This window comes from Poecilia latipinna, unplaced genomic scaffold (genome assembly GCF_001443285.1).
Source record: "Poecilia latipinna isolate Pla-1442-1.1 unplaced genomic scaffold, P_latipinna-1.0 Scaffold90, whole genome shotgun sequence".
Lineage (NCBI taxonomy): Eukaryota > Metazoa > Chordata > Actinopteri > Cyprinodontiformes > Poeciliidae > Poecilia > Poecilia latipinna.
Genome location: NW_015112706.1, coordinates 309219 through 576492, shown reverse-complemented (window position 1 = coordinate 576492; position 267274 = coordinate 309219). Strand labels below are relative to the sequence as shown.

General features: G+C 38.4%; 10 protein-coding genes and 1 long non-coding RNA gene across 32 annotated transcripts in view; 4 read left to right on the top strand and 7 right to left on the bottom strand.

Annotated features, from left to right (window-relative positions):
* Window positions 1–57: 57 nt before the first annotated feature.
* Window positions 58–3246, top strand: LOC106941078 (coagulation factor IX-like; the record flags this gene model as incomplete). Its single annotated transcript, XM_015024021.1, has 4 exons — window positions 58–211; window positions 282–583; window positions 680–803; window positions 1110–3246. Coding segments are annotated over 4 exons (1170 nt in total), but the record flags the coding sequence as incomplete, so codon positions are not given.
* Window positions 3247–3874: 628 nt separating this feature from the next.
* Window positions 3875–25748, bottom strand: mcf2a (MCF.2 cell line derived transforming sequence a). Of its 7 annotated transcripts, none has more exons than XM_015023965.1 (30): window positions 25223–25746; window positions 19718–19786; window positions 19517–19631; window positions 19082–19172; window positions 17512–17631; window positions 17074–17190; window positions 16784–16933; window positions 16582–16697; window positions 16378–16504; window positions 15967–16086; window positions 15150–15341; window positions 14883–15074; window positions 14631–14802; window positions 13918–13994; window positions 13408–13493; window positions 13196–13262; window positions 12981–13096; window positions 12042–12111; window positions 11849–11941; window positions 11500–11592; window positions 11184–11309; window positions 10863–11084; window positions 9620–9712; window positions 9400–9478; window positions 8897–8960; window positions 7270–7370; window positions 6763–6875; window positions 5558–5670; window positions 5320–5423; window positions 3875–5237 (listed from the first exon to the last, which is right to left on the bottom strand). In XM_015023965.1, exons 1-30 carry the CDS (start codon window positions 25332–25334, stop codon window positions 5197–5199), a joined length of 3351 nt encoding a protein of 1116 aa, XP_014879451.1. In that variant the 5' UTR covers window positions 25335–25746; the 3' UTR covers window positions 3875–5196. The 7 variants fall into 7 exon arrangements, with proteins under 7 accessions (XP_014879451.1, XP_014879458.1, XP_014879490.1 ...); XM_015023972.1 differs by having other exon boundaries at window positions 16378–16492; XM_015023979.1 differs by lacking the exons at window positions 3875–5237; window positions 5320–5423 and adding an exon at window positions 6986–7088 and having other exon boundaries at window positions 5582–5670; window positions 25223–25747.
* A 660-nt stretch (window positions 25749–26408) lies between these two features.
* On the bottom strand, window positions 26409–80618 carry atp11c (ATPase phospholipid transporting 11C (ATP11C blood group)). 6 transcript variants are annotated; one of them, XM_015023934.1, is made up of 31 exons: window positions 80057–80618; window positions 58334–58453; window positions 54825–54914; window positions 48325–48405; window positions 47180–47287; window positions 46423–46551; window positions 46069–46157; window positions 45187–45237; window positions 44700–44764; window positions 44530–44611; window positions 44306–44450; window positions 42454–42651; window positions 41271–41441; window positions 40750–40976; window positions 40331–40402; window positions 40174–40247; window positions 39978–40081; window positions 39711–39892; window positions 39013–39279; window positions 38291–38468; window positions 38097–38199; window positions 37851–37996; window positions 37611–37670; window positions 36535–36662; window positions 35391–35526; window positions 35230–35295; window positions 35008–35111; window positions 34759–34915; window positions 33525–33615; window positions 30680–30711; window positions 30346–30392 (listed from the first exon to the last, which is right to left on the bottom strand). In XM_015023934.1, exons 1-29 carry the CDS (start codon window positions 80081–80083, stop codon window positions 33526–33528), a joined length of 3450 nt encoding a protein of 1149 aa, XP_014879420.1. In that variant the 5' UTR covers window positions 80084–80618; the 3' UTR covers window positions 30346–30392; window positions 30680–30711; window position 33525. The 6 variants fall into 6 exon arrangements, with proteins under 6 accessions (XP_014879412.1, XP_014879433.1, XP_014879441.1 ...); XM_015023918.1 differs by lacking the exon at window positions 33525–33615 and adding an exon at window positions 32612–32711; XM_015023942.1 differs by lacking the exons at window positions 33525–33615; window positions 80057–80618 and adding exons at window positions 32612–32711; window positions 67522–67640.
* Window positions 80619–112531: 31913 nt separating this feature from the next.
* On the bottom strand, window positions 112532–163962 carry LOC106940995 (uncharacterized). 4 transcript variants are annotated; one of them, XR_001423236.1, is made up of 5 exons: window positions 163693–163962; window positions 159655–159749; window positions 145893–146045; window positions 131972–132046; window positions 112532–113370 (listed from the first exon to the last, which is right to left on the bottom strand). It is a non-coding gene; the product is annotated as an uncharacterized LOC106940995 (long non-coding RNA). The 4 variants fall into 4 exon arrangements; XR_001423238.1 differs by having other exon boundaries at window positions 112532–113360; XR_001423239.1 differs by having other exon boundaries at window positions 145936–146045.
* Window positions 152265–154521, bottom strand: sox3 (SRY-box transcription factor 3). The gene has a single exon (XM_015023889.1). The coding sequence runs from the start codon at window positions 153917–153919 to the stop codon at window positions 153017–153019; it is 903 nt and encodes a 300-aa protein (XP_014879375.1). The 5' UTR covers window positions 153920–154521; the 3' UTR covers window positions 152265–153016.
* A 16141-nt stretch (window positions 163963–180103) lies between the features above and the next one.
* LOC106940976 (P2Y purinoceptor 4) lies at window positions 180104–187850 on the bottom strand. Its single transcript, XM_015023880.1, has 2 exons — window positions 187624–187850; window positions 180104–182889 (listed from the first exon to the last, which is right to left on the bottom strand). The coding sequence occupies exon 2, from the start codon at window positions 182863–182865 to the stop codon at window positions 181786–181788; it is 1080 nt and encodes a 359-aa protein (XP_014879366.1). The 5' UTR covers window positions 182866–182889; window positions 187624–187850; the 3' UTR covers window positions 180104–181785.
* Window positions 187851–197206: 9356 nt separating this feature from the next.
* inppl1b (inositol polyphosphate phosphatase-like 1b) lies at window positions 197207–222866 on the bottom strand. Its single transcript, XM_015023870.1, has 27 exons — window positions 221446–222866; window positions 218667–218730; window positions 217135–217273; window positions 216225–216345; window positions 213509–213649; window positions 212815–212902; window positions 212635–212712; window positions 212291–212428; window positions 211113–211227; window positions 210720–210820; window positions 210540–210642; window positions 210256–210452; window positions 208391–208508; window positions 208202–208298; window positions 207975–208113; window positions 206523–206622; window positions 206334–206422; window positions 205431–205512; window positions 204351–204437; window positions 204149–204262; window positions 203981–204069; window positions 203795–203882; window positions 202568–202720; window positions 202075–202156; window positions 199016–199793; window positions 198820–198935; window positions 197207–197881 (listed from the first exon to the last, which is right to left on the bottom strand). The coding sequence occupies exons 1-27, from the start codon at window positions 221580–221582 to the stop codon at window positions 197788–197790; spliced, it is 3648 nt and encodes a 1215-aa protein (XP_014879356.1). The 5' UTR covers window positions 221583–222866; the 3' UTR covers window positions 197207–197787.
* A 6716-nt stretch (window positions 222867–229582) lies between these two features.
* On the top strand, window positions 229583–235251 carry arr3b (arrestin 3b, retinal (X-arrestin)). 3 transcript variants are annotated; one of them, XM_015023777.1, is made up of 17 exons: window positions 229583–229660; window positions 229988–230019; window positions 230909–230939; window positions 231082–231142; window positions 231673–231717; window positions 232166–232359; window positions 232448–232507; window positions 232592–232680; window positions 232782–232914; window positions 233016–233100; window positions 233198–233270; window positions 233670–233807; window positions 233969–234046; window positions 234130–234153; window positions 234234–234283; window positions 234395–234398; window positions 234864–235251. In XM_015023777.1, the coding sequence occupies exons 2-17, from the start codon at window positions 230012–230014 to the stop codon at window positions 234895–234897; spliced, it is 1107 nt and encodes a 368-aa protein (XP_014879263.1). In that variant the 5' UTR covers window positions 229583–229660; window positions 229988–230011; the 3' UTR covers window positions 234898–235251. The 3 variants fall into 3 exon arrangements, with proteins under 3 accessions (XP_014879263.1, XP_014879272.1, XP_014879255.1); XM_015023786.1 differs by having other exon boundaries at window positions 229589–229665; window positions 229977–230019; window positions 232604–232680; XM_015023769.1 differs by having other exon boundaries at window positions 229589–229665; window positions 229977–230019.
* A 490-nt stretch (window positions 235252–235741) lies between these two features.
* rab41 (RAB41, member RAS oncogene family) lies at window positions 235742–244085 on the top strand. Of its 5 annotated transcripts, none has more exons than XM_015023829.1 (8): window positions 235742–235919; window positions 237310–237368; window positions 237741–237794; window positions 238105–238210; window positions 239070–239181; window positions 240368–240461; window positions 242732–242798; window positions 243594–244085. In XM_015023829.1, exons 1-8 carry the CDS (start codon window positions 235841–235843, stop codon window positions 243656–243658), a joined length of 636 nt encoding a protein of 211 aa, XP_014879315.1. In that variant the 5' UTR covers window positions 235742–235840; the 3' UTR covers window positions 243659–244085. The 5 variants fall into 5 exon arrangements, 4 of the variants coding, with proteins under 4 accessions (XP_014879315.1, XP_014879301.1, XP_014879306.1 ...); XR_001423228.1 differs by lacking the exons at window positions 238105–238210; window positions 243594–244085 and adding exons at window positions 238649–238754; window positions 240765–240858 and having other exon boundaries at window positions 235745–235919; window positions 242732–242784; XM_015023815.1 differs by lacking the exon at window positions 238105–238210 and adding an exon at window positions 238649–238754 and having other exon boundaries at window positions 235745–235919.
* Window positions 244086–250151: 6066 nt separating this feature from the next.
* stard14 (START domain containing 14) lies at window positions 250152–255674 on the top strand. The gene is made up of 6 exons (XM_015023795.1): window positions 250152–250765; window positions 251460–251607; window positions 251881–251984; window positions 252073–252190; window positions 252277–252329; window positions 253887–255674. Exons 1-6 carry the CDS (start codon window positions 250607–250609, stop codon window positions 254091–254093), a joined length of 789 nt encoding a protein of 262 aa, XP_014879281.1. The 5' UTR covers window positions 250152–250606; the 3' UTR covers window positions 254094–255674.
* Window positions 255675–256015: 341 nt separating this feature from the next.
* Window positions 256016–267274, bottom strand: part of pdzd11 (PDZ domain containing 11) — a 15294-nt gene continuing 4035 nt past the window's right edge. For both annotated transcript variants that reach the window (XM_015023843.1, XM_015023850.1), the window contains exons 3-6: window positions 258653–258793; window positions 258450–258548; window positions 257246–257306; window positions 256016–256749 (exon numbers count right to left, since the gene is read on the bottom strand). In XM_015023843.1, coding sequence (XP_014879329.1) covers window positions 256715–256749; window positions 257246–257306; window positions 258450–258548; window positions 258653–258793 — 336 coding nt within the window. In that variant the 3' untranslated portion in view covers window positions 256016–256714. The remainder of the gene's footprint in view (window positions 256750–257245; window positions 257307–258449; window positions 258549–258652; window positions 258794–267274) is intronic.

Here is a 267274-nt window from a genome sequence, read left to right as displayed (position 1 = left end):
AAAAGGTCTTTGAAGTCGTGTCAAAGGAGAAGCTTGATCCCGGTTCTGTTTTGTTTTTTTTCCCTTGTCTACACAGTCTTACAAAAAAGATGCGACGTAAACAATGGAGACTGCAAGCATTTCTGTGGCACGATAGGAACATTTGGGGCAAAATGCTTCTGCGCGACAGGATACGAGTTGATGTCGGATGGGGTCAGCTGTGAAGCAACAGGTTTGGATTTAAAATATCAAGAAAAAGTAGAATTGGTTCTTATTAAAACCTCTTTTCCTTTTTTTACCAGTTGAATTCCCCTGTGGGAAAACTGGACTAACCATTGCGAAGCCAGTCGTCAGGTCTTTCTACAACCCCGGGCTTCCAGACCATCTGAACGCCACGTCTCCTACCAACACGACGCCCACAGCAGCAGCAGCAGAGCCAGATCTGGATTCGTATGACTATGATGACTTTGGTCAGAATCAGTCTCTTAGTGATGTGCTTTCAGGGGAATCCAATCACTCTGAAAACACCTCTGCGGAGTCACAAACACCTTTCAAACGTATAGTTGGTGGGAGGTCAGTCGCTCCAGGAGAGATTCCCTGGCAGGTACTGTTTAGACGCACAGATATCAGGAACATTGTGGCATCCTGCACAGCATTCTGTTTCTGCCCCCCAGTCTGTTCATCAGTTTTATTTTTCCAGGTCGGACTGATAGCGAAACCCAGTGGTCGGTTATTCTGTGGGGGCTCCATCCTCTCGGAGCGCTGGGTCATCACTGCTGCTCATTGTCTGAGGGAGGCGGCCGGCTCCTTCTCGGTCAGAGTGGGTAAGAATCACAGACGACACACTGAGCGGCTACTTAAAGCTAAATATCTGCAACCACACAGCCGTTTCCATTTCCTTTCCTTCCCTGATAAATACATTTATTCAATTTTAAATGGGATTTTCTGGTGTGAGACTCTTTGCAACAAAATCATTTATTTAGTGGCTTTTTTTTCCAGGTGGGCAGAAATTGGGCGGAACAAATTAATTTCTTCTATTTATTGCTGTCAAATGTGCTTCCTATAGAATGACCACAAACGGTGGTTAATTTGTATGGAGCTTAATTCATATCAAATCTCTCTGCCAACAGGGGAACATAACACTGAAATCACGGAGGGCCGAGAGAAAGACTACGAGGTGTTGGAGGAACAACCACACCCACGCTACAACGCAACCTTAAACATATACAACCACGACATTGCCTTGCTCTACCTCAAAGAGCCCATCAGCTTCTCAGCAACAGTCCGGCCGATCTGCATCGGGCCCATGGCTTTCATCGAGGACTTGGTGAAGCAACCCTCCCCGGCTACGGTGAGCGGCTGGGGCCGCACTCGCTTCATGGGGATCACGTCCAACATTCTGCAGAAGGTCGAGGTTCCCCTCGTAGATCAGACTGAGTGTAAGAAAAGCAGCAACGAAAGGATCACTCCTGTCATGTTCTGCGCCGGATTCTACGACGTGGCCAAAGATGCCTGCCAGGGCGACAGCGGAGGTCCTCACGCAAAAAGCTACCGAGACACTTGGTTCCTGACGGGGATTGTGAGTTGGGGGGAGGAATGTGCAAAAGAAGGGAAGTACGGCGTGTACACCCGGGTTTCTGTTTACTACAGCTGGATAAAGTACGCGATGAGTGTAACTAAACGCAGGCTGGCTATGGATGTGGAATACCCAGACTCATGACTGTGCATGGATGTTGATGTACAGCACAGGCCACATTATTGGCACATCAATTAGCAAATCACCTTAAAATAAATCAATCTTGCATTACAGTAGCATAGGATGACACTGAAAAAAAAATGGAAGAATCCAACCTAAATTTCTTTCAGTGAGACAAAAGTACAAGACGAACCATTTTCATAACTTTGCTGTTAATACCATACAAAAAAAAAATCTTTGTGCAATACGAAAAGCACTTAAGTCGTATCCTAAAATGTTTTTGGATTCTTTTTTATACTCTCTCTTTACATCATGTGTCTAACTCGAGTCCTCAACTTCTAATGTCCTGCATCGTTTTGAATCCAAAGGCTGGGTTACAAGCAGACCTTGGAAGGACCTGATTGGTGAACAGGATGGTGGTCGTCAAGGTGTGGAGTTTGACCTCTATGCTTTAATATTCTACAGTCCTCTCTTTAGGTCACATCTCAGGGTTTGTAGCAGATTCTGGACTGAGACGGTCTCACAGCAGAAGGTCAATCACTTCTGTTGTGTGTTTTGGAGTAAGGACTCAATAATGATGCTTCTTAAAGCAGTTTGTGATGCCAATGACATGAACTCTAAACGGTTCCCACAGAATGTGGATGAAAAAGAGGCCCAGTGCATTACAGATCCTCCACCGTACTTTATAACTGTAATTGTCATGCGCTTCACTCCACACCAGGGATCTGCTACAGAAGAAACTATTTACAAAACTTTTAACATTTTTCTTTATTTGAAAATGTCGTTTCTTTAATAATAGTTTTTATTAGATATTTAAAATATCTCATATGACATTTGCAGCCCTGACTGAGCCTTATTTACCTTTATGAAGCCATAACTGGCTCTTTGGAGTGTAAAAGTTGCAGATCCTTGTCGTACACCCATCTGAAGTGTTTGTTGCCAAAAAACTCAAAAATAAACATGTTTCCAATTAAAGTTTACATTCATAACAGTGAGAAAGGGAAGTTTGTTTTTTTCTGTCTGTCCCAATCAACCAGTTGAGTTCGTGGCCTCAAGGCGTTTTTTTTTTTTCTACAGTTCTCTAACATCTATAAGGACAAAAACATGAGGAAGATTTAGAATAAATAAACTGCGATAACTAAATATATTCTTTATACAATAGCAACGCAGCAAGAGCATCAAACAGAAGCCAGCAGCCAACTGAACCTTTCAAGGCCAAAGCTTCAGATACTTTACAATTTAAAAAACATCCAGGATAGATTTATTATTTACATGTTTTTTTCTGAAACAAGAATACAGACATATTAGTTTACATTCACTGTGTTAACAATGAAATTCGGCTACCCTAAAAACTGTTATTGCAGTGTATATGTTAATATTATTAGATTACTTTTAAAAGAACCAAAGACATTTTAAAAAAACAAAATTAAATCAAATGTCCAACTGCCATGCATTTTCAGTATAAAAACAAAATGTTCAGCAACAAGCGTATGTTACATGGCTCAGCAGGATTCAAGCAACTTTTTTGCCTTCTGTAGCGACATCTGTGCAAATTGTGCAGCATTTTGGATAAAAAAAAAAAGGAAAACCATCTTGATATTGTCACATCACTTATGCATAGCTTCTTTGAACATATGGAGGTGTGATTTCCTTAGGGACTGAACAGATACTTCACAATATAACAAGAAAATAAAGAAATTACCTTTTGAGGAGGTGTGAGGTGTGCAGCAGTCACTGCCACTTTCTGGACCCGTTTCCATTTCAACAACAGCCTATTGCAGCCACTCAATTTGATGTGGTAAATCGTATAAGTCTGTAATCAATATTTAATTAAGTGTTCAACACAAAGCATATAAATTTCACGTTGGCTCTAAGGCATCCCTTTTGACGGGGAAGGAAAGAGTTACTGAGCTATAATGCTGAGAGAGGATTCATTTTTCTTCTGTTGATTGAGCACAGCATCGTTTTCTCTCCATCCTTCTTGTCTGTGCTGTGAATGACAGTCACCTCTCAGGAAATCTTCAGTAAGATGACAGCATCTTGCGCTCGGCTGCCCTCCAAGGAACACGTTACCTCCGGTCTCTATCGTGCTAATCAGTGTCTTACAATATCATCCTTCAAGTGCCAACTGCTGCCGTCCATACAGGGGGGTAATGTCTCCCCTGCATTCCCAATCCCTCAAATATTTAGGGGTAAACAAAGAAGCACAGCATAACGGAAACACAGTGAAAGAGGTAAAGCAGCAAGCAAAGAGCACATTCAGTAGAGAGCAGGTGGATTTGGAGTTAAAGGCCAAAGATCAAAAAAGTTTATGGCTGGAATACCTAAAAATGTTGAAAGAATGAAAAAAAATAAATCACAGTGAGCTTTTACATTGGTTTTCAAATGGGATAAGTACATTTAAAACACACTTTTATGACAAAAAAAAAGTTTAAAATATTTGAAAGCATTTCTACTTCGATACATTTTGCTAAGGTTTGCTAAGTCTCCAAGTTACAAACTCCCAGACAACATTTCACTCTATTTCCTCCTCTTAACTTTACAAATCGGCAAACAGATCTTCACTTTATGAACTCACATTACTCTCTCCGCTTTCCCTTTGGGTGGTCATTGTGTCATGCGGTGGCTGCAGCCTTTGGCATTAAACCATAGCATCATCCATCTTCAGCAACTTTTAACTGCATTCTTAATCTGTTTTTGCTTTACTTTCATAGTTCTCAATTTGAGAGAATAATATCTGTCATGAGCTACAAGCCTAAATGCAGCAATAATGATAAATGGCCTTGAAACATAACAAAGCCACCTCTTTAAAGTGCCTGATGATGTCTTGTGAGGTCAGTTAGAACCAAGAAAAAGTACATAGAAAGACTTTAAAAGAGCAGGAATAAAAAGGCAATAAGGCATGGCACGTTTTGGCATTTAAACTCTTAACTGTACAGAAGAGTGGCAACATGAGGAAAAAAATAATGTTTTACACAGACATGAACATGAAATTCATTAAAAGTTTTTTAAAAAAGGATGCAATTTGTAAAACAGTTTAAGGATTAAATCCTGGCTTTCATCCTTTTGAAACAAAGCAGAAAGACAAGCTCTTAGAGCCAACCTCAAGTATTTGCTGGGAAACACTGAGTCCACAGTTTGTGAAATGAGACACTGCTGCAGTGGCAAACTCACATGCTGACTGCATATGCTGCAGAGGAAGCGCCTCAAAAAGAGGGAAGAACATGAGCCAGGTCAGCCGTTGATTGTCCAGTAGGGCTTTAACTTCTCCTGTGGCTTTGAGGTGATCGCTGCAGTGATCCTCATCATCAGAAAACGTCCGTTCAGGAGGTCGAAAACAGAAACCGAGGGAGGAAATCGGCTCACTTGACTCTGCCTCTTCTTTTAAAGAACTGAAGTGTGCTGAAGGAAGCAGCCTCTAAGAGGAGAGGAGATATTGGCAGCCTCAGCTATGAGACAGCGATGACTCAGTCTGCTCTGCTCATCATCCAGCATGAGATTCATCCTCTGTCCTGTGTTCTCTATGGGGAGCTCAGCTTTCTCACCTTTAGGTTCCCGGGGTCTGCAAGAATAAAGCGCAGGTTTTGTAAAGAAGAAATCAAAATAAAATGGTAACCATGACTAAGCAGATAAAGTCTCTTTACCTCCCAGTCTGGGAGAGCGCTCGTGGCTGCTGCTTCCTATAATGAGCTGCAGGCTGGCAGCTGCTATGAAGCCCTCCTGCTGCCGACTCAGATTTTTCACAAGCCTTTCCACCACCATGATGAATGGGGGAATTGTTTTGAGAAATAGGATGAATGAACATACAGTGCATTTTGTGTAGTTTCATTGTTTTTAGAGGCTTTTTAAGCCTCGTTTATTGAACATTCCAGTGAGGCTCACCAGCGCCCCCTGTTGTCTTCACATTGTAGATGGATGACATCTCCGCGTTTGATGATGATGCTGCCTGGTCCGTTTTGGGGACAGTCAGCCATAGCTCTGTACTTGCCTTGGGTCTAAAACAGATTTTTAAAAAGTTAGTGACACACACAAAAAAAACACTAACTCAGCAGAAAAATGTATGGTTTCAAAACATACAAGAGGCACATGGTAACGGGACGTGCAGCACAGATTCACAGTTCAGATGTTGACTGGATGACTATTATTTATGCACTCTATAAATCTGGCATTTATTGAAGAATGGCTACAAAAATGCTGTTGTTTAAAAAATAGAGATAAAACTTTCAGTAGTGAATAAAGAAAACATCTGGAAGTAGGTGCTGGGGTTGAAAATGTCATTTTTGGCCTACAAAAACATTTTGTTTGGTGAAAAAGTGAAGCACATCTCCCTGAATACATCTCCATGGTGAAATGTGATTGTTAGTTTTTCCTGCAATATTTACATCAAATTTCTGCAGAGAATGACACTAAAAGTACCAGTATACTGGTACTTTTACAACAAAGTACCAGTATACTGGTACTTTGTTGAAATCTATGGAATCTATGTGCCTTTTGCATCATTTCCATCCCACAGAAAAAAAGGTCTGTCCTCTTTTTGCTAAATCTGATGTTTATCTTTCAATTAAATCAGAAGAAATACAGATAAAATGTTGTTTCTTAAAAGAATGACAGCAAATTTTCTAGAGCAGATATTTATCTAAAATCCTAAGTTAATTTTTTTTTTTCAAAGAAATCTTTTGACATTTGTGGTGCTAAACAAATTTAATGTGACTGACCAGGGAGTGGAAATGGCATTTTAGGATGAAAAGGTTGCAGATGCCTGTACTACTGCATGGTTTAGAGTAGCCTAGCCAAAGTCCAAACCCTAATCCTACTTACAGCCTGAATGAACTTAAATTGTCTTGCAACAAAGAATGGGAAAATCTCTAAATCTCCAGATGTGATACCATACATTGCTGCAAAAAGTTGTTCAAATGCACATGACTTTTAAGTATTTTGTTTGTAAAAACAAAAACTTTAAAAGCCATGCATCATGTATATGCTATATTGCATTTGTCTATCACATCAGGGGAGCAAATACCTTTGCAAGACAATGTAAGCAGGAATTTACTGGGGTTTTTTTTTTGTTGTTGTTGTTGTTCCCTTACTATTTTGACCATTTTTTTCTCCTCCGTCTCAGATGGGAGGAAGGCGTCCTGATCTCCAGGCCACTCCTCCAGACCCTCGCAGATGTCTACCGAGTGATGAGCTCCGGGCCAACCTGGAGACAGACGTTCTGCTAAAGCTTCTTAAAAACGCCTATTGTTTCTGCAGTGCACCATAACCAGCACCATGTAGATACTTAGTAACTATGTTGACATTAAAACTTACTGGGACATTAAAAAGAATGTAGAATCAAAAGCTAATCTCAGTAGCTTTTTCCCACAAAGTCCTCGATGTACCTGGTTCTTCAGGTCAAAGTACACCTGAACTGCTGGGGATGAAAAGTCAAATATCTAAATTAGTTTACGGCGGCGGGGCAAATCAGCGCTGCAGCAGGGTGCAAAGCAAATATGTTGGGCATCAGCTCCTCTAAAACTGATTTCTATGATTTTGTTACTAAGTATCTACTTGATTATAAAACATGAATGTTGCAGCAGAGGCATTTCACTCACTCCGACGGTTCGGCTGGTGTTTAGGGGAGTGAGACTGGGGCTCTGGGCTGCTCCTCCCCGACTCAGTGTCCTCTGAGCTCACCGACGCCCTCTGCTGTTTGCTGTGAAAACAAGCAAATAAAAAAAAAACACCAACAGTTTTACATCGCAGTCATGCTCAGGATAAGTGTCTTCCTCAGGGGTTAGCTTTATAATAGATAATTGTCAATAACAGCTCTGTCCTCATGTTTTTCACACAGCCACAACCAAATATGCACCAGCCAGGTTACACAGAGCCCAGACAGCCATTTGTAAGCCTCCCAGTTCAACGCAGGAAGCAAAATTTACAGAACTTTAACAGAGTGATCCCTCAGGAGTCACGTGTTCACAACAGCTGAGATCTGGTCTCGATTTATAGGGATCCAAATTTAAGGAATTGATTGTCTTCTTTATTAACTACTTGGTTAATAAATCGATCGATCTTCAACACTGCAAAAACAAACAAAAAAAAAACTTACCAAGTATTATTATCTAGTTTATAGTGAAAATATCTTAGTGCATTTGAAATAAGATAAAACTAACATTTCAGCAAGAAATAGGAGCTTGTTTTAAGTTGTTAATGTCAATGAAAAGTTCTAGTTCTACCAGCGGATTATTTAACTTACAACATAGGGAAAATATCTTGTTATAAGTGCAACAATCTGCCAGTGGAACCAGTACGTTTTCATCAATAAAAAGGAGTTTGGGACTTAAAAGAAGCTCCTATATTTTGCTGAAAAGTTACTTTTAAGTTAGTTTTGTCTTATTTCAAATGTACTAAGATATTTGCATAAGAAACTAGTTGGAAGGATTTTGTGTTTTGCAGTGAAGAACAATCTCCCTGCCTAAATTTGGAAAGTTCTTACCTAAAAAAAACGAGTCCAATCTTGATAAAATAATACAGAAAACTAATAAAATTAAACAAAAACTTCATATTTTGCAGAGCATGCAAAACAGCAGTTCTAAAATCCAAAAAAATTTGGGGAGTTTTCGATACAAAGCGACAAAGCCATGGAGGATGCTGCAAGGTGGAATGAGTTATAAACCACAATGGAGGCCGTAGGAAAGTAAGGGGGAGCAGAAAATGTTTAGTGGTGCAAAAACACAGCAGCGAAGGGTTTCCTGTCCTCATGCCATGATGAGGCGAGCCAGGCAGAGTTTACCACTGAGCGTTACGGCAGGTCAGTAGCGCTGGGAGCAGCGGGGGCGCGGCCGGGGCCGTTGCCTGGGGCTCCGGGGACGGGGGCTCCGGGACCGCAGGCACACAAACACGTCAGCTGACAGAGAGACAAAGTCCAGCCCCGGCAGACAGCCCCTGGGGGCCCCTCTGGACGGCCGCATGCCCCTGCAGGGGGGGGACGTGAAGGAGTGGGGAAAGGCAACTACACAGCAGTGAACATGAACAGAGACGGGCCTCTGCCTGCTCGCATAAAGTCCCCATGGCAACATGAAAAATAAATCACATTCTCTAAAACTTTGATCTCATATGACAAAACAAACAGACTTGCACGGAGGTGCCTTTGTGTTTTGCAAATGCTTGCATATTTTTATGCTCATACAACCCACATTCACGCTCCTGCCACACTAACAGCTCAGAAAAGGTACTGACCTCTCAGTGAGCGAAGGAGAGAGCTGCATGTGCTCAGCCACCGGGCCGTGCTGATACACTTCGTCTAGGAGAAGGAGAGGAGCAGCAGGTTGTGAGGAGACATGCACAGAGCTTTTTCTAAAAAAAAGACTTCAAAGATGCTATTTCCAGAAAGAAAGAAATGTGTCGGCAGAAAAATCCGGGCTGTAATCTTATGATTTTGAACATTTCGTTAACATGTGTATGTGCAAAGGAAATTAATTAGTGTCCTTAAAGGCCAACTTCATTGTACTTTTAAGAAAATATGAAAACACATCTAAAATCTGATTTTAGCAAAACTGTCAAAGTAAAAGTATTTTTGCCCTTATTTTGCCTCTTACTTTTATATTTCTAACCTTAGTTTGGATATGCATGCTTCAATGTATGTTTACCATGCTGCTGGTATGCCTGCATATCCCCACTGTGGGACAATAAAGGATATTCTACCCTTTTCTATATTTTAATACACCAGTTTGTTGACGAACCTCTAAGCAGCTTCTGTTGGTTGGTCAAAATTCGACGGAGTTCATTGAGCCAGGCCATCTTTACCTCGACTGTGGGAGCCTAAAAAATGTAAAATCATTCCCATTTTATGAACAAATATATTCTGATTATTTAACGATTCTCGTTATTTTGTAACATTGTGGTGCTTAAAATGCAGATGTCGCCTGAAAATCAATCACTTAACACAATCAAGCCTCTTACCTGGACCACATAAACCTCCTCCCTGCCGCTGTACCAGATCTCAAACTTCTTCACGTCGCCTTTGACGTTCTCTGTGATCCCCACAGCAGTCATCTGCCCGAAGACAGACACCAGGAGGTTTAGGACGAGCAACACAAACAACGCCTCAGAGTTACACCACACAGCACATCTGTCCCGTTTCAACCCAGAAACTCCTGCTCTTTCAGTCACACAGCGCTTCCTTCCCACATCCTCAATAATAAATCAAGGATCTGCGGTTGGTGAGAATAATACGCCAGATGTGACTCTCTGCACATCAACAGATTAAAAAAAAAAAAAAAAAAGTGTGTCAAAGGAAGACATCCTGCTCGGTGGCCAGGAGGGTGGCTCCATGTTGAAGACACCAAGACAGACACCACTTTGATCTGAGTCATCTGCAAACAGCTTCCCTTCATCTGTGTGTTATTAGTGAAGGGAAATGAATGTATTTTTGGAGGGTTTTATGAGAGAGCCACACACAAAGTGGTGTAAAAGTGTACAATATAAAGAAAATAATCCATAGATTTAAGATTCTTCATAAAACAATGTCTGAAACATGTGGCAGTCTATGCTAATCTAGAAAGACAACATCCAGAAGTTCCACCTGGATTAACCTGTTCATGGGAGGACAGCACATTTATCTGCAACATAATTTTATGCAATATGAATTTTGCAAATTCCCTCGGATGCAGTAAATGTTAGTTAGTTATTTAAGTATCAAACATTAAGGCTCTCTGTGTCTTCAACACTTTTCATGGATCTGCATTCAGCCCCTTTACTCTGATCCACCTAAATGAAATACAGCCATCTGCCTTTAGCTGTAACTTAATTAATAAATTCTCAGACTTTGTTGTGAGTTTGTTTAGAGTAAGCTGAGAGAACTAGTTCCACAGGCTATTGACTCTGGAAACTCAGTGCATTACAATTATGGGCTACTTTGTGTTAAATCACACAAAATCCACAATTAAACACAATGAAGTTTGTTTTTGACAAACTGAAGAGGTGCGAACACAAGGCGTTGCATCATCCAAGAATTAATAGATTATGATGGAGGAGAGTTTTAGAAAATAACAGCATTCAGAGGTTAAATGTGTTTGGCTTCTCCTTGTAAGAATTCCCTCATGACTGAGATGATTGATGGGAACAAATATCATCTCCTTGTCCAAGACTGGTGAATCACAGCCAAACACTCCGATCCCAAGCAGCCTGCAGCACACAGACCAACCTTCAGACAGTGCTTGAAGCTGTAGGAAGGCGTCTTGTCGCTGCCGTCTCCATGATCCTCTCTGCGTTTACACAAAAGCAGAGCCCTCTCATACAGGAAGAAGTGTCTCTGCATTGGCTTGAAGCGAGCCAACTCCTTCATGCGTGTGGGGCCTCTCTTGTGGCTGATCCACACGCTGAAAGAGCCCTGCATCAGCACACGGCCCAGCTCGCAGATCTCCCCCTGAGGTGGACAGAGGAGGATTCCAGGTTTTTGTAAATAATACTGAGGATTAAATACAAGGCAGGAATTAAGACAAGAGAAGAAAAATACTATCTTAACCTCGTATCCTGTAATGGCAATCTGATGCATGGAGTCGTTGACTGACTTGAGCAGATCCAGCATGGCTGTCAGCGCCCCCTGCAGTTCAGAGGTGCCTTCACAATCCGGGCTGTACTTCAGCAGCTCCTGAGAATATAAACATGCAGACATGTTGGAGAAGACGCACAGAAATTCACATAAAATATTAAAACTAAGATATTTAGATGTTATTATTATTATTATTATTATTATTATTATTATTATTATTATTATTATTATTATTATTGGAATTGGAAATCGTATGTTTAATGAATAAAGCAGCTCATGAATTTCCAACCTTGAGCAGCAGCTGGTATTTTGTGAGGCGCTGGACCGGTTTGAGCAGGTAGGAATCCAGGCCCAGTTTGTGCTCCAGCTTCTTCTGACACTCCTTCATGTGGAAGATAAATGATGGATTTAACTTACTGAGTTAATCACATTTATTTAAATTATTTGCATTTGTCAAACACACACTGTGCAACGACTACTCAAATATTTTCTGAAATATTTCTTTGACATTCTTTTTTTACTTTTATTATTATTTGTTTTCATTCATACAGACATTTTTATAGTAATTTTAAAATATTTAAAGTTTCCCCAGACAACATTAGGACAGTTGAAAAGAGTAAAACATCTGAACAACTTACCTGAAAAAAGGCACAGTCTGAGAATTGTCTCCATAGCGCTTCAGAACGTGGCTTATTCTGACAGTACATCTCATACATCTGGAAGCTTTCCTTCTGAAGATTGAGAAAAAAATACATTTTTAAATAAAAAAAAAAGGAGAAAAATGACCAAAAATAATAAAATATTTTTAAAAATAAGTATTAATAATCTCACTAGCTGGAGAAAACAAGCTCCGACAGTTTCTGGAGCCTCCAGACATCCTTCAAGGTCTTGTAAGAAAACTCTGAATTATCAGAAAGATAGAAAAGCAGCACATTTATTCTCAAGACAAAGCAAGTGAAACAAATATGAATTATATCCTGTAACTCTGCCTTCAGACATAGAATAATACCAGAAAGTGATACATCTCCACATCAACCACAGCAGTCATGAATGAACCTCTTGGATACTTTATTCAGGATGAAGCTTCAACAGCAAGTTGTCGTCTTGTTAATGTTAATTTAATTCTGCTGATTTTATAGTGTGGTAATTTTGCTTTTAACTTTACCTGTTTGTGTTACTTAATTTGTATTTTTTTCCCTATTGTATTTACTTTATTTATTAATAAGTATTTTTAACACTCTGGCCAAGGGTATATTGTTTTGCATGTTTTATATGTTTAACAGACACATACATCATTTAACCAATATTAACAAAAGATTAAAGTTCAGAAACTCTGAAACAACAATTTCAAATAGATATTGTACTTATTGATCTTTTATTATGTTTTTTTTGTTGTTGTTTTGGCTGTAATGACAAAAATCAATAACTGGTACAGAAAATTATTTTGATAAGTTTCAAAAGTTTAACTAATATTAATAGCTTAATAGCCCTAAGCAAAATTACTCCTAATAAATCTAGAAATTAAGATTGAAGTGAAATTAAAGTTGCATTTAAGTTTGTTGTTTTTCACTGGAACTGACAAGTATGGACAATTTGATTATAATAGGCATGATATTTGTATTTATCTATTTAATTCAGACATAAAGCAATAGGGTGTTAAAATCTTGCTGAATCATTTTGTAATGTAACATTTAGATGTTCAGTAAGCCTGTGACTTTCCAGTGACAGCACCAGTGTTGCTCTGCTTTGGGACTCGTTAATAAAACACACCTGCTGTGAAAGTTGTAGATCTCAGGCATGTTTCCAAAGAGAATGTCTTTCTTGCTGCGTAGTATTGGCGGCAGAAGCCCCGACAGAGCTGGGTTATCCATTTCAGCTCTGTAACCCTGCATTTTCAAGAGCAGCAACGTGTGTTCAGGGAGCAAATATAGGTGACAAAAACAAATATCATGAGGTAAAATCCAACTGTTTGAACTGATTCCTACCAGCAGCACTGACAGAAGCTCCTCCACATAGATCCTCTCAGTCTCTATAAGTTCCCTCATTACACGTCTGAGACAAACAAATGCAGGAAGACAGAGAAAGACAGCCAGAGGGCATCGTTAGCACAAAGCAAAGAGAATCACAGACTAAACATCAAAAGCAGTGCTGAGAACAGAAAGACGGATGGATGGATGGACGGATTTCTCCTTCTTACCGCTTTAAGAAATCCGGGCTGTCGTCTCCATCCAGACTGTACGAGACGCAGCTCCGACTCTCCTGGTAGTCATGAATCACCTCGATCTGAAAAGACCGGAGAAAGGTCGGCACTGAACTTACTGTCTGATATTAAAGGGATAGCTGGACTTTAGGAGTGAGGTTCAAACGGTAACATCATTCTTGCAGTGGAATCTTTTTTAGTATAAATTCAGATTCAGTTGTTTTAATGCAGTAAAAGTCCACTTTAAGCCAAGGCCCCTGTTGGACTAGCTGTTGCCTTCAGCCTCTGGGTCTGGATTATAAAATATAAATATAAAAGAAGATGCCAGGAGATCTTATCTACTGATATTAACTGCTAAAACCCTTTAACAAAAACTCACCTTACAACTTCTGAACTATCCTTTTAAGGAAAACATCTCAAGGACTAATCATTAGATTAAACCGACAGTTAATATACAATTTAGTCATTCTAAGCAGGAGCAAAAATGAAGGAACAAAGTTTTCTCACTTTTCTGGGATTTGGACTTTTCCGGGATGATTTCTTGCCAGGAAGTGAAATGTCAAACGTGAACTTCAAGCCATCACCTGTAAAACCCACAATGACGACTCATTAGCTTAATAACGGTGTTAATAGGAGTTAAACTGAGAAGAGAACCTATTTAAAACCCCAAGTTCAGAACATAAGACAATAAGTGTGAATGCAGCAGACTCAAATGGATTCCTGAGCTGGTAAAAAAGAAACAGATCAACAGTATATCTTCCCCAAAAATGAAAATATCTGAAGATGTTCTTGCAGTAAATTGCTAACTTTTGGCTCTACTATATGTTTGCTTTGTTCAGCCTCTCCAGAGGCACAGGATGAGACAAAAAGTTATTTAAGCGCATGAAGAATGAAAGGTTGCATGGAAGCTATTGAGCGGTCACTTGTTTCCCTCTGGACTGACTGATGATAACATCTGTCCTTTTTCTAGCTCATTTGTAGGCGGTACAAAACCCCCCAGGCCGTGGAGAGAACCTGTGATGTGATAATCTGGCCATGGGAGAAAACCTGCTGTCACTGTGATAGGAGGTGAATTGGACACTATGTTGAATCAAAAAAAAAAAAAAACACATCGAGGAGGTTACAAGAGTTGCATGCCAGTCTGGTTACCTGCCAGTGAGGATCAGTTCTATATTACGTGTCTGTGTGTTTTCTAATAAAACGTGGTCTAATTTGAATACCATGTTTAGGGGAGAAGAGCGGTGACTTGGCGCGAGGTTGGTTCTCGGGTCTGGGGGCCACCAGCTGGATCGGTCGCACATGTCTGTCAGCCAGCTTCCTCAAAGAAGCTTGTCGGTTCTGGATCATCTGCTGTACTGCTGCATGCTTTTCAAACATATTCCCAATCTGAGTCTGACAAGGAGACAAAAGAAAGCAAAGATGAAGGGAAGAAAATGGTGACTAGGCTTTTTAGATGATGACTTGTCGCTAACCTGCAGCTGAGGTGTGATGACAGCCTCGTATTCAATAGCCAGAATATCGTGACCTGAGCTCAGCATAGACGGCGCCCCCTCCAGGAACTTCTCAATTTCCCTGAGAGACATCTGGGCGCCCTCCTTGGACTGGGACTTGTCTACTAGTTGGTTTGCTAACAAATACGCTCCATCATCACACCAAGTCTGGGCCTGGAGGCAGAGAGCAGAAAGATGCTTTACGATTCTTTATGTGTTTAAAAAGTAAAAGGTGTGTTTTTTTAATACCTGCCCGAGACAAAGCAGCAGTTGGTGTGTTTGCATCAGAAAAGAGTGCTTGGACTTGAGCGCAGCAGAGAGAGTGTCACAGTGGTGGCGGAGCTCATTGCAGCGCTGCATGATGAGCCCCATGGCGTAGTGGTGACCCGCTGACAGCTGGTGTCCGTGGAGGATGATGATCTGGGCTCGAGACATCACTTCCTGGGAGAGGCAAAAGGAAAAAGACATATTTTATCCAGATTTTATTTCATACACCAAATGAAAGTGGTGCAGGAAGTTTTTTTATTTTACATATAGAAATCTGAAGAGTGTGACATGTGTCTTTGCATTCGACCTCCTTTTCTATGAAACTCCAAAGTAAAATGGGGTCCAATCAAATGCCAACTTTGTGGCCTACACAAAGCAAATCACCATGGTAGGAAGCTAAACTGAACAACAAATTAAGCTACCTGTGACGGCAGCATCATGATCTGGAGATCATGACGACTAAAGAGCACAGCAGACAGGGAAAGTGTAAAAGTGTGGAAAAGTCTGAAATAGGGCTGGGCTATAAAATAATATTCTAAGCTTTGGACATTTCACCAAGTGAATATTATGAAACGACTGCAAATCCACCAGGAAATGCAGCTTCACCAAACCATACAGGAAATAAATTCAGCCCCTTTTTAATAACAAATGTTCTTGAATTAATCCTAAAACTAGACAACTTTTAGAATCAAGTGAAGTAAAAATGTTAATCAATTATGATATGAAATATTAAGATATAAAATCTAAATAACCTATACTTATTTGGTGAAAAAACACATTAAATATGAAAAATCCTGACCTGTGCGTTAGTTTCCAGGTCGTCGAGTCTTTTCAGAAGCTGCTCTGTTTGAGCCAGAGTGTTCACATTTATGGACAATTCTCTCTCCTGATGCATGAGATGTTCAAGACACATTTCCATCTAAACAAACAGATAAATCAGACATGCAAACATTAAACATTAGGCATTAACCCTGGTTTTAACACCTATCTTAAAGCACGTCTGCTACTACTGCCTGTTTAAAACTGTAGAAATGACTGATTTACAAAGACCTAAAGTGTCAGCTTACAATAAAAGTCAACTTAAGATATAATTGTTTTGCATTCTTCACAGAATCAGTTTTTTGCATATTTTTATCAAATGACAGCCTTAAGAACTGCACACAGATTTCCCTCTAGCGCTCGAACAGTGAAAATGACGTAACAACATCACCTCCTGAAAGCTTTGCTCGTATCGGAGCAGCTGAAGGTACTGATGCAGTTTCAGATGATGCTTCTCAAAGAAGCCGTCAAAGGCCGACTCCATGTCTCTGAGCTGTGCAAGAAGCCTAAAAGAGGAACTGTCAGTCCATTGTAGCAGAGGTGTAGTGAATAAACATATTATATGGATGCAGGCAACATTAAAGACACCATTTACCTCTGTACTGTCTCCCAGTCCAGCTTCACATCCCACTGGGAATCATCATCCTTCCCAGTTGTTTCCAAGTTGGACAGAAGATGGCGACCCTCCTTTGAAACCGACCTTATTGCATCCTTCCAGAGACCAATTTACATTAGAAAAATGCAGGTCGAGATCAGATTTTGTAATGTAAGTACATGCACCTTGCATGCAGCCTTACCTTGAGCTTTTTGTACTTTTCAGTGTGTGTCTCCAGGAGCTGCTCGATGGCTTTCCCCTCGTCTGGCAGCTCTGCCTCTGCCAGCTCGGTGCCAAAGCCCTGCAGCATCTGAGCGATGTCTTTCACCGTCACGGCAAAACTTTCAATAGCCTGCAGTGAAAAGCAAACAGAAACGTATGTTAACTTCTCTGAGACATTTCTTTAGACAAAAATTCCTGCGATGACTTAACAAAAACTGTTAATAGTTATAATTTAATGTTGGCCTCCAGCTTGTTAGTGAATCCTTTTACCGTCCGTAAAACAATCCAGTCACTGTGACAGTAGTCCAAAGTGCCTCCGAACTCTGATGTCAGCTGGTTTTCATCAATGTAGCGCAGCAGGTCTGTGACAGAACTCAGCATCACCACCTAAACATTAAGACAAACCTGAGAGCTCACAAAAAGACCTGCTTTCACACGACTTTTTAAGTCTTCAATCATTCAAAAACATTGTTACGGTCAAAAATGTTATTCATGCCCTGTTTATTCAATGTGATGGGTAATATGAAACATTTTTTTCACTTTGAACTACCAAAATCACGGTATAGCGTGATAAAAACAAATGTTGAAACTGAAATTAGTTTACCAGGAAACATTTGACTTATGGAGCTCCGGTTTGTAACAATAATGATGAGGTGTACCTTGTCATGAAGTGAGACAAATTTGGTAACTGAAGAGTAGCTGCCTTACTGGCATCTTGAGCATGAAGTCATCCTGGCTGAAGCGGAAACCAATATCTGTTACAGTACGGTGGAAGAAGCTGGTGGGTCGGAGCACCAAGACCAGGTGGAGGTTCCCAGGAAAGGAGGCCTTGATGGAGAAAAGAAGAACCAAATATAATCACACATGGACATCATGTTACCAATAACCAAACTCATTGTTCCTTTCATGAATGCATCACTCCTGATATTTTCATCGACTTTCTCAGATGCACTGTACTCCATTGTGCACTTTTGTTTTTACTTTTTATACTGCAATGTATGAGACTTTGTTGCTTAAGCAGTTGCATTTGATCTGGATTTAAAGTTCAGTTCCCACCTTTTTTAAAACACCACTTCAACCTTAGGTTGGTTGAGGTCATGGCTTGACCCCGAGACAGCATTCAGACACAATGAGGTCTAATGAAGACAGCAGCACCCGCCTACCGCACTGAACCGATAGTAAATTAAATGAGCCCAAAGTAAATTCAAGGTTGTTGTTTTTTTTTTTTTTTTAAGCTAACTCATGCAGCAACATTTGAACGTGTGGCCATTACGCAATGCTTTATCTTCGTTTTAGCAAGTTGCAACTTCTTAGATTCCTTTAGCCTGGCGCATTTTTATGTCCTTATTTGGAGATAAAAATGTAATCTATCATCGGTTTTGTGCAGGACGTGCAGACAGCCCGCTGCATGACTAAGCAGAAGCTCCCTCTGCACCGCAGTGCTACAGTCTGCGCCGCTGCCGCATACACCCTGCCCGTCTACAAACTTAACCCCAAACTCTGCACACCAAGAACCAGAATACAGAAGGCACTCGTTACCGGGCTCCTCCGGACCTTTGGCATCCCTCGGTGAAAAAAGCAATCAGTCATGGTGTCGGAAGCCATCTCTAGTCAATATAATTTCCCGGCTGACCGCTGGAAATCGGTGCCAAGGTAAGATGTGCGGCTCTTTCCCCCGACCGCCTGGCAACAGCCGGAGCTCTGCTGCCGCCCTGTGCCTCTGCGATCTCTGCAACATTTCCTCCGCCCGCCCGGCTTCCTCCTCATCCTTTCTCCCCGCCTGAGCTTCCCGCGTCATCGCACAGTTTTTGCTTATTCATGCGTTTGCAGTCATATGCAGAGGGGACTCTCCGAACAGACGGCACGAATAGGATCCCCATGAAAACAATCCTTCACCCAAATCAAGCAAGTTTAACATTAATACGCATAAATGAGAGGAGGAAAACTTGACCTAACAAAGATCTGCGTCAGGACCATGGACAGCAACTCCTCAGTACAGGGTTCGGTTTAAATTCAAACCTTTTCCAGACTCACATTTTCCTGGGTTCATTTTTTTTAAATAATACACAACTGCACCAGTGAATTTATATCAAATACCGAACCTGTTAAAGAAGACAAGGAGAGAAAGACCCAGCGTGAAAGAAGAGAAGGAAAGAAAGAATCAAAAGAAAGGAAGAAACAAACAAAAAACGAAGAGACAGACTGAAAGATAGAGAAAGAAAGAAAGAAAGAAAGAAAGAAAGAAAGAAAGAAAGAAAGAAAGAAAGAAAGAACTTACTGCTATCCTGGCCAGAGCGGTTTTGATGGAGGCCCATGTATCCAGTCTTCTGTCTAAAATGATGATAAATTTCACTCCTGGTTGTCTTGTTCTACAAACAAAAATATGCATCCTTGTCATTAGTTTCAGTTATTACACTTATGGCTTATAACAGAAACAAAAATGTGAATTCAAATAATACTATTTTATGTAATTAAGTGTTCTTCATCTAAATGGATTACAGTCTTTGAATAGAACATTGGAGAGGATAATAAGCCTCTGACCTTACAGTCTTCCCTAATCTCCGGAGAGATGAGGTTATGACAAAAAGGGCATCAGTAGGACATTTGACTCTGATCAGCAGCGCCTGCTGTGCTCAGAATACCAGGATTTGGTGCAGTGCAGAAAGAGGGAGAGAGTCAGCGAGGAAGAGCAGCTAAACGATGGAGGACGCACCGAGGGATGAGGGTGAGGTAGGTAAAGACTTTGGCTAAAGCTTCCTCTGGGATGTCACTGAACGCTGAGCATTCTGGGAGGGTGATGATGACGCTCGAGTCTTCCCCGCGCCCTCCTGGAGAAAAACAGAAGCATAAGCGTCACGTCCTGTAACACATTCAATATGTGGCACAGGTAAGTGAATCATGAAGAAGAACTTACCTGACAGATATGCAACTTGTTTCTCTATATATCCTCCCACTTCCTTCAGGCTCAAAGGGACAGTCACCTCTACAGCGTGACACAAGTAGAAAGAAACTTGAGCTGCACCACAATGATAGTAAGTGGGAATATTTATGAATTAATTTAAGTGTTTGTCAAGCCAATCAGTATTTAATTAAATGAAAAAGTTTTAACCAACACAATTTTCTATACTTTATTTCCAATAAACCAGAGTTCTTGTAATTTGTCTAAGTGTTTTTGAGTTATTGCTCCTTAAAGATTTCTCACTGCACATTTTGTTGGCTTCTCTTTGACTCATTTTCTGTCTGTTCTCCAGAGCCAATAGTTTCCAGAAGACAGCTCTTTGGGGATCACCTTGTCGATGCTTCAGTTCCCGTCTTTTAAACTTCACAGTTCCAGTGATGAAATGGAAATGCCTTTTGTCTTTTTTTGACATTTTGCCAGTCAGTCAAGGTTAAACTTGGTGAATAAAACTGATTCTAATTCAGATTACTATTTCTCTAAAACACGAATGCTGCCGACTGAAACTTCCCCACTGAAAATATAAAACAAATACTTTGTTTATACAGGATGTGATGTTTAAATCAGTCTCATTTTTCCTCATCAAGTCATGTGCACTTGGAACTGCAAGATATTTTGTTTACTTTTAAGAGTTCCTCTAAACTCCGACTTCAAGGGGGCAAATAATGTAACAAAAATCCTAGTAGCAGATCTGACTGCTGAATGCTAAAACTGAATCAAGGACTGATTTCTCAGGATCTTACACTAAAGGTCTGCACATTTATCCAACCTTTTTTTTTGTTTTTTACTTGGTCTCCATAAATGTGTTTTTCAGTTTAATTATGCAGGATGTATATCACTTTGAAGGCAGAAAAAGTTGATCAATTATTGAACATGTAGTCAATTTCTTTACATCCCAATTACCAGGGTTGTGTACACATTTAAAATCTCCGGTCCCTGCCTGCATTAAGAAAATGTATTCATTCTACAGCAACATATTCTAGGATAAAGCAGCATTTAGGTGGCCATCTTAACTCAGTTAATGTTCCTCTCAGTAGTGGAGAGATAGTCATTGTAGTTTATACCAGGCTATTGTCTGCAGACTGCAGTGCTCTGTCTGATACAGAGCAGATGCACAATATTGTCATGTCACTGTTAGCAAACGTCTAATGCAGATCCTGGTTGATCCTCAAAGTAAAGAGTGACTGCATTACACAGTATGGATGTATTGGTTTATTTGAGTCTTACAAAATGTTGCCTTCAGCTGCAGCAGATCAGAGTGCAATGATTCTCTCAAATTTCATCATTTCCTCATGAAAAATTAATCAGTGCAGAGGAGCAGAAACAGATGAAAAAAGAGGAGGGGAAGGCTGGAGAGCGATTATAGGAGCAAACTAGGTGTTATTTTCCATGAGGCGACTGCAGTAATCCTGTGCAAGTAATAAGCACAGTAGCTGCTGAATATTTCATGTGTGTCAGTAACAGAGAGAAGTTGAGCCAAGTCAGACCAAAGCAGCAGAACTGGATGCTGTGCAGACACACACATCCAGGATAAAGTTACTGTCACACTTGAATAGCCGTGTGATCGTTAATATCCAGCCCTGGAAAACAGCAGCAGAATGGGGAAAGATTTTAAACGGACATAAAGCGATGTTAAAGATTATTATTAATTCAATCTACGCTGCAGGACGACATCCAACACCTCAGGAAGTGCAGGGTTAAGTTTTTGCATAAACTGGAACGGATAAGTAGAAACTTTGTAAGCACATTTTCCTGACCTTAAGAGGGAAGTCAGCCTAATTAAAGTGCAGAGCTCCTGTATCTATCAAATGAAGGATGCCCTATGCAGCAAACCGCAGTGCTGTTTATAAACTTTGCAATTTTATGGAAACACCACACTCGCTCTTGACCCTGAAATACTAGCAGCTCCTTTAATGATTGATTGCTTTGCGCTACTTCAGCAATGCTTCATGCTACTACCATAGGAACCTATCTATACAGAGTGCCTTTTAAAGTATTCATAATACTTTTTCACATTTTGTCATCTCACAACAAAATATGTTTTGCATTTTTCATGCTACAGATAAATGAGGTAAGGTAAGGTAATTTTATTTATATAGCACATTTTCAGCAACAAGGCAATTCAAAGTGCTTTACATGAGTACAAGTAGTGCATATAAGTAAAAAAGGGAAAAAGAATATGTATTGTTTACTTTCTTTAATAATAGAAATCTGGGATGTGATTTCTACTGCACAGCTCTATTTTTTCCCCTTTACTCAGACAACGCTAAATAAAATAAAGCATGACCAGTTCAGATGAGAGAAGCTGCCAAAAGTCTTATGGTAACCACCAGTAAGTAGACTAATAATCCATAAGCTAGGGATGGACAATATGGCTGAAAAGCATACTACGGCGTTTCATATCAGTTCATATCGATAATTATTTATTTGTTTTTTTGTTTTAAATATCTGACATAATACCAAACTGGTGGTGTGACCGTTCCTGTTTTATCCAGAGTTTTCCATCGCATTGTCCTTCATTTCTAAGCAGTTATGAGGTATGGTGGCAAAACCCTAAACTGCTGCTACACCACGCTAACAGGTTGTTGCTAGGTAACCAAACAGGAAGTGAATTGATTGATGCCACAAACCTTCTCAGCTGGCCATTACAGGTTTAGCGGCTAAAGTCCTTCATGTGCCTACATCACCCAGAATGCTGTGCAGTTCAGTGAAATTATTGAATATTCTATCAGGTGTATTATCTATTGGTAACATGTGCGTCGTGATCTACATTGTTATTGATTTATAGTCCAGCTCTTCGGTAACCTGTAATAATCACAATTACTTGAAAGAAAGGCTTGCAACATTTCACTACATATCTCTTTATAATATACAACTTTCATTTTCTGAAATGAGTGATTAAAAGTATTGAACTTTTTTGGCGTATTCAGATTTTTTAAGCTGTGTTGTATGCATGACTTTGTGTATTAAAAAATGAAAAGAATATCAAATCCTTTCTATTTTATTGAAAACAAACCTGGGTGTGCTTTTTTTCACATTGGGAATGTTTGAACATGACCTCTTCAGCCGACATGCTGTAGGACACAGTGTGCAAAGCTCTGCTTGCTCTTCTGTTCTTACATAGATAGAAGAAATAAAAGGTTTCCAGTGTGGATGGAAACAGTGATTTACTTCAGACCAATCCCTTCAGTGTGCTGAGGGCAGGAAGCTTATCTCTGTTGTCCAAACAACGATAACCATCTACATTTGCTTCATCACATGCTGCACCTGTAACAAGCACTCTACATTATATAACTCCCCTTTTTATCCATAACATACATTAAAAAATAACCTTCTTTTATTTTCATCAGGGAAGAAAACAAAAGAGAGCCAACATTTTCATTTGGTGTGCTCCTGTTTCCAAACATTGAAAAAGGAGATCCAGTGTAGTGAAGAGGGTCTGGTTGAATTTAGAGCACAAACCCAGAAATGCTGCATCCGCTCTGATTTCACAGACACCAAAAAAAAGCAGAACCTCTTAATCCATGGCAGGCTAAGAAGCACAATGTCACACAAACACTTTCATAAAACGCTGAGGCCGAGCCTCATACTGCTTTAAAGGTCATGAGGTTTTTTGCTAAATGAAGCTTTAAATGCTTAAGGGATTAGACTGGTTGGTGGCAGGATTCTGGTAGAAACCAGAGTGGAGGAAAAAAAAAAAACATCCACTGGGATACATGAAAGCTGGATTAGTTTTCAGAAAAGCCAGAAGAAGAAACTGTACAGAACAGCCCTGTGAAGTGGAGACAATGCTTTAAATGTTCTCGTTTGTGGTCCTCCATCCAATAAAACAGTGGTCTCAAACTTCAACTCTTAGATGTGGCCCCTCTCCTACATGCTTGGATTAAATGGTAAAACTGCTCACTAGCATCTACAGAGGTCTAACTGAGCTAATATATGAGTCATGTGTGCTCAAGCAGAGAGACATCAAAAAGTTGCAGGACTGGAGTTTGAGACCACTGCAATAAAATAATTCCTGCAGGATTTTGTCTCTAGTGTCATTTAAGTTGTTCTTGGAGCAATACCTGCATTATTACAAGCAGTGTGTTCCATCAACTGTAAATAGAAAAATGCATTGATTTTCCTGAAATGCATTTTTCTCTTGCGTTTTCTAATTTCCAGCAAACCACTGTCAGAGCCATTATCCACAAATGGAGAAAAGATGGAACAGGAACCTTCCAAGAAATGTCCAGCTGACTAAAACTAATAGAACGTGTTGACGACTCACAAAGAACCTAGAAACATGTTTAAGACATTTAAGGCAAATGAGGCTTGCAGCAATGTCAACATTAATGACGTAGCAATAAGAAAGATATTGAGCAAACATGGAACCAATGGGAAAAGTTTCAAGGTGGAAACCACTGCTAACTAAAAATGAAACAAAACCCCGTATCAAGAAAAAATATCTTTGTGTTCACCAAGACAGTCTTGGTGAACACAATGAACACTGAAAATGTTCAGTGATGAGAAAACTAACATGATTTTAGAACCAGGACATAACATCAACAGTCAAACAGTGGCATTAATGTGATGGTTCGGCATAATTTGTTGCTTCTTAACCAGGAGGACTTGCTTTAACCAATTTAATCTTAAATTCCTCTCCACCAAAAAAATCCTTCAGTAAAATGCCCACTTAGGTTAATCAGCAAGACAATTATCCTTGATTGAGATTGTTGCCAATAAAAAAAACAATTAATTGATTTCAGAAGGAGGTTAATTGTAAGGCAGATTTTGGTTTGCATGGCTGAGTAAAGTATTCATGTATTCACTCTATTCACCTTTGATAGTCCAAATTTGTTTGATGATCTGTAAAGTGTGCAAAATGTGAAACAGTTCTACACACACTCTGTAAGAAGATTAGAGTGAATAGTGAGTGGAAAGTGTTAGAGTGTTACTCTCAGAAAGGCATTTTCTCTTTCAGCTGTCAAATCCAGGCCAGATTCAACAAGCAGAAAATGTCAAAAAGTGAATCAGCTAACATGCACTTTTTCAGTCTATCCTTCATTTTCCAATGTAAGTCTCAACGGTCTTGTGCCCCAACAATAAATATCAACTTGGCCATACCTACTTTTATGACTATTTGATGAAAACTACGGGCCGCATTAATCTCTGTAACAGTGATCTACAATATGCTGATTCCGGCTACAAATCCTTCCTATAGATTGAAAATGCATCCATCTGGGGTGGCTGAAAATAGCTCACATAATCCCTGCACTGGTCCACTGCTGAAGCAAAGCTACAGGAACTAGTACATCAATAATAGTGAAGCTGCACATCTCCAGTTACCGTCTGTTGGAACTTGGGGTTAAAGTAAGCGGAGATGTGCTCTTTTCGTTAAATTGTGAAGAAGAGGACGAAACTCACAAAGGATTGCACTGAGAAGCCTGACATGATTCATAACGTCCGTCAGCATCAATAACTTACGCTGCAGGGTGCTCTCCAGCTGGGAGCCGGCCTGCAGAAGGCAGCGGTAGCACTCCATCTCTGCAGACTCTTTGGCCAGGTCCCTCTCCTCCTGCAGCGAGGCTGGGCCCATTCCCTCTGCTTCCGTCACAGAGTCAGGCTGGGACAACAGCTTCCTCACATCGTCTTCTCGCTGGTCCGGCCTTCCATAATACGAGTTTACCGACACCTTCACGTTCTACAACGAGAAATCCATGAAGTTCCCTAAAAGGCTGTCGACCTTGAAGCTGCAGAGAGCGCCTCCACGCTGAAACACACGACTACATCACAAACACACACAAACAGCAGCAGCAGCAGCAGCAGCAGTTCGCTGACCGGTCGCAGCCCCGACTGAGTGCGATGTCTTTTTCTCCTCTGGTTGATACACACCAGTCGACAGTGTGTCCTGCTCTCAGCAGCAGTTAGCTGCTTCAAAACAAACAGAGCTCCATCTGGCCACGGCTGCCTGTCCCTTCCCCTCCCCTCCCGGAGCATTAGTGCGTCAGCTCTGCACCGAGCAAAGCTCAAGAGTCCGCTCCTGACTGGCTGCCAGCTCCCTCCCTACTTTCCCTCACACTTCTTCATGCAGGCCTCACTGTTCAGGATGGCCGCCTAACATATTCATCAGTTAATCTGTTTTATTATATAATAAATGCACGTTGAGCAGAACAGATTGGCTGTTGAAAATAAACATCTTTCTCTCCCTCTGCCAGCAAGTTTGGCCCATGTGAAACACAGGCTTTAACACAGAAATCACATTCAAAACCGCAGAACAAATAAGAAAGGGTGTCATTGTGTACATACTGTTACAGAGAGCCTTTCTCAGCTGAACTGCCCACTGCTCAGCCCACAACTCGTCTAAATGGATCAGCGCTCAGCAGATTTATGCACGCTGAAGAGAAAGACACAGAGGTTTGGAAATCTCAGAGATCAGGCTGGAGGTTTTCTTCCTTTGAGGACACACACGGAGCAGCGGCACGCTGACCTCTTACGGCGGCCACTCAGCTGATCCAGCTTAGCCTCTCGGCCATCTCATTACTGCACAGCATCTGCTGAGGGTGGCTACAAACCCTGCGCGCACACACAGACACACACCCACAAATCTTTGCACTAGACACAAACTGCTGACACACCTTCTACCATAATAAGTCACAAAAGAAGGCCGTTTCTTTAAAACTTTCAGCTTTATTACAGAAAATCTTGAGTTATTTTTGATATTTCAAAGAGGTACATTCAGCTCGGAGGTTTGGAGTGGTGAAGCTGGAGACTCAAAAGGCCGGAGGCGGCAAGGAATCCCTGCCTGAGGTGCCTGAAAGTGTCCACCTCCACAGACAGACAGACACCCACAGAGCCTCTTACTCTCTCTCTTTTCTTTTTTTTCTTATTTCATTTTTTTTTCTTTAAAAAAGTGCCTGGAAAAAAGTTGCATTAAAAATACAATCCATTCATTTTTAACAGGCAAAATATTAGATTCAAACATATTTAAGCTCTGAAAATAGCATTTCTGAAGTTATTTAAAGGTTTCTCATTTGTTAAAGCAGGCAGCCCCATCCAATGTGACCTTTTACTTCCTGTATTTTCAGCGACGGCTTAAGATTTTCCATTCCAAATCTCTTGTTATAGTGAGTAACAATCTAAAGATTTAAGCAAGAAAAACACACAACGACAAGAGCTGGGACACAAATCATAATCAATTTTACATAAGTGTTACAGTTCTGGTTAAAAGTTTACATACACACTTCATCTGCAAGAAAGTTAATAACTTTGGGCTTTGAAGGGCGAATTTCTAATCAATATTGCCAGAAGTATCCACAGAGCCCCACTAATATTTGGTTAAATGTGTTTTAGCTTCTCTGAGTTTTTACAACCTTCTGGTGTCATTTCAATTGGATATGTGAACATTTATCAAATCAGAACTGGACATTTAAATTGGTTGATTTCCTGGTACAGACACCACATTTCTAACATTTTGAATATGATTAAATATTCCAGAATCCTCTTTAGTCCTTTCCAAAACCAGTTTTGATGATTGTTGTTTGGGATTGTTCTGTAAAAATGTTCAGTTCGAACAAAGCTGAAAGCTGTCGATTTGAGGAGAAACATTTAGACGCGTTCTCCTTCCTTCATGATTCCTACCAGTAATACTGGCAGTGAAACAATCCCACAGCATGATGCTGCCACCACCAGGCTTGATAGTTGATTTCTCAGGTTTAAAAGCTTCTTAGCCATTGGTAGTATAATTATATTATTTTATCACTTTTTTCTCTTTTAGCATACTCTCTGCCGCTGTTCCTTGTTTTCTTGCACTGTGTCCCTTCTCTTATTTCAATTATTGATTTATTTTTAGCCATATAAATAGAAGAAAATACATGTTGCACTCTTAACAGGGTAAAGGAAACCAATACATAAATATACATGCAACAATATGCATATAAACATAAAGTAAAAGTAACATAAAAATAACAGATTCATCTTGTCAATGTTATGTGATGTGTAACATGATCAGCAAGACATTTATCTTGAATTGACCCCAAACACATCAAAACTAGTCCTGGAAGGTTAACTACAAACATCCTGAATGAGCCTCACCTCAGTCCCATCGAAAACCTAAGAACTAATCTTAAAGAAGGACATGTGACGGGAACCCAATGAATTTTAATGAAATGCATGTGGCTAAATAATATTATCTTTGATGAAAACAAAGAGAATATTATTTAGGTGGGGCTTGATAGAATAAACACATTAGTGAGGAGGTTTGAATACATTTCAACTTATCTACACAATTTCCAATTTCTGTTTCCTGAAAATTACCTTACATGCTTTAGCATCCTTCCATTTTGGACGAAAAACAAGTCATATAAATTCACTTTATAAACAGCGGTGGGCATTAATATTGAAAAATTTCTTTTGATGAAAATGATGATTTATCGTAAATGAAAAACTAAAGAAAACTGATGGCATGTTCGGAAATGTTATTGATGTTATGTTTTGCTATTTTCTCCACTGTTTGTTCCAAGAGAGCATCAATGAATATAAGGGAGTTAATTTAAAAAAAAAGATTAAATGTGCACTCTACAGTTATAAATGAAACTTTTTAAGTAAGTGGTGTCCTGAAGAAGCCTGATGAAAATGGGAATATTTTTCAAGAATATTATAGTTACCCAAAAAAATGCGTAATAAATAGTTTTTATTTTAATCATAATGCTTATCGCTATCACAGTAGTGCCACAAAATATCTATATATATTCTATATAATTCACAATATCCGATATAACACCCACCACTATCTTTAAAGCTTCAAATTAACATCACATTAAGTCACAGTGAGCGTATGTAAACCTATGGCCAGGACTGTACTTTACATAGGAAGATAAACAGAACTGGATATTGATCTGGGGAGTTGGGGAGCGTATTGGGAAGGGGCTGCCTGGTCTTTACAGACAACACAGACTGCTGAATGGGACTGATACTGTCTCGATTTAGAGCCGGACATCAACACATGAGCTCCACTGGTACAAAGCTTAACATTCTCTGAATAATAAAAAGATACATGTAATAAAAATATAACCTCAGTGAGTAAAATTACACTTAATAATAATAAATATGGCAAGTAGATTTAATATGATGAGAGAAAGTAAAAGATATTAGAAAAAGAGTATCAAAGTGTCTGAAATCATGTTATGTTTGGATGGAATGTATAAAGAACTACAGATTAAAAGTTAAAGGAGGAAATGTGAACAGTTCACGCTATCAGCACCTCACAGTGACTTTAAGCTGTGCTGATTCTGCTCAAACACTTTCAAACCTAAACTCATCCGAAGAGACAAAATATAAACACTAATGATTATAAATTTCTTATTGTTGTGTACAGATGATTATTGGCTATGTGATGTTTTCTTATCTAACGGATACCGTATGCATGTGGTTCGATTATAACTGACCAGATTCATAACAAAGAAACCAGTTTCTCTAATAGTGCAGAAAATGTCAAACTGACCCGAATCAATGAAGTTCAAGTACACCTGCGCTTCTTTACACGCAGGCATGGGTGGCTATCTTCATCCAACACATGTATGCACTTCTGTACAACACAACCACACGATATGCACACAGGCCTGTCACCATAAAGGCCCAACCTGATTGCACTACGTTCGTCGTTTTGGCTTTGAGCAGATGTTAACACACATGTCTAAGCTTTGCACGTTACAGCACATATATTAATTTTCTTATCTCCTACTGGAACCTATTAACTTATCTTTGAGGCTGGAAGATTTCAGCTCACGCGCCAAGTAACGTTTCATAGCTGGCGCGTGCTTTGAGTCTTAAATCTATTGCTCAATCTCACACAGACACACTTTTTGGGCTGAGTAATAATATTTGACCTTTCTTATAAGTTATCATTTGAAACAGATATCCTCTTTATCCACAAAAATCAAAGAAATAAGCTAAAACTACACTAACAGTCTGTGTGCTGCTTTCAGCTGCACGGATATCACATTTAGTAATGTTTTACCTGGAATGATTTGGATTGGAAGGTGTGAATATTTAATTAAATATTAAAATAATTAAAGAAAAGGAAAAAAAAATATTGCAAAAATACAAGTGCAGCGATTAAGTTTAAATAAAAAGATTTGCAAAACACAGTGACTAAATATCAGAGAAGTGTTTTTTTTTTGTTTGTTTTTTTTAGCCTTCATGCAGATGTACCATTCTTGGAGTGGATATTACAACTGCTTAATGGATCAAAGTAGTTGTACTTAGCTACTGGCAAGGCAGCGTTTATTTGTAAGCAAATATCAAAAAAGGAAAAGGAAGAAGACTCATGCCCATCATCGGAGTTATTTTTATAAAATATAGAAGAGCACTGCTCTGCAGGCATGCACTGGGCAAAACAAAAAAACAAAAAAAGGAACGGAAGTCAAAAGACTTCAAAAACAATTTCAACTTCTCCCTCAAGTCTTTAAATTTCTATGATCTTTTTCATCCTCTTCATCTTGATCTCTTGTTTCATCTTTTCATATTTCTCCACCCTTTGAAGTTGCTTTCATTATGAAAGAAAATCAAAACGAGGAGGATTTCAGTGCCGTGTCCAGGCTGCCTCTTACTCGCGCTCCTTCAGGTGCTTGTAGGAAAGTGGTGTGACAGCAGCGATCTGGAAACAACACAAGACGACAGACTTTTACTTTGTGCTTTCAATCAGGAGCTGGAGGCGACAGGAGAAAATTGAACCATGTAGCAAGGCTTAAAACACCACAGAATCAGCAGTGAGTGGCTACAAAACAACGACGAAGAAAGCTACAGTGATTACAGCATCGCCACCACCGACAGCTGACGCGCATTAGTAAAGAAAATCATCCCATTTTCCCCTCATGTCAGCTGATCTATTGAAGCCCAGCAGGCAGATCACGACACAGAGTTAGTGCTGCCGTTGAGGTTTACCTGGAAGCTTGTAGGAGGCCACCCTCTGCCAGCTACAGGGAGAATAAAAACCAGGTTAAAAGTCAAACATTCTTACAGGAAGCTGTGTGCTACTGCTGGGCAGCCAGGGACACTGGTGAACAGTGGCGTTGAAGTGGGACCAGTCTCCTTAGCATTATGTTCAGGGGACAGACAGGTATCTAAAGGTACAATGTCCTGGTAGGTTATTTACTGAATTTGTTTTTTGCATTTTGTCTTTTTAACATCTACAATCTTCTTTGTAAATTACTGTGATTTTATGTAATAGACCAACTCAGATTAGCTGCTGAACTGTGATGAGGTTGGAAAAATCACACATTGTTTTGGACATTAGATATAACTGAGAAACGTTTCACGATATAAGGGTTTCACATCATCAGTCGATATCAATGATTATTGATTAGTTTTTGTTTTAAATATCTCCAACACTGCCAAACAGGTGACGTAATCTATTCAATGTTTTATCCACTTTCCTCTCTAGCTGTTGCACTCATTTTCTCCCTTCACTCCACGCTGTTGTTTTAACATTTTTACACAGTTAGGAAACACGGAGGCGAAACCTTGAACAGCTGTGGCGCAAGTTACTCAACCGGTTGTTGCTAGGTAACCAAAGAGTGAGTGAGTTGCTAGGTAACCAAAGAGAGAGAGTGAGTTGATGCCACCAACCTTGCTCAGTTGGCTGTGAGAAGCTTTCCTATGCCTACATCCCCCAGAATGCTTTGTGGCTCTGGGTCGGAACTTAGTGAAATTTTTGAACATTATATCAAATGTATTATCTACTAATATTGATTACGTGTCTATCACATCTATCTAAGTTTGGGATGCCGTCTCATAACATGAGCATCTCTCAACATACTCCACAGCTTTATTCCTGCCCTGCCTGGTGTTCATCAATGTCCTCTAACAAACCTCTGAAGACGTCACAGAACAGCTGAATCCTAACGGTAATTGGCTGAAGTAGATTTCACTTAGAGGTACCAGAGTAAAGGGGGGCAAATATATTAGCTTAATACAAGTTTCAGATTTTTATTGGTATAATTTTAAAAAAAGGGTTTCCTTCTATTGTGTAATCATGTTTATCTTTGTGTTACATACAATCTTTAAATACTTTAAAGTTTGTGACTGTAAAAAGACAAGATGTAAAAAACTTCAGCTGGTATAAATCCTTTAGCAGGGCCATAAAAACACATTGAGGGACGAAGGAGTTTTCAGAAGTTTTATCCATGTTTGTTTCTTTGTCATTTGGATGTCTGCAGCCCATAATTCAGCAACATTTAGACTAAGTTTGAATCAGAGTAACTCCATGCACCAAACCCAAGGACAACAAGCACAAATGCATGCATTATTTACCAAACAAATAAGCAGACGGTGAATAACAGAGATGACCTAACCCAAAGAAACAAAAGGCAACATTGCAAGTGGTACAAGAATGTTGGAAAGTGGAGCGGTGCAGTGACCAGCCCTGTGGTTTGACACCATGAGATAGGAAGGAAAAAGAAGGACACCTCGAACTCCAACTCAGGAAAACAACTGACTGGAAGAAAGTAAATAAAGATGGAGACATCAGAAGCACAAGCAAATGGAAATTTAAGCTTTGCATCAAAAGGAAGGCTGAAAGGAGCATGTGTCTGTGCAAAAATGTGAACCCAAGTTTGCAATCATAGATGAAATGCATGAATTATTTAACCATATCATACAAAAGTTTTGGTCCAGAATGACAGAAATGTAATAAGTGCCTCTCTTCAGCCAGCCTAATCCAGCTTAGACAACACAGACAAGAAGAAAAACACTTGTTCATTATTAAATATGATTTATAGGCCATTGGGGTTTTGATTACCTTATTAGAACTTAGAGGGGTTTAAAATCAAGCGTGAGTCCCTGATTAAGTTGAATGACCTAAAAGTGGGCTGGTACCTGTTTAAATGACAGTATTGGATTCATCTGAAAAGGTTCTGGTGAGCAGGGGCCTGGCTGGAGACTGGGGAGACTGGGGGTCCCCCGCACTCGACTTTTTCTAGAAGGGTGAGGCAGAACACACCGTTGACTTCACTACTCCGCCAAGCACAAACATGCTTCTCTTTCTCCGTATTCTCCTTCCTCCAGCACACTTACACACATACACACAAACATATACATTCACAAGAGACTAAAAGTAGACAAATGGGCAATAAAAAGTTAGTCCATGTGTCTTTCTAGACAACTCTTGGCAAAAAATAAAAACCTTCAGTTAAACAATTTTTTTTATAGTGTATTTGTTCATATACTTGGATATTTCTCAAAACAAGATTTATGAGACTGAACACAGAAAAAGCTGTGGGCTGTGGGTTGAGGATCCAGGATGAGGTTGTGGACTCGTGCCTCATGCAGTTGCGTTTGGGTGCTTTGAGGTGCTGCAGTCACCCGACGGGACATGCAGAGGCAGCAGGCATTGGAGCAGCAAGGCAGCTGGGAGGAGACACTGAATAATAAAACTGGACAGACGAGGATGAAAGACTGACTGCACGCTCAGCACAGACTCCCTGTCCTACTCCACACTGCAGGAAGAGCTGGCAGCACACCACTCCTCCCAATTTAATAAATTATAACTAGATTAAGCCAGTTGAGTCAATGTTTAAAACAGAGGCTTCCAAGCATTGACTCCATAATTAAACTGTCCAACAGAGTGGGACCAGGATCAAAATCTATAGGGCGCCAGCTTGAATAAATTTATGTAAGGAAGGAGACAGTGGGAGAGGGAGGACACAGTGAGAAGGAAACAAGCAAGTTTCCAAGCAAACAGAAAATCCTCAGAACGAGAATAAAGTTTAACAGAGAGAAAACAGGAGACCTCAGTCGCTCCATGAGAAGCTGTGAGTGCTAGCTGTCTGAGACAGCATGAAGATAGTAGAAGTCCCCGAGGACGGAAGGCGATGCTTCATCTTTAGGGAGGAAAGTACAGAGAGGAAGAGAAGGAAAAATAGGAAGGTGACAGGTAAGAACGTGTGACAGCACAGAGAAGTCATATTGGAAAGTAAAAAGAAGTCAATAGGAGAACCAAGAACTTGAAAACTAGACTGGAAGGAAATCAGTTAATCATAAATGTGACAGAACTACAAATCAAGCAAATCTTACATTTTCAATGATGGTTTACAAGAGTAAAAATGATAAAATACCCCAAAGACACCAGCAAATGTAGCCTGTTATTCCAGTGCAAACATAAGGCTGATGGGATGGAAACTGGAAAGATTTGTGGTCAGTTCAATCAATTAGTATGAGTGACTCTTCTCTGCATTTTGAAGGTCACAAAATTTTGATAATGCTTTACCTCCTACAGAATTTCCAACAAATTCAAAATTACACAATTTTCCAGACTCAAATGTAGGAAGTCACTATTTTTTCAACAAACACAGTTATTACTGTCAATAATTTCACAGAACACCACTTTGAAAAAAAAAAAAAAAACACACACACTAACCCCTTAAGTTCATGGGTACATTCTGCACATATTTCAAAGATAAATTATGCAATCTAAAAATATATTAATCTAGAGATACAAACAGTTTTTCATCCTTGATTTTGTTATATTGAAAAATCGAGAAATGGAAAACTATCAGAGATTTCAAGTCTGAAGTCTGATCTTAATAAATGTGCAAAAAGTCTAAAAAAATTTGAGCCTAATGAACTCATGTATAAACACAGCGCTAAACGTTGAAATAGATTAATTGAATGTGTGCAGCAGGTGGTTATAAAACATCAGTAGATGTCAGCTACCAAAATATTACATCAGCAGAGGAATAGCTCTCTTGGTTTTCCATCTTAAGTTTTAAAACTGCAGGTAAGTTCTGTATTGTGTTACGCATAGACTTTAGAGATCGCTAGTCATGACAGCTACCTGAAACTTAGCATTAGCTGTAAATGTAAGCCATAAATCTAGTCAACCATCCTTTAAAAGGTATTCCAAACGACTCAACTTGAAAATTTACCAACATAGCCCCGAGGAAGCAAATTCATTTGCTAAAGTGAGCGTTGAAAGTACACAGAAAATAAAAGTCTGTGTGTGTGTACGTGCAGTTCAGCGTTACCTGTCGAGCGTGGGGTCCACGGGGCTTGCGGAGCACCACAAGCAGGATCTCTGGCAGTAGACTGAGAATGATGAGCAAGATGATGACGAGCCACGCTGACACAGAGCTCAGCATGTTGGCGAACACAAAGTACAAACGCTGGTGCTTCAGGAAAGGCCTGCTGGAGAATACGCACTTCTGGTCACATTATCCGTTTCTGAAAGCTGACAAAAGGTCGGCTGCAACAAACTTTTGTGTGAATTTTCTGACCATATGATTCCTCCCCAGAAGAAGCTGAAAAACACATAAAAAGCCAGGGAGCCCCATATTACAAAGTGGTTGATCCATGTCCAATGCCGTGTGTCCAGAGCCAGCTGTAAAAAATAAGAGAAGATCATTAAAAACTACACAAAAAACATGTTTAAAATCCTAATTTTACTGGACTTTTAGTCTCCTGTTTGTGCTAAAGCTTAGAACAGGGAAGACATTTACCTTTAGCGTTACAGTGAAGACGAGGACAGTGAACACAATCGTTCCATATGACCAGTTTCCAAAAACCTGGATACAAAAAAGACAAACAGGACGTGGTGAGGAGACGGAGACCAATCGATCATTTTGTCTCATTTCTGTTCAGTAGCTGAGTGAAATCAAACCTGGCCGTTGTCCTGCAGAGCTGGGTTACTGAACAAAAACCGAACACCAAAGAAGAAGACTAATCCGTGGAAGATTCCAAGCGCAGTCCAATAAAGGAATAGCTTCCACCGCAACATTGCATTCTTAGCAATGTCTCTGAAATGAATTGAAAGGTAGAAAAAAAAATCATACAGTAACTTTATAGAAATTTACAACAGTGAGTCAGGGTATGTTGTTTAGAGTTAATTAAATAGCTTTTAAATACTTTTAAATATATCTTTCTAATTGCTTTTTATTAAAAGCGCTATAAAAGTGGAGCTGATGGGCCAAAACCGAACTTTTATTTTACAGAGGCTAAACGTAAAGTTCTAGCCAAAGGTTTACAAGCATTCATCTGCATGAATATCAATTTTTTTTTTTTTTTTGATCAAGGTCTTTTTATTATTTTTTACATAAACCACAAAAAAGCTGACGAAGACACACACAACAGAAATCCCTCCCAGCCCTCCCCTCCTATACCGGATCTACTACCCCAACATGAATCCGCCTTGTATTATGAATATCAAATTTGAATGTTGAATTTGATTGTTTGTTTTTTTTTCAGTATGAAATGAATACATTTAAAACAAAAAGAACTGGGTGGACAAGTTTGAATCTTTGGTGTATTTTCTCACATCCACTGTCAAAATTATACATAAAGGCTGATGCACTCCTACATCATCTGAAATGTCCTATGGCAACCATATAACTTCTGCAGTCATCATCATCATAGTTGTGGTTAGATATTTAACTACTCTTACTGGGAGAACTGGGAGAGTTAATTTAAATTGGTTGGTTTCCTGGCATGGAAAACACTTTTAAATGTGAACCAAACTTCAATAAAGTTCACTTCATGGTTACGAGAAATACATTCATTTATGCAAAGATAAATACACTTATTAACGATTTATTAAATCGTTAATAAACCCAGTAATTAGGCATACTTATGTCAGTATAATGGATATGGGAAAATTGTTAAAGGTTGATTGTTTAATTTTACAGTCTATTCGCAAAATACATCAGTAACTGATAGTTCAAAACCCCAAATCACTTTGAAAATAATGAGCACATAAAAACCTCTAACAAGACCTGCACTTTTCAAAAGGCGCAATACCACTAAGTTACCTGTAGAGGGTGGAGTGTTCCAAAAGAACCTCAATGCAAATGTGCTGCTCCAAAAGGCTGTAAGCCAGGATGGGCATAGAGGTGAAGCAGATGTTGTACATCGTCAGATAGGCTGCATCGTACAGGGGCTGGGGAGGACGGAGCAGGAGGAAGGGTAGGAGGGGCAGGACGGAGGGAGGAGGAGAAGGGGTGGGGTGACTGGGGATTAATATGAAGGAGTAGAAAAAAACTCAAAAACACCTATATGTCTTAAAAGGAAGCCATCTGAGGAAGCATAAATATTACTTTCAGGAACTTAGATCTGTTTGTGGGTCAAAAGAAAGAATAGCAGAGGCATGAAAAAGTGTTTGAAGCTTTACAGACTTTCATTTTTGCATTTTCAGCACTTGGAATCAGTGATATCTCAGTAAATATATGTGATTATGTTGTTTGGAAGGGAAAAAAATCTAAACCAACGTTTCCAACTACATGAAAACATAATTTGAGAAAAAAAAAATCAACCACACATTAATAGTAAAGCATAGTGGTGGCAGTGTGATGGTCTTGGTATGATTTGCTTCTGCAGGGCCTGAAAGACTTCCCTCAATTGATATACGTTATTGGAAAACATCCATCATGTTGCCTTAAGATCAAGCACACTTGGGTTTTGGTCTAAATGATCTAAAACTCACCAACAAGACATGGTCGAAAATGCTCCACTGTTAGTTTGGACAGTTTTTTTTTCCCCTCAATTAAAAATGATTTAAAAATTGCAGCTTTAGATTTCTCTGTTTTTTTTCTTTTATATTAAAATCTGGTTATCAGAGTGACAAAAAGAAATAAAAACAGAATAAGTCTGTAAGAGTGCAAATATTTTTTCACACCACTGCAGGTTCCCTGTGGTATATCCATAACAAAATTCTTGTTATACCTTTATAATAGTTTGATTGCACAAACATCACCAGGGTTGAGATTATTTCAACAGAGGTCAAAGGTCACAGGACCAGAGGGGTTGGGATAATTTAAGGGAAATGGGCTCAGTCATCTTTAGTGATCACAACATTTTCAAACCTCATTGTCGCTAAGGAAAAACTCACTTGCTGGGAATAGCCACAGAAGAACTGGTACAAAAACTGAGGTAAGATGAAGCAAAGATTCTGTAGAAAAAAATAAGAAAAAGTTGTTCAAAGTTATGAGTAGTTTAATTTTAACTCAAAAGTTTGTTGTTTTGTTATTTCTGGAAAACGTCTCGCAAACAGTAGCTGATCAATGTAAGTTTTGAATATGAATGCAGCAAGGCATTGGAACATTAAAAAGGCAAAATCAGTTTTGGTTACCTTGTAAAAGAAGTACTGCACCAGGTGTGCAATGCGAACGTAGTAAAGATGTCCATGAGCCAACAAAAGTTTCTTGAGGTGCTTGAGTTTGGGGATAGCATAATCACTGTTCTTTACTGCCTGCCGACCCTCTTTACCCTTAATACCTGGAACACCAGGGCCAAACAAAAACGAAAATATACCGAGGGTCAAAACATAACCTGTACCAAATGATAGCAGTTCCCCACATTTACACTGATTTCTTACCAATGCCAACATGAGCTTCCAAGATCATGCTAACGTCATTTGCTCCATCACCAATGGAAAGAGTAATTGGGTTGCCTTTGGAGTTCTTCACCAGTTTAACAATCTACAGATGGGAGTAAAACAGAGAGCTGTATGTTGCTAAGCGTTTGCTGTTAAAGTGATAAATCCAGTTCACTGAAATAACCGGATCTGACCTGGGCTTTCTGCAGAGGGGCCATGCGGCAGCAGAGAACAGACGTGCAGTTCTGACAGATCTGCAGAAACAGGTTCTTGTATCTTCTGGAGTTTGGTTCAGAGGAGGAGCTGAGAACCATCGACAAAGAAGCTCCATCGATGATGAAACCGTAATCATGTCCGGCTACAGACCAACTCCTGCAGCAAACAGCAGGAAAATAAGGAATGAGTTACAACTTCTGATACAAAAACCTTTTAATAGCATTACACAAGCCAACTTCTTCACATTTTGTTGCTCCACAAACATAATATTCAAAGGGTTGCTAGTTTTTTCCTGTTCAGCATTGATGAGAAGATGTATCAAAGTGAGAATTTATGGCAAAATTTGATTTTCACAAGCACTTTCCATCCAATCTGAGCTTGAGCTGTTTTGCAAATAAAAATGGGGAAAATTGTTAGTCTCTAGATGTGCGCAGCTGTCTTAAAACATGTATAGCTGTAACTGTATTAGTGACTCAGGGTATAATTTCACTTTTGAGATGTTTATTTGCAGAACATTTAAGAACTACGAATCATTTTCCTTCCACTTTGCAGATTTGTGTTGGTCTATCACACAAAACCTCCATAAAACACTGAATTTTGTGGTTGTAATGAGACAAAATGTGAAAACGTTTAAGGTCGTTCAGTGTTTCTTGCAAGGCACAGAATAGGGGTTATTATTGTATAATGGTAAGATACCAACCTGGTAATTCCTAATTTCACAGGTGGGGCATCTTGAACAGCTTTCTTATGGTACTCAAGTAACAGATCATGCAGCCTCTCCTCCCGACTCCTCCCTCCATCCTCAAGAGTGCGCAGCGTCAGCTCCAGCAGTTCCGTGTTTTTCTTAAACAGTCCACAAGCGTAGCAGGTGGACTTGGCCGTCTCCATCTTATCCCCTGTCAGAACCCAAACCTTCATGCCTGCTCCCTGCAGAGCCTCCATGGTCTGTGCCGCCTCGTCCTGAAGCCTGTTGGGTAGAAAGAGACGCATTCGAGGAGAATGAGAACACTTTGCTAAGTAAAACACAAAAAAGGAAGAAAATTTATGTTAATTGTGCCCAACAAGTTGAGCTAAATTGATTAATCACAATATTTTTGGAAGTTTTGTTTTACTAACAATGAAAATATTTAACATATAAAACCAACAATTTGTTTTAGCATTTTGAAATCTTAAGATTGTGAAGCAGTACATAACCACATGGTGGCAGTGTAAGATGGGGCACAAGCTACAGAAAATTTAACAGAAGGAACTCCTAACTGTAAGACAAAAGAAAGGCACTTAGGAAAGCTTTAGATTTTAAATGAGGTCATTTGTAACTTGTAAAACCTTTTAAAGTAAAATCTGATCTTTTGCATTTTAAAACAGAGTTTGACTACAGTATGTGGAGTTAGCACCCACTGATCTTCCACAGCTGTAGCTCCTATTAAAATCATATCAGTCTCCACTCGGTTGTAAACAGCCATTAGCTTCTCCTCTCTGTCCTGGAGAGCCAGTCTAGCTTCTCTCAAGTCTGCGTCTGCCCTGGCGTACTCCTGTGCGCTGAGATGTTTGTAAGCTACACACAATGTGCGATAGCCCTCCTGGACAGAGAGAGAAAAAAATGTTACCACAGAAAACCTTGAGACTGTTTGGTGAAGAAGCTACAACAGTTTGTTTTTCACTCACGGTTGCGTTGCGTTCCACATGCATGCGTATCCTCTCCACCTCCTCCTGTCTGACTTGAGGGAAAATAGAAGAATCTGCCCCCTTGCAGAAAAGCAATATGTCACCTGGACACAAACATAAACAATTAGACAAGGTGAATGTTGAAAATCGACAGTAAATCAAATAAAAATGCAGTAAGTTAAAGTCTTCAGCTCACCTGTTTTGGATCTGACCATTACACTCATCCGCCTTCTCACAGGGTCAAAGTTTAACACATGAAGTAGTTCATACCTTCAAGTAACACAAAATTGAAATTAAGTTTAAAAAAGAATACACAAAAATCAATTATGACAATCCAAATGTTACTGACTTACGTTTCAACATCTTTATTCCTGTTAAGAATTTTCATGTTTTTACTTTCAAGGCCCAGAAACGTGAAGCCGTACCTGCAGATGGAGACAAATGACTGAACATGCGACATTTCTTAGTCATGCATTTGTGTGATTTGTGCTTTACTTTGGGCTAAATTTGATGACCAAGTCCTAAAACTACTGAACACTCAAAATTCAGTATGTTAGAAAATATAAATATTACACAACATCATTCAAGAGTTTCTCAATGCAGACATATTATTGTCCTAGTGAATCGTGTGTGAGAGACTGCTGACTTGACAGTAAATAGTCACAAAACCTCATTATTTAAGAAGCTGACTGTTCAGATTCAGCATATTAAAGCAAAATTAGGGGGAAGGAAAACATGTTGTAACAGCAACAAAGCTCTCATCTTTTTTTACCTCATGGCTCCTTTAACCAGAGCAATCTCATCGGGCGAGGAAGCTATGAAGCCCATTTCCTTCTGTGGCGGGTCCAGAAACCCGTGATCGAGCCCTAAGCCATCGACTTGGTCAATCTGGTCAATCTGGTCAAACTGGTCATTCTGGTCTTGCCTCTGCTTTGTAGACTCTTTCACCTGAACTGTGTGGCACAGACAGAGGGCACGAAGGAAAAGCTCCTCCCTCTCCTAACAACAAAACAAAAACACAACTCATTAAAGGAAACTAAAATCAAACAAGTTAGCTCATTTCAACATGACTGAATTTACTTTTTATCAAAATAAGTTCTACAAAAATTAACAGGTGCTTCTTTCCAGAGCAAACATTTTTCCCACTTCATGTTAACTGCATATGTCGACATGTCACAGGCCACACATGGGTGACCTTATGAAGGGTCTTTCTGACCAATGAGCTATGTAATGGCCATATGCTAATGCCTGCATGACTTCTTGTACCAGATGGTGGGGCAACACAACACTCACCCTGCCAGCTTTCTGCTGGATTTTGTTTACAGGTCCATCTGTGACGCAAAACCCGTCCAACTCTGAGCTCCCGTCCCCATGCTTGTACTGGAAGCCGTCGATGCAGCACTCTATGAACTCCATGTTGTTCTGAGTGAGGGTGCCGGTCTTGTCTGTGAAGATGTACTCCACCTGCAGTAAACATCATGGAGAAAGCACAAAATGTAAAACAATAAAAAATTATATTAGAAAGAGAATTGCACAGCTTGTGTCAAATTGGTAAGGTGCAAATTCTTGTATTTATTTTAAATGCTAAGTGTAGCTGCTACAAAAAAAATGCACTTTTTGTGATGATCAGATGTATAAAAAGAAAATTAATTAACTGTGTTGCAAATCTACTGCTTATGCATCTTTTATTTTTCTTTTTTTTCTGTAGCAGGAGTCACTCATAATCCAAGTTAGATTTTTTTTCAAGTATGCAAATTTTCTGGAATCTCTGCAACAAAAGTTGAGAAAACCCAAATGTTTTTATTTTCACATTTTATACTAACATTTCAATATTCTTTTCGGGATGCAATAAATCCCATATGTCTAAGAATTCGATATGCTGCACAATACAGTTTAATAATTCAGAGGAGAAATTGCTTATTTGTTGACAAACTACTCCATCCAAAGTATTACATATTAGTAATTACAAATATAACCACAAGTTAGATAAAATGGGTAAAAATTTAAAAGAATTAAAAATAATGAGACTGAAGCTGTGTAGTGCATAGAGTAAACCAGTACCATACTTGCTCTACCTATTGCTGCACACTGCCAGTCTGCTGGCTGAAAGAGGAAACTTGCATTTATTTTTTTTTCTGCTTACATAAATTGAAACCGGTAAAGAAATGAAGCATAATCCATCTCTCCAGTTACAGTAACATTGTTGTAATATTATATTTGGCAAGCTCCTAGCAGCAGGCTCCAACAGAGGAGGTAGAGCCTCCAACATCAGCTTGTTTTACTCCTCGTGTTACTTTATTAAAAGCAGAGTAGCCAAAAGTAAAATTCTTTACACAACACGGATAGTAACAAACGTCTACCACATGTTTATTCTTTCTTTTTACTTAGAAATGTATGTTTGGATAACAAAATTAGAAACATAAAAAAGAAAAACGGTCAATCAAAAGTGTTATTTGAATGCGTCTTGCGGCCTGACCTGTCCCAACTCCTCATTGAGGTCTGATGTGTTGACCAGCGCCCCCTCTTGGATTTCAGGGTCGAAGAAATCTTTGTCCCATGTAATGAAAAAGGACCCCAAGAACTTTTGCATCTCAACCGTGACGTACATGGACACCGGAATGATGAAGTTGAAGAGCACCATGAAGGACAGGAAGTCTGTGAACATTTTTAGGTACTGTTGATAAAAAAAAGAAAGTTAAAATGAGACGCAGGTTCCCAATAACGTTAAAACTAACAACTTTTCTGCAGTTGAAACTTTCGCATGTAAAAGATAAAAGATAATAAAAGATAGTGCATTTAATTGTGATATAAAATATAAACAAACATGCTGTCAGAACTAGAGGTGAGTAGTAGTTTTAATCCAGAATGTTTTTATATGTTTCTGTTTTAAAAAATATTAATCATAAATGTTTAATTCTTTACTAATCAACAAAAATTGTATTTTAATTGAAGCACTTTTTTTATATACACTTTACAAATGCGAATAATCACCACTATTTTTTATACACAACTACAATATTTCTACTTTAAAAGACTGATTTGCAACACTGCAAACAAAAATTTACAAACTATGGCATTATTTTATTATAAGGAAACAAGAACAAGTTATAAAAAACTAAACTCTGCCCCATTTTCAAGATAATGCCACCATGTTGGGTAACTTGTCTTATGGAGCTGACTTTTATAAACTGTGGGTCAATACCAATGACAAAAAATAAACTAAAATCAGCACCATTCAGTACACTAGTACAATGTCAGAGAAAGTACAGTAACTGCACTTGATTTTTTTTATGAAGTTGACTTTGTGAAATTTTGATTGAACTGTGCTCTGTGTTGAGAACATTTTGTTTTTCAGCTGAAATCAGCTCCCCCACACAAAGGTTTGTACAGCAAATAAGGAACAAGTTTCACAGTTAACTAAAGAACAAACACAAGGAGAAAGGAGCATGTAGTGATGTCGGTCAGCAGTGGCCAATTCACATGTTTTCTTTGCGTCACAGTGTGTAAAACATCACACATGGAGCAGTGGCCTAAAGGCTGGAGCAATCACCAGTAAATATTTAACGTCACGGAGCTCAACAACAATGCATTAGGATTTAATGTTTCAAATTTGCATTTAGAAGCTGAAGTGAAACCAAAGCACCTGGTCAGCTTTCAGTCTCAAAAAGGACATCCGCAGCCTGGTGAGTTTTATTCAACCAAAAGGTTATTAAGAGTGAATAAATAAAAAGTTGAAGACTTTCCAGAAGGTTGCGTTTAGGTGACAATTATCTTAAGAAATATAAAGTTTCAGTTCAACATTTAATTTAATTATTTAGCAAACAACTTGCCTTGCAAAATTACTCAACTGTTTTGTGCTTTTTTTTTTTTTTTTCTCATTAGTGGCACAAACTGCAACATAGTTTACTTGGATTTCATGTGATAGACACACACATCGTTTTCAAACTGTGCTTCCATTCTAGGCAATAATAATTTCCGTAAATGCAACTGAGTCATAATGACTTTTAAACCAAGTTGAAAAATAAATGCCAACGTGTTTTTGTTTCACATCATTTTTTTCTCTTTCAAAAGAAGCTGAAAGCTAATTTCCTCATATGATAGTGTACAAAAAAACTTTGAAAACATAACTGCATGTTACCCGGTTATAAAGTAACTGTAGTTATTGACAGGGCAGATCTAAACAAATCCATTTTTCAGTTAGAGCTTAAAACATAAACTGCTATCTAAATCATGTTTGGTTGACGTTTTGTTGTAGGGACAGCAATGCACCAGTTTTAAAATCATGCAGACATTTTATCAATGTTTTTTCAAAAACAAGTTAACAGCACCTGATTAGTTTCCTTCTCCTTCTGCGTTTTCTCGTTGTACCACGTCTCATCGTGTTTGCTCTGCCACACATACTTCAGTGTGGTGCACACAAGCGCTTTGCTCACCAGGATGAAAAGGTAAACCAGGAGGAAGGCGTTGATGGACCTGAAATAACAGTATTGGTTACAACAAGCAGTGGGCCAGACCTGTTTAATCTCATCTGCGGTTCTAGCTACAGACATACTTCTCCACAGCGGACCGTTTTTGCGATTTTCCCTGGTAGTTGAGAGCCATTTTTGTCTCCATTCCAGTGTAAACTGCGACACCTTGAGAAAACCCCCAGAAAAAACAGAAAAAAAGGATCAGCTTTCAGCATAAAAGCCCACTGAGTGACACTGCTTTCATTTGACTCACCACATATCTTCTGAGTGTTCTTCAAATTTGCTCCTTTCAGCAGCAGGTTTTCTGGGCCTAAAGATCTGCACAATCACATCAGTGGGTTAAACACTTGTGCTGCGATTCAGGAGCTGTGCAATCCACACACTCCTCTATTCTGTAAATGGGAACCTGGCAGGGCATCTGGCATCCGTTCTAAAATACGCAGTGACAGCGGGGCTGCAGTCCAGGTTTACGCCCGTCCCAGTGCTCTTCAGAAGGACAGTGGAATTTGTTTGTGGCCATTACAAAGTAGTCAATGAGAAATGCCAGTGGGAGTGCTTTGGAAGCAGTGGCTAAACCCCTGCCAGCCTGTTTTAATGTTAATGCTTGTTTGCAATGAAGGATCAATAGAGAAGTGATTTGTTAGAGATGCAAAGGGAAACAAATGGGTGCTTAAGGAACCATGTTTTGATTTTGCTCCCGTTTAAAGTGGATTGAGATTGCTGTGCATGAGAGCTCTCACCTCACATCAGGCTCCTGACTGTTTCTGTAAATGTGCATACGGCCGACAAATCTGGAACAGAACAACATCCACTTAGTATATACAATGGAAAACAGATATTTAAATACACTGCATAGAAAGACTGATGACCTTCTTCTCTCATGACATTAAATCGAACTAAATCTTTGCCAATTATCAGCGCAGTGAGAGAACATTTTCATGTATTTATTAAAATTTGGAAGTTTATGTACACTAAGTCCATCATGTCTATGAACAATTTGGGAAAACCCTACTGATGATGTCATGGACTGAGACGCCACCCACAGAGCAAGAAGTCATAACTCTAAAAGCAATCTAGAAAGGTTAGCATTTGCAAAGGGACTCGAACAAGAAACTCAATTTGTGTTGGAGCAAAGCAGCATAAAACATGGAGCTTTTTCTATGCTGCTTTTTTTTTTTTACTTTGCCAGTCAATCATGACTGGCAGAGTAAGAACTGCCAGCCATGATTGAGTAAGGTTTCTCAGCATAAAATATGATTTAGTTTCACCAGTTCTACCAGGAGAAACGGGTCAAAATACAAATAAATTACTGTGAGACGCTTGAGGAAGGAAATCCTAAATGCTTGACCAAAGTCATATAGCTTAGAGCAATCGTTTCAAACAAATCTCTAAAAAGTTTTGTCAAAATTTGTGGTATTTAGTAAATAAAAATAGTGTTGAGCTTGAATTATTGTCAGTGACAAGAAAAAGTTATATTTCTTTCCGTAAAGAGCATAAAAATATCCGATTTCAGCTGTCGCTGTATCATCTTCATGTTATTGCTAGGCATCAGGCTAGCATTTTCAAAAGACATCATAATCATGTAGTGTAAATCTGCTGAGACCACCTGGTGACTGACTTACTTATAAAGGTCAGGCTGAGGCTGTTCACACTCGATGGTGGCACTGAGATACTGCAGATCACTCTCTAGGTCTGCCACTGTGTAGTGTGTCTAGAAGATGGCACAAACAAGCAGAGTAAGAACTGAAAGCCAGGACTCAGTAAGGTCAAACGGCCTTTTTAGCTTCCTGTTCTCTTTCTCACTCAGCTAGAGGAAGAGTGGGTGTTTAAAAAAGGTATTAAAATGCTGTGACAAATGAATATGAAGATAATAATGCAACAGATGAGAGAAGCATGTGATGACTGACTCTAAGATCTTCTGATGATATTAATAGGGATTAGGACAGTAATTGGAGATGAGTGGCAGTGCATCTCACTTTATGGTTGGACTCTCCGTCCAGACTTGCTGTGGTAACAAAACATGTGCCATCATCTCGGCTGGACTGCAGCAGGATTAGATCACAGGGAAAGGTCTCATCTTCTTCTACTTCCAAAATGTCTCCAACCTGAAGGGTTTACAATAAGTAAAATAGCACAATGAAGTAGAATAACAGACAACATACACAACAATGTAAATTAAACAGCAGATTCAATGGGAAATGCAATAGGAATCGTAAGTGTTGGACAGAATCATGGATTTCACAGGGATTTAAACAGTAAATATCAGTGACTTTGCACTTCCTGTGCTTAATATTCAGAGGCGTGTCAGTGTGAATGCTTGCAGGCAGACACGTGCTTCATGGCTGTCGGAAACATCACTACAAAGAATAGCAGAACATCTAAAGCAAATCATTTCCTGGAAGTTTAATTTTAGCTTAGCTTGCATACTGAAAAAAAACAGCAGTTTGACAGCTTGAAACTTTGGTATACCTGCATGTAAAGCCCAACGTATAAACAACACCAGTTTATCTTGAGTTTCTCAGCCTCCGAATGCTGGAATGATTTTATAGGTTGCTTAACAAACAGAGCAAACCCAACTCTTAATATTGACATTAAATCAGAGTGAACAGCAACAGAAGACACATATTGGCATTGATTATCACCAGCCCTCTCACTCTAACAACTTCTCAGTGCAAAAACATTGTTATTTTTATTCCTGCTGATCCAAGTTAGGATGTGTGTGCAAAAAGTTACCTTGATTTTAGCACTCATCTTCCGTATCCTCCGGCCATCCTCTAGTACGGACACCCGGTACTCATTCACCTCCCGGTCAGCCTTGTGCCGCAGCCAGTCCTCATATCCCTGTGGCAATGTGTCAAAAAAATCTAAATTGGTTTATCTGCTGAGCAAACAGAAAAATGATAAACTTTCACTGACCCATTAATACCCACGAGACACTAAGAGCTCTGAGATCAATAGAAAGTCACAGAATGCGGAAAAAGTGGGGCATGAACACAATTACGACCTCTGAACATGACAAAAGAACAATTCCTGTAAGGTGACTGGTTGATGTTAATTGCCCAGAAGAACTACTAAACAGCAGACCATGAAGATATACTAAGCCAGGAACAAAATAATGCACATTCTGCAGTCAAGAAAGAAATAAAATCTGGTTTATTCTTAAAATACAGCGATGAAAGTACAAGAGGTGCTGAGGGTAGAAAGAAAGAGTTCAATCCATGCCAACATTGATCTTGAGCCAAAATGTGAGATTACAGGGAAAGGTGATGGGAGGAGAAAGTCTGGTTGATTAACATAGAGGAATAACGCCAGGGAGAGGATGAAGAGAGGCAGCAGAAATCACTTCAGTCACAGTAATAAAGTTGGGCACACCTCCTTGGAATCTCTCATCAAAACCTGGCTGGAAGTGCTCCGCTAATGTGAGTGGTTCCCTTTTATTTTTGCAGGGAAGTCCACCCACTATTGTCCATTTCAAAGTCCCAGCAGGGGAGCAACTAAAAACAATACACCTGACACTGGGATGTTGCAGCAACAGAGAGGAAGAAGCGGACACTCCCCCTGATCGTTTGTATCTCTGTAATAGACTGGCTCGCTCATTCGCTCTACATTTACTCACACTTCCCAGGAGCCCGTTTCATCTTCACCCCAATCAGAACTCACCAGCAAAGCACATTAATACAGAACCCAAGAGAGCATTAGTCGAGTACTTTATACAAAAAACAACGTGGGAGTAGTAAAGGCAACAGAACTTAATGTGTTATATGGAGAGTGGGGGGCATAATGCAGTAGAAGACAATGAGAAAATGAGGACATTGCAATGGAGAGCTAATGACATTTCTGTTATCAGCACTGATCTGCCTCATTAGGCAGGATTTTACCTGTTTGATAGCAGTTACTGTGATGACAAAAAATAAAGGTAGGCCACTGGTGACTGGGCTGGTGGGGGTGTCCACTATCACCTGCAGGGAAAGAAAAAAAAAAAAAACAGTGTGCATTAAAGCATTAATTATAAATTCCCTCTGCGGCGTGTTTTTTCAATGGCAAGAACATTACGTGGTGATAGTTGAAAGGTTTGGGTTAACCCTTAATCCAGGGTGTAATCCATTTCTCTAAGATACTTACACCACACCGCATATTTGGCCATAAGGAGAAACATGAGGGAGACATTTATATTTTGGAAGGAAGCAAAGGAGGTTCTGGGCCAAAGAACTTTTAATCAAGAGAGCCTGGGACAGAGTGCTTAATCTGCAGGCATGCCAACACTTTTGTGTCTCTGCCAAGCCATAGTAGAAGGCCAGCAAGGAGCTTTGTCAAATTCCCGTTACCTCGCCCCCCCCGAGCTCTGTGGAGCGGAATACAATGTGTGCTTCCACTGAAGCTCTATGCATCGTATGAGTTTAGATCTGGTAATATCCCAAACAACCACTTCAAAAAAGGCTCCAACTGAAGTCTAATGAGACAATCAGTTCTATGTGCTCATGTGTCCCTAGAACCCAACTAATGGATTTACTCTGGCATCCTTGATCCCACATAATGCAGATTTGCCCCCCTACATCGTGCCACCTAAGTCTCCTTTCTGGCGGAACAGCCGGTTTCATTATGACAGCGTGCACAGACATGGCATACTCAACTCATTTATATTCTGGCAACAACAACTAGAAAGTTTTATGCTTCTGTGTTTCTCACTTGCATGACCTAAAAATGAAGCAACATTTCCAAATCAACAGGAATGCAAACCCACAATGATTACGCAGTAAGAAACCTGTTCACATGCAAACGCAAGTAAAGATGTTGTCAAGTCTAGCAAAAATAACTTGGGCATAAATTAATCTGACACACACAGTGGTGCCAAATTTATATCAGCTGACCTCTTTGTTCAAAAAGGACTAAAGTAAATACTCATAACTCATCCATAAGTCATCCAGATGCAGTAGGTCTATACAACAACACTCCAAATGTATAGAAAGCAGTTTGCATGAATAAAAATGATACACATGTATCTGCTTCAAGTGTCTCAAAGCTGCAAGTTACTGTAAGCTGGTGGATTACTGAATTGAGTAACACATTGTTCTCTCTAATCATTTAAGTTATGCACTGATTAACAACCTCACACGTCATGTTCCGAAACGTTATTGTGATTAAAAGTGGAGGCAATTGAAGCAATCTACATCGTCTTTTGAAATCCAATGCAAACAATTCTTAGCATCACAAAACTAATACTAAAAAACAGGGACAACTCAGGTAAATCTTAAATTTTTATGAGTTTGGAAGAGGATCAAAAACTTTTTCAGATGTCGGCTGCTGAAAACGCTCCTTCTTATAAGAACATCTGTTGAGGCAGGATGAAACAAAATGTACAGATTAAAGGCAGTTCTGCCAAATAATGAATGAATTTATGTAGCTCTCTGAATTGATTGAAAGTAAGGAATCATCTCTGGCATTTACCAAGTGCAAATAATTGTGGCCTAAAACATTTAGGTTAGTTTAGTGTGGTTTAACGTCGGATGTCAAGAAAAAAAAGAGGTTATTTCTAGTCTTTTCACCACAAGTAAACACAACATGATGTGATGTTTTATAAAATAAGCTTCACTTGTTCACATTTGGAGCCACATAAAAAGCATTTTAGACCAGCAAACAAGTTTGCAAGACAATAAAGTAAACTAAAGCTTCAAAAATGACCAACCATCCCAATCTTCAAGAACCCTTCACAATATTTAAATGTCAAATAAAAGTGGGAACAACCACAACCACAAGAACCAAAGAGAGGATACCCAGATGATGAAGCATTCAGAAGACCACACACATCTCAGAGTGAAGCCAAAGCATGCAAAGCAATCTTTACACTGCACTTTGCGTCTTTTAAAGCTATTTTTAAACTACAGAACTTCAGAAGCAGTTGTTTAAACTATGCTTTATAAATAACCTTGGCTTGAACGTTCTCAGCACTACTTTGGCGTATCTCAAGTGTACAATAAAGGACTAAAAAAAGAAACTGTGGACAAAAGGGGCTTTTTTTAGTGTCTGGATATAAAAGTTAGATCTAAAAGAGTACTTTCATTCTCTTTTCACAACAAAACTGAGAAGCTTGAGCTGACAAGCTTCTCACCCTCAAAAGCATCATGATAGCTTTTATAATTAAAACAGGAACAGAGGGAACAAGGCCGGAGCTGGTTTCCATTACATTAATTGGTTTGTTGATAAGTGCAGGTTTGTGTTACTAAAGGTTTTCTGCAGAGGGTTGTTTGGTCCTTGTTGTGGGGATAAACAGTCTGAACAAGATGAAACTGAAAAGTTTAAACTTAAAGAATAATGTCTTGGAAAGAACGACATAATCAAATATACATTATTTTTTAGTAAATAACACTGTAATGAGTAAACAGACTTTGAAAGCTGTGCATTATCAACAGTTCTCCTTGATGAGCTGGGCAGCCCACTGAAAGCTAGAGCTAATAATCCTAAATGTTGGATGTAAAGTCTGAACGATGACGAACAGCTCTGGAGCTAAACACAACCTGAAGTGGATCTGAGTTACATTGTTGCTTCCTGTTGAAATTAGATCTAGCTTCCTTAAATCTCTCTATTTGAACGACCTAAACCTCAGATACACAAATATCTGTGTATTTGAAGCCGAAGAAGTATAAAGTATTTGAGAAATGCTCCTTTTTAAGTTTTAAAGTCCTATTAAAAACTAAGCTTTTCTATTATTGAACCAGCTAATATGCAGAATGTCTTGCTAAATTTAACTCTGCATGGCTTTCAGGCAGGTTTTTTAACAGAACAGCAGAATTTAACTTTAGAAGAACTGCGGTAATATGGAAAATCACTTTGCATTTAAAATAGCTTAATGGTGGCGACTGATGTCACCGTCCGTGAGTGGATAACTCAATTCAGGCCTGTCTCAACACTACACTTTCACTGGGTTGTTCATTATGCCAAGTATATTTACATTTAGGTAAATCCATCTGAAGTGAGACAACTAAATGTTTTACTGCTGTAGGTAAATACAGAAAAAGCTTTAGTTCTTTCTCCACCCATTGTCTTCCAAGACTGAGTCATTGGCGGAACAGGTCAAGGAGGGAAACCCATTTCTCTCCCTATTGACACTCCAGTCCATTCTGGGGGTCACAAGGCATTCAAAGGTCAGAACAGACTGAGTTCTGGGTCTGCACCAATGAGTCCTGGTAGGACATGTCTGGAAATCCTGATCAGATGGCCAAACAACCTCATCCAGTTTATTTCAATGAAGAGGAGCACCAGTTTTCCCCCAATAATGCAAAAGGTACAGTAACCCTACAGAAAAAGTCAATTTCAGTCATTTGTATCTGGTATCTTATTTTTTTAGTCAATCTGATATCTCGAAGAAGAAGGTCGCAGCGCAAACATATCACTACATCAAGAGGTTTGCATAACGTGCCATTTTCCATGTCACTGAGAAATTGTAACCGCAAACAAGAGTCCTTAAACTCTGGCTTAGCTGTTCCCCAGACTGTTGAGTTCTGGTTTCACTTTACATTGCTACCTTTTTTTTTTTTTTTAAAATTGCACAATGGGGCTTGGAGTTTCACATTAGAGTTCCCTATCAAAAGATGCCCTGCATGATTAGAGTTATAAAGAAATTGAGTTTGTATGCCTGTATTGTAGACCACTATGCAGGATTTATAACTATGAAAGTGTACATGGCTAAAACCTTCATTGTTATACAAGGCTTGGTGAATTCCACAAATATCTAAATGTTTCGAGCATCATGGTTTTTTCAAAGTTAACTTGGGCTGCAACACTCAACTGATAGGTGTGAAAACTCCCTCATAGTCCAAGAGACTCATTTCGATTGGTGACAAAAATGGCAACATTTGTTACATTTTCAGCTGGTGGAGTTGGCTTTCACTCTGCTCTGTGTCAAACAATCCAAACCCTTTGAAAAACCTTTTTGACCCTTCTCACATGTGGCGGCGCAGCACCAAGAACTGCTGAAGTAAACGACAGCCAAACTTAATAAGAAAACATGAGCACAGCTTTCTTCTTCACCAAATATAAACAAAAATGGAGCGGCGTCAGATTTTAACATAGGATTTCTCTTTTATCTTTGTTAAAAGACCTCGAGCCATTTCTTCCAGCAGCTCTAGACTAGGTGACTTTTGTTTAGGTTGTATTTACCCAGAATGGACTGCGCTGTAGTTCTCATCCTGCTTTTGGAGCGGACTCCGGTCCACTTGTCATTCACATATGCATTAAACTGCACCAGCGTTCACTTCAACCAAACTGAGACAGAGGCTTTTAGGTGAACCAGAGTTTGATTACACTTTCACACCTCCCCAAACAATCCGGACTTTCTAGGCAAACAAACTAAATTTGGATTGAAGTGGACGAATCAGGGCTAGTTTGAATGCACCCAAAGAAAACAAAAATCTACCCAAGTCTTTCAAGTCCAGTGATTTTCCCAAACAGTCCTCAGTCGTCACAAATATTCCGCACATCATGTTTCCTGCACAAAAAACACTTTCAGTTCTCCCACCACCTTTCTCCAATGCACCAAATGCAATGCCAGAAAATATATAAATAAAGTAAAACTCTGCAGTATGAGTGAACTGTGTACTCCTGCTGATATGCGGGTGTGATTTCAGAGCAGCAGAGCACAGCAGCACTTCATCTGATGCAGGAAATGTGTCAGGGTGAGCAACAGACAGCAGGTCTCCGGGGTCCCCATTTCTGTGCCGTGGGTCTTGATGTCCTCCTACCCCGGCAGCCCCCGTTCCCTCCCGCTCTCCCGTTCTCATTTTCAGTTTCTGTCTCTCACAGTGCTCTATTCCTGTTCGACTGAACTCTCAGGCAAAGACATTCAGGGGCTATTTATAGAAGAGTGGTGCTTTTTTATCAGCCTGTGTCTATTTGTGTCGCTGTGAAGTACAGAGGGCTCCCTGGCTGCTGACGTCAGCAGCGCAGCGCTGCAGAGACACGGGGGGCTATGTGGGATAGAGACTGAGAAAGAACGACGGCAACCCTGACAATAAAAAGGGGAGACAAAAGGTTGATGGAATGGAGTCGGAGATTGGATGGCGTTAGGGTATTTGCATATAGTCTCTCTCAAGGGATGTGAGACGGTTTATTTCTGTCAGAAAAAAATGCAAGCGCGAATCAGCGGCGCGACGTGTGTACCTGTTCCTCGCCGTCTAAAATCCCGGTGAAACAGAACCGAGTGCTCACCATGAGGAGCTTCCTGCAAAGGACGGCTTTAGCAAAGAAGTGCCGATCATGCTTCAGCATCAGTAAACACCGTTAACAACCCGGGGACACCCACTGACTCATGTTTCCAGGGAAAAAAAAAAAACAGAAATGTTCCTCTACTAATACTCTACACCAGAAATCTGCATCATGTGGCAACATGCAACTGAAGAAAACATTTATGTCACTGAATATTGTGCGCCCTTAACACCTGCTTTTTTCCCACTGGTTCACCTGGGGAAAAAAACACCTGCTTAGGATAAATTTGAAGCAAACTGACAAACTGAAAAGCATGAATCCCGAGAAGGTGTTAAAGATGATCAAAGGGTTGGGAGGAACTTTAATTATTTGGCCCACTTTCAGATAGTGAGAGATGTCAAAAAACAGAATGGTGATCTGCCTCTTTTGGCTGCAGAACTGGACTGAAAGGAGCCGTCAGTTTCAGCTCATTTAGTCAGTATGACACCTGAGAAAGAAGATCCAGCCCCATGAGCAAGCCCAAACTAGAATCTGTCTACTTTAGAGACCGCTCAGGCTCCTTTTAAAAGGAGAGTAGATAGTTCCCACTTTAAGGGATCAGAAAAAAGACACTACAGCTAACAGAGGAACAAAAGCAGATGCGCTCTCAAACCCCTTCTCCACTTTTGATACCACACAAGAGGAGAACAGTAATGTCTATACAAATAGATCCTTAGGTTAAGAGCTATTTAGAAACTGGACAGAAGTTGTAGCACAATACCACCCGCAGATAAGTGGATATATTTATAGGTAATAAACACTTAATGTAATCAGTCACAGATCTTTATTTTCATTTTTCATTTGGCTCTCATATTAATATTTAATCAGTGTATTTACTTCTTTACACATATTTTTCTTAAAACACAAGACGTCAAAAATATCCAAGGTGTAATACGTGCTGAATATAAACATGTGTGCTTCTGAACCACTACAGAAGTACAAATTTCACACATACTGTAAAAGTAGGTGTTAGCACAAATAGATACAGCTTCACACCACTTCCTTGTGCAAATATACATTCTGCACCACAACTACTGTGTAACAGGATTCACTGTGTCCTTAAAGGCACGGACCCACCCAGACACGCACATGCACCATCAAACCTTTTCATTGGTTTAGCATACTGAAAGCTCGAACTTACCTGTACCAGGAAGATGATAAGGAAGTAAAAATTGGCAATTCTTCGAAATTGTTCAAACAGGTTCTTTGGTAGAAAGTTCCAGACTGTATACTGCAAAAGAAAAACATAAATACAAGTCAGATATTTTACTTATTTTTTTGTGTGTTTTTATTTCATATACCCAACGTTTCAGCAGGATATTTGATTTGGTAAAAGACAAACCAACAAATGAAAGCGACATCCAAAACATAGTGTGCTTGTAAACCTTCTTGATGTAAAGAAAACAGGACTCCCAAATGATATTCGGTTTTTAATTAAGAAATGTTGATATACAGATGTCTATTATTTTTATTCATCTCTGAAAAAAAAGAAAGAAAAGAAGATTTAACTGCAGGAAGAAACAAAATTTAAAATCTATTTGGACTGAAGAAGGTTTGCCACATTCTTCACTTTCAGCTGTGTTGATGTTTTAAGGATCTCTTTGCTTGTACAGCCTCTTCATATCAACACACAGCTTCCCATTCAGATCAAACCTACTTCTCAGTCAGTTCTGGATGGATTTTATGTTATGTTTTGAGTCCTCGCCGTGCTGCAAAGTTCACATTTGCTTAAGCTTTATTTGTTTGTTTATTTATTTTACATATCTCATAATTTCATCAAGCACCAGTTACATGGTAAAACTCATGGTGCTTTTCATGGTAGTGAGCCATTACATTTCCGACTGTGCTTCCGTCTGTATGAGGTTCTGTGGGGATTGCTATAGTTTGTCTTAGTTTGACGATGGAATGCAATGCATGTTTGTTTTTTAGCTAGCTTGTCGTTTTATGTACCTGCTAATCATGTAAAGCACTTTAAATTGTCTAATTGCTGAAAATGTGTTTTACAGATACAATTACCCTGCCTACATTTGGCTGATGTCAAGCATGCCTTCTGTTCTGGTGTCCAAATAATTAAATTTTAGACTAATGTGAGCAAAGAACATTACTCTTCTGGTCTAATTTGTGTCTGCCATCCATAGGCAAGTTGGCAGAGGTTTCGAACGCCCTCCACCTACACAGTGTAATGGATGATCTCTAATTCTTTGGGTAGAGGTCTAATGCATTCGTACAAAACTTATTTACAAGTACCCTTGTATGCAGCTTGTTTATGTCTGGAAATGTTATGCTCTGCCATAAAAAGTGTCACCAAAGCAAACTGGAGAATTCCCAGCTGTAAGGAAAATCAGCTTTTGGGAACTTGCTACAGTGACAATGGAGAATAAAAGTGGGGTGCACCAAAGTTTAATGTCAGTGTTTTTCATAATCCTCTCTACATTGAATGTAAACATTACGGGTACAGAGAACAGAACAGAACACATGCTTCTGGCGTTCAGCCCTGATGCCACGGGCATGTCACAGAAGCAGACATGAAGCCAGACATCGCTACGATGCCAAGGCAAGTCTGTCCGACATATCGTGGGAAACAATAAGAGCCGTTTCCCACACAAGTGAAATTTCACAGTCCAAGACAACCGGATCATTACATATCAAAACAAATCCCCAATAAGTTTAACGGTCACTTATTGAAATGCTAGAACATTTTGATCAAATTATTGCGACAGGGGAAACCAGGTGGGCTCAGTGGTAGAGCCAGTCCCCCTTATGGAGAGGCTACAGTCATCAGCGCAGCTGTCCCAGGTTCGATTCCCAGCCCTCCTTCTCCGATTTGAGCTACTAACGAATAAAGGCCACCAGTGTCAAAAACACTTTAAGAAAATGTTAGAAGATTAAATAAAGAAGAAATCATATTTCGATTTATACATTTCTGCTTGTTTATCTTGCTTGAAAGATACGAAAAACATAAAAAATTTTGACTTTAAAGCCCAGATACACACAAAACTGGAGATTATGTGTAGAGTTACACGCTTACTTTTGAGATCTCCATAAATCCCTTACCAGACATCTTATTTTATATTACTTGAAATGTTAAATATTGTTATAATTCAAATTCAATTCAAGTTAAAAATACTTTATTGATCCCAAACGGAAATTGAATTTTGGTAATAAATGTCAATATGCTTCTTAATATTTTCTGCTTTGCAGAAATAACTATACAATCTATGTATAGTTTTATTATATGGGAGTCAGAGAAATAATTAGCATAATAATTATCAGTCACTATTTTTGTTCTTAGAAGCTGGCCTTTAAGGGCATCACTGGTTTAGTTTGCTGATTTATGTGTTTTATTTGGGAACTCTTCGATGTGGAGCGAATCACAGCACTAAGTTGTTTTTGCTCTTGTTTAAGTGACCATGACCACTGACAATACTGGCCATAAAGAAACACATTTTATCTGCTTGACTTTCTGTGAACTAGTCTCAACAAGAAGTAACTGATCTGCAAAACAATGTAACACAAATGCTAACACATGCCCGCAAAAACATTTACAACACACTTGCACAGAAACAGCACAGAGGCACTGATTATATAGGAAAAAGTCTGCTTGGGGAGTGTTGAAATGCAGTGGCAGCAGAATGGCCCATCTCATTTTGCTAGAGAGAAAAGAGAGTAAAAGTAATGAGAAAAAAAAAGGGGGGGGGGAAGGTGGCAGCAGTGGGTGGGGGCTGAGTGTGGTGGTGCAGAAGAAGCAAAAGTAAGAGAGGAAACGCATGTTTTGGTCATTGCAGAGTGCAAAACCAAAAAGATGATGGAGTGCAGAGGAAGCGGAGAGCATAAACACTACAGTCGGAGTAATTAAAGGCTGTTTATCTTGACATGCCGGCAGGAGCCAATTGATTGGCCCCTGTACACTGAAACCGTCTACACCACCATGAATCCCATGACTGTCTCTCTCACGCAGACTTCTCCACCTCCCCATCCCTGTCACTGATGATGCCACAGAGCCAGTCAGCAATACCAGTCTGAGCTTGCTGTTGATACAGGACAGGTAGAATGGGGGGGAGTCTAAGCATGTGAGAAAAACAACCAGTTTCCCATGCTTCCAGTTCATTATGAGCAACCACGCATTTCACTGCCAGTCAGTGCTCCCTTGACAGACAAATGATCACCCTGGGTTGGGAGCAAAGACAAGCGTGAGAACAGGAAGATGGAGGAGGAACAAAGATACGGGAATGCTGGAGAGTCCTCATTTTGCATTCAGGGAGTTAAACAAGTGAAGAAAATGCCTCTAGGCAGGTAAAGCACAATTCAGTCAAGCACAGGAGAAAAAAAAATTCTGTTTGGTTTTTATATTCCGTTGGTATTTCTGATGTTGCAGTGGTGACGAATGTCTTCAGCAACTTGAACCAGCCATTATAATTCATCACGTAGCATGTAAAAGAAGAGTCAGTTGTGGTGGAAAACAGGTTAAAAAACCTGTTAACCAGTGCATTACAATCTAAACCTTCTAATCTAAACCTTTGAGCTGACAGTATTCTTTGCCTCGTAAAGGATCTTTGGCGCATTCAAACTAGAGCTCTTTTCACAAAGGATTGGCTCTTGAAAGGTGAATGTTAATGCTAGTTCTGAGCAGGGCCAACGTGTGTTTCTTACCTTAGAGGACACAATCCTGTTATCGCAAAACTTGGGCGGGATATAAGCCTCATTGGGGGGACAGGACTTATGGCCAACGTAGATGGTCCTGCTGTGAACTCGTCCCTCATCACCACCAAACTAGAGGTGAAAAAAGGGGGTAGAGGGGAGAAGAGGAAGCAAAACAGAAGAGAAGACATATTTATAATTTCTAAGTTTAGGTACTGAAAAAGCAATGTGAATAACAAAGTTCAGATTGTTTGAAAAAAGTTACAGAATTGAGAAGTGCTTAGCTTATTTCGAAAGCACTCTATTGGAAATCAGTTGGGCACAAGCCAGGGGAGTATGACAAAGGACAGTGGCCCAAAAACACAATCTGTATGGGGGCTTAGTTTACTTTCTCCCAACTGGTGACTTATCAATGCAAAGAGATATTAAACTGAAGAAGCCAGGCAAAACAATACTGCTCAGATTTATGAGTAGAGTTTCTTTTTCATGACACAGCACATTTTATTATATTTCCATGATGCATGGATACACTAACCTATCAACCTTTTAAAAAGTCCTTCAGGAGCTCCAGGCATGCCATGCTCTCCACAGAAATAATTCACTGTTTTGATTGATTTTCACAAAATAAGATACAGAAACCCGGTCTGTGAAGACACATCATTCTTCAAATCCCAGATCTACACATGGACGCCTTCAACTGTGCGTCAACGTAGACTGACCACACTGTTAATTTAAAAAGAAAAATCTCACATCTTTCGATAAAATACTTTTGCGCGAGGATAAGGTGGTTTTTCAGCCGTATTAAAATACGTACGCATTTTGCAAACCTGCAATGGAAACACTTTGTCGCATTACAAAAGTGACGCAACCAGTATCCAGCTCTTACTACTGGCAAAAACGACAAAGAAGACGACAATGATGAATGCTAGCTTCATGGCTGAATTATGAATATATCTCATGTAACTGTTTTTTAAAAAATATCAGCATCAGATATAATGATTTATTGCAGGAACAAGCTTATTCATGTGTAACTTTAATTTCATTTCTTATTTAATGGAAACACAGTAACTGTTAAATTAGTGGGGGGTTTCCAACATTAGTAGAATTTAGACAAAGATTTGCACACATTTGTAATGTAAACACATCTTCTCTTACAGATAACACAATGAGGAGGGTGTGTGACTTTGCGTACGTAAAATCATACAGCAACCAATATAAGCTCAGTCACATCTTGCCTAGTACAGGGGAAATCCATAAAACAGATGTCATGCATAGCGCTTATTTCAGTGCAATATATTATTCATCACGCCCTTTTGCAATATGCCTCCATGTTTTGCAAGCACACAGTTCTAGGTTGAAAACAAAGACAAAGTGAGCTTGAAAGAGGGCTTTATGTTTTCGTGTTTATCACATAACTTTGATCTCATGGTAGCCTGTGGTAACCTTCCAAGTTTTCGGTGTATTATGCAAGTCTCAAAACAAAAACAAGTTACATAAACAGCCTCAAAACAACATGAAAATTCTAATAAATCAAAGGAATCAATTCTTCCTCGTTAAGAAGTTATGCTCAGTTACAGATTATTAACTGCAAGAGAAAAGATCTGATTAGTTTCTAGCCCACAATGATCTGGCCATTAAATCAGCAATTCTAAGGAGGGGGGGGAGACAATTTACTGTAACTGCAGAGAAAATGATGAATCTGCATCGTAATTCACAACTGGAAATAGAGGGTCAAGAGTTGGGTATGCATTTATCATTATTACACCATTTAACAGAGAAGGCAGCAGAATTAAACAAGTTTAGGAGCAAGGATGGAAATGTGATAAAGGTAAATGTGAAACAATATTTGAATAATGGACACTTCAGGTCATTAACTGCATTTGACTTTTAGAAGTCAGCAACAACCTGAGTTTGTTCCTCAGGTGACAGGTGAGCTTAACTAGGTGTTTATTTACATATGGGCATGAACATGAAATGTGATTACAACCAAGACAGGTGGCATTTAGCTTTTCATTGTCAACGTCAGGGCTTAATCCATACTTAGGTAACATACTTGTGTTTGGCAAATAATAAATATTATCTTTGTTTAGTCAGATTTTCCTTTCTAATCACTAAAACATAAAACTGATGAATGAAATGTGCTTTGGGATTTTTAACAGGGATAGTAGTGGGAATAACAAGAACAGCCACATTTGTGCATTAAAACTTATGCCCAACTCTGCAAAAATGTTTTGTTAAATAAATGCCACAAAGTACTTGCTGTTGGTTGGTGCATTTTTAGACAAAATGTGGGCAATTTTAGGATTTAATATCTGATGAAGATCTCAGGTTGATCAGCATCTCTACACACGTCATAGTTTGGAAAGTCATTAATTTCTTCCAAAACTAGGAATTGTTGTGCCCATAACTGATCTATTGCTATCCTCTAAACTAAGAGCACAGAGGAAAAAATATGAAATATGTATTAGTGGCTAATGTATGTAAACTAAATATCTTTGCCACAAAAAAAATTATCTGTGTCCATGTTGTCAGAATGAAGCTTTTTTAAGAGCAGCAGAACGTGTAAATTTAAGAAAACATCTATGGGGGGAAAAAAATGCCTGGTTGTAAATATATCAAATTTATGCTTATTTTATATTTTCTAATTTTCTAACCTTTTCTTTTTATTTTAAAATGCAATTACAATAGCAGAAACAAACAGAGTTCTGTCAAGTATTTTGGTACATATATAGGCCCCTAAAAAGCACTTCTCTCTTTCCTAAAAAGAAAATATTCAAATGGTGTGCCTTTAATTTAATGCCTTTATATCTTGACCTTCTGATAGCTTTAAGAAAGCCTCACAATCAGTCAGTGCATAAAAGACAATCTCTTAATTAAAACAACATTTCTATAAACTGTTTTTATAGTTTGATTTCACAAATTATAAAATAAAAGTGGTTTAAAAACAGTCTGTATTTTTTGTTTATGAGCATAATTCTCAAGGGAAATGTAATCTGCTGGGATCTACATAGTAACTCTATCTCTGACAAGTTGAAATAAAAACATTAAAATTAATGGAGTGCACTTTCAGAAGACTTGTCATGTTTAGAATAAAAACCAGAGATGAAAGAATAAATTTAAATGGTAATTACTCAAACACATCCACTGTTGTGAAGGACTGAATCACTTTCAGCAGGATTAGCTTATTCATGCTGCAAACAATGTCCTTCTGTTCTACTCTGACAGTCAAAACATTATCCAAGTAGCTGCCATTCACATTTCTTAAATAACGTTAAATCACTTCAAGCACAAGCTGTACTGTACAGCAACTTTTGTGTTGCTGAATTATCATTATTATTCTACTGGCAGGGGATCTGCAGCATGTGGGGTGAGAGGACAGATTACCATGAACATCTGATCCTGGACAAACGCCAGGGAAGGTGCGAATGGCGGCCACCTGGACTGCAGGCTGCACAAAGGCTATTTCTGACAAGAGGTTACATTAAAAAAATATCCTCAAACACTTGGAAGAATAATTCACACACAATAATGACACTGCCAATATGACCTCCACTAAAACAGTGACTTAATTTTAATTATGAGCAAAACAACATCAAATAAATCCAAATTCGTAATGCTGATTTTGAGACAATTCCCCCTTTTTCTTCAGTTCAGGCTGGAGAAGAGAGCCAACATGGTTACATAATGCAGCCATGTTCACACCTCAGTATGGATGTCAAGATTAACATCCAACTAAGTATACCGACGCTCCTTCAGCAGGACCGGATGGACCTGGCTGCCGGAAAAGAGGGGAGGAAAGGAGAAGTGTGAGGAAAAAAAGGAAGTGTAACAAGATCTGACGACTCATGCATAACCAGCTTTGCTATGCAAAACGGCAACCAAGACCAGCTATATGGCTCACAGCTGATCCACTGTTTGACTGGACTCAGATTTGATAAGCTTTTGAATTACTAGGGGTTAATAAGGAACGCACAGATATGATGAATTTGGGCCGAGAGCCATAACTAATATTAATGCTTTTATGGTTGATAACTGACATTTACCAAGAGTCTTCCTAACCTTTCCACATCATTTCGACACACCCCCAATCCTGCAGTGCATCATCAAAACACAAACCACAACAAGAGGGAAATAAATATTAGCTGTTATTACCAGCCCTGTTTAACTTATAGGACCAAAATAGGGTGTAAAACATCGGCTTTTACCAATATATAGCATGTGTCTCTACTTTTAGGGTGTTTTCACAGCTGACAGTCTGGTAGACTGGGTTTGATTGGGGACCAAAGTTGTAACATTTGCTACATTTTCAGCTGGTGCAGTTCACTTTCTCACTACATTATGTCAAAAGATCCAAACTTTTGAAAAGTCTGTTCCCCCCCTTGCCAGTGATGGCGCTGCACCAACAACCAGTGAAAGAAACAAGATGAAGACTTCTGAAGAAGACACTAATAGCAACTTCCTTCTTCACAAAATGTAAACAAAAATGGAGTGGCTGTGGGGTTTATCTTCTGTCTTTAGCCCTTGTCCCGCTAGGGCTAAACAAACATTTTTGTTTTGGTTACATTTACCCAGAATCCCTTGCATTATAGTTCACTTCCTGCTTTTGGAGCAGTTTAAAGTCGACCTGCATTCACATAGGCATTCGAAATGCACCAGAGTTCACTTCAACTGAACCAAGACCTAGGTTTATAGGTGGACCTGAGTTTCTCTGGTCCGCATCAAAGTTCAATGCAGATCACCCTAAAGGAACCAGACTTTCTAGGCAAACATACTAGAGTTCAATAAAAGCTGACCAAACAGTGAATGCACCCATAAGTTAATATCGCTATTCATAAAAGACCAGAGAAGCATTCATCATTCAGAGGGATATGAGCAAAACTCTAAGAATAAGTTAAATCTCCAAGCTTAAGCCTCAAGTCAAAGCATAGGTGAAGGAGTCTCGACTGCAAACTTGTAAAGGCTGGCCTTTACAAGTTTCAATTAGTCCCCAAGACCTAACACTAAAGACCGAATAGTGCAAAAGCCATGCTAATGTGCTCTTGTTCTGAACTTAAGAGTCTATCTAGTAGAGTGACCGTATTTAAGTGGATTGGGTCAGCTCCAGAGATGTACAGCAACCTGCAGATACCCCCATCTCCGTTCTCCTCTAAAAAAAAAAAAAAGATTTGAGTAGCAACCAACTGCTGCTAAAAGTAGAAGAAAATGAGGTAGTACTTGTTGCAGTAGGCCGTTAGCATTATGAGAAGAATCTTTGAACAGACATGTATTCAGTGGTGCATTATCTGTGAAATATAATGAAGGTCAGATGACAGGCCACACTTCATTTTTAAGCAAATATGTGAGTCCAATTAACATATGAACACTATCAAGCTGAGAGACCAACATGAAATGCTAATGTAAGGAAAAAAAACTGCACTACTTTCTTCATATTTGCTTCATCGTCAAAGGTCAAACAGAGCCACTCGAAGCCAATGACATTAGCAAGTAAGAAAAAGAGTCAGCTGTCGGTATGTCAATATCAGACTGTAGATTCATTCTTAATGAAACAGCATCAGCATAGATCAATAAAGCAAGCATGAGCCAGAAAAATGGTGCATTAGAGAATTGACTGAGGTTGAAACTTTACATTGAGTTATGCTCAAAATTGAATTATGAACACATTGTGAAATGAGCAGGGAGCAAAGGGAAGAAGGAAAGATGCTCCACAGAGAGCTGGGAGAATGCAAAGCTGCAGTGAGCTACTGCCAAACTCCTGGTGATGACTCTGGTCTGATGACACTGCGTCCTGTCGCACCATCTCCCTGTTCAGTGACTATCCTCCTCTTTTCCCCTCACAATACCCATTCATCCAGTTACCAACCAATAACCGAGGGGAAAATGTCAAAGCTTTCAATGTTTAATTATCCATAACATGTGTAGCTTTGGTTAGGATTAATTAAATTCATTAACACGTTTTCAGCTGACCTGCTCATGCATCCCAAAAAAAAAATTACTGATGATAGATTACAGCAATTTATTGGGAAAACTTGATTTATGTAAAGATTTATATTATATTACACCGTCAACAAAAAGCAAATGGTCCTAATAAACATAACGTAGATTAACTGCCACTGGTCACTTTTATTTCTGCATTCATATCCAAATTAAATCCTAATCCAATCAATTCAATTCATTTCCCCACCATGTCACTACACAATTTACTGGCACATTTTGCACACCTTGCACGTGATAAAGTTATAAAGAGCTAAAGAGCAAAATAATCTCGTCATTTCAGAAATTTTATGACTGGAATAAAGTTCAATATGCAAACCTTGAACATCTCCTTCCTAAAAATGTTGTGTAATAAAAGTGAAATCATATTGTTGAACTCTAACAGAGGCTTCCTCATTTCCCTGTTTGGTAAAGAAGGAGTATGAGCATCACTACTTAATGTTAGTTATAGATACCACAAACTATTTGCTGGCCTTGGTGAAAATAAAATCTGCTAAAAACAAAAGTATATTAAACCAATAAATAACTCTCAGTCCCTTTAGTCTCAACCTACAATGTCTTGAATGTTCATATATAACTCCCTGAAGCTGGGAGTCTTTTGATTCAATCTAGTGTTACTTTAGGAGAACTATAAATTTGGTATCCGAGTCCTGAATGCTCCCTTGGGAAAGTTTAAGCACTCCTGTGCAATCGTAACAGACAAACCAACACAAGTGCAAAACACGACATCTAATTGCCTTTGTCATAGTCGTCATGTAAAGATGTACACATTTTGATAATTACAGTTTTCAATTTGGCAGAAAACATTTTATTATGCGTTTTATAATTTGCAATGTTTAATGTTTTGCTGAATGTCAAGATTTACATGGATTTGGCTCCTACAGTTTACATGTCCAGGCTTAAAGTTGACACAAGGAGGTGCAGATGGAAAACAAGGTTAGTAGCAACAAGTGTGACAATGGTACATCATCATTTAATCTGACACTTATAGATTTGAGGCCAACCAAAAATAGATTTTTGCAGCATTTTCTAACAAAAGTGCTGAATCAAATTGAAAATTGTAAGCCCAGAAGAATAGAATAGACACAATTTTGCTCTCATCAGTCTTCTTTTGTGGTTTTGCAGCCGTGTGTTGAGTAGGAAAAAAGAAAAAAAAAAACAGGCTTCAACAAAGTACAGGACCTGTGCCATTAAGCGTCAAAGAAAACCACTCAGGAAAAAAAACTGCTTCACCACATTAAATTAGGAGGGAGCAGTGCAACGAACAGTCTGCACGGGTAAACCCTCTTTATTCCCTGCACATGTACTTACAACACTGCAATGAGATGAGTCATTAATTATTAGGTCATGTTGCCATAGGAGCTTAGAATCTGTGCCATGCAATTTCATGCAAATATGAACCAAGTTGATAACAGATAAAAGGTGACGGTGTGAGCGAAAATGACCGAGATCTTTTATGGGATACAAAATCTGCTCCAGCTGCCTCCCATCGATTCCATCAGGTTTTTTTATGACGATGCTCTCAGTTCGAGTGGATTTCTAACAGGCCAACTTCATCTGCTATTAAATGTGGAATGAGACAGTAATTTCATAATCTCGTTGCACAGGAGGGACGTTTCACAAGGCAACACCAATCTTTGATGCTGGATATAAAATGTAGGTAAACGTTTAATGGCGAGAAATTAAAAAAATAAATAAATAAAAGTGGGATCAAATGTCCCAAAAATGTAGTTTTCATTCACAGAGGGAATTGAGCATTGTTTGGAGTCAGAGTAGTAATGAATATTGCAGTCTTCCTTTGCTTCTCCCTAACATGATCACTTGTTATTAACTATGGCTTGGTCGTATGATAATATAACGAGGGATTAGAGTGTGCTGACAAAATGCCTAATAACATTTTCTGTAAGGTAGATTCTGCTTTGTGCCATTTCCATGCTCTGGTGAAGATGCATCACTTCCATTTCCCTCCTTTCACTGGAACTTCATAACCGTTTAGGTGAAAAATAGGTCGATGACAAACATCAAGACACGCAGAGGTTTTAAAATGTACAGATTCAAAACTACAAAAGTTTCCCTTATGCTGTTCCTACAATGAAAAGTCCTTTTAATGAGATGAGTTTTCTTCAGGTGCAGAGTGGCCCCTCCCACACTTATTGCTGCAAACTGCAAGTCGACTGGCAGGAAGAAGGCTTTAACACATTTCGTTTGCTTACAAGATATACTTTGTATAATTGTTTTGTGTCACAAAACATAGGTAGTCAAAACCTACTAATAACTTCAAACATCTCTGATTTGAGAAAACTAGCTACCAGGGCACATAGTCCAATTATTAACCCTTAATTGTTTTTTTCATTTTCACAAAGAAGTATGCAATGTAGAACCTGTGATAAAAAAAAAAAAATATGTAATGTTATGTAAAAAGCACCATGACAAAAAGGTGCAATATTTTGTGCAAAAAGAACTTAAGATTCCAATTATATTAAGCAGCTGTTGTTCCATAATTTATACCTTTAATAAATGTTATAGTTTAAGAACTAGGCACAAATGTAACTAACGATGTTACGTCATTTTATCAGTTTTCAGAGTAGTATTTGGTTAACAGCAATTAGATGACACTATGGATTTGGTCAGCATACTGTGTTTTACTTAGCTGGATGTTTTTCACTTTTTAAAATTCAAAATACAGTTTTTCGGTTTTGTTAGTTTGATGATACGGTAAAAAAGGATTGTCAAAATTTCAACTGTCAAATTTTCATTCTTTCCTAAATTTGATGCACTTATGTTGCTCCCTATCATAACTTCATTTACTGAAATAACTAGATTTAAATTGTACCTTAGCAGGAACATTTTAAATCTATTGTCTGGAGACAATCAATAGTGAAAAAAGGAACTGCTAACAAAAACAGGAAGCAGGCAAGAACAATAGCTACATTATCCACCTGTAAATCAATCAAATGGTTTTTAAGGCAGTCCTCTTCATATGTTCATTAATTAGACATTTGGAAAGAGGCTCAAAACTTTTTAAAAGTATTTAGCAACTAAACAAATACCATATAATGCAAGAGATCTTCACGTAATACACAGTGACAGATGGCGCCGTTTAAAGAACAAATATGATACATAAATATAATTTAATGGTTTTACAAAAAGGATTGACATCAATAAAACACCAAATACGAGATTTATAGTGATACTATAACAACGTTTACCTTCATTCTGGATTCACCAACACCTGGTCTGTGTATAAAAGCCACATATCAAAGCCAGCAATCCCTGCCGTCTGCTGTCTGCACACAGTGATGAATAACCTCACAGAGGAGCGACGGTCCAGCGTGAACTGAGGGCTGATCCTAAGGAACTGTTGTGGATAGGCAAAGGCTCATTGTTCTTCTAGCATCCCTACAGCAGCACAAAACACAAAGTGCACAGTACCATGGGCTGGTACTGGCCTACATTAGAGTATGTCCCTCGACAATGTGGAGGAGGGGAAATCATCCAGACTTCACACTGCAACTTGCTTGCTCAATCATTTGGCTGCCTCGAAATGCCACAGACAGATATTTCGCAAATTATTTCTGCAACACCTAGAGTTTAAAAGAAGTTTTGAAAAGTCAAATGACTACCACATGGTACTACCAACGGCAACAAGTGGAAAAGATGCACAACTGACTTTAAACTACAGTTGAAGCCAGAAGTTTACATACACTGAAAAAAAAGGCATGCCATTTTTCTCTTCACTGTCTGAATTAGATCAGTTACAATTAGCAAAATAAAAAAATGATACAAACTTTGCCCAAATTGTCACATTTCCTCCAACAATAAAAGACATTCAGCTCATTTCCTCTCCAAGCTAGAAGTTGCTTCAAGCTTTAAACTAACACGGCAAACACATCCAAAACAAAAAAAACAAAACACCACCCCCTTTAGCCAACATGGTAAACACAAAAGCGTTGTTGGGAGGTAATTACCCTCAGAGACACACAGACAGGAACTACTGACGGATGCCACATCCCATCTGTGCCAATGCTAAGAGCTAACGCTACGATAGTGATGTTTGAGAACACCATAACAAGGTCAGCAAAGCTCCTGCACCTGCAACTGTGAAGTAGTAAACCTTCCAGACAATCTAATATGCCATCATCTGTTTAAATATTTATGAATAGTTATGAATCCTGCAACGTTCTTTTCTACTGCAGTACGAATTAATGCAGGAAAATGTTAATCAGCTGACAGCTCAATCGGCTACTAAATAGTGAATCAAATACCCAAACCAGTGCAACCTACCCTGCTGCTCTAGTTGATCTCTACAAAAAATATGCTCTCCATGTAGCATGTCCGTGTTTGTTTCAAAGCTCAATTCATTTATAAAATAAAATAACCGAACTCCCATAATATCCGTCGAGAGGGAGAAGTTTATTGCTGTTACTAAATTGCTAATTACAGCTTAAAGAAACTGTGGCATCTCAATAAAAAAACTCTAAATTTAAAGAAAAGTATTTTGGAATATTTTTGTGTTGAAATGGCAACATTTTAAAATATTAATTTACCTCCACAGCAGTAACCGGTCCATATTTATAAATGTTTCAAACTTTATTCACATGCAACTTCAGAGACTTGTTATCCCAAAAAGTCCTGCATAAATAGCTTTCACAGGTTATTTTCCAGAACCCCTGAACATGTTTTAAGGTCATAAAAAATTAGACAATTTTAAGCTGCAGCCTAGTAATACTTATCTATAATTAAAGAGAGTTTAAAGCGGTGTCGTCTTAAATGGAGTATGGCATTTCCAGGCAAGTGCACAGTTTCTTCCCTCCATTTGTGTGTGTGGCACAAACTCTGGCACTTAGACAAAGGTGCTTGATCTGGCCACTGTTTTCATGTGGAGCCTGGGTTGAAACTTAACTAAACTGCACACTACAATAGCTTTCTCCTCCCACCGGTGGCTGGCATGGAGCCATGCAATACCAACGAGAAGGCAATTACAGTACATCCCACTGCTGACGCGCTTTAAAAATCTCCATCTCAGCTACAGGCCTACTGATGACATTATCTTTAATAACGGGCTGTGCTACACTAGCTGTAATTGCTATTCAATTAATTATCCTTGGACACCACTTTGGAGGGCAACAAGACTAATGACAAAAATCAATGTGGCTTTTTTTCCTTTCAATACTAAGGGCACATGGTTGATTGTGGTTTTCTCAACAGGCAGTTCCTCCAAACGAAGTGTGACATTAAAAACAGAAATTTCTCGCTGTGACCAAGCTACAGTGCAGGCTTGGCTGGGACCATATTGCAGAGATAAACAGTGCAACATACACCGGGTGATTTTCTAAAAGAAATACTACTCATTAAAACTCGCAGTGTTCCCCATTCTTAAACCCAGACGATGTCTTCATTAGATTATTTCATTACCAGAATGACAAAAGGCCACAGATGTTGACACCTCTACCCCATTTCAACATCCTGAGACAGAATGAGAAATAGCTGCACACAGTCCAAACACACACAGCTCAAAATTCTCTTCACATCTCACTGCGAACACTCCGACTAACGCTGAGGCTGGAGTCGGCAAAAGGGAATCTCTGGACGACTGTTTATACATATATGGATGATTTGGAGGACTTCTAAGTGCTACTAGTCTGAAGAAAATGTAGAGATTGAGAAAAGGGTGGAGCAATGTGAGGGGAATTCAAAATAAATGAAATTATCTGAATTATTTAGAGGTACAAACTGAGAATTCAATCTGGCTTCTGGTTGGAAGTAGAAACTGCCACAAAAAGCTATCTTTGGTCACTTAACCAGAACCGCCCCACTCCTATGTTATCCACACCTGAAAAAGTCTGTCCATTAGGCAGAAAAAGTGACAGAAGAGGTGCAAAAAGGCAAGGGTACTGTACCCCTCCGGTTTTCCTCTAGCTTTTAAGTGAGTCACGCAGGGCTTTGCAGTCTCCTCCACCATATTTCATCCGGTTTTTTCTTCATACCGCCTTCCTCACCACACTAAATATATTTATTATCCCGCTGCGTGTTGCAGATGAGCTCCTTTGGCTGCATTTCCATTATTGGACAGAGTGCAAGAGGCCAGACGGAGAACGCAGAGGAGAGAAAGAAATCACAGTAAGCATTTCTGTTCGCCAGCAGCAGGTTCACGGCTGCAAGAATGATGGCGGCAAAGCTGTGCACGGCTCTGATCAATACACATTTTTCCTGATCAAACAGGCCGGATGAATCAAGTACCTCTACTTTCCAGGCATGGTTTGTGGACCCACAAATAAGCTATTATGTGCTCAACTAAGGGACTCGATCAGACTTGTTTCCAGAAACAAATAAGCAGTTTCTTTTTTTTTTTTTCTTTTTTTTTATCAAAACTGAGTTATGAAGATTGTACATTTTAACCATTACATAACTTTCAGTAAAACCAAGATATCAAAATCATGACAGTCATGAGAAAAGGGCTTTTCCCCTTTACAGATTGTCACAGTTTATTGGTTCAAGTTATAACAGAGTAAGCAAGTAAATACAAAATGTGGGTTTCAAGTTTTCATATTCATTAATGAAAAACTAATTTCCTTAGTATAACAAAGAGCAGCCACACCAACCTGGCCGTGAGTGTTTTGAACAGCAGCTATCAACCATTTGAGTCTTTCATATCACCGAAGAGAAATTTTATCCCACTTTTATTTGTAAATTTGCTTCATTTTAGCCACAAAATTTAACCAGTTTTACCTTCTTATTTTCCAAAGCCACTTGTGGAGTTGCTTAATCTTAAGTTAAGGAACTGATCATCTAAAATTATCTTCCAGATTTTCTGGTAGAGAGCAGGACTCACGATTTCAGGCCCAGAGCATCATACTGCCACCACCAGGTTTGTCTGATGCCTGATGTCTTTTTTTTTCTGAAATGTGGGTAAAGTTTTACAATAGAAGTGACAGATCTTCCAAAAAGTTCTTCTTGGAATGTTAATATGGCCTTTATTTTTTTATTTTTTTTATCGTTTGGTGAAAAAGAAATACAATTTTCTGCTGTCTAGGTCTTCATACTGAATAATAAACACAAAGTAAGTGAGGCCTGAGACTTCTTAGAGTAATGTTAAGAGTAAAAAAGAGCAAGAAAGTCACATTTTCTCCATGTCTCGAAAATGGCACTCACTGTGGTTTGCTGGAGTCCCAAAGCCTTAAAAATGGCTTTGTAATCTTTTTCAGGTGATAGATCTCAGTTAGAGCTTTTCCACCAGAGCGGTTCAAGTGTTTAACCAGAGTTTATTATTTAACAACCCCAGAACCCACTTGGAGTCGCGTCATTGCGTCATAAACACCTCATCCAGTAAATGTTTGTACCAAATCAAAATAACAGACGCATACAAACGATAAGATTAAAACTTTATTGTTCATAAAATGGAAATTTGGTTTAGATCATGTCAGATGCCTCCCATAAAAACATCATAAACATTCATTTAAAAAAAACGGTAACACTTTATTTGAAGGGGGGTGAATAAGACTCACATGACACTGTCATAAACATGTCATAACACCTGTCATAAACATGACATAACACCTGTCATAAACATGACATAACACCTGTCATAAACATGACATAACACCTGTCATGAACATCAATAAGCCTTCATGAATATTTATGACTGTTGTCATAAAGTGTCATTTGGTAAATTATGACACTTTTAATACAAAGTTGACATTATTCAAAATGTCTTTGTTATGACAACTTGACATTGACCAGGAAATCATTACTGATATAAATTTGTTATAAAAGTATTACTGATTGCACTTTAAAAATTAGGTAACTTTATGTTATTAAAGGTAAAGTTTAAACAGTAATGATTTCTTGGTTAACGTCAAGTTGTCATATCAAAGACATTTTGAATAATGTCAACTTTGTATTAAAAGTGCTTATTCATGTTCATGACAGGTGTTATGTCATGTTTATGACAGTGTCATGACAGTCTTATTCACCCCTCTTCAAATAAAGTGTTACCAAAAAAAAAAAAAATAATGTCTTATAATGAATAGGTTTGTTATATTATTTTTGCAGTAATAGTAATGTGTTAAAATAAAGCAATCAGATCATGTTTTACATTTGTTTAGTGAAAATATACTGTGAAATGGTGGAAACAGAAAACTCTCCTGTGTAGTCAATGGAATGAGCCAGCAGTCTTTTATTAAACACAACCATCACAGGCTTATTTGAGTTTGGCTGTTTACACAAAAACTGATCACTCTGAGAAAGTTTGTTCACATGTGCAGCTCACAGAGCGGCGCCACTCAGCAGGCCAGATGGTAAGAAATGCAAACAGTCGTACCCCTACAGCTTTTCTGGCAACTGAGGTTACAAGACAGTGGCTAAGATTTGTCCAAAGAAACCCCCAAAAACAACTTCCTTTTGGATGCGGTAGATGTGAACGATCCTGCAGCTTGCTGGGGTTTCCTGATGATGATGAGAAACTGAACTCTATTGAGAGGAGAAGGATACGTTGCAGGGAGACGGTGAGGGCTGAGAGAACTTTAGTGCAACCAAAGTGGTTACCCAATGGCAAGCTTTGTTGTCATATTGCAACTACAACATTAAGCAGCATTAAACGTTGTGACTGTTATGTTAATTGTAGTATACCTAAACTGCAAAAACCAGTATGTCAGCAAACATGCACGTGTGTGGCGTTACTCTTCAAAATGTAACTGGGTGCAAGTGTGTATGTCAGGCCTGAGGTGTCGTCCTTCCTGACCTGAAACACAGCTCGAGACGACGCAGAAGCTTTAAAATACGGGCAATTCTTCACACCTTTCCCGCATACCAACACCTTGTGGTAAATAAGGGCCTCAGGCAAGCAGAGGTATTGTAAATGCCTCTGCTTGCATTTAAATAATAAATGTAGCTTTATTGAAGCTACATTTATTGAAGCTTCAATAAATGTAGCTTCAAGATGATGGAAAACTTAACACGACAAGAAGAGGTGGACCTAAAACTGAAATAAAAAAAAGAATAAAAACTGTCATGATTTAAATGTCAAACTCCTCAGCATGCATTTCAATCAAAGTATAAACCATTCTTGAAACAAATCGTCTCTTTCCAAACAGATTACCATTTTATACCTGTAGTGCTATAAAGTAACATAATTATCAGAATAAACAAACTCCATCAGCTGCAAATGTATGATGTGACCAAGACGTGGCAGAATGCATCAAAATGTGGACATGGATGATTCTGACTAACAAACTTAATTACCTTAACATTCATTTATGACCCAATAATGAGAAAAACTAAGAAGAGATAAGTGCGGTACCCAGGCATGCACAGAAAAACCACTCAGATAAGATGTGTAAACCAAACCACAATCTTTAAATTGCTACACTATTACATGTCTGAACCCGGACGTGCAAAACAGAGTGAACTTCACACCTTAATCATAATTAAGAAAAATATTCTTCACAAGAATAAAAGTAATTCTTCCTAAAAATAAAAAAAAAGAAAATGTTAACAAAAATGCAGTTTCTCTTCATAATTTTTTTTTCCTTTTCTAATTCAGATAATACAACAACGGTGTAAATTTCAAACGGCCGAAGAGAAATTTGTTCTGTCTGAAAGCCTCAAATTGTGCGCTTGCGAACATTATTTTATGCTTTACTTTTCATGAGCAAACACCACTTTTCATTTCTTCAGTTTAGAGTTGCAGGTGCTGCATGTCACATTGATTTTAGACACACAAGTTATCTTACAAGTTATAACTGTGGGTAGTTGGAGTTTTTCACACTTTTCCATTGGGAAATGCGCCTTCGGATGGCGTTCCAGTTGATTTTTCTGACTGGAACGCAGCACATGTCTTCTCCTCTTGTGTGCCCAAAGTAGCCTCATTTCCAGCATATCCACACAGATCATTTTCTTTTCTTTGTGACAAATAACATAGACCAGAAGTTGGGCAATGTCTGATCCGAGCAGCAGCAGTCGAATGCTCTTTCACCACCATCATGTCGCTGAATGATGTTTTTATGCGGCCCTAAAACCCGTGTGATCTGCAGGAGAAGGCTCATACCCACACTGCTGTGCGGTGAAAGAATGTGTGTGTTGGGTGGATCTCTTGTACTGGGCTCTTAGCTTGTTTATTTTTAAGTTTCTTCAAAGAACTTGTGTTTGGTTTCGCAGTGATGTTTAATATTCCCGTTTTTTATCAACTCCACAGCTTCACAGCGTATGAGACAAAGGCTTGGAAAATGAACCCAAACTGGTGAGATTGGCTTCTCTAACCAACTATAAACACTACAGATACCATAATGACTGGTTTATCTCCACAGTTTTACAATAAAACAAGGTGACGAAGCTAACCTCCCTCTGCTCTAAAGCCAGTTTTACAATGGAACTGGGAAGAGTTTAGGAGTCATATAAGGACAATTTCTGTGGGGAATTTTTCTGCATTTCCCGTTGTTCTCACATGAGCTTTATAACAGCAATTTTACTGTGAAGATAAAAAAGAGCTTGCAGGTCAAGAATAAAAGAGTGTTTCTGCCTATAGCACACAAGAGGAAGGACATGATGCATGAACATACTGTACAGAGCAAAAGTAAACAATTGGTGGAAACAGCAGCTAAGATTTGTTGTGTTGGTTAAAACTATAGCTTATTATAAGGTAAATGAGCAGATTAGTTTTACAACAATTAGATACAAGTTAGGGGCATGTGCTTCAAAATGTATATATTTATCCAATCCCTTTCTTTTCTATTAAATACAAAACTGCCTCCATCATGTAACTTGTAGCACATTGTCTTGTTGTTGAGGCTGTTTCTTACAGCTAAAGGCATGTATTGGTAGTAATACTTGCCAACCAACAACAGTACTTAAAATAATCTGGAGGGCAAATGTTAAGATCCAACATGATGATCCAATTTACTCCTGAACACAGAATTAGGCAAGAATCAGTCAGATTTTACAAATAACTATTAGGTGGATTCTTTTTTTTATAGCACAATGTTCTTTTTTTTTTACTGAAAACAAACATCAATTGTGTTTATGTCTGACAATTTCCTACCATTGTGCACAAGATGAAAGCATCTGGAGAGAGTTTCTCTTCTTCTCCAAAAAAGCCTAGCAAACTTCAGCACTAAGGCTACAATGTGGTCTTATTCACTAAAAGTTGAAATATAAAGTAGAAACTTGATGCATAATTTCACTGAGCTAGTGAGTAGGAGGAGATTTAATAGTTACCATGGTGCAAAACGAAATTATTATTTTTTTTTTTAGGTGAATGTTCTACAATCCTATGACTGAAGGCAGGGGCTCCCACAAAGAATACTATCACATTTCCACCAGGCTCCTCCTCTCACAGATCACACTGCTGCCTTCAAGGCCTTGAACGAACATCAAAGGAAGCTGTGTTTTTTTTTTTTTTTGCATTCCTGTCGAGAGCATTACAACCGCTGGAGCCTCCCTTCTTCTCAAGGAGCCCTGCACCACACATTCCCTCAGCCATGTTTCATGAAAAGCGTCAAGCAGGTCACAAAAAGCTTCCTCTGTTTCGTTCGATTTGAGCAGTTGCTCTCGATCTTTCTGCCTCTTCGTGAAGCTTGCGCACCTCCCGTGGGCAAGGGGAGGGTGCTGTGAATCAAGACGAAGAGAGCCAGAGTCTGAGATAACGGCACGGTGCGCATCAGTGACAGTGTTGCTGGCTGCTCTGCACAAAATATTATTTACAGCTCACACTGAGGAGAAATTACAGGAGCAATCCTCTTCAGAAGCCGGAAAATCAGCTGACCTGGCAACACTTAGAGTGGGGCTAGGAGGAGGGTCAGGCACTATAATTATTATATTGCCTCTCCTTCTTCACTGTCAGTATCTATACTGCTCACACAGCGTGCTGGGGATTCAGCCCACCGGTGACAACAAGTAACTGGTGCATTAGTGAATGATAAAGTGGCTGTAAAGGGGCTTTAGCATTCATAAACCCTGCAGATAGTTACCCACTTTCAGGAAGCATTCTAACGATTACCACAAGAGATAGAAACGGCTTTATGTTAATTAAATCTTTGTGTACATGATCTTGTTGGCTTAAATAGAAAAAAGTAATTAGGCGCCTATAATAAACCATTAAACGCAAACATAAAGTCATAATGGCAATAGCCTCTTTTTTCACTAAACCACTATCAGCTTTTAAAGTAGAGTTATAATGCATTTTAAATGGTAGTCTAGTTTAAATGGCAATGCAGTTGTTTTTGGAACTGCCACTAACTCTATGATCTGTATGTCATTATTATCAAGTCCATATATGAAATATGAGGGTCCTTAAATGTCACTGAACTACAGCAGAGAAAGATCTGCAATAAGTCAAAGGAATGTAGAAATAGTGTTAAAAACACAATGCTTTGTTTGAGTCTCCCAGCTGTTGATGACTGGTTCAATTACAGACATCTCATAAGTTTAAGTAATTTACTGAAGTCTCTGTAGCCTAAAATGGAGTGGATGGTTTTGCTATTGCTTGTTGTTTATTTTATGAAAAGTTATGATGAAAAAGAGAAAAAAAACACCCTCTGGTGGGGATGTGCAGTTGATCAACTTTGTATTCCAATTTTGATTTTGACTCCAAATGATCACAAACCCTTAGAAAATCAAATTTAACAAAAAAACAAACAGTTATTCAAATGTTCTGTTTATCAGTGTGTAGAAAACACAGATGGAAAAATCCACTGTAAAACTATAATATTGTGATTTTCTTTTAAATTGGATGTAATCTTACAAACGAGTTTTGCAAACAAATAAATTGTTTATCCATATACTGTCTAAGACATTAATCTGTAAAGTGTTTTCCAGATTGTGAAATATTTAAATTTACCAACAAGTGAAAACTAAACAAAACCCCAAATACATGCAACATCTGTAAACTGCATTTAAAAAAGAGGTATACTTTCTTTTCATTATGAGTTTGCACACACAGATTATGACAGTTCTGGATGAAAGAGCACATAAAGGAAACTTATAAGTAGTGGGTGAGAAGCCCTGCGGAGTACCATAAAACCTGTGCTGCCATCTAGACACAGATGAGGAGTTTTTAAAACAAAATGCAAAACACAACATGTGAGGGTACAATCATGTCTCCACAGGTTTCTACACCAGGCCATGTGACATTCGAATTCAGCACGTTTCCACAAAGGGAGCTCCCAGTCTCATGCAAAGCTGTCAGACACCGACAACTCCCTGATAACCCTCCACTCTCTCCTCTTGGTTCTGTGGAAATCATGCTAGGTGTGGCAGCCTTTTGCAAGTCATCACTTTACATCACTGTGCAGCAAACTACACGCATAACAAATCCCCCTTTTATGTCCTTAGCCTACTTTGCAAATAAATATATGAAGTTATTATTTGTTATAAAAAAAATGTAACATTTGGAAGGAAATTATATGTTAAGGTCTGGGTGAATGGACCCCCATATGCTCTAATAACATAAATATTAAGACTTAGGCAGAGTGGTGCAGGAAACATGATCATGGAAAAAAGGACAAAGAAAAATATGGGTTCATATGTACTGATAACAATATTGTAATATTGAACCATATCACAGGTCAATGCTTTCTTAAAATCTGCAGCCCACACATAAATACACAGATATGGTCCTCTCAACTTCCAACACAAACTTTTTATTAAAACTAATGAAAACCAATTTATATCAAAGTCTAACCTTCACTCTTTAAAATGGGAGAGATTCCCCCTTACATGCTTCACTTTGGGGGACTGATTTTCTTTGGGAGCGCGTTTGTCTGCAGGTCTTATATTATCTAATACACAGTATTAATTTGTTGTCTCCTTCTGCCTTCCTGTTTGTCATTTTAGCTGCTCTCTCCCGTCTCTTTGCCTGCTTTGTTTTCTCTGCTTCATCTCTCTGACTTCATAACACTTATGGGTTTAAGGAAAATTATATTTGCTAGCATGAAAACTATTGAGGAACAAATGGTACTACAGTTTTACTTTAGTTGAAGACATTCATTTATGTTCCTTCTTTCTCTACTTTTCTTGTAATCGTCCTTCACAGCTGTGTCTCCTCTCCATAGAAACAACTTTGTTGGAAGAGAAATATTTTAACAACGTAGGCAAATTGTTCACGACACATGTGATAAATAAGTTAAAGTATTCACATTGCTATAATTTGTTGCCTTTTTCATCAACTCTTGTGGTTGCCTTTATCTGTTTTTCTCACTCCCCTGCTTCATTTCGTTCCAAAAAGAATTGTTCCTGAATTAATTAGCCAGATGCTTCATCGTTTCTATGGAGGACTGATCCTGCCAAAATTGGCAATAAAACTAGCAATAAGTAAATGGCTTGATAATGCAATTAAAGTAGCAAATATTGCATCCAAAAATTAAAAACTTTCCCAACTTAGAAGCTGACTCTGAATTTCCACCCATCAAGTTTCCTTTCCCACCATTCCCCCCTTTATGACTTTACCTGCTACAAAGAAAGAGGTCAGAAGGAAAAAGAAAAGAGAAAAAAGGAAACAAAAACTATAAATCAATAAATATACGGACAGAGAAAGTAGGAGGGGAAAAAATTCACAGTGGAAATACTACAGGTGGAAATAAATCAATATATAAATGAAATAAGTGACAGTAAATTAAAAATACAGACTATAAAATAGAGGACCTTAGCTCAGGTAAGAAACTTCTGATATCTGTAGCCTATCAGTCGTAGCCTGTCACCTGGATGTGTGTGTGTGTGTGTGTGTGTGTGTGTGTGTGTGTGTGTGTGTGTGTTTTGCATCCTGAAGAAATGACGCCATGAAAATCACCCCCAAACTATAATCGGGGTTTGACTTCACAATCCCCTCAAGCTGCCATTTTTCCTGTAACTCATTCACCTGTTTTGCTACACTTTTTCCTTCCACTAAACTTTTCTTTTATGTGTTTAGATGCACTGTGATCACCTATTTTATTGAGAAATGTCCTATTGTGGCTTACATTCTTGTGGATTGACTGTCGGCTAACTCACTGTCAAGTCAGGCGTTTTCTTTGTGATTCCGTTGGCCATACAATAACATTTCTGGAACATTAAAAATCTAACCAACCTAGAGTTAAATTGACCAGAAATACATATCCTTCTGGTAGTAAGGACTTAACTTGCTACAAGTTTCACACTTTTTAATTCAATTACTGAAATAAATTAACTTGTTTAAGTTGGTTGTAGATGCACATTTTTAGGTGAAGAAGCTGCCGAGAGCAAAATAAATTAAAGCGCCATCTTGCGTCACCTGCTACCTGCATTAAATGGTGCTTTACTTTAGTATGTGCACTGTTAATGGAAAGCCTCCGGGGAGGACTAAAATCGCTGAAATAAAAGTAAATCCAAGTTCTTGAGAGAGAAACTTTTCAGAGCTGGGACCCCAGCCTGATGAGCCCCTTGAGGAGGTCAAAACGAAACTAGAGCACATGGCGCCGGAGTGAATGTCCACTAGTGACCTGAGTGGACGGACTTCACTTTACATCCGCATAGTTGTGTAGTAAAATTCCTGGTAGATAAAAGGGAAACTGCATAAAAGCTGCCTGGTTACCCAGTGAGAGCTGGGAAGTGCCTGCAAACAGCGTTTTGTTGTAAAAGCAAACAGGACGTGTTGTGCCATTCTGGCGCTTTTTAACGATCATAAACAGCCTCAAGTCCAGTCTTGGCTTCCTGTCCACATTCTATCCATGGAGTTCAAGACAGCTGTGAGTCATAAGCTAATAATGTGTGCGTAATAATGATGCCAATCACACATACCAATCGGTTCAGTCTCCTCCGAAGCATCCTCTTGTTTCTTCCTCCTGTCCGCACTGATGAACTCCTCTGATTCAACAGACACCTCCTGCCTGGGCTCCGCTTCACCTCCTCCGGGGAATAACTTTACATGTATATATGTTAGTTACTGCGCTAGCTCCTTGGCTATCTACTCTCTACTCTAACGTTAGTTCTAGCTATATGGAAGGCTGGAGCGATGCTACATGGTTTCCATTTTGTTTGGTTTCGGTATCTTCGCACCATTCGCATTCTCTCCGCCGCCTTGAATGTTTTCCGCGTTGCGGTGTACTAGTCGCGCTCTCCGCGGCTCAGGGCTGAAACAGTCGCTGACATTTCGCTCCGTGCCCTGTTGCTGGTTTGACTCCAACAAATCATTTGTCGCTCCCGGGTTGGCCTCGCTGCTGACCGAAAAGCTGCCCGCCGATGCGGTGTTGCAACAACTAACTTATCGTGTCAGTCCCTGAGCACTCCTCCTGTCAAACAATTTTCACACGGCAGCAACCCACGGACGTTCCCTCGTTTGCAAGCTCCACCCGGCGAAGGTGCGGTGACTAAAGCTCGCACTGCATTCTGGGTGATGTAGTCCACACTCAGGATTTCCACACGTTCTTGAGAAGCAACTTTTGGCTCCTGTGGCTCTCATAACACCAAATAAGAAATATGTTTCATTAACAGCAATATTTCTGCATAAAATATCTTAAACAGAAAGGCTACAAAGTGCAAGGCTTCAAACTATGTGTTTTATAGTGTAAAGTGGGCGTGTATCTTTATTTTCTTTGCCATAGTGACTGAAATGCATCACTCACCTGGTCTCATTTTTACAAAATATTTTTTCCCCTTTAAAAAGATTAGATGATTTGTTTTCTAAAGTTTGAAAATAGAAATCAATTTTAGTTTAGCTTCCTCAACTTTAAAAATAAATATTTTATTTTGTAGAGGTTGGCAAAATCTTTTACGGCTCTAGCCAGTTTTTATTTTATTGCATTTGCAACAAAAGTGGCTCTGAAATTAAATGTTTGCTGACAAATAAAAAAAAGCAATAAAAATTTATCAAAAAGGACTATAAATACGCAATAAAGAAGTCACATACTATTTGAAAAAAATATATATAAGGGCTGAAATTCTCAATTTGATCAATAAAAGTCAAACTCTAAATGTTGAACGTTTTATTGGTATTTCCCACGTCCCTAAAACAGTGGGAAGAATTTTAATACAGCTTATTTGTTTAATTAGTATTGTACATTGCACCACAAATTATTTACACCCTTAGCAAATTTATAGGATTAAATTAATCTTTTAATTTTACAAACATGTTTCCTCTAACTGGAAGCAATATTAAAGTTTCTGGATGGCCCAGCCACAGTCCTGACTTTTCAGCCTAAAATACTTGGAGCTCATTACCAAAGATAAAAAGCAAAAAGCTGGTCAGCAATCGAAGGGTTTGCTGTCACGCCAATAAAGATTTTTTTCACTGATTATTAAGAAGGATAAATTTTGATATACCATTTATATGTAGTAGATCAAATTAGAGAAATTTATTTATTTTTATTTATAAGTTATTTACACTGTTTTATTTATTTATTTATTTATTTATTTTTTGACTGCCTCATTCCAAATTAAAATAAACTTCCTAGAGGTTTGGAAATCATTTCAAAACTAGATCAGTGAGGTGGTGTAAATAACTTTAGGCTTAATTGTCAGACTTTTTGAACAGTTGCATTTTTCTACATTGCAGAAAATAAGACCACTCCACAGAAGCCATCTGGTTAAAGAAATCACTTCCCTCAGGAAATGAGCTTTTTATTGAGCGCTGAGTTACTTTTGTAAAGCTCAAAGCTTGAAAAATGAACGGTCTAACCTCACAGAGCAGCAGGAGAAGGATCAACAAAGATATCACAGCATTTCAGAGTCAACAAACGGAGTGAGACGCATCAAGACATTCAAAGAGAACCACATGGCACAGAACGAGCCTGACAGGGGAAGGAAGTGAAAAATTTCAAAACCCTGGAAAGAAAACTAGCGAGAGATGTCCCTAAAGACCTCTGAACAACAATTTAATGTAAAGCATTAAATTCATACTCCAGAGTTTAGAAAACATAAGTTAGGACTTAAAACTTAAGTTATCAGCTGCATTATTCATGTAATAATCTAGAGAGGTGTGGTGTAAAAGAAATCAAGACCAATTTAAATCTAATTGCATACTTTCATGTATGTAAATCCAATCTAATTCAATATAATCCATTCCCTCCCATCCAGTCCAGTACACGTATTTCCAGTTACGAATTGCATAATTGTCTTTTCTAAGAAAAGATAACAAAAGTAGTGTTACCAGCTCTGACAACAATGTTGATCTGCTTCAGTTTTAATTTTCAGGGGTATCCAGTAAAAATGCATATGATTCCTCAGTGGAAATATGATTTGCTTACTGCTTATTTGCATCATGTGCAATGAGCTGTGTGACCAGAGCTGCTTTGCTTGTGAGTTTGCATTTTTCCTTTGGTAAATCCAAGCATTTAGAAAAAAACAAGGATGAAAGATCAGATGATTGCAAAAGAGAAAAAAGGATTATTAGAAGAGATAACCAAAGTATATACAACTGAAACAAGAAAGACAATTTTATTCTCACTGTTTTACATTAAATCACTCTCAACCTTTAGGATAATAAAGCATTTGCTAAATGATGAAAGAATTGATTTTTCAACACATTTTTCTTTCTTAATATTCAAACAGTTTAAATGTATTTCCTGATAGAAGTGCTTCGAAAACTGCAAACATTTTGGGTTTCCTTTTACAAACTTCTTACAGTATCTCATTGCAATGCTGGCCCATTTCTCTGGACAGAACTGGTTTTACTGGTTCAGATTTTTAGGCTCACAACTTTTCTGTTCTGATGACAAACCTTTCATGATCCTCCTGCAGCAAAGCACCCATGCAAATGGTGCAGCAGCAGAGCACCCTCTCTAATTCACAGTTGGATTAATGTTGTTAGGACTGCAAACTTCCCCTTTTTCCTCTAAATTTAAAAATTATAAGGATGGTCAAACATTTCAAAATCACCTCCAAAACAAAAGAGAAAACTGTTGTTTTTTTGTTTGTTTGTTTTGTTTTTTGCTTTTAGTCTGTGGTTGATTGACACATTTGGCCCAAAATACACTCATATCTAGGACAAAAAGTATGACGACTCAACATTGCCATGCTGTTTACGACTATCCAGTAATTGTTTGAAAAGATGAATAAGGCGTCAAGCGTCTGGAAACAGTATCCAAGCCTGAACTTAACTTGTGGTCCTAATTTGCATCCACAGGTGCCAGAGAACTCAGATGATCTGAAAGAACCTATTAGAAGCTTAGAAAGCTATGACATCATCCGCTGGACTTTCCCAAATAGCTTAAAGGTACAGTAATCTTCAGTGTTGACGTGAGTTTAAAGAAAATCTTACATACAGCATAGCTGACGTAAAACAGAAAACTTTTAGTCTGATTTAATGTCAGACTGTAAGAAACAAAGTGGATACCAATATCTGTTTTTTCAATTGTATGTTTCAAATTCATTGTATGTATTTTAAGTAACTGGACATTTCATTCAAGCAACAAACTAAAGGAAAATCACTGAAGCAGTTCCAAATTCAAAACATTTCTTCTAAAACAGTTTTTGAACCTGGTGAACAATATTTAAAATACTTAAACTCCTTTTTCATATGGTACTCCTTTTTTCATATGGTACTCCTTTTTCATATGGTACTCCTTTTTTCATATGGTACTCCTTTTTTCATATGGTACTCCTTTTTTACCTTTTTTACCTTATCAATAATTTGAGGCCATTCTTACAGGAAATTACATAAAATACCACATAATAATGCTTCTGCATTAAATATTAATATAAAGTTAAGTTTTTTTCTACACCAAGTTTTGTTCTTTCCATTTAATTGCTCCTCTTGTACTATATGGTATCCCTGAAAATTACTTAAATATATATAATTTTAATACTTTAAGTGCTGAAAATAAATACGTAGGGGAAGCAGCTACAAATATGGACTTATTGCATAACGAGGAAGTGTTACATCATCAAACCACGTCCTTGAAATATCCACACGCTAAAGTTAAACTATATCCCCATCTAGTGGATAGATAAAGCATTGCACTCACCTGTTGGTAGATTCAATATAAAATTCCTGTTTTAGGAGACTGGCAGACTGTCACAATGTTACTACAGGGTGGACAGCCAACTATTGATAAACAGAAGCTTGCAGTCAATCAGTTTCTAATCATCAATTTATCTATAAATGAGCACAATTTTACACAGAATGGCCATTGTTTCATCCTAAACTACTTACTAAACCCTGAGAAAAGCAGTCTTGTTTTGTTTTTGATCTGCTTACTTCAACAAGCGGTTAGCTAAACCAGCTGGGTTATTTTTTATAGTTCTAGATTTTTAAGTTTCGCACAAATATTCTCGTAGTTACAATGTGATGTTTGGCCAGCAGGTGTCAGAAAATCCTTTACATCACTCCTTTAACCCTACCTGCCTAAATTTATTAACAGCTACATATAAAATAGACTATAATAGTTTTTGTCTTTTCTTTCTAAGTTGACTAAAGATTAATATTAATTGGAATGTAGAAGAAAATAGACATAAATATATGCTTTTAGAATAGAAATTAATTGTGAAAGTGAAAAGCGAAAACGTGATCTCAGGTTAACGTTGCTCCATATTAAAAGTTAGATCTATTTTCTTTTCTCCCAGGGAGGATGTCATAAAATGTTTTAAATGTATGAAGCATTGTATAACCTGATCTTCTAAAGCACATAGCAATTCTACACACATGCTGCTGAAGAGTTATCCAACTATTAATTCAGTCTCTTTAAACAGATGATAGTTTGTTTCATTGCACATAACAAAATGCCGAGTTTCAAACTGGTGATGAGAAATCCCGCTAAGTCCTGTGTCAAAGAGTTTGAAGTAACTTTTCCATAGCCAAAACTGAAATAATAATTATAAATCTAACATGACAATTTAAAAAAGTAAAGCAAAAACTATGTAAATTATTTTATTTTAAACTTTTTTCATAACAGGAGACCTAAAAGGTCGTTTCCACTTAAAAAAATTGGTAATACATTAATTAAAAAAAAGAAAAACAGAAATATTTTTGCTTTATGTAAGTGTATATTTTTTTTCTTCTGTGCAGATAAATTATGTGAAATGCTTGTAGCCCAGGATGTCCACATGGTGGCGCCCCTGGAACATCTATGAGACGTCACACACTTGTTGCACTGAGAGTAAGACCAAAAGAAAAGTGCTGATTATACTTTGTCCATACTTAGTATTATTATTATTTACAGTTAAATATAACTGTGGAATTTGGAGTAAATGGAAGATTTGCCTGAACAGAGTGTAGCTAAATAAATTATAACGTTTACAACAACAACGAATTAGTGAGTTTGTAGATACATCTCTGCGGTCCAGTTTGGTTCATTTTTGCATGGAAAATGATTGAATGTGATCTGTTGTAATGAAAGATTGGGCAGTTTGTTTTTACCTGGTCACATTGAACTTTGTGTTAGAAATTTTGCTGAATAGTTCAGATTTTATTTTAAAAAGACACAGTGTTACAATGAAAGGCAAAAACTAGTTTTTCATGAACAGTTTGATTCATTTGATCATTTTTATCCCGGGACAATGGAGAAAATAAGGTTTTATCTCACTCTGTGATTTTAAATGAGGCTAAATTTATTTTCATTTGTTAAATGAAATTTAAAAATGTATTTTTTTTTTTTTTAGTTTCTTTGGAAATTCAAACCTTCACATAGACAAAGATAATCCATCCTTTCAACTTCTTCAAGGTTAATTAGCAGCATTTGAGTTAATTGGAGACAGACATGTGGATAAATCCAGTAAGGTATCAGGAACTGTGGATTTCTGGAAGTCTGGGTCAACCTTGGTTACAATTTCCATATGTTTGAAGATGTTGCATTCATTTGATGAATTTTTAATACAAGTAAAAACACAACTGTATTGTCATGTCATCAAATGGATCAGGAAGGAATCTGTATGTATGTCACTTTCTGCATCTGAGAGATTAACATGTGAATAAAACACAAAACAAAAGCAAAAGACTTTGCGGAGATGTCGAATGAATCGAATGCATTCAAAGCCGAAAGAGAAAAACAGTTTGCATATCCACTTAGAAACCAAGACTATCAATGTTTAGAGAAGAGATGTACCAGAATTTGGCTATGAAGGTGATTGTTGCATCTGAAAGGAAGACATTTGCCATCCTGAGAATATCCTCCTGACTGAAATAAGAGCAGTAGAATAAATTTGTGTGTTTCTTTTTTTTTTTTTAACTGCAGGAGGTACTGGTGCACTTTACAAACTATACGGCATCATGACGAAAAAACATTATTCATAATTGTTAAAAGAAACATCTGAAGACGTCAACCAGAAAGTTACGGCTTGAGAGCGTCTTCCTAATAGATAGTGACTGCAAACATACTGCCAGATTTGTTAAAAACTCGCTTCTGGATCATTAGATCAAAGTTTAAGAGTAGACATCGCAAAATCTTTGATCTCACTTCCATAATAAATAAATAAATAAAGTGAAATGTTCAGAAAAGATCTGTTCTCTCTGGAGAAAATGGGTCAAAACTCAAGTTTGTCTGAAGGCCAAAACTCAAAGCCACTGTGAGAATATTGATGAAAAGTTCCTCAAAATGTTTTAGCCATACAGTTTTAAATGCAATTCTAACAAATACTAAGAAAATTTAAATTTTACAAAACATATCTATTCTATCTCTTGTTATTCTGAGGTTTGGCAGTAACGTGGAAAAATGCAATTTATTTAAGTCTAGAGAACAAAAGTTACAGTTTTTACGGAGTGTAAGTAAATATCTGGAAAGTAAGGGCGTTTCAAACAGCTGATTTCTGACAGCTGCAGATTTACCGCTCTAACGTTCAGAACAGCGCAGAATCTGCTACCGTTTGCTCATTTTCTGTGTGTTTCATCACCAAACCACAAATCTTTTCTCCAGGTTTGATGATGATTCTGTTGAAGCAATAATCTAAAACAAGGGCAGACAAACAGAATGATGTCCCACCAACAATATGACACACAGGAGGTGAGAATCAGCTTCTTGAACATACTTCAAAAACTTACTGCTGTATTGGAACACTTTACATTTAAATTTTATTATCAGACTCTGAACATAAATATAGAAAGCACACATTAATTTCTTGAAGATGATAAAAAAAAAATGTAACATTTCTCAGCAGGTCCAACTTGCCAGGCCCACAAGGCAGCTTAGAACCAGCAATCAAGTAACAACAGCTATGTAGAAAATGTGTATTTATTTAATCATTGTTGCTCTATTTCATTGCGTGGCCTTTTCATGTTTTCTTGGGAAATTTCCAAATAGCTCCTATTTTTATCGTCACGCCTTGCAGCAACAAATTAGCCTTTCAAATCAAGATGTAAATTTTTTTTCTTCATCCTATGAAATAATTCTAGAAACTATGAGCTTCGGTCAGTATCCCCTTCTCAACATATGTCCTTATACAAAGTTCAGGGTCAGCAGCAGGTTGTGTTTTCTTCTTGGCGAGGACTTCTGGACGTAACGTACAGTAGTTGTTGGACATTCCTCTAGTGGTTCTAGCCCTGGTCGTCTCATTCGTAGATCTGAATTCAAACTGACAGCCCCTGCAGAGGAGTCGGGAGACTTCCCCAGCCATCTGTCTTAAAGCGGCCCCCCTCTTCTCACCCTCCACACATCCCTCATTCCCACACTGGGTCTTTGTCAGCAGTTCCTGTCCCTGGACTAGGCGTGGCGTGCGCTGAGGCCAGGGCGACCGTGGGTGCTTTCAGAGGCACCTGCAGATGGGACAAAGGGCCAAGGGTGCTGGGGCTGAAGACAGATTGATGCTTTGTGCACTGAGGATGGAGAGAGCCCGAGTGGGAGAGAGGGGGGATAGTTAGCTGAGAAGTTTTCAGGGAGAGGATTTTAGGGGGAACAGGGGCGAAGGAGGGGGGAGGTCTGTCACTCCGGTCTGTGTGAGTCCAAGCTTTGGAGGACCCGGGAGAGATTGACAGCTTTTGTGGCCTGCATCCCCGCACAATGGTTGCGCTTTAATGGGCGGTAAAGCAGGAGCAGGGCTTTGGGGAAGGTCCGGAGGGGAGGCGGTTTTCGGTCGTGGTTGTGATGGTGGCGGCGCGGGGAGGCTCAGAGATGGGGGGCAAAGGCTTTACTGCTTTGCTTGGTGGGGACCAATTCATGGGTATTCAGTCCAAGGCTCGTTATTCACTGAATGCATCCAGTGGAGGAATGCAGTAGCATCAATTAGAATGTGTTAGCAGATAGCAAAGCAGAGAAGAAAAACCTTTCTTTCCCTTTTGCTTGCAGGACAACACGGTCCCACTATAGGAGGTGTCAGAGCCACAAAGCCTTTTTTTGGGTCTCTCTCCATTACACTACCACCGCAATATGTAAGGTGGGGACTCTTTTGATTTAAATTAAGTGGAAAAAACACTAAATCCCATTTTTATTCAGCAAGGATAATGGTGTTATACTCTATAAAGGTCTTTAACTACTTATGTGTGGCTTAAAATCTTCCCCAGCTCCCTTTTCACTCCACCTCAGTGTCTTATTCTCATTGGGGGCATTATATTTATTCAGTGGTGGAGGGTCAAAGACAGACTGTTAAACAAAGTTGCTTGTAGCCTTAACTGCCGCATCACTTCTAATTGTGTATCAGTGGGTCAGCGGTTTGTTGTGTTGTCCCGCGGTAAGAAAGGAAGAGCGGATATGAATTTAAACAGTGTCTTGTAAGGTATTGTCTGAAGTGGGCACAGGCTGCCACTTCAGACGCAGAGGGCCTTTTAGAGGAGAATTTTCTTTAACTTTTAGGACAGTGATATAAAAGAAGAGGATGGAGAGGAAAACTGTTTGATGGTGATCACATGTTGGGGCTGACGCATCGTTTGGTTTTACAAATGGAGTTAGGGCCATCGCACATGCAGCTCAAACTCATGACAGTGCATTTAGATTCATATTTTTTAAAAGAGGACTTGAAAGCCATTCAAAACATTGTGTTTTTTATTACATTGGGTCACATTATACTTACGCAATTTAAAGTATTTAATGTATTTTGCATCAAACGAGTTTTGGTAGATCCTTCCTGTCTGCAGCTTGTAGACTCTATGACCCTCACTGCTCCCAAAAAATTCAATAAGTGTCAACACACATGCTGTATCTGCACAGCCTTACTGCTGCATTGTTTTTACTGTCACTAATTATGAATAGACTGTCTTTTACTGCTCAATCAGACATGCATATTTTGAACATTTTTCATTTAACCATCTCGGTTGCACATTCCTCTGGACAGGAGGATTTTTTATAACTGCACAGCTTTTGTGCTGAAATCTTGTTCTTACTGTACATTGTGTTATTTTTAATTCTGTTTATATATGAGTGTAACTCTGTTTGCTCGTATTGCCTGTCACTTTGCCGTTGCACAGAAATCTTTCCCCATTGTGAGGCAATAAAGGATATTTATTATTCTATTCTAAAGGGTTCAGATCAGTATAAAGTAGTACATAATTATGAAACAGTGGTAAATGGAAACATTTTAAGATGTTTGCAAACAAAAATCTGAAAAACTGTGGCATTCATCTTCATTAAGCCTCCTTTACTCTGATACCCTCAATTAAAAGTGTGCATAATTCAATCATACTATGAAATATTTCTCTCTTCTGCCTTCTGGAAGATGTTATGGAAGTAGGAAAGCAAGAACTGACAGAACTGACATCTGACAAACACATCTGTCACGTCAGGGGAAAAGTTTTATGTTAGAAAACAATGTCCACAGATTTGACCATCTCACAGAGCACTGAATTCATCATAAATAAAATCTATAGAGGATTGCACAACTGCAAACTTGTTAAGACATGGGTGTCCATAAAAAACTAGCAGGCTGGACAAGGAGAAGAGGGCCAAGGTAATTATGGAGGAACATGCTCTGGTCAGATAAAAACTAAATGTAGCTACATGTGATGAAAAGGTTGAATATGACCCTATTTTCCATGTTTACTATTGTGGTGACAGCATCATACTGTGGGCAGGAAAACTGGTCAGAGTGCAGATGACTAGAGCCAAATGCAAATCAATCTTCTGTTAGAGGCTGCAGAAGATTGATCTCCTTCTGATCTCCTTAAGGAGAAACTGGAGCTGAGTTTCTCCTTGCAGCAGGACAACAACACAAAACATAGAGAAACACAAATTAATGATTTAAATCAAAAGGACTCCATCAAATGGAATTTGATCTATTTTGCAAAGAAGAATTGGCAAAAATGTCCAAAGCTGCTGGAGAAACACCCTGAATTACTTCATGAGACATTAATTAATATGGAATGAGAATCTAAATAAAATACATTGAAGTTCGTGGTTTTAACATGGCAACATGTGAAGAAGTTGCAAAGATATAAATACTGATGTGCGGCACTCAGTAGTATTTGTCTCTAAGTTTAATTGTGAGAAATTTCCACGACCAGCATCGCTTTGGAGAAGGTTTCTCTTCTCTGACAAACTTGCACAAACTGATTTTCACATTTTCCATCCATGCACTCTGCGTCCATTTAGACTCGGATTTCCTAGCTTTCACCACAAGAAGATACAGATGGCACGCGCGCTGAAATGAAATTGTGAATTTTTGTTCTCCTTCGGTTTAATGAGAACTAACTGGAAGGAACCTCTCATAGAAAGGTGTGGATTTCAATGTGAGCAATTATGGTTCATTTGAAGCCAAATGAGCCAAATTTGCATCCCCTGAAAAGACAACCAGAGTTAAACTGTATGAAAAGTGCAGTAAATTGGGGCAAACATCGCAACATGCAGAAATGCATCTCCGCTGTAATTGTGTAATTGTAGAAGAGCTCTAAATGCACGGCCCAATTAAACTTGCTTCTTCTGCAAGGCAAAGAATTGGCAGGTTATTATGCAGGAAAGTATCAGCACGGTTAAATAGCTGCCTCCTTCGTGGGTGGGGATGGAGGGTGAGATCATTTGCAGCAAAATGGAATATCTGATCAAATATGGACAGATGTCTTCATACATGTCGAGCGGCAGTGAATTGGATTGGAAGAGGCAAGATGGATGGATGGCCTCCTCTAAGAGATAGAGCTTCCTGCCCTGAGTGCTGAGGGGGCACAAGAGGAAGAGGGTGAGAGAGGGGGAAGGTTAGGCTCTCAATGGGGGGAGACATTTCCCTGAAACACCAGTTGATGGGTTTCTCCCACAAAGGGTGGAGTGACGCAGTCTGCACTGCTGCATAACAGCCTGGTCTCTGTCTGGATTAGGCCCTGCATTGCACAAAAGAGAGCTCAAGTAAACGGTTCATGAATGTTGATTAATTGATGCCATTTTTTTGCAGCGTGCCATGGAGATTCAGAGTGCAGGGAGCGCAAACGCTCGAAATGTAAACTGTACTCTATAAATATGCAAATCCAAAATGGTTACTAAAGATCGTGAACTGGCATGAGTTTGATTCATAACTTTGGTGGAAATTCCTCAAGCTTTTCCCTCCCACTTTGATGAGAATGATGCTTTGTGGATAAAAAGTTCAAAAAGCTTCAGCTTTCTTTAGCGGCTTTGACTCCCAGCAGTGCCTGTCAGATGTGCCCAGCTGGCATGGAGAGCAGCTCAGGTGGCGGAGGCAGCAAGGAGGTTCCCACGATGAGGTTTAGGGGTACAGGTGTCCTGGGAGAGTGAGGGTGGCCCACGGCGCGGAGGGGGGAAGCACTGGCCCATAGCCCACCTCAATGGAAGGATCCCAGGGGCCAGCTCAATAGCCTGGGTTCCACTTGATGGAGAGAGAAAGGAGCGTTTCAGCCGCTGCCCAGCAGGAAAGATCTGGTTGTGGGAGACCTCTTTCAGGACTTACTGTTTGTCTGAAGGCTGTCACAGCAGATGAGTACTCAGCAAACAGCGTGAACAAGGATTTGAACCAGAAAACCAACAGAGCCTTGACAATATTGTGATTGGGCCTTGTCTCTTTAGAGGGGGCTGAAAGCCGAATTGAGAGCGGTAACAAGTGCACATTCAGCTCCGGACGGGGATGCCGTTGGGTTGTGTTTTATGGTTTTGTGGCCTGTATGTGGTGGATAAAGCAAAATCATGTTAATCTCTCTTTTCAGCAGCTTAAAAGCAAAAGGGGTGAACCTGTGGCACTTTAATGGTCCAACCAAAGTCTTACAAAGTCATTCTTCAGTCAAACTTGAATAAGACCTCTGTAATCTCTCGTCCCAAAACAATGGTGCTTTTTAATTACGTAAATATGACACAGGAGAATAAAACAGGGTTGTTTTAAACTTTTTTTCATCCCAATATTTATGTGAGCTGTGCAGCTCATGATGCAGCTGATAGGGGACATAAAACTTAGGGGGATTTCATGCACATTTTGGAGATGTGCAAACAATTGCTTTCTCCAATCAACTTTGTAAATTATTGCAACTTTCATAGCTACTATTGCTCCTTATTTTCTCCAAAAGGAGTTTGAAATTCAAGGAAATTGCCCTGATGAAAACAACCATTCAGATTTTGACTAACTTTCTTCCTTCATTCAAGCACCTGTTTATTCTCACTTGTTTGACTTTGGAAGCTGTTTTTCAAGATGTCTTCTCTGTTAATATCCATCAATCTCCTCTCGAGGAACTGGCGAAATCCAACCAAACTTAAAACAAACCAATTATATGCTTCGGTTTTGTTTCCCATCTGACTTTGTATACTTTTATTGACCTATTTATCCGTCCGATGGTGAGTGAAAAGGGGGCACAACAAAGAGCGATGTTGTCTTTTGGAGGAGTTTGGGCTAACTCGCGAGGTTTCTGAAGAGAGAGGGGCTTGTGATGGAATGGGCCGGGAAGGACTGTGACTTCTCCATTGAGAGCAGAGGGGCACGCTGGATTAGCTTGATTTGCCTGTGAATGGGCACTTTCCATTATTCTTGTTAGGGAGCTGTCACATCGAATTGAGAAAGTGAAAACCTCCCTTTATCAACCTTTTCCAAGTGAAACTGAGCAGGCAATCAATAACTGAATTCAGACCCAGGAGAAAGTCAAGCAGAATGATATGGGACTGCTATAAAGGGGGGATTTGTCATATTGCTAATGTGGAAAATGGATAACTGATGTAAATTTGGCTCCAAATGCCTTTGAGTATAAAAGAGGGGAAAAAAAAGGAAAATATAGTATTTAGGGCACAACGGGACAAAAATAGTTTGGTTCTGAGCAACAGTTTAACAACATTTATCAAAATAACTTCTGCAAATGTCACAACTGGCAGAAAAACAGATAAAAGTATTAATATTTAATATTTTCATACAGCATTGTAGTCAGAATTTAACTTTAAAGTAAAAAAAGGTATTTCAGACACTTAAGTTTCACCCCTAAATGTTTCTATTTGAATAAAATCATCAGTAATAGTTTTACATTCTGTCCTGCATAACCCAAACAACACTACAAGGCTAAACAAATCAAGAGAGGCTTGTGTTTTATTGTATAAATGGCACCATATTATTTTGGAGTTTCATTATATTGGCCTTATTGTGCCATTGTGCTTGTTCTGACACCATGATAATGCCTGAATACAGAGGGAATTATGCCCTGTATAAATAGATCCCATAGTCAAAGATCGCCTCAATTATCCCTCTACACATTGACAACACGGACAGAATAAAAACTAAAGCCTCAGACCAAGCTGGTCTCAAGGCGCTCTTCAAACATTGTTCGGCCCATTGTTGGAGGGGCAGAGGAACATCATCAGCATCAATAGCAGGAGAGAAAAGACTTATATTCATCTGATATATTAACCTGTTTCATGCAATGCAATGAATTGATGGAGGAAAACACATACATGCAACTAAAAATATTTATTTCACTCCACTTTAGCAACATTGCCTTCTCTTTACAGACATGCATAATGATTCATTTCTGCATAAACCTATTCGCGGTGTAGGTGAGCCTGGACACGGGAGGAATGGATGTGCCTATTAAAAAACAGTTTAACTGCGTTCTTTCGCATAGTAAAGAACATATTTTATTCTGAAACTCGTTCGGCACATTCACACTATCAATCAACAAATTGCCTCATATTGCAGCTCCCCGTTTTTTCCGCTGGATGAAGAAAATTAATCGGATCATTTGCCCTCATCAATCAAGCCGGTAAATGATGACTTAATCATTATACACTTAAGTGAGCACCTTCGCTCAAAGCACACAGAAAGACTTCCGAGCAAGGAGCATGAAACATTAAGGAAGATTTCAAATTAATTTTATTGTTTTATTATTATTATTATTAAAGTGTTAAATATGTCGACTTTCTCTCATTTAAAAAAAAATACCGAGAGAACATTTTAAATGGAACAGATTTTGCTTCTTGTGGACAGAAAACTTGCTCTGAAATGATGACATAATGATTTTGTTGAGTGTGCGAACCCCAGCTATGCGAGGTTGTTATCGTCATAATTGTCATCCATCCATCTTCTGCGCACAGTGAGTTGATAACAGCCAATGAAAAATGACTCATGGCTGTAATGAGTGTCTCACCTCTTAGCTTTACGCAGGTTCACAGCCCTCCATGGAGCACCAGTTCTCCATTTATTCCACTTCACTGTCTATACTTCACCTCATATATATTCCTGCCCTTAATTTTTCATATAAGAAAAAAAAAAAGAAAACGTCTCTTTTTCATTCCTAATATTAGTAAAACACTGAAGGCCTGGGTGATTTAAGAGTCAGCTTTCACACAAACATACTCTGTATGTTACAGATCGAAGCAGAATCCTTAATTGATTCACAGAATACTTTAATTACGACTGTTTCCAACCTTCCTGCGTTGCGACACAATATGAGCCAGCAAGGAAGGAAGAAAAAAAAAATCCTCCCCAGTATAAGCCCTGGAGTGCAGCTGCGACGTAATTATCATCAAGCACCCCTGCATCTGTGTACAAACAATCTCACAGCTGCTGCCATTGATACTGTACATGCAAAAGAGAACAGGTTGACCCCCCAGTCTCCAGCGCCGCCTCGGAGAGCCGTGACCCGCTCATTTGGGAGGAATTTGTGACACCTACAAACCACTCAACCTGCGTGCAGTTTTAAAAGAGCTGGCACCTGTGATTTACCACAATATTTGCTGCTCTTTGTTGCTACAGAACAAGAACATTAGCAGGTTTATGTTTGGAAGAATGACGGTAATTACACGGTACCAACCGAGGAGCAGGTCTAAGGTGCCAAAACCTGTCCGTGCAACATGCTACCCTCACACAGGACTAATTTAGAAAATATCTTTGAAATGTGGAGAGGCGAGAGAAACGGTAGGTGCAAATAGAAACACGTTTGAAACTTAGTGTTGATTTCCTTCATAGGGACAGTTCAGACCTTTTTACAGGAAGATCTGGGAAGTTGTTTGTTTCCCAACTTGTTAGAGATAGATGTCATTTGCTCTGTGTTTGACAAAAAAAGGTGAAAAGAACTTCAAATGCCAGTCAGGATGGTCCCCCGTTTTAGATAATACTTAGCTTAGTTAAGTAGAGATTTAAACAAGTTAAACTAAAACATATCCTCCATAAAAAAAACATCTTTATTTATCTCTGTTCACAAATTACACTGAATTCTTTGATATATATATTTTTAATTTCTTAAAATCAGGGTTTTGTGGCGTCCAATCCACTTTGTTGTCCACAAACCATCATTTTTAGCTAATGTGGTGGAATGATGAAGCTAATTTGAAGACCCATTTATTCCAAAGCTCTAACTATGGAATAAAGTTATTTCCACATGATTTATTTTTCCTTGAAGCCATTTATTTTGTGATGTACACAAAATCATTTGCAGTAAAACACACACAAACACACAAGAGGCTACCCAGTGTTTTGCCTCCAAATGCACCAATGCAGCAGTTATTATGGCCTAATATTTTAATTTCAGTTTTGTCAAACTACAAATTATAAATGGACTTGCGCACAAAGACCTTGATTTTTTGGCGATACCTCTTCTAGTCTGCCTTTCTTGTTCTATACCTGGAACGGCTTCTTCTTCTCTGAGCGAAGACGGGCATGCAGGGCTTTTTCACTGTGGATAAATGACACTCTAAGCATCACCAAGCATCTTTACAAGGTCATTTGCTTTTGTTCTGAGGTTGGTTTGCACATTTTGCACTAAATCTCTCTTTTTCTCTGGGACACAGAAACTGTCTCGTCTTTGGATGGTGTGATGGCTGGAGATTCATGGTGTTCACACATCGATACAACAGTTTGAATGGATGAATGTGGCGTCGGTGGACTGCTGATATTTTCGTTAATTTCCTGTAATTTTACTTCATGGTGTTTCTTTAAAACATGTCCACAGGTGAGCCCCTAATCTTGTGAATTAGTTTGAGTGAGATTGATTTTTTTTTTTTTTTTTTTCAAAAGTCAGAGCTAAAAAAGAAATCATGGTAGAAGTTTACAAAAGCATGAGATTAAACATTCTTCAATGGAGGTTTTGCCTCTTTGGTGGTTTGAGTGAAAGTCAGTTAGTTTACTTGAAATAGACCATTTGTTGCTTTGTCCATTGTAGTAGAAAATTATTTACCTTTACAATCAAAATGACGAAAAAAAAGAAAAACTCAGGCTTGAAACAAAAATACACCAATCTTGAATTATTCCTGCATTTTTCAAATAATGAGTTGTAGTGAACGTTAAATGCAAGATTCAATGTTATTTTTCATTTTTGATGGAATCTGAATTCTGAGCGCGTGTTTATGTCTTCAAGTTGATAAAGTTGATTTTTGGAGGACAGTCACTTGAGACCCACAACATAAAATCTGGTTGAAATAAACTTTTCTGCTTAACTTCAGCAGCTCATGAAACCAGTTTTGGTGGAATGAGGCAGCTTGTGGCAACCCAATAAATGTGACTGGAGCAGAAATGGCAGCCAATGACTGCTGCTGGTAATAGACATAGTTTTTATTTGAGGTCATTGCATGTTTACACTTTTACAACAAACAAACAGACAAAAAAAAATTCCAGCTAAACAACTCCTGCTACTACACTAACTTCTCAATGGCCAATGTTCCTGACTGTATCAATCTTATTTTTATTTATTTATTGGTTTGTTTCATTAATTTACAGTTAAATATGAACATGCCACATGCTGACATGAACAAATGTTTTAAATGAAGAAATAAAATCTTGTACAGTTTACCTCTTCTATGAAAAGAAACATTAACCATTCATCTTTAAACGCAAAACAGACAACATTTATATATAAAAATAATAATAACAAATAAGAAAAAAACATTATCTTGATACGGTACTCTACTGAATCAATGTGCTTCCTTACACCTAGTTTTCTTTGTGCATGTCAGTGCAGTCAGTTAATACCCACAAATAAATCACATTATTTAAACACATTTCAAACTGTTAAAAAGTTTCCACAGTCTGACAATGTTTCAATTTACACTTCCGGGCATTTCTTTATTTTCTCCCCAGGTTCACAGGCGTATTAAAAAACATTTAATCATTGCTGCGGGATTCTTTGTTCGCCGCCAGGGTGGGCAAATGTGTGTCCAAGATGGATGAATGTGTGTGACCAAGAATGCGAGTGGGCCAGTGAGAGTGCTTGAGCTGCGAGGGGAGCGCTGTGGGACAGAAGAGAGACGGTGGATGACTTTATGACACGGAGGGGACGCGATCAGGGGCAGCAACACAGAGCGGAGAGGGTCTGCCCAAGCTGTCAGCTCTGAGGGGCTGCTGGAAGGCTCAGCGGGAGCCCAGCGTGGCCCCCAGGATGCCTTGTCACCACGGCGAGGCCCTGGAATGCGCCGGCACACAATGAGCTCCTGGGGCTTAGAGGGCACTCCGATTTGATAACCACATTAAAGTCCTAGCAACATCTGTTGGGGCGCAGGAGAAAGGACTACTGGCAAGCTTTAACCCCCGAAACTGGAATCATTAACCCTCACCCCTGTGAGAGAAGGGGGACAACAGCCCCCTATTTGTCAGCAGCTCTGCACAAGGGCCATGGGGGCTAATATTTTACCAAAAAACAGCGTGAGAAGAGAAGCAGCCCTGGGCACCAGGAGGAGTGCTTCCAAAACACACATTACCAGGAAAACACTGTCTTATTTCTTTAAAGTTCTGTTTAAAATACTTTTGTATACTTCTGTTAGTGTGTAAGTCTCTGAATGGCTTAAAGACCTTCTGTTGATCAACTGCCTAGTTGCTGACATACAAATAATTTTCTGGACTTATTTCATTCAGTTAATAAAATATTTGCCTCATCTCCTGAAATAAGGTCTTCAGAAAGTGTTGCTCATTTATAAGGTGGATAAAAAAAAATACGTTTTTCATGCTGTCACCATGTTTTTTCTTTAAAATATTATCAGAATTTAAACGCACTGCAAAAAACAGAAAATCTTACTAAGTATTTTTGTCTAGTTTCTATTGTAAATATCTTAGTACACTTGAAATAAGACCAAACTAATTTACAAGTAACTTTTCATCAAAATGTAGGCCCTGGTTTTAAGTAAATTATTTCTTAACATTAATAAAAATGAGCTAGTTCCACTGGTAGATTATTTCACCTATAAAATGGAAGAAAATGTCATTTTGTAAGTGAAACTTGAACTTTTTCATCAACATAAGGCGTTATTTACTTAAAACAAACTCTGAAATATTCCTGAAAGTTACTTGTAAAATAACTTTGTCTTATTTAAAGTGTATGAAGATATTTGGTCTAGAAACAGGACAAAAATACGTGGAAAGATTATATGTTTTTCCGTATATAATTTAAGGGCTTAAGGGGAGAAAGGGCAAAGTTGATGGAGGATGGAGAAATAACAGGTGTCCTGTCACAAAGAGACGTCTCAGGCTGCAGGATGCTGCGTGTTTCATGGGTCAGCCCCAAGCCCATCCACCTCCACAGGTTTCAAAGCAAAGGCCACCTCTCAGTAATGAATAATTAAGAAAACAAAAGCCTCCCCCCGGCCCTTTCCGAAGGGGTGAGAGCTCAGGAGAGGAGATGGAAGCGTCGGAGGGCCTAATGCAACCAGACCAGATGTGACGAGGAGAGCTGAGGTTTTTGGCCCCTGCGCTTCATAAAAAACATCAACCTAAATGTATTCCCTGGAGATGAGGGTCTGCAGGAGGTGCCCCGGCGTGCGGGGTCTTCAAGTACCTCCACACAAGTAATTCCATTCACTGCAGCTCATTACATGGGCAATTAAGTGCTGGGGTGGAGGAGGGAGGCTGGGTGCAGGGGCGATGGCAGGGAGTATGTATGTGCGCATGTTTCAATGTAAGTGTATGAGGGGGATGCTTACTGGCCCATCGTCGGGTTTAAGGATCGAAACCCCCTACCGATCTCATTCCCCATCATCTGGCGTCGGCGTCGCCCGCACGCCGGCCCCCTCCCCTCTCCTTCACCTGGGCGGAATCTCTGTGGACACCTGCCTCTCCTAATGAAGATCCATGTCTTCATTTCCATTTCTGGAGTCATATCAGAGGCTGCCAAGCACAAAACAGGCCTGTTTCCTCAGAGGCCTGGAGAGCCGGATAGAATGACACCGCTAAGTGCTCTGGCAGAGCAGGGCAGCTGCAGAGCCTGAAAATGGGATTTGGTTGAGGGTTCTGAAGTGGGGGGCTCGGATGGAGAGAATCCGATGTTTGGATTGGCCACAATGGCAGCCGTGTGCTACCTCAGCAGCTCCTTGGTACTAATGAGGCTTACTGCAGGGATGGGAAGAGGGGAGGAGAGGGTGCGAGGAGGTGGAGATAAGGAGAAAACAGGAGTGTACCACGCATCTACCTCCCACACCTCCTTCATGTCCTTATATATGCTAACTCTTGAGGACAAACACCAAAGATCCTCTCTTTGACACAGAAACGTATTCACTCGCTCATAAACACTTAAAGGTGTCAAGACTCATGTATTCTCCGCAGCACCTGGTTTGCTCTGAGGCGATAAAAGCTCGTTTGCAGGGCAGCTGACAGAACTTCAAAAGTTTACGATTTGTAGTCTAATTATATGAAAACAACTAAAGAAAGGAATCAAATATTACAGATGTATGTAGTATAAATAGTAGGATAAGCTAACTTTACCCCTTCCACATTTTCACTTGTGTGACCACAAACCTATAGGCTTTACTATAGACCAGCACAATGTAACTTTGGCTGCATGTTTAGAGTTATTGTCCTGCTGGAAGGTGAACCTCAGTCTCGGCCTCAACAGGTTTTGTTCAAGGTTTCTTTACATTCAGCTGCTTCCATCTTCCCCACCATTGACCTTGCTGAAGGAAACTGTCGCCATTGCAAGATGCATGGAATGGGATGGGTTGGTGTGAGGACGGCTCATAGGGAAGACGTGCTGATAAAAGCCTGGGAGAAAGAGACTCGACTAAATGGTGCATTTCCCTTTAGGAAATGGACTTTTTCCCCCCGAGACGACTTTGTGTCCCCAAAATGGAAGCATGGGTAGAGAGAAAGAGACTAGAAAGTGGGAAAAGAGATGAAGAGGAGGAAGAGAGATGAGTTGAGATCTGGATGAGGGTAAGGAAGAGTGGGGTTGAAAGAACAAGACGAAGAGTGAATTTTGTTAAGGTAGACTGTTGGATGATTAGAGGTGTGGTTGAGGTGTTGCTTTGCTCCCAAACCTATTGTTTTATAACCTAATCCACTTTAAACTTCTCCACAACCTTATCTGCTGCATTTGTTTACAAAACTGCTCAGAAAATGTTCTATTCGTAAGGACAATCAAGTTCTTGTTTTTCTTCGATTTAATATTTTTCCCTGACTTTGCATTATAGATTGATATATTGAAGCTTGAAATAGTACCGACAAAAAGGTCCAGAAGCCCAAATAACTACTTTTCTGAGGTTCACTATATATTCCAGTTCAGACCTACAACAATGTCTCTGAGAACAAAAACACAATTTTTCTGCAAAAAAAAAAAAACCCATATAAAAGTCACCTAAACAATTTATGAACTAAACATTTTCATAATTTAAAACATGATTTTAAGCCTTTCGCTCTTCCACTGCCACCATGTGTTCCCCCTCCCTTGTGCAGAGACCATGTGTGTCTTTCAATGCAGTGGTTAAGGCTAGCCTTGTTAACATGTTCTAGCTCACTGACTCCTCTCAGCACCCCGGGGTAAGGACGCAGAGCCGGGCCAGGTGAGGAAGAGCAAGAAAGGAAAAACAAACACGGCGACACCTTAGTCAGATCACAGCTGCCTGCTTCAGCAACACACCAGAACATACAGCAAAATTTAACACAAAATGTTTATTTAAAAGAAGAACAAAGGCAATAGTTTAACAGAAAAGCAAGTTTCATAATAATAATAATAATAATAATAATAATAATAATAATAATAATAGTTCATTTGAATAGACCCTTTTTAAACAAGTGTTACAAAGTCGTTAACATTCAAAAAATCTATTAAAACAGAATGATAGATGATGCAAAATGAATCACAAAGTGTACATCAAATCAATTAAAATACATAAAAACTGAATACAAAATGAAATAATAAAAATACAAAAGAACTTCAAATATTAAAGGCCTTATTATAAAGGTTAATTTTAACCAATGATCTAAAAGAAGACAATGAATGGGCCTTCTCTACAAACTGGAGCTCTGACCTTATGCATTTAATCACAGATTCTACTGACTGGCCAAATGCTAATCAAATGTAAAAGGAAACTTACATCTCTGGAGAAAAGCCCACTGCACTGAACCCCACTGAAAACCTCCTGGTTTTTCCACCAAATACTGATTTCTGAACTCTTCCTGAGTTAAAACGTCAGTATGGTTGTTTCTAAATGAATATGAACTTGTTTTCTTTGCATTATTTGAGGTCTGAAAGCACTGCATCTTCTTCTCTCTTTTGACCATTTCTCATTTTCTGCATTTCATTTCAGAGACACATTGTCAGTAGTTCATAGAATGAAAGAACAATGTTCATTTTACTCAAACATATACCTAATCAGAGAAACCGATCGTTTTATGCGGTCTCACAATTTTTTCCCCGAGCTGTATATATGTAAATATAAATGTGTATTTTAAAACCCTAAGTGCACACATACACTCAGAGCCACAAATGTGAAGAAGCAGGTCATTCATGAAGCATAAAGGTTACCTGTTTGTGGGTACGTGGGGCGGAGCCTAAAATGGAGGGAAGGGGTTTTAGGTAAAGATTGTGTTTGGTGTCATTTTTCAGGCCCCTCTGCACTCACCTGGAACAGAGCACTTCCCCTCCCCGAGTCTTATCAGTTCCCAGAGGAAATACCTGCTGCAGGTAAACACGACCCTTCGACCCCGCTTCCATCCGCTCTGAGCGTACCGACCTCCACGTCTGGGAGCACTTCAGAGTCCAAATGCAGGGATTAGCTCTGCGACAACCTCCAACACCCAGCTTAGAGACTTATGTCTGTGTTCAGACCAGGTCTGGTGACATCCTCTTGGCCCCCTGCCCCAACCACCTTAGATGTTGTTCTTCATGCACGAGTGAGGAAACCTTTACACCGGCTCCACCCCAACCCGTCCTCCAGCCCCTCATCCCTCTGTCTCAAATTTAATCTTATCTACATATCAGCAGGTGTAACCGAATATCCCTGTTATCAACCGTGGTCTGCTCAGCTCTGTTTAGCATTGTCAGAGGAGTGATTTATTCAGGAGGAAACCAAATTAAATACTACATCATGTGTCAAAGGAATGGCTGTGTTTGTGATGGAAGTTGGCGTCATTAGAGTGTGAGGAATATGATAAACTTTCAAAGTGAACACATTAAAGAATGGTTGTAATTAAAGCAGAGACGTACTCTACTTTTAATGACTTTAGAGTATAATTAATTCTCCTCCAGTATCTCTAACAGATTTTTCTAATAAATGTGTGGGTGGGGATTTATATTTAATTACTTCCCTATGAATTTTGAAATAAGGGTTGATCTATGAAATTTGACAGTTGCGATGGGACAAACGCCTCTCCCTCATCATTTTATGGATGACAAGCATGCAGAACGTGCAGACAGGCGTTTGCACCGTTGTGATTCAACATAGTTTAATGCAGTGACCATAAAGGCTGGCAGAAATAGGATTGATAAAAGTACAAATACAAATACTTTCAATTCTATGTTTTGACATAACTAAAATGATCTGGACATTGCAAGGTTCATAGAGCACTAAATATTTTACAAAATCAGTATTTATGAAACAAAAATGAAGTTAAAGTGGAGAAAATGATTCTGTAAACTGAATAACCCTTTGCTGTTTCTATAGAGTTGGGAAGGGAGAGTCTGGACCATAGAGATGTGTGTTAATTTCTAAAGCTAGAAATTATTGATCAGACTTGAAATCTGGGTGTAATGAGGGATTCAGACTAAAACCTTCAGAAACATATAAAGACAATTACAAAATCAGCCTTCTATCATCGGAGGAACATTTCCAGGACTGAAGTTGTAATGTCTTAGCAGAATCAAGAGAAACTCATCTAAGTGTTTATTTTTAGTCACATTAATTATTGCATTGATTACTTCTTCTGCCAAGAAAAATCCTCCAGCTGATTCACAACACTTCAGCTGGCGTTCTCACTACAACCAGGAAGAGAGAGCACATCGCCTCAGTTCTAAAGTCCTAACACTGATTCACTGTAGCTCAGAAAACAGACTCTAAATTACTTGTGTTAGTTTATAAATCACTGAACAGCTTAGCACCAAAATACATTAAAGGTCTGTTTTAATTGCAGGTCTTTGACAGCTAAAATCTGGTCCAAATTTAGTCATCAACAGGACAGCGATTCCATGCGCTGCTACAACTTCACAACAAAAATGGCTAAAAAGAAAAAAAAATGAATGAGTTGAAAGAATTCAGTCAAAATTCAGACTCAACTTGATGGAAATGCTGTGGATGGTAAAAAAAAATATATATATGTTGGTGGAGCTGATGTGCTAATATATTTCACTTAGTAAAAGGATTCATATCAACAAACACACATTCATTCATGAATGGTTGGAAAAGGACGATAATATAACAATCTTCATTCACAAAAATAATGAATGGCTAAATTATCTACAAGTGAAAAATCTATTTAGTAACTTGCAAAATGTAAAGTATTAATTGTTTCAACTCTCAAAACTGTAAAAAAAAAAAAAAAAAAAAAAAAAGCTAATGTATGATTTCCTAGCAGGCTAAGTTATATCAAAACTGAAAGTTTGAGAATCAACTACTTTGTACCTAAAAGAATGAAAATATACTTTAATAGGATTAATTAATCACAGCTACAAACACAAAATAAACCCAGAAATCCTGAGGATTTAACCAGATTCTGCTGAAACCAAACCACAAGCAATCCCCCTGGATTTAACTAACAATCAACAAACTAATAGATATGAATGCTTAGAGATCTGCGTCAGCAAATATAGTCATTTAAGACAGAGATTTGAGATTTGCTCCAAGTTTTCTTTCAGCTGTAGTCGTCACCATAATCAACTTTATCACCAAAACAATGAAAAACCTTCCTTCATTTTCTGTAGCGGGGGTGGCATTAAAGTCAGCGAAGCTGATTAACCAAATATTTACTAATTTTCCTGAGCAACCCCATGTGATTTATCTGCACTTTCTGGTCTATCATCCCAAAGCAGAAATAGAAGTTAGTTGGGTAAATTCACAGTTAAATGAGAATCAGTTTGAGGAGTTTTGAGTAAATAATTCAGATTGCCATTGAACCACAGCCACCTGGATATGACAGCGGTGGCCTCCACCTTCAGAATATAACTCCTAATTGCTTATTCAAACATTATTTTGTATATGTAAAATATTTTAAAAACATTAGAAGCTAAAATACCAAACTCCAATGCTAGCAATTGGCTGGCATTTGCAAAGCAGCATTTATTTATTTATTGCATTTGTTTTCCTTGCTGTTGGCTGACTGTGGATGTTAGCTGCTGCGGTAGCGCCAAGACAGTTTTCACTATGCATAGTAATGCATACCAACGTATAGTTCATGTTTAAACTATTAAAATAAGGAACTATGATATATTTTTGAGTATATGGGTCATAATAATTTAATTCTGTGATGTTGTCAGCAAGGAAAGGGGAAGAAGATGACTTTGGGACTTTTGTTGATGCCACCAAGAAAAGGTTTGTGGACCTGTTAACAGGTCAAATTTTAACCGTCTCCCCTTTAACCAGCCAACTATGACTGGTGACTCACCAGCACTACTGTAACATGGGGTTAGGGTTACTTTCTCACCACTGGCTCTCCAACATAACCCACCAGTCCGGTCCCCGGCCCCTCCTCCATCGTCACCTGAGCCACACAGGTAAATGCTTGACTTTATTTGATGGATGTGGTTTCCCACGGTGACAGTGATGTATGCAGGCACATCGCCCCTCTCCCCCTGTGTAGTGGAGGCTCGTACTGGAGTGGTGATTTCAAGATGATAACCTCCTTGGCGCACCTATTTGCCAGCAGAGGCGAGGGAAACCGGAGAGGACAAGACATCCTGTGTGAAGCACCTGAGTGAACGCCTCATCAGGCTGAAACAAAGGGACCTCCTATCTGAAAGACACAAACAAACCTGTTAAAATAATACATTTAGGTCATGAACGGCTCTTAATTAGTCTCTGATTTCTTCATATTTTGGTTCCTAGAAAGGAGCTGATGACCAGAGGAAGAAAGGATTTCCTGTGGCGTTCTGCAGTGAGGTGGGCAGAGTCCCCAAAACGTTTACTCAATTAAGAGTAGCACGACTTCAATACATTCTTACTCAAGTAAAAAAAAGAAAAGAAAAAGGTGTTTGGTAAAAAGTCTACTCAAGTACTGAGTAACTGATCAAATGATCAATTATTTAATATTTAAAAATTACATAATCAGATGGACCTAAATATAAAGTGGAAATTTTTGCATTGGACAAAAATTACAATAATTCATGTAAAAACAAAGACAAAAATCTTGCAAAAGAATACTTTTCCAAATCAGTTTCTGTCAAAATAAAACTTCTGAAACGTTAAAAACTTCAGGTGTGTGTCTGTGTTTTTGGATAAAACATGTTTGTTTTTCATTCAGTGGGTAGAAAATCCAGAAATTTTACTCAAGTAAGAGGAGTAATACTTCATAATAAAATTACTCAAGTAATAGTATAAAATACAGCGTAGTACAAATAGACCTAAAAGTACATTTTAAAAAAGTTACTTAAGTAAATGTCAAGTTCCACCTCAAAACGTTGCTTACTTTTAGGGCTACTTTATTCAGCCTGTCAGCCTGTTGATGGGACAGTCTAAACAAAAGTCAAGAATTGAAAAGGAAAAAGAAAGAAGTCATAAAGATGCTTAAATTGATTTGAAAAGTTGTTTGAGTTCAGAAAAAATGGGCTGAACAAGCTGCACTTTTAAATTCATTTTCAGACCAAATTTGGTTACGTATAGTTTAAAAAAAGACAATTCTCACTGTACTTTTCTGAGCTAAATAATATAAGATCTGGCCAATCTGAAAAAAAAAAGAAACTGCAAGAAAAGATCTCCATGGATGTCTGGTGTGGGAAGAGAAGTGAAAGATAATGAATCACATTCAGTATGTGGCAGCTCTTCGCTGGATTGTTTCCTTTTTCTCTCTAAAATACACAATTAACAAACATTTGTTTTTCCATTTTTTTCTAAAAGGAACTAAATTAAATTATGATTATATATCGTCCTCTGGAATATATGTTATGTTTTTATAGGCATTATCTTTAGATACTGTTTGTGTCTTTTCTTAAAAGCCTGACACTTGTTCTTTTCTATTTAATTTGTCTAGTTTACAAACTCTTTGAACAAATATGAGTCCAAAGAAAAACTCAGAAAGACAAGAACTTTGGGCATTTCTGAAATATTCCAAGAAAGACTTGGCTGTTGGAAGAAAATTTAAAAGAAACTCTTTGCACAGAACTGAATACAACATGTGCAGATATAAAGAGTTTTAGTTCAGTTTTCTAATAGCTACACCATTTCTTTGGTGCTTGCAGTCCCCAAACTACAGCTTAATTAACAAAAACACAACAACACGGTTCTGGTTCCTACTTGAGACAAACTCTCCCTGTATCTCCGCCTCTCTCCTCCTCGTCATTAGCAGAAAGCCTCACATTAGAGATAAGCAGCGACAATGGCTGGTGTGAAGGCCTGGATCTCCGATGTTTTTATCTCTCACTTCATCTGCAGCCTGTGGCGTCTCCGTCAGAGGATGTTGTTTAACCAAGTCAAACACTCAAACATCCTGTGGCATCGTCCTGCCTCAGTGTCTCACACACACTTAGACACAATCCACGTTTTATGGTACTTCACACTTTGCAGAGGTCTGGCCCTGTGGACCGTTCAGTGTTCAGGTGACATACAGCAGACGATTTATTACTGTTATTTTGAATAAATACATCTGTTTTATTTACACATATATGCTTTATTACCAACAAATTTTAAAACGGAAGCATGCATGATCTGTTGCTATTGCTCTATATCTGCGTATAATAATAATAATAATAATAAATAATAATAAATAATAATAATAATAATAATAATAATAATAATAATAAATTATGACCCCCTAGGCTTGGCGTGTCCAAAGTGAGGCATGAGGGCCATTTATGGTCCTTGGACAGATTTTTTTGGCCTCCAAATGCAGATCAAGTGTTACACTAATTTGTTCATTAAACTTAATATTTTTAATCAGGGTAGAAATAATAATTTTCCTGCAATGAAAAATTTTAAGTAAAACAAAGTATTTATGTAGAAACATTTACTGAACAGCCAACTTTGCTGCACCCTAAACAGCTTTTATTTCATTTATTAAACTCAGTCACGGCGTTTTGAAAGAAAGTGGCCCAAATCCTGCTTTAATAACTGAGATTAAATTTGCTTAGCCAGGCCTGAAAGACTTTGAAAACTAACTCCTTTTTAAGTTTTGGATCTACAATGGATACCTTGTCTACAAAAAAAAAATAAACATTTAAACAACTCAGATGACTATTTGGTTTATTTTATGATTTTTTTTTTTTTTTTTTACATTTTCTTGGCCCATGAGTACAAAGATTTTGGCCCACATGTCAAAAAGTATGGACAACCCTCACTTAGGCAGATGAAAAGTCTAAATCTGAGAGCAAACAAATTATTTATGTTATCTATTAAGTTAAAATGCAAAGTCAGGACGGTTTCTGGCAACTTTCATTCGAGTTTCTCCAAAAATGCTTACACGACTGCACTCGCTCACACGTATCCACACACGCACATCTCCTGCGTGAAGGGAGGAAGCCCCAGAGCAAGCAGGTTAATATCAGGAGCACTTGACAACAATGGTGTGTTATGAGGTGCTGCAGTGGTAATAAGGTCTTTGTTGGGACTTTAAAGCACAGCCACATCACATCATTACTCATACTGGGCTACCAGTCGCTAGTAGGCATGGCAACCGGGACTTGGCTGAAACCAGAAGCAAGACCAGAATCTCAATGCAGACAGGGGAGCACACACACACCCACACACACACACATACAACAATGTTCTGCTGGGAGGAAAAAGTTCAGAATCAGACACACTGACCACAGACCCGAACCTTAAACATGGGACTATTTATTAAGTGAAAATAACATGTATTTTGCAGATAAAACATCTTAAGAGGTCAGTTTGAAAGAGTTGACATTTAAATTTTATCACATTAGAATATTTGAAATGGTAGCGTACATTCAGACTTTGGCAGCAACAATCTACATTTACTCAGTTACATTTGTGTAACTTTTTGGAAAAAAACAATTTTAGGAGTTTTTTTTTTTTTTACTATGCTGTACTTTTTACCTTTACTTGAATAATTTTGCTAAGAGTATTGCTACTCTTACTTGAGTCAAATTGCTGTATTCTCTACCCACTGTGAGGAACTTTTCTGACTAAAAAACAAGCCTGTTTTAACCAAAGATTCAACAGACACAGACACACACACCTGTTTTTGTTAAAGTTCATATAAATTATTTTCATTTTGGTCTTTAAAATACCACAATTTCTACATAATGTTATATTTGGGCCTTCTGGTTATGTAATTTTTAAATATGTTTCTCCAAACTCAATATTTAGAGAAACAAAACATACATGCTAAAAGCCATTTAGCATGCATGACGTAGCCATATATGCTAAATGTATGGCTAGGACATTTTGCATACCATGTATGGCTAAGTGTATGCTAAACATTTAGCATACATTTAGCTGAATGTATGAGTAACTTGAGTAGCCTTTTTATCAAATACATTTACGCTCTTACTTGAGTCATTTCTTGGATAACTACCGTTTACTTTTACTTGAGCATAAATATGTCGAAGTCTACATATTGAGTACAGGTTTTGGGCAGCTACTCTACCCGCCTCTGCTTCACTTCAGTTTGGATGAATCAGGCTGAAGGGACGGTCCAGTCGGACAGTGTGAATAGACAGATTAGGAGTGGACAGTGCGGAGCGCAGAGCGCAGGTATGCAGCGGTGTGAGCGCTTCCTCCTGCGGGTTGCCGGGACTGTTGGGTCAGTGCGGAGCGGTCAGCAGCTGCTGCCTGGCCTAGGTCCCACAGTTCCCAGGCTGGGGGGATTGACAGGCCAGTAATAAAATCAGGCGCCCTGGTTGGGCTGTGTGCGGCCCATTGTTCCCCCAGCAAGGCCCACGGCTGCTGTTTACTTTCTCCCATATGCATTATTCAACGGCACAGGAGCTCCCGGAGAAAGGGGCCCTATTCAGGGATCCTCTTGCCCTTGTTTTGTTTTGCTAATTTTCAATTAAAATAAACCATCTCTTGCCAGTGCCATGGCTGAGTGGGGAAACAGAGTGGGACGCTGTCCCTGCCATTTGGGCCGTCTGAGAAGATTAGACAGAACGTGTAAACGGGAATAAAATGGAATGTATCATTTATTTTGTCAGCGATATGTTTGCTACGGAAGGATTTAAAAAGAGACAATGAATAAGGTTGCTGTTAGAGATTAGAGCGTATGCTTTCCCCTTATGTTGTCTTTTTTAACTTGCTGTCTGGTATGACCTAATTTTCTGTAAAAGACAAACAAAAACAAACATTTTGATTTTCAAACAGTAAACTAGTGGACGCGTCTAGTTGAACTAGTTGAAGCAGGTTGTAAATCTCATCCTCGAAGTGGCAACAGGAGGATTCCCATATGGTAAGAGAAAGTCTGAACTGATCACAAAGACAATGACTCCTCAATAATGACTCCCAGAGGTCATTAAATGAAGCCGGCCAGGGCAAGCTGGACTAATCAATAAGTCCAGTGATAGCTCCCTCTTTAGCTGGCTTATTATTCTCACAGGAGGGGGAAGAGCCTTCGTCGCGGAGAGCGGGGACAGATGCAGGGACAGTGAGGAGTTAAAGATTCACCACACATCTGTCACTTCATCCAGAGCGGCGGCTCAAAGGCGGCCTGCCTGCCTCATGCCAGGCCTACCTGTGGCTTAGGTCTGCCATATGTCTCTCCGCTGGCCTCAAATCCCCAACGGTCCCACTTATATTTTGCCTTAACAGCATAAATAGTTTTCTAAACCTCCAACCATGCACTTACACACAAATGCCTGCCACAGTTTTCTGCAAAAGCATTCACAAATTCACTTTTTTTCATAATTTGCAACCAAAAACTCCAGTATTAATTTTGAGGTTTTTATGCAATAGACCAACATAAACTAGCCCAAACTATTGATATATATGGTTTTCTAATATATTACATAAAAATATGAACAGTGTATATAATTAATTATTGCTCCAAAGCCAGTTTAAGTTCCTCAGATAGAAGAGTTTGACACAATAAACAGCACCTGACTGCTTTGTAACGTAACAAAGTGAATCTTTCTTGATTGGATTAGATTGACTGTAACATTCTGCACAGCTGGTGGAAACAGGACTGTCACTTCCAGATTCTCACATCTGCAAAATGAAATGTTTGCCAATAAAAAAAGCTTCCAATTTGAATTTGGATTCAGAGCGTTTGTGGAGATTTATTTTCAAGACTTGTCTGTGATTTTTTAAGTAGATTATGTGGTTAGATTTGTGTAAACTTCGATCCAAGTTTTGCTGATGCAGATTTTGTTTCCTTGACTTAACGCCAGTCATGAAAGATACATAATTCAAATGTTAAATTTGAAAGACACAGAATTTCTTAACTTTTAATTGTATGCCAACAAGAGAATTGCACAACACCCTTTTATGTTTATAGATTCGTTCCTATGAAAATCAGACTAATTTGATGCGTATATAGTCACAATGGCAATTATTGTTGTGTATTTAATGAAAAAAAATAAAATATGACCCTGAATAGTTGGATAATTGGATGATTTTGATCTTTGGGGTGCAGAGATGAAACCCCACTGATCTGAATCTCTCTTTTGCGTCTCTGGCTGTATGTTTGCAGTTGTTGTCCTGCCTGGTGGAAGGTAAACCTTCACCTAGTCTGATAGTTTTTGCAGACTGTTTGCAGACTGTTAACATGATTTCTAGTTAGATTGTTCAGCCATCCTGCCAACAATTATGCTCAGCTTCTCTATCCCTGAAACAGACATGCATCCCCACAGTATGATGACGACTCATGACGATTTCAAGGTTAGTGATAGAGTAGAACCAGATCCAAATGGAGACTGCAGACTAAATGAAAACAGGTGAGCCGATATGAGGACAGGTAAGCCGCATAGCAGACGACGGATTGCAGAAGGAAGCTATTTGTGAGAGAAACAAGCTGACTTGTAACTTATTGGGAGGCGATTAGTGCATGGAAACCAGGTGAGCAGAATGCAGAGCAGATGGGTGAGGACCTGAGAGAAAATTGCCATGTTTCCATTACAAATGTGTGCAAATCTTTGTCTGCGTTCTGCTAAAACACAGTTTTGCAGTTGCAGCGTTTTTGTTAAATAAGAAATTAACTTAAAATCATATGTGAATAACCTTGTTCACGTGATAAGTCACAAAAAATAATGATAGGAACAGATGTAGTCAATGGCTTTAGATATATCCATAATTCAGCCATTTGCTCATGTCGGCGTCTTATTCAGGTGTTGGAACAACAAGCCTTTGTACTTGGGAGCGGCTACGTATGCAAGCATTTTGGGAAAATTGTATTTGTCAATTTTACAGAGTAACTATGGATTCAACGCTGTTTTACCAATTGAGCGATGCTGTGAGAGCTCAGGTGGAGCCAGATGCACAGTGTCTGAAAAAATAAAAAATCATCCTTCTGCTACTTCTTGTCGTCTTCTTTGTCGTTTTCGACAGTAGTAACATCCGGCTGTTGATCATATGACTCCTGTGACGTGAAAAATATTTTCCATTGCAGTTTTGCAAAACACATTTATTTTGATACGGTTGAGAAGCCACCTCCTCCGAGTGCAAATACTTTCTACTGAAAATAATAAGTTTTTTCTAAATTGACATATTTCCATTAAGAAAATTTCACATTTATTTGGTTAATGGAAACAAAGGACAAAAGAAGAGCTACTGAAATAAAGACTAGAGAGTAACACTAAAATACAGTAACAGAATACAAGAAAAAAAAGGCAGTCTTTGAAATAAATGTATGCAATAGAAAAAATATTTTCCATCCACTTTCCAACTTTCTGCTTCCTTGTTTTGGCCTGGACACAAGATTCCAATCAAATATATTCTTTGAGGTCGCAATGTGATCAAATGTAAAATACTGCAGGGGTGTAAGGACTTCAGCAAGCCAGCAACACATCTTTCTATTTAAAATTCAAGTCAGTACAAAAAAATCTGAAAAGCAGATCCAAGAGTCAGCTCCCTCATACTCACTTCTGTTACCGATTAAACGTTGATGCCCAGTTAGCAGCATTCTGTCACGGCCTGCTTTAGATATTGCAGAAGCCAAGTTTGTTTGGACTGAACAGTGCATACGGTACATGCACTGTAATATTCAACACCATCAGCTGCTGATTTGCTTCAGCCTATAATAAAGAGAAATAATTTCTCTTTGGCTTGCCATCTTAGCCCATTAGTGCCTGGTGAGTGGGGATGTGAATGTGGAGGGCCTCTTGGCATGGCTGGACGCACTATATTCCCCTGCTGGGTGCAGGTGAGCACTCAATGCAGTCCTCAGCACCTGCCCTCTTTGTTCCCCTTGTTGATGGCTTTGCGGCGTGAAGGGGATCCGTTTGTCTGGCTCTCGTAAAGGCAGCAGCGCGAGGCCCAGTGAAAGCCATGCTGCTGCCATGGCATTGTGTGGGGCCTGCGTGGCTCCCAGAGTGACCCCACCAGTTCACTTCCTGTGAAGAACTGAAGGAATATTACAAAAAAACAGCAGAAACACAGATTTACACTGACATGGAGAAATGCAGGTTAAAAATGTACATAACAGATAACTGATTTTGAAAAATGTAATGAATGTAGACGTTTAAGATATTTCCCAGCAGGTGAGTAGAAGCAGCATTCAGCTTCTATGCACCACAAATCAGGAACAAACTTCCTGATTTGTAAGTTTGTTCCTATTGTAAACCAGACAAAACACTAATTTCCTTTAAATCTAGACTAAAACTCACCTGTTTAGAGTTACTTTAGTACTATAATAAATTAAACACTGACCAAAATTTTGATGTGTAATGCCACTTGGAAAAATGTAATGCTTGAATTGTTTATTTTTGTGTGTGTTTTTATGATGTAAAGCACTTATTGCAGAAATATGCTATACAAAAAACTTGATTGATTGACATTTCAGCTGTAGTGCCACCATAAATTACACATTAAAAACTTTATCACTCAGTAAAGCACATTATATAGATCAGTTACACAAAGATGGATGTTGGAAAGTCTTTATTTCTGTTATGATGATTTTCAAATTATAGGTACTGAAAGCATAACATTTACAATTAGAATATTACGTCATATACAAATTAAGAAAGTAATTAATGAAAAGCATGTTTAATACTTGCTTAAGGTATTTATAATCTGACAAACGAGACTTGTTGGGGCAATTGAGGAAATTAGTATTCTGAACAACATATATGATTTTTTTTTTTTTCAAACTGAAAACCTTTTTAGGCCCCAATTTATCTAAATTAAACTTGGCTAAAATATCAGCATTTTGTTGACAGATAATTCAGAAACATTATAAAAATTGAAGTTAAGTAAAACAAAGAAGTAGTGATCTGATGTTTTCATATTTTTAACCACTTCCCCCAACTATATTTAAAGTATCCTTGATTGTTTGTTTTAGTCATAATGATCTCTTGTCTTTAGCTAATAGTATCCTAAATCTTCTGAATATAACTTATAGCTTGACAAATTATGCTAAATTTGTAATTTACACAAATTTAGCATCTGATATCTCTTTAATGAGTTTATTTACATTCTCAGTTCTTTCTAGACTGAAGAATGTGATAAAAAATAAATACTTTTCTCAAGCTGTGTGTAATGTGGCATAACTTGTACATTCTCTAGACTCTGATTGGTTGACCTGCACTCCATGACTACTCCTCCCCCCCCGAAGTTGTCAGCCAAGACTCGGAGAAAGTTAACAGGAAGCCTGATCAACTTGTTGAGATTTGGCTTCTGTAGTAATGTTTCTGTTTGCATGCTATCCAATGTTTGTCTAAGTTGGTTTAACGTTCCTGCATAGCTTCTTATTTTGCTTTTCCTCCATATTTCCTGGTTCAAAATACAAAGTAAACTGACCAATAGCTGATCCGAGAACTTGTGTGATATGCTCTCTTGTCCTGGTGTTGTTCAGGACTCTAGCAGCTCAGTTTTGGATGAGACCAGTGAGGAATTTGTTACAATAATTCAACCTACTGAAAATAAAAGCATGCACCAGTTTCTCTGCACCTGAAGTCTTTGTCTCCTTCTGGAATAGCATGATGACTTGATATTTAATTTCTGCTCATAATTATAGCAAACACAGACAGATGAATGTTTAACATTCAGGCACTTGAAAATTATACACAAGCACAAATATTGTCCTGATATTTTTTCCTGATTTGTTTTTCTTTTTTTCTGTGTCTAGTAATTATGTTTATTTTATATGATGATCAGGATAGGTGGTTAAAGGTTCTGACTAGTTTATGTTTGAATTGTCAGTATTTATTAACATTTAGTAGCTTTACTACTGGAGGAGTAATTGAGGAGCAGCCCTACTCATCGAGGAAGCTGGAGTACCAGGTGAGAACCCACACATGCACAGGGAGAGCATGCAAACTCCAATCAGAAAGCCTCCAGAACTGGATTCAAATAGCTTTTTCCTATTTGAAAAAGCAATTTTCAAATTAAAATTTGAAAATAGTGGCAGTCCCCCAAATTTAAATTTGCCTGGAATATTTTTCAGCCAAGAGTTTGTAGAGATCAAATAAATGCTTTTCAAAGTCCAGACCTAACTAGACAAATCAGGTGAATAAAATAAAGCAGCGATAACAGTTTGGAAAGGAAACTCTAATTACTATTTCTTTTGTTTCCCGCTCTTTAGATTTTCTTGCTGGAACATTTGTGTGCGATTACTTTGAGCCCTGAATTACTCAGCATTTTTTCTTTTTCGCAAATGCTCAAAATTCAGTTGAAAAATTCATAAAAACAATTTACGATAACATATAACCAATTATGATTAGGTCACAGTTTTGCATTAAAGCCTTTACAAATACTGAGCACCAAATCCGATAAAGTGGGTCAATGCATAGTGGAGGTCAATGATCGCACTGAAATAAGCCTGACATTAATGTTTAATTTATATGATTCTCCAGGATATGAAATCTTACTGATAAGCTAAAGCAAATTAAGTGGCTGAAAGGAGGGTCATGAGCAGCTTGGTATTTAAGATCCAGGCTTTGAGTGGGAGCATCTTAGAAACCAATTACCAGACAAGAAATAGATCATTATTTTTTCTCAGAGGGTTGTGGGGTGTGTGGGGTGGGGGCAAAGGTGGTTGCTAAAAGGAAAGGAGGGCTTTCTAGATTGAGGAGAGAAACCACAATAAAGACATAATCATCTACCCTCAACTTTTCCTATCCAACTTTCAGATTTTAATTTGCCATCTGTGAAGTGGTACCTAATTTACTTTCGCCTCATCCCTTCAATGCACCATTGTTGCCGGAGCTGAGATTCAGAGCTTCCTCTCTTAGCTCACCTCGGCGTGAAATTGGTTTAATGAAGCTGAAAGGTATGGAGCTCTCACAACACTGTGGATTCCTGTGACACTGCTTGATCCACCCACCCCTCCTCTCCACGCCAGCCCCAGCTTCAACGCGGCTCTCCGCGCACTCGCTCATATTATGCTGCGATTCATAACACAGCCACAAAAGATCCCTATCTCGCGCATTACATCAGAGCATATTTCTGTCCCTCCGAGACTCCAGAAACTCGGGTAAATACTGATACGGGGGGGGGGAAAAAAAACAGTGGCTTATGTGGCGTGTTTCAGGCACTTCCTGCATTCGAAATGAATCTTTCACGTGGAATAATTTGTGTGTGTGTGTGTGTGTTAAAGTGAAAGAGAAAGAATAACTGAAATAAGACGCCAACAAATCAAAGAAACTAGAGATATTGGGCAGAATATAATCAGAGAGTAACCTCACCTGTTTTTCCCACCTCTTCCAATCTGACCCTGTGAAAGGTGCTCTCGTGTTACCTGTCATCCTGGGTGTGTCTTCTAATGAGAATGGGAAGGAAGTCCTGTGGGATTATGGTGTGTGTTAGTTACATTAATATGATCCCCTCAACTCATATCGCTTACTTCTACTCGCCCTCCTTTAGGACAATCGAATGGAAATGCATCCGTAACCGAATATTCCAGCTTCTACCACTTCTTTCTGAACTGAGACCCAGTTTGGAGCTGATTTCTACCCAAAAAATGCATAAAGAGGGGGGGAAAAGAAGGTCACATTCAAGTTTAAAGGGCATGAGGTGGATAGGATTTTAAAAGTGAACTTCAATGTAAGAGAAAGGGAAGGACAGCGCTCTCCAGTTACAAATGTGAGTTTTTCACATTCTGTCATCAATCACAAACAGACCAACACAAAGTAGAACATAATTATGAAGTGGAAGGAAAAAGATTCATCTCTCAGGTCTGGCCTTTATAAGAGACATAAAGAGAGGGAGACGTTTTGTCACATGCAGGAGCAAAAACAAAGTGGAAGAAAGTTACCTGGTCAGAAGAGACAGAGCTCTAACTACGTGCGTCATTCCCACAGTGAAGCATGGTGGTGGCAGCATCATGCAGCAGAGAAAGGAAAGTGGATCAGAATTAGTTGGAGCTAAATTTAGCTCAATTGTGGTAAAAAAAAACTTGTTACAGGCGGCAACAGACGAACTATAGAGCAGAGTTTTACATCAGAACAACAGCCTGAAACAAACAGTCAGCGCTGTGATGTTATGTAAAATGAATCCATATGGTCCAGTCAAAGTTCAGGCCTAAATCCAGTAAAGAATCTGTAGCGAGACCTTACAGCTCATCAACTAATATGACTGATCTTTATCAAATTCATATTTCACAAAGAAAAATTAGCAAAAATGTCTTTGCATGTGTAAAACTGGTTTGGACAAAAAAGATATGGAGCTGTAATTTAAGAAGAACACGGTTCTCCCATCTTATTGCTTTGCAGGGACTGAAAACAAACACAAACCACACTTATTATTGCTTGGAAAAATATTTGCAAAATACTCTTACTTATTCTTCCACTTTACAATTATCTGCCCCTTTGTGTGGATCTCCTGCATAAAATTTCAATAAAGTGATAAGGTAACAACGACAAACCATGCAGGGAGCATGGATACTTTAGGAAGGTGCAGTATTTTCTTGCAGAACAGGTTCAGCAGATTTTAATTCTGTCCTGCAACAACAAACTGCACTGGCTCTGAAATATTTTTAGAGGTTCTAATCATCTGTATGTTATGAAAGAGGAAATGAGTAAAATACCTTCCCAATATGAATTTAGAATTTAGTACAAAAATATCCTTAGCGAGATAAAAAGGAATTTCATTCATTTCCTCAGCGGAAGACTGAAACCTGGGAATACATGTCTTCAATTTTAGTTTACGTCATTCATTTTGAGTGTAAATTGCACTGAAAGTAGGTTGGGATGATGAAATGCTCACTTTTTAATAAATAACTGAACAGTTCATTTAATTTACTCAAAACACCAACTGAGACTGACTGTTTTACACATATCTAAATCAACTTACAAACCAATTTAACATCTCATTTAATTGTATAACAATCTTAATATCTGAGATTGTGCGAAACAAAGAGATCACCTAAACTGATTGCACAATGCAGAGCAACACTTTTATAAGCAGCATTACACGAGGAGATGAGAGGAAAGAAAGAGGATGAGCAGATTTAAAGTCTTTCAGGAACGGAGGACAGGGACAGGTCTGCCGCACAAAGGTCCCTTTACACTGTAATGACACGGCTGTTAGGCTGAACTTTGGCCGGCGTATGTCAAAAAGAATGAGCACTTTCGCCTCTGTGGCACTCAGGCCACAGCTCTGCTGTTTGTCTTTGAAATGCCATTGTGGGTGAGGCCTCTAGTGTACGCACAATGTGCCTGTTACAACTTTCCATTCACCGTGGGATTCTGAAACCCACAAAGGAACGCCAAATTATCATCCTGCGATTTTGTGCAATTTTGAATGAGCAACCGTCATCTAGTCAGAGTTGGCAAATGATTTCTTCTAGACTCGCTCTTGTTTCCTGTGATTTCAGAGCCGGCAAGGCCCATTTAGAAACAACATGAAGGTGGTTATGCACAACAGCAGCCAAGTGAGAGATCTCTGCTCAGCTGTTGTGCTTTTTCTTTCTTTTTTCCTTTGTTCTGAAGTAAAATATCTGGTCCGCAGGGGATTCAGATGAGAAAATGACAGCCACAGGGGTGCTATCTTTTACAGGTAATTACTCAATTATATGTAAACACTGTTGCAGGAGAAACAGTACAGTGGAGTGGGTCACACACACACTGCTGAATAATTCACAAGAACCTGGAATCTCAAAGAAAAGAGGCATTTGAAAATGGAAAAACTAAGATAAATAGAAAATTAAATAATGCACATCCTGATCATTTTTAAAATAAAAGTATAAATTAATATTATTAAACCAAATCCGATCCCCTAACCTCACTTTTTTTTTTTATGACAGACTGAGCACAGCCTCTTTAATCCCCTCACATTAACAGTACTGTTGTGCAGCCACTAGTGGGCGCTATCAAACAGAAAGGGACCCAAGGATTCCCCTGCAGGCTCCAATCCGAGGGGAGAAAAAAGTCTTGTTTGAACAGTGTTGGGAACCAACAGTGATTTTATAGGTTTGTTTAAAGACACAGGTTAAGCCTTTGGACAGCCAGGTAGTTAAGCAGAAGACTGTAAAGAGGCTGGGTGTTAGGTTACATTGATGCAGGCTAAAAGGATGAGTCTGCAAACATTTAGGCAGGCCTGACAGAGCAGATGAGATATAATACGTGTCCCGAAATACTGAGCTGTCACCCAACTGACTCAGGGAAGCAGAGGAGACAGATTAGAGGTTTTTAACCCCTCGGGTTTGAACTCTTTCTATTTTAGGTTTCTGCCTCCTACCTGCAGCATGAAACCACACACTTAAACGCACACTTAATCAGGGATGGAAGCTACACATGGTGAAGCACGCTTGTGGTCAGCGGCTCTCCCTGTGGTCCTGCTATGACCACAGTTACACACACGCCGAGTAAAACCCTTCTTCCCCACCGGAGCGGCCCCGCAGGCCTTCCAACCATCGCCTGAGACAGCCTGTCATGAGGAATTAGAGGGAAGGAAGGAGGTTTCCTGAAGATTTACAGGCTTTAAGTTCCTGATACCGTCACCCTGAAAGAGCGGCAGGACCTGCGGCTATTAGTAACAACAGCAGCCGCCTCCAACCGAGATGACAACACAACGCCACCCAACCGATGGCATACATTTTAGGGTTTTTCACACCTGATAATCCGGTAGACGCAATTTCGTTTGCAACATTTGTTACATTTTCAGTTTGGTTTCACTGTGTCAAACAAACCGAACCCAAAGAAAACCCTGTTCCCTACATCACCTGTGGTGGTGCTGATCCAAGAACCACTGAAGGAAACAACATAAAAATCTCTAAAGAACACATGAGAGCTTCTTCCTTCTTCATGAAATGTAAATAAAGATGGAGTAGAATCAGATTTTACTGGATATAGGAGTTCTTATTTGAGTCTTATCTCTCATTAGCGCTAGACTCTTGCATTTGTTTTGGTTGTATTTACCCAGAATGCCCTAAGCTAGAGCTTGGTTCCTGCTTTTGGAGCGGTCTCTAGTCCACTTTCATCCACATATTTATTTGAACCATACCAGAGTTCACTTCAATTGAAACGAGAACAAGGTTTCTAGGCGGGCCAGAGTTTCCATCAGATGTCAATTGCACATTCACACCTTCCCAAACTAACCAGACTTTCTAGACAAACGGATGAGAGCTTAAGCTGGGCTGTTGTGAATATATCCATGAAGAGCAAAAATCCAACTTATAATCAAATGTTTTTTTCAGTTTGCCTTAGCCTTTCAGTTTCTTCAGTTTTTTTCTGTCTGCAGTCATTGTGTAAACTAACATGTCACTTAAAGGGGTGACCTTCTCTGATATAATATAATTGTGTGCTGTAAGATGAATTTGTCATCTGCACGTTGCTTTCTAAACATTTGTCTGAATGTTCTTTGCATAGATTAGGTACACACTGCTTGAAAATGACTTGAATGCTGCTTTGCTTTTGTATTCAGAAATTTCAAGTTTCAAATTGGGGAGGAAAAAAAAAAAAAAAAAATCGAAGACCAACTGAAGTTACAATTCCAACATGGAAACTTAAAGACTCTCATGCAACTCAGAGTTTGGTAGCCAATGTGGCTTCTGTGCGCATTAAAACACCAAAATATTCACTTATAATGCCATGTATAACACTAAAGCAGTGTTATACATAGCATAGTGACCTGGTCACTTTGAGCAAGAGTCAGAAAATCCTGTTGTCCTTATGTTAATAACACAACTGCCCTCCACAAATTAACCGTAAAGAGCCACACTTTCGGGTTCAAGGTGAAACCACTCCTGAACGCGGTCTGACCTGAAGAATCGAGAACTCCCTCAAACACAACTTGTCTGACAACTTGGAGTAGTTGTCACAGGAGAGTTTCAACGTTGAAACACAAAGGCCCATTTCATATTGCCGACAAACATCTGGAAGATCTCTTGAGAAAAACTTTTGGGGAAATATTCTGTGCACTAATTACAGAGTATGGACCCTGTTACTTTGAAGTTAACGCAGCATTTCCGAAAGCTACTGTGACGGGGTTCTCTTATGCTTGGACAAACAAAAAAATGACTGCCCAAGGCCAGAGATCACTTTAGTGAAATTTATTCAGTTCTTCAAGTGAGCAAAAAGGTGGCAGATGAAGAATATATATACAGGGACATCCAGGCAGGTTAAAGCAGACAAAACAACAGAACCTTCAAGGTAAGAGTCCATCACCTTCGCTGTGATCTGGCAGGAGTCTAGCCACAGACTGCCTCCCTGTGGCGCAGAGCCCTGCTTTTAAAGCCACAGGCTCCGCCCACAGAAAGACCAATCAAGCAAACAAAACAATTAAACAATTACTTCTAACTCAAATGAACTCTTAAAGGATATAAAACAAATTATAATAATAAGGAAAATAAATAAACTTGTAATCAAAAATACAATAATCAATTTAATAGAGAACACTCAGCATGCTCCGATGACGTCATTACGTCATCACATGACTCCTGGTGCGCCACAACCGGAAATAACCCTGCTTGAAAACAAAAAACCGGGAAAATGTTTGGAAGTGAAAACGGGTTAGGATGGATGCAAACTGAAGCAGGAACACCGTGTGTGCACCCACGATGAACCGCATCAGTTTAACCTGTAACAGAGTTAGCGATTGTGTGTGGGCATGTTGACACAGACTCATAATTAAGTCCTGGCTCGTGACGGCTCCTCCGTCACAGCTACACACCACAGTGAAACATGGTGGTTGTTGTGTGATGGTCTGGGGTTAATTTGCTTCTTCGGTACCTGGACGACTTGCAAGTACTAATAGAACCAATAGAGTTGGACCATTAGTTTGTGACTTGGACCTAAAGCGCTCCGAGTCATTCAACAAGATGACAATCTGAGGCACACCTCTACCTCTAACTGGCTAAAAAAATAAAAATACAGGATTTGAAGAGGCCTATTCAAAGTCAAGTTATAAATCCGAAAGCCCTTCACAGTAAATAAAAAGAATTATTGCCAGTCTTTGCCAAACACTTGAAGACAGTTGTTGCCACCAAGACTAGAAAGGCTCATTACTAGCTTCAGGGGGCAGTTCATTTGGTTGGGATAAATTCATAATTTAAAAAAGATTTTAGTATTTTTACTCAAGTAACCTTTGAACATGTGAGTGTGACAAAAAAAAGTGAAAACAGGAAAAATTTGTAAGGGGCCAAAACTCAATTTGTAAGACTGTGTACTGTTGGTATTGATCATAATATTGTGATACCTGACAGAAGAAGTGAATTACAGATTATATCTTCACCTGTTAAAAGGTGGCAAATTAGCAGCTAGTTACTAAGCTGTCTTCAAAGTTAATGGAAGAGAAAATCGGCTAAAGATATTTGTTTTACCCTCTTTGTGGATTTTTCTGTGTAACATAACTCCTAATTATTCTTGGAAAATCTGCCTATTTGTGGATTTTTGTTCTAAAATACTTGAAAGAAAATGCACCTTGGAAAGCTGAAATGCCTAGGAGCAATGACACTTGACAAGCTACATGACATTTGAATGATTGGCTGCTCCCTCCAACACAGAGACTAATACAAGCTTGTGCATTTTCCACAGTGCACTGCAGTATGTTTGGTGTTTGAACTATTAAAACAAAACAGTTAGAAGCATTTTTATTGGAGTATTAGGTGTCCGTGGATGCCAACTATTTGTGGGCAGCTGTGGTCCCTAACCCCCGCGAATACCAGCAATCCACCGTACCCTATAAAAGTGAAAGAAATGGTAGTGAACTGTTGACAGGGTCACTGGCAGCCAAGGCTCTTTGAAGCACGTTAGAAGCAAATACTGTCCACTGCTCTTGTTCGGTTTCTGAAAGCACTAAAATGGACATCAGACTATCGGAACTGGACCACGGAGCAATGGAAGAAGGCAGAGCAATCTGCAGAACTAAAGCAGCAATGTTATGTAAAGTCCTTTTTGTTTTTTAGCTTTGCATCATGTCATAAAGCTATTCGGTCATCAAAAACATACTTGGAGTGTTGCCATGATTCTGTCACACATGTCTGAGAAATCCTTTAATCTCCATAACAACCATTCGGCTGTGCAAAACTCCTGGTTGGAACCTGGCTCTGCCTTCTAGGCACAGCTTCTCCTCAGAGTTGCAGTTTCCAAACTTCCAAACCTCCATCTTACAGACCATCTCACCCCCATGTCTGCCCCAGTCAGCTCCTTCAGACTAGCCAGCAACAATTAGCAAACACCAAGTGGAACTCTGCTGATGATTATATGGGCTACTTCGCAGTCCAACGCTGATAAAAACGTTGTTAAAGGGGAGGAGTGATGTTGTGATGACTTCCTGAAGGCAGACTTTCAGAAAGAGCAGGATGTCACTTAGAGAAGCACATGGTACCAGGAAGCAGAGCGATGCTTTGGGCAATGTTCCAGCACTGTGTTGTTGCAAACTATCTGCATCCTTTCATAACAACTGATCACTTTGACCTCTTTCAAGAGGAAGATGCACCCTAACACAAGACAAAAATGGTTTGAAGAGCAAAACATTGAGCCTGGGGTCTTGACTTGGCTTTCCTCTGGTTATGCTTAACAAATAAGTTTGATCAGTGGTTGCCCATTTAATAGCTTATGGGACTTTAGCAATCTGCTGCTAACATCCCACTTCTAGATACCAAAACACACCTTCAGGGCTATAAATGAGTCCATGCCTAAGGAGGTCAGGTGAAGTTTTGGCAGCAAAAATCAGGCCCATAAACTTTTAGGTCATAATGTCATGCATGTCTAATGTATCTGCCATGCTGGTTTTATAAGAAGCTTATGCAAACTCTTAAAACCTGAACATTTTCATGATTAAAAACATAAAGATGTTTTTAAACTACTCACAAAGGTATGAGTATTTCTACAAACAAGCATTTCTGCCAAGTACTTAAGTCATAATCTGCAGTGTGTAGTATTATGGCTGAATTTTCCGTGTTCTGCACTTTTTTTTTTTTTTTGACAGACCTTGTGTGACAACCTTCTGTGGCCACTCCTCATTCCAGTTAGCTTCTCCCCGGATCAACCAGGTAAATAGTAGGCGGCTTAATCTCCCTGTCAGCCTTCGTTTGCTTCCACTTTCTCCCACTGTCTACCACTTTTTTTTTATATAAAGACTGATAAATATTTCTCCTTTTCTTCCACTTCCTCAAACCGATGAAATTAGCTGATATGACACAGCCATGAGTATTTTTGTGTGACGTTTGGACTGCTTTTAGCTGCACTGTGCCTTGATAAAAGGCGTCATGGTTGGCCAAACACATGCACACAACCTGACTCATGCACATGTCATGAAAATAACCACAGGATTAAAATCTCTACTGAATTATATGGCAACTGACAGCTCAAAATCGTCAACACTTAACCTTTGATGGTCTTATTTTAAGCATTTAAGAACTAGTTTTTTGACATTTGGAGTTTTGATTTAAGAAAAAATAAACATCTGGATGTGAGCTAACATCTGGATCTATGGGACTCATTCACAGCAGAATGAAGGTGCATAAAAAGACCGTCAGATACAAAAAAGCCAAATGCATCATTTTTACATATCTAGCAGAGGGGCCTCATGTTCCGTAGATGGGCTTACACCCTGAGCAGGTATGTGCTATGCAATTACAAGACTAGCTCAGAGCGTGCAATTATCAGTCGGTGCTGTAGCATTAAGTGCGGGGGCAGCGGTGAAAACAACTTTAAAGAGAGGCGGTGAGTTTCAGGTGTCGAGATTTACCTCACCTGACTAATTTTTCTCCCTTATAATCTAGCCAAATGTCCTCAGCAATGAGGGCAGACCCACTGCGTGGCCTGGGCTGCAGTGGGTGTGACCCGGCATGGGAGAATGTGTGTAGGTGTGTTTACCGTTTTAAAAATAGGGCATGCCTGACAGACAACCGACAAATCAAAAGTGTATGTTTATGTTGTCTCTCAAGAGGGACCGTGTGAATGTTGCTATGATCGTGACTAAGTCTGCACATGTGGTATGAGGCCGCGCAACAGCGTCGTCATCAGAGATAGACAGGGCGCAGAACTGATAAGCGCGTCAAAGACTGATTGCATGTTTCTGAGGAGGTGCAAGTGAGTTCAGTGCTTTTCCAATATGAAAAAAAAAACACCAATAGGAGATCCACGGTCATCCCGACTTGTACATATGGAAGTGTGTGTGTGAGTGTTTGCATATATGCGTGTGTGTACAGCCATGTCTGCAGGGTGAGGTGGAGGCCAAGGCTTTGGCAGCAGGTCTGGCACGTATTTCAGGCCCAAACCTGCATGGAAGAGAGGGGAAAAACTAAAGAGGCAGAAAGCAAATAGGTGTGAGACTATCTGCCTTCATATGTGACAAGCTTCACTTATTCCTCACCATCATTATAAGCTCCTCACACTGTTGAAGCAGCTTAACACTGTCTCTGGATTTATTTTACAGTCATTACAGGAGCAAATCAGCAACGGACAAAACATGTATTAACTTCATGCAATCAGGATACACAAACTTTAATCTCCAGTTAAATCTTTGCACACCTTAATTTGTTGTTTGTATCTTGCTGGGTGGTCACAGTTTCCACTTGTTACACTTATATTATGTTCTCTCCCTCTTGTTTTGAGTTAAGATTCATATCTGAACATCTCCTCCACCACCTTGCAGGCAGCAGGCATGTGGGGCATACTTGTTTTTGCTTCACCATGTCAGCCAGGCGCATCGTGGCTGATGAATTCATTGTATTTCAGTAGTCATGCATTCCAGGAATGCGTTTAAAGTCTATTTGCGGTGCTCATATAGTTTGTCTCTCGTGCAGCTGTCCACACAGTTTGGCTTTTTTATTTTGATTTCGGCTTCCTGAGGTTTAGTTGGTTTGGGTGTCACTTTATTAAACATCATTGGAATAGGAAGTACTTAGATCCTTTGTTTAAGCAAAGGAAAGTTGCCTTTCTGTTGCAATTAAGATAGAGCCAAAAAAAACTGCTTGTGTGGAATTAAGCAGAAGTCCTCAGTGCATAAAATTATATCCCCTGGCTTTAATATGATAACATATTGCTTTTACAGTACAATGCTTTGTAGTTGCACTATTGTTGTAGCTAAATCTTAAAAATCAGGAAACCTCTGTCAGAATGTTTTGAAACAAATGAATTGCTGATTGAAAAGTTTGCATACTCTCACTATGTGCATAAATATATTCAGCAAATTAGTTCAAGAAGTAAAATCGTAAGGATTTGACATAAATAAGGTGCTATATTTCAAGTGTTTATTTCCGCCACTTTTAATGATTATGGTATACAGTTGATCAAAACCCTACACGCCTCTTAAGAACAGTGATATTACTGTCTTTAAAGCAGCTGCTGATACTTTTGTATGCATGAGCAGGTACCAGCTGTAAACTGAAATGAGCATCTCAATAAAGCTTATCATTGTAAAGTAGAGCTGAATTAGAGTTGATTTTGATTAGAAGTAAATGGAATACCGATCAGCATATTTCATCAACATCAAATATGTTGAACAAATTAGAATTGTGTTGTTTTTACATGTTTGGCTAAGCTTTAGAAGCTGCTGGTGTTGTACTGGTGCAGCACCAGCAGTTAAAGACATTTATGTTTGTGTTTTAGAAATTAAAAGTTTTAAGTCAATTCAGCACTGTTTTTCTGTATTGGATCAGTATCGGCTGGTACTAAACCTCAGATATCGGTATCGGAAGTGAAAAAAGTGGATTGGTGCATCTCTACTACAAATAAAAGTAGTAGAGATGCTACTTTTATTTGTAGTAGATACAAATAAAAGTAGTTTAATATCCAACCAAAGGGTTGGATATTAAAATATCCAACCCTTTGGTTGGATATTTTAATCAGCAAGCAAATTAAAATACACTCTACCATATCTGGTCGACAAATATCCAACCAAAATGATACCAAAAGCTTGTTGATATCTGAAACTTGTGTCTCTCCAACTTGCTGTGGATATTTAGGGAAATATTCCTGAGGGTGTATGCATATTATTGAGACTATATGTATATTTCTGACCCTGTGTGGTTTCAGGAAACCTTTACATAAAATTCAAACAATTTCACCCAATTCATGCTGCTTCAATCTGAAAAAAAAGAACATTTCAAATAATTTACACAGCTTTACATAATGTAGACAGGTAAACTATTTCAAGAAATTACATTTAAAAAAGAAGGAAATGCTTAAATCACCCACTGTTTATAGATAAATGTGATGCAGGAAAACATAAGATTAATTAAGGAGCCCGAGAACGGAATAATAAAGACTGAATAAATGTATTCAGACTGACATGCCACCATCCTCACCAGCTGGACTTGTGGCTCCTCAATTTGGTTTATTTACAACAACAGCCATTATGAGTTGCATTTTAAATCTAGCTACGAATCCACTGAGGATACTGGCAGATAAAAGGATTTCCTTTCTAATATCCAGCTAATGCCTACACCTACACGGAAACGCTTCTGAAGAGAGGATGTGTCCCCCGAGGCAGAAAGTAAATCACTGTCCATTGTGACCACGGCATAAAAGTGGCATTACGGAGTGTATCAACTCCATAACCTCAAAGGAAATCTCTATTCAGCGGCTATAAAAGAACGCCTTTGCTCTCTATTGCTGTCGGGCCAGTTATGGAAAGAAAGAATGGATTAAGAGAGAAAACAGACAGAAGAAAAGTGGAGAGCACACAGGTGAAGTCCTATGGCGGTGGAGGTTTGCTCAGCTGTGCTGTATTCTTTTCTGCACCCCACCCTGCAACCAAAGACCGGGATATCTTTCCATTTCACTCTCCCCCACCCTCCCTCGCTCGCTGTGTCTTTCTCCCGCTTTCATATTTGCACAGGTGAGAGGACAGCCGTCCAATGAGTGTGGGTGGGAGACCTGAAAGTCAGGTTTTCCTGGCTGCCTGGTGGAAGGAGTTTACCTTCAGACTGGTGCAAAGACAGAGATTTGATCACAGGGGCCCAGCCAGTCTTTTGTCTGAGCAGACAGCAAATACACAAACATGAAAAAATAAGCAATTCAGAGCTCATTACTTGCGAAACACAGCGAAATATTAACATGTAGCAGGTGAGCTGCATGATGTTAATATAAGATTCAGAAAAGAGAGGCAGGTGGAGCAACACCGGAGTCATAATGGGTGGAGAGGTCTTGCCACCAGGGCCAAAAGTTCATAGCAAGGAAAGGTAACTCAAGCCACCATGTGCCAGAGTCTCACGTGTTTCCATCCCTGTCCTACCAGCTCGGGTTTCTGGCTCGTCCAGGCCTCTTAGGAGATGAGGTCCCTACACGCAAACACCCTCCTACCCCCATCTTGATCGTCAACTTTTTGAGCCCTTTTGCCCCGCCTTCCAATACTAAACACACACTATAGGCAAACACATACATAATGCATCAACTCCATGAGTGAATTCAGCAAACACAGGAGTGAAGGTTTAATCCTGAGAAACTCCATGTTGCCTCACTAACGCAAGCAAACAAGGATTTGCACAAGTCCGAGAGGATGAGCCGATTGCGTAAATCAGAGCGGTGCCTTTCTTTTATCACGCTACAGTCTTGAAGGTTTACTCTGGGCCTTTCAAACATAAATAGCCAATGTAATGTAGCCAACGCAGCCAGAGGAACAAGTTGTAAATCATCATAATTATCATTACGCCCTAGTCAAGACAGTGTTGGTCAGATGCAAGCGGTGGGATTATCTGACATATGTACACCTGAGGGCATTCTCCTCCTTCCTCCCTCCCGTCTCCTCCTCTGCTTGTGAAATTCCACCGAGGGAAATTTATCTGATTCATATCTTCTTCAGTGAAACCTGAATCATCATTGAATAACAGAAAAAATACAGTTCAAGTTTCATTTCAACAGCCAATATGGTTGAGCTGACACCACATACTTATTTACAGTGTATAAACGACATATAAGCCTTTTTCTTCTCAATGTTTGATATTAAATCATAATAAAAAAAATCTATGCATCTATATTTGCTAAATGCTAGGATAATGAGAAAGTGAAGGTTTAAGTGTCTTCTTTATAATTTATGCATCTTTTTAGAAGCAGACCATTTTTTTTAAACTCTTAGTTGTTTTTCTTTTTTTTATAATAATTGCTATTCTTGTGTTACAAGTTCAAGCTTCCCAGCGATCCTCTGAATAAAAAGCATCAAATAAAAGTTACGCAAATGATGTTCCTTTTGTGTTGTTGAATAAACACACCTGTGCTAGCACTGTTTCTGTGAGGGCAATTCGGTTTGACTAACTGTAAACGCTGAACATGCAAAGGCATTATATTTGCATTAAAAAAGGTTTTAAAAGACTAAAAAAGGGTCTTAGATGTTTGGGGCTTGTATCAAGTGTCTGGAAGTAATCAAAAGATTAAACTAAGGGACATCATTATACTCAGAACAAAGAACAAAACAATAAAAAATACTTTTTCATCCAGTTTGATATGTTGCTGTCAGACCAGACATTTAAAATACCAATCTACTAAAGACTTATTCATTCAGTCTGCTACCAAGATATCACTGATTAAATGAGTTAAAGTTTAAAGTTACAGTTTAGTGTGATTTAGTGACAAATTTTTATGTTTTTGTCATTTAAAGCGTTTTGAAGTGCGTTGTTGCTGAAATGTGGGATACAGATAAACTTGACCTGACTTGACTAATAGTCAAAAAAAGATTAAAATTAATGCTGTATAAATAGCCTGAAATTAATTGAAGTTTAAGAAATGACTGTGTTTTTCAAAAAAAACTGCAGAATTTAAAACTTTTGGTATCTTTCTGCAATGAGAGAATAAAGTCAACTTCAATAAAGTTGACTTTAGTTTTATTATGCTTCTGATTACTGAAGGTGCAGAGCCTGAAATACACATGATGTCATCAGGATAAGATGACGCATGGACGATGAATATCCTTATAATGACAGGATAAGCATTTTAGTAACCCAGAATTTCCTCATTCTTTGAAAAGTGGTCTGGAGTCACCTGTTTGGCGCCGCAATAAACTTTCAAACAATAACTTTAAATATTTCTTCCAATTAACATAACCACCATGTTGTGTTTGACATAGTTTTTTTGCAATGTATAACTTGTAAGAATAGAATATATATATATATATATATATATATATATATATATATATATATATATATATATATAAATAAATAAATAAAGATTAAGAAAAAATAGCAATATTATCACCTAGAAATAATGTGAAGTTATCAGAAATATTCAAGGGATGTGCACCTGAGTAGGATTACTGTTTTATCTAAGTGTTCATAATATACTTTTAAGTTTGTGCATTAAAACAGCTCAGCAATAAACCAAAAACAGACAATTCTGTTACAGCAATAACACTTTACAACTTATGAAGAGTCACTAGATGTGTCATGAAAGTGTAACACATTTTAGAGAGTTTTTCCTGATGTGGACTTTTAGGTTATTCCTGAATTCTGGATTCAACGTGACGTTTTAGTGATAACTGTAGCTAATTTTACAGCATTTACTTTGCATTTTAAACTCTAAAATATTACTTTCACAGGAGTTATTCTTCTTACTCCACATACACAAAACACTTCAAAAACACCTCAATGATTTATAATCTCATACAATTAATGCTGACAGATAATATGACTTGCACAGTAGAAGAGTTATACATGATTTATAATTCTGAAAATATTCTGTCAATTTAAAACACTTGTCATTGTCCCTCCACAAAACAACATCAAAACACTCCTGGTAAGTAAAAAAGTTAGTTCTACCTACCCAAGAGTGGCTGTTTCTGTCCTAAGTTTCTACCCGAACTTGGTTTGGTTAAAGTGGTATTAATATGAGAATAAAGTCATAACTTTATAAGAATAAAGTTGTAATATTATGATTTTAGACACCATCCTCATACGACTTTATTCTCGTGATATAACAACTTTATTCTCACACGACTTCATTCTTTTAATTTTATATTCCTCCATAATTTCAAGGTTGCATTTTTCTTGTTTTTAGTGTGAGATCAGACTACAGCATAAAAAGATAAAACAACTATAAGGCTTTTTACACATCTTCACTAGAGATGCAATGTCCTAAGTGCAGGCTCTGTCCCTAGGTTGTTGGACTGGACAAAAAAAGAAAAATACCTAAAAATACATTTGAAAGCAAATCTACACAGAACTGGACTGACGAGTCTCACATGCTCTTCTTTCAAATGGAAAAGTGTTTTGTTTTTTTTTGTTTTTTTTGTAATATCCATTATCAGACAATAAAAAATCTGTGTTACAAAAGTTAATATTTGCAGTTCCTATGCTTCTCTGAAAGTAAAAATCATCCACCAAGTCTAGTTTTCCTCTGCATTTTTGAGCCTCCCAGGAGCTTTGGATGTGGAGGTGTGAATGCTAACAAGGCCCAATCTGTGTGCCACATAAGAAAAAACAATTCATGCTAATCTGCCGCCACAGACAGGAGTCCAGTTAGGCCAATCAGGAGAAGAATCATCTGGAGTGGAGAGGTCTCACAGAAGCCCAGATCAGGACCCTGATTGCAGTGGGGTGAATTACAGCTCGAGAACGATGATGGCTGCCTGGGTCAGCGCTGATGGAGAGATTCTAACTGCACCAGCACAGACAGCTTCAACTCACCTGATGCACTGATGTGCATAAATGCATGACTTTAAATCACAAATGGGGGCATATTCACCAACAACGTCGGCAAACCTAAAAAAAAAAAAAGTTGTATTAGTCAAAAATGTGGATCCTTGCCTAGTTCACTTGGTCTTCAAAGCCTGCCCTCAGGCTGACATTTGACCCTTCGCACAACAAGTAAATCAAAACAATTCACCAAGCTACTTCCCATAAACTCAGCGCAGATAAAACGGGAAACTATCTTTGCCCTGCAGCAATGCATGTAAATGCATCAGGGGAAGGCTGATCTCTGCATGAGTGAAGGGAGGCAGAGTGGAGGAGACTTTACTAAGAGTGATTTATACGTCTTTGTGCCACAGAAACAAAAAACTTTAACAAAATGTAAAGGACCATCTGATCATCCTTTATTGTTCTTGCTCCCCATTAGCTGTGTTTAGGGCACATGAAAGAAAAAAATGAATAAAGTGGCATGAAAGCAAATAATAAAGTACTCTGATTAGACTTCACATTGTTATTTGAAGGGAATAACAAGTTATTTTCTCATCGTCTGGTCATTCTTGGTTCAGTGGTTCTAATGGCAAAGAGTCTCAATGGTGGTGTGTACAAATGAACCAAGCTTCTCCAGTCTGAGCCATTATTAGTAGGGATGAATATAGAATTTGAAGTTGATGTTAATCATTTCGGTGGGGATGAACTGAGCATCTCCAGCCCGGGTTCTTGGTTCTTAGTGAGGATGAAACAAACTTCTAGATTTATGAACTGAGCATCAGGATTCTTTATAAAATTAAAAACATCACAGACAACCCTGTGCATCCACTTTATCAGACTGGAATACAACAATAGAGTGTCTTCAGTCAGAGGCTTCTTTATCTCACTGTGACACTGACTGCTACAGGAGATCCTTCTAGCCCAGCATCACCAGCATCAGCCTGTCACAATAAGCAAATAATCACATGACAAGTCATTGGAATAATTTGTCAAATTTGATTATGAAACGTTTATTTGGCAAAACTATGACTGTTTAACAAGCAGGCTTGCAGTCTTTATTAATGAAGATGAAGAAATTGTTTTTAGTGAGATCTGAATAATAACGTAAACATTTATGTAATACTTTTGTAATTACTAAGCTGGCTTTTCACCATGCCACAACCTGTTAAGTCATATTTAATTATGTCAACCTGTCCAGGGACTGCAGGTGAAAATTAGCATTTTTGCTATAACCTGGTAACAGGCATCTCTTCTTTTAAATGGTTAAAAAATGCTGTGCATTGTGGCTGTATAAATAAATAAGTATTATAAATCAAGATAAGCTTAATAATTTCCATTCTGATGATTACTGTTTAAAGAGACATCATTGTGGTCCATAATCGGTTGTGTGGTTTTAAGTCCCATTTCACTTATTGTTTTTGGTTGCTGTGTTTTATTTTGGATATTTAAAATATCTTCCACTCAAGAGTTGTGTGTTTGTCACAAAATTAAAGTAAATTAACATGCATTCATGTGCCATTACCAATATATTAGTTGAAAATGATCTCTAAAAAAACAATATTATTATTTAACGCAATAATTTTGGGGACAATTTATCATCCAGCAAACTTTGTTACTGCAACAGGCTCTAAAATTCTTTGAACTCTTGGATGAAAAAAGTTACAACAGCAGCATTTTCCTTTGCGATTAAGTATTTTTGAATTTGATTAAACTGTATTGAATCTCAACCCTAAAGAACGTCAAAAGAACATATGAAGCCTGACCGGTGTAGAGAGACTGAAGATAAATCCTTTCATAAACTGGGGGGGGTGAAAAGGTGAGTTTGTGAGATAGTTTAAAGAGTTAGGAACACAGTAATACACATTTAAGTTAATCATACTGGCAGTAAAAGCACTGCAGCAGCAAATCATCAGATTAGATGTGCTTCTACTTGCAGTGGAATTAATAGTTAATTCAAGCTTAGTTTCCCTCATTTTAAGGTGACTGCCCTGTTGCCCCAGGTTGTTTATGGGAGCTGAGAGCCTCACAGTGACGTGCGATAGTACACAGGCGAGACTGCTCCCAGCTTCTGGAATAGACAGGCGAGTACAAGCACACGCGTGTGCCCCCTGCTCTGTCATGCTGACACGCTAAAAACATAGACACAAAGCCACATGGATGGTCCGGGTCATGTAACCGTGAAGGGATCCGTGCCAAACGAATGCTGGACATCACTGAGGAGAGATTTGCCTGTTTAAAGGGAAAAGTTTGCAGTGTTTTTCAGGACACATCACACAATCCTGGCAGTGACACATTTCAGGACAACCCTGACTAACGAGGGCCTGGAAACCATGACTACGGTTTCCAAATGGATCCTGTTTTGGTTCTTCAGGGCATGACTCATAACACCTAACCCAACACTTAATAGTTTGAAGGTTTCGTTGTTGTCGGTTCTCCTTTTCTTTTCCACGCTACTGGGAATATAAGAGCTGCTATCAGTAAGAGTGTGTACTGTACACCCAGGAGCTAATGGAGGCAACGGGGGAGGTGAGGGAAGATTTTTAGGGTGCCTCGAGTTTTGGGGGCAGAGTGGGTCTATTTAGCCCCCAGCAGATTGCCCCCTCTCTTCTTCCACCCCCCTCTCCCTCTCCTCCTCCCCTCTCCTCCCCCTGGCTTTGTGTGCCTTGAGCCCACTCCTCCCCCTTTTGTCACCCGGGCATTCCGCTTTGGTTAGCACACACAATGGGCGCTCAGTGCTCACCCTCCTGACACTGCATTCTGCCTGTGCACTAGGGAGTGGGCACGGGAGGGAGAGGAAGAGGGGTCCAGGGGGGAAGGTTAAAGGATGACAGCAACTCACCCCATGTGACCAAAATGCCATCAAGTACCAACCACCGCCCCCTGCTCTACGCCTCTTTCAAAGACCGGTGTCCAACTTCACCCATCCGTACAGATGGGCAGTAAAAGTAGAGCCAGTGGGCCTGTTGGCACGGCGAAAAACAAAAACCTCGACCTCACCAGCCAGACAAACGAACAGGTGTCTCTTATGGCTGACTGGCAATTCATTGGCTCGCTTTTCCTGCCCGAGCAGCTACATGTGTGTTCCCTTCTTTTCGCTGCTGCTGGGCACACATCCTAAGAGGAATTTTAAGACCTGGCTTCAGATCATTTTTGTCTGAGAAATAATCCCCCCTACATCGTCAACGGTAAGAGTGAATCTGGCATACTTACAGAGCCAGGCATTGCTGCTTTGTTTACCAGAGATTAGGTACTTTTCCTGGCCTGCAGCAGTTTGCCCTGCCTTTATAATGACTCCTTTTATTTTGACATGTAATGGAATAAAGTATTTTGCAAACAGATGCATGTACAAAACCTGATAAAGGGAAGCCTCTACATATCTGGAGTGATTGAAGGAGAAATGCCCTTCAGTAATGTTCTGCGACTGAAGCTGCAGATCTTGTATGACTTTGCACAGACTTAAAATTTAAATCCAGTATAAGGAAGCAACTAGTTGTGTGTGCGTGTGTGTGTGTGTGTGTATGCATGTGTGCATGCGTGCGTGTGTGTGTGTGTGTGTGCCAGAAGCTTAGAGGCAGGTGGGGGGTTAGTTTGGGTTTCAAAGACCCTGCTTGTTCGCCCATATTTCACACCACGGTGACATCTTAAAGCCTAGACAGGCCTGGTTGCTTCACCCTCTCTTTCACTTTCTGAGAAATAAAAGGGGGGAATTGGGATGTGAGGGAGGGGGCACTGAAATATATGCAAATGGTTCCCCAGAGGGGATACAAATTTTATGGGTTTAGAATGTAGTTCAGCCAACCTGAATAATCAAATGTGGGAACAAAAAAACAAGCCCCCATCATCCCACCATCACAGCTCCATATACCTCCAGATTAAACACATACCACCTCCCTGCAACTTTAAGGCCTCATCTCCGTTCCCTCCTGCCAGGCCTTCACATAAGAAGAGCACAGCGCATCCAAACTCTTATTAGGATCTCCTCACGGGGCAAGGCTCAGGGAGGAAAAAATTACAGGGGCTTGGGGGTGAGGACGAAGAGGAAGAAGAAGAAGAGGAGGAGGAAGAGGGGAGTGAGGAAACGAGAAGAGGGGCTAGTGTACCTGATCAGGCAGAACTGCCGGCTTCTGATTACGACACCATTTTCTCAGCGGGCTTCTCAGCCTCATCCTGCTTCTGTGAATATGGAGCACAGGGCCAGCCAATCCCCACAGCGCTCGCTCTCGTCTAATGGCAGAATTAAGACCGTTTAGAGTGATTTCCTCTGCCTTCATGGCCGCTCCCTGAAAGAGCTGAATCTTTTTTCCCTTTGCGAACATTTACAATGTGGGGGGTCTGGCATGCAACTGGTGAGAGAAAAGTTCTACATGACTGAACATAACATTACAACAGGTGGGGAAATGAAAAGAAACTCTGCAGAACATTTTAACTACATCGATGCATCCTTAAAAAAAACAACTATTTATGTTTGCTTCTTGTTTTTCTTTTGTTTTCTAGCAGACTTAGCGGATTTTATGACTAGCATCATATGGAGCGCTTTGCAAAATTGTTCGCAACTCTTGAACCTTTCCATATTTTATCATGCTAGAGTCTCCAACCTCGATGTGACATAATTGAGAAGAGGAAAGAAAAAGACAGTGTTGCTTTTTTTGTGTAAGGAATAAAAATATAAATGGTGGTATATATTTGCATTTAGCCCGTCTGAGTCAATGCTTTGCACAACCACCTTCGCTGCAGTTAGATGTGCAGGACTTTTGAGGTATATAGTAATCGGCAGGAAAAACTGCCAATTACTCTACAAAACAGCTCAAGCTTAGTCAGAGACAAGTCTTTGGATTATATTTGGAAAGTTGTAACGAATGCAATAAGGCAGAGGTATAACTAAATATGAGAAACAGTATAAATAATCCATAATATGGAGAATCAAAAGTTTTTGCCATCCTTCCCTGCAAAATGACTCAAGATGAGTCAGATTGGAGAAAATAATTACACACCCAAAAGCTTTGATTTGGCTCTGGCTGCATGTTTAGAGTCGCTGACCTGCTGGAAGGAGAAGCTCTGCCCCAGTTTCAACTCTTTGAAAACATCCACCAGGTTTTCTTCCTTGTCTTTAGCTCCTTCCATCATTTTATCAACTCTGACCAATAAAGTCAAATTTAAGAAAAGCAGTAATAAAGTTCTTCATTCAATAGATTCTTCCTGCTGACATGTGGATCTCTGCAGCTACTCCAGAGTTGCTACTTATCTATGGTTTGCAGTTGTGCCAAACTGTTTCCATGTTTGGATGAAGATTTCCAAGAACTGCACTCTAGGAAATGTTCCGAGTTTGGAAGATTGTTTGATAACCAAACTCTACGTTGAACTTCTCCACAAATTTCTGGGGAAAGGAGGTAACTACAAATCCATGCCACAACTTTCAGAGACTTACTTGAAAAGAAGGATGCAAATGTGAAGTTCCACTATTTTACTTTGGTTTATTATGCAAAATCTCAATAAAATTTAATGACATTTAATTGGATATGAATATTTTACTAAGTAATGACAATATTGAATATCCTATCAAAAGTTATCAACAAAAACTTTTCAATCTCTTGATTCACTCATCATTTTGATTTTCAGATTTTTAAAATAAATATTTGCTCCTCAGCACTTTCAGTTTTGTTTGGCAATGGGTGTAAAACATCCAAGGAAGCAATGGAGAAACTGAAACCAACCTAACTGGGAACAGTAAACAAAACATTTTAGTAGTGGTAGAACCAGCTACAGCAGTTCCACAGAAGTTGCAGAAACATAAATGGTTTAAAGCTAGACACTTATTTGATTTTGAGTGCCATACACATTTTTCTTGTTTCCCCATTTTGAAGTGTTTCTTAAACTTGAGAAAACAAAAATGTAGCAACTTGTGTTCTGAAAAATTTGCAGAAATGACATTTAATCGATTCTAAGTGAAAATGTCAGAGGGGAGGTTTCATCTCAAATTTCACCCCTCACCCGCACCTCCAGACCACAGGCTGGTGAAACTACCTGGTGAAACTCTGAGTCTGCTGAGCTTTATCATGCAAACTACTTCTCAGTGCATCGCCCCTAAGAACGTCTGTAAATGCCATGATGGACAAACATTGTGATGACCTGCTGAAGGAGGCGCATCGGAAAGAGAAGGAGCTTCTTAAAGAGACAAAGGCCACTTACACTGCAAAGTAAAATTTCTTTTATGTTAAGTTTGACATATAAAACAATTTTATAACAACTGAAAGTAACAGTTACTTGATTATGCTATAAAATTGCACTATGTGCCTGGGAAACACATAACACCGTCCTTTAACATATAGCAGACATGAAGCCTTCACAGAATAGAATCAATTTGCTCATTTTACATATATGAGGCCCCTCTAATAGTCTGAAAGCATGAGCCATTATTATCAGACTGATTCATTATGACACAACCCCAAACAAAGTGTAAATCTGCTTAAATATGCTCTTACTATGTCAAACGGCATCACGTCAAGACCATCGCTCTGAATATTAAATGGCACCATATTAAACAGCCACAGTTTGAACCTGTTGCTTTTGTGTTTCCCTTTGTTTCTAAAGATCCCCCCCCCCCCCGCTCCGCTACTTTTCCTTCCAACCTCCAGTAGACAAATCCTTCAGCTTTATTGCCCAGACTCAAGGGCTGCAGGTGCACAGGCCACAAAAGGGAATACAGGGGAGCAGTGGAGGAGGAGGGGGTGGGATGGGAAAGAGAATGGTCAGTCGGAAGATAAGAGGGAAAAGAACAGAGCCCCCTACCCCGGTTTAACCTCTACCACCATCCATCCTTCCCTCTGACCCCAACAAAGTACTCTATTTCCCCTGTGACACCTCTGTTTTGCTCTGCCAAATTTAAGACGAGAGCAAAGTGTGAGTGCTGCTGCCTGGTGCTGCCAGGCCTGCAGGAGAGTGTGTGGCTGGACACAGGAGAGGCAAGCTGGCCATGTGGCGGGAGCGGCACTTTTCTTCTGAGGCACCAGAGGAGCAGTAATGACTTAGCACTACAGCTGTGCCTACCGAGGCTTACCCTAGAGTGGCCCCACAACCAAATCTGAACATGTTTGTCTTCTGGTCGCTGCTTCTGCTGAGAAAATAAGAAACCATGGGGGACAAAAGTTTTAACAAACTCTGAAACTTTCACAAAAAAGAAATAAACTCCTAGTAAAATGGTCAAACAGCAGGTATATATTTTAGGATCAAATGGGAGTTAATATAAATTCCTTCTTTTTGTTCTGTTTCTAAACAGGTTACTACGACATACCAAGAAGATCTACAGCAAAGTTATGAGTGTGTGAATTTGTTCACAAACATCACAAGGTGACTATGAAACCATTCAAGAGCTGAGCAGACGCATGGAAAAAAATCATTATGTGGATGTGTGATAACTTTCTAGATCTGAACAGAAACAAAAATGTGGTAATTATTTTTGTACTTAAAGAGGAATGATCAAGAGTCAGCACACAACTTAAGACATTACAACTAAAAACTAATAATCAGGCCAGAAATCTGGGTGAAGTGACTTGAACGTTCAGAGACACACAAAGACGATTACAAAGTCAGCCTTCTGTCACTTAAAAAACATTTCCAGGATTAAATGACTAATTTATAGATATAGATATTTAAGATATAGAGAAACTCACTCATGTGTTTATCTTGCTTTAGTTGCATTGATTACTGCAACAGTGTCTTCACAGGTCTGCCTAAAAAATCAATCAGCTAATTCAAAAATCAATCAGCTGCAGCTGATCCAGAATATTGCTGCTCGTATTTTCACTAAAACCAGGAAGATGGAGAACATCTCCTCAGTTCTGAAGTCTGGCTCGCTGTAGCTCATGGAATAAACTTTAAAATACTGTTGTTAGTTTATAAATTACTGAATGGTTTAGCACCAAAACACATTAAAGACCTGTTGCTGTTGTATCAACTTTTAAAACTTTTCAGGTCTTCTGAATTAATCACACATGGGACATCACAAATTGCAGTCCGTTTTTTCAACTTGTCATCGTTTTCCTTTGATTTGCCACTGCAGTGTAATGTTTTTGTTTTATTTTCCTTGTTACTGAAAATGTGCTAACTAAATAAAATTGCCCTGCCTTCCTAGTAGTTTTTAAATGTTGCAGCAGGATTTTTAGAGAACTGTGTATAAGTAAATGTGCTGGAGGTTTCTTTCTATTAAACGGGAGTTTTACGTTCTGATGTCACTATATGCACACTCATAATACAGGATATATGACATAAACAATTCCTCCTCTGATTTTTAACATTTAAAAAACCTGTCCTCTTATTATGGGTGTGTACACACTGAAGAGATACTTTACACTCATTACACTGAGCTCGCAGAGAAGTGTATCCAAAGCAAATCAAAACAAAAGAGAGTGACACATAGCAGGGCAATGTGGAACTGAATCTAAAACCCAGGGACAGTTTGAAATTAAGACTCAGGAAGATGGAATCTGAAAGAGCAATTTTAACTCCTCAACAATCAAAGTTACCCTGACATTCAAGTAAATAATTGTTAGTTAGCGTTGTACTATGGGCTGCGGTTGGGTTTGGGTTCCACCTAATTCTAAACACGTGGAGAAAAAAAAACCTGCAAGAAATAAAATATGAGATCAAAAGGAATACAAAGGTTATATTCTGTCATAAAATGCCATAATGACTCTGAAGAGCCAATCAAAATCAACAAATGATGTCATTAATAAGAAAATGTTTTGATCATTATGTATTATGAATAGCTATGTGACATGAATCAGGGTCCTACATACCAATCAATATGTGTCTCCAGCATTAAACTGCTTGTTTACAAATTTGTTTGCTATCTATCCATTTACTTGGTTATGTTTGAGTTGATGAAGTATATCTTTACTGTTGCTAATGTTTTGGGGTGTTATATTTTGCTCTCAGAAAGGATGTTTTTTATGTTAATTTCAGTTGTGGTTTTTAATACTTTTGCTTGACTTTTTTATTTGTTGCTGCTGTTGTTTGATTTCTGAAATATGAAGATACTTTGTACATGCACACTTGTGTATTAAGTAATGTATAATTTGGTTGCAGGTGATTTTGCACCTTTGCCATACTAGAGTTTTCTGGGTACAAAAAGGTGTTGTCTCTATAATTTATAATCTTCTATAAGAAAATAATTTTGTTTTTTTTTTCTCTAGTCAATAATATCTACAAATCTGACATGTGTTAAAGTTATTTTGGCTTCATAACCAAAATAAATGGCAATACTGTGTTATACAGTTTTCAGGTAGAAATTACTTGTGGGATTTGAGCATTTTTGTGGCCATATGTAAAAATTTGCAAATAGAAACTAACTGATGGGACATTATTTAGGGACATGGATGTGAAATGATTTGTCAACATAAAAGTAACAAACAAAAATAAACTTGCTTATAATGCATAACACAGTTATGTTATGCACATACAGAATAAAGTCATAGTATTACAATTTTATTCCCATAACTTTATTTGTGAAATAATATGACTTTATTCTCATATTATTACAACTTTATTCTTGTGTTATTTCCACTTTATTCTCATAAGATTTTACTCTGATGATATGACTTTATTCTCATCTAAGTTTATTCTTGTAATGTTATTTTGTTTTATTTTATTTTTTTCTTAGTGAGGCCCTAATACTCCATTGCAGATTTAGAAAAACCTAGTTTTAAATGTTTTATTTTAGCAACATATTTCTTCAGACTGGAAGTGATATTTCCAGTTTAGTGTGAGGCAGTTAGTGTCCTGAATTGTGAAAGAGAATCTGTGGAGTGATTTAAATATTAGGGTGATGGCAAGGAGGCCTTCCAACGTCACGTGGGTGGACATCATCACCAGACATAAATTCTCAAAATACCAGTGAAAATTCTTGTTCTGCACTTAAAAAGAAGTAAAGATGCTTCATTGAGTACTGATAAAAGAATAAATAATTTTACATAGATGTCTATCCAAGTAGATTTTTTTTTTTTTTTTCAAAATTGGCACACCTTTGGATTGTTTTATTATCTTTTGAGAGTTGGCCGTCACATTTCTTATCAGAGACAGACATCTGTGTTGAACAACAATAATTTTGACACCTGCCAGTGGTATGAATCATTATGTGATTAACGTTGGAGCACGAAACGTCCTTGTTGAAAATTCCCACAGCCACAGCACTGCTGCTGACCTCTTGGCAGCCTCCCTGATTCGAGTCTATCTTGTCTTTTCAATGGTTTGGGTGAGCCGTTGTCCCTTCTGTCCCACAGCTTCCTCAGTTATTGATGGCAGTTTTCATTGTGCCAACGGTTTATAAATAATGTGACCCTTCTGCTGATAGACAACCCTTGCACAATTACACCCTTCTGATCCTTTGTTTTCTCTTTGCAAACTTTAGCAGAAGAATGCAGATGGACGAAAGTCAGGAAAGTCCAACTAGCATAATTAAGCTTCTTTTCAGGTTAATTAGATTGAATTAACTTAATGTTAGATGCGAGCTCAAAAAGACTAAAATGAATAGATTAGGTTATTTAGCAATCTATTTTTGTAAGTTTGAGCTGACCTAGTAAGATTTTGCACCTTTGTGTATTTTAAATATTAATATTAGAATATATAGGACTATATCAGAAGAAATCATCTATCATAGTCTTTTTTTAATCCTAAAAATGTTGTGTTTTCTGTACAGATTTCAGAGCTATAGATTCGACTCTTAATCAAACCAGAACTACTGAGCAACATCTTGCTCATAGTGATATTTAGTGGAGTAGCTTAATCACATTTACTCACAGCAGAAATAAGAAAATGTTAAGAAATTACTTTTAATTATCACTTGTCAAAGCAAGTAAGAAATGACTTGTTAAAAAAAAACATTGGATCTCAAAACTGTAATAAAAGTTTGAAAAGGTAGACGGACAAAAACACTGGCACATTGCTATTCCTACATTTTGTTTTATATAATTTTTGACCATATGTTTATGTTTTCTAAGTTCATTGTGCATTTTCCACAGTATTTATTCTGTTTTTGCTGTACCTTGTTTCTCTTTAAGAAAATAAATAGCAGCAACTTTGTAGTAAAACTTCTTCTGCTCTGATAAAATTAAGTTTGTTTTTGTTCAGCTAAGTCAGGACAAGGGTTAGGTCGGCCTAAATCATTATTTACCAAAAGCTTTTGTTTTTTAAATCAGTTTGACAAGAAAAAAATGACTTCGGCCTTTAGCTTAGGACAGCGATGATATTGCATGGTACATCTTCGTGCATCTCAATTTTCTCCTCACCTGTTGACTAAAAAAAATCCCTCTCTTTGCACGAATAGTACAGCAGCGCACATCCAACCCAGTTGGTTCTCTGTCATACATACACAAACACTCAAACCTGCCTATGTTACTCGAGCTGCAGAGCTGGGAACACACCCTCGGGGACAGGAATAACAGGCCACTCCAGAGTATGAGGACATCTGAGACACAGTGGCACCATACTAACATGATGGCTCTTTAACGTCTCCTTTATCTCCATCCTAAGGCTCGTCCGACTCCCCAGCAGCTACTGTTTACACCAACCACAAGTCAAGAGCGAAAGCAGAAAATGGACTTTCTTAATTCTGAGTGGCTAACGTCCACTAGAGGAAGGTCTCTTGTGTGGCGAGAGCCTCATATTGAATAAGGATTGAAATTTACATGACAACTTAGGAAAAATGCTTTTTCATTACTCATTCATCCCCTAAATCAGTTTGCTCCCCCACTCTTTACCTCTGCCTGAGCTATTAAATCACCATCTTGACCCTGCGACCTGGAGCCGCAACCATAAAGAGCCCCCTGTGGGTCAGAGGCCTGATTGTAACATTTGAATATGAAATAAGACTTGGTCGGGCCTGGAAACAGCCCCATGCACTGAGGCACAGGCTGACCCCCAAGAGGGAGAGGCCTTCCTCAGCAGCCTCAGGCCCGGAGACTCCCTCTCGTCTCTCCGAGAGGATTTACTTGGACTTGAGAAGAAGAGCGAGAGCGAGAGAGAGAGGGGCTGAAGTTGGGAGAGGTGGAGGGGATGAGAGGCCGACAGAGAGGAGAAAAAGAGAGGGCAGACATTTGAATAAGACAAGAAGCGAGTAGTGTTTGCATGACAAAGGAGCCCGCCATCTCCCCTGATTGGTGTCACAGTGCGGCACTAAAGCCAGGCAGGCCCCCCGGGGTGGGGTGATGTGTGGACCGCAGGCATGTTTATGCACCCAAGGTGTGATATCGAGGAGGGATGGGGGGGCGTCGCCAAGTTTCGGGCGTAAGAAGTTTGTGCGCATATCCTTGAAAAGGGGGAGAAGGTTTAAAGAACTGTGAGCTCTTGAAACTTTGACTTACTGAGAAGAAGTTATGCTATATTGTCATCGTAATGGGATATTTTGTTTAAGTATGAGGTAGATTGGAACAATCCTTACTCAACGTGTAAGGAATTAACCATTTCATCACACAATTTCATTACTCTGAATTGCAGGAGAATCTTTGTACCTGGAAATAGGTTTTGCACTTTTGCATTCATTTAAAAACTTAAATTGGGAACGTTAACTGTTCCAGTTGTTTGTCTTTACATAACACCAAAAGTTGTCAAACTTCCTGTTCAAAGGTCCAAATCAGGTTTCTGGGTAAGATTAAAGGTTTAGAAAAACATTAATGAGGAAATCTCTCATCAGTCTGTAAAGCTCACAAAGCAAAAGAAATAAGACTTTATGCATACAATTAATTCATTGTGATGATAACCTTCTCTTTTTTTGTTACACAAAAGCTTAATGAGGGATAATTTTACAGGAATCCAAGCCAGCCAATTCAAAGTCTAATACAGGGAACAATACTGCAATAAAAACTTAATGCCAAAACCGTTTCATGGATGCTTTTAGCACAATCACCACCTGGATTTCTGTTATATTTTTTTTATCCTAAGCATTACCATGTTTATGGACATGCATTTGTCGTCTTTTCTCAACCAACAGGGTATCAACTGCATGCTTTGTTAAAAAATTTGCATGGCAGAAATTCTCTAAAAGATGCTCTGACCCACAAAAAATATCCACATACGTTAAGTGTCGCAACTGAGAGAGATTTTCACTAGAGCTTTCTGCAGGGCATTTAATGTAATGATTTCTAGACAGAATAATGAGTGTTACATTTTGTTTCCTGTTACAAGCAAATTAGTTTTTAGTCCATTAAAACTATTCTCTGAGGATGTGTGTGTGGCCTTCTTCCACCATCAGAGAAGATACAGCAGGTCTTTTAACAAAACACAGATTTCCTAAAGAATTATAGATGTCAGAATCAAACATGACAAGTTAGGTGTTAAACAGTATCAACTCAATTCATGTGGTTTTTGACTCACAAGAAAAAGAACGACAATAACACTGAAACAACTGAGGCACAAATTACTTTTGTACAGAGTAAACCGAGTGTAAAAATGCCCTCTCTGCCTTCAGTGAGGTGCCTTTTTATATTTTAACATTTCAGAACTCTATGTTTTATAAATTAAGCATTCTTTAACGTAAAAAGTATCCGATCCTGCGGTTAATGCATAAAAGTTCAACAGGTATTTCAGTGGCATCAATTTAATCTTTTTATAAAGCGTGTTTTTGTTGTTTTTATATTTGTTAAAAATGCCACAACAAAGTACTTATTAATGCCTTTTAATTTCCATTAAGGAAATACTGTAATAACTAATGGAGAGTCCTTTTTACCATCATTAAAGAAAGAGAATGTTAAAATCTTTCTACTCTGTTGCCATTTCTGTGATTTTCCATTACAAATTAAGTTATTTTGATTTTAAAAATCTGAGCTAAAGTTATAAGAAATGATACAGGCAGAGAAAGATTACAATTATCCATTCATAACACTGTCTTACTTGGGCCTCCATATCTTTAACAGTTCAATTTGTCTTCTAACTTGTTCTCTACCTGTTTTGTTTTCAATCTGAATGTTAGGTGTGAAGTTCAGCACCGTCACCGTCTCCTCCTGCTGTGCAGTCAGAGTCGTAAGCTACTGCAGGTGGATCGCTGGCTCCAAGACGTCCTCTCCGTCCATCTCCACCTCCTTCTTCCTTCGTAAACCTTGGAAGGGAAAAGCACAAAAACAGAGATGACTGGGGATCACAGGAACAGGCAAATCCAGAGGATATGAGGTGGATTTCACAGCTCAATAAGTTTGGACAATTTGTTTACAATCCTCTTTATTGCAGATCCCCTGGGAGGAGGTGTGTGTGTGTGTGTGTGTGTGGGTGTGTGTGTGTGTGTGTGTGTGTGTGTGCGTGTGCAGAAACACTTTTTCTCTCTGAGATTTTGCAACATGGAACGGTAGAGACGGGATGCAAAATCAGTGTATTAATAAAAATATGAGGTCACACTATGGAGGAAGATGAAGGAGCTGTTAGTGAGAATTAGTGAGGGCTATAATAAACACACATACACACACACGCACACTGAACCCCCTGTGTACAAAGCCTCCACAGGCTCATCTGGACGCCGCCGCTGGCCCTGGGGGACACACCTCCAAGAGAGATGGCCTGACTAACTCTCCATGGCAACTAATCAATAAGTGACAGAGTCAGTCACGACTGACCCGTAGCCGAGCGTCTTCCACCTCCCCCCACGTTCCCAGGGATACGATCCCCAAAAACCACCCACACACACACACACACACGCACACAGGCAAAAGTTCAAAAAAGTGCCCCAAACTTGGCCAAAAACATCAATCTTCTCTCAGATTCAAATGAGGACTCTACTTTTTTTTCTCAAGTCACAAAGCATATTTTCATCGAGTTGGAGTCAGATGTGGGTACATGTTGCAGAATGAACAGTTAGATGTGATCAGAGGGTTTCTGATGGACTACAGTCACCTCACATGGCCATTGTTTATCTGTCAATCCGTGTTCCCTTTCACTGTCCTCAGCATACACTGATCAATATCTGTGGCCTAGATGAGAGGCCTAATCTTCCCCCTTGCCACCCCCCTAAGTCCTTGCCCCCCTCAGCTCTGCATTGTTCAATAGAGGTCCCATACACTCCTCGTAATGCCTAAAGAACAGCACATACACCAGCTCACATACACTTGGCCCAATTTTTACAGCACACCCTGGAAGGGTAGAAAAAAATCTATATCTTAGCAAATTTCAAGTAGCTCTACATGCTCCAGTGTTCATAGACAAACGTGGTGCAGAAAAAGACCATCTGCAGAGGATCGATGTTTCACACCAGAGTGAGTCAATCAGTTTCACATCAAAACCAAATGTTTCCATCCATTTGTCATCACGACTTACTCGCAACGAAGTCGCTTAATCCTGCTGCGAACTACTAGTGCGTGCGCTTTTGTGGTTTTCTGCAACCACAATTACAAGCAAAAACAAGTTCAAGAAAGGCTCGATGATCTCTAACCGAAGAAAATGTCAGAGGAACCAGAGAAAGAAAGAAAAAATAAATCAGATTCGTCCCGTTTCAAGTCGTTCGTGCGATTTGTATTTGCTCTATTTGGGACAAAAGCCACGGTAATCCTGACTCATATTTGACAAGTCTCATATTCACACACACCTGCTGCGGCAAAGTAAACACGCCTTCAGAGTCAAACACCTTAATGGATGACCTTTGCATTAAAAGCTGAGCTGGGATAAACCCGAAGGCAGGCACCGCTGACACGGTATAAAACAGAGACGTGCCCATTCTGGGCGTGATTGATGAGGAGAAACCACATCATAGCTAAGTTGTGTGTTCAGTCTGTACATGGGTCGAACAACAAAATAGCCATCAGACTCCTCCATCAAACCAAATGTTACATTAAAAAAAAGATTCTTTCATAGTTCCTTGAAAGCGTTTAGTTTATGTCATTGAGGGTTAATTTGAAGTTTCAATGAAATTGAAAATGTGGCTTCATCATTTTTCTAACCAGAGTGTAACATTTGAAAGAAATCTGAAATAACTTCCAAAAGGATTCATATCCATTGGACTTGTTGACATTTTGTTACTCTGCAGCCAAGAACTTTAACCTGCTTTAATTTGGATTTTTAAGAGCAGCACAAATTATAACTTTAACAGCTTTTCCCAAAAGAAACCTAAAAAGCGTGGAATATAAACGCATGCCACATTTTTTAGAATATGCGTTCCAATAAATCTCATTTGTAAAAGTACCCTTTGAAAACTGACAATCTCCAACCAGGAATTAAACATACTTTCCATTAAAGCTAAATTTTTGTACTGAAAATGTTTTTTAATAGTCTGATGTAATATTTAATTTTACATTTCATGTGGAAAATAATTAACATAATTAACAGAAATACAGGCTTTCAAATATCCATCTGTGTGTAATTAATAATGTGTTTTACTTAGTGATACACTCCAGAAATAAAATAACTTTTAAATAATATTTTAATTTATTGAATGGTTACATAAATATCAGTACATATTCAGTTTATTAATCCCAAAAGGAAATTAAATGTTGCTGTAATTTATGTCTCTTCAAACAGTCTGCATTGTAACGAATCTGAAGTTTTTGACTGAAGGCACTTTGCTGTTGTGTAGCTGTTTGATGGAGTAACAGTCGATACCGATATGACGCAGGAAAAAAGTGCAGAACTGACTCAAAGGATTTCTTTTTAAAAGATAAAAATAAAAATACAGACATAAATGTTCTGAATTGTAAATCTATTTGATATTTCTGCACCAGTACAGCAAATTTAAATACACCAACAGCTTCCCCAAATGTTTAAGAAACTTAAATTAGGAATATGAAATAAATACAGCATGACGTAGATCTGCCGTTATAGATCGTGCGTTGTAACCAATACCTGATGTGGAATTTTTTCAATATCGGCACCAATACAGACATTAATATCGGATCTCTACACATTAAAACATCTGGGAAAATATTTTTATTTTAGTAGTTGTTTAATACGTTAGCAAGTTATTTTACTAATAAACTGTTTTCAATGTAAGAAATAAAAACTTTTCTTCCGTTTATTAAGTTTATCAAACATTATCCTTGAGAAACAGTTTAGTATTATATTAAAGCTCATCAAATATGAGTCCTACATGTTTGTGCCTTTCTTTCTGAGCCTTCAGTAGCTGTCGTCCTTGATCTTTGCCCGCTGAAGCCTGCTGGTTTCAGAGGGAATTGTGAGGCTCAGCCTGAAACCACCACTCCACATTGCTCCAGGTCAGCCTGCAGCTCTTCAGATGGTTTTTCTTGCTTTTGTTCAATCAGTTCCAACCAAAACTTTAAGGTTTAACTCAAGAGTTTTGAATGTTTTGATGACTTTTAAACTTTTTAGCATTGCAAAGCTTGAAAAAATAAGTTTAAGAAACATTTTTGAGATTTTTGTCTCCCACATTCTTGCTATCGTAAATGTGTGGAAAAGTGAATCAATTGTTAACTAGAACACTGAGTGTAAAGAGCCTGTTGCTTTATTTCAACAAATTATAAAAGAAATTCACAGTTAATTCTATTTATCTTTCTGCATATGTTAACTTTAGTTTAGTCTTCGGCGCCTGCAAGGCATTTATGCAACTATTTCACTTTCTACTGAGACAAGAACAAGTAGCTTGCAGCTGGGTGGATGCGTTTTCTTGAACAGCGGCATGCTTGTCTTTGAAGCATTTCCCACTCAGCATTCTTTGTGGTTGTGTCAGTGACTCTGATCCATCCACAGTTATCATTAATGAGACATTAACATCACGCAACAAGCCTCATCGGTGCCTACATGGGTTCAGGCAAGGACCTGAAGCTCAGATGTACTTAGAGCTACAAAGATGGTCAGATGTGATTTTTCTAGTGTCTCTGCTGAGTGCTGGCAGTGAATGAAGAGCGATGGAGAGGACGGTGCAGTGAAGAGGGATGGCTCTCAGTGGGTCAGCCCAAAAGCCCTGACCCCAGGAGGATTTGATGCCATTTTCCCACGCAGGGAGTCGACCTGAGAGGAGCTCGTTAACAACATCTGCCCCATTTCAGGGAGATTAACCCCCGTCCCCAACCCCCCGCACCTCAACAGCCTCGTCCACTCACACACCACTCTGCTGTCAATCCAAGAACCTCAAACAGGTTAGGGACAGGCCCTCCCATATTCAAGGATACCAGCCAAAAAACAACCCCACTGCAATCTGAAGCTATCACAGGAATCCTGACCCGCAGTGAGGCGTTCATCCGTTACACCCAAACCACGCCAATTTCTGATCTGCACATCAGGGGAGTTGCTAGATCGCAGACTGCGATTAAGTCGAAGGTTTGAGGGCGGAAGGCGTGCTCCGGCTACAGAGTTGCCCAGCCGGTCGGTGCAGGTGAATTAGTGATGTCACAAACGTCCTCCTGTCAGCCAGATTTGTGTAATGAGTTTTTCCACTCATCACACTGACGTAAACGGGGACACTTGGCGCACACTTCTTGTGCTTTTACCACCGTTCCCCTCCACCCCCTTCCTGTGTACTCGCAAAGATGTGCAACTGGCGGGACATGTTCTGACATAATTTGAGGAGAGAGTGTGAAAAACAGGGCTTACTGATCAACGTGGCCCATGGCGAGAGCCCTCCGTGTGACAGGTATACGCATAGTGGTGAAATCCGCTGGGAATCTCCTGAATCGGTGTACTACAGGGCTATAATTAGGTTAGTTTTTGGAGAGGGGGTTAAACAAACAGGGGCTGTGAGGTCATAGCCAGATGGAAGTGGGATATGCCTGCACTTGCTGAGTGGGCACAGAGCTCCACAGGACAGGGGAGAGAGGCCCTCTGGGCACTCAGCATGTGGGGGAGCGGGAGGTGGGGTGCTTTTAAGCCAAATTCAGATTAACTAACTGCCAGAATATTCAAACACAATCCATATACATTCACACTTTACCCCTAAACATCATCTTTAACTCCTAATCTAGTGTCAGAGGGAAACAAACAGGATTTCTCTGCACATTTCAAACGAAACTTCAACTTTTTATCCTAAATTTGTCCCCAATATCCCAGTGTAGGGTGGATACTTTCCTGGAGTTTGATAACTGACCACTAACCTTTGCTCTGTCCACACACTTCTGAGGAGCAGCGGCAGAAAAGCTGCTTAATTTCAACAACAAAAAAAGGGAGTTTGAGAGTGCGATTAGGTGACGGGTGGCTGCTGGCACGCTAGAGTGACTTAAACCCTGTCAGTGAATGCAGGGAGGTCTGGATAATCTTTCCCTCCACAAAGGTACGTGGGGTCTAATCCGGGCTGCTGCACTGAGCTATCTGGATCCAGTTCTGCAGGGAGTGTGGGAAGGCCGGCAGGGCCATGCTGTTTCGGCCCTCTTTGTGACGGCAGATTATTTATCCTTAGGTACACTCCAACAGCAGGCTGGCCCATTCTTCCATGCACCTGTGTATAATAGTAACACAGCAGCACAGAGTGTGGCTATAGTTATAGATGCTGTGCAAGCTTAGTGGACTCTGATAATTAAACTAAATTAAGCATAGATTACAGTCATAACCAGTTTTATGGGATGTTTCTCTTATTCACATCTGAAACATAATTAATAATTCTGCATGATAGTTAACTTTTTTAATCAAGATATTTTAAGCTGTACAAATACCTAAAAGATGTCTTCGGTGTAGTGTAGCTGAGATAAAATGCAGAAACAGAACTTTTCAAAATTATTTCTACTTCAATGCCTTTTATTTTAAAACTCAAGAGACTTGTTTTTTTTTCTTTATCTGAAATGATTATATATAATACTCTTAAAATATTAAAATAACTTTCTAATAGCTCCAGAGAGCCAAGGAATGCAGTGCACAAAAACACACTAAAAGTCAGCTTTCGTGTCTGATAAATGCTTCATTTTGATTGCAAAACGGCTAAATTTGAGGAGAAGCGAAAGTTGTTAACAGCAGCAACTTTTTGGAAATTCAAATGTTAATAAAGCTGAAGGATCTGTAGCTTGTAAATGAAGTAGCGAAAATTACTTTTTTAAGTTTTTAGAATTAGCAGAAAAAAAAACAAAAAGCAACAACAAAGAGTTAAATTAATATTTTCCTTAAAAAATGTTATAGAACTTCCTCATTTTGAAAACCAAATTATTTGCTCCACTTTTAATGTCATACTTGTTAAAATTTTAACAACAATGTGTGTGAGATTACCCTTTAAGATGTTAAATAAAAACACTTGTTTAGTTCATGTACATTTTAAAAGATATATTTAAATACAGCAGCATTTATATATATATATATATATATATATATATATATATATATATATAAATATTTATATTTTATAGCCACTTAATTCAATTTTAAACTTCTCCTTATTTTGCACACAAAACACTGAGTCACAAAATTACGTTTCGTAAAAATTTATTCAGCTTTTAAGAATAGAGGATGGTCTTAAAATATGTAGAAACGTCAGTTTAAATAAACCTTTTTTTCGTTCAGGATAAATGGTAAACATGAAACTGTCAAAAAAAACCATCACAGAACAAAACAAATTTACAAAAAACAAAAATACAACCAAAAAAAAAAAAAAAGGTCTTGAATAGTTCACAGGTTGCACAAGCTAGAGAAGGAAAAACAGAAATCTTGCTATAAATAAAACTTGCGTTTGCGACCGGCACAGTCTTAACATTTCATTTAAACCTAGTTCATGTTGGGAAGGAAATAAAAATAGAAAACAGAAAGGGACTACAAAGGCTGTGAACACAGTGGAGACGACTGACATTCTACAAATTAAGTGTAAACATTTATGAACAGACTGTCCATCCAACTTTTTTTCTGAAATACGCCAGCCCCTACACGAGGCCACATGCCTTTTCAAAGAGAGAAAATATGGCATTTATTTAAAATATAGAAGTCCAATTCTTCTACACAGGTTGATTGCTTCTACTTGAGATGAAAAGCCTCGGCGGAGCTGGGCTCAGCGTTCCGTTTGGGTCCATTTAAAGTTCATCAAACGGACGAGTCAGGATTTTCAGATAAAACTGTTCTTGAACGATTCTGCTGAACGTTCTTTCTGCAGCAACCAAAAGAAGTTCAAGTATCCGAAGAACATTTTTTTTAAAGTCTTTCGTTATTATTATTATTACTATTTATTATTCAAATGTGGGTGAGAGGTAGCGTCCCATTGACGCCAGTCCCTGCGGTCTGATAGTGTGGATGGACGCTGTGTAACCGGCTGCTCTGCAGGGAGGAATGCTCCGCGCTGTCCCCGCCGGGGGGCAGGTACATGCTGATCATGTCCCTCAGGTCCCCCAAGCACGCCCGCTGAGAGTGGGACGTGATGGCCGGCGGCGGCGAGCTCGGCTCCGTCTTACACACGGACGCCATGGAGCTCAGCCCCATGGCGCTGGTGGTCTGTTGCGTGTACGCCGGGGACATGCTGTAGGTGGACGCCGCGTTCATGTAGGTCTGCGCCGAGGACATCATCGGGTACTGCAGGCCGGCCATCTCGTACCGGTGCATCTGCTGGATCTGCGGGCTGTTCATGCTGTGGTGCTGAGGGTAGGCCAGCTGGTCCTGCATCAGGGAGTACGCGCTGTTTGTCCAGCCGTTCATGTGCGCATAACCGTCCATCCGCTGGCCCACCGACACCGAGTTGTTGACGGCGTTGGATCCCGGCGCCAGCAGCCCTCCAGGCAGAGAATACTTGTCTTTCTTGAGCAAGGTCTTGGTCTTTCTGCGGGGCCGGTATTTATAATCCGGGTGCTCCTTCATGTGCATCGCCCGTAGACGCTTGGCCTCGTCAATGAACGGCCTTTTTTCGGCGTCGGTCAGAAGTTTCCAGTCAGCACCGAGCCGCTTGCTTATTTCAGAGTTGTGCATTTTGGGATTTTCTTGAGCCATCTTCCTCCGCTGGCCCCTGGACCAGACCATGAAGGCGTTCATCGGCCGCTTCACCCGCTCCTGGTCGCTGGCGCTGTTGTTCTTGGCGCCCGGCGCCGAGCCCGAGTTGGACTGCGGGAGCGGGGTCTTGATCTCGGTTTCCATCATGTTATACATTCAGGCGACTTTTAACGATCACTCACACGCACATGGGAAAAAATGGATTAAAAGTTCACAAACCCTCGCCAAAAAAGTCAAAGAGAACGCCAAAAAAAGTTCTGCCTGAAGCGACGAATGTGTGTTGCAGGTGCCCCTCTGGTTTGTGTCCGCTCAGAGCAGCTCCGTTCCTCTCGGCTCTCAAACACAAGTCTGTAAACTTGTTCGCCAAGCTCGTGCGTTAATAGGCCCATGAGGCCGGACCATGTGATGTGGCTTGACAGGCTGACAATGAGAGGCAGGGGACCAATCAGCGCGCAGCTCCAACCGGAGAGCGCATCCGTGGGTTTCGGGTTGGAGGAGGGGGGAAGGAGGAGAAGATTTAAAACTGGAGCGCACTTCAGCAACAAGAGCGCAGAAATTTCAGCATTAAGAAGCTGAGGATGGAAAATACTGAGGGGAAAATGAAAAGATTTGTTTTCGTATTCATTTTGGTTTTATTCTAGAGAAAATAATTATGTGGAAAATTTTATTTAGGGCGGCATTATTAGTAGTTGTGTTATTAACTAGACTTTTTATTTATTAAGATTAGTGTTAGGAAACCAAGAGTAGATTTGTGGTGATTTAAATATAAATAAAGTTTGGAATTGGAAAATTTAGACCCAGGGGGCTAAATTTGTTTAAGGTTTGAATGATACATAAATCAAAAGAAAAGTAAGACAATTAAATTAAGTCTATAATCTGAATTGAAAGGAATATTTTAAATGTTTAATCCAATTTAAAATGTATTTGTAAAATTCAATCAGACCAATTTATTTATTTATTTCAACAATAGTTTCAGTAGATTCATCAATGTAATTATTTTTTGTTTTAGACTACTTTATACCGACTTGATTAATTTATTCATTAAATTTTAGACACCATGTTGAGACGATCTGGAATTTTTTGAATTAGCCTTTCAACGTTTTAAAACAGAGTTGTGCTATTTTTTGTTTTGTTCGTTTTGTTTTTTGTTGATTTTGCATTGGATCATGTCAACATATTCAAGCTTTGTGAGGATAACATTACCTAACTTTTTTCTAAAGCATGTAAAACAATTTTAAAGTTTCATTCATGAAAGTCACTACCTATCTTGATTTTTATTCAGTTCCACTATTTAAGTAGATAATCCTTTCATGAAATATATATTGAATGAATGTTAAATCGTACTGGAACGGACCTTTTATTTGGAACTTTAATACATTAACGACCTCTTGTGGATGAGAAGGGCTCTTTCTTTTTTGGTCCCATGAGGAAAAGTTTAGTTGAGCACTTTTAAACCCTGTCAGCTGCTGTTTGCAGTCCACAGAACAATCAGCGTGGAGAGCTCCCCCTTTGCTTTTTTATTTGCATGTGTCGCCTTTACAAACGACCCTCAGCCACTGAAACCAAAACCAAGGGCGTGAAACATCTCACACCTGCTAATGAATCCGACGCGAATCGACCATCGAGAATGAGCCATTAACACCTGAGAATCTGCGGGAGCTCTTGTAGGTTGCGTTTTAGGGCGAAACCTCCTCCTGGGGGGTTTACAAGATAAAAATGCAGCTACTGTTGGGCCCTCCGCGGACCGGCGGCACGGGAAACGCGCATAAAGCAAATTGTTTTCTCATTTTTTTAAATTGTGATAAAACAAAGAATAAAGCCAAGACGCCTTCCTGATTCAAACTGAAATTGATTTAATTTTATTTAACAAACAAAAACACGCAAAAGTTAATTTTCTGTCTTGCCAAATTTTTAAAGTTAAATCTCGTAAAACAGTTTTGCAAAATCTACTGGCAGCTGAAATCAGACAAAACTCAATCAGAATCATGCACGAATGGTTTAGCAAAAAAAAAAAAAAAAGGGTGTGGGGGGGGGGAATGATTCTGTAGCCAAACTGTGGGGAGAGATCCCACTTTATTCGTCTTGAGCCATAGTCGTTATAAATCCGCTCAAAAAGAGACATACCGCACGGAATCCATTTTCCCGTTCAATGGGGCGTGACAAACAGCGCCGGAGCAATAAAACTAACGTCCAATTAGTAGTCATCTAATTCTCAGGGACCGGTTATTTGTTTATCTGCGCAAATCTCAATACTGATCCGCTTGTAATCTCCTTATGGAAATTGACCGGTAGCAGAGAGAGAGAGTGAGAGAGAGAGAGAGAGAGAGAGAGAGAGAGAGAGAGAGAGAGAGAGACCCAGTCAGGAGTAACCCGGAGTTTGATAATGAGGCCCTCTGTGCAGCTAATTTCCTAATTAAGGGACGGAGGGACCACCAGCACAGTCTGCTCCGATTCAGGCTCAACAAGCCCCGACAGTCCTGAGGGGTCTCTCAGGGCGCTGTGCTGCTCAGTGTTGGGAAATATGTCGAAGTCTTGACTTAAACCTCAGTCCTGGTTAAAACTTGTATTTCCTCTTTCTTTCACATTCAAAATCGAGCGCACAAAGCGTAAAATCAACGCTTTACCCTATGTAAATCAGTCGCAACTATGTTTTTTTAAGATTAGTTTAGTATGTTATTAAATACATGTTTAAGTACTACACTTTTATTTATTTATTTTGACTTATTTGCAACTCGACGACAAAGTTTTTCATTATTTTAGACTTTTTATGCCCGAAAATAATCTCTTAAAAATACATAAAATATCTTTAATTTTTTTTTTTTTTTTTTTTTTGCTGTCGTTTATTTGGCGGTTTTATTTATACGCTGCATGAATTTGGTCCGTTTTATTATCACATATTACAATAAAGTAACCCCGCACACACTCTAAATATTAGCCAATTCTCAAATCGACAATAATCATACTTTTCTACATTTTTTTTTTTTTTTTTTTGTGCCTGGAATCAGTAACTTTTTTCGTGTTTTGTTTTCAGCTCGGTGACCGGCGGACGGAGCCCCTTTGAGAAACAGTAATTAACAAAGAATGGCTTTTCAATTACAGTCACAATGGAGACTGTCTCATTAAGATTTGCATGATTTTTTGGGGGGGACCGGGAATGCAAATGAAGATGCAATTTACGCACGGTCTGCTGTTCCCTTTGTGCAGCGTGAATGGCTGCGTCCTCCCAGTTCAGCTCAGGTAAAAATAATATTCACGGGTCATTTAAAGGAATAAAAGTGTTGGTCTTATCGCCTCTTTGTCGCACAAAGCTGCGCTGGTAGTCCTAATGATAATTGGACTCATCTGACCAGTAAGAGCTGCAGTTGGTCATATAAAAATGATGCATTTTAACGTTCATGGTGTTTAATGCTATAATCTGTAACGCAGAATCACTGAACATTTTAACTCTGCTCCCTGCCTCGTGTAACATCGCCTCTATGAGTTTTGATTTCTGCAGCAGGTACAATACCCGGATGTTGTTCTAGGAAATTAAGACATTGATGACGGGATAAAGTCAACAGGTGCTTATTGTCAGATCTGGACTAAATTTTTCTATTTTATTTAATCAAATCTTTAAAAGTCAAAGCATTTATCTACCAAAACTGTTTATGTCTTTAATTAGAGGATAATAATTATTCCATAAAGCTGTTATTTTTAATGTCTTAATCAAACGTGCTACTTTTTGTATCATCTCATCCAGTTAAATATTAATGAAAACAAAATATGGCTTCATTATATCTGGCCAAGTATTTTTAAGCTCCTCTAGGGAAATGGGTCCAAACATTGGGGTTGAGACCCCTGTGGGAGCCGTGAAACACCATGTGACGGGTCTTCAGAACTTTATTTTAAATGTCACATCTGAAATCTGACATTTAAGAAATTATATAATGGTTTGTGAGACTGTTTTTGTTCTAATCCTCTGGTTCGATCAGCTTTTTGTAGCTTTTGCATGGGGAACACTGAAAGAAAAGTTACCTGTCAGGTTCACCCTGAATGAGTTTTCTATTGCTTGATCGTCTGTGCCTGTGGGGAACAGGCATTCCCTTGTGTTGTGCTGAGTGTAAAATAATATGCCAGCGCACTGTGGCTTTTTATTGATGCAAAGAAAAAAGGCGTCTGATTCACAGCTATTGACTTTGTGCTAATTTAAAAATATATTTCCATATTTTTAAGGGATCTTATGTGATCAACTTTAGTTCAAAATCTAAAATACTTAAACTAGTAGAACAGATCAAACATAAACTGAATTATGCTGCCCTTACAAGTATTTTTTTTTTTTTTACAACTTGAGATTAAGATTGTTTTGTTCTACATTTTGCATGCATAAATACTAAACTGGATAAGATTTTGTGGCTATTGATTTTCTGATTGAATGTAAATGTAATTTCTAAACAGTGCTGCTATCTTTACCAGGTCCCTCTTGAAAAATAGGTTTTATATCTCAGTGAGGTTTTTTATCTGGTTAAACAAATGTTATTATTACAACAAAAAAATAAATAACTATAATATTATCAATGCTTCAAAATGAATTGATACCACCTTAGATTAAAGTCAGTCTAAATCTGCAATGTTTAGACTAGTCAAAACTGAAATGAGTTCAAATCAGACAGTTTATTAGAGACACAGAGTTGTGGTATATTATAGAGATAAAAAAATATATAAATCAATATATATTAAATAAATACATATTAGATATGTAGAAAATTAAAGCAGTCATCCAGTCTGTTTCATTGTCCATGCAAGTTCTCAATAAATTAGTTTATTATAAGGCTAAATTACAAGAATTACAATACAATCAAAATTAAATTTATTTTAGTGACTTAATTCAAAAAACAAAACATGTATTCTATAAATTAATTATTCAAAGTTACTTTTTCACCAATCACTTATATTTCAAGCATTTATTTCCTTTATGGTGATTACGTTTTATAAATTATTCATTATTGACAATTAAGATATCAGACCAATTAAAAGGACATTTAATGACTAAATGTTGACCTGCTGAAAAGTGTATCCATTTGCTGTAGAGTAAAACCGTTCCATTCTTGGTCGAGGCTCCTTTTGCATGAATTACTGCATTGATGCAGAACATCTGTCTGTGGTGCATGTTACAGTTCAGACATCTGATCAAACTCTTGATTTGAATTTGCTTCACAATCAGAGATGTCAAACTCCCTTCCTCAACAACTTTTAGATGTGTCCCTGCACCAACACACCTGAATCCAATGGATTTACCTCTTCAGGGTCCAGCTAACAACCTTATTATTTGACTCTGGTATGTTGAAGCAGAAACGTTGCAGGACACTCGCTCTCATGCTCTGGAGTTTGAAACTTGTGCTCTAAATTCTGCGGTTATCTCTGCTGCTTAAGCACTTTATTTTAACCATATTTTTTTCTTCCACTCAACTTTTCTTCAATATGCTTTGATACAGTGAAAGGCCAGTTTCTTTAAATATAACTATTTATAGCTTATTATCTATGTGTAGAGTTTCAATGACTTTCTGCTGGCCAACTGTTCTATCAGCATTATTGTCTCTGCATAAGCCATAACAATAAATTCCTGTATATGAAAATATATTTTTTATATTGGTCTTCTTTAATATTCAAATTATCCAAAAAATTGTTGTAAAAAATAATTACAAATATATTATTCTGTGTCTTATGATCCAAGTAATACAAGCTTCATTTTTTCTTTTGAATTATTGAAATAAATGAACCTTTTTTATGATGAAATCATTACCTATGGACCAGAATCTGTACATTTTTTAAATAACTGGTAATAAAATGAATATTTTTTCAATGTCTAACATGAAAAACAAACTTATAAAGTTGATTAAAATGTATAAATTCACCTTATGATTGAGAAAAGCGGGTCATTGTCCCCGACTGTTGGTCCATCTGAAGTACTGGAGGTTCAGTCATCAACAGAAGGAGCTGTCACTCCAACCTTCAAACATAAAAGCAAAACACACACTCAGAAGACAGATGCATTGATTTTTTTTTTTTTTTAGATTTAGTGTAGTGTGCACATCTGCCTGGAGGACTAATGGAGCACACTGCATTCCTCCCTCAGCTGTAAGAGATTCATTTGTGCTTCGTTTGTGGTGCTGGCCCACAAGTGTCATCCCCCGCACTCAAACGCTCACCTTGTACCACTATGAGGAATGCGAGCGTCTTACTTATCGACCTCTTCCCGTCTGAAACAACACACAAGAAAGCTGCTTCAAACTCCAGCTTCTTTTATTTTCCCTCCCTCAGCAGCCAAGCATGTCCTTCCTCATTATGTTCCTGTGTGTGAGGCCAAGGCCGCTGACACAGACCCAGTGTAATCTCTTTAACCCGCCACTGTCGCGAGCAGACAAGGCGTGACCACCCAGCGCCGTGCTCCATCTCACTCAGCCGAGAGGGGAACAGTTTTCTCACCTCATCACCTTTGGCTCATAGCTGCTTATCATTTTAGGGATGCACATTTCAAACACAGTCGATCACACACACACATAGACCCGGGGTTAATCGCTGCGACAAGGCCACTTTAGATAATCATGTGCAGCGGGGTGAAAATCCATTCTTACTGACCCTCCAGTTCCCATAATTGCCAAAAAGCATCTCCCCCCCTCCCCCTGTGGTTATTGGCTAATGAAGCCAAGTGAAATTATATCACAAGAGAGAAAATCAGTGGAGACATTTTTTTGTCATAAAGATACAATGATTACTGACTCTTTGCTTTGCAGATTAGGGGAAACATATTCAAACATTTGGTATATGACGCGTTAAATGAAAACTAAAACATTAAATTACAGTAAATTATAAGACCCCGTCCATTAGAAGCTAATTTTAATTCACCTTAAATTAGGCAGAAAATTTCAGAAAATGTGTTTTTGCCTCAGAGCCACTAAGACACTTTTGAGCTCCACATGACTTCCTTGTTTGTCCCTCGGGTCAGAACTTGACCCTCTAATCTGGGCACTTTGCTTCCAAGATTTTTACAACAAGTTGCATTTTGTTCAGAAAAAAATGTGATTTTAAAAATTCTGCTGTTTTTTATGTTTTAAACAAAAGGACACAGGAATTAAATTTTATTTTGTGTACTATTTGATAAATTTTAGGATTTTGTGGTCCTGCATTTATTCTACTTTCTCGAATAAAAAGCATGTTAAGTATGTCTTAAATGACACAGTAGAAATCCGCTTGAAAACAGCTGACCCATATTTCATATATGTATTAAAATAGATACAAATACGCACATTCTTCATAAGTGCTTTCATATTTAAATTATTTTTTATAACTCAGCTAAAAGCAAATTTCTGAAAAAAGTCATCTGCAATGCTTTTTAATTTTTTTTTGCTTCCTGTAAGGTAGCAAAAAAAAATCTACCATCTTGGACTTTGACTTTCCACTAGATGGTGGGAGGAATGTGTATGATTTGATACATCAGGCTTTTAAAGAAAGTATCAACATTTTTGTACAGGTCTCAGAAACCTGTATCAAAAAATATATGTATGGAGTTGAGAAAAGGTAAAATGTAATAACATTGAAATATTTACTTAAAGTACTGAAGAAGTTATTCATCAAAGATGAAATGCAATTTTTAATTAAGACATGTTGAAAATAATTTAGTTTCTAAATTCAAAATAAAACATGGCAACCATATAAAATACAGGATTTTAAACAAGATCAAACTCTTATGATCACTTGTTGGTTTATTTCAATTCAGCTTTAAAGTCCAGGAAATGCTTAGATACAAGCTGAAGAAATTATTAAATTCCTTTGAATTATGACAATTTTAACAGGTTTTCTTTATTTTCTACACAGCTAGTAAATTTGTCAACCTGTTTTGTGTTAGTTCAAGTTTCTCTTTCGGGGAGCCGCAAAGATTGCTTACATGTCTGGCCAGCCCTGGTCTGGTGCCTGAAAAGTGAATGGCATTATCAACACCTCTGTTTGATGATCACTTTAGGTACAGTTATTCCCCCGGCCAGTTAATTACAGCACTCATTATTCCCTCATGTATCGGCCGAATCGTTGCCATGTTCAGTGTTTTTACTAAAACAAAGGAAACTTTCTCAGTTTTTTGTTTTGGGGAAAGTGCTGAATTGTCATGTTTTGCTTTGCACCGTGCCCGAGCAAGCGGCCCTCTTTTGTTTTAGCCATAATTGAGATCCCACTAATCTAGCTTCTTCTTCCCTTTTTTTTTAAATGAAACACTCCCTTTGTCAGGGCTTCATTAGTTTAAGATAATATTGTTAGAATCCACAATTAATTTGCAGTGTAACTGTAATTAATTAAATACACCCAATTTTGTAATATGATTAATGCCGCCAAGTTTGTTATCTGCATTCTCCTACAGAATGAAAATGTAACAGCAGCAGAGCTGCTGAGCATTAATTGCAGAGGCTGGGAGCTTTTGGGAAGCAAAATTATAGAAGGTAATTTATTAAACCCTAAATAAGAAACAAACAAGCATAAATTGATATATAAATCATGAATAATGTAATCTAGTTCTGATTTGGGACAAAATGACTAATCTCTGCTGCATGCCAAGCACTTGATGAAGTAGATAGTGGTCATAAATTCAGTCACAGTCAAGGTCTCATTAAAACCGGCTTAATTTAATTAAGAGTTAGCCATCGCCCTCTAAATATATTAATTACCTTGAGCATGACGAGATAAGTGTGGCGATTACGACGCGTTTCATTAAAGCAGGTCTTCTGGGAGGAGAGCAAACTAAGGTGGGAAGCTGGCTGTGTTGACAAGATAATGGATGGGCTGGACTGAGATGAATTTGGTCACCTTGCTTCTGGTTGAGCGCAAAGAGGTGAGGCAGAGGACAACACTGCATAAAAAATGCAAGTTTTTTTAATTAAATTTTTGTATTATTATTATTATTATTATTATTATTATTATTATTACTGGTAGTGGTTTGTTTTTCAATATTTTACCTGAAAATGAAATAAAAATCATTAAACTCATCATGCTTTGCAAAGTAAGAGGAGAAAATCAAACAATTTTCCTGGAGAGAACGTTAAGAAAAAAGTCATAATTTTGTTTGTTTGCCAAGTCTTATTTTAATAACTTGGTTTGTTCTTATAATTACACTAAATTAAACTCATTTTTTCCCTTCTTGCCAGAACACTTAAAACATAAGAAAAAAACAGAACTGGAAATCTCTAACAAAGCATTTCTCCCTCCTTTCTGTGCAGCCCTAAAACAGTCCATTGTGTCAGATTCCTCTTACATCAAAATTTATTTCTCACCAACACCTAAGAGCTAGATTGTCGTGCCGCCTGTTTGCGCTCGCACAAAGACGCCTCCGACAAATACGGAGCAGAAGTGTGCCGAGGGGTGCAGAAGCAACGGCTCATTGCCCCACAGACTGATATGTCAATGAAACATACAAGACGCTGCCGGTTGCAATGGGGAGATTTCCAGCCTCTGCTCCTCTCCTGGCTGACAGCAGGACAAAGAGCCTAAGCTACTATTATCTGGAAGCAAGACTCTCATTCCTGCTTTCATCCTTTTCTTTAAGAGTACAAACATAGATATGGAGCTCTGCTTAAAGTCACTGATGCATCCAGCCTGGATGAGCCTTAAGCAGCGGAGTCAGGCTGGATATTGTTGAAATGTCAGAAGGGTTGAAGTGAAGAGGCTTCCTTTAGGTTTAGTTGCACAGTTTCTGATCACAATAACACCAGGTCAAAGAAACCAAGCATGAAAAATATGTTATTTCCACACGTGAAGCAATGCAACAACTTCACAAATTCAGTACATGAACTCAGAGAACACAAAGCTCCCCAACGCCGCCGTCTTCCTGAACGCCCCCTCCCTCTTCTCTCCTCTCCTTCCCACTAACCTCCTCCCACTCCGACCAGAAAAATATCCAGGAAACTCACCGAGCTCTCACTGGTCTCAAGGCTGCTGCTGCTTCTGCCTTTCAGTTCCTCTGCTGGTCCCACCTTCAATAGCCGACTGTCAGCAGGCCCAGAAGCAGGACTCTATGGGCAGAAAGATGGCAAGCTCAGAGTCGAGCCTCGGCCTTTCAAACGGCACAACCGAGGCGCAGAGGAGAAATATGAAACGTTGCGAGTGTTGGGCAGTCACTTCTTTGGGCCGTGCACACTGCAGCTGAGCTCTCCCTGCTCTGGGACCCATCTCTTTCAGCCAAGATTGCTTCATACAAAAGTTGACAATGCACCACTGAAAGCCATTGTTGATATTCAACATTTTTTAAATAGCTGAGCAGAATAGACAACATGGCAGGCTGCAAAACTTGGCAAGGAAACTGACCTGGAGCTGCCCATTTGAAAGGACTGCCTCACTGGGTGAGAGAAGAGAGGGCTATTGTATTAAAAAAAAAAAAGAGGTACGGAGAGCCGGTGTGAAAGAGTCGGAAAAAACAAAACGTCTCCCATCCCTGGAGAGTGGAGCATTACGCTTTATGTGTAGCAGGAAGAAGACAATCACTTTTCACAGTCACAAGCATATATGCATTACCAAGAGGGAGCAGAACAATAAAATCAATGCAATCCAATCCATTTTAAACCAGGATATTACATTACAGGCTCTTCAAAAATAAATCTCAGCATGTAAGAGGTAAATCTTAGTGCCAGCACAACGGAACCAGAAGTTCCAGCATTTTTATTTATTCACCCAGCTTTGCTCTGGCGTGGCTAAGATCCAGTGGATTGTCCTGCATGTCTCTCTAATGTTGCATGGATGGGAATGATGCTGCCTGACGCAGGCGATGGTGTTCTGTTTCCATCATTGTTGAGCTGACAGCGCCGCAGATTGATATGGACATTTAAGACGCCTTTAACTGCACATATGTCAGAGCATCACAGTGCCGCTCGTGCCTGGGGAGATATTAATACATCTGATGTAGGTGTGAATGCGCGCGTGTGTGTGTGTGTGCGTGTGTGTGTGTGTGTGCGTGTGTGTGTGTGTGCGTGTGTGTGTGTGTGTGTGTGTGGGCCTGAGGCAGGACCCAGTGTTATGTTCTATGCAGCCTTGTGTCTTGTAGTGAGAGCAGGATGGGAGGAGCAGAGTGTGAGTGATTAATGTGTGAACAAACACATTGATCGTCTTTTATTGCACTGCAAAAACGCAAAATCTTACCACATATCTTGGTAGTTTCTAGTGCAAGTATCTTAGTACACTTGAAATAAAATAAAACTATCTTACAAGAAAGTGTTTAGCAAGATATAGAACACTTAAAATATATTGTAAGTAAATGATTTTTTAATAATGATGAAGACCTTACATTGGCAAATCATTTAATTTATAACAAGACACTTTCCCTTTGTTACAAGTGTAATGATCTGCCAATGTATTGAGTTATTTTTGCAATTATTTACTTAAAACATTTTACTACAGAATATAGAATAACTTCACACAAAATGGCGACATATAACCAAACAGAGCATTTGCCACACTCTGAAAAATATATTTCAAAGGATTAAGATCATTGGATTCTCAAAACTTCTGTTTTCAACTTTGCTTTTACTTAATTTCAGTTTATTTGATTTCTTCGTACATGTTTTATTTCATGTTTTATTATAAAGCACTCCATCTTCTTTTACTTGCATATAAAAAATAATAATAAAATTGCGTAAATCCCACCGTGCTTCATAATGGAAACATTGTGCTCTTGTGCAAAGTTAGTTTTCTTCCATGAAAGTCATTTTGTAATGATGAATGTTAAATGTTTCATCCTGGTCACTTTATAACCAAACTCTGAATTCAAACTTCCCCACAACTTTCCACTTAATGGTGTTATATTTACTTATTCGGTGATGTTTTCTAACAATCCTCTGAGCTTTTTACAGAACAGCTGCATTTATACTAAAATTAATCTACACACAAGTTGATTCTGTTAAGTAAATAAATCACTTCTTCAGCCCTTTCATTCAGGTGTGTTGGACTTTTAAGACATCAAAACGTTGTAGGACGCCGGCAACTGAGGACTGGAGTTTGACATCCCTGCTCTAGAGTTGGTGTAATGGTTTAGGAAACCCAGTGCAAAATTCATGATTTTATTTATGAAAATGGTTTAGAAACAACAATGTGGCCTTGTTGTGCCACTTCACCAAAGTTTGTGGTTTTTATGAGTCAAAATTTGTTCCTGAAGATGTGTAGATTCAATCATTCTAAAAAAAAAACACACACATTTCAATATTAAAATCATATCAAAACCTGACTGGTAGGAGTGATACAAAAAATGTGTTTACATTAATAAAACTTCGAGGTTTGTGGTTATAAATCATCAAATTCAAAATAATTGTTTTGTTTTTGGGGGGGTTTTTTTTAGAAAAACTATTAGATATTTGTTCCCTAAAGAACTTTGTGGTCTGTGACAAATGACAAATAGAAAATCAAATGCTTTCCTTGATCATTCAGATTCATACATTTATTAATGACATCGCTCATTCACTCTAAAGTACAGCAAAAGTATTTTTTTCCCTTTTTGAGTCAGTCTTCTTAACATTTTGAGAGTCTCAAAGAAAAACAAAATCACTAACAAGGAGTGCAGGCATGACATCAGAACTCAAATCTGGGCTGAGAAATAACGCCTAATGGCTAATCTGCAGAACATCTGCATAACTTCTTTGTTTCTACTTGCAACTGGAAAAAAGAGTGAAAAAAACAAACATTCTAAGCTTTTCTCCTCTTGCATAAAACGCTGCCGTGTGTTTCTGCATGCATGACTGTGTGTGAAGAGAGAGAAACTGGACCTCTCTGGCCCTTTGACAGGGGCAGGCTTGGAGTTGGAGCTGTGTAATTACACAGATCAGGGTGAAATCACAGCTCTGAGAGCGGAGGCAGGGCTAATCTTACAGGTGAGTCAGACGCAGCAAGGCAGAGGTACAGGGGGAACCTGTGGCGTCTGTACTGGAAGTCCACGTCAGTGCCTCCCATCACACACTATTAGCTGCCATCAAAGCTCTAATTTTACTCTAGCATTACACCCCTCTCTCTGCGTCCCCCTCCCTCCCCTGCTGGTCTGGATGGTGCAGCCTGGTGGGAAAACGACATTCAATCCGCTGTCCGCCCCATTCAGGCCAAATTGGCAAATGACAGCTCTCCGCCTCTCAGATTGCTGGAAGAGAAAAGGCGCCTTTACCGGCGCTCACCCTGAGCCTCGGAGGGGCCGTCGGGGTGGGCAGGGATTAGAGGAAGGGGCGAGCGGCGAGGAAGAGCGGGGTACCAGGGAGGCCGAGGAGAGGACCGAGGTGGGTTAACAGCTTCCCTTGTCCTCCTCGCTGGTGACGATGTGGGACAGAGAACGGAGAAAAGAAAGAGAAGAATGCCTACTCAGCAGATCAAAGAAACTTCCCTGTGACCGACAAGAAAAGTTGACCTGAATTCACTAACCGCCCAATTTTTAGCAAACCAGACCCAGAAACCAGCACTTGACCTCATGCGGCTCAACAGTGACAAGCAGGCAGAGGTAAATCCTACAGAGGCTAGCAGACACTGGCGTGGATGAACCCGTTCCTCTTGGTTTATTCTACCTCTGGGGTTGTCCAAACTACATAGTGTCCAAACTACATAGGCCAAAATCGTCTAGTCAGAAGTAATCACAAGCCAAGAAAATAAAAAAATAAAATTGAGCAAATAAAGTAGCCACACTTGTTGGTTTTAGGGGGGGAGGCTTGTAGGTAAGGGATGTTATTTATTGTAGATCCAAACTTAAAAATTAAGCATAAAGACCTACTGGTTGAGCGAAGCCATTTTATCTTTCTATCAAGGACTTTGCATTGACCTCCTCCACAATATTAAATTTTAATATATAAAAATATATGTATTTAGGCTGTATTAATGTTAGCTTCATTCTAAGAACAAACTATGTTTTTGGAAACACATTTTTTTGTTGAATGGATAAACTGAAGTGTTGTGTGCCACCATACACACAACACTGTTGGTAAGTGGTGTGTTTGAGAGTCGGCTGCTGATTTTACAGGTTTGATGTATTAAAAAAGAAAGACATCTAGTTTATCTAGTTTCCAAATTCTTTTGGGCTTGCCTGAACAAATTCATTCTACGTTACAAAAACAGGATTTGGGTCACTTTATTTCAAAACACTTGCCATATTTAGCAAAGTTTAGTAAAATAAAAGTTGACTTGGGTGCAGCTACATCAGTTTTTCACTAAAAGACTCTGGAGGGACATGATTCTTTGTGTTGTAACATTTTTCCAGCAATAATTTTACCCTGATTAAAAATAAACAAATTTGGATACAAATTTGCATCATTCGTGAACTTTAGTGGGTGGCCACAAAGGGCCCCCGCACCGCACTTTGGACACCCCTGTTCTAGATGTAATCAAGTAACAAGCAGTGCCATCTTTAAAAAAGAAAAAAAAAAAATCACATACAGCTGTAAAACTCGTGCACAGACAAACAACAAGGGGCTTTCAGCAATATTTCAGCATGACTCAGAGGGAAAACACACTAACTGGCTGCCCTGCTGAATGGTACTCTTACTGCTAATTAAGTGCTAATGGCAGTTCCCCCTGCAGAGAATACTAATTAATGCTCCATTCTTCTGCAGGCTGAGCGCGCACTCCACCGCGGCCTAATGAGGCGAGGCAGGTACGTCTTCTCCCAGGCCGGGCTAATAAGCACAACACAGTGGGCTCTCACTAGAGAGGGTCATACCAGGGGGGCCGCTTCCTGTTCCCTACTCTTAAGGGACTCCCCTAAAACATTTCACAATGAGCCATGGAAGTAATGAAAGGAAAGTAAGAAAATGGGCCAGCTTATGTCTGTCTGGTTTCAAAGTTTTACTCTGTACATGGGCAGCTACGTTAACATGGAGCAAATTAATCTGAATATCAAGAGAAAATTGTGTTAAACTACTTATGTATTCCTCTCACAGCCATTTAGTAAAGATGTTCCCTTTGTACATGACATAGAAATGCATATAGGTTGTAATATTGTGATTATTTTATGTATATCCAGCAAAAACTTTTCGAAAAACACAGTTTCAAGTATGTTTTTCAGAAACTGCTGATGCCAAGAAGAAAACAACTTCTTTTTCATATAGTTCCCCAACCTGCTGAGAGTTTGTGCCTCTTGCAGAATAAACACATTTCCTGTTTGGATGCAGAAAGCCCAGGGAGGGAATCAGATTCAAAGTGCTGAAGAATGAATGGATGTGCGAGTATGCAGGGGCTGCGTGCATGAGCGTAAACACAGATTGAGGGTGGTATTGGAATTACCTGAGTGAGATAATGGTGGAGCATTAGATTAACTTTCAGCCCCTAAATGCAACACATTTAGGGCAATCTTGTCCCCCAAAAACATGTCAATGTCTGAAAGGCCTCCCCTCTCGCTATCAGGAGCCTCTGGTCCCCCACGCTGATGCAGCTGGCAAAGCGCTACCGTCGACTGTCAAAACGCAGCGCCAGATCTAGTTATAAAATAATTGAATTTTCATATCAGAGGGGACCAGAGTCCCAGCAGACAATAGGACTGCTGAGTCCTCTCTGATATTGGCTCAGGCCCTTTGCCATGCGCATGAAATCAGTATGTTAATGTTCCGGGGTTTTCTTTTTTTAAGGGCACTTGTGCTCTCGCAATGTACTACCGATGCGGTTTCAAAAAAAGGAAAAAAAAAAATACAAAATTGCAACTATTGATAAGTAGGCAGCCAGCAACCCCCTCCTCCCATCCAACAGGGCCCCTCCTCCTCCCCCCCATGTACTCACTGAGGCTCTAGACGTTCTCGCACCCCTATCCTCCCCCATTATTAAAATTGTAATTTATTTTTCTAAATCAGAATGACAGCTTGCTTTCTTTTCTCTGCAGCAGCCACTGAATCACCGAGCTTTAATTACTTTCGTAACTTCGCTGACCCTGTGAGCGCGCTACTCCGCCGGAGAAAATGGGACCGCCAACAAAGGCCCCTCCACAGCCTTAGCCGCCTTTGCCTCATTCAGAATGCGAAAATTTATCAAACTGTGGATTTTTTTTTTTAAGATTTTTGTTAACATTTCACCTCCTATCTGTCTCGCAAAACATGCCGCCTCAGAGAAACAGCTCTGCAGTCCTAGTTTTCGTGACCCACCTCTTTTGAGAAACTCGCCGGATAACTAAACAACCTAATTCCAACTCTCCCTCTTTACTTCTCTCCCTCTGTTTGAGAGTGTGCTTGTGTTGACTCAACAGGGTCTCTGGGGGTCGAACCAGCCGGAGGTCACGCTATTATCAGTGACCTCTTCACATCCAGGCCATGGCCTCAGCAGCACGGCGACAGGCAGCATGCGGTCCGGAGGCCATAAAGCGTAGATCGGCGGTAAATCTGATCACTGCTCAGATATTTGGCCCTCAGACCTCAGGGTCAGGCTGTTTTCAAGGCTGTTGAAAACAAAGCTGCTTTCCAACCACAGTACCTGGCAGCCAGCAGAGGAGAAGCTGCAGTTTGAAAGCAGGAGACCTCTGAGATGTTTGATGTTTAAACTGAACATAAAAAGGTCAAAGACGATTCAGCCTCCGCCTCCCTTCTTCGCTTTGTTGACGCAAAGTTCAGGCATGTTTCATGTTTGTCAAGCGATCCCCGTTTACTTCACAGGGCTCCGTTCCTAACTTATTAAAGTAGCTAATATGCTGTAATCCCTGCTATCGCTCTCACCTTCTCACTGGCACATCTCTGTTTTGGGCTGTGCCTCTGTGTGAACCGGAGCCGTTGCAGGCACGGTTGGTCTTTTGCTGACTGCCTGATAATTGAATGAGCGATTATCCCTCCCATTAATAGACAATGATACAGAAAGTGCTGCCATATGTAGGGAATATTAATGAGTGGCTGCAGCGGCCTAGATAAGGGAAGCACCATGCAGTGGCAGTAATAGGGGTTAAAACAATTTGCCCCACCACCACCAGCACCCCCACACCCATCGTCACACACATCCAACGCCCATGCCTTCATCATCGCTAATCCTCCAACCTCTCATCCACTAGGCAAGCTGTGACCAATAAACACACATAAACTGGAGTTCTGCTTGGTGCTAACCTCACTGCTACCAAGGCTGACCCGTTACTGTCCAAGAAGGTGAGCTAAGAAAATGGTATTCTGATCAGACACGGGAAAGACAATTAATTTGGGTCGGTGGGCAAATTTAAACTAATGTTCCACACAAGAACGTGGCTTAAAATATTCACTATACATCCTGCTCAAACTGGATATTCTTATACACTGTATAAAGAAAACTTGGGTCTTTCATTCTCACTTTTTGACTTTAAGTTAGACTAAACTTTTCCTGTTTCAGGTCAGTTAGAAATACAATAATTAGATCCGAGAATGAATCCTGAAGTAAAGCTGCCTTTTTAACTGCATGACTTGAGTTGAACATTTGGGGTTTTCATTTTGGCCCATTTCTCCTGACAGAACCGGTGTAATTGAATCAAGTTTGAAAGTCATCTTGCTCACACACTTTTTCAGCTCTGGCCCCAAATTTTCTGTGGGACTGAGCTCAGAGCTTCACGATGACCACTCTGAAACAGACTGTTTTTATCCTCAAGACACTTTGCAATTAATTTGGGTGTATGCTTAGGACCACTGTCCGTCAGGAAGACCAATTTGTGCCAACATTTTAACTTCCTGGCAGAAGTGCTTAAAGGTGTCCTATTATACAAAATTAGCATTTTGCACTTTTTTTTTACTTCCATTTGGTTCCCTACTGCTTCTTAAAACAGCCCAAGCATTTAGAAACTATCAAGCTGTTTTATGGCAATATGTGAATGTTTTTTGGTAACTGGAAAATGAGCTGTTTCAAAAATCTTCCAAATGTAACATGGCAATCAGCAAACATCAACTGTCTCTCACCTAGTAACTCAAGTGAAGTTCCACCACATTTGCTCAGCTGGTTTTACGGCTGTACAATGGCTGCTGGAAAAGACAAATGTTATGTTGTTGACGTCCAGAAACCACTTCCTGCATTCTTGTTGGTTGTGCATGAGGCTCTACTTCTGCTTTTCAAAGACGTACAGTTGTATAATTGTGCATCTGTTTGTTACCATTTTCACATGAAAGTGTATACTTTCATGTCAAAATTTATACTTTCACATGAAAGTATATTCAGAAAACTAGTCTATTGTTCGTGCAGACAGAGCATCTGCATGACAGTATGACAATAGTAATATTTTTATTGAGTGATGACAGTAACATTTTGAGTGGCATTTAAAACAATTCTGCAGTAGCTGCTCCTGTAAGTTAAAAGTTCATGTCACAGATTTCTTATTTCATTTCTACAGTGTAACTTAGCTGGAGATCACATCATATATGCTGCAGTATCAAAGTTGTAGAAAACATAGGAATGGTGCATTGACCCTTAAAAACTAAACAAATTCAAAAAGCAATATATTTTAAGCTTTAAATGTCATTTGCACAATCATCAGAAAGGATTTCCAACTATCGGGGCGAGAGGTTGTAGGCCATCACAATGGATCTAAGAGTCTGCAGCAAGATACTTGTGCTTATCAGCTATCATGTTGCCATGAGCCTTTATGCAAACAAGAACAATTGGTAAAGATTAAGTTTCAGCTAACATTATCTGTTGTCCTTTATGTCTATTCAGGCCCAAAACAGGGAAGACTTTTGAACAAAACTCTTTTGATTGCATCAGTTGTTTAAAAAGTGATGCATTTGAAATATAATCTTTTGTGCAATGAAACTATATAAGTGCTTCACTTTTTTTAATTAAACTGAATAATTCAGGGTTTTTGGCAAACCATACTGTTCTGTTGGAAAAAATAAAAGCAATTAACATCTTAGCTGCAATAGACAACTTTAATCACTTAATATAAATCCAGTTTGTGTGGTTCTGGAGGCTCTAGTCACGTGACTATTCAGGAAGGGTCAAGGCCAAAGTGGCTTTCTTCTATTTTAAAACAACTTCAGTTCTAAAGTACTGTTATATTTAATGCCAAAACTATATTTTATGAAGCACTACACCAATCTCCTCTTTGTTTTGAATATATTTTTACAAAGAAACCCATTATTGGCATTAACATAGGGGGCAGCGTACAACCAATGGTCTTCCTGTGTGAAACACATTCTGACAACATTTTTCAAAACGTATTTGGTCAAGTATACCAGTCTAACATTGTTTTTTACCCTGTCTTGCTTTTTTATGTGATAGTTACTCTGATTGGAGGAACTTTATTGCCATGGTTTTTGCATAGGAACACAAATCCAAACAAGAGTTAGGCAAGATCCCGCAAAGTTATGATATTTAAATGACTAAAAGAAAAACTTACTGAACAATAGAGAACAACTGGTAACAAGAGGATGATGCATAACAGAGGGGAGAAACAAGTGGATCGCGCAAGAGAGTTTTTTGCTGAGGCAGTGATTACTGGATGCAGAACAGGTAAGACTAATAAACAACAGGTTGCAGCTGTGAGAAACAAAGAGAACTAAGGGAAACTATTGAATTGAATGACTGATGAAGTCAAAATAAAATCAACAATCAACAGAAACTGACCATATGTGAGCCTGAATAGAAACATAACCAACATTGCCATGTAGACTTGAATAAAAGACATGTTGACAAACGTGCCAATTGTATACAAAGATGCAAATTAAGAAATCATTGCAAAATTTAATTATTTCATTTAATATAAACCAGACAAAATGAAATAATTTTTACTTATGTTTATTTTTAAGATCTTACAGCTAGGAGCAATTCAAAATTCAGTTTATTTTAAAAAATAAAAAGTAAAAAAAAAAAAAAAACAGGACTTTTATTCATATATTCATACGTAAGCCATAATTATCAAACTATAATAAATAAATTAATACTCTAATATTCTAACTTACTAGATTGAATCCATTTAGGGTTTTAATCTACAAAGGTCCACTGGGGGCCTTAAACGTTTTACTTTTTGATTTTGAGATGCGCCAATAAATAATATTATCTTTGATGTTACTTAGCCTTTGGGTTGCACTGCACACCAGGAAATATATACAATAACAAATCATTAACTTCTTTGCAGAAAAATACCTGCAGTGAAAGTAAGTATGGCTTAAAGATTCATAATAAAATGTTGTTTTAAATAAACCTGTAGCTAGACACTCTCCACCGTGTGTTAAGAGTTTTAAGTCTGCTTTGTGCTGGTCCAAATCAAGCTAGTCATTAGCTTTAGCCATCGAAAACAACTAATCTGGATTTAGGCTAAATGAAGATGACAATTTTACAGCGGGTATGTTATATTTTAGCTTAACTTCTGCTTTTAAAAAATGTCAAAACTATCCCTTTAGCTGGCTATTTCACTTTCCACCATCAGAGGTTTTTCCTAATGTTATGCTAATGATGCTAACGGCGGAAGTGGCTGGTGTTTAGCATTTGCGTTATGGGAACTTTTGTAGAAAGCTATTTGTGCCGTTCAGAGTTTGCCTGTGAAAATATGTATTCCTGCTGCATTTTATTTTATTTATTAATATATTTAAAACCTCCTGTCTTATCTTCATCTTGCTGTCAGCTCAAGTGAAGATGCAGCAGCAGCTAGAGATTGAGGAGTAACAACAAAGGCCCAACCTTAGCCTCACCTCCATGGACTTTTCATCCTGAGGGTGCTGAAAGGTGAAACTGTTGGGGGCAGACTTCTCTATAATTCAGCATTCCAATCAATATCCAACATCTATCAGCATTAGGAGGCAATATTTCCCCTCTTTACCTTGCAATAATCGTGCTTAAGGCTGTGAAGTACCTTATCATAGGTCTGGCGGCAAAAGAAAGGCCGGTTTCCCTGGCGACCGTGAAAGCCATTGGTTTCCTTTTCAGCGGAATAATGAACTTCTCTCCTCCGTGTGTCACTCTTCCACCCCACTCTCAGCCTCTTCGATTAAATTCAAGTCCACGTGTCCTTGAGATCCCTCGTGTCTGGGTTATAATTTGACAAACAACATTAAAACATGGGGGAGCGGGGAGGTGTTCAAGGCTCAACAAAACCACCGCTTTAGCCGAGGTGTCTTGCAGTCAATCCAGGGCTCGGTGTTTCTTGTTAATTCAATAATTTCCTTTTCGCAAAAGGATGGGAAATATTTTCTCATGTTAATTTTGAAATGATACATTTTTAACGTATTTGAAGGGGAAACATTAATTATACTTGCACTGATGTAGCTCAATAAATTACTTTTTATTTTTAAAAAAAATATTCTTGAAATATGTTAATTTTCGAGTTTAACTCTTCAACTCTGTCATCAGAAAAAATATATCTCGAATGCTTTGCGTCTTTGCTGTAAGGACATAATTGAAATCTTGTGAAGAGCAGCCTATGTCAAACTATAGGACTGACTACATAATGCTGGGCTGGAGATGAATAGAGGTGTAAAGGTTATTTTTTCCTCTCTATATGTGAATCTGAATGAGAAAAATAAAAACATGTTTTCTCCTGTCTTGAATCCGGTCTTTGATTGCTACAGTGTCCTTGAGCGCACAGGCATCCTCTGCAGCGAGGACATCAAGTGCTTCATTCAGCGGTGTTGACCGTGTGATGGTCGATTAAAGAGAAGAAAAAAGACCAGAAAGTAGACTTAAGGAAAACTTGGAGAACCAAGAGGCGCAGAGATCCGAATAAAACCACCAAATAATGAGGTCAAATAATAATAAGAAACGGTCAAACAGAGAATTTATCGAGGATTGAAAGAGTTTTATGTGTTAGTGATTTTTTTCTCTTATTTTATGATAGAAAAAAAATAATTTCCACTCGGCATAAACTCATCCTAGTTGTTTATGAATGACATTCAAGTTTTGGTGATTTTAAAATTGGTAATTAAATTTACAAATCAGTCAGTACAGTGAGTAAGATAGAAAAAAAAATCCACTATTTACCGCTCACTTTAATTGAACAAACGCCCAGACGCATACGCATTAATGCTTTTGGTGTTTAAAACTGTTTATTTATATTCTCCTTTTACGCAATAACGCGCTATAGCGATTTTGATCATTATAATTATCAAAATCATCACAAGCCGTAGTTTTGAAGTTTGAAGGTCGCAATCTTCATCTTGTTTTTCTGCTGACTGAATATTTACATTTATTTAAACCAGTAACTGCTCAGAGTACACTTTAAAAAAAACGGACAAATGTAAGACATGGAGATTGAAAAATAATTGCTTGGGGGACGACGGAGCTCGTGTGCTGACCACATTTTTTGTTCAGAGAGTCATGCATTTTATTTAAACATGTTACGATCAAGAGTTTATGTGAAGAAAACAAGGAATTGCATTTTTAAAAATCTGTGAACAAATCTAGTGAATAATCGTTTCAGTTGTATTTTTATATTACAGATTTAAAACAGATTCGATTTAAATCTGGATAAAATCTCCAGAGAGGAAAACAATCACTAAATGTAAACTAAAAAGTGATTTTTAATATAAAGCATCATTGTGAATGTCCGTTTGATAAGAGTTGTGCTTTTCAGTTGCGCATCTAAATTAAACCAGGAGGAGGCGCTGATGAGCCTTTTTACGAGCCTTGTCAGGCTCGTAATAAAGCGTAACATTTGTTCAGGTTTCAGCTGTTTTATTTCGAAACATTTTTTTTTCATTTGATAAATAGTGATGTGGGGATAAATTATAAACCTGAAATAACTACAATAGTAATTATAACAATGTAAATCTACTGACTTGCCCCAATCAAGATTCAGATTGGATTTGTAGAAATGGCACACAAATTTGTAAAAACATGAGATGATACTAGTTCATGGTTGATGCCATCACACAACAGATAAATATATTAATTTAATCTGACATAGCAGTTTGCTTAATAATTTAATTGGGCCAGAACAACAGATTTATTTCTCAAATAATCATCATACACAACTCCATTTTCTTCTTCCTTAAGGTATTTTACTTGTACAGAGATGGAAGCTTGAGAATATCCCTGCAGTCATCAGGCAAGAACTACATGAAGAGTATAGAGTAGAGTTGCCATACCTGCAGAAAAGCAGCACAACTACAGGATGAGTCCACACATGTTGGATTCCAACAAAACAAAAACAAAAGGGTATAGCCTATTACAAGTCCCACCTTTAAAAAAAAACATAAATCTCTACATGTACCTTCACCTTTACACTATTAGACAGCTCTCCCCTTCTTACATATCTTCTTATCTGATTTTATTTATCATTTAATATATAGTGGATAACAAAAGTGGACACACCTCTGTGGATAGAAATCAACACCAAAAGTTTCCCACCTTCAATTTGTAACAAACTTCTTAAAGTATTCAAATGATGTATAGACAAATACAAATATCTCAGAGAGGAAACATAAAACATAGGCAAAAAAATACTGCAATAACCTGGTTGCATAGGTGCACACATTAGACAAATAATTTGTTTGTGCATTTTTTGATAGCACTTGTTTTGTATACAATCATTCTAAAAGATTATGGAAGATTGTGGCATTGTCTGTAAGCTAAATTCTTATGCCACAATTCCAAAAAAAAATATGTTTTGGACAATAATCATACTTATTATAATAACAAATTATAAATGCTGGATCACCAATGAAGGAAGCGTTGAACAAGGGAGGGAGACTGGGCATTACTGAGGAGTAAACAGAAGGAGTTCAAAGTGAAGAGATGGAAAAGAAGAGTACAGGAAGAGTCTGGAGAGCAAACTACAGAGGAACATTATCAGGGATGTGTGGTTTGGGATGAAGGGGATCATAAGCTTCAAGCTCAGGAAGGATTTAACGGATGAAAGTCTGGGCAGAGCCAATGAATGGTGCTCATTCTTCAGTAGTTCAGAAACAAGCTCAGCATCCTCTTCTCCTGCCCCCAGCCAAACAGACATTCAACTTGTGACTCAGCTTTCCTGTCACACCTCAGTTTTATCTTACACCTCAGTCATGGACTCTTCTGTTTCTACGTTTGGCTTCAACCAAATCAGGAGATGCTGCTGCTCCCTTGCCTCTCCACCCTTCTTATCGGTCTCAGGAAACAGCTGGATAGGCTGGACAGGAACAAGGCTGCAGGTCCAGATGGTGTCAGCCCCAGAGTCCCGGAGCTCTGTGCAGAGCAGCCATGGGATTCTGCAAAACCTCTTCAATCACAGCATGATCCAAAAAAGGGTTCTGAGGTTGTGGAAGACATCCTGTCTGGTTCCAATTCCACAGAAAACTAATCCATTAGTCATTAACAACTATAGACTTGTTGGTCTGACATCCCACATCACGAAGGTCTGGTGAGACTCCTTTTGGCCCATCTGTGTGAACAAACGAGCACATAACAAGACCCACTGCAGTTTGCTTTTTGCCGAGTTGGAGTTGCAACTTCAACACATCCACTGTTACTAAGCAGAAAGAACTGTAAGGGTCATGCTCTTTGATTTTTACAGTGCATTTAACAAAAGTCAGCCCAATTTGCTTTGTCAGAAACTCCAACAGACACAGATGGAGGCCAATCATTGGGATCAATGACTACCTGACAGATCACAGATGGAGACTGAAGCAGACCAGGAGCACCACAGGGGACTGTACTCTCACCATTTCTTTTCACTCTGTACACTTCTGACTTTCATTTCAAAACAAAGTCCTGTCATCTAAAAAAACAAACTCAAATGACTCTGCAGTCGTCAGGTGAATCAGAAATGGCCAAGAAGCTGAGCTCAGAGAGCTGGTGGATCGCTTTGTGGCATGTGGAAACAATCATCTCATCTTGAATATGAATAAAATAAGGCGATTATTGTATATTTAAAAAGAAACAGGGTTAGATCAAATCTTATTTCATTCATGGAAGGAGAAGTGGAGATGGTGGAGGAATGTAAATACCTCGATGTTCGCCTGGACAACAGACTGGACTGCAGACTCAACAGTGAAGTCATCCACAGAAAAAGAGAGAGCAGGCTGTACTTTTGAGGAAACTTTGGTCCTTCTGTGTTTGCATTAAGGTGCATCCTATATCCTATAAATGTGTGATATCTAGACTTAGCTTCAGCCTTTCCAGCTGTTTTGGACTTAGCATTAAGAAATTACATAAAAGTGAGAAGGTAAAAGAACATTAATTGTCTTAATAATAATAAATGCTATAAAACAAAAGTCTTTGCTTTTTATTTACATTTCTTCTTTCAAACGTTTCAGGTTTAAAGTTATACAAATGTGTTAACTCTGTCTGCATAGTTTCTGGCTGATTAAAAGTCAAATATACACTGTCATCCTTGGTTCTACACAATCAGTTCTCATATTCCAAACAAAACCTGTGTTGTGTCTACTTCAGTTTAATTGTTTCAGTTTCACTTTCTCCTAAAAAGTCACTTTGCAAACCTGACAAAGACACAACATGTTGATTTTAGCTGCATTTTCCTTTAGCAGGACATTTGGTATCAGATTTATTCAGTTTATGACCGTCCAACCATGAGGTTGTGAAGCTTTACGAGTAATATTAAACTGTAATTACTACATTAATAGTGTCTACAGTTCATATCATAGGAATACAGTGGGGCAGACAGATTTGTACGTACAAATGGGGTTATTTGTAGCAGTGAGTTACCAAAGTCATGAAATCTGCTTTAGTGAAACTATCCCAGAGTTAAAAAGACCTTGAAATTCCTTTCATCATTCCCAGAGGTAAAGAGAGGGAAGGAAAGCCAACTCTCCCCCATGTCGAGGTGTGGGCGACTTCTAAAAGCCAAAAAGTTTTTCAGGGTTGACTCTTAACTTTTCTCTCAAAGTTAAGGGGGGAAAAGTCGGCTGTGAATGTAGAAGGACAAAAACAGCTGTGTTGGAATCCGACACAGGACTTGTTGCAGCTGTTGTTTCCGAGCAACATGCAAACACTGCTTATAGACTGGGGAGGATTGTGTGACTGGCGTTTCATCTGTTAGACAACATCCAGATTTCATTCCTGGTTTTACTAACATATAAACAGCATGTTTAAATGACATATACCATAAGAAAGGGTTGCAGAAATAGTAGGACTCTATTTAATGAAAACTCATAAATCAGTCAGGCAGCAATTTCTTAAAATTTACTCTGGACATTATTGTAAATATTCACAGAAATAGAACTGTGCACTGATAGCATCAAACATGTTTACATACTTTAAATGCTGAAATTAGTCTTTTAATCTCAAATAGAAGTCAAGTCAGTCTTGCAACAAATCTGAAGAAGTGTCTTCAATCAGAGGCTTTTTAAAATTTGTAGCAAAACTGACCACTACTGGAGATTCTTCCAGTCCAAAGCACCAACATCCATGACAACTCGTTGAAGATACTTGGATCATATGAGTTGCAACAACGTTTTCTTTCACTTTGGTATAAATAAAATATTTGTGAATAGAACTGGATTAATGATAGAAATGAACACTCTCACATTAAACATTTATTATTCCATAAACCTTATAAACATTTAACAACAAAGCATTCAATTCAACATGTAAAGAATATTTAGATAGCATCTAAGTTCATGTTAGTAATTTCAGTTTTAGTTTATTGCATCTTACTGTACATGTAGATGTGTGGATTGCATTTCTAGCATGACTTCTCATAACAACATAAAAATGCATTAATTAAAAAAATATATTTAAGAATAAACCTTTGATTGAACAGCGAGAGGTAATACTGAAAGCTTATTAATCTCTTTTACTAATACACAATGAGAAGATTATATTTCATTGTATATGTTTTAACCTCTTTTCTGAATGGATAAAGTAGGACGTGATGGTTTCCTCCTGGTGCTTTTAGTTTGATAAATGAGTTTTCCATCCTGAAGAGCCACTATCCTTCAATTATTAGACGCATCTCTTCTCCAGTATATGGAAATTAAATGACTGAATTCCTTCATGAGCCTTTAGTTATTTAGCTTTGCATTCAAAGACTAACAAAAGTAGGTAAACCCTACCTATTGTCAAATTCCAGAATAAATATAACACAAATATTTATATCTATGTATTTTCCATGACTTACTGGTTATACTGTGTGCTCGTGTGCTCCAATTGCTCACTCTTTTAATACAGTTGAGCTCAAAATTATTTGGATTTTAAAATAATTTTTGATTATTTATTTAAAGTTTGATTCTGATATGGAGTTAGACAGACATCACTCAACAGGACAATGTAAAAGAGTGCCAATTTTGAAAAAGAAAAGTATCTACTTATATTTAGATTTCAATAAAAATGCAAAGTCAAAAATAATTTACACACTCCCTTAAAAGAAACAGAAAAACTATTGGGGTCACTGCAATCAAATCTTTCTTGCTATTTCAGTTTAGCTTTTTTGCATGTTTCTTCTGGTAGTTTGACTGTTTGTCTTTGGTGATGACCTCCCACCTCTCGCCAAAGCACCAGCCCAAATCTTTGTCTGACTTTGGCTGGCCCACTCTAACCAAGATCACTCTAAAACTAAATCTAAGGTGGGTATGAATAATTATGAGCCTAAATGCATTTTGTGCATCACATCGAGTACTGACGGTTTTCTTTCTCTCGCTAAACAAAAACAGATGAATTTATAAGCTTCCATTAACTCGTTTTGCTGGCAAGGACTGTGCATAGCATTACCATGACAACCAGTCATGTGTATACAGTACAACACTCAAAGGGACAATATTATTCACTTACACAAATGAACTACAGTTTCAGATTTCGTCAACAGGGAGAAAGATGTGAGCAGGATTTGAACACCAGATCTTGAGTTCAAGCCAAGAATCAAGTCTTAAGAACGAGTCCAAATAAAGTCAGGAATCTGTTTGTTGTGTAACCAAAGTGTTCCTGAAATCTGTGTCTCTGTATCTAAATACTGCTGTGGTGGCAAATCGTACACAGAAAAAGGAACCGTGTCTTTGATAAAAATAACCTTTGTGCATAGACGTGTCACTACAGTAAGAACTGAAAAAGTCTTTGAACATGTTAAAAAATATTTTCACATAAATCAGTAAATAAAAAAAACATACTTATAGAAAGTAAAATCTATGACAAAATAGTCTTTCAGGGGAAAGGTTTCACTACAAGTAGAAATACATTACACAGTTATTACTTTGTATTCTTCGCTATCTCTCAGCCTCTTCACTGGCTTTGGGAGCCGAGCCCTTACCCACCAGACCCAAACTGCTGTTCGGTATACTTTGATTGTATTTCAGGTTTCTTCTCCCTTTAAGAATGAAAATCATTTTGGAGCGGTAGTGATCTCCGGCCAGGAAGTACAAGATCGGATCGATGCAGCTGTTGATGCTTGCCAGCGGCCTGGTGATTTTGTAGGTGAAGTTCACGATGTTGAGGAACTCACAGTTGAGATTCAGCACACGGGATGTGTAGTAGAGAGTCCGTGTGATGTGAAATGGGACGAAGCTGACTGCGAAAACCACCAACACCACGATGATGAGCTTGATGGACTTCTGCCGCGACCTGGAGGTCTGCTGGCTGGAAGATAATCCTTGTCTGGGCTGACACAGGGTCCGCGCCATTAGACAGTAACACACCAAAATGACTATGAAGGGGACACCAAACAGCAGCACCATGACTACAGAACTGTAGTCAACGTACTGTTCGAAGGCTTCCTGACTGGTTGTGTCATGGCACAGCGTGTCATTGTCCCTCCTTGAGGTGGTGACGAATATGAGGTTGGGCACCAGGCAGACCGTCACGACACACCACACCGAGCCACACACCAGGTGAGCGTGACGGGACTTTACCTTAGTCAGCACTTTGATGGGGTGGCAGATGCCAAGATACCGATGCACACTGATGCATGTGAGGAAGAGGATGCTGCAGTAGAGATTGGCGTAGAAGAGGAAGCGGACTATTTTGCAGGCCGCCACGCCGAAGGGCCAGTCACTGCGGTTGGCGTAGTAGTAGATTAGAGTGGGCAGCGAGAGCACGTACAAAAAGTCGGACAGGGCGAGGTGGAACATGTACACGGTGCTAGGGTTCCACGGGCGCATCTTTATGAACATCCACAATGCCGTGGCATTGAGAACGAACCCAACAACAAAAACCAGGCCGTAGGACACAGGAAGCAGGATGTATTTAAACTCCTCATTAAAACGGCAGCTGGAGTTAAAGACTGATGTGAAAACCTCCGACTGGTTGTGTGAACTAGAGCTCCTGATGACCAGCTCCATGTTAGCCATGTTAAACACAGTAGACGACAAAACCTAAGAAGAAAAGAAAACATGGAGATATCAGGGTTTTCGTTGCATTAACACGTCAAAACAAACATCCATCGTCTACAGCCGCTTGTCTCTGCAAGGTCAATGGGTTGCTGGTGCCTAGCTTCAGCTGGCATTGGGTCAAAGGAGTGGGGCACTCTGGGTGGGGCAACACAGAGACATACAGAGTGAATGCACACTCACATGCGCAAATCTAAGGGCGGCTTAGAGCACTCACTTAACCCCCAGTCATGTTTTTAGACTGCGGGAGGAAGTCAGAGTACCCAGAGAGAAACCCTGCATGTATGTGGAGAACATGCAAAAATCTATGATGGCTTTAAAGCTTTATAATCCTTCATGATCTCCACTTACGTTACGGAATGAGAATTAAAAAACATAAATCACTAATCTTTCCACATCTAGAACCAAAATCCTAGACAGCAACAGACAGGACTTCATTGCTGCTCATGCTTGTTCTGAAAATATTACTCTAGATGCAGCACAAACAAATGAATTCCTGTATATCTTTAAACATGTCTTAATGTGATCAACCCAAAAGTCTAATTACATTCCGTAATGGAAAAAGCTATCCACTACAGAAGCCAAGAGGTTTGTCCGCATGTATTTATTCCCAATCATTTTCTTGAGATAACGAGTTAATTTCCTATTTTCTGCAGATATTTTTTCCAATGGTTTTCTTGAGATTAGTTCATTTCTCAATGTTTTCTTGAGATAAATTAATTTCCTGATGGTATTTTACAATTCTAAGAATTACTTGCTTTAATTAAGTTTTTCTAGTAGCTTTTCCAGCATGAACTGCATGTTTAAGATCATACAACAGCATTTCAATCTGATTTGACTGCAGTTTGCAAGGCCACTCTAAGACCTGTGTTTTGTTTTTATTTCTGTGCAGTTTTGACATTGACTTGCTGATGTACTTTGGACTAGAATTACCTTTTAGAGAGTAGAATTAATGATTCTATCAATCACAGCAAGTCATCCAGGACCTGAAGCAACAAAACAGCCCCGGATATGCTTACCTGTAGATATAATGTTCTTTTTCTGAGACATATGCTAGTTTTGCACCAGAAGTAGTGGAAAGCCTACCAGCAAAAAGGTTTCAATTTTGTCTTGTCAATCCACAGAATATTTTCTCGCAGCTCTTGAGGACCACAAAGATACTTTTTGGTAAATGTGAGACAGGCCGTTGTGTTCTTTTTGAGCAACAGCAGATTTCCCCTTTGAACTTTCACATGAGTGCCAGAAGAAAAAGAAAAATAAAAAGTCATTTTTTTCAATTATACTAGTTTTGATCTAAAACTACAGTAATATGATACCATCAAAACTCAGTGAGTTTCTTGGCTCCAAAAGGTCACACAATAGGAAAGCTGTCACCGATTCATAACATAGAAATGTCACTTGGTATTGAGAGACACTTATAGGACAAAATACTAGAATAGTTCATCTCAACTACTTTTTATATTTTTCTCTGATCAGTTACAACACAATAACTTCTGACATTATTTGCAAAACACATTCAGAGAGTTTGATGGAGTTTAAACATTGAGCTAATCTTAAATGCAACACAGAGCTGAACACAGATATTTACATGCTGTATAAAAAACACCAATCTTTTTTCCTGTTACATCAGACTTAATTAGCGTGGTTTCTGTGAGCAAAATGCAAAAATGTGTGAATGTGTTTGTAAGTGAAGTGTTTTGGGATCCTCTGGACTTAATCAAGCTTTGTACAAACACATTTATCATTTCCAAATTCAAAAAAGTGATTAAAAAAATCAGTTCCTGTTTATTTTGGCTTTTAGCAATTCTAAATAATTTTGGTAATCCAAAATGATCTAAAAGAGAAAAAGTTTAGAGTAATATCATATCAGACAGCAATAAAAAAAAATGCTTTGCGTCATTAATTATATATATTACACAACTGCATAAGAGTCATCTGCATATTTGAGCATGATCATCTCTAATGCCTCTTTAACTACTTCTCTGTATTTAATTAATAAAGAAAATTGCAGTCATCCTAAAACCGAACCTTGTTGTACATCCATCTTGCAGTTTTGAAAACTTAAGCGAACCCAAGCATATAATGTATAGCTTAATGTTTTACAACACCCAAACCGACGTACTGCAGTTTATTTTGATCTAGTTTTTCACACATCAACAATCATTTACATTAATACCTGTAAGACATTCTCTTGATGTTGTCACAGAACAGGCTAACTTAAACTAAGCTATTGTAGGATGTGGCTTAGAGTTGCTTGTTAAATTTAATCAGGGTTTCCCTGAAAATAAAGTCATTACGAAACATCCGTCTTTCATTCATCACAAGTGATGTTTTCACAGATGTGCAACTTGCTTGCGGTTTTCATACTAATGAACCCCAGATGTTTGCTTTCTAGTTATCTCCATTAAACAAGACTATCCAGTCTGACATGCTGGTCAAGAAAAACACCAAATCATTTTAAAAATCTGTGAAAATGAGTAGGGAAAAGTTTACTTTGGTTTAAGTTAATTTATCTCAAAACTTTAAGGTTTGTGTCTCAAATTACCACAAAGTAATGTTTAACTCAGTGAGTGATCCAGGTTTGAAGGAGAAAGAAACACTCACACTGTAAGAATTTCACAACTCTTACAACCGCGTAAGAGTTGTAAAAATATAACACATGCCAAAGACTTTACATCACATGGATGATACTCTTCTTCAGAAAAGGTAGTAAAAACAGGTTCCTCTTGTTTTTCTTTTTGCTTCTGGCAGCAGTTTGTCATTGTTATGTTGTTTACTTCATACCTTAATGAAGGAGTAAGACCAAGCTCCTCCTGGAAGTTTCATAAAAACACTTTTCTGGTTGGGGGGTAAAGATTCGGCATTTCCCTTTCTCATCAAATGCCCAGTTAAATCATAAACCCAGAAACATATTCCAAAATGATCTACATGTTTTACTTAAATTTACAAGACACTGTAAAATGGACACGTTGAAGCTCATACCAGCACACAGTAATAAACTCCATTATGATAATAAAGGCTCATTTTCTGTAAGGTACTGTTTTCTAAACAAACTTAAACCCTACAACATAATCCACATTTCAGTGAATTCATTAAATTAATGGGCAATAAATCCCACATTAAGAAAAAAAGTGTTTATTATTTTGTTTGTTTTTAAAAAAGAAATCACTGTTGCCACATTTATTGCCACTCCTAAGACGTCCAATGAAGATATGCTTTACTCAATCACTTTAGCAGGTTTTAATTAATCTACAACTTTCTGTTATAGAAACAGAAAACAGAAAAAGAAAAAAATGCCATTCAACTAAAGAAGATATGCCTTGAACCCTTGCAAAGCAATGCAAATGGCTGCAAAAAAAGCTATTCATTTTGCTGATCTACAGTCGGTAAAACAACTGGAGGGTTGCACAGAAGAAATCTAAATTTTTTCCCACCGCTCACTGTGAGGGGAAGGTCGAAGAAGGAAACAAACAAAAACAACATCATTATTAGAGGAGAGATTATGCTCGAGCCGAACCAGGATTTTATTTGTAGTTGTTTTTCTTTACAGAGGTGCTATTAAATGTTGCAGGCGCTGTGACCATGTGTGCAACGTTCCACCATTTCACTGCTAAGCACAACATTCCAGTGTTTTTATGCCACCGCACTACACACTCTTGTAACTTATTCTAAGCAGACCACAATCAAAACAACCAGTTTCAACGTTTAATAAAGCTGGTTCTAGATCCAACTGGTTCTAGAACTAGTTCATAATGTGGTTGAGGAATTGCTTTTTATGAACAATTACTCCTTCTGGTTTTCTGCAACAAAGTTGGCTGCTACTTTTTCACTTCTGGACTGTTGTCATTGTGCCAATAAGGTGTTGTTGTTTTCTTTACAACTGGGGGAAAGTGTTAGCATCTCAAAAGCTCACATGATATCTGAAGTATGACCTCAAAACCCAGAGGAGTACGAAAGGAGACTTCATCGCTGCAGAGCACCAAGTTTCTCTGTCTGGTTTTCTATCCAACCCTAAAGTGAGACTTAAGGGGGAATGGCAAAAGCAAATGATGCAGATTAGCAATGCTTGCTAACAAGGGATGGTGTCATCCAGGTCATGTTATCATGAAATATTGTCTTTCTGTGTCCTGGATATTCAGCTGTTTGCATGTCATTAGTGTCATATGGCAACAGTGTCCTCAGTCAGAAGCTTCTTCGGATTCGTTGCATGACTGACCGCTACTGGAGATCTTTCTTGCCCATCTCACTTCCATCTACAACTACTCTATTAAGATACTTGGACGATATTACTTATGAAAACATTTAAAGTGTTTTTAAAATTAAACGTCCTTATTACATTACATTAAGTTCTGTAAGTTGATCTCAGCCTAAAAGAAATACAAATAATTATCAGATCCTCTCACTAAATAATGTTTGTAAACATGTTTTTAAATAAAGCTAAATATGTAGCCCATATTTAATTTTTTTAATGAAACTCACTTTCTCTTTATTTCACTAACTTGTTCCGCTCTGTTGAGAGCTTACACTGGGGAAACGGAAAGAAATACAGAAAAAAGACCGACATTGTTCGTTTTTATTATCCTCGATTATGGTTTTCATAGATAGCTCATATTCCTGTTCGCGTTTTTATCCGAACTAAGCATCTGGTTTTGCGGATTTTGCGCAGTTCAGTCAAGCCTTTGAAAACAAAGTTGAGTGAACGCGGCTGCCTGCACTCACCTAAGCAGGATCCTAACCGCGTTGCTGTCAGGAAGCTCTGATCCTCGAAAGTTGTTTATTTCCCTTCTCCACTTGTTTCTGATGCCTGGAGCAAAAAAAAAAAAAAAAAAAAAAGCGCTTCGTTGGTGCCTTTCCGTTGGTGTCCAGAAGCGACTGTTTAGGTTCACGCTTGTTGCAATTTGTGGTAGGAAGCTGGGGGTTGGAGTCCATGGCAGCGCAGCCAGAGACGTCAGTCAACACTGAGAGGAGTGAGCATGGGGGAGGAAATGGAAGCTGGGGAGGGAGCAACCCAAAACGAAGAGAAAGAGGAGAAATTGTAGGGTGTCATCTTTCGTTTAGAGCTTTAATAATCCCGTTTATGAATGTAAAATACACGCCATGTCAATTAGAGTAAGGGAGAAAATGGAGTTAAAGCTATATTTCTGTAGAGTAGTGGTGCCCAAGGGTTGGGGTCAGGACCCTAAAGTGGGTCGTGGAAATCTGGGTATGCGGCCATAAACACTTCTCCAGATATGACTGCAAATGACAACCAAGCATCTGCAATTTAAGGTTCCATTTACCAGGAAGTGGAGGGAGAATGATAAATTCTTAGCACAACCATAATCTCCACGTGTATTATGACCAAAAGCTTCAGTAGCTCCATCAAATCACCAAAACACCAAAACACAAAGGGCTACACATTTATAAACTGGAATCTGACTTTTCAAAGTTACTTTGGAGAAAAGTCATACTCTCTTATACCAGCTTCATCTTCTATAAACGCTGTTTCCAAGTCTGATTGTTATGGAAGCCCACTTCCAACACTGATGATAAAAAGTGTATTATGGCATATCTACCTCATCATTATGAGATAATTTGTCTATTTTTTTCCTCTTCTTTTGACATGGGATTTTGCCAAAACTTGCTGGATTTCACGGTTTGTAAATCCACTTCTGAAGTATTGCCTCAGGTTAGCAACATCCATTTCTTCCTATGAATTTGTCATTCACCTCTTTAGAATGCCACAGAGCCAATTAAAGGTAACTTGTAGTTACAAGATACTGTCTCATAATGGTGAGACACAAGTTTGTTTTTTTTTCATCAGTCACAGAAATGGGCTTCCATAGGTTACAAACACTGCCAACTCTTTTAATTTTCTCAAGTAGTGTTAATAAATCTCTTCTTTTAAAACAGGATAAACTTCCTTTTTTTCAGTGCCACTGTAAAAAACAGTAACCAACTGATTTTAAAATGGCAGATAAAAGTTATGGTGCAAGAATGCTGCCAACACAAAGGTGTGATGAATTCAATAAACTCTTTTCCTCAAATAAGTTACACAAAAATTCAGAATACAATGGAGACAGTAATCAGATTACTTTAACATTTATAGTAAGAATACCAATTGACTTGAAAATACGTCATACTTGTTCTGACTGGATAATTAAACCTGTTTTTCATGGTTGTGTTGAAATGTCAGTTAGAACCTTGTTTGCCCCCTTCAGCAAGTTATGGCCCGTCTTGATTAATGGTTTATAAAAACAAATCATGTTTGGTTTTTTTCTCTGCAGCCTTATCAGAAAGGAGGTCTACTGAACGAAGCAACGTTTTGACCAGTTTTATATATTTCTCCATCACTTTGGGAAAAGCAAAACAGAATTTTAATCTGAATATCTAACAGAAAACACATTTTATTTCTCTTTTTTCCAGTTGGGATGATACAACATTCTTGCATTCCCACAATTTTGTCTTTCACAATCCATTCTGTCAAGTTTTAAATCATTCTAGTTTTCAAAGAGGAGCACACATTTGCCTAAATGTGCTTTTTGCAAACCAGAACCACATTTTGATCAGGGAAAAGAACTCACACACAATTATTCAAGGTGTAAATGTTCAAATGTTTAATCATCTGGGGATCTTACCAGTCACAAGTCTGCTTCCAGATGCTGCAGCATAAAACTAAAAATAACAGATGTTGTTATTGAAGCAGACTGCAACAATATATTGCTGTTAAAATAAAAATAATGCCAACTCAACTCTGGGAGTGTTTTCTGAAAACCAGCACAGGAAAAGTTTTGTCAAAGTTGCGGCAACTACTAGCAACTTCACATGACTTTGATATTCAGAAAGTATTAAAGTAATGTTATAACTTATAAATGAAGATAATTTATCTGACAATGACCAAGGAGTTAAAATTGCAAAAAAAAGTGAAGGGGATTTTTTTTTCTTTTCGTTTCAATATTTTTTAAAATAATAAATTTGGGTAATGTAACAGTTTACAAAACATTCTGGGGGTAAAATGTTCAAAAATCAACAAAGTAAGTAATAAACATTACAACAGCATCTGAAACCATTTGTTTATATATACTGTACAAAATTGCAAATTACTTTTTAAACTATCTGACATTAAATCACTTAATCAAAACTTGAGTTACATAGAGGCATACCTGTGTCCATACTTTAGGCAAGACCAGAAAAACATAATTATTATTGTATTATTCCTTGTGTGACATCATATCATATCATAAAGTGAATTATTGACCTCTAAAGGTTTATTAAATCTGTCCAAGGAATTATGTGCAAGTATAAATACCATTGGAATGTCCATCCATTATACTGTTCACCAAATAGATGGGCTTATGGAAATACTCTCAACATTTTTGGTCCCAGTAATGAAGTTTAAAAGTCAGTTCTAAATACCCAGGAAATGCTTGTAAACTTATAACTTAGAGGCCAGTGGGGGAAAAAATGGTCTGATAATTATTTCTCATTAATGTTGAGATGTTTGAAGAAAATTACTGAACGATGCTGAGAGAAAATCAAACAATTTCCAGGAAGTTTACACAAAGAAATACACAAAATTAGAACAAAACAGACATCCATCATGTGATTCAGTCGGGTCCAGTTTCTGGCTCGACTGGAAGTTTTGTTTCACATCAAACACACCCTTTGATGTGAAACAAACCAGTATGGATGGGCACCTGATTACGAACAGATTTTTAGATTATGATGGAGTCACACAACGTTGCACAAGCAGTGAGCTAAAGGGAATCTAAAGTTGGCCAGTTACCAAAGCTCTCTTGTTTTGTCCAGTGCAGATGGCTTTCTTATAAGTCCTAAAGTACAACAACCGTTTGGGATGTCAAAATCATTCATCCTTTTAACAGAATAACTTGTTACTTTGAGACAGATTCTGGCTAAACTGGGAGTACATTGTGTCCACATGATAAAATCCAGCTGGTTCGCTGAAATGAGGTGAAAACCAAAACTTTCCTGGAGAAAGTTGTGAAATATTAAAAAAAAAGAAGAAATATTTCACTTATGCACAATGAAGTTTAGCTCTCATGCGATCCAAACCAACAAAATCGCTATAAGCATATAAACAAAAAAGCCCCACTGACAGATATCGTTAAAGTTAAAAAATGTTTTCTTCCACATGCTCAGCACATTTTACTGCTAATTTTAAAACTTTCACAACTCTGTTGGGTAATGGTTGTGCTTTGTCTTGTGATTCTACTTCTTTCAGTAAACTAGTGGAAAAATGAGGTCATCATTGGTGTAATTTGCTATCAGGTGAAACAATTTGCAATGAAAACTTGCTTAAGCAGATATTACAAAAATGCTAACCCCCCCACAAAAAAAACAGCCGGAACCAAATGCACATGAATAAACATTTACTATCTGTAGTTGTGGCACTTTGACTTGTGTCTGAGTTATTTATCTTAGGTTTTTAGGTTTTTATTGAAGATTCACACAGCAAGGCGTGGAATGATAAGGTCTAGTCATAAAGAAATAAAATCCAGGCAGATGTGCACTGCAGCTGAAGACGATAAACTCAGATTAAATCTGAAGGTTTACTTAATAAGTTACTAAAGCCTCAAATGTCAGTGAACCTAACCGGTTTTATTGGAATAACCTATGCTGACAAGAGCAGAAAATACTTTGTAACTCATTTAAATTATTTTATACTGATGTAAGTAAAGCATTACAGTAGCGTTATATGTGATACAAGTGTCATATTGTTAAAATCTTTGACTACATATCAACAATATGGCAACAAATCAGGAATCACATCCATAGTAATGATTATATTGTAATGACAATTGACAGATTTATAATTTTCATAAAGAAGATACAAAATATGGGTGTTTATAAACCATAGTGTGATTAAAATCAACTGATTTAAGTAATGTTGTTCTGTATGGCTGTAAATGGTTAAGTCCTGCCTAAAGAGAAAAAAAATATAGATCCTACTTCATATTTTTTTCAAAGAGGATTTTAGAAAAACTTGTTTTGATTGAGTGAGTCAACTAATGAGTTTCAGTCTCGTTTGAGACCAACTACAGTACAGAAGCAGTAGAGCTAACGCTGGTCCTTTTGGTTGAGGTCTGCTTTGCATAATTACAATTCTTTAGCTGTCAATTAAATGTGGTGTTCCCCAAGGCTCAATATACGGTCCCATTCCTTTCCATCTGTACATCCTGTCTCTTGGGGATGAGAGACACATGTCCATAGTTATGCAGATGATACTCGGTTTTATATTACTGTGTGTCCTGATGCCACAAAACCCTTAGATCCCATTTTCAACTGCATCTTTGACATCAGCAGATGGTTGGTGGAAGATTTTCTACAGCTCAGCCTGAACAAAGCAGATTCACAAGTTATTAGTCAGAGTTGGTTCTGACACCTCCCCCATGTGGGGTTGTGAAGGACCTTGGTGTTATCTTAAATTTAAAATCACACAGAATTCCAGGAGTGTGACAGTTTCTCTCTCAAGCCAGAGAATCTTGACTCACATTTTCATCATTAAAGCCTCATTCTGACCGATAATTCCTGGTTCAGTTCTAGCTAAATTGCCTCCATCGGTAATGTGCTCCTCGCTATGTGGGTGTGGAACTGGGTGGGAACTGATCTGTGGTCAGTCATTCTGTGCTCTCCAAAATGTCTCTTTGTATTTGTTCATTGCATCACATTCACTGCAATTAATACAAAACTCACCTGCATGTGTTTTTTTTTTTTGGAGAACCAAAGAGAATTTACATAACTTAGGTACAAAGGAAAGTCGCTTTGACTTCCAGTGCCTTTCAGGATTTATTTAAATAATATTTTTATGATTTTTTTTTTTTAAGTTTTGCATTCAAAGTTTTAAAAACAGACTTTTTTAAACCAAAGTCTACAAATGAGTGTTTTTGTAATTGATTTTATTATTTTTAACCATTTATTTCTTTTAGGTGTCAGTTGATTATTTTTGACTCTTATTTTTTGTTTATGTATTGAACTTTCTTGCTTTTACCAGCTTTGCTAATTTAGTTTACTGTTTTCTTTCTACTTATTTCTCTGTGGCTTTTTATATTGCCAGTGTTTTCAATTTCAGCTATAACAGTTTCCTCTGTTGCCATGGTTACAGTTTAGCGGGTGCTCATGGGACGTTTCTCTGGGTGGGCGGGTTTTTGTTCGATGTATGAAAAGAGTTTTCGAAACTAAGATTGATTTATTGATTGACTGATCTATAAAGTAAAAAAAAAATCTTCTCCCAAAATTCTCTAAAATATTTTTTATCTGACATCAGCTCAATTTTGTGCCACAAACTAATTGACTTATTTGGCTGCTTCTTCAGTGTCCCACTCGACTTGCATTAATAAAAAAAAAAATACAAAAAAAAAATGTTGGAAAACTGCAGGAACTGAATCATCAGTAGGTTTAGGGTTTTGTGGGAATATATTTCTCTTCACAAATTTGAAAAACTCTTCAGCACCATCTGTAAAAAAGAGAAAAAATATGTCAAAACGTATAAAACGATTTAGAAATTAAACATTTGACTATATTGACAGAATATTTACAATCCTGTCAATTAAAATGTGAGACAGAGAAACTGTCTGAGCCTCTGTACTGCAACAGATTCATAAGTTAAAACTACTTTTATTATTGTTTCACAGACCACAGTCATTTTAAAAATTAACCCTGTAAACTGCATCCAAATGACCAGGCTTCTAGAATAATGTCTCTGTTTTCCAAAAATGTTCCCTTGGATATGTCTGTTGGACTGTGCCTCCTATTTTAGACTGTCAATCTAGAAACTCCAGCCTTAATTGTAAAATGTCCCCACTCCAAATGCAAGTGTTGATGATCAATTTTTTCATTTTTTTCATGCTAGATGCAAATTCTGACATCTTTACTGTGATTTATCGATACACCACTGTTTCACACATTGCATCTTTTACACGCAAAATTCAAATTTACAAAGATTTCAAGACTGACCAACACACAACAGCATTCAACCGTGAAGAGAAATGATTTGTAAACAACAATCCAAACAGTGTCTGATCACTTATTAATTAGACAGAGTCCAGTTGTGTATAATGTAATATCAGTATATGCAGCTATAGATTCGTCAAAAGATTTGCAGAATAAAGAATGAACACTACACTTATATTTTCATTTGTAAAATAAAATAAAAGAAAAGTTAGGATTGTGAAGACAGCCAGTTAGACTCAAATTGTTTGTCACTTCAAGCATTAACACTTGGAGTAAAACGGCACTTTAATGCAAACTGACAATGGATTTCAAATCTTTCTGTTTGGAGTTGATGCATGTGAAAACAGCCTTTTCCTTTACGTACAGTTCACAAGTCGATACACAGGTTGTAACACTCATCAGGAGGAATAAAAAGAATAAATCACTGAAGTGGAAGGTAACCTCAAGAGAAACATTGGAGAAATAAATGAAAAGCGCTCTGCCGCATTGATTCTTTCACCTCTATAATAGAAGCACCGATGCTTCCCTGCAAACACTGTTCTGCTCGGAGACGAAGTGCGTTTTCATGTGAACTGGTGACTTTTTCTGCACATGAACTGCTTTGGCTTATGTTAATTTAATGATTTGCAGTTATATAGCAGCTTTAACCTTGATGTCTCTGCGAAGCTTTTCACAGCGTTTCTTATTCAACTGATTCATACACACACTGTTAAAGAAGCCATGCCAGGTGTCGGCCTGTCTTCAGGAGCAACGTGGGTGGCCAGAAGCTGTCAGCATTTTGAAGGGACAGGTTATCAGTGCTACAAAGGCTTCTCATTTGTATTGATTCAGGAGCTTTAATTCATTAATTTCAGTCAAAACTCAGCTAACACATGTAGCCCATCATATTTAATGCTACTGCCAAACTCAGTGGTGCATAGAGTACCCAAAAATTGTACTCAAGAAAGAGTAGCACTTGAACACATTTATACTCAAGTAAAACTAAAATGTAGCTGTCTAAGAAATTACCCAAGTAAGAGTAAAAAAGGATTTGATTAAAAAAAAGAAATCTGCTCAAGTACTCAGTAACTTATCAAAGTAAATTATTATTCATTTCATATTTAAGAATTACATCATCATACAGATCAAAATATTAAGATAAGTGGAAATTTTGGCATTTTAAGAACAAAAATGACAATACTTCATATAAGTAATAAAAAATAACAAAATCAGACAAAATAGGTTTTCCAAATCAATTTCTTTCAATAAAAAACTCATGAAACTTTAACAGAAACTGCAGGTGTGTGTCTGCGTCTGGTGAATTTTTGGTTAAAACGTGTTTGTTTTTCATTCAGTGGGTGGAAAATCTAGAAATTTTACTCAAGAGTAGAAAAACTTCATAATAAAATCACTCAAGTAAAACTAAACAGCCCAGCGCAGCAAAAAATACTCCTAAAAGTAATTTTTTCAATAAAGTCACAATCAAATGTAATCGGGTAACTAGTTCCAACTCTGGCCAAACTGCTGTCATGGTCAAACAATATGGCAGCTGTTTCTCATGTTCCTGTGGAAAACTGGATGAAGATCAAAGACATTTTGTCAAAAGCATTTATTGTAAGATATTAAATGAAAGTAAAGAGTCAGTATTTACAGAATTGACCCTTCATCTTCTCAACTTCTGCTACTCATTCTGGCATAACAGAAATGTATACAAGTACTGGGCCAAATCTTGACTGACAGTGACCCACTCCCCACTTCAAAGCAAAAGATGTTTTTGTTGAACAGATGCAGCTTGTGTGCAATCTTCCTCACAAAGCTGTCGCCCAAAAGCCTTCGCCCCTCATTGTAAATACAGATACGCTTACAGTCACCTTCTGCCAGAGTTGTCCTGGAGTTTGTGTGTAAAGTTTGGACATAAAGAAATCCTGTTCACTGCAAGTGAACTTTAGTTATTTCAGGTAACTGTTGCTAACAGGAGAAGAAAATGAATCATTGGAGGGATTTCACCTTGACTCTTTCACAGCTTCACCTTTTCTTCTCATACAGCTGCTTTGAAATGAAGTTACTTTATGAAATTCCAACAAAAATTAATGCAAAACTGGATGGAAATAAATCATGCAACATCACAGAAGCTTATAAAAACAATGCAACAGCTGAAAGTGGTCCAGTGAAATATTAGCGTTTACCAATGTGGTTTATGTTGTTGCATAAGCAAACTTCCCATTTCAAATAATGAATGATAAAATTCAACGTTTAAAAACTGAAACTTGAAAAGAACTTGACCATAAAAAGCTAAACCATGTGGTTCTTTCACACTTTTTTATATCTTTTATAAACTACAACAGTGCATACTTATCAAGAAGAAACATCCAAATGAACTCTTAAAGGATTTAAGTCTTTTCACGCGTTTCTTCGTTTGATTCTAACTTGGCCAAGACTTTACAACACTCCCACAGGTGATGATGATGATGATGATGATGCACTCATGGTTAGCTGGTCAGTGACTTAGCGGTCACTGACACAGACCTGCAGTCAGCTGAGTTGTTTGGTCCTGCCTTAATAAGTAACTACATCCCCTGAATGCTGCACACACAAAACACAGCCAGACTCAGACAATATTCAGGAGTTATTTTTAGGAACTGGATCTTCTCTGCTGCAGTCTGTTATTACACAGAAGTGAGATGAGATGGAAAACATAAGGTGATGTTGTGGACATGGATATTGTAATGTCTGATCGTACAGGAGGGCTTTTTTTTTTTGGAAAGACTTGGGAGGAGCAGACGCGCCAAAAGACACCGAGTTTGAAAAACAAGTTTAATCTGTGGACTCCAGTAGCAGACGATCCACTGCAAACATCTAAACATGCCTACAACTGGAACGTAGGTATGTGATAACGTTTACTTTGTGCTGACCAGCACCCTGTAAAAGAGATGCTGGCTAGCGATCGGGGGGGACTCACTATGATTGGGCCAAGATTTCCTCACCATTCGGTTGTGCTGCAGTTTGAAATAAAACTTTGCTGTCCAACCAAAGTCATGCATGCAGAGTCTCATTCCTGAAGCATCACCACACCAACATCTGGAGGACTCTGACAGAAGACACCGCTATATCATTGTGCACATGGAAAAAAACTGCAGTCATTTTCTCCAAACCTCAGTCTAAATCTCCTAATTGACTTCTAAATATTGACATATTTGGTCAATCTCACATGGCTTAGCAGCACTAAATCACCAAGTCAGCGTAATCAAACAACGTATGAGCAGGATAACGCAGGACATTCGTAGAGCTCTGAAATGGAAACCAGAGGCCATAAATGGGAGATATCTCTTCCTGGCTGTTGCTTGAATACATGAGATGACACACATTATTGCTTGGTGGCGTTCAAGTGTTGCTTTATCAACTTTATAAACATGCGCAGTAGATGCAGCTACTGATTACGTGACTCGATAGCAACATTAGGACAGAGTAAACAGTAAAAAAGAGATGGGATGGTTTCTAGAGAGGTTTCCAGGGAGATAAAGGTGGAGTTTATGCTCTTTTGATTTATTATAACACTGATCACTGTGGCTCAATAATAGTAATGTAAAAAACAAAGTACATAGTGGAAAACGGTAAACAATGACTTCAAATGAGCTGCAGAAAATAAGAGAGTTATGATTTTATACCAATTCACAGAGGCTTTAATGTCATTATAATTCCTTCCACTTCTTGGTCAGTTATCTAAGCTCCAGATGAACAACAGATAATGTGCAATAAGTACTTCGTGCATTATGTTTCCTTCTCTGTTTTGGCACAATTAACTTTGTGTTACAGTTTTAATAGAGCAGATTAAAAGACGACTGGTGTCCAGCGAACATGACGCGTCGGATCAGAGCGAGATCTGTTCGGTTCTGAAAGTCTTTCCAGTTCAGGTTCAGAGCGGACAGTTCAGGACTTTGTAGCATCGGCTTTCTGTCAGTTCCAGTTCCTGGGAAGGTTTTCCAGGATCCTGCGCCGGTGTGAGGGGTTTGTTACACCTGCTGCACACAGATCCTCCTCTGTGATCCCACTGCACGAGACAAATAGGAGTCAAGAAATTAAAAAAAACGTCAACTTACATCCTGACTGCAACTGTGGAGTTTCTTAAATCTACAAAGGAGAACAATTTACCTATCAAAATATTACACATCTAAAACAAAATGTACCAAAAACCAAAAATGTTTTCTTTCCTGCACAGATTTCTTGTTCTTTGGCCCTGAAACAATCCACCTTCTCTCTGATCTGTTATGTGAACTAAACTTTATCTGAAGGCACTCAGAGACTGTTGTGTCTGAATTATTCCTATAAAAAAAAAGGTTCCCTCAAAATCCTTTAGGACTAAAAAATACCAGTCATTAAGAATAGAAATGTCACAAAACGGCAAAAAAATAATATGATGCAACATAATAATTTTAAGAAAAATCATTGTGGAAACTCAGTCGAAATTTAAACTAGTGTAAATGTTAAAAGAAAAAAAAGTTCTTTTGTTTTATTAAGCTTTTTAAACAATTTTTCATCTGTTTTAATGACTGTTTCACAGGCTGGCTCTCCTGTTTTATAACCATTACAGTCTTTAGTTTGTTGTGTCTTCACCCTCGGTACAAAACCTCCTCTGTGATCGTTTCCTTCCTCGGTGGAGAAACACTGAGATAACACGATGGAGAGCAAGGAGGCTGTAGGCAAACTGTCTACAGTGATTGAGAGACGTTTCTCTGACAGACACAGTAAAACCTTCCCAAGTAAAAGTTATATCCATCCATCAGTCACTTGGGAACTCTTTAATGTGTCTGAGGAATATTTGCAAGGTAAGCACCATGTTAAATTATGCATAATTTAACAGAAATTCAATAAAAAGTGATAAAATGTTGAATTAGCACCAGAAAAATTTAGGATCAAAATTTCTGAAACTAATTCCTACTCAAATGGGAGAATGGAGCTCAAGACGTGAAAAGATGCAGAATCGTTTACCTGAAGTAATCCAGATCATCCCAACCACTGAGGCTGAGTCCCAGGGTGTACTTTTGGAGACCTAAAGTACTGAGAAGCTCCTGCACAGTTTCTGGTGCACCTTTCAGGACAGACACCTGCATTCAGATTAAGTAGAAAAACTTAATTTAACAAGGAGTCATCAAACGTGGCACCACTAAACGTCTGGGTTTTTCACCTCTTTATCCCAGACGCAGCCTCTGTCCCCGTGCATGGACGGGCCGTTTCCATAACTCGCCCTCTGCCTGACTGCGGACGGGCCTCTCTCCTTTGAAGGGAAGAAGTCGACCTCGCTGAGGGACTTGGCAATCTGCAAAGCGGTGAGGGAGTTGTCTCCTGTTGGAGGTTGCTTCTCAACGATCCAGGAAACAGAGTGCTGACAATGTGTCAAAGAGGCGGGGGTGTAAGACAGAAGGGACGGGGACTTGTGGTGCATGGCGTTTCTCCTCCCTGGATGAAGCTGGTGTTTGTCTCTTATGGCATTTTTGTGTATGATTTCAGAGTGGTTGATGCACATGCTGCTTTCAGGCTGCATGGAGTCATGAACATTTAACTTCCCTTGGTATTTTTCTCTGATTTGTGAAGACTGTTCCTGGAATTGAGGGACAGCATTTCTTGAGGAAGGAGACACTGGAGACTGGCTCTGGGCTGGGAAGAGCTGATAGGACGAGTTGGTTTGGGACGGATGAAGGTCTTTGGTTAGGTTGCATTGGGACAAGATGGCTGGGATTTCGATTTCTGTGAAGTCTGATCTGTGACACGGTCTCCTGTCGAAGCCCTGCCGCCCTGAGACTTTTGGGAGCTGCAGGGCCTCGTTTCCAGACCAGATGACCTGGGGGTCCCTTCGCTGAGGAAGGGCCTCCTCCACCCTGTGTGGAACTGACACACCTTCAAAGATGAAGTAGGCAGGGTTGGTGTAGCTGCTCACTGTGGGCTTAGCAGGCACTCCCGACGGCCTACAATGAATTAAAACGTTTATCAGGTTTCACTGCAACTATTCAGAATGACTTGAATCTGAGTTAAAGTACTCAAAAAATGCAAGTTTGCATTAATCTGTGCATGCAGAGTAAATCCATCTTTTGGTAGGAAAGTTCTAAAAAAAATTACACATTTGGACATTTTTCAGCACAAGAACCAAACATTTACATCCTTCTTTTACTGCAAAAACACAAAACCTTACGGAGTATTTTTGGTCTAGTTTCTAGTGCAAATGTCTTTGAACACTTGAAATAAGACAAAACTAACTTATCGGTAATTTTTTGTCTAAATGTGAGAGCTTATTTTCAGCAAACAATTCCTTAAGATTAATAAAAATATCTTTCACTAATATATCTGTACTAGAAACTACATAAAAATACTTGATAATATTTTGTGTTTTTGCCGTCTATTTCAACCTGTTTCTTTTGTGTTTCTGTTTCTACGGTAACAGGCTGAATACCTTCAATTGTGCCATCAAATCAGAGCTTCAGTGACCATATTGCAAAATTTTTAGATTCTTAATGCATTTGTCAGAAGTTGGTAAGTTCTCTGTGGCGATGGTGAAAGCAAAAGTCTACTGCTAAGCATCTTGACTTTAGCAGGTGGTTTTCTTTAGAAACGGTTTCTTGATGGTTTCGACAACAGGAACTGAACGACCGCTTTTTAAAGAAGAAAAATGTTTCTTCTGAAACTAACCCGCTGTGCTAAAAACACACATTAAGCAACTGGAACCTAAACAAAAGCCATTTCAGTCCTGGAGATTCAGCTGTTTCCAAGATTTACTGACATTTTACATTCCTCCTAAACACAAAGGAACTGAATAAAACACCAATAAAAAGTTCCATGTACTAAAATATTAAATTGTTATGGGATTCTAGACATTTTTAGCTGCACAGTAATAAATCAAGCCCTGTTTCTAGTGGTAGCAGAATTAAATAATCAGTCAAAAGTTTGTCCGATTTATTTTCAGACTAAACGTGGACAAATCAGTAGTGATGTAACGCTACTAAACACGACTGCTAAAAAGAGAAGCTGTACAATCGCATTGTTTCCTCAGAAAGGTCTTAAAACAAAGAAGTGTTGGTAAAAAATGGTTTCATTTACAATAAAGCAGAAACTTGCATGAAAATTACAAAAATCAACTTTATCATGTTCCTGTTTCAAGTTAGAGAAACAGTGGGAACCAAACTTACTCTTAGTAACACAGGTAAGTACAATACTTTTGCACCAGGGCAGCATTGCTACTAAAGGAGCTTGTATATGAAAAACCAAGACAATAAATTAGTTTTTTCCTGTCCTTCCTGTCTTTAATGGTTTTGGACATGACATCACCTAAATAGAACCTGCATGGTGACATGAAGTAGGCTGAAAGAGGTCACAAACTAAGGAATAAATGGCAAAAATAGTGTCCAAGACGAAAATCCCTGCTGAAAAGAATGTGCTTTTGGTAAAATATTCTCTGGACTGACAATAATAAAGTGGAACCTAAGAGAATAATAATCCAAATTACATAAAGGCGGCCTAGTTAAAGTACAGACTTAAATCTGACTGAGTTATCCTTCTGCAGGTCCCTCCAATCTCTCCAGTCTTGTTTCATTAAAACACATTTTGCAACAAAGAGTGAACAAGTTGTTCAATTTTAAGGGGGAATTACATTTTCACATGTGATCAGGTTAGTTTATAAAGTGTTTTTGATCAGAAGCATTTCAGTGTGATAAAAATAAAACAAATCCAAAAAGAAGAAGAAACAGAATAATCTGCAAGGGACAAATTTGTTTTCACAGTGCATTATATGCAAGGCGGCCATATTGGAATATGAGGACAAGATTGGTACAAAACTTCCAAATTTTATTTCTTTTCATTTTTTAAATTTGGAAATGGGAAATCTGAAATTCTGAGTAAAAACAGAATTAACTTATTCATCCACTCATACAGTGCCAATAACAATATTTTAATTTCAATTTCTCTGTCCTTTCTTTCTAACATATGACATGACTCAGTAACACTGGACAATAAATGTTCTGGGTAAACTAATGTGACCTGCAAATGCAGATTTCTGCTCTTCTTTTATTGCTTACATGAAACTACAGCTGCTTTTAACATCCAGGAAACACGATACCAGCCCGTTTCAAAAAGGTTGAACTCTTAAATTACATTAAATGCAATTTGTTTCACTGCTACCATTAATTTGAACATTTGAGTATTGAAGCCTTGCTGTTCATTTACAGCATTGGCATTTAAACAACGAGACATCCATACCTAGTTACTGTGATCCGTGCTGCTGCATGAGGCACGTGTCCCCTTCCAGGACCTTTATCATCTTTCTCAAAACAGAACAAGTCTGAAAAAGCAAAGTTAACAGAAATGAAAACCTAATTCTGCAATCATCAAAACTTCTTCTAAGTCTGTGTGTTCCTTGCATGCAAAAGACTGTTTGCAGTCAAACAGCAAAGTTGTGTTTGTGTGTGTTGTGCCTGACCTGGTGGCCTAAAACCCAAATGTCCTGTTTCAGTGTGTCAGGATGCATCTGGTCAGGGCCAGTCAGTCAGGAGCCAAAAGAGGAAGCAGTCGATAGATACCAGCAAGTGTGTAAAGCCAAGCCAGGGGATCATTGAGGAACCAAATAGAGGAAGCAGTGTGAGGCTCACTGAAGAGTCGAAGAACGCAGCGACAGTGGAGATGAAGGCTTAGCGGGAAGTGATAGTGCAAGCGAGGCAAAGATTCACAACAGAAGAGTTTCAAGCTGACCCACCATAAATCTTCTTCCGCGTGCCTCGCCTGTCCTTGGGCACGTGAACTCTGACCCGTCCTCGTATGGAGCCCATCTCCTCACCGCGATGAGTCAAAAATGTCTCAAATTTCTGCGACGAGCCCATCACCGACCGCAGAGCAACACAACATTCACCTACGGAAATCATTTTAGTCAAAATCTAGCCAAAAGTGTTTTGTTTTCCCTAATGTGGACACATTTGTTGTTGGTAACCCCACATCTCATGGAAACAAAGCTTCATTTCTCCTGAAATGTTATTTGGTTACACACATTCAGCTAATGCATCCCTGTTGTAAAACAATGTATATCTATCTATGTAATATTTCAGTAAACTCCAAACTATATAAGCTCCTGGTTGTAAACTGAATATATTACAGATTGAATTATGTGTTTACCTGAGTAAGCATAAAGTGCAGTTTTTAAATGGTTATTTTATTTTTTTAAACTTCAAAAAGCTGCTAATTTATTTTTCTTCATGAGGCCAGGCTGTTTTGCATAGCTTATTTAATCATTTCAAATTATTTGTATTTACTTGAAGAAATCTGGCAGGATCAAATAAGTTTATACTTCTGCAAACATCCTTTTTAAACAAATAGTAATCTAAAATATATATTATGGTATTTGAATTGTGAACGTTTGAAATAAATAAACTAATCTATTTAACCAAGTTATCTTTGTCTAATTTATTAACGTGTTTGATGATCTGTAATGTTTAAGCCTGAGAAAATAGAAAAATAGAAATCAATAATTGGAAAAACTTAATTTTATGGCTCTAAAAACATCATCATTCAATCCTGAAACAACTTGAGCATTTTGTAGCTGTTGGCGAATGCAGAGGTCTCAATGAGAATTGTTTTTGGGATCTTTTCTTTTTCTGAGATATTTAACTGTGATGTAATTGACTTTGCAGTTCATATTTTGAAGAATGTGTTGATCTTTCTAAGAAAATATTTGAACCAAAATTGACTTTTTAAATGAAGTTTAAGCGATGAGCACTGTGTAGCTCCATTAATTATGCAGATTTATTTGTGCGGAGGCAAGTTATCTCAAAGCTGTAGGCCTTGTTCATCAAATTAAAGCATAACACTCTGAACTTACTGCTGTGATGAGAGCAAAGTGCAAAAACGGACTTATTGCTGGGGGTTTTTTGGATACAATGTTTGTGACGGCACAGATTAGCTATTTTATCAGAATGTGCTTCAGACTTACCGTAAGATTCATATCCATCGCATGACTTCACAGACAGCAGCAAGTGCTGATCCTGGAGATACTCCAGATCAGACGCGACTGGAATGAGCTTCAGCAGATCCAAACAAAAATAACGTTAGAGAAAAAAAAACTATAAATGTTTGGGTTTTTTTAACCATCTTTCAGTTGGCTGCAGCCGCTGCTGACCTTCGGGAGCTGTTTGCAGGTCCAGCCCAGTTTGAGAAACCCAGGAACATCACAGCATTGTAAATTATTCTCACTGGATCGTTGTGTCTCTGCAGGTAAATTCAGGAGTTAATTTCTGAAACTGAGCTGCACTTTGGTTTGCAGTCTCATTTTGACACCGTTCTGCACCTTCCAGGCATGAGGAATGAAACTCGATGAAGAACTTGGACTTGCTTGCAGTCTTTACTATGGTGTCAATTTCTTCCAGCTCAATAAAGGCTCTCTCCACACTGGAGCTTGAATCTGTTTAATTAAAAAACACACACACAAGAAGAACGGTTAGAGCATATTCCAGCTATTTATAATCAAAGGTTTACAGTTACAGAGGCACCTGATCTGCTGCACGGAGACGTCACTCCCACTTGGAAAGTGGCAAAAACAGGTGAATGGTCACTTGTGAAGATGTCATCAGTGCAACCTGGTAACAGCAAAAGGCGTCTTTTAGGATTATTGTTATTATTACAAAACCACCTTATATGCGTTGTGGTTGACAGCATGATAAAGTACATGAGGGCCTTGAAAGACTTTTAATATCCCTTAAATGTTTCATAATTCATGCTACAATCACAAACTTCCAGTCCGAAGAATGAGGTGTGTCTTTGAATTTGCCTCCCTTCATTCTGATGGACCTAAAGGAAAAGCCAGGGCCACCAATGACCTTCAAAATTTAAACATTCGATTAGTAGATGGAGTCCACCTGTCTGTCATTTGATCCAGCTATAAATCCAGCTGTTCTGTGAAAACCGCAGAGGTTTATTAGAGAGCAAGCCACATCATGAAGACCCCCAAACACAGGAAACAGGCCAGAATTTATCAATATGCTACAAAAACACCAAAACTTACCAAGTATTTTTGTAAAGGTTTTAGTGCAAATACTGTAGAATGCTTGAAATAAGGCAAAACTAAAACACATACCTATATCTTGCTCAAAAGTTACTTGAAAGTTCATAGCTGCACTAGAAACTAAACACTAAGTACAATATTGTATTTTTGCTGTAAAGATTTTAAAATATGTGTATAGATGCTTTTTTCCCATCTGATGGAGCTTGAGTTACTTTGAAGGGTTCGAATACTTTTGCAAGTCACCATATTTCAAAACCCAAACTTTTTTACTTTAAGAAAAATTGTGCAGAAACAGAAGTTAAGACTGAATTTGAGGAAATGACACTGCATTCGTGGACCACAGCCCAGGTTGAACATCATCCGTGCTGCTCATGCTACTTTCATTTTTACAATTTAAAAGAAATACCTGGAAGCATCTAAAACGCTTTATCATTGCTTCATAAAACCCTGCGTCCATGTCGACATTTAAGCATTTGTAAACGTTTTGCAGCTCACATTCATGTTTTACCCATCTGAAAGGTTTTTCCCAAAGTTCATTTTTCCAAGAAATCCCCCACCACATTCTCACCATATGCTGTGCAGGTGATGTGCGTTTCTGGGTAGGACTTCCACAGAATCCGGTCGCACCATGATGGAACATTAACTCGCACCTGGAGACAAAGAATGCAGAATTACAGAAACACCAACATGGCCTTCTCTGTCTTCAATGCCATACGCTTTGCAGCTTCAACGCCTTTACAGGCGAACGACGCAGAGGAGTACGTGGATGCATGTCTATTGCATTGTCTATGTGTACGTAAGCACACACACACATATATACATATACATGTATATGAGAGTGTGTGTGTCCTCTGAAGGATGCCCTCGTTCCGTTCACGACAGGCATTCCTCTTTTAGACAGAAAGTTAATTGTTAACCGGCTATTTTTAGCGATCTGAGCAGCTGCTGTCCCAGGCACTTATCCCCACAAATTCCTGAAATAGGATTAAGTTACAAATAAATGATCTTAAGAAGTATATACTTGGAACGGAGCAGTGGTGCTTCAATCGTCTGGACTCTGGCTTACTGATTCGAAGGTCAGGGATCAAGAATCACTTCTTTCAAGCTCCTGGTGTTTTGGCATTGTAGTGAGCTTTTGAAGCTTATCTGCTGCTGGGACATCTTACTGTGGCTTATCCCTGTTCTCAGATCACAGTTTCCTAATAAGTTTCAATCTGTGGATTTTGGAACTAAACTCTACACATTAAGCCATCTTTCTTGCTCACGGTACCACAGACTGCATACTATTCATCTAAATTCTTAAATAAAATAGATTTCATAGCTTTACTTTTGTAGAATAGTTCTTCTAATAGTCCTCCAAAACATTTGTTGCATCTGTTCTAGCAATCGTTACACATATTTTTATGCCTATTTATCTGTTTTATCCATCAATTTTTGTGGTGCACTTTTTATTTGACTGGGAAAAACTCACTCCTGATGTCTTGTACTTCTGCCAAAGGTAGCAGTCTCTGGAGCCTCTCTCATACCGGTAGGTGGGTGGAAATGCAATCTTCTCTTCCTCTTAATCACGAAAAACAAAAACAAAGAAATAAAAGTCAAATACTTTACATTTGTACCTAAATAAAAATGACATTTTGAATCTGTTTTGCTTGGAACTCACTGAAATTGAAAAACGCTTTCCTTCTCTGTCTTTCTCGGGTCAGCTGGTCTGCAAACATGAGCTCCTCAAATTCTCTTTTGGAAACATGTTTGAGGATGTCCTGCAGATGATACGGACCATGAAGATGCAGGATATTCCCAGTGTATATCCTGCACGTGCAGGATATCCTGCTTCCGGAGCGATTTACAAGTCGCTCCGGATTTGTAGATCCGGAGCGACTTGTAAATTCGCTCCGGATTTACAAGTTGCTTTGTAGATCCGGAGCGACTCTCATGCTCCGGATCTACAAACACAGCCAGCCTCATACATCACGCTGGCTAATCTGCGAGTGATTTTTAAATATATAAAATCTTTCTGATACTTTATTCAGATGACATAATTTATTGTGTTTCAGCTCATTTTCTTTGCTCTGTAAAATAGATGTTATTCAGTGTACCACACTTTCTTTGTTTTAGATCAAGGATAATCAAAGGTTATCATATTTTAAATGGAGAAAAGTTTGGTTTGAAAAATTCATGAAAAATTCCTTGAAACGGTCTGTCAAGTATTTAAACATCATTATCAAAGATAATTTGTGTTTAAACTCATAATGAAAGTCTTTTTTCCAAACTGAAACTTAAACTTTGGTTCCCCTTTTAGAAGAAGTTCAGACTCTATGTGAGAAAACATTTCAGCTGAAGATGACACCAGGAAAAGAATATGAAGGGTTTTTTTGGTTTTACTAGTCAGTCATGATTAACAAAACGAGGCATTTTTGTCAAAATGAAAATTAAAAGAGATGAAAAAGGCACTGTTGAAAAAACAAAACTTGGGTAAAATGAATGCAGTAAAATATAGAGAAATCCTGAAGCTCAGTTTCTTTCTGCAGGAGAACTATCGGCTTCAGGAAACGATGAACCAAAACACAGAGCTACAGCTATAGCGAAATAGGTACTTATTTTACTTTACATATTTTTATTTAATCAATAATTATTTTTGAAACAATTAGTTTTCACTTTGGCATTAAAGAAATATTTTTTATTTCTCAAAATGGTGTCAAAAAAGCCAAATTTTGTTGATAATGATTGATTGGTAAAGAGATAAAACTGTTAAAACATCTAAGCGGAATGAATATGTTTTATAGTTACTGTGTGTCTGCAGACATCAGATGTTTTTTCTGCAAAAAAAAATTACGTTTTGGGTTATTTACAAGTGCAAATAGTACAACCTTTTCTCAAAGGTATTTTACAATACATCTTTTCTCCAGAGTCAGGAAAAAAGGCCTGTAAATAGGCATCCCATATTCCCTTGAACATTTTCTTAAAAAGGATCCGAAACTGTTGGTTCAGATTCCTTTTAATGAACTGGGGGATTTTTTTATGTTTCGTCTGTTTTATTGTTTCTGCTCTATCTGGGTTTTGTTTTCTTATGTACTAGAGAATGTCAATATTTGTTGTAATAAGTCAGCCTGACCTGTACGTCCAGGTCAACCCTGTAGTTGAGGTCTCCACACCAGAAGAGATGAGTGAAACGAAGGCTGATATCAAAGGCAGAGAGATGTTTGTCACCCAGGGAAAGCAGTCTGAGGATGTCCACGAAGCTCTGATTCCTCCTGGGTGTTATAATATAGAAAAATGCATAAATAAACGACAGAAACATCAAGTGAAGTAAACTTTCTCCAAAACATTTGATTTCTGAACCTTAACACTTTGTCACTTCCAGAGGTCAGGTGGCAGTTCACAAACCCAAAAGATGTCCCATTGAAGAGGAAAGAGACTCCAACTCCTCCCTTGTTTCCTGAATCAACAAAAACAATCAAACCTGAATTTAAATGTTTCTGTTTTTTCACATTTGATTTGTGTGATGGAGAGAAAATGCACAAAGCCTACCCAGAGTGTTTCCAAGACCAGTTTTAACACTGGCTGTGTTCACATGGCTGACTCGACTCTCGTGCTCCGGATTTACAAACACAGCCAGCCTCATATTCCAGAGGGACTGCACTGCCACCTAGAGGACAAGAGTTTGCATTACAACACATTTTTCTACAAGTATAAAAAGACATACCGACTGTTTATCTGTTTTCTAAGGCTCTGTGTTTTTATGCATTCTGTGATCTTATCTTCGATGTGAGAAATATTTTTTCATAAATATTATTTTTTTATACATAAATATGTATGAAATATATTTCAACCTGATAAATGCATCTGACATCTGATATTAACATATACTGTATGAAAAAATACATAACATTTTGTTTTGGCAGAAGCTGATTCTGTTTTTGTTCCAACCAAAATTATTCTTATGTCTTAAATGCCACAAGAATGAGAGAAATGATGTATGAGGGTTTTTTTAAATGTGCCTTTTTATTAAAAATTTCCCATACATATCCTTTATATTATTTTCTCACAATATTTAGCTATTTGCCTATTTTCTGTTTATTTCTGTGCATACTTCTCACAATATTTTTTTAGGTTTGGTCCATTGTCACAGTTGGCGTAGCAGAGTCAGTGTTTTAGGCTGCCTTTATCTAACACAAACAGTGTCTTACAACGATTACTCTAAAGTATTTACTCTTTTATTGGCTGACCTTAAGCCCTTTTGAAGCTAATTTGGCAGTGGGCTTATGGTCCTTGTCTACTGTGAAGATCCTGTAATGTCATCTGTACATAAACTATCTGTACTGCATTTATACTCTTATTAGTGCCAGACTTTTTATTTCGTGAAACCTGTTTTCTATTTATTCCTGTGCACTTTATTCTATTTTATTTAGCTGCTACGGCAACTGAACAGCTAAAGTCTTATCTTGTGAAGTGCACTAGTGCCTGCTGCTGCTACAAAATGTTGTAAATACATGTTTAGATGGTGTTATAAATGTGTTTTTTTCCTCCTCATCTCATACCAGAATGGTCAAGCACTTCCATTTTAGTTTCATCAGACCGCAGGACATTTGCAGACTGTAATCTGGCTTTTTATGTTACTTCTGGTGCACTGGCTTCTTCCTCTCTGCGTGGCTTTTCAGCCCAGGACTTTTCTATGGACAATTTCTTACAAGTTTAGGATAGCATCTTCACAAAATGTTTTGTTTTTATCTTGGAGGTGCAAAGCTGGGACACAGAACCCATGTCCGCCTTGAACAGTATAAAGACATTCTCATGGTGTTTGTGTTCACAGTTGTTTACACAGATAAATCTGACATCTAGAAACGCCTTAAAATACACCTAGATTTATGATTGCATTTAGAGGGGGAGTATTTATAGATACATAGTGCCATTTTATAGAACAATCAAGTAACTATGTTACCTTCGGTTACAAAAATGCTTTATATATTAAATATGACTAAAAATAAATTTGACTTTGTAATTTAATGCCCTGAAATTGAACCTGTCTCTGTAAAAACTAATTTTCTTTCTGAAACTCCGTCTTCAGGAAGTGATCACATATTTTTGATGAGGGAATAACATTATAACATAATGAAAATCTAAAAAATAATCAGTTTTATATGTTTGATTCAAATATTGTGAGTATGTAAACTTTTGAATTGTAAAAGCTTTATTCTCTCATCAGTTTAGCAACTAACTTACCAAAAACAGAAAAAGTTTAGTTGAAAGTCATGTCAGACAGTAAGAAAAAACAAAATGTGTCCTAAAATTGGGTGGTTTTAACTGTATTCACTTCATTTGTAACCAGCTATTTAAAAAATGAAGTAGATGGCACGCTTAATACCAACTCATAAACCAGGTGTGGAGATAATTACTAGTTTGAAGTCGATTTGAGTGTAGCTGCGAAGAGTTGCTTTGATTTGCTCTGTCCACTCTCTCTCCCCCTGAGGGTTTTCCTGAGTCCCTAATGCGTAGATGTCGTGAGGAAGCAAAGCCGTCGACTCATCAGGAGTGTGTCCCAAACCACAACAGGTCACCCACGACTGCAAGGTCCGAGGAGGAGGCGAACCACCTGCAGACAAAAGAACAGGACGTTTGGCTATGACTGAGCTTTCTCTCACAAGCCAGTGAAAATCAGTGTCAGCACACAAGTGATTACCCATGTTCCAGGTGCCAACAAACACAGAGACCATATCAGGTTCATCCAGCTGAGAGTGCCTGGACTTCATCAGCAGGAGGAGCTGGCAGAACGAGTCGCATTTCTGACAGAGATGAAACGAAAACATGTAAGGGAAGCAGCTCATTTAATTGAAAGGTTAATCTTATCATCCTGCCTTACCCGAGAACTCTCAAATGTCATCTCCCGCGGTGTGCTGTGGTAGCTGTCAACAACCATTCGGATCTTGGCCGGGTGATTTTGGAACTTAACAATCTGAAGAACTGATATGTGGGGAAATATTACATATTCTGCAGAGTATTGCTAAAGAGCATCCTTCTAAAAGACTGGTACAAATATAAACGAGTCTAACAAACATGTTTATAGTTGATTTTGATTTTACTTATAAATTTACAAGTGAAAAATCGACCCTACATGGAGGTGCGCAGTAAAATCTGAGCATGTGTACTCTCCCTTTAAGCACTATTAACCATCTAATGCTAAAAATAAGCAAAGATAATGGCATATGAAATGTAAAAGAAATGCTACAAGCTCTAAAAAGAAGCATTTTCTTACTTCTGTTATGCGAGACTTTCTCGATACCAAATGAGCTCGACTTCCTGTCAAACAGCAGGACTCCTGTGTCCACATCCACAGAGACAATTTGTCTGCCGTACCTCACCATCTTCACCTGGAAACATCAGTCATCTGTCATTGTTCTTATTTTGTGTGATCCTAAAAATGATTACATTTAATTAGTGATATAACAGCTTTTTAGAGTCTCAACTCTTTTGAATGAAGCATTTCCATCAGATTGAGGTCCAGACTTTGACTGGGTCATTTTCTCACCTTGATTATTCTCTTTTTAAGACATCAAGCATACAAGTGAAACCAGAAATTTAACATACTCTATTGTAAAATGAACAAACTTCTTTCTCCACTGTCTGCCATTAAATTGGGTAAACCTTTCCAACTTTACATAATTCAAGATTACCAAAAAAATTTCTCTCTTATAAATACCAGAAAGAGAGATAAACATTTGTAGAATTTTCTGAAATTTCTATATAGACGTGGCTTTTTCCTCTCCTTTTAAGCAAGCTATATTTGCCCACTTATTTTTCCAAATTACTCAGAAATGACTGAGGCATGCAGAAACTGAGATGAACCTCTTGGGTTTTTGATTGAAAGCAGCGCAATGGGCCTCCGATATTCACGACGGTTATGGATAGCAAGCATACGCGAATAGACGAAATCAGCAAATACTTGAGAATCCCTCTAAAAATACTTTAGCTACCTATTTTAATAGTTAATACATAGCTTGATATTTATTAAAACGTACAATAGAAACCGTCTTAGCACTACCTCAGAAGCTAACATCCACACTCTTCCTGAGCTCCGGGGTACAGCCAATCAGCGCCAAGGAAAATTAATGGCGCTCCAGGATTGGCTACTATACGAACACCAGCCAATAGCGTGTAAGATAGTTTTGCGCCTAGTTTCTTCAGCTTCCAAAAACTAAATTCCCTTTCAAATAACTTAGTTTTATGGAATTTAGAGTCGCGTTTCAGAGAAAAATCTGCGAATAGTTTAACCTGCTGGTGGTTTATTACTGAGTGCACTTTCTTGAAAGAACATTGCTGCTGTTTTCCATCTGAAATCCTAACCGATTGGTAAGTTGTAGTTGTTTTGATGTAAAAAAAAATAAATAAATATGGCTAAATGTAACAAGAGGCTTCTTTTTAAGACAGATTCACCTGAAAGGAGTGGACAGACAGCTGCCTGGTGTTGTTCTTTGCAGGTGTTACAATGGTAGGTGCTGGATTAGGAGGCGGTTGGCTGGGCTGCACTGCCAGGTTGTGGTTGGTCACAGCATCTTGTAATGCTTGCAAAACCTAGATGTGGAAAAATAAACCACTGTTATACTTGCATCACAAGCAAGAAATGTTTATTCCTCTTTTGTCTAGCTGCATAATCAGATACGAACTTCATACCATCACTAAAGATGAACGATAGCTGTTGCTTTATTCCTAATAGCAATTTGTAAGCACAATGTATTGATTTCAACATTTTTTTTAGTTTATTAACTCTGTGAACACACCTTTTTCTCCAACGAAGAAAGGAGGCTGATCAAAGCTGAGATTTTACACAACAAGCTGTCAATCTCCTTCTCTGGACCCTTGTTCCCAAAACACAAGATAAAAGCCATGATGAGTTTGTGTATGACTCCGCAAACTACAGTGATACGTTTCCAAGTGCAGTTCATGGTTTATTTTGGTACCTGTGCCTTGCTAGGAGTTAAAGAGCAGCTGGGATGGTCGAAGACTTTAGCCAAGGTTTCCAGACTCGAAAGAGTAAGATCAATCTCACTGTAAAAGCAATAAAGGCATATCTTAATCTTATTGTCATCATTCAACATATAAAATTCAATCAAAACTGTAATGAAAATTAGCTAATATACAAAGTTTGAATATCTCTTGACTTTTTACAGATTTTGTCATGTTACAGTAAAAAATGTTTAATATAATTGGCATTTTATGTGACAGACCAATAGAAAGTAGAGCTTAATTGTGAAGTGGAAGGAAAAACACATTTGAAAAATAAAGTAAATGGCTCTTCACCTAAAATTATCTGGAGAAGTATTAATCAGAAAAGCTACTAAGCGGCCAATAGTATCTGGAGAGGAAATGCAGATAGTCAAAGTCCAGACCTAAATCAAACTGATTTGCAAAATCTTCAGTCTGCAAAGCTGGTATAGACAAATCCCAGAACACTTCCAGCTGAATTTGAATCAAAAGTTGGTTTTAATAAGTGCTGACCAGGGGAGATGAATACAAATATGTTTTTTCTTACATTCTGAAAACCAAGTAATATTTTCCTTCTACTTCACACTATCGAATAAAATCCATATAAAATTAACTTGTTTTTGTTAAAAACAAAAATCTTTCAAACTGCATCCATTGTTTGTTGCTAACCTGTTGAGGCCTTGGCAGGCTGTAGCCAAAGTGCGCTTGAGGTGATATAAAGTTGTTCCCCCTTTATGCACATTCTCGATGTCCAGGGGCAAATCACTGAAGAGGTAGTCATTGAGCAGGCCGATCACTTCACCTGCAATACTGTGAAAAACATAAAATAAAACACAGATAACATTAGTGACCCCCATTGTTTTGGTCCCCTGACTATTACTGCTGCTGGAGTGGAAGTTAGATGTTGCCGGAGCAGAGAAAGAAAAACACTTTCTGAAACTTGTGGGTAGTTAAGCAGAACAGCGCTGTTTATTAATAGGACCTGAACAGTCACTTGGAACAGGCCACTAAAGCTGCTATGCTTGATTGCCAGCAGGTGCAGGCATCTATAAAAACTGATAAAAGTAAAACAGAATGCTGTGCAAGCTAACTTCCTTCTATAATGTGATTCGAGTAAAATTTTAATGATTTGGTGAGAAGGAAGTGAAACTGCTTTTAAGTTCTAGGGTTTATTGTACTCATTTGAAGTTTACAAATGTTGGTTTATAAAATAATGACTTAGTGGAAATCTGTCATGTGGTTTTGTGCACTTTATTTTAGATTTTAACAAGGCTAGAACATTTATATAACTGAAATTATATACATATATATATCCATTTTTTTTCACTACCTGACATTAAATCAGACTAAACGTTTGCTGTGTTAGTTAATTTAAAATTAATATAAATTATTTCTAGTTGATTATCTTTGTTAGTCATTCTCAAAGTTATAACATTACTATACCATAATGTTATACCAGAAGTTAATATTGCGGCTTTGTAAGCTGCTGATGGGTTAATTCACAACATTTGAGTTAATTTGCGGTACAACTTTAGATCTAAACCTCAAAACACATTGCTTTGCGGCGCGATCCCATGGGAAAAAAAAAAAAAAACAAACAAAACAATGTCAGTATAAGAATAGTTCTGTAAAGACATGGACTGAAAGCTAATCACTGATAAAGAAGCTGTTTCTCCTGAAGCAACACAAAAAACCAAGAGTTCAGTTTGCAAAATGCACACAGGGTCAAAGACCATCACTACAGCTGTGAAGTATGGTGGTGGCAGCATCATGGTGTGGAGGTGTTTTGCTGCAACAAAGTCAGTGTTTTGGAGTATTTATCAGAAAGTCCTTAAAAAAAAGCATGTGTGAGCAATCAGGCTTCAAATTTGACTAAGTTACAGTGGTTCTGTCAGGAGAAATGGGCCAGAATCCCAGCAAACTATTTAAAGGAAACTTAAAAAATTTACTGAAATCAAGTGGGGGGAAAATAAACTAAGGTTACATATATTTTTTAAACAGTGTGTGCTTATTTTTTGTCATAATTTTTATTTAAATTATTTATTGAGTTAAAAAAAAATTCAGTGAAAAAGAAATCTACATGAATCTAAAATTATATTTGTTCTGTTTTACTTTAACAAGATTTTACTTTACTCCCATCGTCACACATTATGAGTAGATCATCAAAAACTGACTCATGGCCGTGAGCTTTGAGTTGTTTTCCGTTCTGTTTTCATGGTGACTCTTTATCTGACCATTCAGTGGTCTAGTTGGCTGTAAATGTAATCCATCGATGCAGAAACGTTAATAGGTCGGGGTTTGTGGTTGTGCTCTCAGCTAAAGACAGATTCAATACAAACAATGTGGGGAAGCCATGAGTGCTCATTTAGAAAAGTATGTCAGCACCACTGTGACCTATTTTATATATCACCTATTTAGGGACTTTTTTGGTATATCCTATGACATTCTGGAGAAAAATCAGCTTTATTGGGATCAAAGTCTGGTACTTTGTGCCTTTCCCCAATGGGCAGACATGTCACTCAAGAGCCCATATCCTTTTGTTTAGTGTATTTAGCAAGGTAACACTTACACAGAACAGAGTTTCTAATATCATTAGTAGTGAATCTTGCAGTCTTATAGTGTTTAAGCCATTTTTCCTAGACATCATTGGCCGAGGTTAATCAAGCCTTGGTGTGTGTACCATACCCAATTGGTTTTATCTATTAGTTAAAAGTACTTTCAGACAGAAGTATTAGTGGTCACCAAATATAAACTAATTAATCAGAAGAAGTTAAATCCTACAAGTTGATTTTAAAAGGGATTGTCCAGGAAGTGCAAGGTTGTAGAAGGAACTTAAGGAGTGCAGTATTGTTGTTTTTGCAGCAAAAAGTCATGGGTTCAAATCTCAACTTGGAGTTTATGCATTTTTTCCTTGTGCATGAATGAGTTCTCACCGGCTACCCCGGCTTCCTCTCAGCCCAAACATATAACTTTTAGCTTAACAGTAGTAAAAATACTTCTAAATGTACTTTTTTTTTGTCAAAAAAGTTACTCAAGTAAATGTAACTGGTTACTACACAACTAATAGTAACTAGTTAGCTGTTCCTGGACTTCTCTTCTGCAAATGTCTCTTTCATGTGATTTAATTTTATACTCTGTCACTGGGGCTTTATAGCTTCCATAATATGTTCTGATGCCATTTGTTTTCGTAATGATGGGTTTTTCATAGACGAAAAATGGGGAAAAATAAGAAACTGAAATATATTTCAGCTGTTAGGTTAATTAGTTTTTCTATATTGACTTTAGGTATGAGTGTGTGCATGGTTGTTTAAAATGAATGGAAGTGTATACAAAGTTTTAATATGGTTAAGAATACAAACTTCATCTTAGGTCAGAAATGATTTACTTAGACGTGTTCATCTCGAGCAGCTTCTCCAGGAACAAGGCATGAGTGGCTGGTTTGGTTGGTGTTCCCACGAGTGACACTGTGTTGACCGGGGCTTGGACTGGAGACGGCTTCTCATCGTCTGTGTATAAATATGAAAGATAAATTTAACTGAATATTGTTAGAAGAATTTAAAAAAATGTTTAATTCTGAATAAAAATACAGAGGCAACATGCAAAAGTATCCACACTAGTTTCACTTTTTCACATCCATCCATCTCTGGAACATTCAATTTCAAAATCTGAGGATTTTTTTTGTGACAGACCAACACAAAGTGACACATTACTGGGAAGTGGAGGGATAATTATGCATGGTTTTATTATAAATAAAATCTAAACAGTGGCATTAATTTGAATTCAGCCATCTTTATACTCATAACACTCAACAAGATCCAGTATGCTGCAAAACAACATATAAATCATATCAAGTATTTTTGGTCTAGTTTCTAGTACAAATAAAATACCACAAGATTTTTTTTCCCATGTTATAAGTGAAATGATCTTCCAGCGGAAATACCACTTTTCATCAATATTAAGGAATTATTTACTCAAATGAAGCTCCTATATCTTGCTGAAAAGTTACTTATACAGTAAGTTAGTTTTGTCTTATTTCAAGTGCAATATTATAGTTGCAAGAGAAACTCTACCAAAATGATTTGTGTTTTTGCAGTGTGTTTTTAGTAAATGGCGTACAAGTGGAAAAACAGCATCATTAACACAAAAACCAAGAAACACAGCAAAAAGATCAGGGATAAGGTCATGAAGATTTAGACGTCTTACAGAGCATTTGCAGTTTGAAATTTCAGAAACTGTGGATTTAAGAAACAGCTTAAGTCCAAGATGTTTTTAAATGATGACAGCTTGTGACCCACCTGAGCTCTCATCCCCTGTGTCTGTGTCATGAGGAACAGCGTAGAGAAGAGGGATGACTAGGCCTTTGTGGGGCTGCTGGTATCCCAACACCAAGTCCTCCAGTGTCCGAAAACAGTTCACCTGCACGCCTTGTGTTGTCTGCATACAGACACAACAGATTTATTGCACGTACTATAAACATATTACATTGTCTTTTATGCATCTGAAAACTGGAAACTGCACACAAGCTTTCATTAAGTTTACAGTAAATAGCAGCAAAGCGTACTGTTACAGTTTTAGATAAGTCACTTTCATTTTTTTTTTTTAAATAAATGGCATAAAATGACAGGAAACACACACAAGTGATAAGGGGTGATAAGTGGTGACATCATTGGTTGTTAATTGAGCATGTAAAAAAAGCTGTCTAAAAATAAATGCCTATCTCTGAGAAACATTAAAGAGTTCTCACAGCAACCAAACTTCCCTTTAATCAAATTTGATACATTAAAAGAGACAGAAAATAAGATTACATGCTCACACAGCTACCGTTCACATGGCCCAGCTTAGCGTGGTACTGCAGAGCGAACAGCTCCTTCCTGTGCCTTCTATTTATATATTTTTTTTCACTTTCATTTTGTGGTGAGAGAAACCAGTTTTTTGGCTTTGGCTGCTTGATCCTTCTGCCAAAAACCCTTTAAATAGTATTTTTTTTTTTTAAACCACAAATATCTCTTGAAAAGTCATTTAAAAGAAATGAATAGCATACGAGGCAGCGCCCCCAAAAATATCTCCTCGTCCTTCTTGGAAAAACAAAAAAGGGCGAGCATGCGACTTGTGAGTTAGTGGAGCAAATCCAGTCTGGGGGAAAACACATACTGGAGGTTTGTACCGATGGCAGTGGAAAAAACAACTGAAATAGCAACAGAGCTAAATGTCCTCATTGGAAAGAGGAGAAGTTTTCCAAGTCAAAGCCTTAAAAGCTGCTGCCAGATAATTAGCATTAAACTGCTCTTTCAAAAACTGTGAAAGAAAAAGATTATATATGTATTTATGTTCACTTTATGTGCTCCTGTTGCTTGTTTTAGATTTCAATAAACTAGTTCACACCTTTTCAAACAGCCTCACATCCCTTTAGATTCAATTGCAGACTCCTCCGTAGATGTGTGCAGCAAACAAACAAACAAACAAACACACACACCCGTTGGTCAGTGAATTAGTGAGTGGGTAGGATTCTCCGAGACATGACAACAATTTCTCCTCTGTGCTTCTGGGCTCATTCTGCAAGCATCCAGCCACATGGCAGGGATGCCATTCAAACAACAAAGTGGCTGCAGAGTCTGCAGAGAGGAGAAACACAAACACGCTCCTGTTCTCGGTGCAACGTGGAATAACAAACCATTGTCCGATGTTTTCTAACTCCATCTGACCAGAGGGGTTTCTGTCTAGCTGTTCAAACTGTATCAAGGCTTCAGGCATCTTGTGTGGTTTTCTTTTTTACTAGTGTTTGTTTGCGAAAGCTCTATTTTTTTTAGCAAGGCAGTGATATTTTTACCTGAACTGCCAGAAGACCATCCGGGTCAGGAAGAATACGATACGTGTGAACGTGACATTGAAACCTGTTTGGAAGACAAAAAGCAGCGTTATCAACAAAAAGCAAACACTCAAAGAAAAAATGAGTCTGGCATTCATTAGGTAGTAGTGTGACCTCAACTTTATGTGACTAACCAACGCAAAGTAGCTCTTGATTGTCAATTGGAAGAGTATCTTTTCCATCATGACCTTAAATAAAAATCCAGTGCAACCAGTATGTAGTTTAACACTATTCTGTGAAAGCCTCAGATCTTTATTAGAGAGCAGCATTTATCTTCAACAGGATGTTGAAGTTTAAGGAACACAGCAGGTCAGGGAGGAAGTCATGGGGAAGTTTAAACAAATTTTATATCCTTTAAACATACGTATAATAAGTAAACTTTTTGGTCTAGATGCCTTATATAGCTTTCCGATTAAATATTATTCACCAAAAAATGTTCTCAGCTAAAAGTAGCAATTTTTCAACATGTTTTTACTCAAGTAAAAGTAAAAAGTAGCTGTCTAAGGAAATACTCAAATGATAAAAAAAAGTAAATGTGTTTATTTAAGGATCCTCTTTCTGGGGATCCACACCAAACATTACAATAAAAATCCTTTGCAAACATTATAAAAAAAGACATAATGGTATTCCTTAAAACACAAACAAAATTAAAAATGCAAATCAACTAGTTCAACAACAAAACCAGTCTCTTACTAAACGTTAGAAAAAGACTCCTTAAGTAATGAGCAACTATTCAATCATAACTGATTTAATATTTTGGAAATGACTGAAATGACCAGTTATTATGAATCAAAAGCGGCTTGAAGCAGTTTTAGCCTTGATTGAAAGGAACTCAGTGTTTTGGCGGTTTTGCAGTTTTCTGAAAGTTTGTTTCAGATTAGTGGAACATGGAAAACTGTAAAAGAAAATCCTGGATAAGCTTGAGCTACTTCTGCTCCCCCAACCCCACAATAACAAGGGGGTGAAGTGACTCACTTCACCCCCTTATGTTGTGTTTGCTTATGTTAGAGACATAAGCAAACACAACTGCAACTGGAATTGCTTCAAATCTGGTGTAAAGAAGCAATGACTCAGGAGAGCTGATTGCAAATAAACATTCACCTTTTCATATTTTTATCTGTTTTATAAACACATTTAAATCCATTTATCCTTTTTCGTCTGCTTCATAATTAAGAAAAAGTTTGTGGCCACTTAAAATCTAGACTACATTGAACTTTTGTTTGTAACTTGACTGAATGCAACACAGATCTAGGAGCACCGATGTGTACGGAGTTGTGAAAAACAGATTTTTTTTTTTCTGGTATGCTGCAGATACTCAAAAAACATTAAAAAATCTGATGGTTTTATTTTCCACAGGAAAAAAAAACTGCGCAGTCATTTTAACCATATGTGAAAATACATTTGTCTCCTTAACCTGTCAGCTAGTTGTGCCACGTTTGGTGAAAAGAAATGTCAGTAAGTGTTTGTGATAACTGCGAAAGAGTTTTTCATGTCACTGTGGAGTTTGACCAAGTCTTTCTGCAGAATTGTGTCAAATTAGTCACAATGGAGTTTTTTCATAGCATAAATGGCATGGTAAAGTTGAGACTCTTTTTTTTATAGTTAAATCAAGAACTCTGACTGAGGAGAGTGATGAAACTGCTTTAAATGTTACTCTGTTTTTCTTTTCTATCTTGTGGATGATTCTTTGCTCTTGGAGTCATTTAGAGACTCACATCTGTCCTCTGTTTTCTCCGCTTGTTGAAAAACGTCTCATTGCCTTAGAAAAGGCTTAGTGCCTCTATCCAGACTGATTCATGTCAGAGACATCGTTTCTCATCTGTACTTGACTGTATTTAGCACTTTTTGAAAATTTATCGCCTACTTCATCAGCTGGATTCTATTCTAGTGATTTGTTGGTTAGCAGAAATCAACTTCAGGTGAGGTTAAAGTTAACTCTACAAAAACAATGATTGAAATGAATCATAACTCAGGTTGGTAAGCAAGCTTTTTGTCAAAATAAATGAAATCACCATTTGAAATATGCATTTTTGTATGATATCACATTTGTTCTGAACATTTGATCTGAAAGATTTAAGCGTGAAAATAGGGGACAGATGTTAACATTTTCTAACAAATGTGTTATGCAGTTTTGCAGGACAGTGACTTGTAATAATTTAACGTGAAAACAGAGGAAAATGTCACGTTTAGCAGCCAGAACATAAGAATAAAGTTTGACAAATGTAAATTATAGCTGCAGTGGTGGAGGACATTAGAAGAGAGGATGATATACCAAGAAAAGAATGAAAGGAAAGAGGCTGCGCTGGAAGCAGCCAGGCTCAGCTCTCAGGAATGTTTCTGGCTTCAGCCCGATGAAGCAGGCAGCGTAGTGTGGTTGCCGGAGCTCCAGCCCACTTTTAGGGGCCCAAGAATTGAAAAGGGGGGTTAAATAGGGGAAACAAGTAGTCATACGTTTGGGTTTGATTTGCTGAAGTTAATGGCTCAGGACAGAACCGTCTGACTTGATGACTTCTTTGGAGCCCGGTGGCAAAAGATGATGGACATGTTACATTAAATTTACAAATATGCATATTTCCACATAAACTACATTGAGTAAAATTTAGTTTTTTTTTTTTTTTTTTTTTTACAAAGTTGGACAATTAGATATGAGTTTCCATAAACTAGACTTTCTTTATGAGTTTATTATAACAGTTTCGAACAGACTGTGTGTCGGACCCGTTAAGCGTGTGTTTATACTCACAGCAGGCACAATGCATAGGCTCCTGGCACTGACTCACTGTCTCTCACCAGGTAGCTGCCATCCCTCCCCGCCCGCGCCAGCAAGTCCTCCGCTCTCACACGGCTGATGTCACGATGGTACCATGATGCTGAAGCCATGGCGATCGATGAGGAGAGAAATGCTCAGGAGAATAATCCACATGAGGTTATGAACGCCGCCGCAGAGGTTGCATTTCCAGCTGCCTTAGGCTTGCAGAGATTTCATCGCACCAGAGGTCTCTCTTGCAAGTCAGCAGCATCAGAAAACCGCTGTGGTCTGCTTGAGTATTTAAAGCCTCCCCATGATTGTAGCACTTCCTGGGTCCTTCCTGGTTGCTTCTGGGTCACCCATCCTGTTGGTCTGAAGGAAGCAGATGTGAAAAAATTAAATCTCCAGGTTATTCCGCTCCAACACGCCCTCCACTTCTCAGCGAAAGCTGCAGTCCTCCATCCTGGTAGTGTCCTTCTCTACAAAGCCCCAGTTTCTGATTTAAGTTGTGAGCTGCTCCACCCAGGTGTGTGTATGCGTCGTGTGTTGATCCAACAAACACAGACCATCACAGTTGAGCAAGGAAGAGAAGAAGTCTGAATGAAGCAGCCACTCCTGAAGCGGTGACGTTGCCTCGAGCTAAACCACAAACACAAGCCCTCCTTCTTGTCCCAAAACAAAAGCCCTGCATGCAAACAACTGGAAAAGAAGAACTAAGAATGGCAAAACAAACAAATTAAGCTGCACACACGCCACCCACACACACATCCACCAGATGGAAGTCAGTCAGCATTAAAACCAGACAGAAACCAGACTAATTCAAATGACTTCCCAGCTCTGCTGCCATATAAGGGAAAAGAAACTCCCTCGCTATACGTTCAGCTGATGGCTGCAGTCTCCTCTGCACAAGTCCTGGTTCCATTAAGAGTGAGTCTGGAAGGTTGTGGGCTGGTCCAGGGGTCTGACTTTCAGAGCTGCTGCGAGGAGAGTCCTTTCCGAAGTGGTGTGGTCTTCTTCAGGCTGCTGTCAGAGCAGAGGGTGGGAGCAGAGACACAGAGGACGACCCTGTTAAAGCGCAGGACAGACAGAGGAAGTGACTCGACATTCCAGATGGCAGGCAGAGCCAGGAGCATTCTTGTGAGGGGCTCAGCTACACCATCAGCGCGTGAAACAGCAAACTACTTCCTTCTTCTGCCTCCTGTCTGTTTTCTGCCCCTTCCTGACTCTTTGCTATTGTTTGCAAAGGAAAACACTGCTTTCCTCAGACAAGTCCTCTCACGTCTGGTCGGACCTTAGCTTATAAACGCCTTTATCCTCTGACAATACACCATCTTTCTTCAAATTCAATCTTTTTTCTTTTTGTCGCCCTCCCTTTCTTTCTGCTGTTGCTCAGTCTTTCCCTCTCAGCAAACACCCCTCTCCATATGGTTATGATCATCCCTTGCTTTCTTATTTTTGCCCTCCTCGTGCGTTGCCCATTATTCACTCCTCCTACGTCCCTCCCACTCCATTAGCAGGAGCAGAAAACCCTGTTGGAAGCTATTTGAACCCACATTTGCTGCTCTGTCTTGCACTACTCAGCAGAAATTTACCGACCACCAACCACAGACTCCATAAAACACACAGAAACAAGTCCATCCAGATCTGACGCATCTTCTTACCCCTCATTTTAGGATCAGTTGTTTCAAAGAGATGATTGTGGTGGGAATTTACTTTTTACACATTTGGGCTTGACTACAACTGCCAGACAAAAAGGCATCACTTTGCAGATATAATCATAAAGCCTTTAACTTTTTCACATTCGGCCACAATAATTTATAGAATAAATTAAGCAAAAGTAGTTTGTAGGTGGTGCTTATCTCCAGTAGTCATTAGCTTAGTAGGCCAACTTTATTTGTATAGAACATTTCCTCAGCAAAACAGTTCAAAATGTTTTAGTTTATTAAAATAGCGTACTCTGTAAAATAAAAAATCTGTACAAATACAGATTTTAAATTTGTTTTTTTACATTGTAGTCACCACTTGTAAAATAAACATTATATTTTGCCAAATGCCATCATCAAAATCATCAATACATCATATAGATCAATGTTCCAGTTAACCAAATGTAACTCTAAACAAATGGGGTTTTAGCCTTGATTTGCAGGAACTCAGTGTTTCAGCTGTTTTGCAGTTTTTTGGAAGTTTGTTCCAGATTTGTGGGGCAAAGAAGCTGAATGCTGCTTCTCCATGTTTGGTTCTGGTTCTGAATATGGAGGATATACCAGAACCAGAGGACCTGTCTGAAAAGCTTAAATAAAAACAGATCTTTAATGTATTTTGTTAGTAAGTTATTCTCTGATTTCTTAACAAACGAAAGTTAAGTTTTATTCCCTGAGCTACAGGGATCCAGTGTAAGGACTTTAGTGATGGAGTGATTTGTCCCGGTCGCTAGTCCAGAACAGGGAAATACTGGGACGACAGGACAAATAACAACATATACACATTTACACCAAAGAACAATTAATGTTAAACCATTTTGCTTCTAAATTCAGTTTCGAGCTAAAAATCTTATCAAGTAATTTTGGTTTAGTTTCTAGTGCAAGTATCTGAAGTACGCTTGAAATGAGACAAAATTAACTTATAAGTAGCTTCTCAGCAAGCCATAGGAGCTTGTTTTAAGTCAATAATTACTTAATATTGATAAAAATGCACTTGTTCCATTGGCAAATTATTTCACTTATGAGAAAAACATCTTGTCAACCAATAGAACAAGTAGTTACCGACTTAAAACCAGCTCCTATATTTGTTTGTAAGTTAGCTTTGTTTTATTTCAAGGCAACTAACATGGTTGCAATAGAAACTAGATCAAAATTACTTGGTAAGACTTTGTGTTTTTGCAGCATATAATGAAAACCTAATGAAGCGTGACCAAAAACATTCTTCATTAGAGCTAACATTTGAGGTTGTTGACTCAAATGTTGCCGCCTCAGTTGACTTGAAGCTCAGCTAAAAACACAACTCAGTATAGGTCGTGCAGGAGGAGCAGAATGCAGATGGCAAAACACTAAACAAACACATGGTTGCCTTGAAATTCTTCTGAGTTCAAGACGGAAGTGTGTTTGCGTTAATAACCAAACTCAGCAGTGTTGTCTATTTCAGAAGTCTTATACTATACACTAGCATGTCAGGACTGCTCTAATGGGCTCACCAGCAATTGTTAAAGAGTTTCCATAAGTAGAAAACACTGCTTCTCTGTCTCGATTTAGCAACAATCTAGAGGCTGTGTTGTTAAGAGGCCGTAATACGGCGGAGCTCTAATTCAATGAGACAAGGCAGGAGTTCCTGCAAGAGACAATACTGGCTGTCTATACAAATCACCTGCCTAAAATGGCAGCAGCTTAGCTGTAAGGGGCTTACATGACTCTGCATTGGCCTGCAGAGATGAAACAGGTAAATAGGGAGTTCACCATAGGGAGACAAGGCCACCGCATTTTTCTAGGCTCTTTTGTTTGGGTAGTTGTTCCCGGCTGATAATAATCAGCATCCAACATCTTTGAAATGGGGAACTCAACTCACAAGAAAGTCGTTTCCATCTCCAGAGCATTAAAATCCCCCATAAAAGCAACATTTAAGTAACAAAATGCAGCAAATTATAGGTCATTTTGGCTCATTTATTTTTTATCTTTCTCTTTTAAAGGAAACAATCAAAAGATATTATCTTTAAAACATGATTGAATGTGTGAAATATGTGGTGCTTATATAATGGATTATATAGAAGAGGTTTTGTTTTTGGCTGTTGGTGAAGGCTTTATAATAATAAATTAATTGTACACCTACAATTTGGGAAGAGTAGCAACTGTAAAAATTAGATGCATAATGTGGGATGAGACCATTGTGGGTAGGATTAAATCAGCTTTGTCTTCTTCCCTTTTGAAATGGATATGAAAGTTTTGGTTTTGATGTTTGGTTATTATTATTTTTATGTTACTATATAAACCCCATCTGCCACATTAAGAGGCCAGTGAAATTTAACAAATCTGCACTCCCACAAAATGGTATCATCTTCTACCAATGAATTATTGTGAAATGAAGAGAAATATTGCCTTCTCTCCCTAATTTATTCAGTTATCACCCTCTATTTCCACAAATGTGACTGACATTCAGAATACTTTTTGAAAAATGGTTTATAAGTAATAGTTTCAAGTGTAATGCAAACTATTCAATCTCTGAGGCTTTAGCATAACATTTCTATTCATACAAAGATTATACTAGGGCTAAATGACAAACTGGGTAACATCTGAAATATTGTAATATTTGTTATTTAGAGGCTTCAGAGTAAAAAGGGTTTAATGTAGATGTGCATCATATTTTAAGATTATTTCTGAATTTCTTTAAACACCATAATTTTTCCTCAACTTCACAACTTGGCACTACTTTGAGTTGGTCTACCGCACCAGTTCCTTATCAAATAAATGAAAAAATGTGTTTGTAACATGACAGAATGTATAAACTAAGTCAATTTAAGGCAAGTATAAACAAGATCAATATTTTCTGCAGAAACCCTTCAGAGCAGTTTCACAGACTCAAGAGTGATATTGTTCTGTGTTAAAATGCACTCCCACAAAAATATGGTGCAGAGGCGTGGGTGGAAATGTATGCCTTTGCAAAAAAGTACAAATGGGATTCAGTTTGTGCCATTCAGACAAAACAGACATATATACCTGAAAAGGCTAGAGTCTAACATTGCCACTAGAGCATAAAGGGAACGAACAGCTATGCAAAAGGCAGCTGCAGATCTTTTTCTTACTTGTATAACGAGAAAATCTAATTAAATATTTAACATCATTCATTCTGGAAACTGTACAATATTTGCTGCTCATTGTTCACGGCTACAAAAATCTGCATCCCACCTGCAGGTTTTACACAAACATTGACTGATCTGGAGAACCTAAATCTGATGGTGAAGATGATTCTGCCGATTGACGATCCGGTGACGCCGTTCACGTCGGTGCTGCCTGGTCCGAGGAGCTTTAAAGAGATCTCAAACCTTGACCCCAAATGACACTTTACAGTCAGGACAGTGTAAACATAAACCAATCTGATTCATTATCCCCTGCTGCCCAGGTGAGACAATCCATTCAAAATACCAATGATCCACCACCCCTCATTAATCAATCAATTACTCCTGACTAAGGAAACCCGAGGATCCTCCATCAATCCCCCCCATGGATTTGTTGACAGCTTTGTGCCAGTGGAGAGAGTTCAGCTTCTGAAGATCAGTGGAGATAAATGTGGGTGCTTTGACGCAACTTAAAGCTGGGTTAAACCCGCAAACAAGCAGCCAGTCACATTCAGGCAGCCTTTGTCATATCAGGAAAGACTCAGGTTCAACACATTATGTACAGTTTTAAAAAGCGATCCAATTCAGTTCCATATTGGATCACGAGTCCATTGTGCCTATTTCTAATAACTGCACAGTATTTTTTTAAAATAGTCTTATACAGCATATTATTATTATTATTATTATTATTATTATTATTATTATTATTATTATTGTTAATCTTGCTTTTTATATATTGCGTTTAAGAATTTAAAGGGGCAGTATTATGTATTTCTCAGGTACATACATTGTACCCATTTAAGGCACAACCAGGTAACTATGTTAACCTTCAGTTGTTATAGAAATGCAACATATATGAAACGTGACTTAAAAAAAATTTCACTTCACATTGGGCCTCTGTCTCTTTAAAAACTTCTGCTCCTTCTGAAACTCCACTTTCAGTCAATCATCACATTATAGCTCCTCTATTCACTCTTTAACAATGTTTTTACCAGCTCCTATAATGAGCTCAGCAACTCCACCAGGTATTTGCTAATTGCTGCTGGCTAGTCTGAAGGAGCAGAGTGGGGAAGGGCTTGGAAACTGCAGCTCTGAGGAGGAGTTTTGCTTTGAAGGCAGGGCTAGGTCTACCCAGGCACAGCTGAATGGTTGCCGTGGTGATTAAAGGATTTCTCAAACATGCATGAAAGAATCAAAACATCCCTCCAGGTATGTTTGTGATGAGGGAATAACATTACAACATGATGTAATTCTCAAAAAATTTAGATTTTACATAATACTGCCCCTTTAAAAACTTTTTGTGTGAACCTTTATATCTGTTGCTGCTGTTACATCTGAATTTTCCCTTCGCAGGACAATAAAGGCTGTTTATGTCCTATTCTTTTCTATTTTTCTATTGAGGAAGATTTTGCTGAAACGAATAGCAAGTCAAAGAAAAAAAATATATATTTGGTCATCTGGTTTCTGAATGGCTAACGGTGAATTAACAGCAAACCTCAAAATGATTGAAACCAACGAGAGATTTTGATATAAATTATTTACATTTAACCAAGAAGTTGAATCTTTCTTAAGATATCAAAAACAACGTGAAATGAGTATCAATTAAAAAAAAACAACATTTTACTAAAAAATATTGCATGGCAATAGTTGTGTACATCTTTCTGAATTCTCAATGGAAATGTATCTGTTATTAGTAAAGAAATTCTTCCTAATTGTCTCAGTCTGTTTCGTAAGTCTGAACAAACAAACTGCTGGTAGACAGGTGGATCCGTGGATTAAAATATTTGCGTCATCACATATGTTGCGCCCTGCTTGACCTCACATGACAAAAGACCTGTTCACTTTTATTTATTAGATTTGAGACTATTTTTTGAGCTAGTTTTATTTTTCATGAATCCATTTTGACCAAATACACCCAGAAGTAACTTTTAAGATCAAAATTATGTCATATTTCAGTCAGGCTTTGTAATTAATTCAACTTATCAAACTATTTAAAAACAATTTCAAATCAACTTACCAAAATAAAAATTGTTTTAATCTATTTAATCTTGTTCTGGCCATCTAAATGAAATAAAACGTGCACTTCCCAGTCAAACTGATGTGTCTTTATAGTTCAAATAAAGATGAAAGTTACCAAGATAACTTAATTTGTCCCCTTTTTTAACCTGAAGCAACATCTTCAGTTCTACAATGTAACTTCAAAACGCTTCCCTATTCTTTCTCATTTTTTACATCGGTTACAGTAGACCAAAAATAATTTTCACAGGATGTCATGAGTTAGCTAACCTTCTTCATAACCATAACGTTAAGGATTTTGTAGTACCACTGATGCTAGCTGTAAATCCTTATGACTTATGGCGCAGCATTAAGTCAGGAGGTCATTTCTATAAACCGACCACGAGCCCAGACTGCATCGAGCTGGGGAGAAGAGCCATCTGTTGTCCTGCCTTCCACAACAAATCCAACTAATGCCACTCTGTCTAAGCTATGAGGAAGGGAAATCCTTGGAACCCGCTCACAGGGATCCAGACTCAGGTTTAAACGTCTTCAAAGGCATTGTGTGAAAATAATCTGATGATTTTTTTTTTTTGCCTTGGAAATGGAATTAAATCAAACCGGTAAAAATGATGCAAGATTCTTGTACATAAAGCATTGGATTTAAAAGTGAATTTGTAAAATAAGAATCTGAAGCACAAGCTAAATTATTCATGTAAAAATGAAGTTTCCTTCTCTTTTAGAAAATATTGGAAATAAATCCTGCAGTATGTACCTTCCACATTCCTCTTCTTTGCTGATTGTATGTTTTTTTTTCTCTATAACTTTGTAATTTTGTGTTTTTATTATGTAAAGCACCTTGAACCTTCTTGTTGCTGAAATGTGCTATACAAATAAAGTTGATTGATTGATTGTTGTTCGATAAAATAAAATTCACCCTCCGGACTGTTACCACTTTAACAATCATTATCAAAAAGCTTAAATGACTTTGGTATGTTTCTGCCTGTCCATTTGTTTATCTATTAACTCATTTTACAATTTCAGAGTTAGTATAAAGTACATATAGTTTAAAACCAAATAATCTGGAAGTATTTCTGAACTACTTTTACATTAGAAAATGACCTCTTTCTCGGCCCTTGAGCCTGTTCTCTTCGACTTGCACACACAATGATTATTTTTAACTGTGCAGCAGACTAAAACAGTAGTGTTGTAACGAATTAATCAGATTTGCTCCAAAACAGCCGCTGGGTAAGCTGAAGAGAGGGCTCCAAGGTTGGCGGGGTTCACCGTATAAAAGCAAAGCGCACGGCACTGATTGGCATTCGCTCTCCATCAACTGTGACAGATTAGAGAAGGAAGCAGAGAAGAGTCGCTGGTGGAGCCGAAGACACGGTAAGTCAGCTTCTGCTCCTTCCAAGACAAAGACTGAGACACAAAGAAGTCCACATTTAAAGACAGTAGATATTTGATGAGTTAAATTTCATTTTATGACAAGAATACCTTTACAAGCTGAAGTGATGCTTTCTCGGTCATTTTATAAGACTGAACTGCAAAAGTTAAAAGGAAAGTGACTCTGCAGTGATATTTTAGAGTAAAATGTCAAGATTTTTTTTTACTGAACACAAGAAAACCATGAATGTCCTCAAACTCCTGTTGCTCCTTCAAGATCTTTTGTCACACATATTTGCAACCAAACCGCTGTATCTTTATGCTTTGCAGAAAGGATCTACATCTGGTGCAGTCATGTCAAAGTAAGTCAGTTATTTATTAATGCTGAAAATTACACAAAAGCTCTGAAATGCAGATAGACACTTTAGACTTTAGATATAAACACAAAGCATTTGAGAAAAAAAGTTTAATATTTATGTGCTTAAGTGACAGAAATTATGTTTATTTTGAAATAAAAACAAAAAGACTTAATACTTCTTGTTCTATTTTTAGGCAGAAGTTGAAACTAGATTATAATCTGTTGCTTTGTTGTTCACTCAAAGTCAGAAAAAGCAGCTGATGCAGGGATTAAAGATTCAAGAGCCAAGATAACTGGCTTGACTGTAACATACTGACATCTAATTTGCTCTTGTAACACTTTCGTTATTTTACAATTTTGTAATCATTTGTCCGGGATATAGATAAACCCTTATTAAGGTGGATTATGTGGATTTAATCTTGGAAGAGAGATTTACAAGACAAATGGAGGGATTAAACAGGATTACTTGGCAAATACATGAAAGTGGTAAACACAACTTAAGGATTACGTTGTTGTTTACAGCATATGCAGAGAGCAAAGAGATCAATTTTAATGCATAAACGTTTTAGGGTAGGACAACAAATTGATATCAACTTCAGAGATTTGGAATTGTTTTATTTTTTTATACAATTTCTCTTATTGCCTCATGTCAGATTTAACACAATATCCAGAAGAAAGTCAGAATTGAGCATTTAAAATTTATAATGTAACAGACTTCCGACTTATAAAGTCACAGATAAAACATACTTTTGTATAAAAATAGGCTAACGCTTTCATTTAAATTGCTACAGCAATGAAGTTGATTAATAGCTGTAAATAATAGTGAGGTGAACATGATTGAAGTTTGCAGTAAAGTTTGATTCATTGTTTTTTCCTTTTGTTTTTCCTTTCAGAGTGTATAAGAAGACCAGTGGGAACGGAACCGTAAGTCGTTTTAAAAATAACGAGGCCTCTCTGGGGCTAATAATACCATTGTTTTTATCTCATTTCCCAGCTCCCACTGTTAAAATTTCCAATATTTAGGAATATTGGCGGAGGACTGACTGTTTCTATTTGTTTCTGCTAGATCGCCTTGTACTTGGGGAAGAGAGACTTTGTGGACCATGTGGATCGTGTCGACGTAGTTGGTGTGTTTTGTGGTTAACGCACTATACTCTCTGCATTTAAACTCAGAATTATCATATGCCTGGGAAAATTAGATATAAAATTATTCCCAATCTGTTAAGAAGTTTGTTTCTGCTAGCAAATGAGACATACGTCACCGTCACTTAAAAGACAATAAAACAAAGTAAAAGTTGCATCAGTTTTGAAAATTGCAGCATGAAGGCAACATATATCCTCCACAACAAACAGTGAAAAAAAATCTTTATTAGCATAACAGAAATCTTGTTATTCTTATCATTTCTGACCGTCGTTTTGCATGTTTCCACTGGTATTTTGATTATTTATCTTTCTCAGGTTTTCATGGACTCTGACTGGGCCAATCACAGACTTTAATATTACCTCCATGCAGAAGAGAAATGTTTGTAAAATTAAAGGTTATTTTACACCTAAATCTGCCAGGAGTGTGAATAATTTTGTGTTTATATACATCGACACATTCCTTTGAAATTAAATGAAAATAATTTGTTTAATAATTAATCATTTCTTTTTGCAGATGGGATCGTTAAGGTGGACCCTTCTGGTTTAAATGGAAGAAAAGGTGATCTTATAGAATAGAATAATCAAGTGATGTTTAAATATGATACACCAAGATATGCATTTTATTAAACAAGAACAATTGTATAACAAATCTAAAATTGCATTCTACATTTTACAAATGAAATTTAAATGTAAATTAAGCTTTAATTTTGTTTCATTATGTGTGTAATGTATATACATGACAATATCTTTAGCAATAATGATCAGTTTCTCTGATTTTACTTTTTATAGGTGTATGTTTGAGTAAAATGAACATTGTTATTTTATTTTATTAACTACTGACGACATGTCTCTGAAATTCCAAACAAAAATTCTGTATTTATTTGCAGAAAATGAGAAACGGTCAAAATAATGAAAGAGATGCAGTGCTTCCAGACCTCAAATAATGCCAATAAGGTTATAATCAATGCATTTAATGAAGATGGACTGGTCCTCATTTTCCGCTGCAGTGTTTGTCTACCTCGCCTGCGCCTTCCGCTATGGAAGTGACGACCTGGATGTTATCGGACTCTCCTTCAGGAGAGACATCTGGATGAAGAAAGTCCAGGTGTATCCGGCTGCCGATGGAAACCCGACTAAGACGCCAATGCAGGAATCCCTCCTGAAAAAAGCTGGAGAGCAAGGATGTCCTTTCTCTTTCCAGGTAGCAAATTTCACTTTACAGAATTTAATATTTTTTCATTATTTTCCACGTTCATAATCTGATCTGCATCCACCTCTGCGTTTTTCAGATGCCAACAAATCTCCCATGCTCAGTCTCTTTACATCCAGGGCCGAATGATAATGGCAAGGTAGCATGACCACTCTTCTTTTGCAATATTTTTAATGTATTATTTACCCATGCAATGCTTGTACTTATGTTTTAAACCAACTAGTTTCTGTCGCAGGCCTGTGGAGTGGATTTTGAGGTCAAAGCATACATTGCCAAAGAAGCCAGCAATCCAGATGAAGTCATTGACAAAAAGTGGGTTTTCTGTCTGGTGATTCTATTATTTCACCCTGAAATGCAACAGAACACACGCATTGGTCCGTGTTTGCCTTTTAACGCACCTTCGCTTCCCTCAGGGATACCTGCCGCTTGATGATTCGTAAAATACAGTTCGCACCGACGAACAAAGCCGGACCAAAGGTCGAGCTCTCCAAACAGTTTATGATGAGCGACAAACCAATTCACCTGGAGGCCTCTCTGGAAAAAGAGGTACACTTACATTTTTATGCTAAGATGTTTAGCATTCTGGAAACTGAATGCTTTGAGTGAGTAACTCCAAAAAAAAAAAAAACATTAATGTTGTGTTTAAGATTTACTACCATGGAGACCCGCTCACTGTCATTGTGAAAATCAACAACGAGACCTCAAAGACTATCAAAAAAATCAAAGTGTCAGGTAAGAAACACCACAAAGCGGATATTTTTAACTGGTGCAAGATGAAGAAATGTTTTAAAATAAGTAAATAAATGACAGTGAAAATGTTTGTTTCTAGTGGATCAGCTAACAAGTGTTGTCCTCTACTCATCTGACACCTACACCAAGGAGGTCTGCTGCGAGGAGTTTGCGTAAGGTTTTACCCATGCATGCACGTTCACAGACATATGAAAGTAACGCATAAAAATATAAGCAAATTAAATACTATTGTTCAGCTCAATGTCTTTATAAAGTGCAGATTACCTACAGGGTTGTCTAGGGTACTTTATAAGACAAGCAGAAATCTGTTAAAATCCAATATAATCCAGCAATATAGACATTTTTAAATTCTTAAACAATCAAATTCAGTTTACAATGTCAATTGGAAAGATGTCTCTGTCTAGGATAGCCAAGCTAATTACATTCACTTCTATGTTATTTGCTATATATGACATGCTGTGATCGACAAAATAATTTGCATTTTTCACATTATAGTTACCAAAAAGGTTACATTTGCATTGCAACTGATTTATTTCCTCTTTATCATACAGAGAGAATATAGCTGCAAACTCTATATTTGAGAAGTCTTATCAAGTTACCCCCCTGCTGTCCAACAACAAGGAAAAACGAGGGCTTGCCGTCGATGGGAAGCTGAAAGAAGAGGACACCAACCTAGCATCCACAACGCTGTAAGACAAATCTACTTTTTCACTGAACCAAGGAGCTTAGTGTGTGTCCAGGACAGGTTTTCATCCTCTTAATGAGTGGCACTGATGCAGATATACAGTGTCATCCACTTAACATAAATCCTCAAGCTCTAAAAAGGTAAACTATTCCTGTCTCCTGGCAGGAGCCAAGGGGACAAGGAGATGCAGGGAATCATCATCTACTACAAAGTCAAAGTCACTGTAACGGCGTCTGGAGGAGGGTAAGGCGTCTCTGAACAGAAAATGTTAAACCACAACCGTTTCCTTGTTGCTCACTCTCCTTCATTGTTTCTCTTTTAAAAAGTTTGCTAGGCGGCCTGACGGGAAGGTAAATAGTTTCCCTCATTTATTGTCTTCTAATAATTCACATTTCAGTATTTTTCTAACAACAAAGCTTTTCCATTTCAGTGACATTGTCGTGGAGCTTCCTTTAACTCTGATGTCCCCAAAACCTGCGGGTTAGTGATTTTTTTACATCAACTAGCAAATCAAATGTTTAGTGATAACTAACATGATCATTCTCCACTTTTTGTCCCATTTACTGCATGTTGTTGTGGTTCATCAAGCAGAAATGTAAGTACAAAACCTCTTGTTTCTCGTGTAAAAGTAGAATTAGGGGTGTGTTCCTGCTTGCTTTCCTCATGTGTGACTGAGTGTTTTATGAACCTCAGCTAATTGGATTAAAAGTGTATTTAGCCCAGGTGAGCTCAGTTGAAGTTCTGTGTGTTTTAGGTGTTCGTCATTCAAGAGACATGATCATTTCAATACACCATGAAAAAAAAAAGCATCTATGGTGCAATTACATGTTTGAAATCAAATTTGCATACTTAAAAAAGTATTTGTTTGAAAAATGATTTTACTTGAATATATGCTAAACCTAAAAGCTTTGCAACCACTAAAACTAAATGCATTAAATAAATTACCATAATATTGGAAAAGAAGCATCATGCATTTTATTGTGAAAATACCAATTTTTTTTTTTTGTAAATATTTTTGTACATATCCTCCATATGATGTTGGTATCCACTTTATTTACAGAACGGATGTTGCAGTTGATGCCGTGGAAGCATAAAAAAGGAAAATCAACAGGGAAAACCAAGGAACTCCTCACTGACGAAGAACACAAACAGCACTGTTTCATGCAAGCAAAGCAATGTTCCTATTTTCCATGTACATATAATTTTTTACTGTTAATTACACTCACTGCTCAATTATGGGAAAAGTATGTGTAACTTTTTTCTGAATGTCAATATATTTAACTGGAAAATTGTTAATTGTCCCTTAGTATAGAGTCTGCAGACTCTATAATAGGAAAATGCAGACCTTAATTTGTTATTAATGTGGATTTTTGTGTCATTAGAGCAATGAATAAACTTGCAGCTGTGAGATAAATGTCTTCTGTTTGCAAATAAACAAATACACTCAAAAAAAATCTGTTTCATTTTATTGTATTCTGGTGTTATTTGATTTAAATTGTATTTAAAGAAAACTCTTAATTTATGGAAATTAAAAATGAAAATAATTTGGTGGTATACTTAGTAGCCCTGCGACAGACTGGCGACCTGTCCAGGATGTACCCCGCCTCTCGCCCGGAACGTTAGCTGGAGATAGGCACCAGCACCCCTCCCGACCCCACTGAGGGACAAGGGTGTTCAGAAAATGGATGGATGGTATACTTAGTATAATTATGCATTTGGAAAACCGAGTATTTCTACATATATCAAAATCTCTCTTTTTGTGAGATCCAGGACTAACTAAGTAACTAACTAACTAAAGCACATAATTAACATTTTAAGCTAAGTTAACATTTAACAGATGTTAAAAATATATTCTGAATATTACCATATTGCTTTTTCTCCCAAGTTCCCGCTTGGTGGCGCTGTTTCACTGTTCTGCGTTTAAGAAAACAAAAGCTTCGGTTAGTGCAGGATAAAGATTCTCGGTTTGCTCCCCAGTCTAGACATCGCATCACTAGCCGACTCTGCTACTTTAGCTGTATATTTTTTTTAAACAAAATGTCAACCACGACCGGTGGCGGAGAGTTTGGCAACCCTCTGCGGAAATTTAAGTTGGTCTTTCTGGGTGAACAGAGCGGTAAGCGAGGCTCTTTAAATAACTGTTAATGTCAGATTTAAGAAAATGTGGAAAGAACTGTCAAGATTAGCTTAACAGCTAGCTTCGCGTTAGCTCGTCACTCGCTGACGAGATAAAGTTGCACATCAGCATCACAAACTAACAGTGATATATTATTTTAAATAAGTAGGTGAAGGCGTTCTTAAAATGTTCGCGAGTACAAATGATGAAAAGGATGATAAACTTTAGTTTTTTCGACATTGGTGATGTCATTGAGTAGCTAAGTTATCCTGCTAAGCTAGCCAAACATCTTACAGTTGGACAAAATAAAGTATAATGGAAACAGCTTTGATGTGTCGATTAACTCGGAAATAATTAATGAATGCCCTGTTATCTAACTATATCAAACATGTAGTTAATTCCTTATGTACTATCCCACCAGTTTAATGGTAGCTAGCACAGCACTGTAATAAGCAGTTTGTTAGCTAACTGTGCTAGAAACGTTATTTAATAATGACGTTTTTACTGCCCGCATCTGACTTTTGAGAGTTTTACAGTTATTTGTGGAATATTTAATGTTTCTAATAATGTCTCTGTAAGTCAGCAAGGTAAAGGTTTTGTATAATTATTGGCCACATTAGCACATAGATAGTAATTAGCTGGCAGCATTTGTCAGAGCCACGTCGCCCAGTGTGTGCTAACTAGTCGGCCTCTTCCTCGCCGGTTATCCTTGGTCCTTTGGGGCAGACACGCTCAACCGCAATATTAATATTTGAAATATTTGTTGATTGCTTTATCTTTAGAGTGGCGTATTGCGGACCATTTATCCCAAGTTTAGCCATTTAAATTTTCCAAATTTTGTGGCTCCACCCTTATTGCCAGCTCAGCGTGTGGGTTCAGCAGTTCACTCCCCATCACTGCTGAATTTACTCACCAAATGCTGTCACCGATATTGCTAGATCTCGCGAGAGAAACAATCAACCAGCTCTATGAAAACAAGCCCAAAAAAAGCCCGACACATTGTGTAAAACAGAGACCGCTTGTAAGCAGTATCAATGCATGCATTTATTGTGGCATTGTACATAAACAACAACAAAATTATGCAAAACACTGGAGTCTGGTGTGAGTGTGTTTGGGGTGTGCCGAGTTAACTCTTGGCAAGGACAAACTAGCAATCGTGTTTTGCTTTGTTGTTGGAAACTGGGAGAGAATCACTGGATTTCAGTCAGAAAGAAAACCAAGCCCAAATTAGCAACTTCACTTTCAAAAAGGTCCTGTTTCCTTTAATAACGACGGCACAAAAATATATGTCTGGTTTCTATTTTAACAGCATGAGTTGGGCTCTGTTGTTTTATCTGTATTTTTCAACTGTCACTAAATTGTGTGTGAAATTGTGTGTTTATCTGTACAGTTGGGAAGACCTCACTCATTACCAGGTTTATGTATGACAGTTTCGACAACACTTACCAGGTAAATTAAAAACTATGCATGATTTGAAAGTTTTACTGATTATCTGACTTGCTGTGGAAAAAATGGTAATCCAAGGCTGTTCACACAGCAGGCAAATTAAATCCAAATACAAACAATTATATTTGAACATCAAGATGAAGTAGGGCTATTATAAAAGAATATTTTAGTATCAATTATTCTTATGATTGGTTGAGTAGTAAGGAGAGAGAGAGAGAAAGAAAATATTTACGTTGTAGAAAACCAGTCCTCATGCTGACAGATTTTAATAAAATATAACACTTTCTTTCTTATCTTCAATGTTGGATGAGAAATATGTTAATTTCATAAACATGTTAATAGATTGTTCTAATTTACACCATTCTTCTCCTACAGGCAACAATTGGTATTGACTTTTTGTCAAAAACCATGTACCTAGAAGATCGCACGGTAAGCCCTGTGTTTTCTGCTCTCATCATTCCCACTGGTAGAGTTCTTAAGCTCCTAGGAAAAAGCATGCATCTGCTCTCTATTCAGTAGCCACCATTTATTTCCATTTCATCATTTCACATTTTGGTATTGCACTGTCCTAGATTTTTGTAATTCATTTTGATTTGTGAAAAAAAAAAAAAAAAATGTGATCATATTTTTTAGTTCCCATCGTTACGTTTCAAAACATTTTTGTTTCCTTTCCATCCCCTGGCTTGCTCATGAAATTCACCCACACATGGTGCCCCGTTTGTATCACGGCTGGCCACAGATTCGGCTGCAGCTCTGGGATACAGCCGGACAAGAACGTTTCCGCAGCCTCATCCCCAGTTACATCCGCGACTCAGCGGCTGCTGTGGTGGTTTATGACATAGCCAGTAGGTATCATGGCCTTGCCTCTTTCATTGTCCTTCGCTTATGACGTGAAAGGGCAAAAAATCCCAGCATTTGGAGTAACAAATCATTTTCAGGCAGCATGATAAGACTGTTTGCATCAGCTGTGATTCTAAAGTAAAGCCTCTGACAGCTGTTTTAAATCTGGCTGATAGAATAAGTGTCTATCAGCGTCTCTTCATGGGCTCGGATAAAGAATAATCCAGCCGGGTTTTCTTTCACATGTCTCGTATGCATAACAGTCGTCATCTCTAAGCTTTCTGCACCTAAACGATTCCTCACCGCCGCTTCATAAAATTTTTCTCCGCCGCTTCACTAGCAGACCTTTGATGTCTGTCCCGTTCTCCACCTTGTTGTTCTTTCCTGGGCTTTCTTTATTCTTTACTCTTATTGTCCTCTTCTCCCGACGTTCCAATCCTCAGGTCCGGCTCCAGCTTTGGGACACTGCTGGACAGGAGCGCTTTCGTAGCCTAATTCCCAGCTACATCCGTGACTCTACCATTGCTGTGGTTGTTTATGACATCACCAGTGAGTCAGGGCTGTGCTTCTAACTTTCCTGTTGGGGCCGAGAGCTATTGGAAGGAAGCTGATTTGTGTCTCATCTATTCTAATTTCTGCAATATTTTCAGAACTTTCTCTCTGTATGTTTATATTCCATCTGTAAAATATTTCTGCTTATTAACACGACTTCCAGCTTGCATAAAAACAATCTGGCTTTTGTCCTGAAGTGAAACAACAACAACCAATGCTTATGTTTAAATATTTGTAGAAGAACATGGTTGGTGACTTTTGGATTTGCAGGAGCTAATGTGAACAGTAACTTTGTTTTGTTTTTATTTGCAGATCTTAATTCTTTCCAGCAAACCTCCAAATGGATTGATGATGTGAGGACAGAGAGGGGAAGTGATGTAATTATTATGCTTGTTGGAAACAAAACAGACTTGGCAGATAAAAGGTACACAGTCATGACATTAGCATTTTATTGGCTGTACATCATATTTGCATCAGGTAATTTTGCTGAAGCAAAATCTTGATTTACACACTCTGAGTCAGAGATTTTTGGATTTTAAAGATTAAATTTTTAGAAAATGTGGGGGATTTTCTCACTAATTCACTCTCTAGGCTCGTTATCTTATTTGACATGCATTACATTGTTATACAGCTTCTGTTTATTTGGACTTTAATTTACAGTCAGCTCTATGACAGAGTGTTTGGACCAGGTTAAGATTCTTCTTTTTTATTTTGTTTTGAGAATAAAGTTGTAATTTTACCAGAATACAGTTGAAATATTAAGAGAATAAAGAATTTAATAGAAATATTTAATTTTTTGACACATCAGAATTAAACTATCAGCAGCAGGATTTTGAAACAATCATGGATTTACTGAGATAGTCATGTTGATCTTGACAACTTTATAAAATATTTTTTCTCATTAAAACAACTTTTTCTTGTAATTTTAAGACAAATTTTTTCTGGTTAAATTGCATCTTTATTCTGCTAATATTATACTAATATGCTCATAATTAAACATAAGTTCTTACAGCCTGGCCTTAATATTTTGTCATACAACTCACACAAGAGATGATTGAAATAAAAAACACGTTTTAAAAATATTTTCAGTCATTTGCTATTTCTATTTTAGAAAACAAAGCAAGAAAAACTATTAAAAATATTGTAGATTTTGTTTTTAAGCCATATTGCCCAGCCCTGCTGTGTGTGTTGTATTGATATAATATTTAAGTTTCACTCATTAAACTCAAATGTAATTTAATTAGGTTGTATTTATTTGGAGCCAGTTGTTTAGCAGTAAATGAAGTTTGCCGAAGCCTGGGATCCCTGCGTTCTTCCCTTCAGTTTGTCTTCACCCAGTTTTGCCTTCATTGTTGTTTTACTCTTTTTTTTTTTATTACTGGTTCAAGTATTTTTCATTTTGTGTATTTTGAACATATTTCTGTTCTCCCCCTTTGTTTTTATGGGTTTTTTTTCACTGCCATACTTATGATTTCCATGTCTGCTATGTTTTGTTTTGATCCTTGTCATTTTGATTTTGCTTTTTTCTTTCGTTTTCATGCATGTTTATCCCTCAACACTCCTCCACCATATTTTCGCTCCCCGCTTTTTCCTCCCTGGGACCATGGCAGGCAAGTTTCTGTTGAGGCGGCAGAGAGGAAAGCGCGTGAGCTCAATGTGATGTACATAGAGACCAGTGCCAAGGCGGGCTATAACGTCAAACAGGTTGGTGTTCAGCAGGTGCAACCCTGAAATGGTTCTGAACGGATCGTAATGTGTCGTAGTGCAGGGAGACCCGCCTGTGATTTCCAGGATGTAAAGCCCTCCATGTTTTCCTTTAATTGTTTGACTTCAATTTTCAGCTTCACCTCTTTTTGTCTGTGTTTCTGTCCCAGTTGTGAACTAATCCCTTATGTTGAGCTCTTCTTGTTTCTTCATTTCTTCTCCTTTTGGTTCTTCCTCTTTGCGATGTTTCTTTCCATACCTTTCTTTTCGTCCATCTCCCCACCTCTGCTTCTGCCGGAGCAGACAGATCACCACGGAGGAGGGCGAGCAGAGAGCTAAGGAACTGAATGTCATGTTCATTGAAACCAGCGCAAAGACTGGCTACAATGTCAAACAGGTAGCATATCTGTTTCTTCAGGCTAGTTCTGCTTTCACAGTCAACATGTAACTCCTCCCATCACCGTTTCCTTTGACGCCACAGCTTGGCTCGTGCTTGTCTTGTCGTGCAAAACTTGTGATCTTGTATCCGTTTCCTTTCCACTTCAGCATATTATGCTGTTAGAGGTTCTACTATCATTTTCTCTGTTCCACCCTGGTGCACTGATGCAGTGGTACTTTGGCTTGTTGGACTTTCCAGAAAGAAGGCATCGCTCTAAATACAGCTAAAGCCAGATGTTTAAGTATAAATAAAAAAGACTTGACCTTAAATCAGACTAAGCTTATCCTGTTTTAGGTTACTATAGTAAGGATTACCAAAATTATTTCAGTTTACTAAATGCTCAAATGAGACAGTTTTTATTTTCTAATTTAAACGTTTACATACAGTTCCATAGAACTGAGTCAAACATTTTGGGTATTTTTCCAGAAGCCTCTCGCAGTAGTTTGCTGGAGTTTTGACCCATTCCTCCTGACAGAACTGGTGTAGCTCAGTCAGGTTTCTAGACTCGCACAACTCTTCATCTCTTTCTGAAGTGACTGCGATCAGGACTTTGTGACGACCACCACACAACACAGACCAAGCTTCCCCTCTCCTCCTTTAAATGTAGCAACAGCCATTAAGGCCTGACAATATATTTTTTACTTAATACACAAAAAATGCATCCAAAAATAAAGTTTTTGTCTTTTAGCACACTTGGAAACTGTAATCTGGCTATTTTTTATAATGCTTATGGAGTAATGGCTTCTATTTTATGAGTGTATAATTATTTTAAGAGACCAACGTGGAAACTTGAGGCATCTGGAGGTCGACTGTTCTCTTCCTGATATGTTGGCTGGTTTAATTTCCTTTTCAAGTCACACAACTTAAATGTTGTGAATTAAATGGACGAATACAAAGCCGTGACATAATCACCTGGGTTTTACCAGGTAAATTCATTTAAAGTATTATATACTGTAAAACCTTTTAGTTTTAAAGAAAGTAATGAAAGATTTCTTTTACTACTCTGGCATTTGCCAAGCAGAAACATATATTTTTAATTCTAACAGTCCTAAAACGGTCGACGGTCTGATTTAATGTCGGAAAGGGAGAAAAAAGAAGATGTTTTTTTTTTTTCATATGTAAATATGAGGTTCCACCTGCATTTCTGTAAAGTTGAAAACTATTTTTTTTTTCTTTTTATGTTTTGGGGGACTTGTAGCAAAGAGACTAAAAAAACTGTTCTTAGTGATCAGATATTGGAACCCTATATCTCTTAAATAAATAATGTATTTGTTATCAAAATAAATTATGAACAGTGTAATTATAAAAAGTTTGTGGTAAAACAGTGTAACATTTGTAACTGTACTTTTGGTAAATCTGCAGTTTGACACATTTAGGAGATCTCTCCATGTGATTTTTGCTCAGTAGTTTGTTACATTTGGATATAAGGTGAATCTCTCTGAATTTCTGGTGTGAATCTATCTTCTAATGTTCTGCTTTCATCCTTCTAGTTTGGTTTGCATGTTCATTTTAATATGATGGCTAAAAGATATTATTTTAATGGCAAATTCTCAAAAAATTTAGGAAAGTTATGTGAAATTCCCCTAAAATATTTTTCTCAGAGTCTATAGAAGAATGATAGTATTGTTGCCATTTATATAAAATCACCAGGAACATCATCATATTAAAACTCACTGAGCAACCTGAATTTATTGAATTTTGAAAGATGAGTATTTTCATCAGTATTAATCTAGCAAATTGGATTTCCATTTAATTTTTAAGCGTTGACAGTGTCGGCAGTAGTTGGTTTTAAATGTGATTGGTTGTTTGACTAATCGACTTTGTTTTGTAGCTGTTCCGACGTGTCGCTGCTGCGTTGCCCGGGATGGACAGCACACCAGAGAAGAGCAAAGAGGACAGTATCCTTTTCATGATACTTTCCACAAAAAAATTCATCATCATAACATGGCAAAACATATTTTACTCTAAAAGTGGCGATAAGCAACTTTTTTGTGAAAACATGTTTCCTTCCCCTAAATTAATCCAGGAGTAATTTACTGCAGCAGTTTTAGGCTGATATTTCAAATTCAGGTTCAAAGATACTTTATAAATCCCAAAGCGAAATTAAATGATGTTGTAACTCATTAATTTAGATTCTTCAGATCTGAAGTATATAGTTACTCTTTTAGTTATAATACAGTTTGGATATGGATAGTCATCATCTTGTCTAAATGTAAGAAGTAGTTTTTGAAAAAATAAGTTTTGATGGTGGTTTCCAATGAATTGATTTGTACAGCGTTTTTCAGGACACTCGAAGAAACTTTACAATAAATTCAGTCATTCCCATTCACACATATTTATTTATTAAGATTTTGTTGCCAAGTTTGGCCCAAATGCTTTATTTTATGGCTTTAAATCAAGTAATCTGTAAACATTTAAAAAAAACTTTACTTTGAAACGTTTTTATGAGAAGCTCTTTTTTTCCACAGATTATCTTTAAAAGGGGACTCTTATTCTGAAGAGTATTGGGTAGCTTCACTCAAAGTGGCTTTTTTAAAAAAAATTAGGCGAAGTAAGGACACAAGCAAAATTACCCAATATGCAACGGTCCAACCAAATGGGTGGCGTTTAAAACCCAGAGGTTGGGTCAGATAATGTGATAAAGTGTGCTCTTGAGAATCTGAGTCATGGTTGCTTAACTCAGCTTCTCCCAGTGATCGACATCAAATTGGAGAAACAGCCAGAGATGACTGTAACCGAGAGCAGCTGCTCCTGCTAGTACACCTCGCCCCACCCAGCCTGTTTCCTCCCCACCAACAGCTTGTCTCTCAGTGGCCACTCTCCACCCATGGCACCCTGCCACTGGGACGGAGGACCGATGTTTTTATTTTTTTATTGTTTGGTTTTTGTTTTCCTCCCCTTCTCAACTCAGTGACTTTTCAGAGTAACCGTGTGGATGTGCATTACTGTAATGAATCTGATTATCTTGGGGAATATAGTTCAGAAACAAATGTTTAAAAATGACAAATAAGTTAAACCTGTTCAGATTTTCATCCAGTTGCATGGCATTATATAGGACTGCAGACTGACATAGCTAACTGCTCTTGACTTTATGCACAGTCCAGGATGTTAGTGCTGTTTCTCTCGTTGTTGTAAAGTTGCTTTGGAATATGTAAATGACTGCAAGGTTTAATTCTCAGCCCCTTTTTATTATTTTTATTTAAGGAAGAAACGTTTTATCTCTCGGACAGATCATTTTTTCATATTTCCTGTCGCATTTTGAGGAAGTACAAACATAACTGTACGTCATTTCAAGCCATGATGATATATCTGACTAAACTTAGGCTCTGTCAAAGCTGCCAAATTCACCAGTTGTGACCAAATCAGTCAAATTTTAAAGGACGAGTTAAAAAGTAATGAGGGACTTTCATGAAAGGGAAATATTTGGTCACTAACCCTAAGCTGTGCGTTAAAACTCTATCAGCTTTCAGTGTTGTTAAATTTGCTGCCCGCATACTAACGTAACACATCTGAGGAAGCTACTGGTGGAGAGTCTGGTCGCTCTGCGAGGTGGCTGCCACGTCACCGATAGTTTGTGTTGTGCTGATCACACTATTGTAAGAACATGCAGCATGCTCACCATGCAGGATTTCTATGGATAAGAACACAGATGCCTTGCTTGTTTGTTCACCATGTTGTGCACTGAATCAAGCCACAATATTGTAAATTATCAGAGGAGCCTGTTGACTGGTTCATGGCTTCACTAGTTGTTTTTGTAGAGTTGTTAGGTAGGTAGATGTCCTCAGATACGGCTTACTAACACCCTCGCTGTAAAAAAATAAAAAAATAAACGGTGCACAGAAGTTAGTTGCAGCATCCTTTATTGTGTTGCTATTGCCTGCGTGGGACCGTTTTGGTTTTATGCATTTATTTATTTTGTAACTTGGACTTACAGTTGACCTTCTTGAGCTTGACCAAAAGTACAGACGCTGCCACGCATGTTGGAGGTTTGCTTTATTTATTGTGTCTCCGCTAGAGCTCCGCGTAAAGGTGGCATTTATAAGTCAGCACCGCTTCGACACACACACACACATGGTCTATTAATAAAATTAACTAGAGAGCACAACAAAGGACACTGGTCATTTGGTGTTGCTTGTTTGGGATTGTGGGCGATTTGAAACGGACTCGAAGGTTTAGGTATTTATTTACTTCACGAACAAACAGTTTATCTTGAGCAGCTCTTCTATTACTTCTCACTGACTAAATACTCAGCTTTGTGCTATTCTGAATTGTGTCTGTCTATTTGAAATATGATGTCTACTCGTGTTTAGCAATGTTTGTGTGAATAATGTACTATTACTTATCTTATGTATAAAAAGGAGAGTTACTGAAACACAAGTGTAGGCCTATCACATGGAATAAAATAAAGATATTTCACCAAAATGTAAAATTTGTCATGTCCTTGTTGGTAAAAAAAAAATAAAAAATGCTGTCATAACCTGTAAAACTATGACACGCTTTATTATTTCCTGGCTTCTGTTTCCAAAAATAAATTGTGGCACCTGAACTGAATGTGAAAAACCTGCCCTGTGTGGGTGTGTGACTGAAACTACTCACTGAGTCAGTGGTATGAAGTTTTACAACAGAGGGGAGTGGCTAACTACGAACACCCGCTTTCCTTCTTCTGAATGAATTTCAACTTGTAGAATCAACACACCAACATTGGAACCAGTGGATAGTCATTCAGTTTAACCTCATTTTTTATATTTTAATTTCAATTGAGGACTCAATTCAAATCAGGATTTTTATTTACTCTTATACCCTAAAATAAAACTGTACCACCAACTGGCTTCAAAAGTGACCTAATTACGACCCATTTTCACTACGACCCACACAAGGAGTGTCACAATTATTTCCATTTCGGGTAGGGCTGCAATAATCAATAGTGACCAATCAATTATCAACTCATTTAGTTAATCTTTTAACTGGAGCATACAGACGCTTAAGAAAAGGTCTTGGCTGAAGGAACAACAGAGCTGTTAAACCAAAGCTGTACAACGAAATTTACATTTTCAAGTTTGTTTTTGTTTATTGGGACAATAATTATTAATAAAAATGTTCCGGTAAATACATGAGATTATAGCCACCTTGCTAATTTCCATCTCTGGTCCCAAATGGCAGGTTGATTTTGCATTTAAGATTTATATGTAAATATGTTCTACCAGGACTTGAGTGGTAGAGTTCCAGCTTCACCTGGTTCAAATCCTGTGAAAAACAATATCCTAAGTACCTTTGGTTGTCCAATTATTAACCAGTTGATTTTTAAAAAATCACCAGATGAGCCCTTCACTGTATTAATGTTAGGTCAAGCACATGCTGACTTGATAAAATATTAAGTCAAAAATGTTATATTAAGCTGCAGATGCATCCTTTGCTACAAATGATCAAGCATTCACTAAAGAAAAGCTGTTATTGCATTTTTAGCATTGAATTTTTTTATTAAAAATGAATTATATTCATCTTTTAATATAGTTCTAATATTGTATAAATATTGCATCATCATCATACTTGAATATCATCATAAGTATAAGTGAATAAGTAGAGACGTGGGTCTAAAAGCATCCCAGGAGCCTAAAAGATACCATCCAGCCAGTTTTTGGCAATAAGTTCATGTTTTTCTGGTACCTGGAAACTGAACCTTTTCAAAATCTCCATAATGTAACGTCACAAATCAGCAGGCACTGCCTCTCACATAGCAGGCCCAGTGAAGTCCAACGCGTTACCTAGCAACCCAAGCTAAGTTTTGCCTGTCACCTAGAAACGCAAGCTGAGTTCCAGCACTGGTGAACTGGTTTTACTGCTGTATGTACTTTTCCAAAGGCTGCTGGAAATGACAAGAGTTTTGATGTTAACTTATTCAGAACCACTTTCTGCGTTCTTGTTGGTTGTGGAGGATGCTCTACTAATGCTTTTCAGAGATGTAAATTGTACAACTGTGCATCTATTTGCAGCCATTTTCACATGTGGTTTCCAAACATTTTCTGGGACCCCCCCTATGGATTACAAATAGCTGTCTGGGACAGGGGGGAGGGGGGGATCGACTTTGTTGGGGACAAAATGAATGTAAGGAGCTGGACATAGACAACAACTTCAGGAGCCTACAAGGTACTTGTTAACAAGCTTAAGGTTCTGTATTGATATTAGCTAGTCATCTTTTAGCTAACATTACCTGCATCCAGCAGCTTTACTCAACTCAGTCGGTTAGTTTGGAGGGAAAAACTGTGAAAAGTTCTTTGCGTTTTGCTGGTTTGCTGCCGTGATTCTAACACAAACCTACGTAGCTCCGCCCAGCAGCAGCAGGTCTCCTTCACAGGTGGAAACCTAGCGCGAGCCGTAGCGCTCATGTTGCGTTTAAAGGCGGCTCGGAAAAACAGGTTACACCATGTTCACAACGGATTAAACAGTTTTAACTGCTGATAAAAGTGACAGAGGACACAGATATGGGAAGTGTGGAAGCCTCTACTGTATCAAATTGACAGGAATAACAGAGAGTTGGCCATTCTAAGGTAAAAACCCAGCACATACAGCGTTCATGTTTTGTTTTGGGGGTTTTTTCATCCGGACGGCATTCCCCCCCCCCCATGCAATGGCCCCACAGTTTGGGAACCTCTGATCTAATGTAATGGACATGTTTTGTACAGCCTGTAGACCTGTTCTGACATGTTCAAGGAAGAACAGTAGGTCACCTAAGGTGCAACAGAGGTTTTCCTCAGATGACTGGAAAATCAAGGATTCTTATGTGTAATACAACAGTATGCTTTAAAATTACTGAGTCACCATTCCAGACCTCATTTCCATAGTCGCGTGTGGATAAAACCCAACTCCTTGACATTCTGACTTCTTATACAAACATTTGTGAAAGAGTGGGTTGCTCTAGGAGCTTTGTGAAAGCGTGGGACTGTGACGATGTGCAATGCAGCTGAAAGCAAGACTATTAGTCATGAACTCCACTAATCTGGCCTTTGTACAGGAGAGGTAAGAAGGAAGCATGTTTGCAGTTTGCACATGGAAGAAAAGGCTCAGAATCCACCATGTTTCATTTCCATGATGAAAAACGGTTTAGTTTAGTTTAGATCCACAGTTAGCTGCAGTAATGCGCCGACTGTTGTTATAGACTTAGGGTTTTGTCCACACATTGTATGATTTACATCACTAAAACAGTTTTTACAAATGAAATACATATTAAACAAGACATGGAAGAAAACATGGCAGAATACATGTAACTTTAGGCTAAGTACATAATTGATTGTAGTGTAAACACATGTAGTGAGTAGTTTAATCTACGAAAAGCCATCCTAAAATGTGCATTTTTCTAAAAGCAATGACAAACAAAGGTGGCAGAATCAAGTTAGGGATGCTTTTATTTGCTTTCATAAGCTGATGGAAACCTCCTTAAGCTGGTGTGTGTACCTGTATCAAAAGAAAAAATGGGTAAATTGTCTTGTGAGCTAGCAGTCAGCTGACGCATATAAAAGGCTCAGGACACCAGTGTCTTTAGAGGCTGCCAACAACTGGAGCGGTTATTCACCGTCTATTAGAATAACCCTTAAGCAGCCAGAGTAAAGTTGTTCAAATTAGTAATTTGGGAGTTTGCCTGATTCATTGTACAACAGAATGACAGAGGAATGACCTTGCTTTATTTACAATTCCAGCCCAGTTTACACAATAAAAACAGATTTTATGGGGTTGATTATAAGTCAATAAAATACAAAAAAACTAACCAAACATATGTTTGTAACCATAATATCCAACAGCAGTTACGTCCTACAGAATTAACTCCTTCATTTTTGCTTATTTTGATTAAAATGTTACTGAATATGTTGATTCAGTCAGCTGATATTTTCATTTCATGTCCTGACATGTTTATAGACGCTCTTTTGAAACTGGTATAACTTGTGGTTAAAAAGTTCCTGTGTAGAAGAAATCAAGTTGCTGATCTTTTTTACCCAGAGGAAGTTTTTGCTTCAGGGTAAACAGCAGATATTGGCAGGCGTTGATGAGGAAAATGTTTTCATAACACGTTGTTAGAATGAATTAAATAAATGCATTACCATTTAATGGAGCTGCACAATATATATCAAATTGCATTGCAATGTCAATATGTGTAATATTGCAATCAGAAAATAATGTTTAGATGCAATGCACCATATTTCATGTGTCATGCATCAATGCTGGTTATAAACTTGGCCAGTTGGACCGACTCTGTCCTCACTGACAACAGTCAGAAAGTGTTGTGGGGACATTGTTTAATGGTAAACAAAGAAAAGAGTCACACAAATGTGGGTCAGTTGTAATAAATATCATTATTGCAGCTGTAGTGGTTCAGTTATTTACCTTCCTGAAATCATGCAGTTTTATTACTTACGTAACATTTTCTAGTTGCTTTTAAACAGACAACAGATGGAAGATTAACTAAAGATGATTGATTATACTGCTGTAGTTATGAAAGTATTTATATTAATCAAATATCTTGTATTGATTGATTTAACTTGTAGGTTTGAAATATTTGAACAATGTTTTATCCTAACTTGGAAATAAGTATGCTCCTATCCTAGTGAAGGAGTGTACAACCTTTGACTCTTAATAACCTTGACAAAAATTATAAAGAACCAACTAATATTTTTTAAATATAGATAAAATAATACTTAGTAGTTTTTCATGGAATAACTGCATTGAATTTCCACAATAAAATGCGACTAAAAGTACCAGTAATTTTTTAGATCTATTTTTCCTCATCACTTGGTTGGAAATTACCTGCTTTTTTATTTATTTACCATAAATATGTAGAGGAAAATGTAGAGTTTGTCATTTTTCTTTATTCCAAAATCCTAAAAATAGACTGTGTTTTTTAAACAATGACAACAAATTGCTACAGTAGATATTTATCATAAAAATTAAGTCGGCTCTAAACAAGTTTTCTTTTGTTTTTTTATTTTTTGTGTTATAAATAAGTCTTTATAATACAATCCTAGTGTTATTACAGTTTATAACTTTAATTATATTTTATCTGATCAGTGAAAATGTAATTCACAAACACTTTGATTTCCACCGTTTAACAGAAGAGAACTTAACAAATACATCTGCGTAATGAAACAACACCACTAACTTAACATTGTGTTTGAACTGAGCACATTTTAAGTATTAAAACTAGAAGGAGTAAAATGTACTGGTTAATTCTAACAGTTTGTTTTTTCAGTGTACGCCTACTTTTGTAAAAAGTCGTGATGTGGCTACATCAACCCTGAGTAATCCTCACACACCCACTCCGTTAAGCCTCCCGCAATCTCGACACAATTAAAGAATCTAGCTGTCAGTTCTAATAAGTCTCTTTATGTCGTCTAGAATCAGTTTCCACCTGGAGAAAATATGTTTTATTGTTTAAATAATGGCGGCTGTTAGCGCTTAGAGCTGTGTTTTAGGGCGGGGCCTCGCCTTTTTTTCCTCCTTTTACGCACACCTGGATTCCGGAAGCGCTCTCACGTCAGAGGGAGAGGCTGTCATTGTTCAGAGGAATGGCTCAGGAATTAACCCAGGAATCCTGCCCGACTTGATCGGTGCGTATAAATGCATCAACGCAGAGACAGGTAGCCGCAGAACAACCCTGACCGTCTGGAGAAGGATCTCTAACTGGACTGAAGTGACCTGAGATTTATTTTATAATCAAAACATGAGTATTTTACCCAACGAGGAGGCATTTGAGGACTTCAAGAGGCAATGTTTGGCCTCCGAAAACTGGCTGAAAAAGTATGACGATAGTGGAAGGCAAGTTTGGATCGAAGTTCTTCCAGACAAGGGGATCAACTCACCCAAAGTCCATAAAATCAAGGTAAGTTACTTTAAATGCTAGTGATAATTACGTTTTGCTCCTTTGTAAACAGAGTGTTGGCTAATGTACCTCAGCGTTTCTCAAATCAGCAAACTTCTGAGATCCTCTTCAGAAATGAAGCAAATAATAAACATGGTCTAGTGTCCAGGAGCTCTACTGAAACTTTTATAGGACTTTCCAGAAACTTTCCTAAAATGCATCTGTAATTGTCAAGAAACTCACCTGGCGTTTCTATGGAGCTTATTACTACTTTTTAGCATCCTAAATTACAGGTAAGTTCAATGATGGCTGCAAAGAAATTATAGGTATGTAGCTAAGTGTGAGTTCAGTTTAAGTTCAGGTAAGTTCCAGGAAAGCTGCCTGCTGTTTGTATGAAAGGTAGAGATAAGTTCCAACAATTTATCTTGATAAAGAACAAGCAAGTTTTTTGAGGACGTCATGCAAGTTCCACGAAAGCATCTTCAAGTTGAAGAATGTAACCTCTAAAGTTTTAAAGTACAAGCTGTAATATGCAGTCCAAAAGATAAGAGAACAGACACATTTATGGCACAAAATGATGTCTTTACAAGTATATTGATTTATTAGTAATGTTTGTACACCTATCCATTGCTCTGTTTCTTTGTGAGGTAGAAGATGAAAAGCTTAGAAAGATGTGTCATCGTATACGTTTTAATAAACGCTGTTCCTATTTCAGTGCAGAATGAGCATCGAAGATGTGCCGGCTGCCACCATGTACGACGTGATTCATGACGGTCAGTACCGCAAGGAATGGGACACCAACATGATGGAGAGTTATGACATCGCCCGGCTCTCTGACAATGCGGATGTGGGCTACTATTCATGTGAGTACTCCTTTCCGTTAGTCTAAAGGTTTTGCTTTACAGTTTTGCAGTTGCTTTATTTTCTTAGTTAAAAGCCACTACTTATAGCCTTCTGTGTGAGACATTGTCACTGCTTTTAATCTTTCCACAAACCTGTTGCTCCTGTTCAGACTTTCCCATGAAGACTGAGTGGCGTCTTGTTTCACTAGCCTATTTATTGTCACAACACGTGGATCCATGGATGTGAAACTAATGGAAAATTTTATGTTTTTACTTTTTCGCCTACATACGCAGGGCGCTGTCCAAAGCCGATAAAGAACAGAGACGTGGTGACTCTGCGTTCATGGCAGGTGAAGGGGGACGAGTACATTGTCATGAACTTCTCTGTCAAACACCCGGTATGCGTCTTCCTCCCAACAACTTAATCTAATGGACACACATCTGTTTTTCTCACTATTTTTGCAACTTTCCATGTCTTGCTTGCAGGACTTTGCGGTAAAAAACAAATTTGTAAGAGCAGTGTCAATCCTGACTGGTTATTACGTCAAAGCTACAGGACCAAACAGCTGTATTTTCATTTATCTTTCACAAGCTGACCCAAAAGGTAAGAAACCACCAAGCCAGATCCTGAACATCCTTACCTAACATTTTCAGAGACATTTGTATCTTATTTATGTGTTTTTCTTTAAGGTTCTCTTCCAAAATGGGTGGTGAACAAAGCGTCCCAAGTCCTCGCTCCTCGGGTAAGTTCTGCCACAAATTTAAACAGATCAAGGCTCAAAACGTGTATCGGCATTTCCACAAATGTGGGAGTGTGTCCCTTAAGAGAACATAAAATGTACACATGTGAGAGGCCTGAGTTCAGGTTTCATGTGTCTTTAACAATGGTAACCATAGAAACACAACTGAAGGGCCTTGTCCAGGTAAAACTCGCTGCTGACAAAGGAGAATCTCAGCTCGAGGTGTTACCTGGTCGCCCAGCAGAACCTGTTCCCCAGGTCTTGTCTCAATTGAACTATTTAGAGACACGTTTACAAGTTTCTGCGGCTGCTTATGCCCTGTAGCGAAACAGAAGTGCAGAGATACAAGCGTCTCCTTTCCAAGGATGGTAGACGTTATACTTTGAATGGGAGCTGATACAAAAACTAGGCTGTTTGGCGTAATAAAATCATAAAATAAACAAACAATGCGTTTTGTGAGCTTGGGTGTCAGAGCTAGCATGAAAAACACTGAAATAAAACAAAAAGCACATCAACTTCAGCCTAGTTGTGATACAAGCAGAGACAAAACAAAGAAAATTAGGAGAAAGATAGATCAGACAACATTTATGCACTTCAAAACTCAATTCATTGGGAGTGTTAACCATTTTCTACCCAAGTTTTGGGTGTAAAAACAAGATATTTTCTAATGATTGTATCAAAAACTTCCTTACAACCCAACAAAGCCAATTGCTGGTCATTCTGTCCCAGTTTTGGCCAGAGAAACTGGACATTTGGTACCAACCAAATGTCCAGTTTGGTTGGACTTCTGCTCAAAGCTAGTCCTTGTCCTCTTTACATTTCTTTATTTTAAACTTTTGGTCTACCAAAAAAAGTTGGGTATGCAAATATAATGACTTTGCATCAGTTCTTGCTTGTAATGTGGATATTCTAAACTTAATTTGAAAACTGATCACAGTCTACTGTAAGTAAGCAGTGCTGTAAGGAAATGTGGTTTACTGCTGCTGCTGCTGCTGCTGCTCAGTTGTTCTGGTTTGATCAGAGGTCACAGTTTTGTGTCTTTCATAAGATTAACATGATCTGATAAATGGGGATCAGAACCATAAACGATGAAAATAAGTTCCAAAATAAAACTATATGCAATAAGTTTTTGGATCGTTTGTCTCTTTAGTTGGCCAGTGAAATATTTGGTAAAGTGTATGTGAGGTAAATGTTTTGCTTATGTGTGTGGAATCAGAGAGAAAGCCTTCAAATCTAATTGTTTTTAATGGGGATTTCTTTGATCAAAAAGAGACAATGTTACAAAGCAGTCAAATGTATAAATACTGGCTGCTTTATGAGTTTTATTTTTGCCTTTTGCACAGTTTTAAAACCAGTTAGAATATGTGTAATTGTTTTGTTTTTTCCCTTTACGTTTTCTCACAACCTTTCAGCTTTGACTGAGCCACCTTCAATACAATCTGTCGCAGTGATTTATGTAAACCTTTTTACCTTGAGCATTGTTTGCTGAGAGTGGAGGTGTGGCACAAATCTTTTCCGTCATAAAGCAGCCGTTCTGATCGTCATCTCTTATCCTTCCAGGTGTTGAATAGCGTGCACCAGGCGGGAAAGAACTACCCGGCGTGGAAAAAGAAGAACTCTCCCGACATGAAGGCCTGGCTCAACCCGAAGCAGAACAAGCTCTCCTACATGGACCCTGCCTTGCTGTCCATACAGAAAGCAGACTCTCTCGAAAACGTGGATGAAAGCTCCAAACTGGATGGTCAGGACGCTGAAGACAGCAGCTAAAAGTCGCACAAGTGAAAAAGGAAAGGTGGCCGATAAGAGAGAGTGGGGGTGACCTGTACATAGTGTTTTTTTAAGAGAGACTTTAAGACTCCCAGCTTTCTGCGACATCACCTCAATCCTTCAGTTTTATATCAGTGTGCCTTACAGAAGTATGAAGTGTTTACAAACGTCTTAATGCAGAAAAGAGCTCAGATCAAGGTACCAGTCACCTCTTTGAATCTAAGCTTGTGTACAGGAACAGAGGTGGTGGATATTTTTAAAGAAGCACAATACAACGGGTCTTTGGCCAGGGTATTTATTTTCTACTTATGGAAAAAAAAAAAACACAAAGCTTAATGTGAAAGGAAACGGAGTACGACTGTTAGATATTGGCATATTTTTGGTGTCTGTAAACTAAAAATTAGACCATGCTCAGTCTTAATTCCTAAAATGCAACTTTCTGTTAGAACCTCAGAGACTTCCTTTATTTTTTAAACTCATGCATATGGCCAGTTAAAATGACACAACGCAGGTTTCATGCTAGCATGTTGACAGAAATTTGGCCGTTTTTCAGGAAAATACTGTGTACTAGTTAATTATTGACCGGCTAGATTTGTCCCCTTCAATGTGTAATGAAGAAGTTGTGCAATCAAATGAAGTGCAATGGAGTAACATATGCCAAAGTCATTCTCTCAAAGAGAAACATTTTATGTAAATAGCAATATTGGTTAACAATTTGGGTTTGGTTGAAACCATGTGAAATATTTGGTAAAGTTTATTTATTACACTAAACTGATGAAGCCAGGATTGTAATGACGCCTGTTTGGCTGAAGGTTTGTTTTTTCTTTTTTTATGTTCTCAGAATATTTCAGGTTGACTTTTCAAAATAAAGCAAACAAAGCCTGACATACCACAGTGATCCCTACTGACGGGATTCCTCGTACGAGGTCAGTTTCTCTACAGACCGAGTGGAACGAGTTCTGTGACTCGTTCTGGAACAAACCAGTTCGTTCTCAGGTCTGGTGCCAGTTCTTCCAGTGCACAGAAAAGCTTTCAGCCCGGGTCATTCATCTTTTATGTGCCACGTTGCGTTTACGAAAAACGTCAAATCATAATGAGTCGAGTTTAAATGATCAACCTAAAATTACACAGTCTTTTAATAAACATTTGCGCAAATGCTTGGCAAACTTTTTTAAAACGTACAGAATGTTTCTTGGTACAGTTTGGCAAACATTGTTTTTGTCCTTTTCTATTGATTTTAACAAGTACTGGTATCAATCCAATTAATCTACAAAGAAATCTAAAATTATTCCACAAACTATGTGATGAAGTATTTAAATCAATCCTGCACTTTGCTGACGGTTTGGCACATAAAGCATGCAATGCTGGGTAACAACTAAGAACTTCCTCAACATCTTTGCAGCCTTATTGTTGCAACACACAACACATTTTTGACAAATGCATTTGTCAAAAATGCATTTCTGAATGTGTAAGTATCACTTAATTTCTGTGGTCGCACTGCACAAGACTCCACTGCTGAAGAAAAAGCATGTAGAAGTATGCTTCAAGGGATAAAGCTAAAAATTGGGACGAGCTAAAAAAGAAAAAATACTAGGAATGTGTAGTTTGATCAGATAAGATCACAGTTTAACTCTTCTTTGGAGGTCAGTGCACACCTTGTTTGGAGGAAAATTTTACTTTCCATCGTCCCAAAGAGGAAATGAGGCGTATTACTAAGTACTAAAGAAGTTACAACATTTGTTCCCTGTGTTAAAATATCTACTAATTCATTGGCTCATTTGTCATGAATTCCTGGTGTGTAATAATTACCTGGGCTGTTACTGACACCTGGTGCAAAGTTCATGTCAACATCCTGCAGGGAAACGTAAAGAAGTGACATTGACATCAACAATGAACGTAGTTAAACACTCAATGCCCTGAAATTCTCAAGCAATGTTTTTTTTTATTATAAAAGTATAACAATGTCTTATGAAGCCATGTTAACCTTTTGGCACCTGAATTTGTTAATGTTTCTTGAATGGAGAAACTATACAAAAATGGGATGTTAAAATTAGTATTCATATTTACAGTTTGTATAATTTCATACACAATTACAATATTTGATAAATACTCAAAAACTTGTAAAGTGACACAGACACAGAAATATTTAAAATTTATCAGAAGTCTTGCACGATTTGCCCTTACAGTTAATGTCCCCATAAATTATTTCCGTCAGTGTTTTAATGTTTTGTTTTAGTGTCTAATGTCAAGATTAGTGGGCTAATCTGTACCATTTGGGACTTCAAAATGCTATTAAACATAGATGAGACATTATCAGTACTAAATTACATTAAAACCCTTTTTTAAAAATCAGTAATTGAGATTACAATGATACATTTTCAAATGCAAAGCATAACACTATATGATTGGACAGTAATGCGGCAGAAACTATCAAATATTGCAGGACAGCTGACAACATTTCACCATCTTTAACCACTACACCAGAGAACGGATCTTCCCAACATGGAGGAATTTGAATGAGACAAACAATCTGTCATCTCGAAGCTGCGGTAGAGTGCTTAGGAGTCTGCAGGAGCAGAAAAATGACGTCGAATGAAGTGTTTTAGGAACGCTGCTGCCCCCTAGTGGACAGTTCTCTCCTTTTGCCTCTGGTAGTCTGATGGGAGGAACAGAGAAAACCATTATTCAGCTGAAAAACGAATCATTATGAGATAATTCGGGAAAGCTTTTCTGTTTTTCTTTTGGAAACTTAAAAATCCAACGGATTTTGATCTTGGTACGCTGGTGTTACACCAGCGTACCAAGAGAATCATCCAAATCATCCAAATCCTGAAATATGCTTTTCTTTTCAATACTCAAATGCAGAAAAAGGTAGATAAAGCGCTCACAGGTTAAATAAAATGAAAGATTTAATCTAAGCCAAACAAGATTGAGCATGTTGACTGGATAGGGTTCAAATTAATAGTTAAATGAGCACAAAGAAAAACATTTATGTTATCACAGCTGAGATCAGTGTTACAACAGGGCTTTCAACACATTTTATCTGATAGTGTCAATTCTTTACTCCTCCTGCAGCCTGCAAAAACATTCACTGAATGAAACCAGACTAACCAAATCTGTAAACACGCCTTTGTATGAAACAAAGCACTTACTGTAAGGAAAGAAGCGAACCTTCATCACTATTTCCCGAGCAGTCTTCAGAATCTCTACCGCCTAAAGAGGGTGACAAATGTTATTGGTGACTGGTGATTAATTTCACGACTTGCACTACTCGTTCTTCAAACTTTTAAAATGTAACGTGCTTAAACAGAACAGAAGCTTACAGAAAGTAAGCTTTGTGAACAGCACACGTTATGTCAACGTTTATCCTCATAATCTCATATCAAAATTTCACCGCAGGTAGGAATGAGCTTTGTATGACGGCAAATTGGGGCGATTGTAGATATAAAAAAAATAGCAATAAAAAAGTCTACTTTTGAGGTAAATCTCAAAAAATAAACTACACTCACTTTTTGAAGAGTCCAAAAATTTGCTAGAACTCTTTTTTTAGATTGATCTCAGAAATGTTCAAGAAAGAAAAACTTTTAGATTCTAGTTTCTGGGCTTTTTTCTAGCAAATTTACAACTTTTAGAACAGAAATTATTCTGGTTTTTTCTAGAAAATTTTAGATTAATCTCAAAATTTGAGTTTTTTCTAGCAAATTTTTAACATTTCAAACTCAAATGCCCTTATTTTTTCTAGAAAGTTTCTGTGAATTTTTTGGTAGAAATTTACTCTTCTGTTTTTTCCTCTCTCCGCTGCTCTTCTGTGCTGTCGTAGTTTTGGACCTTTGCCTCCCTCACTATCCTCACTGGGTGTTACAGCTGTTTTGATTTTTTAATTATAGCTGTGACTTTAGAAATGGGAAAATCTAGGATTCTAGCCATTTTGGTTTTTTACAGCCATTTGATGATTTATGAAAAATAAAAAGGTATTATCTGTATTACTTAAATGACCCATTTTCTTCTCTTTCCCATTTTGAAGAATGACCAACAAGTCCTGGACTTCTGTTTTATGTCAAATTTACAGGTGAAAATTTTCTGCTTAAAATGAAAAAAGCATATACTAAAAACATCAGTTTTCACATTTCAGACTAAATACATCAACATTGTCTTGTGTCAAACCTGAGCAGTGAGACGATAATCCAAAAAATAAGTTGCAGCTGAACCAGAAGACAATTCAGACCAAATAATGTGAAGAAAAATGCACCAAAACTACAACACATTCTAACCCCTAACCCTAACTTCTGAGATGCTAAACGGAGTAAATACTGTGATGAATTAACTTTAACTTTCACTGGTTCTGCTGTGACTTACTCTCGAATGCTCTATGTCTTGGAAATCCACATCATTCACAGAAAGAACCTGATCTCCTTCCTGCAGTCCTGCTCTGTGGGCGTCTGAATCTGGGACCACCTGACACCACAAAAGACACAAAATATTATTTATTACCATAATATATGGGTCTTTCAAACACAAAATAAAAGCTTAGGAGGCATGATAACTACTCCTGCACACACCTTGGATATAAAGATTCCTAGTTGTGATGCCTTGCCTCCTCGGATGTTAAAACCCAGCTGGGCTCCTGGAGGTTTCTTCAACACGATGGTGCGAGGGAGGAACTGGGTGAGCTCGTTGTTGTAGTCAGGATGATGAACCCTCTAACAAGGAACCAAGAAATACACAGTGAAGCCCAGAAACGTACATACACGGTGCGACAGCCAGAACAGTTGCTATATGCCAGAATTATAAGAGAATTGTTCATCTAAGTTGGAAGTTTGCATGCATTACTTCTTTGAGGTTAATTAATATTTAAACTGGAGTATTTTAAGTCAAAATGCACCAGTTTAAATGATTTCTTGTGAGTCATCAGGGGGAAATAAAAATAAATCAGTAAAGATAGCAGAGAAGGTAGAAATTATTCTTAAGAATAATTTGAGATGCTTGAAGGTGCCGAGTTTATCTGTTCAGAGATAAATGTGCAACGGTAAACAGCATAAAAATATTTGTGCCAGCTAGAGATGGGCAAAATGGGCTTACATTTTTTGCGGTACTATTGTAATACTGATGAAATTATGGTTTAAAAACAATTTATTACTTATTTTTTAGGCATCTATGCTGTAACTGCACAGTATTCGTAACGTCACAAATAGTATTCTTGAAAAATATTTCTATTTAAACATGACGCAACTTATTTAAAGAAGTGAAATTTACATCACTAAACTGCACACAAAACCTACATTTAATCATATTTTTTTTTAATTTACTCATATTTATTGATGCTCTTGCAGAACAAATAGTGAAACAAAAATTTCCAATAAAACTGTCAGTTTTGTTTTTTTACGCTAAAAAATAAATGCCTACACTTGGTGCTGTCACATTATTAAGGAAAGAGACTGGCTCTGTATCCTAGAAATGAATGTGTATTTGTGTGAAAGTCAAAGTCAGTATTTTTACAGTAAGTTAAAAATTTTTTACAGTAATAATTTTACAGTAGCTGATAATGTGTGTGAGCGAGGCAGTCTGCAAATCGGACTCAGTTACAGCAGTTCTGTTGAGAGAAACGGGTCAAAATCCCGTAAATTATTGTGAGAAAACATGATGAAGAAAACTCAAGTACAGAGTAAAAGGCAAATCCAACAAATATTAAGAAAATCTAATTTTAAATTAGAAGAAAATGTAATAATCTACTTAACAACAACCTTATTGAGGACATATATAATTTCTAATCACATAATTATAGTTACAAAATGATTCATGTAAATTTAATTTAAAAAAATAAAATAAATCAGACACCTTATTTAGAAGGATTGCATTACAAGACTAACCCTGTTAACTGATTAAGCTGTAAATATGTAATGAACAAGTCTAAGCAGGACACACAAGATAATCAGCCACTATCACCTGTTAACGTTGCCGTCTTTGTCCAAATGTTACTCAACCAGGAGAAAACGCCGTTAGGCCTGTCAGTACATCCTTACTACCGTGTTTCCCCGATTGTAAGACGTATCGGAGGTTTCAGGGGGGTCGGCTAATATAAGCCGTACCCCGAAANAGCCCGGCTTTAGAAAAAAAAAAGATTTTTTTTTTTAAAGCATAGCAGGCCGCCAGGCTTATAATACACTGGGGTAAACCCTGGTCTTAAACTTTTGATCAGCTGAAAAAAATCATGTTTGAGTGTAAATGCAGTTTTCAATTAATTTCCCGCTCAAAAGTTTTTGTCTCTTACGCTGATTTCTTCTTTTAACATTGTCAAGCTCTACTTAGAACCTTCTTAAGATCCAATAGTGCAAAATGCAAATTCTTGCAATTTTGTGACTGGTCTTAAGATTTTGATCAGGAGTATATTTCATTGGGTGACATTTAAGCATCTTTCTCTCTCTCTTTCTTATTCCCTTGCAGCTTGCTTTGTAGAGTTGTGTTCAGCATGTTAAATGCTGTTATTAAAAGTACTAATATTAGTTACAGTATTGTTCTGCATTAGATCATATTTAACCTTTGTGAAGGTTTTTCTGTGTTCAACCAGCGATATCAACAAGGTATTATGTGACATGTGTCAGTGGCCCACCTTAATGATTGAATCTAACATATTATTAGAACCTTGCTCCGATTTCCTCTATAGCCCATTAAAGTAGCTTCACTAAAGATTGAAGCTCAAAGTTCCAAGAATAATCCCACAACATCAAACTCCTCTTCAAAAATATATATTTATTGTCAACAATAAGATAATAGAACAGCAAGCAGTTATGAACGGGTTCCAAGCCTGACCTAACAAGTTCAACCCCACCCCCAAATCATACACAATCTTCCTCCCTCGTTCTGTCAGCCCAGACTTATCATTACAATGAATTCAGCCTTGATGCAGTAGTGTACGTTTGTACACTTGTTTAAGTTCACCCTTGACCCTCCCCCAGAAGGGGAGAATCCATATCATGCCATCATACATCAAGCAGATGAATACAGATAAGTTTCTCCACAGCGAGATGCATTAGGTTCAGATCAGTTGTAATACTTAAATAAGATGTTGATTGATTTAGTTACCTCTGAACTGTTTTCTGTGTAAAGATGAAAATATCTGCGCATCTGCACTAAGTATCTAGGTGTTTGAATTGTAATCCGTCAGAATGTCAAATGGCTATCAAATATTTCATTCAAATATATATTGAATTAGAGGGGTCCTAGGGTTGAACTTTGGGGTACCCTACATGGGACTTCTGTCCACTTTTATCAATCAATCAAATTTTATTTGTATAGCTTTGTTATGGTCTGGCTCTTAAACCATAACAAATGAAAGGGAAGCAATGCAAGAGATAACTTAAAAGGGAATTTATTTAACAAAAATCATAACTGGTTGGGGAAGAAAGGGAGAAAGGGGAGAGAGTGGCACGGAGACAGAAAGAATGAGCTGCTTAGTCAGAGAAAGTGATGCATCTTAAGGTGGATCTGAAGTCATCTGGAGACACTGGCCAGCTGCCTCCACTTCCAATCAGCACCAATTAAGAGTCCAAAACATGGATGTTAGAGACCCAGAGGAAAAGGCCTTGGGCCGTAACAGCACATTTCAGCAGCAAGGCATTTCAAGGTGCTTTACATAATTAAAAAACAAAATAAAAACAGCATGTGACATTGAATAAACAGTAAGAAAGAGAAAGAGATTTTGGAAAAAAGAAGGAAAAAGAAGGAAAAAAGAAAAAGATTTAAGATAAAAACATGCGTTTGTTATGGAATTTAAGCGCCTGTCTTTGGCAGACTTCGCCGTCCGTTTAACACGGGTATTATCCAGGCCCCGTCGCCTAACAGGGCAAGGTCTCCAACCTTGCAGCACCAGGCTCCGTCCACCTATCACGCGAATTTTTGCGCTAGGACTTCGCCGTCCTACACGGATTTTTGTGCACTATTTTTACCTGTTAGAATCTAGAATTTACTGGGTTTTCTGTTACTTTTGTTACGGAATTTAAGCGCCTGTCGTCGCCGAACTCCGCCGTCCGTTTAACACAGGTATTATCCAGGCCCCGTCGCTTAACAGGACAAGGTCTGATGAGAAGTTTCCTATTGAAACAAAGAAATCCCTGTTTTTTATGCAAGATTCAAACCAACTGAGTATTGGACCAAAGAGTCTGACCCAACTCCAGTCATTTCAGTAAAATGTCATGATCAACACTGAGGTCCAACAGAACCAGTACTGCGGAGGTCTTACCTCACTGACCCACTTTTCTTTACAATACTGCTTTAGTTTGTTGAGGTTTGAAAACATTTATCTCTGCACATCTTCCTCGATGTCAAATCTAGCATATACATCGAAATGAGCTGTAGACTTTGACTTGAACATTGCCAGTGTTCGAGATTATTGCCTAGTAATGACCCTGTTTGCTGCAAAGCTTCTGCAAAGAGGGCATCACATTTGACTGGAGGACATTATGTTCTCATGAGGAATTCATGGTTGACTTGCCCTCAAAACTTTGCCCCCTAGCTAAGCTTTGCCCTCTGCTAAGGTAGAAAAAAATAGTCTTTTAAGATGGCTACAAATACTTTATAGGCACCATTTTAAGATGTCAAAGTCAGTGTCAAAGACAGGGTGACACAGTTTAATGCTGGACCAGATCACCATTCACTGAGCACAATGTAACATCCACAAACTTATCTCTCTCTCTCACACACACACGGTTTATGAATACATCCATATATACACATAGATGGAGCATAGACAACACATTGGTCATAGGCAGGCAGTAACAGCTTACTTTATCATATAACCTGAAGAAAACTTCCTAATTTTACTAACATTTTCTTAGATTAGATTTTCTTATTGAGGAATATACTTTTGATTACAAAAGCATAAAAGATGTGGTAAAGAACGTTTCCTATTGTCCATACACCCATTTGTTGATGATGTAGCCCATTAAAATATATGTTAGTTTTACTGGGTTTATGTATTTTTAAAACATTTACCAATGCTGACAAAATAAAGACTATAAGGTCACAGACAAAAGTTAGCAATTGTGAAAAATATTAAATCTCCTGGAAGCAACTGTTTCTCAACAGCAGAGAACCCAGACTCTCTGGATGAAGCAAAGCATCGTCCAGAGATTGTTAGGATCTGGGGATGGCTGGTTGGGTTTTTTCCAGTTTCTCCACCAGGGGGCATCCTGGGGCCTCTCTGGAGGGCTTGGACCTGCGGCTGCCTACCTGCACACCTGTCACCACCTACCTTCGTTTGGAGGAGTATATCAGGAGGGAGCAGCCGACACTCTAGTGTTAGCCAGTAATGGTACATATCATTAGTTAGCTCACCTCCGACCTGCCTACCTCCTGTGTAATCTTTTCTGTGTTGCCTCTTCTTAGGTTATTCCTCCGTGAAGCCTTGGATTATCCGAACTGCCAAGATTATTGGCAGCCTGATCAGAACCCTCGAGACCCCGTGGAGATTACCCATTGGTGGCCCGAGTTTCCAGAACCTCCTCACCGTAACAAACCTACTTCAACATTCCGGTTGGCAGCTCCCTCCTGGACCTCAGAAGATCAAGCTCCTCCACTCACCTCTCCGCCCTCCAACATAGCCTTTGCTCTCTCCACACCACCAGCCCCGGACCCACAGTGGCCCTTTCCCCCAGCTCAGTTCACCCACCTGTAAGTAAGACCAATAGTAAATGCAAGACTGTAAATTCCCACGAACCCTGAACTCATCTTACTTGTTCCCCTTTGAATCCAGAGATCCTGCACCACCGAAACGAGCACCGGTTCCAGAAATCTGTACATATTTGTCTGCACTTTGAATTATAATAAACCACCTTAACATGTATCTGTCTCTGGAGTTGTGTTCTGCGCATGTGGGTTCAAAGAATTAATCCCATCATGACAGAGATGGATGATGAGGGACTCTTTTTTTTTTTTTTTTTTTTTTTTTTTTACTAAAGATACTCTGATTGGATATTAATGTCTGTATCCATCCCGATATTGAAAAAAATTCTAGATCAGCTACTGGTGACAATGTGCCTGATCCATAAGGGCCGATCTATTCAATCTAATTTAATGTTTTGTGCTCTGAGCAAGTGTTATTGATGGTGGCACACCACCACACAAAATGAAAGCCCCACACGTTCACAATTAAGTTTTCATTATTATTATTAATATTAAATCATATGAGATGTACAGCCTATTGTGCACTTGTACTAGCCATAATCAGAGTTTGAAATTAATTTAATGTCATAAAATGTTACATTTTACTTTATTTCTAAAACCAACATCAGGCATAACAACAGCTAATGCCTGTCTAGCTGAGCTGTTTCAAGGGAAAACCTAGAGCTGGTTATTATACTGGGCTTTATTGGCTTTTCATGTGTTTTATTTTGGTCTTGGACAATAAGTTGCGAGTTGTAAGCATGTGGCTCAAAAACATCTCCAACACATCACTCAAGCTACACTGATAATGGGCGTTACAAAAAAAGATACTTCAGTGATGACATCATCCACCGTAAAGATGTCGTTGGAAAGAAAACAACATCTGATTAACCCATTGAGGTACAAAGCCCTTTTTCTGCAACACTATAGATTGCATGTGAGCAGATCAATCTTTAGCTCTTAGTCTACCTTAGAAATTCCAATCAGATTAGTCTTAGTCTGCAGTGCTGACGTTAAGAGAGAGTTGAGGAATGACATGTTGATTAAATAAAAACTGTGACGTATACAAAGAGCACAGAGGCTGTTACCAAACCCCTGCATTCTTCTCAACAACTGCAAACACTGTGGGTAGTGTTTAATGCAAGGAGGTCAGAGGTCATTTCCTGGGTACTGATCAAGTGACATTTGGCATAAAGATCAACTTTGTAAAATGTCATGTAAGAAATTCAGGTTTTATAGGCAGTTTCCTTCAGTCACTTCTAGGTCTGGTCCCTGAAAAGAGCACGGCAGTCAGAGGAATTGGGTTGAGCTCATAATCAGATGTGACTGGGATTCCTGCCCAACAGACCCGATCAGCATGAACTGACAGGATGTTTTATATTTAGTAACACAAACAGCAAACAATGAAACGCATCTTTCTATGAAGTTTTTAAAGTTTTTGGTTATTTTTAATTTCTCAGGTTTTGCAAAAATTTTCCAATAGGACATCTACTGGAAAATTTTTGCTGTCATGATAAATTCTTATTTTTGAGGACTGAATTGAAACTGAGATGTTGAAACTGATGTTTAAACTTATTACCAAATAATAACATAAAAAAACTAAAGTGTTGGAGCGCTGCTGCCCCACATGAAGAGGAGCCTGTTGAGGTGGCTGAGCGTCTAGTTGGGACGCTTTCTGAACCTCCCCAGTGAGGTTGTTCAGGAACGTGAGACCCAGAGGAAGATCAGGACACACTACTAGGCATTACCTACCGTGTTTCCCCGATAGTAAGACACCCCCGATTGTAAGACGTATCGGGTGTTTCAGGGGGGTTGGCTAATATAAGCCGTACCCCGAAAGTATGACATATGTCTTACTTTTCGGGGAAACACCTCTCATCTAGCTGCGCGCCGCCTCCTGCCCACGTCCGCACCGTCCCCCTCTCCATATGTCGCCGCGTCTGCCACCTCCCTCTGATCTTAATGAGCGCCGCCTCCTGCCCACTTCCGCGCCGCCCCCCCCTCCATACGTCACCGCGTCTTTTTTTTCCAATATAAGACATACCCCGAAAGTAAGACATTGTGGGGCTTTTGGGGATAAAAAGAAAGTAAGACACTGTCTTACTTTCGGGGAAACACGGTAGCTAGGCTGGTAATTCCGGGGTTAGGGATAGGGTTAGGGTCTCTAACCCTGGTCCCTGGACCCGCTGTCCTGCATGTTTGTTTCCTGCTGCTGGATACCTGGTTTAAATGACTGGGTAATTAACAGGCTTCTGCAGTCATTGGAGGCATGCTGAGGATGTAATGAATCAGCTGGGCTGGAGGGTGAACATGTAGAACATGCAAGATGGTGGGTCCTGAGGACCAGGGCTGAAGACCTGTGCTCTACTACATCCCAAGCAGGACCGCCTTCATCTGTACCTCATCCAGACCTTATTAGATCTGAAGACATGCTGACCAAAAGAAAAGGAAAAGCCCCACACACATCTGTCCATATTCTGCAGTACAAAAAACAACAAAAAGGAACAAGACAATATACATTAAGCCACAGCATGCCAGCCAGGCCAGCTGGCCCACTTCTAACACCACAACTTCATGGTCCGCTCTGGCTGTTCCAGTTCTTTAGTTCGTTCTTTCATTGACAACAGCAATGCCTCATAATTTTCATTCGTCTTGTGAGTGTGTGTAACAGCCCTCCCCAGTTTGATGACATAAGCCATGTAGTAGCCACCATACCTCAGCAACTCTGAGGAAGATGAGGATGCACAGGTCCACAGATTCCGCTGCCTCAGGAAAGCCAAGAATATTTTAAGACTCCTCACACCCCGGTCACAATTTGTTCCAACTGCTGCCATCTGGCTGCAGATACAGTAGCATTAAAGGAAGAACAAACAGACTGAAGAACAGTTTATACCCGGTAGCATTAAATACCTTTTAGTACTATTTTTCACCTATTTCGTTATAATCCATGTAACTATTGCATGGTTCTATAATGACATTAAAGATTGTTATTATGTTATTATTATGATAATGGGAGAAAGACAAACAGCAGACTATGAGAGGCCCATGTACACATGGTGACTGGCTGCCAGGCCCACTTCCAGTTGAGTCCAGTTCTGTCTATCGATGAACAGATGGTGGCATCCAAACCTCGTCATAGAATGAAGCATGCCAAAAAGACAAAGAAGTACCTGCACTTTGGAACTGCTGACAAAGTGCAGGTACAAACTTTCTGTGCTGGCTGACTCCTTCACAGGACACAACTATGCTGCTAAGAGTGTCTCCACAAAAGGCTACTCTGCAGTGATGAGTCTGCTTCCATCATCTTTGCTTGGTGGAGGGGTAAACACTATAAGCAGGCAGGTTGTACTTAAGTAACACACTCTTCCACAAGCTTAGTGCCAGAAACATTGGTTGTGGTACAATGCCAAACAAAAATTTCCCATTCTTTTCTCTGAGGAAATAATTACAGCAATTGAGGAGAGACAACCTGGTGTTTCTCAAGTGGATGGACATATGAAGTGACCATGTGCTCTTCAGTCCAT

What these genes read in the sequence shown, in the direction of transcription:
- mcf2a (XM_015023965.1), bottom strand. Translation starts at nt 25,334, where the DNA reads ATGGGCCCAGCCTCGCTGCAGGAGGAGAGGGACCTGGCCAAAGAGTCT. An exon ending in AGGAGGTTTATGTGGTCCAG is followed by an intron (nt 9,479 to 9,619) that starts GTAAGAGGCTTG and finishes TACATTTTTTAG; the next exon opens with GCTCCCACAGTCGAGGTAAA. An exon ending in CCAACAGAAGCTGCTTAGAG is followed by an intron (nt 8,961 to 9,399) that starts GTTCGTCAACAA and finishes TCCTTCTCCTAG; the next exon opens with ACGAAGTGTATCAGCACGGC.
- atp11c (XM_015023926.1), bottom strand. Translation starts at nt 80,083, where the DNA reads ATGCTTCGGAGGAGACTGAACCGATTG. An exon ending in AGTCAGGAGCCTGATGTGAG is followed by an intron (nt 44,765 to 45,186) that starts GTGAGAGCTCTC and finishes GTGATTGTGCAG; the next exon opens with ATCTTTAGGCCCAGAAAACC. An exon ending in TTCTGGGGAGGAATCATATG is followed by an intron (nt 34,916 to 35,007) that starts GTCAGAAAATTC and finishes ATTCTCCAGCAG; the next exon opens with GCCTTTCCTGAAGCACCAGC.
- sox3 (XM_015023889.1), bottom strand. Translation starts at nt 153,919, where the DNA reads ATGTATAACATGATGGAAACCGAGATCAAGACCCCGCTCCCGCAGTCC.
- LOC106940976 (XM_015023880.1), bottom strand. Translation starts at nt 182,865, where the DNA reads ATGGCTAACATGGAGCTGGTCATCAGGAGCTCTAGTTCACACAACCAG.
- inppl1b (XM_015023870.1), bottom strand. Translation starts at nt 221,582, where the DNA reads ATGGCTTCAGCATCATGGTACCATCGTGACATCAGCCGTGTGAGAGCG. An exon ending in GAAAGTCTCGCATAACAGAA is followed by an intron (nt 210,821 to 211,112) that starts GTAAGAAAATGC and finishes CCCACATATCAG; the next exon opens with TTCTTCAGATTGTTAAGTTC. An exon ending in TGTTGGCACCTGGAACATGG is followed by an intron (nt 210,453 to 210,539) that starts GTAATCACTTGT and finishes TTTTGTCTGCAG; the next exon opens with GTGGTTCGCCTCCTCCTCGG.
- arr3b (XM_015023777.1), top strand. An exon ending in TGGTTTAAATGGAAGAAAAG is followed by an intron (nt 231,718 to 232,165) that starts GTGATCTTATAG and finishes TTTCCGCTGCAG; the next exon opens with TGTTTGTCTACCTCGCCTGC. An exon ending in GATGAAGTCATTGACAAAAA is followed by an intron (nt 232,681 to 232,781) that starts GTGGGTTTTCTG and finishes CGCTTCCCTCAG; the next exon opens with GGATACCTGCCGCTTGATGA.
- rab41 (XM_015023829.1), top strand. Translation starts at nt 235,841, where the DNA reads ATGTCAACCACGACCGGTGGCGGAGAGTTTGGCAACCCTCTGCGGAAA. An exon ending in CTTTCTGGGTGAACAGAGCG is followed by an intron (nt 235,920 to 237,309) that starts GTAAGCGAGGCT and finishes TTATCTGTACAG; the next exon opens with TTGGGAAGACCTCACTCATT. An exon ending in ACAGACTTGGCAGATAAAAG is followed by an intron (nt 239,182 to 240,367) that starts GTACACAGTCAT and finishes GGACCATGGCAG; the next exon opens with GCAAGTTTCTGTTGAGGCGG.
- stard14 (XM_015023795.1), top strand. Translation starts at nt 250,607, where the DNA reads ATGAGTATTTTACCCAACGAGGAGGCATTTGAGGACTTCAAGAGGCAA. An exon ending in CCAAAGTCCATAAAATCAAG is followed by an intron (nt 250,766 to 251,459) that starts GTAAGTTACTTT and finishes TTCCTATTTCAG; the next exon opens with TGCAGAATGAGCATCGAAGA. An exon ending in TTCACAAGCTGACCCAAAAG is followed by an intron (nt 252,191 to 252,276) that starts GTAAGAAACCAC and finishes TTTTTCTTTAAG; the next exon opens with GTTCTCTTCCAAAATGGGTG.